The sequence below is a fragment of the Cydia amplana genome, chromosome 4 (assembly GCF_948474715.1).
Source record: "Cydia amplana chromosome 4, ilCydAmpl1.1, whole genome shotgun sequence".
Lineage (NCBI taxonomy): Eukaryota > Metazoa > Arthropoda > Insecta > Lepidoptera > Tortricidae > Cydia > Cydia amplana.
Window position 1 is genome coordinate 7,610,829 of NC_086072.1, and position 288,358 is coordinate 7,899,186.

At 37.0% G+C, this 288,358-nt stretch overlaps 10 protein-coding genes across 13 annotated transcripts; 6 read left to right on the forward strand and 4 right to left on the reverse strand.

The window, feature by feature from the left end:
• The first annotated feature begins 51,547 nt into the window (after nt 1-51,547).
• LOC134663194 (zinc finger protein weckle-like) lies at nt 51,548-59,145 on the forward strand. Its single transcript, XM_063519573.1, has 5 exons — nt 51,548-51,715; nt 52,667-53,406; nt 56,388-56,579; nt 58,600-58,708; nt 58,950-59,145. Exons 1-5 carry the CDS (start codon nt 51,578-51,580, stop codon nt 59,055-59,057), a joined length of 1,287 nt encoding a protein of 428 aa, XP_063375643.1. The 5' UTR covers nt 51,548-51,577; the 3' UTR covers nt 59,058-59,145.
• A 4-nt stretch (nt 59,146-59,149) lies between these two features.
• On the reverse strand, nt 59,150-168,130 carry LOC134663196 (cyclin-dependent kinase 10). Of its 3 annotated transcripts, XM_063519578.1 has the most exons (9): nt 168,108-168,130; nt 67,502-67,535; nt 67,308-67,423; nt 67,134-67,206; nt 66,879-67,053; nt 63,107-63,309; nt 61,217-61,444; nt 60,071-60,289; nt 59,150-59,398 (listed from the first exon to the last, which is right to left on the reverse strand). In XM_063519578.1, exons 2-9 carry the CDS (start codon nt 67,509-67,511, stop codon nt 59,211-59,213), a joined length of 1,212 nt encoding a protein of 403 aa, XP_063375648.1. In that variant the 5' UTR covers nt 67,512-67,535; nt 168,108-168,130; the 3' UTR covers nt 59,150-59,210. The 3 variants fall into 3 exon arrangements, with proteins under 3 accessions (XP_063375648.1, XP_063375649.1, XP_063375647.1); XM_063519579.1 differs by lacking the exon at nt 168,108-168,130 and having other exon boundaries at nt 67,308-67,396; nt 67,502-67,608; XM_063519577.1 differs by lacking the exon at nt 168,108-168,130 and having other exon boundaries at nt 67,502-67,608.
• Nucleotides 68,257-74,200, forward strand: LOC134647597 (methionine aminopeptidase 1D, mitochondrial). 2 transcript variants are annotated; one of them, XM_063501952.1, is made up of 6 exons: nt 68,257-68,378; nt 69,208-69,424; nt 70,113-70,304; nt 71,546-71,653; nt 72,471-72,624; nt 74,009-74,200. In XM_063501952.1, the coding sequence occupies exons 1-6, from the start codon at nt 68,275-68,277 to the stop codon at nt 74,197-74,199; spliced, it is 966 nt and encodes a 321-aa protein (XP_063358022.1). In that variant the 5' UTR covers nt 68,257-68,274; the 3' UTR covers nt 74,200. The 2 variants fall into 2 exon arrangements, with proteins under 2 accessions (XP_063358022.1, XP_063358023.1); XM_063501953.1 differs by lacking the exon at nt 68,257-68,378 and adding an exon at nt 68,388-68,610.
• LOC134647598 (protein N-terminal glutamine amidohydrolase) lies at nt 78,714-81,717 on the reverse strand. The gene is made up of 5 exons (XM_063501954.1): nt 81,533-81,717; nt 81,302-81,455; nt 81,008-81,156; nt 80,611-80,735; nt 78,714-79,244 (listed from the first exon to the last, which is right to left on the reverse strand). The coding sequence occupies exons 1-5, from the start codon at nt 81,715-81,717 to the stop codon at nt 79,135-79,137; spliced, it is 723 nt and encodes a 240-aa protein (XP_063358024.1). The 3' UTR covers nt 78,714-79,134.
• On the forward strand, nt 82,724-84,724 carry LOC134663211 (putative SERF-like protein). Its single transcript, XM_063519599.1, has 3 exons — nt 82,724-82,987; nt 83,342-83,456; nt 84,509-84,724. The coding sequence occupies exons 1-3, from the start codon at nt 82,981-82,983 to the stop codon at nt 84,585-84,587; spliced, it is 201 nt and encodes a 66-aa protein (XP_063375669.1). The 5' UTR covers nt 82,724-82,980; the 3' UTR covers nt 84,588-84,724.
• Nucleotides 88,915-92,706, reverse strand: LOC134647599 (5'-deoxynucleotidase HDDC2). The gene is made up of 4 exons (XM_063501955.1): nt 92,564-92,706; nt 92,333-92,480; nt 91,112-91,266; nt 88,915-89,155 (listed from the first exon to the last, which is right to left on the reverse strand). Exons 1-4 carry the CDS (start codon nt 92,624-92,626, stop codon nt 88,919-88,921), a joined length of 603 nt encoding a protein of 200 aa, XP_063358025.1. The 5' UTR covers nt 92,627-92,706; the 3' UTR covers nt 88,915-88,918.
• On the forward strand, nt 97,121-121,042 carry LOC134663198 (pancreatic lipase-related protein 2-like). Its single transcript, XM_063519581.1, has 7 exons — nt 97,121-97,483; nt 98,607-98,772; nt 108,450-108,598; nt 108,953-109,198; nt 114,436-114,624; nt 119,879-120,044; nt 120,887-121,042. Exons 1-7 carry the CDS (start codon nt 97,456-97,458, stop codon nt 120,951-120,953), a joined length of 1,011 nt encoding a protein of 336 aa, XP_063375651.1. The 5' UTR covers nt 97,121-97,455; the 3' UTR covers nt 120,954-121,042.
• Nucleotides 128,387-132,363, reverse strand: LOC134647600 (N-acetylneuraminate lyase-like). Its single transcript, XM_063501956.1, has 5 exons — nt 132,224-132,363; nt 130,888-131,056; nt 129,515-129,660; nt 128,916-129,087; nt 128,387-128,539 (listed from the first exon to the last, which is right to left on the reverse strand). Exons 1-5 carry the CDS (start codon nt 132,341-132,343, stop codon nt 128,535-128,537), a joined length of 612 nt encoding a protein of 203 aa, XP_063358026.1. The 5' UTR covers nt 132,344-132,363; the 3' UTR covers nt 128,387-128,534.
• Nucleotides 168,131-214,978: 46,848 nt separating the features above from the next.
• Nucleotides 214,979-225,564, forward strand: LOC134663206 (uncharacterized). Its single transcript, XM_063519591.1, has 3 exons — nt 214,979-215,338; nt 218,092-218,232; nt 225,425-225,564. The coding sequence occupies exons 1-3, from the start codon at nt 214,979-214,981 to the stop codon at nt 225,497-225,499; spliced, it is 576 nt and encodes a 191-aa protein (XP_063375661.1). The 3' UTR covers nt 225,500-225,564.
• Nucleotides 225,565-225,666: 102 nt separating this feature from the next.
• LOC134663179 (uncharacterized) lies at nt 225,667-275,014 on the forward strand. The gene is made up of 16 exons (XM_063519545.1): nt 225,667-225,760; nt 226,057-226,215; nt 228,516-228,699; nt 234,261-234,416; nt 238,038-238,153; nt 240,298-240,472; nt 260,460-260,588; nt 260,940-261,082; nt 261,516-261,747; nt 267,378-267,649; nt 267,924-268,105; nt 269,076-269,258; nt 271,400-271,559; nt 272,029-272,153; nt 272,879-273,045; nt 274,561-275,014. Exons 1-16 carry the CDS (start codon nt 225,670-225,672, stop codon nt 274,769-274,771), a joined length of 2,685 nt encoding a protein of 894 aa, XP_063375615.1. The 5' UTR covers nt 225,667-225,669; the 3' UTR covers nt 274,772-275,014.
• Nucleotides 275,015-288,358: the final 13,344 nt, after the last annotated feature.

A 288,358-nucleotide genomic window follows, 5' to 3' on the forward strand; every position in this document is an offset into this window, starting at 1 on the left:
AAACACGATAAGTTTTTAAACAATATTTTTTTATTCCTTACAAAAAAAGATGACGTCATAACTCCTCTCGTTTTTTTTTTATGTGTTGGTGCTTCGGGTCAAATTGTCTCAAATGTTCTACAGATCAATCGTACCGATTTTCATACCTTTAACATCATTTGCAGCATTTTACTGAATTTCTCGGTGTACCGCCAGCGCTATATAGGTATACTTGGTCAACCAGATCTTGACAGTAGAAAAAGGCGGCAATTTTGAAAACTGTAGGCGCGAAGGGATATCGTCCCATGGAAGATTTGAATTTCGTGCCTTTTTTTACTGACAAGATTTGGTTGACCAGCTATATACATATTATACTACTCTTTGCCTACGCCTTTGTTTTAAACTTTTTTTTAACAAGTTTTCACAGACAATTAATAATTTGACATAGACACATCAAGGCGGTTTGTTTACAAAGGGGCCTATCGGGAAGTGCGAAAATCGAAACTCAGCTATTTGCCTCTTTATCGCTCGAATATGCAAGAGTAATAGAGAGGTTAGATAACAAAATTTCTAATTTCTGACTGTATTTTTCTTTAAATATTTTCGAATATAATTAAGTTGCGTTATTTTATCACAAAGTTAAAAAGACTTAAAAGACCACTGTCTGTATCATCACCATCAGATCAGCTCGATGGTAACCATAAAAATATTGTATTGTCACCCATATTACATATTATGTACTTATGTAAATTTTCAGCTTCATTGAACACCCGAGAAGTGGGTCAAATCTAGACACGCGGTAGCGTGTCCAGCCAAGTTCAAAGAAAAAGGAACTGGCGACGCAGCAACCGTGTGTAATATTACACGAACCATTTCGAGCTACTTTTGACCCCTTCACAACTTGAAACCTACTTAACCTACACACATGAAATTTGGCACATGTATTCAAGTCCCTTAGCTTGTTCAAAATACACTATTTCATAAACATAGCTCAAACAGTTATTGATAAATTAACCTTTAAAAACCGGCATTTTTGTGACTGACTGACATATAGATCAAAAACCTAACCCACTTCCAGGTGACCTAGAAACTTAAAATTTGGCATCAAGGTAGACTATTAGGTGTATATAGAAGGAAAAATTTGAAAATTGGAAATGATTGATATTTCGATGGAAAAAAAAAATTAATACTTATAGACCAAAAACCTAACCCACTTCTAGATGACTTAGAAACTTGATATTTGGCATCAAGGTAGACTATTAGGTGAATATAGAGGGAAAAATCTGAAAACTGGAAATTATTGATATATCGATGGAAAAAAAAAATACTTATAGACCAAAAACCTAACTCACTTCTAGATTACTTAGAAACTTGATATTTGGAATGAAAGTATAAGGCGTATACAAAAGAAAAAATGTGAAACTGAAACTTTTTGACAATTAACCGCGCGTTAGCGAGGGTCTCCTTTTCAGCTTAGGCAAACTGCTTTCATGATGAATACTATAGTAATTTCTGTACAAAAAGTAATGATATCCCAACAAAAACATAAATGTGAAATGAGAGCCAAGTTCAATATTGAGAATATGTGTCGTTGTTAACTCGCCGACAAAAGAATTGAGATCTATATGGGTGCCAAGTTCTGTGCTGTGTAGAAAATCCTGAAATTATAAAGGATTTGTCTTGGCTAGTTTTTACGTATAGGCATATAGGTAATGGGTCTCTATTGTTTCCCAAATAGTTTTAAACCATAATGTATTGTTTGCTCGAATTTTCGTTAGTCATAATTCATTTGGTTCAGAAACGCGTCACTTTTCAGGATTGCCATAAAACAAATCTAACCTAACCTAACCTATCTATAGGATAACCTAACTAAAATCTTGAAATGTTAACGGTTTCAGTTTTATGAGTAATGATAATATGACAAACAATACATTATGACTTAAAACTTTATGGGAAACAACGGGACCCCATGAAAACGTCCTTATTGAAGCATAAGGACCCTTAATTTATGGAAAGCCACATATAACAACCAATTCGAGGCTACTAGGTGGCAAAATACGACTCAATACGAGTAGGTAGGTCAAATACACGAGAGTAAGGATTTATATTTGGCCAAATATTCTTGTGACAAAGTTATTCTTCCTCGCGTTATCTCGATTTTGCCACGGATCATGAGAACCTATTGTTCGCTTGACAATTAATCCCAAGGATTGGCGTAGGCACTAGTTTTTCCGAAAGCAACTGCCATCTGACCTTCCAACCCAGAGGGTAAACTAGGCCTTATTGGGATCTGTTAGGCTGTTAAAGTTTAAAGTTACCTACTCGTAAGTCTCGTAACACAACATATAAGTTTCACATAACAAAATTACTTACATATATATATATATATATATATATATATATATATATATATATATATGTATATATATATATATATATATATATATATGTATATATATATATATATATATATATATATATATATATATATATATATATTATGTACCTAAATATATTACTTTTCTAAAAAAAAAGGACTGAAATCTAGCGCTGCGAAGAAACGGTATTTTTGTTCGGCTTTTTTGTTGCTATTTTGGCATATGGATACATGGTAGAAGAAGTAAGTATGGAATCCTCCTCCGTTTTGCGTGGTCCGACGCACCTGGCCGGGTTTTCGCGATTTTCCGTCAATGTCTGTCAATACCTTATTTCTTACGAACACCTAAAATAATAAGTTTAAAATTAATCTCAATGTCTCCAGTTTGCTGTTCATTCAAACTGACAAAATCCAAATTTCTGAGGCAATATACGACCGCTGTCTTATATAAGCCATTAAAATTCATCATGAATAACCCCACGTTGCGTTGTTATAAATTTAATTAAATAAATAATTATTGTATTTAATTTATAACAACTAATTAGGCATAGCGTCCAATTTAGAATATGACACAGGCACTAGTTCTTACGAATTTTACCTTAATTTATTAATCAAAGGACCTGAGGTAAAAGTGAGAAGAGGTTAATAAGCAGATGCACCAGCTAGTCGCTGACGCTCCGCTTCCCCCGGGATTAGCCCTTAAGCCTGCACCTAACAGACTGGCTCATAGGGGGCTATGAGCTTGCTGTTGCGTCAATTTTCATTTTTAGAAAAAAAACTAGGCTACTAACTACTAACAACACAATAAATGCTTATTTTGCCGCATTCTTCACTATCTCTCCCTATTTCACTGCCATCTAACCCAGAGGACAAAAATATAGCTTATTGTGGCTACTGGCTACTCCGTCTTCCTCATGACTCATGATATTTTACTTCACCATAAAGTAATTGGTGTTATTACACAAAAAATCATTTGATATTTCAAATGATATTTTTCACACAAGTTACAAGAAGTTCATTGCTAAGAGCCGGGGTTAGGACCCACGACGATTGGTTTAAAATTTAAACTTTATATATAATTTGTTACCTAGTAATTATACTAAATCTGTTTTCTTTTTGACATTTAGTGGTATATGTATTGCTGTATGTTTATTGTCAAGTTTTTTTTAATTCTGGACAATTGTCATATATTCGTTTTCATGATAGATCTACACCAACGCAACTGCATGTCATGTTCTTGCGGTTTATTTTTATAACGCCAAGATCGAAATTTGACTGTTAACTCCATCTTGCGTCGAGTAGGGGAATCAAAAAACTATAGAAAATAGAAATGCAGTTTACTCTATGCCATAGAATCCCCTTTTAAATGTCATAAATCCAAACATGGCGGCCATACCAATAGACAACCAAGTCTAGCGATGAAATGATTTGTTTACATGAGATTCACTGACAGGTGACACACTTTACCTATTCGACAACCCATGATTGTTCAGATTCAAATGAACTTCAACATGCGACGTCAAAAGTGGCATGTCGAATAAGGCCCCAGGCTGCAGACGTAATACATGATGGATAGCGTTATCCACGTGATAAAATAAGTGTCACATTTTAACACCCCACGATTGAAAGTGATTGACACTTTCATAATCACGCTGTCTCGTATCACAACCGTGCACGATGAAGCAAGAAAATATGTTTTTATCGAGTGACAAAAAACAATCCGTAACAGTCGCGTTCGTATTGAAAAAGGAACACATCTACTAACATTAATATTTAACAGTCTGTGCGGAAAGAAAAGAGTCGTGGAATATATTGGGCCCCATACATTCCACGACTCTTCTCTTTCCACACAAACTCTATAGGTAAACTGGCAAGAATAGTGCCTAATAAATATTATTTTGAACAGAAATAGAACGACGTGTTAACTAGTTACTTATTATTTATTTTGTGTGCTATATATACTTTTTGCCTCCTCGATCTCTGAGTCGTATATGAAGGAATTTAAGGATTCATAATAAATAATGTTCTAATTCAAAAACAAAACTAATTACTAAATTGACTTATTCTTTTAAAGGTTGGGTTGAGTGTGAAATTTATGAAATAATTAACTTTTTGACTTACTGTGGAACAATCGGTAAAATACTTACCTACACTAATGTTTGTTAAAAAGCATTCAAGAACTGAGAAAGTAGACGAAAAGTTTTGAAAATTGCATCTCAAACACCTGTGACGTGGCGTGTAAAGTATTTTAATTAATCACGATTAGCGAACAAGAGCAAAATTAATATCGCAAAAGCAATTAACTTTTGAAAACATGTTTACACGGCCGACCGCAGGCAAGCGGCTTATCCAGAAAAAAAAAACTCAAACATCTCCGAGTAATAAGTTTTATCATGTAGGCCTAGTTTCTAGTAGAATAGTAAATCTATTTATTAAATACATAATAAGAGTTATGACATTATTAAATGGTTTTTTTTAGATTAAAAACTTTTTAAATTTTCACCGCTTCGTCGTTGTCTTGTGTGTTTGTGCTTACGAATTAAAATATTGTATCTATTTTACTCCATTATATTTGATGTCAAGGTTCAAAATAGGGTAAAAATGCGTTTCGAATTAGATAATGCCCAGTACCATGCCTGGATTATCCTAGTAGTAAGTAATTGCCTACTTTAAATAGTTTAAATCCGTGGAGAGTCATGATTCTCTTATCCTTATTTATTTTACAAAGCGTTTACTTACCTACTAAATTATCTATAATCCTATGTAGGTGTAAGTTCGTCAGAAGTAAAACAAAAAAAAAACATTTACATACCTAATATAAATATTCACTAACTCACAAGAAAAAGGAAACTATGTAAATCTATTGTTGCCAAAATAGTTTCACAAGCGTCAAACAAAGTTTTAACGTAAGTGAAAAGACTATACACTCACATATAGGCTTTACACAAAAACATCACGTACAAAGAATTAAATTACGAAACGCTGATCACCTAATCTTACGGCCAGCAAGGACAAAATATGGTAAAAGAAGTATAATTTATGAAGGTGCCCAACTTTATAACAAGTTACCAAAAGATATCAAGGAATCTAAATCCATAGCTAGCTTTAAAAAACATCTAAAATTCTATGTAATAAATAATGTAATAATTAAATAAGTTTGTGCATGAATATTTGTTAAGCAAATAATATGCACGTATAATAAAATTAAATAAAATTCGATCAAAACAAAAAAAAAACAAAAAAATTGGGTGCTAAAATTTAAATATTTTGAAATGTACAATATGTATCCGTAAAAAAAAAAATCACGCACGTAATCTTAATATCTAGTAAACTATAATTATTGCATAAAACAACCAAATCTTATTATGTATGTCTAATAAACTTATAATTGCAAAATATTCATAGTTAATACTAATACAAACTATACTACTAAACAATATACCAAAATAAACATAAAGAACAATAAACTAAAATTTTAAATGCGATAATCTTATTTACTTATTTTTTTTTGCATAACAACATATCAAAATAAATATAAAAAACAACAAACTAAAATTATAAATGCAATAACCTTAATCTCTGATTTGTTAATTGCATAAAATTATATAAAAATAATATACATACTTATATCAATAAAAGAACAATGTATAAAAAAAATTATATAAATGTATTTACATATAAATAAAATAAAATAATAATTAAAAACGATAATAAATAAAATATTGCAAATAATTGTAATCTGTTAAGCTATTTCTAACAAATACTAATACTCTGTGACTTGCGCCCAATTGACTTCTCCACGCCAATTGCTTCGTAGCTCGCCGACATTCGTCAGGCGACGAGTTCCCTTTGACCCGTTGACGGACGCATGATTGGTAAACCAGTATAAAGCGACTCACTATTCCGAATAATTGCGCTAAATCGGAAGTCACACTTATATTTCATGGCGTAAACTCGCATGCGCTTGGTAAGCGTCGGGAATGCACCATATTTAACTGCACGAGTTAAGCTATCCGAGCCGGTTAGTAACGTATTTCTACCCACTTTGTAACCAAACTAATGTTTTGTACTTAATGATTACTTATTTATTTGACTTTGTCTGCACGTTAGTCCTAAGATATATTATAAAAATTGTATTCTCAAGTAAGCGAATTTTGTAAATTCTTTTTGAGAATAAAGTTCTTAAACCATAAACCATAAAAGGATTACAGGCCCACTTGCACCGTTCCACTAACTCAGGGTTAACCGGTTAAAGCTGGAGTTACCATGGTTACCAGTACAATTTGACAATGGGTTAACGGTTTAGCCGCTTAACCCCGTGTTAGTGGGATGGCGCAAGTGGGCCGAAGTAAAATAAAAGAGTTCAACACATAATATTCTATCGCGACACTGGATATCTGGAGGAGAATCTGGGATAAAGTTCTATATTCGAATGTTTATGTTATTTTTGCAAGAGATGGAAATAAGCACTTCATTCTGAGCTGACAGATTTCGTGTGGCGGGAGCCCGCGATCATCGATTTGTGTGATAAGTTGATAAGATAACCATCCGGGGTCATTGTTCAAACTCTGCATTCAATTTGTCTATTAAACAATCACTTTAAAAGTATGGATTGCTTCTTTTAACCGTAGAAAATGTGTATTGATTGATTGATTTGATTTTCCAATTACGTGAAACACGATTTTTTTAATGCTTGATTTCAATATCGGTACATTGCGCTTCGGCAGTAATTTGAATGCGAACGCGATGCACTTATGTCGGAACGTTAATTTTGTATAAGTACCTAAGTATAGGTAAGTACCTACAGACATAAATCAACATGTTGGTATAGTAATTAACTCGCCTACCCACTTGCCAGCATCTAATTTCACCAGTCAGCTATCATGAATGGTATAATAGTTATAATATATTTTATCTGACGCAGTTTCACAAACTGTCACTAGAACCCTATAAGCACGAGTTTCATTCCACACCCTTGGCAAGAAGCCTGTGAAGAACCAATATAAGTGTGTTCTCCGATTACTTACAATTGGTACCAGTTTCGAGACAACATTATGTTGGTTCATCTGAGTGTACTCAATACGCACGCTCTCGCGCACCAGTGACAATAGCCACACGGCCAAACAGCCAGTAATCTTTGAAACCACTTCAATTAGAACAATGGCGGCGTCGGCTTAGGCCAAATCTGGTCGAATTAAAGATGAACTCAGCCTCTTCGAACTCTTCGAGTCACTAATCACTACCGCTAGTCAGTTCCGCCATTGTATAAGTCTAAAACCTTTTTATCCATCGAGTAAAATTAATGGTTTTCGGTTTTATTGCATAGCATGTCGGTGAAAGGCCCAGCCCTAGTAGCACGGTCGCATTTTTATCATTTATCACCATGCCTGTCACGTTCTAACAAGTATGTAAGTGCGAAAGTGACGGGCTTAGTGATAGTGGATAAAAATGGATCCGTGCTGAGCCCGCTGATAGATTAGGAGGATACTACGAAAAATTTTGTTGGGGAGTTTTCCCGATGAAAAACGGTAGAAACATATGTGACGTTATCTATGAAAAGGGACCTTATTGTTGATGGCGCTTACTCCATTATTAACGATGCTCCGATATAAATACAATGCCGCGCGACGCTGTGCGGCGTAAGCGCCATCGACAATAAGGTCCCTTTCATAGATAATGTCCCATATTTCTCCAGATAAGGTAGTAACTAAATGTACCTATTCCTACCATTTTCTCTGCGTTTTACATTATGCACACGTGTCGAGTTTATGCACGTGGGTTGTAAAAGTGTACACGTGTACTGCGCTTAGGGGCAAGTACTATACCTAACAAACAAATACTAGAAGGGCTTATGTTTTAAAAAATCTAACTTTCTTGGTGTCTTTAGACTTGGACAGCACAGCAGTATCATGAAAGCATTATTTACGGAGAATGGGCCTGCCCTTAGGAAGTTAGCATGTGTTGCAATGCAATAAATATTATCTTATTTTCTCTTGATAATCAATTCATTTATTACATTGTTACAAGTAGATAGAAAATCTATACAATTACATTTTTTTGGGAAACGGTTTTAATATTTTATTAGAGCTTTATTTACTACTGCGGTATTTGAACTTTTCCCGACATTTTACTTTTGGTTTAATTGCCATAAAACCTTAACTGACTTTCCTGGCGATAACAACGTCGCAGTAAATAATAACGTAAACCCTAAAAATTGTATAGCCCATTGCAAGACTTCCGATTAGCTACTACATACTTTTTACGTTAGGTACTCTTAACTCAAAATATAATATGACTGTGTTTTGAAGAGTCGCTATTTTAACCTTTTGGACGCCAATGACCGATATATACGCACCGCAGGTCCAACGCCAAAGACGTAATAATCGATCATAGACCACAGAGCAACATAGACCTAGGTGCATTGCATAAAGTTCAATTTCAGTTTTGACACTTCGATGACGTGGCGTCTGAGAGACAGCTTTCGTGTTTGACACGGCGTCGAAAAGGTTAAAATCGTAATTGATCGCCATATTAATAATGCGTCATGTATACTACACACGCTTTAAACTCTTTAACCCGTGGAGCGCCCTACCAAGACACGTGTGCCGGTAACTAATATAGGAGTTCCATACTACGGTAATTCTGGGGCTCTCCACGGGTTAAAGTACCTACTACGCCAAATTTTCCGGTACTTTTACTTAATTTGACTCAATCTTAATTTTTAATGAGAATACAACCATCACAAGTAGGTTCTAATATACGCCATAGTAGTGAGTGCATGAGTGTTTTAACCTCCGACGCAAAAAGAGGCGTGTTTTATGTTTGAAGACAACAATGTCTGTCTGTGGCATCGTAGCTTTCCAACGAATAATCAGGGCCCCTATTCGACATGTACAACTGTCAGATTTCGCGTCATTTGAAATTCAACTGTTGAAGTTCATTTGAAGTTCATCAAGTGCTGAAGTTCATTTGGTACAAACAATAATTTAACAAAAAACAACTTTGTTTTATTATTACTTTAAGGTTTATAATGGTTTGGTTTGGTTGTCACCTAACTGTGGATTGCTAATGTCAAATTTTGACAAATAATGATTCCAAATGTAGACTTTTTTCTCTATGACCTTCGGCTCCATCTTGGAGTTTTTGACGTGCGAAAGGGTAATTTATAGCAAAGAGTAAAACTTTTTTTTTTCAGTACGTAAGTTTACATGAATTAATGACATCTTGTGAGCGATAGACCAACGAATGCGCTGTAGGCGATGCGGCGGCGAGTAGTGGAACTTACGTGACAATTTCCATCAATCAAAAAGGGACTACATTGCTGATGGTCGATAAAGGCTATTAATAATTGAATTTTAACAGCAAGAATGCCTTATTGACAAGCGATCTTTTTGTTGAACCCACACCTACACGTCAAATAATGCTTGCTCCACACATTCTCCTATAAACGCTCAAAATTGTAAAAAAATGAAACAATTTACTCATCACCTCTCCCAACTCAAGCTGCCTATTTCTAAACCACGTTAATAAACCACAAGTTGTACCTTAACACATTTCGTAAACCACATATTCAGAAAAGTCCGAACATGATGATGAGTGGAACATGAATAGCTTGTATTACTTTTTTGGCATAAAAATAATCTAAATTAGTCAAAATATTTTGACTAAATATTGCGCTACTGCTACCTACTATATACCTACTACCTTAGTAACTTGGTAACTTTGTCAGTCACCAACTATTTTGATGCTACCTACAAAGAGCATCAAAATAGTTGGTGACTGACAGGTCAGGCTCCGGTCTTGGTAAGTAATATAGTCAAATACAGTAGGTCATAAGACCTAACATTACTACCAAGACCTAAAAGTACCTATTGTTTAATATGTATCTACTCAGAGATGATTTTTAATTAAAGGAGACTAAATACATATATGTTATTCAACTACAAATAAAAAAAATAGATCTATTTCAGTTTACACTTCTTTTTTCGTTTAATTTTAATAAAACATTAAAGTTTTTAAGCATTCAACTTTATTTAATTTTCTTCACTTTATTATTTTCTGATATTTAAGTAGGTATGGTGTTTAAGGTTGGTAACAGGAAATAAGAAAACCACACCTCTCCAAAAACTCTGCTGGCGATTCACATCTGTAAGTTTAAATATGAAACATGATAAAAACACTTAAATTAAAAACTTAATGTCTGGGAGACCGAGTTTTGCTCGGGAAACATATAATAACCCAAAAATGCGCGTTTTCCCAGAGATTTTTATTTTATTTATTTTTTTCCACACTTACAACTATCTTTACAGGTAAACCTAAGACAATAGTGTAACTATTAACCATACATATCTAAAGTAAGCCATTACGTCTATAACATAATATATTTAATGTTGATATTGTGAATTCAGTCAAAGAGCATGAGAATATGTCAATATTTTCCGCTATTATATTGAGGGTCCGAATAGCGCGCGTCAGTGGCGCCAGACCTAGCAGGTTGGTGCGCCCGCGCGACTCGGCCAGCAGTCGCGGCCGCCGCCTGCGCCCCACGTACCTGTCCGGCACATAGATAAAAACATAGATAAAACCTAGCAAGATCGATTTTGCGCCCCCGTAAACCTCCATATAGCAAATTTCATCTAAATCCGTTTAGAGCCGTTCCCGAGATCCCCGAAATATATATAGGTACATATAAATAAATATACAAGAATTGCTCGTTTAAAGGTATTAAAAACTTATAAATAAATTATTAGCCCTAAATCCTGGTAGTGAGTGTAGTGACCTACCAAGTGCGGTAGGGTGCCCTTCTGCAGGCTGGCCGCTTGCCCCGCTGGATAACAATGCTGATCCGCATCATCAAAAGCATACAGATATAAAACGCTTTGACAGCTCCTCATAGAGGCAACGCGCGCTAGGCCGCACGCCATAAATCTAAGCTAAAGTCTTAAATTCGAGATCATGAACATGAAATATTGTTCGCTATAATATTAAAATCATAGGTATTAGACCTATGATTTTACTATTATAGCGAAAAGTTAGCAGGAGACGGCCGTGCCGTGGTCGTGATAGGTACAGCATTCGTGGACCAGACAAGCAAACCCTGAATTATGTCCCTACCTATTTTACTATACCTTTGTTCACCATTATGTTCACCTATGTATATTTACTCTTCTTTCCAAGATAATCATCTTTTTCAAGATGTAACCCGTATAATCGGGCTGTATAATTGCCTCAATTTTTTTTACACAAAGTTGTATGTAATCTTAATTCGATAATTAATGATGTTTTACATATTTATCATATACTATTTTGCCATTTTTTCTTGGATATTACGTTGTTTATTCCGATTGACGTGTTTATTATTTTCGTTACTATAACAGCGTTTTTTTTTTCTTTTTTGGCATTTACTACAGTAGCCAGTGTCATGTCTATATAAAAACACTTTAAAAATGGAAAGGTTGAGTCCTCAATACAGTGACATTATAACTCAAACAAGAACCATCCAAAGGGGGATGGGGGAAATGTCGTTATCTGCCTCTCTATCACTCTTGCATATACGAGCGAAATTTAATGGTGGCAGATAACGAAATTGGTTTCGCGGCAGGCCCTCTTTAAACAAACCGCCTTGATTCATCAATGTTATATTTATTAGGAACAAACGTTGACTGCCGACTGTCCTATATATTATACTACTCTTTGCTGCCCACTTCTAGCGCTGGCGGTACACCGCGAAAATCAGTATAATGCTGCAAATGGTGTTAAAGGTCTGAAAATCGGTACGATTGATCTTTAGGACATTTGAAACAATTTGACCCGAAGCACCAACAAATAAAAAAAAAGAGAGGAGTTATGACGTCATGTTTTTTTGTATGAAATAAAAAAAAAATGTTTAGAAACCTATCGTGTATGGTATTAAACGAAAGGGCTTTCTGAGCCAATGCTATCACATAGTTACATTTCAGTCATTTTGTTTAAATTATAATAAAAATAGTTTTCAAAACATACCAAGTTTGGGCTTCTCCAGATACAATATCATAATTTTTTTTTTGTAAAATATACCTCAAATTATCCCTAATATCCTCATATCTAACCCTAATAAAGCAACTTTGAAAATATTTACATTTAGGTTTTTTTTTTAATTTTTCAATTTTACAAAGTGTAATAATAGCCTTGCCGAATTACTCAATACGAGTAATAATGTCATTCGGGTAAAATAAGAGTATTGAAACTTGGTTTTTCTACTCCCGTACTTTTATTTGTCATTTAAAGGGTCGTGCACACACCTTTAAACCCCTAACTTATAGTTATCAAGACAAGTCTTTAGTCTATTCCCCAAAAAAATATTTGTGCATACACGCAGTATCTTTTTGGCACTTTTACGATACTTCGTGTAATCACCACTTAAAAAATATTGTATGGAATACATTGTTTCCAACCTAATTTTAATTGTCATTTCTGACAGATGAGTAAACCATAGACATGTTTTGGTTAATGGTACGATTATTTTCATCTTTATAGGGCTGTATCTCCTAAACCGTGCGTCGTAGCACAAAAATAATCAAATTTTCGTTCCCCTTTGAAACTCTTAAGTAATATTTAGAAAACACGAAAAACAAAAAAAAAAAGATTTTTTTTATAGGGTTGTATCTCCTAAACCGTGCGTCGTAGCGCAAAAATATTAAAATGTTCATTCCTCTGTAAGAAACCCTAATTAATATAAAAAAAAAAACAAAAAAGAGATAAAAAAAAAAACAAAAAAAAACTTTATAATGCTGTATCTCCTAAACCGTGCGTCGTAGCGCAAAAATAATCAAATTTTCGTTCCCCTTTAAGGAATTCCTAAGTAAGATTTAAAAAACACAAAAAAAGAAAAAAAAAGAAAAAGAGGAAGAAAAATATTTATAGGGCTGTATCTCCTAAACCGTGCGTCGTAGCGCAAAATAATAAAATTTTTGTTCCCCTTAAGAATCCCACGCACTGAACAACCTATCACATTAGGACATGAAACAATCATCATCATCCATTTTTATTATTATTTCATTGCATTTCAAAGTGCTTGGTCGTAGAAAAAGTATTGTATGCAACGTTGTTTAACTGAGTCGGTTTTTGTTTGTTGTTATTGTTACTCACGCCACTCGCCTTTTTTGACCTCTCTTAAACAACAGTTGCATAAAATACTATTACATGTTCCTTTGGTAATATCTAAGCTTTAAGTAAGAAAAAGTTCAGATGAGTGGAGGGTGGAGAACTCGGGAAAGGGGGGACGTTAAAGGTGAGTTTTTTCGGTTAATTCTTTCTTAATTATTACATAGACAATTTTTACTACGACTTATAGATTCCCAGATATAAGCGACTTTCTGAAAAAAACCGTTATATATTAATTTTATGCTTTCTTTTTAAATATTTAATTGAGAGATTCATAGACTATGTAAAATTGAAAAATTAAAAAAAACCTAAATGTATATAATTTCTAAATTGCTTTATTAGGGTTAGATATGAGGATATTAGGTATAAGATTAGAGGTATATTTTACAAAAAAAATTTTTACCGTATTGTATCTGGAGAAACCCAAACTTAATTGGTATGTTTTGAAAATTATTTATATTATAATTAAAAAAAAAATTACTGAAATGTAATGATGTGATATATGTTTGGAATCGGCTCAGAAAGCCCTTTCGTTTAATACCAAACACGATAGGTTTTTAAACAATATTTTTTTATTCTTTACAAAAAAAAGATGACGTCATAACTCCTCTCGTTTTTTTTTTATTTGTTGGTGCTTCGGGTTTGTTTCAAATGTTCTAAAGATCAATCGTACCGATTTTCATACCTTTAACATCATTTGCAGCATTTTACTGAATTTCTCGGTGTACCGCCAGCGCTATATAGGTATACTTGGTCAACCAGATCTTGACAGTAGAAAAAGGCGGCAATTTTGAAAAATGTAGGCGCGAAGGGATATCGTCCCATGGAAGATTTGAATTTCGTGCCTTTTTTTACTGACAAGATTTGGTTGACCAGATATAGTCCGTCAACCAAATCTTGTCAGTAGCAATGTAAAGCAAACTAAAGTAGGGCAACACTCAAAGAGCAGTATTGCGCTAAGAAAAGCAGCAATGTACATCGAACCAAAAGATTTTTTTTTCCGCTGAGCGCGCCCTGCGTAGGTCAATTCAAATTGTCACTCGCGGTTTATTGAAAAAATTTGAAACATGGACGGACAATTTAAAAGCGATGTTAAAACAATGTTAATCAAAATTATGAACAAATTTGAACTATCGTAGTGCTTATATTCTCTTTGTTCCCTATCTATGTCTTCTAAGTTTACTAAAATAAAATCATATCAAAATGCAGATAATTAGATAGTGCATATATTTGTTATTTACAATATAATATGCCACTTGTTAATGTAAATTAGTGTACTCTTCTGGATGAATATGACATACCTGTGTAATTTTTTTGATTGGTATAGGTATATTGTACAATAGGATTACATATTAAAAATAAAACAACTGATATTTGGGTGTTTATTTAATTTAAAGGTAAATAAGATAAGGGTCACTTTAGCTTACACTATAATTCAGGTCATTAATTGAAAAAATATAATGAAGTTACCAATGTTACCGGGTCACTTCAACCAAGCATAATACTCTGTAGTATTCTATTGCATCTTTGTAAATAGTCACAACTGATTGCTGAAAATATTAGACATGTGGGCCTATGGACGGTTTCCAGGACACAATTTATGGTCTTGTTGGATAGATTTAGGCATACGTTTTAATTTTATTTATGCCTTTTAACCCTAAAACAAAAAAACTGAACATAATCTTAAAAGTTCGAAAGAGTTCTTCCAGTATGTACTTGTCATAACCTCAATTTTTAGTCATGTTTACCATCAACGAGCATGATTGTACATTGTAGGCCCCTTAGCTTTGCTTATTCTTATTTAATGTATTGGTATTTAATGGTGACAGCAGAAATATCTCATGAAACAGAAACGATTCAGAATGAAAACCAAATGAAAACAAATAAGCTGACGGCTGTCATTCACGATCCACATTCCACAGATAAAACACAGATGACACGCATTTTGGAATTATTCGAACACAGTGTTGCTAACCCGCGATTTTTCAAATTTGCCGCCTTTTACTACTGACAAGATTTGGTTGACGGACTTTATATATATACATATTATACTACTCTTTGCCTACGCCTTTGCTTTAAACTTTTTTTTAACAAGTTTTCACAGACAATTAATAATTTGACATAGACACATCAATGTTTACAAAGGGGCCTATCGGGAAGTGCGAAAATCGAAACTCAGCTATTTGCCTCTTTATCGCTCGAAAATGCAAGAGTGATAGAGAGGTTAGATAACAAAATTTCGAATTTCTGACTGTATTTTTCTTTAAATATTTTCAAATATAATTAAGTTGCGTTGTTTTATCACAAAGTTAAAAAGACTTAAAAGACCACTGTCTGTATCATCATCGATGGTAACCATAAAAATATTGTATTGTCACCCATATTACATATTATGTACTTATGTAAATTTTCAGCTTCATTGAACACCCGAGAAGTGGGTCAAATCTAGACACGCGGTAGCGTGTCCAGCCAAGTTCAAAGAAAAAGGAACTGGCGACGCAGCAACCGTGTGTAATATTACACGAACCATTTCGAGCTACTTTTGACCCCTTCACAACTTGAAACCTACTTAACCTACACACATGAAATTTGGCACATGTATTCAAGTCCCTTAGCTTGTTCAAAATAATTATAAAATAATAGAAAATCCTGAAATTATAAAGGATTTGTCTTGGCTAGTTTTTAAGTATAGGCATATCTATCTATATATATAAATGCACGTGTCCTGACTGATTGACTGACTGACTGACTGACTGACTCATCAACGTAGAGCCGAAACTACAAATGCTAGAAAGTTGAAATTTGGACACTAGGTTGCATTTATAAAACGTATAAGAGCTAAGGAGCGATTTTGAGAAATTCAACCCCTAAGGGGGTTAAAAAGGGGATGAAAGTTTGTATGGGGTTCAAGTTTTATTTTGAGCTAGGAAATTGAAACTTTGTAAAAATGTACTATATTAAAAAACAAGAAAATTAATTTCTGCGTTTTCGAAAATTCATCCCCCAAGGTGGTGAAAAAGGGGTTGAAAGTTTATATGGAGATCAAATATTTTTGTGAGTGTTGGACTTGAAACTTTGTATATGGGGATATTATTATAAAACAGGAAAAGTAATTTCAGCGTTTTTGAAAATTCATCCCCTAACAGGGTTAAAAAGGGGTTGAAAGTTTGAATCCATTACAAATGCTTTGAAACTTCTTAGAAAGGCATAATAGCCGATGACAAAAAAAAGTAATTGCGACGTTTTAGGTAATTCAACCTCTAAGGGGGTAAAAAAGGGGATGAAACTTTGTCCTGGGGTGCAAATTTTATTTTATGCTAGGACCTTGAAACTTCGTAAAAAGGTATTAAATTAAAAAATAAGAAAATTAATTTCTGCGTTTTCGAAAATTCATCCCCCAAGGTGGTGAAAAAGGGGTTGAAAGTTTGTATGGAGATCAAATATTTTTGTGAGTGTTGGACTTGAAACTTTGTATATGGGGATATTATTATAAGACAGGAAAAGCAATTTCAGCGTTTTTGAAAATTCATCCCCTAACAGGGTTAAAAAGGGGTTGAAAGTTTGAATCCATTACAAATGCTTTGAAACTTCTTAGAAAGGCATAATAGCCGATGACAAAAAAAAGTAATTGCGACGTTTTAGTTAATTCAACCTCTAAGGGGGTAAAAAAGGCGATGAAACTTTGTCCTGGGGTGCAAATTTTATTTTAAGCTAGGACCTTGAAACTTCGTAAAAAGGTATTAAATTAAAAAACAAGAAAACTAATTTCAGCGTTTTTAAAAATTCATCCCCCAAGGTGGTAAAAAAGGGGTTGAAAATTTGTACGGAGATCAAATATTTTTGAGAGTGCGGGACTTGAATCTTTGTATTTGGGGATATTATTAAAATACAGGAAAAGTAATTTCACCGTTTTGTAAAATTCATCCCCTAACAGGGTTAAACAGGGGTTGAAAGTTTGAATCCATTACAAATGCTTTGAAACTTCTTAGAAAGGCATAATAGCCGATAACAAAAAAAAGTGATTGCAACGTTTTTGTAAATTCAACCCCTAAGGGGGTTAAAAAGGGGATGAAAGTTCGTCTTAGGGTGCAAATTTTATTTTAAGCTATGAACTTGGAACTTTGCAAATAGGTATTAAATTAAGATACAAAAAAAACAAATTTCAGCGTTCTTAAAAATTCATCCCCCAAGGTGGTAAAACATGGGGTTAAAAATTTGTACGGATATCAAATATTTATGAGAGTGCGGGACTTAAATCTTTGTATTTGGGGATATTATTAGAAGACAGGAAAAGTTATTTCAGCGTTTGGTAAAATTCATCCCCTAACAGGGTTAAACAGGGGTTGAAAGTTTGTATGGCGTTCAAATTTTATTTTAAGCTAGGAACTTGAAACGTCGTAAAAATATATGGTATTAAAATACAAGAAAACTAATTTCAGCGTTTTTGAATATTCATCCCCTAAAGTGGTGAAAAAGGGGTTGAAAGTTTGTATGGATATCAAACATTTTTTCGAACGCGGGAATTGAATCTTTGTATTTGGGGATATTATTAAAATACAGGAAAAGTAATTTCAGCGTTTTGTAAAATTCATCCCCTAACAGGGTTAAACAGGGGTTGAAAGTTTGAATCCATTACAAATGCTTTGAAACTTCTTAGAAAGGCATAACAGCCGATAACAAAAAAAAGTAATTGTAACGTTTTTGGAAATTCAACCCCTAAGGGGGTTAAAAAGGGGATTAAAGTTCGTCTTAGGGTGCAAATTTTATTTAAAGCTAGGAACTTGAAACTTCGTAAATAGGTAGTTAGGTAGTAGGTTTTATTAAATAGAGGACATGAAAATCTTCTAAGGGGGTTTAGAGGGATTACATCGAGGACAATTTTATTCAGTTAGGGGCTTGAAACTTCGTAGGTTGTGAAAGACAAGTCTCATGCGTCGTATAATATTAATAATTAAGAAATGATTAACCGTCCTACCGCAATCTCTTGCTGCATAATGTTCTAAGCTAATGTAGAATATATAACCACCAATATACAAATCCACGCGTACGAAGTCGCGGGCAACAGCTAGTAGGTCGGGCTTTTTCTGTTAGTTTTTCAAAAACTTGGTTTATTGTTAAAAACTAGCCAAGACAAATCCTTTATAATTTCAGGATTTTCTACACAGCACAGAACTTGGCACCCATATAGATCTCAATTCTTTTGTCGGCGAGTCAACAACGACACATATTCTTAATATTGAACTTGGCTCTCATTTCACATTTATGTTTTTGTTGGGATTTAATTTGCATGATTTGATTGGAACCACATTGGAACAGACAGACAACCAACGGGACAGATGAAACTAAGTAAAAGCTTGAAAAAATGTGGCTTTCCAATTTCTATTGCAACTTCAGGTGAAAACGGAGTCTCTATTGTTTCCCAAATAGTTTTAAGCCATAATGTATTGTTTGCTCGAATTTTCGTTAGTCATAATTCCTTTGGTTCAGAAACGCGTCACTTTTCAGGATTGCCATAAAACAAATCTAACCTAACCTAAGCTATCTATAGGATAACCTAACTAAAATCTTGAAATGTTAACGGTTTCAGTTTTATGAGTAATGATAATATGACAAACAATACATTGACTTAAAACTTTATGGGAAACAACGGGACCCCATGAAAACGTCCTTATTGAAGCATAAGGACCTTTAATTTATGGAAAGCTACATATAACAACCAATTCGAGGCTACTAGGTGGCAAAATACGATTAAATACGAGTAGGTAGGTCAAATACACGAGAGTATTAAAATAAGGATTTATATTTGGCCAAATATTCTTGTGACAAAGTTATTCTTCCTCGCGTTATCTCGATTGTGTCACGGATCATGAGAACCTATTGTTAGCTTGACAATTAATCCCAAGGATTGGCGTAGGCACTAGTTTTTCCGAAAGCAACTGCCATCTGACCTTCCAACCCAGAGGGTAAACTAGGCCTTATTGGGATCTGTTAGGCTGTTAAAGTTTAAAGTTACCTACTCGTAAGTCTCGTAACACAACATATAAGTTTCACATAACAAAATTACTTACATATATATTATGTACCTAAACATATTACTTTTCTAAAAAAAGGACTGAAATCTAGTGCTGCGAAGAAACGGTATTTTTGTTCGGCTTTTTTGTTGCTATTTTGGCATATGGATACATGGTAGAAGAAGTAAGTATGGAATCCTCCTCCGTTTTGCGTGGTCCGACGCACCTGACCGGGTTTTCGCGATTTTCCGTCAATGTCTGTCAATACCTTATTTCTTACGAACACCTAAAATAATAAGTTTAAAATTAATCTCAATGTCTCCAGTTTGCTGTTCATTCAAACTGAGAAAATCCAAATTTCTGAGGCAATATACGACCGCTGTCTTATATAAGCCATTAAAATTCATCGTGAATAACCCCACGTTGCGTTGTTATAAATTTAATTAAATAAATAATTATTTTATTTAATTTATAACAACTAATTAGGCATAGCGTCCAATTTAGAATATGACACAGGCACTAGTTCTTACGAATTTACCTTAATTTATTAATCAAAGGACCTGAGGTAAAAGTGAGAAGAGGTTAATAAGCAGATGCACCAGCTAGTCGCCGACGCTCCGCTTCCCCCGGGATTAGCCCTTAAGCCTGCACGTAACAGACTGGCTCATAGAGGGCTATGAGCTTGCTGTTGCGTCAATTTTCATTTTTAGAAAAAAAACTAGTCTACTAACTACTAACAACACAATAAATGCTTATTTTGCCGCATTCTTCACTATCTCTCACTGTTTCACTGCCATCTAACCCAGAGGACAAAAATATAGCTTATTGTGGCTACTGGCTACTCCGTCTTCCTCATGACTCATGATATTTTACTTCACCATAAAGTAATTGGTGTAATATCAAATGATATTTTTCACACAAGTTACAAGAAGTTCATTGCTAAGAGCCGGGGTTAGGACCCACGACGATTGGTTTAAAATATAATTTGTTACCTAGTAATTATACTAAATCTGTTTTCTTTTTGACATTTAGTGGTATATGTATTGCTGTATGTTTATTGTCAAGTTTTTTTTAATTCTGGACAATTGTCATATATTCGTTTTCATGATAGATCTACACCAACGCAACTGCATGTCATGTTCTTGCGGTTTATTTTTATAACGCCAAGATCGAAATTTGACTGTTAACTCCATCTTGCGTCGAGTAGGGGAATCAAAAAACTATAGAAAATAGAAATGCAGTTTACTCTATGCCATAGAATCCCCTTTTAAATGTCATAAATCCAAACATGGCGGCCATACCAATAGACAACCAAGTCTAGCGATGAAATGATTTGTTTACATGAGATTCACTGACAGGTGACACACTTTACCTATTCGACAACCCATGATTGTTCAGATTCAAATGAACTTCAACATGCGACGTCAAAAGTGGCATGTCGAATAAGGCCCCAGATTCCGATGCAGTTTTTTTACGTGAAAGCAAGTTTTCTTGCGTTGGTTCTTAGCTATGTTTCATATTCAGATTTGTAGCATTAAATGGATTTTGTTGCCATAATATAGCGTAGGGTTTTTTTCCTATATTTAATTTAATAGTTATTACCTCATTGCAATAAGATTTAATAATGATTAGTAAATTGTGTCAGTTATGCTACTTACATTCATAGACTACTAACAGTTGTGAGCTTTAATTCTCACCGCGTATCAGATTTTCCCCCACAATTTACTATTTACAAATTATTAACTTCACACAAGTTCATCGCGCGAGTTACAAGACAGATTTTATAACAATATATAGCAAGCCTCAAATTAGATCACATTGATTGAGTGCCTTGGATAAATCCATTAAGAACTGAAAGGGTTTAAGAGGTTAGAGGTCGCCGGTTCACAACTTCGCGCTGGCTTTAGCCTGTTTTGTGTTCTTGCTCCCTAATACCCTCCCTCATTGTTATCTGGTTCAGAATAGACATTTGATTATCTCAATTCATATTAATGGTAAGCCGTAATTTGTTAATACCTACTGAAGGAACGTAATAAAGTGTTTGATTGCGTGTTGTTTGTATAAGTTATGTGCTGAAATCAGCGTAAATAATTACTCGTATTATTCTAGTTGTTGAATATTACCTAAAGCCTACCTATATATTTTTATTGAACAACAACATAAAGAACATAAAGTAACAATAAAATAACTTAAATAAAATTAAAACTACCTACAAAACTAAAACTACTAAAAGCCTACCTAGTCTAGCTACATCTTATATCGTTATGGCTTACATCACATAGTACATACGTGTTAGTTGACTGAAGTACCAAATGGTTCCGTTGTTGATTATGACGGACTAAGGGATTTGTTGAATAAGCATCGCACTTTAAAAATTTCTAGGTTTTTGAAATCAAATAATAATAGTTTGAGTCTTAAAGATAAACATAGTTATTTTTCAATTTAGGTACAACTACTGTATGAAATTTAATTATTCTACAATTTTATCACTTAAGTATACCTATACTTATTTAACCACTAAAATATGTGTCATACGTAAAATGAAAAATTATACTCTTTCGTTTTTATTTAACATCACGCAAAACGCATATTTACCTACCTAAGATATAAGACGTGGTATACAGTTATTTATTTATTTATTAGTTTTTTTTTAAATCATTGAGTTTACTTGAACCGTGATTTGGATCAAAGCTATTTGTAAACTCAAATCCAACAAAAAAATTGATGATTACAAACTCACAACTTTTTTAATCTTAGAAAGATGTACATGCTTACGAAGTTAAAAGTTACAGACGGCACAATAAGTAAAGTATGTTAAAACTTTTGAAGCTACCTTATGAATATGCTAATATACGATAAAGTACATGGTTTTATGGTAATGACTCGACATAAATTAAGTTAGGAAGATAATACCTACCTATTTCATTAATTTGTATTTATTACCTGTACCTTAGCTTTTGTTACCTATTCGCAATTTTTGTTTTAAGTTATTTTATCAAACAATTAGTATTCGTATAGTTAAGCTAAGAAAATATGCATAGGTACTTATAAAATTCAATTCAGTACCTAATTTAATCTTCATAGCGAATAAACTAAACTTAATATCAAAAGGCAGACTAAATGTTATAGGGCATTAACTTCCAGTTAATGACTACGTTCATTACCAGAATGACTAACAGCCTGAAGATTTTCAATGTTTACAAGAATGCAAGAAAGTGTCGCAGTAGGTAAAAGGTGCTTAAACTTCTTATACCTAAAATTGTATTTCGGAACCAAGTTCCAATACGGTTAAATTGAATGTGCCAAAATTGCCTACTCAGTGAAAGTGGTTTTACTTACTGAACTATGTAGGTCCTTATCTTCACACTTTGAACCTTCTAAACCCCTAAATGTTCACATTAAAGACAATTACAATACACAATACTGACAATACACTGAAATTTTATTGAAGCCTAAATTTTGCAATCAGATTTGACGGCAAAATTATAGCCCTTACGACCCTAACGGCTATAAGGGCACAAATCGACCTAGTCCCACAGCAAGCTCAATAAGGCTTTTGTTGTGGGAGCTAGACGACGACAAAAAAACCTAAGTTTATATGTATAAATATACATATATACCTAGTATAGGTACCTACATATAAAACACCATATCATGAACTAATACTTATTTGTGAACAACACGGATACATATTATGACCTTGTCAGGATTCGAACCCGGGACCTCCTGCTTCATAGGCAGAGTCAACTGGGCAAGGAGACCATTACAATGCACATACTCGTAAGCTTTTAATGTTGCCTACAGAAATAACCTTCTTTTTTTAAAGTGTGGTTATTATTCATAAATAATGTACCTACTTATAAATATTTGGAGTTTCTTTGTTTCAACACAGAACAAAGTTATCGATGATGTTATCAAAAAGAAACGAAGGGAAAATCTATTTGAAATAATGGTTAACCGTGAACCTCCCCAAGGCGGTAATAAATAAAATAAGCTTAGGTTATTGGTTTACGCGGGCTAGTTTCCGCAACTCGACGTTTCATAATACGTTTAGGCTTACAGTCAGCTTCAAAAGAAACGTGTGAAACAACGCCCCAAAAGTATCTGCCAACCTCAAATACTTTTGAAAATAGATTTATCGACAGTCAGATTACCGTTCAAAAGTATGTACCTATCTGCAATGATATGCAACAGTTTGTTCTACATAGATAGAGACTGGCGTTATTCATAAACGGCTGTTAACTTAATCAGTTGATGATCGTCGTTTGTCCCTATCTATCGTTATGCCATACAGAGGGACAAACGATGTTCATCAGCTGATTAACTTAGCAGACGTTTATGAATAACGCCGATCTCTTTAGTATCAGAGAAGAGAATGGTAGATGCTGTCCCGTCTCGCCGATGATGCCGGCAGTCAATGCCATTGTGCGAGCGACAGTGGCAAAAGGCAATACAGTCAATGTACGAAGTTCTTCGTGCTTACCGACCTTACTTTATCGAATGTTTGCAAAAATTTGATATATTATAGTTAGTTCTAATACAGGTTACCTATAATTTACGAGATCACCTCAGACTTCGCTGGAAATTAGCACTGTGTAGCGTAAGCAAACCTTCAAACTACTAGAAACTTTATTCCATGGTACAATGGCAAGATCCAAAGTAAATACATACATAATGCACAATATACAGTGTGTAAGTCAAATACGGGCAATAAATTAAACCAGATATAGAATTTACCCGTCTTATCATTAATTAAGATGTTTTTTTTAAGTTACACTTAATTATGACCCCGTGATTAATTTTTTCCACATGTACCGAGCAGCAATGTACTGTAAACATTAAGAAACAGAAGATGATAATGACATTACGAGATACGAGCTTTTCATAGTAACTGCCAACAAGCGTTGACAGTTACTTTAAAAAGCTCGTATCCCGTAACGTGTGTGGTGTATTACATTGCGGGCCGAATTATTTTGTATGGTTAAAATTTTCAATGCATTTCTAAGTAAAATCTATCTCAATATACTTTTCAGGTCCTATGCTAACCACCGTTTAAATATTCGCCCATATTGGATTTACACACTGTATACACCTCGAGTACGTTGTTTTGTCCAAGTGTTGATTTATTCAAGCGACGCCTTTAATTTCCCGCGCCCGTGGGTCCGCCGCAAAGTTTCTGCAAGTCGCAAGTCGCCGGACAAACCGAACTTGTAATCCGGCGGCGAATCACCTTCCCCCGCCGGCACCGAGTGCGCCGACCCAGCAACTACTAGTATACCTACTTATAACAGATACGAGGTCTTCAGACGTACAATTTTAATGGGAACTGGCAAATTATTTTTCACCACACCAGCTCGGAAAGACTTACTTTGCACTTCAAAGACGGATATGCACTTTGCTATCAGTAATTCACATGTGAGGCAAAGTAATCAAATGCAAATTTTGAGTTGTTTTCTTATGTTTGCTGGTAGAATTGACTTTTAAATGATGATTTTTGATGATAAATATTTAATACCATTCATTTGAATTTGATTTTGTTTGATATTTTACATTTAATATTTGCATCAGTTTGGTGTGGTAAAAAATCTTGTGTTTCACTCGGGGGCAAATTTTGTTTAACCCTCGTGCTTTGAAACCCTCGCAACGCCCCAGATTTTGAAATCTTTCGCTTGCTCGGGTATCAATATTAGCACGAGCAGTTAAACAACAACTTTGCCCCCTTGTAAAACAAATAACTATTATTTTTTAAACCAAAACAAAACATAAGCAAAGGTAATTTAAAGCACCGCCGCCTGTGACAAATATTCTCTCTATTTATATTATTAGCTATTATGGGAATAGATAAAGCAGTGCCTGTAACTGTACTATTATTACTACTATTACTAGTCATACATTGTACTATTATTAGTCATTAGAACACTCGTGTTATGTTCACTCACACACGTATTTACACAACATTATTGGTACGAATGGTACGGCTTATTTTATCGAATCGTTTAGCAATTTTCTTACATAGATAAGTAAGATTTAATTTGCGAAAACGTAAGGGAAACGCCTATTTGACCAACGTTTGCTTAAACTCAATCAGTCCACTCAATCGCAAACAACGTTTTGCACCGCTGTGGCTTTACCGGACTGCCTTTAGGTTAAGTAATCACAATGAGTTCGCTGATCTAATTATAGACTTAGCTTTTAGACGCGAACACAAGTAGTAATATTAACAACCGCAATTAAATGTATTTAGCATCGCACCCTTAATAAAGTTTGGTAATCACAGTAGAAACTAAGAAAAAAGGTTCGTCAAGTACAAGCTACACTTAAAATATCTAACATGTGGAACCAACATAAAATAAAATAAAGGTAGGTAAATAATTAAATAAAGACGAACTAAAACTCCCGGCCAATACACATTTTCTACTAGATCTAGACGATGCAGACATTGTCTTAAATAACGTACAAGTAAAAATAGCGGTAGACAATAACACTTTAAGGGAGGTCTATTCAATTATGTGTAATAGAGCATCGGACGATTCGGACGTGCCTCGGGACCAGACCTCTAGATAAGTGGCCTTTGGGACGAATGTTTTCTGAAAGAGTATTTGTATGATTCCATGCATGTACCTACATATGTATTTTTTTTTAAATCAAATTTCTATTAAGAAAGAAAGAAAGAAAGAAAGAAAGAAAGAAAATACATTTATTTACGTCAAACTAAACCAGTTAATTACATAAGATATATAAAAGAGGTAGACGTTAAAAAGGAAAGGACCCCCACTCAGCGTAATGCTACGCTAAGCCGCAGCGCTGATTTTCAGTGGGGACCTTACTTATAATTAACTTAAGGCTAATAAGAAATAGAGGAAAATTAACACGTAGAGGAAAAAAACAAATAAAATGGATAAACCCGTAATTAAAAGAAGAAAGTTAAATAAAACAAAACAAATGAAACAACTTGGGTAAGAACGATGTAAAAATTATATGAACTGAAATGCTACAAACGAATGCTAAAAAAGTTAAATATTTCAATTTTGCCCAAAGATAATTAATGACATGGGGTTGTTGATGACATGGGGTTGTTGCTGCCGCTAAATGTTTTGGGTGTTAAAAAACAGCATAAGGTCAAGTGAGGTAAATGCAACTATGGGGTTATTGCGTCTCTCCGTTCTTTCTCGAATACGATTGGTCGAAACGCCCTCTACTATGCAACGTTTCATGCCTGAGCTACTTGGAAATGAAACGTTGCATAGTAGAGGGCGTTTCGACCAATCGTATTCGAGAAAGAACGGAGAGACGCAATAACCCCATAGTTGCATTTACCTCACTTGACCTTACGACATTTATATTTGAAACTGTTAACGGTTTTCAGTGTGCGGATCGGTGGAGGTAGGTTATTCCAGCATTTGGTAGCGGCGTAACGAAAACTACCGCGAAATGCGGTTGAATGATGCATAGGGAAGGTAAGCAGTAGAGCCTTGGAGGACCTGACCTCCGCAGACCTGGACCTTTGCACCCAAGTCAACTTGTCGTAAAGATACGAGGGCAATTGTCTATTTACAATACCGAACATAAGAGTGGCTAGGTGTAGTTTCTGGCGCATAGACATTTTTAAAATTTTATTTAGATTCAGAAATTTACATGTGTTCGCGGGGGAATATGGAAGCAGAAACGCGCGCAGGCGTTTTGCACGCGCTGAATGAGTCTCTGAGTTCGTGCCAACAATCGTGGCCCGTATACGGTGTCACAATAGTTCAATCTGGAGAGGACAAGTGCATCACATAACCTAATTCTTAGACCAATGTCAACGAAATCGCGAATTTTGTATAATAATTTGAGTCTGTAGAAGCAGTTGCGAACGACATTGTTGATGTGGGTTTCGTAGCGCAGTTCTCCGTCCATTATAAGACCTAAATTCCTAACTTCTTGTACTCGTTCTAAATCTTCATTGCTTATTTGGACTTTAAAATTGGATTTTGATATTTTCTCGATTTGGTGTTTTGATCCAAGAATTAGGTATTTTGATTTAATTGGGTTAAGGGAGAGTGAGTTCTTGCTTGACCATCTAGTGACACGTTCTAGATCATCATTCAGCTTGTTTACCTGTGCAGTAATGTTGTGCATGCTGCACGGTATATACAGCTGCAGGTCGTCGGCATACATATGATATTGACAATGTTCTATAACATGAGTAATATCACTACAGTATAGAATAAACAATATAGGCAGGGCCGGATTAACCCTAAGGCAGAGTAGGCAACTGCCTATGGGCCCCGCCTCGGCTAGGGGGCCCCGCCTCGGTCAGGGGGCCCCGGCGGCCCCGCGCGCGCCAAAAAAATGTGTTTGCCAAGTTTGGCATATGGCCAAAATTCATAAATATTTTTTTATGTTACCTACTCACAGACACACAATCATCAAATGATTATGTACACCAGCGGTTCTCAATCTTTTTTTTTGACGGAACCCTTTTGGAAAGCGAAATACTTGATGGAACCCTACAATAAAACAATAGTTTTTAGAAGTGTATTTTTTTATATATGCTTATATAATAATTATGCTTATTTTATTATTCTAAATTCTTGCGGAACCTTGCACTACACTATGTTATTTTATAGCTTTTAAAGTCTGTAAATCGAGCTCGAATTTCAGGCTCCCGAGGGCCTAAAACCTCCTTAATGAAACTTCGGCCCTCCGAGTAACTCTTGTATGACACATATATTATTGTTGAGTAATATTTGACGATTGATTCGTATCAGAGCGCTGCTTTGATTCCAGAAGCTTAGCCTTTTGCCTCGCATAAAAGCTTACCTCGCTGGTTAAGTACGCTTCGGGCTTGTTAAGTATGTGGAGATTGCTGAGCTCGACCTTCAGCCTCACTTTTTACCTCAATTTTTGGTTCGCCTACCAAATCTCTTCTTCAGCTTAGTCTTTAGCCTCGCTGCGCCAAGCTCGGCCTGCGGTCTCGCTTATTAATACAATGGACATTGGTTGTCGTCTGTGATCTAGCTGAGCTTATCCTGAAGCACGGCTTTGACCTCGCATGAAAGTTCACCTCACCGGGTAACTTCGGATTTTTAGGCCTTTTTAACACGCTTTCACAATTTTTTCACAAAAAATTTCGCGCTTGCTGCGCTCGCGATTTTTATTGCTTTTCCGACTTACCCTGTACTTACATGCTAGTTTGACTGGTTAATGAATAATCATTTAAACACATGTAAAATCTTAATCATGTGGCTCATATGGTCGGACAATCGCTGTTCAGCCTCGCAAAATATTTTACTACTTATTGATAAAAAAGAGCTCTCCCCACACTGGACGCAAGGAGGAATCGGCAAAAACTAATATAAAAAAACCTTTATGTCCACGCAAGAGCGAAAGAAACATTTGGCATGTTCGGATCGGCTCAACCGACACCTGAAGGTTGAAATTAAAACCGCAAACTTACTTGCCTGTACTGAACAACTGAACTTATGTATGCAGAATTAACTGTACGGGGGCCCCGAGCATTGCACTGCCTAGGGGCCCCAACATGCTTAATCCGGCCCTGAATATAGGCCCTAGAATAGAGCCCTGAGGAACCCCTCTCGACACCGGCAATATATCTGATGCAATGGTTATTCCATCAGGTCGTTGCAGTTCTACTAGCTGCTTTCGACCACTTAAGTAGCTAGCAAACCATTTTACGGTATCATTGTCAAATCCGTAGTATGCTAGCTTGGACAGTAAGAGGCATACATTAATTGTATCGAACGCCCTTGAAAAATCGAGTAAAGCAAGTAAGGTTCCTTGTCCTTTATCTTGGGCGGCTAGTATATTATCTGTCACGTCAAGTAATTCTGTAGCGGTACTTCGGTGTCTTCGAAAACCCGATTGTTGTGCTGGTAAAATATCATTTGTCTCCAAAAACTCTGTTATCTGAAGACACACTATCTTTTCAAGGACTTTTGACAAGCATGGCAGTATACTGATTGGTCGAAGATCTTTGATTTGCTGGGGATCATTCACTTTAGGAATAGGACGAATCAAAGCTGATTTCCACCCATCGGGGAAAGTGTGTGTGATAATAGAAGTATTAATAATGGAAGTTATGGCTCTCAGTGTATGCGGTAGGGTGGTCAGTATCATATCTAATGTCATACCATCAATACCCCTGGCATAGACCTAAGGGATCTGATAGTTTTAAGAACCTGTGTTTCTGTCACTGTCCTTAACGAAAACAATGATGAACTAAAACGATTGAATTCAAAAAATGTTAGGGTAGAAATTTCTATATTATCGAGGTTTGAATTTCAGTTTTGACGGGTTACTCACCCCGTTTTACGGTACACAGAGTTTTACATTTATTAAAAATTAAAACACAGGAAATTCAGCTTTGATCCTCGTAGAATACTAAATTCGTTTAGCTTTTTAACATGAGTGACTTGTTTGGTGCGGACAGTGCGGATAACCGTATAGCAACAAGATTTGTCCGGCTTGGAGCTATCCTTTTACTTTTTGAGATTGTTGGGCTGGATTTCATGAAACCGATTAAGATAAGATAAAGATAAAAGATAGTTTATTCAAGTAGGCATAATTACAATGCGCTTATGAACGTCAAATAAAGTCAATAGTCAATAGTCAAAATATACTTTATTCATGTAGGCCTAGCAACAAGCACTTATGAATCGTAACATACTTATAAATTATCTTAAGCTAATTATCAGAGCAATTTATTGATGTTATTATTGATGGCAAAGCTAGGTAGATCGGCTCCAACCCTACACCTCTGCCCCGAGAAGATTTAAATCCCCCCTCAATTGGAGGAGGGTATCCCAATATGGGACCGGCAACAAACTCGGCGGGACACATCTTTAAAAAAAATTACATCTTATAATTAACATGCATTACGAGAAAATAAGAAAAAAAAAACATTTTAATTACTACAGATACAGACTTCATGCAATTATACGCAGGGCCGGATTAAGCATGTCGGGGCCCCTAGGCAGTGCAATGCTCGGGGCCCCCTTAGGCCCTTACAGTCAATTCTGCATACATAATGTTCATTTTTCAGTTCAGGGAAGTAAGTTTGTGGTTTTAATTTCAACCTTCAGGTGTCGGTTGAGCCGATCCGAACATGCCGAGCAATGGCTTTTTCGATCTTATTGCGTGGACATAAAACTTTTTTCTATCAGTTTTTGCCGATTCCTTTTTGCGTCAAGTGTGGGGAGAGCCCTTTTTTTCTCAATGTTAAATATTGTGCGAGGCTGAACAGCGATTGTCCAACCATAATACCATACGCCGAGCCACATGATTAAAATTAACGTAATAATAAAGATATTCCATAGGTTTAAATTCCTATTCATTCATCAGTCAAGTTAGCATGTAGGTACAGGGTCAACCAGAAAAGCAGCAAAAAAACGCGAGCGCAGCGAGCGCGAATTTTTTTGTAAAAAAAATTGTGAAAGCGTGTTAAAAAGGCCGGGCCGGGCCTAAAAATCCGAAGTTCCCCAGTGAGCCGAGCTTTCATGCGAGGTCGAAGCCGTGCTTCAGGATAAGCTCAGCTAGAGCACAGACGCCAACCAATGTCCATTGTATTAAAAAGCGAGACCGCAGGCCGAGCTTGGCGCAGCGAGGCCAAAGGCTAAGCTGAAGAAGAGGAGATTTGGAAGACAAACCAAAAATGGAGGTGTGAGGCTGAAGGTCGAGCTCAGCAATCTCCACATTACATAACAAGCCCGAAGCGTACTTATAACCAGCGAGGTGAGCTTTCATGCGAGGCAAAAGGCCAAGCTTCTGAAATCAATGTTTATATTTGTTAAAAAGCGACGCCGAAGGTCTAACTGTAAGAAAACAGCGCTCTGACACGAACCAATCGTCAAATGTTACTCGACAATAATATGTCTTAAGCAAGAGTTACTCGGAGATGATCCGAGGTATTAGGCCCTCGGGAGCCTGAAAATCGAGCTCGATATTACAGACTTTAAATCTATAAAATAACATAATAACATAATGATCGTGTATCTGAGAAACTGATATTGGACCTTAAGTAGGTATAAATGTTTAGCTACAATAATAACAATATTTATGAATTTTGGCCATATGAAACAAATATTGTTTTTGGCACGCGCGGGGCCGCCGGGGCCCCCTATCCGAGGCGGGGCCCCCTAGCCGAAGCGGGGCCCATAGGCAGTTGCCTACTCTGACTTAGGGTTAATCCGGCCCTGATTATACACATAAGGTATTAAACGAAAAACGCGCATAATTTAAACAAAAAATAAATCTTAATGCACATGATTCCAAATCCTTGTGGCATAATTTAAAAAAAGATGTTCTTATCGATAGCTGTAAAGAAAAACAATTGCCTAATGATTTTAATAACCCGAATTTAATTAATCAGCATTTTCTAAATCTACCTACTGATAATAACATTTTATTTTTACATATGAAAACTGAATGGTGTATATAATAAGTGTTCCGGACGTTTGTATTTTAGTTTTTATTTTATTTTGGGTAGTTCCTCTAAACCCTGTTTGTTATAGGTAACATGCATTTTTTTTAATACACTGTCGAGCCTAGTGTTCTTATTATTAGAAAGGCGTTAAATAGGTGCAATAAGTACTTAGTTCATCTTCAAATACAGATTTTTTTAAATTACATATTTTACATTTCAACATCAGAATGCAAATTTTGATTAAGTAAATTGATTAAAACATTCAGGTGCCGTATGATTTATTACGATCGCAGACGAACAATTAGCAATGTTTAAAATGTTGTCTCAGGTGTTAAATTTAGCTGCGTTTACACATCATTTACATAGGTATTTTGGGATTACGATTATGTATAATATCTGGGTGACCGAGCTTCGCTCGGAAAACATACAATAACTCGAAAATGCGCGTTTTCCCTGAGATAAGACCTAGCTAGATCGATTTTTCGCCCCCGAAAACCCCCATATAGCAAATTTCATCGAAATCGTTAGAGCCGTTTCCGAGATCCCCGAAATATATATATATATAAATATATACCTATATAAATAAATAAATAAATAAATAAATAAACAAGAATTGCTCGTTTAAAGGTATTAGATAGATTAAGCGTTGATGGCCTAGCGGTAAGCGCGTGCGACTTTCAATCCGGAGGTCACGGGTTCAAACCCCGGCTCATACCAATGAGTTTTTCGGAACATATACGAAATATAATTTCATAATATATGTATATAATGTATAGTTATATGTACTTATATACGTAAATATAAACACCCAAATAAATGCCCTTACCAGGATTTGAACCCGGGCAGGGTTCGAAATTATATCGGAATTATAAATATCGGATAATTATCCCAGGTATCATGGTGCTATATATTTTTTTTAATTCTTTGATAGTAAAGTTTTTTATATTTTAGGTTTAAAATTTTAGGTTATTAACAAATCGATAATTAACAGGCATAATAATCAATCGAACTCTGAACCCGGGGCCTCCTCCTTCATAGGCAGAAGGGTCACTACCGACTAGGCTAGGAGGCCGTTTAACATCAACTTACGAACACAGAGATTTCAAAACATCTCATCCTAGTAACTTGCAGACATACCTACTAATGACCGGCCGCAGCCCACAAATTCAATGAAAAAATATCCTGGGCCCCTATTCGACATGTGCAACTGTCAAATTTCGCGTCATTTGAAATTCAACTGTTGAAGTTCATTTGAAGTTCATCAAGTGCTGAAGTTCATTTGGTACAAACAATAATTTAACAAAAAACAACTTTGTTTTATTATTACTTTAAGGTTTATAATGGTTTGGTTTGGTTGTCACCTAACTGTGGATTGCTAATGTCAAATTTTGACAAGTAATGATTCCAAATGTAGACTTTTTTCTCTATGACCTTCGGCTCCATCTTGGAGTTTTTGACGTGCGAAAGGGTAATTTATAGCAAAGAGTAAAACTTTTTTTTTTCAGTACGTAAGTTTACATGAATTAATGACATCTTGTGAGCGATAGACTAACGAATGCGCTGTAGGCGATGCGGCGGCGAGTAGTGGAACTTACGTGACAATTTCCATCAATCAAAAAGGGGCTACATTGCTGATGGTCGATAAAGGCTATTAATAATTGAATTTTAACAGCAAGAATGCCTTATTGACAAGCGATCTTTTTGTTGAACCCACACCTACACGTCAAATAATGCTTGCTCCACACATTCTCCTATAAACGCTCAAAATTGTAAAAAAATGAAACAATTTACTCATCACCTCTCTCAACTCAAGCTGCCTATTTCTAAACCACGTTAATAAACCACAAGTTGTACCTTAACACATTTCGTAAACCACATATTCAGAAAAGTCCGTATTTTATTACTAAGTGGAACATGAATAGCTTGTATTACTTTTTTGGCATAAAAATAATCTAAATTAGTCAAAATATTTTGACTAAATATTGCGCTACTGCTACCTACTATATAGGTACCTACTACCTTAGTAACTTGGTAACTTTGTCAGTCACCAACTATTTTGATGCTACCTACAAAGAGCATCAAAATAGTTGGTGACTGACAGGTCAGGCTCCGGTCTTGGTAAGTAATATAGTCAAATACAGTAGGTCATAAGACCTAACATTACTACCAAGACCTAAAAGTACCTATTGTTTAATATGTATCTACTCAGAGATGATTTTTAATTAAAGGAGATTAAATACATATATGTTATTCAACTACAAATAAAAAAAATTGATCTATTTCAGTTTACACATTTTTTTTCGTTTAATTTTAATAAAACATTAAAGTTTTTAAGCATTCAACTTTATTTAATTTTCTTCACTTTATTATTTTCTGATATTTAGGTAGGTATGGTGTTTCAGGTTGGTAACAGGAAATAAGAAAACCACACCTCTCCAAAAACTCTGCTGGTGATTCACATCTGTAAGTTTAAATATGAAACATGATAAAAACACTTAAATTAAAAACTTAATGTCTGGGAGACCGAGTTTTGCTCTGGAAACATATAATAACCCAAAAATGCGCGTTTTCCCAGAGATAAAACCTAGCTAGATCGATTTTGCGCCCCCGTAAACCTCCATATAGCAAATTTCATCTAAATCCGTTTAGAGCCGTTCCCGAGATCCCCGAAATATATTATACATATAAATAAATAAATAAATATACAAGAATTGCTCGTTTAAAGGTATTAAAAACTTATAAATAAATTATTAGCCCTAAATCCTGGTAGTGAGTGTAGTGACCTACCAAGTGCGGTAGGGTGCCCTTCTGCAGGCTGGCCGCTTGCCCCGCTGGATAAGAATGCTGATCCGCATCATCAAAAGCATACAGATATAAAGCGCTTTGACAGCTCCTCATAGAGGCAACGCGCGCTAGGCCGCACGCCATAAATCTAAGCTAAAGTCTTAAATTCGAGATCATGAACATGAAATATTGTTCGCTATAATATTAAAATCATAGGTATTAGACCTATGATTTTACTATTATAGCGAAAAGTTAGCAGGAGACGGCCGTGCCGTGGTCGTGATAGGTACAGCATGCGTGGACCAGACAAGCAAACCCTGAATTATGTCCCTACCTATTTTACTATACCTTTGTTCACCATTATGTTCACCTATGTATATTTACTCTTCTTTCCAAGATAATCATCTTTTTCAAAATGTAACCCGTATAATCGGGCTGTATAATTGCCTCAATTTTTTTTACACAAAGTTGTATGTAATCTTAATTCGATAATTAATGATGTTTTACATATTTATCATATACTATTTTGCAAATTTTTCTTGGATATTACGTTATTTCGATTGACGTGTTTATTATTTTCGTTACTATGACAGCGTTTTTTTTTTCTTTTTTGGCATTTACTACAGTAGCCAGTGTCATGTCGATATAAAAACACTTTAAAAATGGAAAGGTTGAGTCCTCAATACAGTGACATTATAACTCAAACAAGAACCATCCAAAGGGGGGTGGGGGAAATTTCGTTATCTGCCTCTCTATCACTCTTGCATATACGAGCGAAATTTAATGGTGGCAGATAACGAAATTGGTTTCGCGGCAGGCCCTCTTTAAACAAACCGCCTTGATTCATCAATGTTATATTTATTAGGAACAAACGTTGACTGCCGACTGTCCTATATATTATACTACTCTTTGCTGCCCACTTCTAGCGCTGACGGTACACCGCGAAAATCAGTAAAATGCTGCAAATGGTGTTAAAGGTCTGAAAATCGGTACGATTGATCTTTAGGACATTTGAAACAATTTGACCCGAAGCGCCAACAAATAAAAAAAAACGAGAGGAGTTATGACGTCATGTTTTTTTGTATGAAATAAAAAAAAATGTTTAGAAACCTATCGTGTATGGTATTAAACGAAAGGGCTTTCTGAGCCAATGCTAAAAATATATCACATAGTTACATTTCATTCATTTTGTTTAAATTATAATAAAAATAGTTTTCAAAACATACCAAGTTTGGGCTTCTCCAGATACAATACCATAATTTTTTTTTGTAAAATATACCTCAAATTATCCCTAATATCCTCATATCTAACCCTAATAAAGCAATTTTGAAATTATTTACATTTAGGTTTTTTTTTTAATTTTTCAATTTTACAAAGTGTAATAATAGCCCTGCCGAATTACTTAATACGAGTAATAATGTCATTCGGGTAAAATAAGAGTATTGAAACTTGCTTTTTCTACTCCCGTACTTTTATTTGTCATTTAAAGGGTCGTGCACACACCTTTAAACTTATAGTTATCAACACAAGTCTTTAGTCTATTCCCCAAAAAAATATTTGTGCATACACGCAGTATCTTTTTGACACTTTTACGATACTTCGTGTAATCACCATTTAAAAAATATTGTATGGAATACATTGTTTCCAACCTAATTTTAGTTGTCATTTCTGACAGATGAGTAAACCATAGACATGTTTTGGTTAATGGTACGATTATTTTCATCTTTATAAAGCTGTATCTCCTAAACCGTGCGTCGTAGCACAAAAATAATCAAATTTTCGTTCCCCTTTGAAACTCCTAAGTAATATTTAGAAAACACGAAAAACAAAAAAAAATAAAGATTTTTTTTTTATAGGGTTGTATCTCCTAAACCGTGCGTCGTAGCGCAAAAATATTAAAATTTTCATTCCTCTGTAAGAAACCCTAATTAATATTTAAAAAAAAAAACACAAAAAAGAGATTAAAAAAAACAAAAAAAACTTTATAATGCTGTATCTCCTAAACCGTGCGTCGTAGCGCAAAAATAATCAAATTTTCGTTCCCCTAAGTAAGATTTAAAAAACACAAAAAAAGAAAAAAAAAGAAAAAAAAAGAAAAAGAGGAAGAAAAATATTTATAGGGCTGTATCTCCTAAACCGTGCGTCGTAGCGCAAAAATAATAAAATTTTCGTTCCCCTTAAGAAACCCACGCACTGAACAACCTATCACATTAGGACATGAAACAATCATCATCATCCATTTTTATTATTATTTCATTGCATTTCAAAGTAAGTGCTTGGTCGTAGAAAAAGTATTGTATGCAACGTTGTTTAACCGAGTCAAAAAATACTAGTGGCGTCTTTATTAACAATTTTCGGTTGTTGTTTGTTGTTATTGTTACTGACGCCACTCGCCTTTTTTGACCTCTCTTAAACAACAGTTGCATAAAATACTATTACATGTTCCTTTGGTAATATCTAAGCTTTAAGTAAGAAAAAGTTCTGATGAGTGGGGGGTGGAGAACTCGGGAAAGGGGGGACGTTAAAGGTGAGTTTTTTCGGTTAATTCTTTCTTAATTATTACATAGACAATTTTTACTACGACTTATAGATTCCGAGATATAAGCGACTTTCTGAAAAAAACCGTTATATATTAATTTTATGCTTTCTTTTTTATTATTTAATTGAGAGATTCATAGATCACACTATGTAAAACTGAAAAATAAAAAAAAACCTAAATGTATATAATTTCAAAATTGCTTTATTAGGGTTAGATATGAGGATATTAGGTATAAGATTAGAGGTATATTTTACAAAAAAAATTTTACCGTATTGTATCTGAAGAATCCCAAACTTAATTGGTATGTTTTGAAAATTATTTATATTATAATTAAAAAAAAATACTGAAATGTAATGATGTGATATATGTTTGGAATCGGCTCAGAAAGCCCTTTCGTTTAATACCAAACACGATAGGTTTTTAAACAATATTTTTTTATTCCTTACAAAAAAAGATGACGTCATAACTCCTTTCGTTTTTTTTTTATTTGTTGGTGCTTCGGGTCAAATTGTTTCAAATGTTCTAAAGATCAATCGTACCGATTTTCATACCTTTAACATCATTTGCAGCATTTTACTGAATTTCTCGGTGTACCGCCAGCGCTATATAGGTATACTTGGTCAACCAGATCTTGACAGTAGAAAAAGTCGGCAATTTTGAAAAATGTAGGCGCGAAGGGATATCGTCCCATGGAAGATTTGAATTTCGTGCCTTTTTTGCTGACAAGATTTGGTTGACCAGCTATATACATATTATACTACTCTTTGCCTACGCCTTTCCTTTAAACTTTTTTTAACAAGTTTTCACAAACAATTAATAATTTGACATAGACACATCAAGGCGGTTTGTTTACAAAGGGGCCTATCGGGGAGTGCGAAAATCGAAACTCAGCTATTTGCCTCTTTATCGCTCGAATATGCAAAAGTGATAGAGAGGTTAGATAACAATATTTCTAATTTCTGACTGTATTTTTCTTTAAATATTTTCAAATATAATTAAGTTGCGTTGTTTTATCACAAAGTTAAAAAGACTTAAAAGACCACTGTCTGTATCATCACCATCAGATCAACTCGATGGTAACCATAAAAATATTGTATTGTCACCCATATTACATATTATGTACTTATGTAAATTTTCAGCTTCATTGAACACCCGAGAAGTGGGTCAAATCTAGACACGCGGTAGCGTGTCCAGCCAAGTTCAAAGAAAAAGGAACTGGCGACGCAGCAACCGTGTGTAATATTACACGAACCATTTCGAGCTACTTTTGACCCCTTCACAACTTGAAACCTACTTAACCTACACACATGAAATTTGGCACATGTATTCAAGTCCCTTAGCTTGTTCAAAATACACTATTTCATAAACATAGCTCAAACAGTTATTGATAAATTAACGTTTAAAAACCGGCATTTTTGTGACTGACTGACATATAGATCAAAAACCTAACCCACTTCCAGGTGACCTAGAAACTTGAAATTTGGCATCAAGGTAGACTATTAGGTGTATATAGAAGGAAAAATGTGAAAATTGCAAATGATTGATATTTTGATGGAAAAAAAATAATTAATACTTATAGACCAAAAACCTAACCCACTTCTAGATTACTTAGAAACTTGATATTTGGCATCAAGGTAGAATATTAGGTGCATATAGAGGGAAAAATCTGAAAACTGGAAATTATTGATATATCGATGGAAAAAAACATACTTATAGACCAAAAACCTAACCCACTTCTAGATTACTTAGAAACTTGATATTTGGAATGAAAGTAGACTATAAGGCGTATACACTTTTTGACAATTAACCGCGCGTTAGCGAGGGTCTCCTTTTCAGCTTAGGCAAACTGCTTTCATGATGAATACTATAGTAATTTCTGTACAAAAAGTAATGATATCCCAACAAAAACATAAATGTGAAATGAGAGCCAAGTTCAATATTGAGAATATGTGTCGTTGTTGACTCGCCGACAAAAGAATTGAGATCTATATGGGTGCCAAGTTCTGTGCTGTGTAGAAAATCCTGAAATTATAAAGGATTTGTCTTGGCTAGTTTTTACGTATAGGCATATAGGTAATATATATTTTTCTGTTAGTTTTTCAAAAACTTGGTTTGTTGTTAAAAGGTAGACTATTAGGTGCATATAGAAGGAAAAATGTGAAAACTGGAAATTATTGATATTTCGATGGAAAAAAAATAATTAATACTTATAGACCAAAAACCTAACCCACTTCTAGATGACTTAGAAACTTGATATTTGGCATCAAGGTAGAATATTAGGTGCATATAGAGGGAAAAATCTGAAAACTGGAAATTATTGATATATCGATGGAAAAAAATAACTTATAGACCAAAAACCTAACCCACTTCTAGATTACTTAGAAACTTGATATTTGGAATGAAAGTAGACTATAAAGCGTATACAAAAGAAAAAATGTGAAACTGAAACTTTTTGGCAATTAACCGCGCGTTAGCGAGGGTCTCCTTTTCAGCTTAGGCAAACTGCTTTCATGATGAATACTATAGTAATTTCTGTACAAAAAGGAATGATATCCCAACAAAAACATAAATGTGAAATGAGAGCCAAGTTCAATATTGAGAATATGTGTCGTTGTTGACTCGCCGACAAAAGAATTGAGATCTATATGGGTGCCAAGTTCTGTGCTGTGTAGAAAATCCTGAAATTATAAAGGATTTGTCTTGGCTAGTTTTTACGTATAGGCATATAGGTAATATATATTTTTCTGTTAGTTTTTCAAAAACTTGGTTTGTTGTTAAAAACTAGCCAAGACAAATCCTTTATAATTTCAGGATTTTCTACACAGCACAGAACTAGGCACCCATATAGATCTCAATTCTTTTGTCGGCGAGTCAACAACGACACGTATTCTCAATATTGAACTTGGCTCTCATTTCACATTTATGTTTTTGTTGGGATTTAATTTGCATGATTTGATTGGAACCACATTGGACAGACAGACAACCAACGGGACAGATAAAACTAAGTAAAAGCTTGAAAAAATGTGGCTTTTTCAATTTCTATTGCAACTTCAGATGAAAACGGGGTCTCTATTGTTTCCCAAATAGTTTTAAGCCTAAATGTATTGTTTGCTCGAATTTTCGTTAGTCATAATTCATTTAGTTCAGAAACGCGTCACTTTTCAGGATTGCCATAAAACAAATCTAACCTAACCTAACCTATCTATAGGATAACCTAACTAAAATCTTGAAATGTTAACGGTTTCAGTTTTATGAGTAATGATAATATGACAAACAATACATTATGACTTAAAACTTTATGGGAAACAACGGGACCCCATGAAAACGTCCTTATTGAAGCATAAGGACCCTTAATTTATGGAAAGCCACATATAACAACCAATTCGAGGCTACTAGGTGGCAAAATACGACTCAATACGAGTAGGTAGGTCAAATACACGAGAGTATTAAAATAAGGATTTATATTTGGCCAAATATTCTTGTGACAAAGTTATTCTTCCTCGCGTTATCTCGATTTTGCCACGGATCATGAGAACCTATTGTTCTCTTGACAATTAATCCCAAGGATTGGCGTAGGCACTAGTTTTTCCGAAAGCAACTGCCATCTGACCTCCCAACCCAGAGGGTAAACTAGGCCTTATTGGGATCTGTTAGGCTGTTAAAGTTTAAAGTTACCTACTCGTAAGTCTCGTAACACAACATATAAGTTTCACATAACAAAATTACTTACATATATATATTATGTACCTAAATATATTACTTTTCTAAAAAAAGGACTGAAATCTAATGCTGCGAAGAAACGGTATTTTTGTTCGGCTTTTCTGTTGCTATTTTGGCATATGGATACATGGTAGAAGAAGTAAGTATGGAATCCTCCTCCGTTTTGCGTGGTCCGACGCACCTGGCCGGGTTTTCGCGATTTTCCGTCAATGTCTGTCAATACCTTATTTCTTACGAACACCTAAAATAATAAGTTTAAAATTAATCTCAATGTCTCCAGTTTGCTGTTCATTCAAACTGACAAAATCCAAATTTCTAAGGCAATATACGACCGCTGTCTTATATAAGCCATTAAAATTCATCATGAATAACCCCACGTTGCGTTGTTATAAATTTAATTAAATAAATAATTATTTTATTTAATTTATAACAACTAATTAGGCATAGCGTCCAATTTAGAATATGACACAGGCACTAGTTCTTACGAATTTTACCTTAATTTATTAATCAAAGGACCTGAGGTAAAAGTGAGAAGAGGTTAATAAGCAGATGCACCAGCTAGTCGCCGACGCTCCGCTTCCCCCGGGATTAGCCCTTAAGCCTGCACCTGACTGGCTCATAGGGGGCTATGAGCTTGCTGTTGCGTCAATTTTCATTTTTAGAAAAAAAAACTAGTCTACTAACTACTAACAACACAATAAATGCTTATTTTGCCGCATTCTTCACTATCTCTCCCTATTTCACTGCCATCTAACCCAGAGGACAAAAATATAGCTTATTGTGGCTACTGGCTACTCCGTCTTCCTCATGACTCATGATATTTTACTTCACCATAAAGTAATTGGTGTAATATCAAATGATATTTTTCACACAAGTTACAAGAAGTTCATTGCTAAGAGCCGGGGTTAGGACCCACGACGATTGGTTTAAAATTTAAACTTTATATATAATTTGTTACCTAGTAATTATACTAAATCTGTTTTCTTTTTGACATTTAGTGGTATATGTATTGCTGTATGTTTATTGTCAAGTTTTTTTTAATTCTGGACAATTGTCATATATTCGTTTTCATGATAGATCTACACCAACGCAACTGCATGTCATGTTCTTGCGGTTTATTTTTATAACGCCAAGATCGAAATTTGACTGTTAACTCCATCTTGCGTCGAGTAGAGGAATCAAAAAACTATAGAAAATAGAAATGCAGTTTACTCTATGCCATAGAATCCCCTTTTAAATGTCATAAATCCAAACATGGCGGCCATACCAATAGACAAACAAGTCTAGCGATGAAATGATTTGTTTACATGAGATTCACTGACAGATAATGATCTTTACCTATTCGACAACCCATGATTGTTCAGATTCAAATGAACTTCAACATGCGACGTCAAAAGTGGCATGTCGAATAAGGCCCCTGTTGGGAATTTAATGCTTCATTAGTATGCGTCCGTTTTATTATACGCAAAATGAATAATGGATTGATACCTACATGACTTCAGAGTCTGTAAGATCGGATGAAGTAGTCAAATAAAAGGGTCTTACGTCTTACGACTTTATATGTATTCTGAGATGAAAATGGTGTTTTATGAATCGGAGTTTGTAGACCCTAATTGCAACGCTTCCGCGACTGGACTAAGTCGTTTACAATTGTAGCATACCTATTATTTAATTCCGTATCTTGGATCAAATTTATTTTAAGATCTAAATTAGTCTAGTGTTGTGCGTAAACTTAAAAAAACCCCTAAACATTCATAAATATTAGTTCTACATGTACCTATAGATAGGTAATACTAATTGCCGTCATGGAATTTTTAAACGCATACGAAACACGACTTTAAAGCTCATCTTTCCTTAATTAAATCGAGATTGATGCCACAAAAGGCTGTGCCATTTAAATGGATCAAAAGAGTTATTTCCATCTTAATAGGAGTAGGAGCACAGTAGGCACAGTGAGGTAAAAACGTGTCACATTTTGAGTGAGGCACAACATTTAATACTGTGGTGCACTCAGTTAGCGCTCGCACGTGCGTTCACGAAAACTGAATAAATCATAGTAGTTACCACTGGTGGCAACTTGGTGGTAACTAGTGGGAAAAACCCAAAAAAGCGCTACAGCCGGTCTTTCTATTAATATTTGGTCGTAGGTAATTAACCTATGTTTTAATGCCAAATCGGATTTTAATGATAAATACCAAACCACATTGATACATTTGTACCACAGGTTCGTACATATACATATGTATAAATAAGTAGGTAGTTCAGCTACAGCCACGAGGTATCTACGTACAGCTTCTTATATTACTTGACATGGCACAGTTGAAAAAATCCAAATCTCTAGGAAACACTAGGTACCTGTTTAAAAAACTTAACATCCAATTCCGTTTCAACAGATTTCCAGCCTGTACCTTTTTGATTCAATCAAAAGACGCGAGGTAAAAACATTTTCACCTCAGCAGCTCGAACAAGGGTACTTTGATTCTTAAAAACAGTGAGCAAAATGCGATTTTGCTCACTGAGTGAGACAAAATGACATTCAAGTGACCTTTATTGTCAAATGTCATTTCAACATGCGGGGTCTAATAAAAGTTCGAAATACTTCTTCTCTTATCTATTTCTATTATCTCTGTCCCTTTCACACTGTTAGCAAAGAAACAGACAAAAAAAAGTTAAAACGATATTCAACGGTATATTCACGGTTTATAATAGACCCCCGAAAAACTTCAGACCGCATCGTTCCAAACCACGTACGAGTATGAATTCTTAATAATTAATAAATAAAAATAAAGTTTAAGATTTCATAAAACCTGATAAAATACTATATTTTAGGTATTTTATTGTACAATTAAAATAACGAACTCAAAAAATACACAGATCATCACGCAAAATTAATTATTTTACTTTTAAGAATTTCTACCATAGTTGACAAATAGTACGTATCCGCAATTCGGACCGTATCTTACAAAGATTTTTTTTTGTTGTCAAAGTTGGCGATTGAAGTGTCAGTTAATGTTTGTTATTTCTATATTATTTTACTGGAATTTATTATTACGTTTTGTTTTTGTGTTCCATTGCGGTAATTAAACTTAATTGTTTGTATATCTTAAGAAAACATGAGTGCAGGTATTAAGTGATGAAGAAGGATTACATTTTTCAAGTTGTCTAGGTATGTTCTCACTGCGCTGAGGTGAAAAATGTTGTGTACTACACGAGATCAAAGTTATTTACATCTCGTGCGCTTTTGAGTCCCTTACTACGCTCAAGATTCTAAATTAGATTCATTCATTCTATTATAGAATCTTTCGCTTGCACGGGACTCAAAATAAGCACTCGAAGAAATATCAAACTTTGATCACTTGTTGTACAAATAACTATTCACATTACTCGTACGAGTACAGTAGGTACGGAATGAAATTTACCTGAAACAGGACGTTTGCTGCGGTGCGCTCAGTTGAGCGCTCGCTCGCGCGTAGGTACCTACTTTAACTACCCGTAAATTTAATACGACTTGTCGTTTTTACTAACAAAATAATATACAAACGGTTTCACTTAAATATGATAATGAGTTTCCTGTTCCATTTTCTGAACCAATAGTAAGTAGGTAACTAGTTTTAGGGAATGTATCCTTATATTCCTTATATGCGTGACGTGACGATTCTAATACGAGTATGACCGGTCCGGTAAAAAGGAACGCTAAACACTTAAATTTTAGGTAGGTAGGTATAGTCAAATTTAACTGTTTTTCTACTCCAGCACTTAAATGTGTCAATTAAATGACTGACAGTGATATCTAAAGCAATGTCATTTGAATGCTTTGTCTATAGGCTCATAAGATGACTGCTAGCAGTCATCTTATGAGTATAATACAACTGCTTTATTTTTTTTAAAGATACAAGTTCCGATCATCTTGATTGAAAGAGGTATGTTTTCATTTACAATAATAACTCTTTTTTTTTTTAAATAATAACTCAATTTTTTTGTAAATAATAACTCTTTTTTTTTAATAATAACTCTTTTTTTTTAATAATAACTCTTTTTTTTAATAATAACTTTTTTTTTTTTTTTTTTTTGCTGCTGCTGTCATAGAAAAAGTAATGTATGCAACAGCTCATAATTGGTTCTTATTATATCACTGTTGCATAAACTACTATTGTATCTGAGAATGCAATGATTATAAAACAATCATTGTTTGCATGATTTATTGGGTAATCGTTGGATAAGTAATTAAACTTAATTTAATTAAATGTAAATACATTTTATGAATAATGTATTGTTATGTAAATATTTATTAATATTTTACGTCATTTTAAGCTGTCTATCCGTTCATCGCTCACGGACTCGATGATAATGTAAGCAAACAAATGGGGGATCGTTTTCGAATTATTTTATAAAATGAGCAAAGTTAAAAGCAATCGTTTACCCGGCGAGAAACATCAAAAACCTTTACCTGTTTACCTAAGCACTAAATCAAACACAGAGCGGGCAGACACAAATCAAATTCACGTGTAAATCCTGTAAGTAGCTAATCGCTGAGTTTGCGTTCCCATGTGGTTCCCATCGCTTGCCAAGTATAGAGTCAGGTGGCCTAGCCAAGGTGACGATCGCTTGCGCTTCGCCATCGAATCGCTTTGTGTCTCTTTATCACTCTCCCATATTAGTGCGACAGTGACAGTTGCCTTTCGACCAGAGGCGTATTTACAAATTTGGCGCCCCGGGCCATTTTGATTTGCCGCCCCCCTTCATCAGTGACGATAAAGTATTTTATTTAGGAAAAAACCTGCAACAAGTACCTTTGGGGTGTGGAATAAAAAAAAACTAAACCTTTTTACCATTTACTCACATAATGCCTATGTGAGTACATTGTTTTCCTATGTACAAATTGGTTGACAAAATCATCAATGACGCTGTCGTAATTTAAAACGTTTGTCAGCTCAGCTTCTATATTAAGAAGAGCTAAGCTATTCAGGCGCTCTTCGCTGATGGGCCCGGCCACATGTCAGCGGTGCGACATCAGCGGCGCCGCAAACCGCTCTGCGGCGTCGCCCGCCGCACCGCAAAATTTAGCGGTGCCGCCCGGCGGCGCCGCGGTGCCGCCGAGCAGCGTGCGTCGCCGCGTGCGATGCCGCGCTGCATAGTGAAGAATAAAAATTCGACTACCAGTTGTTTGATCAGACATGAATCCCTTCACACGTGTTCTGCTCTTGCTGTTGTCGAAGTAATATTTTGCTTAAAAGTTCTTCAAGACACGGCACAGACATTCGAAAATAGTTATAAAATTTATTTTCAGTCATCTTCAACGCCTCGTATTTTCTTTTGAAATGATTTCCATCTTCATTCATTATACGAAGATATGGGTTCACCCAATTTTTTCTTTTCAATTATTTTTTATTTCTGCTCCTTCTTAACAACAGCAAGAGCAGTCGTGTGATAGTGCTGGCGGTACACCGAGAAATTCAGTAAAATGCTGCAAATGGTGTTAAAGGTATGAAAATCGGTACGATTGATCTTTAGGACATTTGAAACAATTTGACCCGAAGCACCAACAAATCTTTTTTTGTGTAGAATAAAAAAAAATGTTTAGAAACCTATCGTGTGTGGTATTACACGAAAGGTCTTTCTGAGTCGATTCCAAAAATATATCACATCATTACATTTGAGTATTTTTTTTTAATTATAATAAAACTATTTTTTCAAGACATACCAAGTTTTAGCTTCTCCAGATACAATACCGTTAACTTTTTTTTGTAAAATATACCTCAAATTATACCTAATCACCTCATGTCTAATCCTAATAAAGCAATTTTGAAAATATTTACATTTAGTATTTTTTTTTATTTTAAATATCCTCATATTACCTATAATTTGAGGTATATTTTACAAAAAATATTGAACGGTATTGTATCTGGAGAAGCCCAAACTTATTGGTATGTTTTGAAAATTATTTTTATTATAATTTAAAAAAAAATGACTGAAGTGATGATATGATATATTTTTAGAATCGGCTCAGAAAGCCCTTTCGATTAATAGCACACACGATAGGTTTCTAAACAATTGCAAAAATAATTATCTGTGCGCTCCCATATAGAATGTCGAGCGAGGTCAATAAGAGGGTATTTCGTTACAATTCTTTGTTTTATAACCTTTCCTTGTACAGTAGTACGATTTCGTATTTTGATACGAATACATTTGTAGACGATTTTGTTATGCCCCATAAAAGAACCTACCTCCCGAGAAGATGTCTAGCACGGTGTGCTAATCTGTTAGCGTATAATATTGAAGACCCCGTCGTGGCTAGCGCGGCGTCTAGTAGCCTTAAGTCGCCTAATAATATTGTACGCCTTGGTAGTGTAGGTTTTGAGATGGAGCCGCCTGGTGATATGAATTTAAACTAACCGCTCCGACAACGTGTGCACCGTCCGGCTCCGTTCCTATTGATCGCTGCGATGCTAGTATGATTAGTAAAACCAATTTATTGAACTTGGTTCACCAAAATATCATTTGCACCATTTGCATCGCTATGAAGGGATCCATGTCTGATCAAACAACTGGTAGTCGAATTTTATTTTTTACTATGCAGCGCGGCATCGCACGCGTCGCCGCACGCCGCTCGGCGGCACCGCGCGCGGCGCCGCGCACCGCTAAATTTTGCGGTGCGGCGGGCGACGCCGCAGAGCGGTTTGCGGCGCCGCAGATTTCTAGCGATATAGCTAAGTTTTATTATAAAAGGCGCCCAGAAAAAACCGCGAGGGGGCGGCTTCGCCGCCCCCCCGCGGCTGCCGCCCCGGGCCATGGCCCCCTTGGCCCTAGGGTAAATACGCCCCTGCTTTCGACCGCTACGGAGCGTAAGCGATTGGCATGTTGGCTTCGCGGCCTGTTCGGAAAGAGAAGAGTCGTGGAATGTATTGGGCCCCATAGATTCCACGACTCTTCTCTTTCCGCACAGACACTAGACGAGAGCAGAACCCGTATTTATACTCACCCTCCGAACACCGACAAGAGCCACTCAGTGGAACTCGTATGCTAGAGTAATTTTCGTTTTATTACGAAGATCAAATACCTAACTATTATCGTGGAACCAATTTTATTAAGTAAGTAGTGCCTAAATAAATAAACTCAGAATTCAGTTTAATTCAGAGTCTTCCTCAAGGCATATTGCGACGTGCCGCATGTTATAATTGGTACTAGGTATTATTGTATAGGTAGGTACATAAAAACACAAGATAATTGGAAACGATTTCAATAACTTCTAAAAGTTTAAAAAAATTAAGTAGTTTTAAAACGCATGCTTAAAATTACACAACTGGGGAGAATATAACTTAACCTACTAGAATTTTCATGTTTTACAAAACGTAAAAACAACACATAATGCGGTAACTGGCACAATACGTGCATACGTCGAAAATTTAAAGGGCCATATGTGCTGTAAAAAATTGTAGGTATAATACACGTGCGAAAAGGTAATTCGCAACTCGTGTCGATTTAAAACACTCCCTTCGGTCGTGTTTCAATTTATCGCCACTCCATGCGTATTTCCTACTTTTCGCACTTGTATCGTAATATAGGTAGGTACCTACTATATATTTATTTTCATATGCGAGGGCAACTTCGATTGTATAGCGGCGGCTAGGTTCGGGTGACTCTTAAGTTTAAGAAGTTTGTTTTCGGGATACCTAGGTACTTACAAAAAATATATAGTTACCTACTATAAAACTTTATTATTGGTACATAAAAAGACAAACTACTTAAACAATAAATAAAGATAGACATTTCTATACTTATTTATAGTGTGTCAAAGGTCTGTTTGATTTCAAACATAGACAGAGAGAATCATACTAGCTTTGTCTTACACTAGTACTAGCAGGGTCGTTCTCGCATTTCGTGCAAATCGGTGTTTTCGGAAATTTACCAAAAATGTGGTGGCGTTTTCAAATATCTGTTAATGCAAGGTTGTAACATAGGGCCTAAAGTATATGTCTCTCCAATGAACAATTCTAAAAAGATATGTATTTTCTTTATATGTACAATTAACACCCAATTTTTTCATTCATCTCTACATGTAACGCGTGAAGATATAACTTTGACCTACATTTTAACCTTAAGATACTACAAATAGAAAATTCGTTGTTTGTTCAATAAATGACTTATTTAGTTATGTTTTAAATCGTATAATATTAGAAGCTAGAAATAAATAATAAAAACTATACAGCCTTATAAGTGTATGGTTCAAGTAATTTCTTCATTACCGACGCGAGAAATAGATTAGCTATATTTTGCTATATAGCGAGGGTATATAGCGCCTACCGCCGATGCAACACATTGTTCGTCAGTCAGTTGGCCGCGTGATCTCGTAGCGGACGCCCGTGTGCCGCTGTTAGCGAAAATATATACGATCTCTCGGGTCGGGAAGGAGTGTGGTTCTCGTTAGTCTTCATCGCCATCGCGTGATTTATACAGTAAGTAGCAAGTGTACATTATTATAATTATACGTAATGAAGTGTTTTAGTGTCCCCTTTCAGATGGTTTATTCTGCAAAATTAAGGTCTGATGCCAACTGATGTAGGCGACAAAAACTTCCAAAACTTCATTCATATCGGTTTCATTCACTTCTTTTCCTTCTAATTTTACTGGGAAAGGTAATGAATGACTTAAGAAGGTAATGATAATATATTCGAGGCAGTGCATTTAATGGAAAGAGGCTTAGTTATTATAAATATTACGTTGTTATAAACATTTAAAACTGTATATGATAATAGGGGAGCCCAACCGGGGAGCCTTTGTAGTCTAAGATGGTCGACCTTCACCGATATGTCTGACGGATGAAACTTACATATTATGAAAGAAAATATATTCCTGAACATAAATAAATAGGGTTGCTTAAAGAAATATGGTCAAAACTATGTTTAATTATTTTTTGAAAAAAAAAAATTTTTTTCTTCAAATTTCACCGATCTGTCTGACAAACGAAATAAGTTCCAATGGAAAGTATACAACTTGTACAATATAAATCAACTAGGTTGCCTATCTTTTTCCGGTCACTATTATGTGGTTATAGGGTTGCTTGCGAAAATCCGGTCACAAATAAGGTTTGCCAGGCTTTTAAATAAAATAAGAAGGGAAGACTTTTAGCGATAACTCATAAACGGCTTAACTTATCAAGTTCGCTTTAATTTTGTTTGAATGAGTTTATTAAGCACTATTTTTATGATTTTTTTCCATATTTTTTGGATCGATTTTTCAAAAGTTAGAAGGAATAACCGTTTTTTATTCTTTCTAAATTATTATTTCCGAATTGATTGACTTTATCAAAAAATGTTGTTTGCAAACTCCTATTTATTTTTAAAGACCTATCCGACGACACCCCACACTATAGGGTTAAAACGATAAAAAAAAATTACATAGGTACAAAACGCGAATGATTTAAATATATTTTGTCTATGCTAATTTTTGAAAATTTGAAAACTATGTTTTATGTGATATGGTGCGCAGATGATCAAACCGACTTAACAAACACTTGGGGTTAACAATCTCGACTTATAATGATGATAAGTAAATGGTGAATGTACCATCTAGCTTGAACATTATAAGTTGAGATTGTCAACTCCAAGTGTATGTCAAGTCGGTTTGATCATCTCCGCAGTGCTTAAGACACATGTTTTTAATATTGTTGATTTTAATTGGTGTTAATTTTCTTGAAATACAGTTTTTTATATAAATAATTAATAAATAAATAAATAAATATTGGGGGACATCTTACACAGATCAACCTAGCCCCAAACTAAGCAAAGCTTGTACTATGGGTGCTAGGCGACGATATACATACGTATATAGATAAATACATATTTATATACATAGAATATGTTCGATTTCATAAGTTTGTTTCATTACCGTCCACTGATAAAATTACCATCTCGGCCGAATTCATTACCAGCGCGTAGTTCATTACCAGTAGCCTTATTAAATGAAAAGTAATAACGTTACAAAGGTGCCTTTAGCAGAAAAATGTTAATAAATGAATCCACAAATTGACGAAACTCAAAAGTTTACCATTTAAAACAAAAATTACAAATCGAGAGAATCTCACCGATTTGCACGAAATGAGAGAATGACCCAGCACCTAAAAGAAAAGGATGAGTACCTATAGTTTTTTTTGTTCCTATTTACTGTCAAGATTTGGTTGACCCAGTATATATACTTGGTCAACCAGATCTTGACAGTAGAAAAAGGCAGCAAATTTGAAAAATGTAGGCGCGAAGGGATATCGTCCTATAGAAGATTTGAATTTCGCGCCTTTTTTTACTGACAAGATTTGGTTGACCAGCTATATTAGATACCTAACCTAAACCTATACACTTATTTATCTATCGACATATTAGTTTGACTCGCTGGCCGCTTCTTGCGTCATTCAGTAAAAAAATAAACGAAGTTGTCACATTTGATCAAAATTATCACCGAAAGCAATCCAATGTAATTTATAATTAATTAAAACCAGTATTTGTCATGTCTAAATAACAATTTTGAAGTGCAAAGTGTGTATTGTCGCGGGTACTAAAATGTACCTGTCCATTTAAGTATCAGCTGTAGGTGAACTACTAATCAGCAGTATGAACGACTTTACCCAACTAGAAAAGACGATAGTGCGGGAGTTGTCATGTCGGCTGTGTCTCTGTACGGACGTGGTGAAGCTGAAACCGATCAGTTTAGAACTCAAACGAAAGATAAAGCGGCTCTATGGCATTGTAGTACGTAATATATCAGTGATTTTGAACATTTACATCGGCAATAAGGAACTGATCTGAATGCTCTGGTTTCCTAGGATAGCCGTGCCGTCATATAGCGGCCGTCTCCATACAAATATTACGGCAACCATATTTAGCCGTATTATATGGAGACGGCCGCTATATGACGATTATGACGGCACCGCTATCCTAGGAAAACCGATCTTAACTCACCTTATAGTCAAAGTCATAAATAAGCCTACCTACAAATAGATATAGTTTGTCAAAGGACTGTCTCATTTCAAACATAGAGAAAATCATACTAGGTATCTTTGTCTTACACTGGTACTAGAACCGAAAAGAAGAGGATGAGTATAGTTTTCCTAGTTCTTACTGACTGACAAATTGGTTTGACCAACTATATCTACAGTCATGTTCGCCACAACAACATACAACCACGCATGCACCAGCTTAACATACCTACTACTTTTGAAGAAGTTCATAAGCGTAAAATGTGCGTAAAAGTTATAAACAGCTTACTAATTAAACTGGTTGTTCTGTTTTCTGTGGGTATTAGGTACCTACCTAAATAGGAAACCACATACACTTAAGTAGGTACCTAAGTACCTAGGTACTTTATCTGTAGGTATAGCCACCAATAAAATTTCCTAATAGGTATGCGGAAGACCACTTCTGGAACTGACACATATTTGCTTTACGATTATTGCAATGAATTTATCTGTATTAGTATATATCATGTTATTATTTGAATTTATTTATGACGATCACAATATACATACATAGATATGTAGATTCTTATAAATTGTCATGAATGTAAAAGTAAATTGGAGGTACCTATTGCAATCGTATGTTCAGAAATAAATAAATCGAAATTTAATCTGAAGATTAAGACGAGGACTCATTTCTATTTTGCTTTAATCATGATATTGACCACAATACATTATTGAATTACAGATACGATCGGACGACAATCTCCCTAAAGCAATTTGCCACGACTGCCTACAGCTAGTTGGTATTCAACACTTATTTGCTGTCAAAATTGAAAAAACTCAAAAGTTTTTGGAATTTAGCAAAAATAAACTGGCTGAAAAGGCTAACAAGCAAAATACGGAAGCAGTAGCACCTACAGTACCGGGCAGTCTTTTAACCCAAAACTTATTAGAAGCCGAAAAACAGTCTGAGCAAAAATCAAAAGGAGTCCCCCCATCGGAATCAGCTCAACACCAAGGTGACTCAAATAAAGTCAAATCCCCCAAAAAGAAATCACCTCTCGAAATGAAATACATGGAATCAATGCCATTAGAGGAATTCGTGCGAACTGAAAACGTGGATGAATCATTGCTCAGTAGTACAATATCTGCAAACAAACCGGCGGAAAAACTCAAAGCTAGTAAAAAGAAAGCGAGTAAAGATATAGATGACAGTACCACAGACGTATTAGACCCTATAGTCATCATCGATGGTCGGCCTGCCAAGCAAGGAACGGCCTTAGACAGGCAAATAACCCTATTTTACAAGATGGAATGCTGCATCTGCCACCAAAATGACTTCAATTACAGATCCCTAATGAAACATTACAAAGAAAGACACGGAGTGCCGGGCTACGTGCAGTGCTGTGACAAAAAGTTTCACTATTTCTGCCCAAAGAAGATAATCGAGCATATGGCGTATCATCTTCAACAAAACATATTCATGTAAGTTTAGGTTAGGTACCAGTAAACGCCTAATAAGTGTTTCCCCGACGTATTTTTTCTTCACACAGGTCATCGTTAATTATCAGTCAGTCACAAATAGTTTACTAGTACATTACTTGAATGCCACGATCTGAGCAGCCAAGTTAAATTCTACACTATGTTATACTATAAATAACAGGCCGGGTACATCCTTAAAGCTTAAATTTTGTAAATGTTTTTAATATACACGGATATCGCAACTGAAATAAGCAGTTTCGCTCCCGTAATAATTTGCTGGTTTTGTGTTTATCTGTGTTTACCTCGATTGTCTTACGTCCTTTTTTTAGTAGATCTGTGTTTTTAGAGTCTGTGCGCAAAGAGTCGTGGAATGTATTGGGCCCCATATATTCCACGACTCTTCTCTTTCCGCACAGACGGGTGTTAGAACACCCGTGAAAATAAGCTGAGGGCCTACCGCGAACCACGTTCGACGTGTTGCCTCTCTGTTACACTTGTAAATTCGTACGTAAGTGTGACAGGGAGGCAACACGTCCAGTGTTGCCAGGGCTCTGGAGTCATAAGTTACGTTTCGTTTCCCTAAAAGTCACGTTTTTGCTGCCTAAGTCACATTTTTATAGTATGGGTTGGTAAATCGATTTTGTTAGAAGAAATTCAGAAAATATAGCTGATCTTGACAGTAGAAAAAGGCGGCAAATATGAAAAATGTAGGCGCGAAGGGATAACGTCCCATAGAAAATTTGAATTTCGCGCCTTTTTTTACTGACAAGATTTGGTTGACCAGCTATATGATTTTTCTTTATACTTAATGCTATTTGTGATCGATTTCATGAATTGTAAGTTCCTTTTTTTATTTCTTGATTTTTTTCTTGTTGAAAACGAAAAAAAAATACGATAAGTAATAAGTTAAGTCAGTCAAATAACTTTGTCAGTAGAAAAACGCGCGAAATTAAATTTTTCTATGGGAAGATAGACCCTTCGCGCCTACTTTTTTTAAATTTGCCGCTTTTTTCTACTTACTGAAATGGCTTGACATACTATAGTATAGGCCTGTCCAGACGAGGACAATTTTTCGCCAAACTGATTAAATTGTCCGATCAAATCAGGACCTGCGGACACAGACGCCAATTTGGCTCGCCGATTATGATTTATGACCGATACTACGAATACAATGGGGTACAGACGCAAGAATACTAATTTGTGACGCTAGTTTTCGCAGTTAGGGGCATTTTTTTAATTTACAGCTGTCAAATATCACCATAAAATTAAAATTGATGAAACTGGTCAAATTGGTGTTTGCCTCCGCACGTCCTGATTTGATCAATTGTCTTCGTCTGGACACGCCTTAATCTAGCACATGAGTCCACAAACTATACCTGGTCAACCAAATCTTGTCAGTTAAACAAAGGCGCGAAATTCAAATTTTCTATGGGACGATATCCCTTCGCGCCTACATTTTTCAAATTTGCTGCCTTTTTCTACTGTCAAGATCCGGTTGACCAAGTATACTAAGAAGATACGAGTCACAGTCAGTCAGTGCGAAAGAAAAGTTTAAAAAGTTTACTGTTTAAGCCCCCTCCAGACTATGTGCGTGAATTGCGGTGTGGAAGCGCGAACGCGAGTGTGGAGTCGATTTCCCGGTCTGCGAATCTTTAAGTAGAGCCCAGACGAGCTGGGCAAATCGGCCGATTTCATCAGGAAAATATTTGGTGCCAATCTCATCTAGCGTCCACACGTAAACAATTTAATCACCAATTTGCGTTCCATAGATACTAACTTAGAAAATTGCCATTATTGTGTCCGCACCTGCTGATTTGATCGGGGAATCAAATTGGCGTTTGCGTCCGCACGGCCTGATTCGATAGGAAAATTTCATCAGATTGACGAAAAATTGTCTCGTCTGGACTATACTTTAATCAAAAGAAAATAAAAAATTATATACGTAAGTAATTTACCCCCGGACAAAATTAATGGTTTTAGAGCGCTCAAAAATCTCAAAATAACTGATGCAGTACAATGAGTAGTATAGATACAAAAAAAAAAGAAATAAATCATTACACTAAAAAAAAACTACTACTATCAAACTATATAACACCGTCACGTCAAGGTAACGAGTCTCATTTTGCCATGACTATGATAATAAACATGATTGTCGATGTAACGTGAAGGCAAGGTCAGTGCAAGTGTCAAATAGTAAACTTGGGAGCATTGCTAAATAATTCGAATTGCAAAACTAAACTTGTCCAAAGATCGACTAGCTTAAAAAGTCACAAAAATTGCCTCAAAATCATAAGTCACGTACGTGTCACACGAGAAGGCGAAAAGTCACGAAAAATGTGACTTTTGTGACCATCTGGCAACGCTGAACACGTCGAACGTGGTTCGCGGTAGGCTCTCAGATCAATGCTTATGCTGAGCAAAGTCTCACCCAAGACAGTAATTTTTCCACTTTTAAATTTATTCTAAGCTCAATGCTTCAGGGCCTGCAGAACCATAAAATTCGTTAATATATATACAGTGTGTAAGTCAAATACGGGCAATAAATTAAACCAGATATAGAATTTACCCGTCTTATCATTATTAATTAAGATGTTTTTTTAAGTTACACTTAATTATGACCCCGTGATTATTTTTTTCCACATGTACCGAGCAGCAATGTACTGTAAACATTAAGAAACAGAAGATGATATGACATTACGAGATACGAGCTTTTCATAGTAACTGCCAACAAGCGTTGACAGTTACTTTAAAAAGCTCGTATCCCGTAACGTGTGTGGTGTATTACATTGCGGGCCGAATTATTTTGTATGGTTAAAATTTTCAATGCATTTCTAAGTAAAATCTATCTCAATATACTTTTTAGGTCCTATGCTGACCACCGTTTAAATATTCGCCCATATTGGATTTACACACCATACTTATGTATATCACAAAATATCCTCCTTTTAATTAGCTTTCCTACACTTTTAAAGTTTTTATCACAGGTGCAGCAGCTGTCACCATAACTTCCAATCATCGCAAGAATTGATCGAACACCAGAACAATGGTGGGCGGTCGGAGGGCAAGATCCTGTGTCCACGCTGCCAGGAGCGCTACCCCACTTACCACGAGCTCGGCTGTCACATCATCACGCATCGGGGCGCCAATAAGCAGCAGTGTGATTATTGTGGGAAACTGTAAGTTGGTAACGCAGCATCTATATCTAAAGCCCTTGCTACACGGTCGCCGACAAGCCTTCTAACCGTCTGACCTTGGTCTGTCCTTGGTCAGTTTTGGTCAAATTTTGTTGGTAACAACTGTCTACACGGTCCGTCCAGACCAAGGCCACGCGGTCTGAGGGGCTTGTCGGCGACCGTGTAGCAAGGGCTTAAAGCCCTTGCTACACGGTCGCCGACAAGCCTTCAGACCGCGTGGCCTTGGTCCGTCCCGGACCGTGTAGACAGTTGTTTCCAACAAAATTTGACCAAAACTGACCAAGGTCAGACCAAGGTCAGACGGTTAAGCCCTTGCTACACGGTCGCCGACAAGCCCCTCAGACCGCGTGGCCTTGGTCTGGACGGACCGTGTAGACAGTTGTTTCCAACAAAATTTGACCAAAACTGACCAAGGACAGACCAAGGTCAGACGGTTAGTAGGCTTGTCGGCGACCGTGTAGCAAGGGCTTTAGAAGGCTTGTCGGCGACCGTGTAGCGAGGGCTTTAAGCCCTTGCTACACGGTCGCCGACAAGCCTTCTAACCGTCTGACCTTGGTCTGTCCTTGGTAAGTTTTGGTCAAATTTTAGTCCTTGCTACACGGTCGCCGACAAGCCTACTAACCGTCTGACCTTGGTCTGACCTTGGTCAGTTTTGGTCAAATTTTGTTGGAAACAACTGTCTACACGGTCCGGGACGGACCAAGGCCACGCGGTCTGGGGGCTTGTCGGCGACCGTGTAGCAAGGGCTTTAGTTGGAAACAACTGTCTACACGGTCCGTCCAGACCAAGGCCACGCGGTCTGAGGGGCTTGTCGGCGACCGTGTAGCAAGGGCTTTAGGCTGCTGATAGCTTAATAGAGGTTGCGCGGTGATTTTCTAGCAGAAAATAGCTGTTTTGAGACTAAAACCGGTGGGGTGAGTGGGGAGACACTGGACACTTCGGGCGGCTCCGTAAAGAGCCGAAAGGGATCGTGCCATGCCATACATTAGAAAAGGACAACATCGAATCTCTGTCAAACTTCGGTTTTGTATATCATATATGTACGGTTCTATTATTTATTCTGTGCTAAAATTAGTTCATATATATATATATATATAATATGTGTTCATGTAATATATTACATAACCAAATAGGTAACACTAGACCCTACTCATAGTGTTGTGTTCCTAAAACCGGCCAGGTGCGAGTCGGACTCGCCCACCGAGGGTTCCGTACAATTTTTATTTCTTACAAATTTACTGTTTTCAGATTTTTTCCTGTATGTATTTGTAGTGTAAGACGATATTACTTGCCAAATTTCATAGTTCTAGGGCAACAGGGCAACAGGACAGTACCTAATCAATTTTGATTCCTTTGAGTGCCGAAATACGTTTTTTGCGGCATAAACGGCCGTTTCTTTTTTTTTCACAGTTTCAAGGGACCGTAGACCTGAGTACTAGGGATGTACCGACTAGTCGGGAAAGCCGACTGACTATCCGGCCTCATTTGTAGTCGGCGATTAGTCGACACTTTATAAGTGACAGAAAAACTGGGCAAAAAGAAATAAACAGCAAATGACCATAAGCTTTTCACCTATTTTTCCCAAATTCCTATTTAGGGTGCTTACGAACATGTTTGTTCGAATTATTGACCGTGTGGTCGCTTTCTTATGTCCGATTGTCGTATGAAATATAGCCTTATCTAGAATTGTTTTATTTTTAACGTTACTATAATATTATGATGAATAGCGCGACGAAAGGACGATTGTTTTAAAGTGCATCTGAACCGAACTTAGACGAAACTAATGATCTGACCGACTAGCTGACTAGTCGGCCGACTAATCGGCCATCCTAGCGCCGATTAGTCGGCCAAATCAATTGTCGGTACATCACTACTGAGTACCTATATGGTTTAAATTTCAACTCGATACCTCCACGCGTTCCCAAGATAAAGGGTCTTGACAGACAGACGTAAGACTATTATTTATTTCTGTATTAATAACAACATCGTCTTTTTACTTCAGATTAAAACACCATCACCGAAAGAAGACCGTAAATCACATGGAAGATGTCATACTTTGCTCAACATGTATCCGTTCGTTGAGAAATATTGAGAAACAAGAAAAAGAAATCGTGAGTAGGTTTTGCGAATAGGGTCAACTTAGTCTATTGATGGTTAAAGGATTGAATGCAATTTCGACCGTAAGTAATGTTTTAAATGTAAGTGCCCGTACCAATCAACCAGTGATAATGTATACTTCAGCGTTGTAATAAAATATTCGCCTGTTCGTATTATGTTTTCAATGAAATTGTCATGAATGCATAAAGTCATGTCAAACTGAACTGCATTTTTATTTCATCTATTTTCTTTCAGAAAGAGAAAAAGAAGCCCGTAACACCAGACAAAACACAAATTCAAAAATATCAAAAATTTTACCAAGCCCTTGGCCTCTCTGGTGACGAAGAAGCGTCTACTGATTAAAATTAACCATAAAAATACTAAAAATCGTAAACTTGCAAATTTAAACACGAAACATAAGTGTAATAACTATGTATTTTGTAATAAAACATGTGTCATACTTATGGCTAATTTATTAAGAAAACCTTAAACTAAATTGTGGGTTTGTTGAAACGTTTAATCTAGTCGCCGTTTCTTGACAAGAGAACCTAGAAGGTCGGAAATTGCAGGCAAATTGTTGGTTTGATCATTAGCGCCCGTGTTTAGACTAGACAGTGGTATGTTCAACTGATTGGACGTACTCTTCGGCTGCCCTTTCATGTTCCTGTGTTGCGGGAAGCTGGGCATAAGCTTGGGATCACACGCTGCAACAAAAATAACAATCAGTTGGCAGCTGTAGGAACCATAACTTTATGTACGGTCTATGATGTGGGGAATGCTATGCGCCATGTTTTGCCAACACATTAATGCTCATGCTCGGGAAATGGCTAACAATTTCGGGAGCAACCAAACCAGTAAAGTTACTTTGATATTCTAATTGTTCGATCCAGGCATCTGGCAGCTGTTCATCGGTATTCTCTTACCCCCTTATTCATAAAACTTAGCAACAGACAGAGGGGGGGGACAAACGATCATCAACGGTTTGATAGATTTGACATGGTTTTGACAAACGTTAATAAATAACGCCGTTAGTGCCAGTTGCACCATCCAATAAAATTTAGCGAACTCTTTAAAGATGACAAACAGTTTGGTGCAGCCGACCCTTAGTCTATTTATTTTTCATTTTTACGACAAACCTGTTAGGTGGCTAATGATCGTCGCCACAATGTAACTCACTGTATGGCACAACGATTGCACAATGTTTTTGGTACCAATGCGAACCTCACAACCTTTGATAGACAAAGTTATTAGTGTAATTCTATGGAATTTGCTATGTAAACAAAAGTCACTAGTAAATTCATATTTTTTTACAGGCGGTTTGTTCACATAGTTAGCAAGTTCCATGGAGTGACATTTTACGGTTACGGTAGACTTACGTAAAGGCTGCTCCTTGAAGTAGGAGCTCTGCAAGCACTCCTCGGCCGTGGCGCGCTTGTTGGGGTCGTACATGAAGAGGAAGTTGAGCAGCCGCAGCCCGGCGGCCGACAGCCACGGGAAGCGCTGCTTCAAGTTGTTGTAGGGTTGCTGCTTGAGCGTGAAGTTCTGGAGCGCGGGCAACGCGCTGAACTCTGGCCAAATCGCGTCCGATGGGGTACCTGGGAAGCATATTGGAGATGTGAAGATAGCTTAAGCTTTTCCACGCCGTATCAAACACAAAAGCTGTCACTCAGACGCCACATCATTGAAGTGTCAAAACTGAAGTTGAACTTCATGTATATGCACGTAGGTCGATGTTGCTCTGTGGTCTGTGACCGATGAATCGGTCTTTGGCGTTGAACCTACGGTGCGGATATATCGGTCATTGGCGTTCAAAAGGTTAACCTTTGTTATGTTATTCCATTTTTATGTTTGACCCATTTCAATTACGAATTCTCAGTATGTTGTTCAATACTTCCGGGTTTTCAAACAGTAATTAACTGTTGCCTAGGTGTTTTATATGTAATTTAAAACTCAAAACATCCTAGGTGACAAAATATTTTTTATAGCTTTAGTTTTCGCAAAATATCTATTTTGTCATAAGCTGGTAGGTAGGCCAGTTTTTCGTAACATCTACTTTCGAAAACATTTGTTCCTAAAACATTTCTTTTAAAATACATTAACTATCCTAGTTACTTACTAGTTAGGACCATACTCCGTGTAGGACCCATAATAGCGGTTTAATGTGAGATATATTTCCATTATAAAATCATTTTAGAAATCAGCTACCTACTGTAATAAAGGTCGAGGGAAAGGGATTTGAAGAGAGAATATGCGTGCATATTATAGGAAATTGCTCATTTGAGAAAGCGTAAAGACACGAGCGAATCTTTTAGAAAACGGATATCACGACTCAAAAGGATTTCTTTATATCGCCTTTACTTGTAGTAATATAAGTACATAATTTGTGTTATATTTTAGATGCTTTCCATAATAACTGTGGCAGAACAATATTTTAAAATAAGCACAAACTCAGATGGGCCAATTTATTAAAACTTTATTTTTCGTATTTTATGTTATTTCTACTCAGAATGAAGAAAACTTACCAAGCAAATCAACAATGAGTTCCAACTGTTCTATTTCACTCCTGCCCGGCAGCAGCGGCTTGTTGGCGAGCAGTTCACCCAGGATACAGCCCGCGGCCCACATGTCCAGCGCCGGGGTCTGCTTGGGCGACTGTAAGAGCAGCTCGGGGGCTCGGTACCATAGTGTGACCACGCGGGGGGTGGCGCAGCGGGCGGGGGCGCCTAGCCAGCGTGCCAGTCCGAAATCCGCTAGAAAATTAGAAAAAAAAAACATATTTAACTGATTTGCAAGACTGAAGTGATCCTATAAGTGTACTGCGAACAAAGTTTTGTGTGGTACACTAATTACGCTTTTATAAAGCTGATTTTCTTTATAAACTTTAAATAAATGTCATATACTAAGAAAAAGTGACCAAGGCCTCCAGTGCCCCAGGCTGGAATCGAACCAGCGTCCTTTGCTATCGCGGCAGGTGCCTGTGCCATTCGGCCACTGGGCCACAGCGGCAGAGGTCGAATTTTTCCAAGTATATGCACTTCTTACTGAAGGCTTATGGCGCCCCCTGGCCACCTCTAAGGTAGAACAGTATGGTTCGACCTTTCTAACTGGATCATCTCAGGTGATACCGAGTTAGCGAGAGAGATGGCGCTGCCAATCAATGTATTAGAACAAATTAAATTATTTTCAGAAAATATTTTAATTTGTTTTTATTTTAAGTAGACACACTACTATACAGTGTGTGGCCTATAACGCGGGAGAATAATTAAAACGTAGATTCTACTCCTCAAACTAGACAATGTTTGTTCAGCAACTTTTAAAAATAACTTGGGGTTTGTATTTTAAAACACTTTAAAATTTAATCGAACACGCAATGTATCACGAAATTGATTATGCCTGTACGGTGACAAGACTGACGGGCGATGTCAATTAGACGGAATTTAAAGTACATTGAAAATATTATTTAGTTTGTTTGAAAAAGGGACAATTTTAAGACTACATAATTTCAAAAAGTTGTCGAACAAAAGTTTTATTGTTTGAGTAGTAGAATCTACGTTTTAATTATTCTCCCGCGTTATAGGCCACACACTGTATAAATTATAAACTTTAAATAAATGTCATATACTAAGAAAAAGTGACCAAGGCCTCCAGTGCCCCAGGCTGGAATCGAACCAGCGTCCTCTGCTATCGCGGCAGGTGCCTGTGCCATTCGGCCACTGGGCCACAGCGGCAGAGGTCGAATTTTTCCAAGTATATGCACTCCAAGTATAAGTGTATTCGACCTCTGCCGCTGTGGCCCAGTGGCCGAATGGCACAGGCACCTGCCGCGATAGCAGAGGACGCTGGTTCGATTCCAGCCTGGGGCACTGGAGGCCTTGGTCACTTTTTCTTAGTATATGACATTTATTTAAAGTTTATAATTTATATAAAGTGTCATTCAATAGAACTTGCTAACTATGTAAACAAAAGTTACTAGTAAATTGACATTCAGTGTCAATTTTAATATGGCGGTTTGTTTACATAGTTAGCAAGTTCTATTGAATGACACTTTAGTAGTGTGTCGACTTAAAATAAAAACAAATTAAAATATTTTCTGAAAATAATTTAATTTGTTCTAATACACTGATTTTCTTTCTTTTTTTTTGCTGATAAACTCAACCAACCCATCCATTTATACAAAGAACAAATGTGAGCCAGTGACAACAGTGTTTTTTGGCAACACCTAATTTTTCTGATGCTGTTAGGTAAAGTTACAGGAGAAAATAAAAAATAATGCTTCAACTCTGGTGTACCTGGTGTATGTAAGGAGGAATTTGCAATACAATACAAATATTGTATATTGCAAACCTAAAAAAAATACCGGGAATACAGCAATTTGACTAGAGATAATAATTTTATTTAAAAAAATGACTTACCTATTTTAACACATCCCTTGTCCGTCAGAAGTAAATTGGACACCTTCAAGTCTCTATGCACAATAAAATTGGCGTGCAAATACTTGAGCCCCTTGAGCACTTGCAGCATCAGGCACTTTACTTGCGACTCGGTGAATGGAGAGGACATGTTGTCTAGCAAGGATGCCAGGTCTTGTTCACAGTACTCCATGGAGAGAAATATGCTAAAAATAGAAATTATGATGATAAGATAAAATGTGTTTAAAGTCAGCAAATTCTAATCATACCTATCATATACGAGGGGCGGCTGAAAAGTTTGGTATCGTCTTGGGTCGTCCCATTCGTTTTTCGTCAAGTTCTTAAGTTAGTCCTATTCTGCTTTCATCACGCATTCTACATTGAAAGCCACCGCAGGCGCGGATCCACCGTTGTGGGCACGATGGGCATGCCCACAACCCTAATAGTATGTCCTATCGATTCCCCGGCTAAAACTACGCCGATTTTTCGCAGAAACTTTGGCAGAGGAACCTTTCGCAGAATTTCTTTACGCAGAGTTGTTGGCATAATACCTATTGATATGCGGATTAACTTTACTAGACTGATCGTTTGGTACCTAACTGTCACGATTACCCGAGTAGGTAACCATTAGTTGAAACGGTAGGTAATGTGATCAACTGGTACCTATGAATTAGAAATTCTCGTAAGTTAATATCAGCTGACAACAGAGTCCTAATTATTTGCTAGCATAAAGATTATTTACTAACAGGGGCAATTATTTTTAGCTTAAAGGGTCTTAGAAATCTTAAACATTCACAAATATTAGTACAATTTTCTAAATTAATAATGCTAGCTTTTAATTTACAGGTGTATTTAGGAGTTTTTTTCCGCGTAATAAGCGTTGCATTTAATTTTATATTTATCTATGTATAAAAAGTGTTATACATATATGCATCAATGAATCAATGTTGTAAGTAACGCAATTGCTAAATCACTAATTTACCTGTAACTTTAGTACTTTTAGTAGTCTAGTCTACAAGCTCAAAATGATGAAAAATATAGATACTGCACCCAATAATACGTGTGATAGTGATAGGTGTGATACCTGATTCGATTCGGAATAATGTCTAGAAAATGTATTCGTAGCGCACATCAAAAATTGCTAAAGTTATAATTATAAACATGAAAAAATACATATGGTATTTTATTTTTGGCCAGTACATGCTCATAAACTAATTTAAGATATGAAGACAAAATATTCCAAAAGAGGAGGAAATCCCCATTAAAAAATTCTAGCTCTAGGTTAGGTACTCTTTATACTCTTTTTCTACTCCAGCACTTAAATGTGTCAATTAAATGACTGACAGTGATATCTAAAGCAATGTCATTTGAATGCTTTGTCTATAGGCTCATAAGATGACTGCTAGCAGTCATCTTATGAGTATAAAACAACTGCTTTATTTTTTTTAAAGATACAAGTTCCGATCATCTTGATTGAAAGAGGTATGTTTTCATTTACAATAATAACTCTTTTTTTTTTTTAATAATAACTCAATTTTTTTTAAATAATAACTCTTTTTTTTTTAATAATAACTCTTTTTTTTAATAATAACTTTTTTTTTTTTTTTTTTTTTTTTTTTTTTTTTTTTTTTTTTTTTTGCTGCAGCTGTCATAGAAAAAGTAATGTATGCAACAGCTCATAATTGGTTCTTAAAATTCTCGGGTCTTTTTTTACAAAACTCGACTACGTCTCGTTTTGTAACTTCGACCCTTGAATTTTAAGAACCCTTATTATATCACTGTTGCATAAACTACTATTATAGTTTTCATTTAACACTAAAAATAGCCCTCCGCGCGTCATTTTCAGGATGCGCACGCGGCATGAAAGGGTAATATGTTTTTTCATTTCTCATGCTCTGAAAGAAGGTCATTGTTGTTCTAAAAGGTGTGCAGAAAATGATACGTTTCTGCACTAGAGCATTTTACGTTCCAAGTACGACTATATATTTTTTACGATAACCAATTGAAAATTGGGTTTAAATGGATTTGTTATAAAATTGTCATTCTGATATTTAACTCCCCATTCCATAAATATTGATACTTTTGCCTAAATGTTAATTGAAAGTACCCTCAAGATTTACTATAAAAAATTGTACTTTCTCATGTTTAAAAAAAACACGTACATTTTACTTTCTTCGTATTCGAAATGAAAAGTAGAGTGTTTAACTCGGATGAAAGGCATCATTTCAGCCTCGGACTATTGGCGCTCTCACTACGTTCAAGCGCCAAACTACCTCGGGAGGTATGAGTGCCTTTCATCCCTTGGTTAACAATCTACTATTAAAGGTATTAAATATTCATTTAAAAATTTGGAAAAAAATAATGCATGGTTTATGGTGTATTTTAACCATGTCATTTTGACGACCGGTCTGGCCTAGTGGGTAGAGACCCTGCCTGTGAAGCCGCGGTCCTGGGTTCGAATCCCAGTAAGGGCATTTATTTGTGTGATGAGCACAGATATTTGTTCCTGAGTCATGGTTGTTTTCTATGTATTTAAGTATTTGTATATTATATCTATCGTTGTCTGAGTACCCACAACACAAGCCTTCTTGAGCTTACCGTGGGGCTTAGCCAATTTGTGTAAAAATGTCCATTAATATTTATTTATTTAATTCATGTTACTACTGTTAGAAATTTTTAGACATTATCCCGAATTCAATGAGCCATCACAAGTATATCTACTTTCCACCACCCTGAACTTCTCGACTAGACTATCTACTTAACGAAATCTTTAAAAAAAAACCGGTCAAGTGCGAGTCGCATTCGCGCACGAAGGGTTCCGTAACATTACGCAAGAAACGGCAAAAAATCTTACTTTAATTAAAAAAAGATTACTCTGCCAAATGAAATTCTTACAATAATTGTTCAACACAAAAGCGAATTGAACTGTATGTAAACCAAAACTAGAAAATGTCGTCTAAAAGTTAGATGTTCGCCGAAACTCTCTGAATCGATAATCTGCGCAAAATTGCTCGGAGAATCATTAGGTACCCCCCTAATAGACTTATGACGTCATCACGGTCTATTGAGATCGGGATGGTCGTTCAAGAGTCATGATTGTTCATGAGCGAGTTCGACACCTAATACTCTGACTCGTACTTTAAGATTTTTGGGTTGCTGTGACCACAACCTTTTTTGAGGGCTGGATCCGCGCCTGAGCCACCGACGATTGTCACGAATGTAGAATGGGTGACGAAAGCAGAATAAGATTAATTTAAGAACTTGACGAAAAACGAATGGGACGACCCAAGACAATACCAAAAGTTCGCAGCCATAGAAAAAAAAAGAGAGAATTAAAGTAAATGTTAATTATTAATCGTTTATAATCGTAAGTAATGGCGGCAATATTTAAACTGCCAAAGAGGCTGGGAAAAAAGTAGCAGTTATTTTTAAATTTTCTTTTTTTTCTAGCTTAGGCTGCAAATATTTCAGCCTGCCCTCGTGGGCTACCTAAGATTCATCAGTCCATCAGTTTTTGGTGGTGGCCGATATGTAGGTACAAGCCACATACAGTGTTACTCAGCAACTTCAGTTTTGCCATATAGAGCAGAAAAATCATTCCCAAACAAAGTGCCAAAAGATAAATGTAAAATATGGTCAGGATCCTAATCAAACACAAACATTAATTAACATGACGCAAATCATTTGCTTGTTGCCAAGCCTTCAACCATAGTTAATCGCAAAAGCGACTAAGTGCCTCAGCTTGGTAGCCTATTTATATAGTTTTTTCTTTTACCTCTCTAGTGACCGCCCCACCAGTACTTCCTTGAGCTGCACTATGTTCTCATGCCTGCATGCCATTAGCACCTGAATCTCACGGAGACCACTGAGTGGCAGTCCATCTTTCTCCACTTCCATCCTCACTTTCTTGAGAGCCACAATATTACCATTTGCTTTCTCTTTTGCTCTGTCTGAAATTTAAAAAAAAATGGTATGATCTGGGAAGGCATTTACACTATGCTGAGAAAAAGAAATCCGATTTCATACTTACATACAATACCATAGGTACCCTCTCCAATGCGGTTTATTTTCTCAAATTCACCAACAAATCTGCATCTTCCAAGCTAAAGAAAAATAACCCATATCAAGTACTAATTTTAAAAAATTAAGAGTTTTGTAATAATCTTTTATTGGACGAAAGGTTATGTTTACAAGGTTTACTCACAATGTCTTTTTCTGGTATTTCCATTGTTTTACCCGTTCTAAAGGATATAAGGACTCCTTTTCGCACCGCAGGACCCGTTGGATCCACATCTTGATTGTTGGATGGTTTTTCAGAGTCTAAAATAAGAAGAAACCTGAATTCTTTTACTTAATAAATTCCACGACCCAGGGGAAGAAATCAAATGTTATACGTACTTTGAGACATAGTAAAGATTTCTTCTGCACAATTGATGTATGAGAAGCTAACAACAACACGTAGGTATGTTAAAATTATTACAAACAATTATAAATCAATGAAATATTTTGCTTTTGCCGATGCCGGCACAGATAATGACAGATAAGATAAAGTATAATATGTCTTACCACTTTTAAGCTAGTAACAGACTATCAGACCGGACCGCGACCTTGGAGCGTCGCACCCATAAGTGAGAGCGAGAAACATATATCTCTTTCTCGCTCTCACTTATGGGTGCGACGCTCAAGTTCGCGGTCCGGTACAATAGTCACTATTATAGCTATTAGACAAGCGAACCGGACCGCGACCTTGAACCGATCAGCATATCTCTTTCTCGCTCTCACTTATAGTTGCATCCTTAACGGACATACGGCGAACCATTTTCTATACGATCAGACCTCGAACCGGACCAAGGTCGCAGTCCGGTACGGTACGCCCGTCTGTTATACCTTTAACATAGCTTTTAAGTTAAAACACACTACCGCACCGCACGCGACCTTGGTGCGGTGCGGAAGTGTGTTGTGGCTTTTATTATTGCCATCTTAGCCCTATAAAGCTGTATGTACATTTTCTGATATTGTTTTAGAAAATGTCTACAGCATTCTGAAGTTTTTAAAAATGTCTCGAATTGTATAACAGCTGATCGATCGGCGGTGCTTGTCAAGTTGTCACAGAAGTGTCACGAAAAGGGAACTAGATTTGAATTGCATAATTGAATTTTGTAAACATCTTTATGAATAAAAGTCACACTTATTTTGCATATATATTTGAAAGTATAAGCATGGAACTACCCCGAAAAATTATTGGTTCTCTGAGCCAATTCTGGAAGATCAATGTGTAAGCAATTTTGAAGTGGCGTAATTAATCCCTCGCTAAGTTAGGGAAAGGATTTCATTGCACATTCTGTTTGATTTAGGTTGGACCTTAAACAGCTTTTTATTCTGTAGAAAAGCTTGTTTTATTAGTATTAGTTTAGAAAAATAAGATAAAGAAGTGGGGTCCAAAACCGCCACAACACAATAATGCGAGTACCCAAAGCACTTAATCCAAGACTCCAAAAGCAGCTTTTGTAAGTATATTGACTAACAATTAATTCGACTTGTAGCACTGTTTTGTTTGCAAGTTTATGTTTTGTGATATTTTGTATAATTATGTTCCTTTTATTATCAATTTATCATTATGTTTCATAAGTTCATAACTTATTAACCTTTTACATTTAAATTACTCCTAATTCTTAGACTACTCAAATCCGATCACACAATACTTATATGTAAATAAAAAAATAATAATACATACAATTATTCTATAAAAATCTACATCCATTTGTTTGTCTTTCTCATATCCTCGTGACTGAGGATTGTGACCACCTAAGGTCATTATTTTGTGCACCAAGGCTCTCCACTCTGCACGATTTAGACCCATTTAGAGCTATGTATTCTCTTGAATAGAATAGAATTCTTTATTGCGAAACCATGGTACATTATAGTTGTTACAGTAAAAGGTTGTGAGAACAGATGGCACCCTGTTAGGGCATTGCAAATAAATCTTACATCTAGGTAGTTTATGAACATTAGAACTATGCCTAATTTTGTCTCAAAGCGTGTCCAATACAATGTTATATGATTACTTATGATTGTTAAAATAACCTTACCATAAACAATTTCAGATTAAGATTCGGAGTATATGAAAAGGTGTATCCTGTTGAGACAACTCCGAGCAGAACAGTTCCAGACCACATTGAGAAGCCGGAGTATGTGTTACAGAAACAGCCAATGGTGCTGCCAGACAAAGCGGAAGTTAAAGACGTCAATCAGCTACGAGGAATGAGAAGAAGTTGCAAGCTCGCTGCTAATATATTAGCTCATGTTCAGAAGAATATCTATGTCAGTGTAAAATTAAAATCACTTGAGTACTGTTTTAAAGTGAAAAGGGAAAAAACTTAAGGAAAGCCTATGCATGTGGTTTAAATCACTGAAAATTAAATTATAAGTAGAATGGAAAACTAACTCCTTATCTTAGGAACAAAGAATGTCAGCAATATTTGTAATTTCAAATTAAAAAGTCTATAAAATACTACTATGTACAAGATAGGGGCTTTCTTCAATATTTTTACCTATTCATAAAAAGCCACTATTCCATTCCATGGGACCACTCCCGTTAGGGCCTAACTGGTGGGCTAACGCTCCACTTTATTTTCAGCATTTAAAAACGCATTCAAAGAGTATTGTACAGCTAAGGATTTTGCTTGAGCTGAATCTAGATTCAGCTTGTCTAATGTCCCGTCACTGCATACAAACTTTTTTTTTAACTTGTAGTGTAATCATTATTTTTCCTCTATGTATTATGTACCTATAACAAAAATGTTACTATACAATGTTCACAAGACATGCTCAGTTCTGAATGTTCTATATTTTTAAAGCATCAACACATTGACTTCCAGCGACATTTCTTAGGCGCTTTTCGCTACAAAGCGGAAAACCCACGTTATCGGCTACGAATGTAGCACGTGGCTCACGCTGTAGCGCGTGGCTCACGCTGGCCACGTTAACTAAATTGACACTAAACTTTCAGCCAGGAATTACTACAGATGAAATAGATGGACTGGTACACAAGTTAACAGTGGAAGCAGGGGCTTACCCGTCCCCATTGCATTATAAAGGCTTCCCAAAAAGCGTGTGCACCTCTGTGAACAATGTAGCAGTGCATGGCATACCCGACCTGAGGCCGCTACAGGATGGTGACATTATCAATGTTGATATAACAGTGAGTATGATCTCAATCACAGAACAAGTAGAATGGCGATGCGAGCAGGGTACGTGTCGCCGCCGGTTATGAGCAAACGCTAGTAGTGCTAGTACTCGCCCGCGCTGACCGAAAAACGTAAACATGCCTTTTGCGCCACAATAACGTTCAGATTAAGAAGCCAGACATCAAATCTGTCTAAAGGAGGCGTATCCATTCACCACGCACACAAGTTTTTACTACCGTTGCGCGAGTGTTAGTAAATGTGGAGAGGAACGAGCGGCGACACCGGTTCCGATACTAACTGCGCGCGATAGCCGTTCTAACCTCTTTAATATGTTCTGTGATCTCAATTAAATTACATTGGGGTCTCGGTGACGGTTAGCACAAGTTTATTCAATTGTATACTCTATCGCAATAGGATTAGGTATACAATGAAATGACTTTCGTTGTAGTTTCTACAGTTATCCTATCCAAGATAATAGTGAGTATGATCTCAATTATATTGGGGGCTTGGTGACGGTTAGCACAAGTTTATTCAATTGTATACTCTATTGCAATAGAATTAGGTATACAATGAAATGACTTTCGTTGTAGTTTCTACAGTTATCCTAACCAAGATAATAGTGAGTATGATCTCAATTAAATTATATTGGGGTCTCGGTGATGGTTAGCGCAAGTTTATTCAATTGCATACTCTATTGCAATAGAATTAGGTATACAATGAAATGAATTTCGTTGTAGTTTCTACAGTTATCCTAATCAAGATAATAGCGAACTAAGGTGTTTGTGTAGGAATAATAGGAATTTAACTCAATATAGTTTACCATACAAGAGTTTTCAACTATTTCAACTGGAATGTGGAATGTGTTATTTATTATTTAAACCGATTCAAGCAAAGCAAACATTTAGGCCTCATTATCACGCTTTTTCAACACGCGTTAAAAAAGCGCTCGTGAGTACATGAAAAATACTGACCACTGTGAATAATTCAAATTACCATAATGATTCATATCTGCCTGGAGCAGTTGATTGAAAAACAGCCTTATGTGTATTTACTTAAAATGCACATTCACCTGATATCATGATATTCATAATAGCGTGATTGGACGACATTATACATTTAATAGAACTTACTAAATTTACCACGCGACTTATCGATCCCATTCTGTCTATTATTTGTGTAAGCGAGACGGGTAATGGCGTATCACACGTCATAACGAAATCGCACCAAACTCTCCTTATGAATTATTTTTTCCTAGGTTTTCTTCAAAGGGTTCCACGGAGACTGTTCTAAGACCTTTCCTGTTGGAAAAGTTGATGATCGAGGATTAGAACTTATCAGTGTTACGGAAGAGTGCCTCTATATTGTAAGTTGTATATTCTCAATGTTGTAAGTGTATATGACACCGTAAAATTGTAAACACTCGTCATATTATAATCTCGCTAGTTACATTATAAACTGACGGTAGGGAGATTATAATCTAACCTAACCTAACCTACGTTAGATTATAAACTAACGGGTTCACAATCTTACGGTGTCACATATACCAATAGGTAATAGTTGTATAGCAGTGGCGGCGCGTCAAACATATTCATAGGCAAGCCTAATTTGGCTTAGGTACATATTTCCTTTACAACTCAAACGTCCAAAAACAGGCAAGCCGGTGGGATTCAGCTTTTATGGACGCGCCGCCACTGATAGCTAGTAGGTACCCCTAGTCTTTTCATCACATACAAAACTGTCATTCATACGCCAATTCCATGCTCCAAGGCGGTAAATATCAACTGTTGTAACAGGATTGACAATCAAAGAATGGCTGAACTGGATTGACAACCGATAATGTAAGGAGCTGTAAAGCGCCATCTACGTTAGCTGCAAAATTAATAGCAAGAATTAACCCCTTACTGCATGTAATAAAATGTATTTGTTTAAATTTGAACTTTAATACCTGTCAATAGAGTTGAATATCATATCGGTCATAAGTGGCTTTCGTATGCGGTAAAGGATTGATATATATTTGACTCCTAAACTCCTATAGCGTGTTTGCTAAAACGGAATCTCGCAATAATCTCGCGCTCTGTATAACCTTGTATGTAGCGTTAATGACTAACTCCTTCTACTAGAACACGTACTTAAATATGAATGAAAATAATTTATAAAGACGATTTCATTTTACTTTACAGGCAATCAAAACGTGTGGTCCAGAGGTACCATTTAGCGAAATAGGAGCTTCGATATTTAGACATTCGAAAAGAAATGGGCTAACCGTGTTGCCTGCTTTCATAGGCCACGGTATTGGCCAATATTTCCATGGCCCCCCAGACATTTACCACACATGTAAGTATAATTTGGACTTAAGTTTCTTCAGTTGCCACAAAACGTATGGCGCCGAATAACGCCATCTAGTTCAGCTGTCAAACATAACGATTTTACATCTCTTTATGACTATTTTTGTGGGATAGATCTAGATCCTTTTTAGGGTTCCGTATCCAAAGGGTAAAAACGGGACCCTATTACTAAGACTCCGCTGTCCGTCCGTCCGTCCGTCTGTCACCAGGCTGTATCTCACGAACCGTGATAGCTAGACAGTTGAAATTTTCACAGATGATGTATTTCTGTTGCCGCTATAACAACAAATACTAAAAACAGAATAAAATAAAGATTTAAGTGGGGCTCCCATACAACAAACGTGATTTTTGACCAAAGTTAAGCAACGTCGGGCGGGGTCAGTACTTGGATGGGTGACCGTTTTTTTGCTTGTTGCTCTATTTTTTGTTGATGGTGCGGAACCCTCCGTGCGCGAGTCCGACTCGCACTTGGCCGGTTTTTACTACCGTCTACTGTTGTCATAAGGGCCGCCCATAGCTGGCGCGCGAGTGCACCGAGCGGGGGCAGGGGCACGCACGCGGTGCCATTGTAGGGTAATCTGCCGCACGCGTCTGCGCCAGAGTAGTTAGCGTTGCTCATACGATTTTTTGCTAACCCGCTCCGTACAACCACGCCAGCTAGCGGACGCCCTAACCATCCGTTCTGCTTGCCACTGCAAAATGTTATTACAGAACATGTTCACATCTCACATCCCTTACTTGGTTTGTGCAACAACACGTGTATCGCGCGATTACGATAAGATAACTCTTTCGTCTGTTTCTGACATTTGACTAAAAGGAAGAGGTGGACGTGCTTTATCTTTGTTTTTTCACGTAGGTACGCAATCATCACAAATGTGATTACTAAATCTAAAACATTGATATCGCATCACGTATATATCTTCACATTTGTCACTCAGGCTATTGTCGGCCACTTGCCATGAGAAATTCAACTTAATTGCAAGGAAATAGTGATGACAGTCGTATGACATATTAACAGTTTGCCCGTTTAGTAATAATAAGGGACCACTCGGAAAAAAAAGTATTTAGCCCATCAGGCCCGGGACCACCAAGTGTTTGAAAATAAATACCTATGACGATTAAAGTCAACAAAATGTTGATCACTTCAAGTGCTTCCAGGGACCTTTGACATTATATAGCCCACCTAAACGGTAATATAGAATAATATAGATGGTCAAGCAGATCTTGTCAGTAGAAAAAGGCGGCCAATTTGAAAAATGTAGGCGCGAAGGGATATCGTCCCATAGAAAATTTGAATTTCGCGCCTTTTTTTACTGACAAGATTTGCTTGACCAGCTATAGTTGCTGAGGATATAATTTTTCTCTAATTTCAGTGAACCGCTACCCAGGCCGGATGAGGCCAGGTATGACCTTCACCATCGAGCCCGTGTTGTCGCACGGCAGCAAGCACACTCTGATGCTGCCCGACGGTTGGACGGTGGTCACAGAAGACGGGTCTAGGAGCGCTCAAGCGGAACACACAGTTCTAGTCACGGAGGACGGTGCCGAGATCCTTACCAAGTAGTGCAATACACTGATTTAAACTTCCACGATTTTTACACATTATTAATATAAATAAAATAATAATTGTACCGTTGTATAATTTAATAAAGTAGTGCAATAGTTTTGTTGATTAACCTTTTCCACGCCGTGTCAAACACAAAAGCTGTCACTCGGACGCCATCGAAGTGTCAAAACTGAAGTTGAACTTTATGTATATGCACGTAGGTCGATGTTGCTCTGTGGTCTGTGACCGATCGGTCTTTGGCGTTGAACCTACGGTGCGGATATATCGGTCATTGGCGTCAAAAAGGTTAAGTAATTAATGTTATGTACTCACCACTCTTTTGCCTATGGGCAAAGTAATAGTACCTAGAGTCCGCACGCGAGCTCCGAGGAACCGAAATGAAGACCCGCCGGTCGGGTCGGCGGTCCGGATGGATCTTTTACCGGACTTTAATTACTTGAATGTTATATTTCTCAATAATTTAATGTTAATAATAAACTTCCAATAAGAGCGGTTTCGCACTACGTCCGATCCGAATCCGTGAAAATATGGTTCGAAGTAGCCGTAGAGCTATTTCTATGGTAATTTACGCACTAGATCCGTCTGATTTATTTCCCAAATCGGATGACGGAGATCGGATCTAGTGCGTAAATTACCATAGAAATAGTTCTACGGCTACTTGGGACCATATTTTCACGAGTTCGGATCGGACGTAGTGCGAAACCGCTCTAAAAATCTACAAATATTTTACGTGACAGCTACTGCATATAAAAATGAACTGTCATAGGGACCATCTTTCGATGCGAGAAGTTAGATTCCGAGTTCTCGTGCGGCAATGAATAATGACCTACCGCGAACCATTTCTTTCGTCCGTTCGTCTCTCGAATACCTATGCAAGGGTTATAGAGATTAATGAAAATTAAATTTTCGTGGTGGGCCCTCTGTACTCATAGTACCTGAACTGTTTTACATGAAAGTGAGAATTGCACAAACTCTAGAGGTCTGAAATGTATGTTGAAATTAAGTTAATATATAGCAAAACTGCCAATAAATTATAATTGGTGGGTAATTATTGTTAGTGCAATTGTAAAATGTAGTTATTCTTTGTTACCTATATTTACTTGTTGTATATTGTACCTATACCTACCTACGTAGTAGTAGTAGCCAATTTTGTGTAAATAAAACCACGAAAATCAGCGTGTGGTGTTTTATTTTTTGCAATCTTAAAATAAAAACATGTAACTTGTTACATTAAAAGCACAAGCACATTTATCACTCAGTCAGTCAATAGATAAAATTTAAAGGCGTAGAAGGAAGGTATCGATTGAATTCATAACAATAATAATTGCGGGTTAATGTAGAAACAAGTTAATATTAAAGACTGTCAACTTTCATACAATTTTGCGTTTCTTCGAATTGAAATAAAGTGAAACTGAAAGAAAGCCAATCAACGTATCGTGATTGATATAATTGATTTATAGAAAGGGGTAAGATTGAAAGGTTTTTTCATGAGGGGTGAGACAAAAAGCCGCCCGTAATCCTTCGTTATACGGGCGGTTTTTTAACTTACCCCTCATGAAAAAAACATTAGGTAAATCTAATCCCAACCCACTTAATAAAAGAAAAAAAACAAATAAGTTTATGAATTATGAAAGTAACATTCGCTTTGAAATCACTTTACCTACTTATATTTTATGTCAGATTTAAATGGATGAGTAGGTAGGTCCTTATTTTGGTCCTCATTCGTCGTGGATGATAAAATTGAAAAACCAGACGTCGTTTAAATAATACCATATGCTTTTGTGCTTTAGGGGTCAAGGTGCTCAATTTTTTAAACTGTGTAGCCTCGTTATAGTGGCGACATCTACAAATCTTTACAAAGAAACGCAACGTTGTACGGAGGTAAACAGTCTTTACAATATACTGGTTTCTTAGCATGTATAGGTCAAAGGCGTAACCAGTGGGACGTTACACCCCCCGGCACTGGATTCTCTACACAACGGGTTCCACCACAGTCGTCAGATTGGTCCCAACTATTAAACCAGCTACGCCTTCATTATATAGGTGCTTATTTAAGTGTTAACAATACATTCTTAAAAGTAGAGAAGAGGAATTATGACTAGATTAATAGATGTTAAGATCAGTAAATGTAATAAAATTGAGTACCTACATTTTTTATACAAATAAGCCACAAAAGCATATCCAGCGTCAAAAATATTGTAGAAACAACAATCGAAACACATCCAATAAAAAGACCAATACCTAATATACTTAAACTAGTAAAATCTGAACACAGATATTTAACCCTGCAGAAATATTTTAAATAAATGCAAAATCTAATTATGTTAAAAATCCAATAATTAAAGACTTGTGCTATAGTTTTTACTCTTAACTAACTTTATATATATTACTATTATACTGGAAGTTACCGAGGGGCTTTTGCGAAAATATCCACTTCTCTCAAATCTAAGGTCCATGGCATAACCACTTGTCAACACTTGAAATTTCAACAATCTCATACTTAATGGTTGTTTATCGATTCTGAATCTGGTTTAAAACATGCATAGATTTTTAAATCGTTTCTGATCAAAAACAACTAGGTATCCGTAAAACCCCTCAAACTGTCTTGCTTCAAGCAAAATAAACTATGTTTCTCTTACACCGTATGACTTTATACTTACTAAAGCTTAGCTAAATTAGCCAAGGTAAGAGTGCTCTAAAAGTTACAAGTTGTTATGTAAAAGAACCATTGACGTATATCTCAGGACGGGCCTTATGGGTAGTCATGGACAATAAGAATGGGGCCAGTACAGCGGTGTGCCACCGCTACAACGCGATTGGTTTATGAGTTCATATCACGCGCGCGACTGGTCGCAACTAGTTTCGTTAGACTGCACGATCGTCTCGAATTCGTGAGGCACACCACTGAACTAGCGCCATTCTTAGTGCCCGTAAGGCCCGTCTTGAGATATACGTCAATGAAAAGAACTCTATTTGTATCATTCTCAATCTCACATCAGAACAAGGGTGACTATTTAACAGGCATATCTTAAGATTTTATCAAGTGTAATATAGCAAGTATGAAGGGAATTTTCGTGTGCCCAAGTTGAAAAGGGTTATTTAGATATAATAATATGTATCATAAAGTATTTTATATACCTACTATACCTATATCTCCTGCCCTATGGACTCAAAGTTTAGAATTGATCAATGGCAGGCAGATCGAAGTTTTTATTAATTATTTGGTTAAAAGGACGAAAGTTTATGAGCAAGGGAATACAATCACATGCGACGTGCAAGAATTACAAATTACAATGTCTGATTTCAATGACATTACGCACGAAGCTTTAACATATATTACATATGTGTTAATAAAATAGACAAATGTAAGTATGTAACATAACACAACACTTATCCTTATGCAAATATTTTCAACAATAAGCAGTTTCACTTTCAACTTACACTATGTAATGTTTGAGATTTTTCTCTTATTAACTGCTAAGGGTGCTAGGGCAGGATAAAAAGAGTGTATAAAAGTTAATACAAAAATTATTCAATAGATTTAACAACATACAAAAGCTACTTCGTGACCGTTAACGCTACTACATATAATAAATTACTTAAACTTTAATTTATCACTCAAGGTAACGTACAATCCGTAAATAAGGATTACTTCTTCAGTCAAAAAGGGAACAAGAGGTAGAGATAAAATATACTCTTCATAATTCAACGAAACAGAAGACCAATTAACTTTACAGGCATACATATGGTATATATTAATATTAATAATTATATTGTAAGCCCCGTCTCCATATCGCGCGGCAAGCTATCGAACATTGGCTCGCGCGGCTGCCGCACGAGCCAATGTTCGATAGTTTGCCGCGCGATATGGACACGGGGCTTTAGGCTAACATGCCCTAACATCAGCCGCCTTTCTAATATCAGCCGAGTGTGTTGAGGTAAGATTGAAAGTGTTTTTTCGTAAGGGGTAAGATAAAAAGTCGCCCATATAACGAAGGGCTTTTTATCTTACCCCTCATGCAAAACCTTTCAATATTACCCCTCCAAAAAACCCTTCAATTTTATCCCAACGCACCTCACCAAAGTTACTGTGTAGTCATGAAATTTGGAGGGCTGACCAATGTTAGCACAGGTTTCCCTTACTTTACTTACATGCTTTTATAAAATTGAGATGTAAAGCACTAGCATCTCTGTAAAACTACTACGTTAATTTAGAATTGTTCTATCTAAATACAGGCATCAGCTTATCTTCGAAGGAATAGAAATAAGTTAAAGTTGAATACATACTTTACTATTCAATAATTAGAGAATAATTTATTGGTCAACAATCCTATGTATTTTACACACTAATTTTATATTGATGATGATTATGGTATCCTTTTTTTCGCAGTCCAGCCCGGCCTCCTCCAGCACCGCCCAGCCGAGGCCAACTGGTTCAGCCTCCTAATTTTATATTAAATGAACTAAAACTTCCTTAAATAAAAGGTTTGAACAAAGATAAACTAACATAGTACATTGACCAATAAGTTAAGTGGCTTTAAAATGAGTGGTTATTCATAGTTTTCTTGTGCAAGACACATCTTTGTGTAATAGGTGGGCAAAATGGAAATTCACTGTGCTCTGTATATTTATTTATAAGCTATAGATTGACTTTAGGTAATTATAGATTTAAAGTAATAATTAAATAATCACAGGAACAACAAAATAATTAACAAAGATTACTATAACATAATCAACTAAAACCATGATCGCTGCCATGGAAAATTTTAAATTAACAAATGCGCCATTTGACTATCTAATGGTGTTGTCTGCCCGAGTTGTATTTTTTCCTTACAACCTTCATAGTTACATTCAAAACGTATATGATAATATTTTGCATTTAACTACTGATTTTCTCAGGCAGGCACGCACCACAACTGGTTCTCGTTTGTACTACTTCTCTATTTTATAAAACCGTTGCACAAATTCTGTCAGACTCAAAACTTGGCCCAATCCTGATCCAATATCCATGTTGATGTACTCATCTAGGTTGTTTGTTGCCACTGAAAGAGTAAAAAGTTTAACTTCAATTAACAAATATACAGTGAAACCTGGTTAATTGACACCTGGATAAATGCAAAACCTCAATAATTGCAACCAAAGGTCCGGTCCCGGTCCCTTGAGACCAAAAGGCCTCTATAATTGAAATTTTGGAACCTCTATAATTGCAATTTAGATTTAATTGCTTTTCGGAATTTTCCCTCTGTAATTGACCACATTGCAACTAAGACCTCTATAATTGACACTGTGCTAAAAAAACCGTTATTTTAGCTCTTCTCATTAATTAGCTCATCTCAAGTCTTACTTATTACTTCTGTAATTGAAAGAATATAGACTTGTAGGGAGCAGAAACAATATTTTAATAGCAATGACAATTTTATTTTAAATCTTCATCCGGACGTCAATTTATTTATTGGCTATCGATTACAGAGTGTAGTAGGTGAAATAGTTTTGATTAAATCAAAAACATAGTATGCTTTTTACATTCCAATTAAACTTTCTTATACAATTCAAGGGATTTTTTTTTAAACCCAAATGACTATAAGAAAATAAAGTAGTAATTAATGTAGTGTAAAAGTCTTAGAGGATATAATCAAACGGAGACGCCTTGTCTGTAATTTTCTGTACAAAACAGTCTGCCGATTTTTGCGCGGGAGGGGAACGTCAAATGTATGCGTAACGTAAAAATAGCCATGTCAGATAAACGTCAGTCCATACATTGTGTATGACCGTTGGCCGCCTATTTTCGACAGAGGGGAAAGCTTGTTAATGGCTACTCTGTTTAGTTGTATCCTCCAAGGTAAAAGTGCAAGTTACATAATATATGTATAGTCCACAAACCCAGAATGTAAGCTTGTAAATCTTTTTTAATTGTTATTTGCACCTCCATAAAAGCAATTTGTCAGAACACAACCTCTATTAATGAGAACCTCTATAATTGACACAACGATTTTTTGAACCTCGTTAATTGGCACAACCTGCTTAATTGAAAAACCTGGTTAATTGACAAAAAATTGCCGGTCCCTTGAGATTGCAATTATCCAGGTTTCACTGTAAAAGGAAATGAATAACTATGGAACCACACTAAGACATTTAAAAGTAAATTACCATATACTTAAATCAATAAGTAAAAATTCATACAATAATTAACTATTGCACTTTTATCAGAAAAATAAAATTGTCTCAAATACTGTAGTTTTCTTACAAGACATTATTTACCATTTTAGTGATTTAAGAGCTGATTTTGATTTGCATAAAATTTGATACAAAAGTACAGCCACTATATTTATTGTTGTCTAGAACTGACAGTCAATCTAAGTTGTGAGATAAGTATTACCATAAACAATATACATTCTTAATAATGTTTACCTGAGGTGCAGATGGCCGGATATGGAGGTGGGGGCTTAATCCATGAACCATCAGGTCTCTTCATGTGACGACGATCAGATGCAAAATGTTGCAGAAATTGTTTTGCAGGTACAACACGAAAGAATCTGAATGGAAATAAAAAAAAAAATAAAACACCATCATGCTGTAATACCTAATATCATATTATTGGCCAAGTCCTAATCCTTTTTGTGGATGATAAGAAGTTTACGATTTCAGTCAATAAGTACATGGGCCTATCCAAGATGACAATTGTTTGCAGAAAACAAAACAAAATTAAATGCTATCTCTATCACTCTTCCATATTACTATCCGTTTCTATGTGAATGATTGTCATCTTGGCTAGGCCGCCAGTTGTGTTTAGGTGTTTATTGCTTACCTGTGAAAGTCTGATTTTAACACCTGATCAGTACGAAATGTCTCAGTGACATATTTATGGAAGAATGTTGGAAAAGGCAACTCAGAGTCCAGATCGTAGACAAGGCAAGTCTTGCAGTCCCAAGAGTACAAGAATATCACATGATAGTCCTGTAAAACAACCAAAACTAGTTCAAGATAAAAGTAAAATTACAAAAATTACCAAAAATGCGAGGCTTTGGCATTTAGATTTATTTGGCGCACCTCCTGACGACGCATAACTTAAAGTAATCGTGACACAAATAATTGTACACACCCATATGACTAGACGATCTTCCTCGCGCCCAGCCCTTTGTCTCCAGAGAGGCACCGTGCGGCAAGGGTTAGATATAAATACCACGAAGCACCGATCCAACTCCTCCGGTATTCTTAGTGATACATCCTGACACAATTTCCATACATTTTCTTCGCTGCAACAACAATAAAATATACCACCACACAAACATCCCAAATTAATCAAAATACTCCAGAAAAATATATTTCATACCAATAACAAGACACATATGAACACTCCGCTTGCTTGGAAAATAGGGGTTTAAGAGTTTTATCGTTCATTTTAATGTTTTCATTTTTGGTCAAATGTACTTGAGCGTTGACCGACATTTTGACAGATCGCATCGCAAAGCAAGTTCTTTGTTTTGATTCACTACCTTTGAAATCGATCCGGCGCATGTCCAAAATCTACTTAAGAATCTGAGATAATATAAAAGGTTGATACATGAATTTAATGATTATGGACTGTAAATTAAACATTAGGACTATAATAATATATCTTACGTGATATTATAAGATGATCAAGCAGATCTTGTAAGTAGAAAATGGCGGCAAATTTGAAAAATGTAGGCGCGTAGGGTTATCGTCCCATAGAAAATTTGAATTTCACGCCTGTTTTGGAGGGGGCTCTAAGTATAGCTGATCTAGCAAAACATGCCAGTAAAAAAAGGCGCACGTATGGCGCACGTAGTCTGGAGGGGGCTTAATTTAGGGCATTTCTATTTTTTTTTAATTTATTTATTATATAATATATAAAAAACTGGATCAACCAAATCTTGTCAGTAGTAAAAGGCGGCAAATTTGAAAAATCACGGGTTAGCAACACTGTGTTTGAATAATTCCAAAATCGCGTGTCATCTGTGTGTTATCTGTGGAATGTGGATCGTGAATGACAGCCATCATCTTATTGTTTACATTCTGAATCGTTTCTATTTCAAGAGAAATTTCTACTGTCACCATTAAATACCAAGATTATGCATGACCTCAAGCAAAGCTAAGGTGCCTACAATGTACAATCCACGGACCTAAAACATTATAACTTCATGGTACAATCATGCTCGTTGACGGTAAACATTACTAAAATTTGAGGTTATGATAATTCACTCGAACTGACGTATGAAGGGCGGAAAAATAAACACGTTTTGGTTCGATGTACATTGCTGCTTTTCTTAGCGCAATTCTGCTCTTTGAGTGTTACATGGTGTTACCCTACTTTAATTTGCAGTACATTGCTACTGACAAGATTTGCTTGACGCACTATAATATGCAACACACTGCACGAGAATTAATTAAAACTTTTCATACGTCCGGATTTTACCAAACCACGGACTTCATGTACCCCATGCCTTACAGATGCGACATGTTTAGCGTTTTGTTTTTGTGTAATGGCAACAATACTCTACTCCTTTCATTGGATTGACCACCATTTTCCTCTTCACATTGTCGCCCATTTTATTGTTTGTGGCTAGTTGGTGGTTTTTATTTCGAAGCCAGCTGTTATCTTTTAGTTGTTTTCAAAGTTTCTTTCATTGTGCATAAGGGTTGGGCGGTGCGTTGTCTTAGGTTTCGGCCGGACTAGCGTATCGTCCGGACTTTGTGCCACTTCTGAGAAGACCAAATTTCGTGATTTCGACCTTGTGGTACTAATATAATCAAGCCACGATGACCCGTAAGTAATTGCCCAAATTTGTTTAAGTTAATGAAAATAAATCATTTCTTGTTGAGCATTTTTCAGAAAGCCTTACAACAGATATCAATTTTTCTCCATATGATCTAATTTCATGGAATAATCTAGTCTGAATAAGGTACACGAAAGGCTTCGTCACTAGAAAATTATTAATTTGTTGTTGTACTGCGTTTGTATACATGAACTTCGTATGTACCTTATGAATAATGGACAGTATAATGATTAGACAAATAAATTCATAGTAAATTTCTGTGACTAATCAGATAGGTTACGATAAGCAGAAACATTAATACAGCTAAAAGGAACAGCAAGTAAAGGTATTTTATTTGTTTGCAGGGGGAAATCAAAGAGATTTGGCTCGCGCTAAGAATCAGAAGAAGCAACAGGAGTTAGCCAAGAAGAAAAATGCTAATGATAAAACAGGGATGTCTTTATCTGAAAGGAAACATAGGTGAGCTTATTTTTTTAACTAATCAAATCTATGATTTTAACGCTTTATGTTATAAACAAAAACGTCACTGACACGCATAGGTCCCGGGCGCAAGCAAGCTAAAGCCCCGTCTCCATATCGCGCGGCAAACCATCGAACATTGGCTCGCGCGGCAGCCGCGCGCAATGGATACCGGGCCGCATCGAGTTGGCTCGCACGGCAGCCCGGTATCCATTGCGCGCGGCTGCCGCGCGAGCCAATGTTCGATGGTTTGCCGCGCGATATGGAGACAGGGCTTAAACCTTACTTTAAAGTGTGAAGGTAACTTTATCACGTAACACCTACAGTGTCATTCAATAGAACTTGCTAACTATGTAAACAAAAGCTACTAATAGTAAATTGACATTCAGTGTCAATTTTAGTATGGCGGTTTGTTTACATAGTCTTTTCCGAGACCACGGGGACAACACCGTCCTCGAAACGTCGGAGGTAAATCTTAAAACTTAGATACGTGATTAAGTCTCATTGTACAATTTAATAATGTGTAAAAATTGTGAATGTTTAAATCAGTGTTATAGTTAGCAAGTTCTATTGAATGACACTTTATAGTTGTCCATGGCGCAGTGGTCATTATTCTTCTATTAGGTGTGCTTGGTATATAAAAGGTTAAAGGATACAAATTCATGAATCCTTCTTTATTGCAGTACTTATAAGCCTATTCTATTATCAACTATAATATACTAGGCAGTTAATGCATTTTCTCAATGTTGGCAGGTTTGTCTCTTGGATTGGAATAAAATAAGCAAATAAAGTACTGTTTACTTTCTAAACAGCTTTCCAATACCTACATAAAATTATTATAATTGTTAATGAATATTTATGATTATTTCTTTTAAGTATATTAACCTCTTGTGTGCCGTGATTATTTTTTTCTAATATTCTCCCCATACGCGGATCCGTGCTCGGGCATACGACGGCTTAACTTTGTATTATAAACCATCCTCTACACTGGTAGTTGTTAAAAAGCTTGAGTGGGATGTATGTCATTTAAAATTGTGTTTTTCTGTTCACAGGGATGCGGAACTTATGAGAGAAAAACAAAAGAAAAAGGAGGAACAAGAAGGCATCCATCAGAAACAAGCCGTAAATTAATATTTCATTCTTATGAACAATCACAAGGAAATTAAGTTTTTTGAAGAGGTGAAATGGTTCAAGTGATAACATAACAAGCAATTTAAATAAGAAATGTTTTAAATTCTGAGTTACAACATAAAGCTAATAATACCACCTTTAAGATTTTTCTTTGTATTATATTAAGTAAGCAACAGTTCACAAGCTTTTCACAATACTATTATGATCTGAATAGCGTGCTAAATAGCATCCTCTGTATCTTAGCATTTATGCAACAATTCAAGTTAATTTGACTGAATATGTTTGTATGTATGTATACTACTATCGAAATACCCCTTTTTTGTACAATAAATTAATAGATTAAGTACAAAGTCCCTGTGTATATTATTTAATTCTATCAAATTCTTTACTTATAATATTATTGGCATACAAAAGTTAATACCTGGTATATTCTTGGAGGATATAATCAAACGGAGACGCCATGTCTGTAATTTTCTGTACAAAACAGTCTGCCGATTTTTGCGGGGGAGGGGAACGTCAAATGTATGCGTAACGTAAAAATAGCCATGTCAGATAAACGTCAGTCCATACATTGTGTATGACTGATGGCCGCCTATTTTCGACAGAGGGGAAAGCCTGTTAATGGCTACTCCGTTTAGTTGTATCCTCCAAGGGTATATTAGATTCCAAACTGGAAGGGTAAGCTGCCTAAAACCTAAAAATGCCTAATGTCGCAAAAATGTATTGAATTGACAACTATAATATAGTTAGTCAAAGGACTGTCTCATTTCAAACGTAGAGAGAATCATAGTATCTTTGTCATACAGTAGTACTAGCACCCAAAAGAAAAGGATCAGTATAGTTTTCCTGGTTCTTAGTGTTCTTACTAACAAATTGGTTTGACCAACTAAGTATAGAAGCTTTTTTGATTCTAGTTTTTTTTTTGTATCTGTAAGCATCTAGTTAGATCAAGTCTGCAATGGTTTTGATAGCACACGCAGTGTGTTATTTATACGTCATAATTTCCTAGAAGTTCAACGTTTAAAATAACACTTGCACTGCGTGTGTTTTCAAAATCGTTGCAGAATGGTTGCAGCAGACTTTACTGCGGGATGACAGGTGGCATGACCGGCTAGTTCAGCGGTCGGCAACCTTTTAGCAGCCAAGGGCCACATAGTAGTTAACGAAGTTGACGCGGGCCGCACTTTGTTAGTATTTATGACTATCAGATATTGTCGTTTGTCAATATTACATACAAAATAGCCAGGGAGGCTCGCGGGCCGCAAGTGACAGGTTCACGGGCCGCGGGTTGCCGACCGCTGGGCTAATTGGTAAATCGGAGAAGAGCATAAGGGCGTTGCCTAATTAACCTTTTGGACGCCAATGACCGATATATCCGCACCATAGGTTTAACGCCAAAGACCGATTAATCGGTCACAGACCACAGAGCAACATAGACCTACGTGCATATGCATAAAGTTCAATTTCAGTTTTGACACTCCGGTGACGTGGCGTCAGCGTGACGGGCTTTTGTGTTTGACACGGCGTCGAAAAGGCTAATGTCGTCAGGTATTTAAATGAATTTCAATAACGGCCAGTTGGATCAACCACGATATGCCGCGATTGACGGCAGACAGCGAACTATGAAACAGAACATCCCATACAATGCCATTTTGCATAATACCTATTTTATACAGCGACATTGACAGACGGTTTAGTGCAAGCTACCCTGACCCTGCTACGGCCGTGCTACATGGGGACCAACCAAGCTTCTGGCAGACTTGCAAAACCCACATTTTTTTGGATTCAACTGCAGCCTAATAAATATCTGTAGCTGCTTTTTTGTTTTTTAACGAATGCAGCGCCATCTGCGTTAGTGTAAGGCCTGAGTGCGGCGTGCATGTTAAACAAATGCAAGCGTATAGGAGCGGCCTTAGTGCACGCTGCTCAAATTACTTGTGAGCCCGATGCCACGCTGCACGCCCCGCCGAACGCTCCGCTTCGAGTGTCCACCAGCGTCCAATAGCGATTACCACTTCCACAATTACTGTACATACCAAGCTACTGGCGTCATATTTAATACCTTGGCCTAGAGGCCACACTCTGACATTTATTTGACAGACTGTGGACCTTATTTGCTTGAAATAAGGATTACGAATCGTAAGTTAACTGTGTGCGCTGGTACCTAGGCAATAAGTTGTTGTGGTTAATATAATATTATTCAGTCTTGGATATTATTTCAATTTCAATGGTATAATGAATATAATTTCAAATGAAGTATACTGTATATTATGTATTATCTTTGTAAGTACTAGCTGTATTTTTAATTTTATTATAATTGTAATGGAATAATTAATTCTCTATGTACAAACGTGAAATAAAAATGCATCGATATACACAAATCGTTCTTTTATTTTTAATAAGAGAGGTAACACTTTACGTTACGGTTCCTATGAGTAGGTACCTAATACTCTAATACTACCAAACAAGCTTATCATAGTTATCATAAATCACAATGAATACTGGTTAGTAGACAACATGAATATAAAATTAACTTCAAACTTATATAAAATTGCCTTACTTAATTATAGCCAAGTTGAAACAAACTCAGTTTGTTAAAGAAAACATAAATCATTAATAGAATCAACAAAAGGAACAAAACAAATAGGTACTTACAATGAAAATGGTGATAAGTACACAATACTGTTACTGATTAATTGATTATACACTAGCCGGGTTAATTCCCACTAGTTACCACCAAGTTGTTACCAGTGGTAACTACTGGGATTTTTTTCCCACCTTTTACCACTGATAGTTCTACTGGGAAAAATTATTCCCAGTAGTTACCACCAATATTTTGTTAGAGTTAAATACTAATAAAAACAGTATAAAAATAGTATAGTATAAATACATAGTGATTTTGAATTACCTAATAAAATCACTTGAAAAATAATCTAAATGGATTATTAAATTTATCTTACATATGTTATAGTTTTTGTACAAGTACCGGTTAAACTGTTTCAATATTCTTGGTCACGTTTAAGGCAGTTTACTAAAACACTAATCGACTTATAATTGTTTATTAAATCACTCTATATTTATACTAAACTATTTTATACTGTTTTTATTAGTATTTAACTCTAACAAAATTTTGGTGGTAACTACTGGGAATAAAAATTCCCAGTAGTTACCACTAAACCAACTTGGTGGCAACTACTGGGAATGATTTTTCCCAGTAGTTACCAGTGGTAAAAGGTGGGGAAAAAATTCCCAGTAGTTACCACTGGTAACAACTTGGTGGTAACTAGTGGGAATAACCCCACTAGTCGTTATTAAAAGGGACAACTGACCTGCGGTGCATAGGAATGTACAACAGAAAAATCTCGTCAACCAAAACTCACTAATTATCACCACAAGTTAAGGTAGATTTTTAATTAATTATTTTTTAGTAATTTTCTAATTACTTGTGAGTTATGGTTGTCACCTAACGATCTAACTCCTTTAACTTTACTGTTCTGTAGGTTCGAATTATAATATGACTACTTGGATTAACTTATTCAAAAACCCTTCGCATACAATACACTCACGAACTACACATAGGTACTTACGTAACTCACAGTAAATCAGTGGTATGAACGAACTCAAAGGCACAACTTTCAATAACATTTCAATTGGTAGGTATCCTCTTTACAAGGAACGTAACTCTGCGAGCCCGTTTATTTGGTGTTGCCTTCAATAAAACCTTTCTAGCCTGTCTTATATAAATCTGCACGCCACTACTTACTATAACAACAACTAATTTGTTAAGGAATCATGGTAAAATCATAAAAATCCACGAATCACCGACAAATCACACAAATAATTAAAATCGTGAACCATACAGTAACAAAGGAATATTGTTTGTAATAATAATTAGTCTCGAATAAAATATAAAAACACTACACTCTTTCAATATTCACACAAATTACCTGATAAACTATTCTTGTTTATGTTGGTTTTTGAACGCCACTTTTTATCATGTTCCCTGTCAGCTATCCCCTATACGAAAGCCAAAAATATTGTTTAAATCCACTTCAATATATATTTTGGATATCGGACTCTAACGTCACTTAGTTTTAGTAGGTATGCAGGATATATTTAAGGAGGAAATGGACTCAAAAGTGAAAAATGGTTGTTGGCACTGGCACAGTAGCGTTCAAAACTATTATACACTGTGATATCTTAGATCTGTATGTGAGATATCGTAGTTAGACATTGAAAATAATAATAATCTTAACTACACTTGTTGCGCTTCATAAGCCGATTATAATTATGGCTTAAAGCTTAAAAATACTAGAATTGATAAGTGTGAGTTATGTGGTACCATTTACCACAGATTTCTTTTCGAATTCCTCTCTTTGCCTGTACAATTCCGTCACCAAGTCCCTGATAAACGGATGGTAGAACTTTCCCTCGGTCGCTGTGAAGAATTCTTGTAGCTTTCTGGGAGCTTTCTCGCGTTTCTCATATTCGAAAGCTTGTAAAATCATATCGTACCTGTCTAAATCTTTTGCGAACTTTGCTTCGGGTGAGGTTTGATTTTCATATTCCTGAAAAAGACGGAAAGTTTATTTTAACAGTGACTCATTGTTAAAAACACAGATTAAGACAGGTGTTACCTACTGTTACGGCCGGCGGCGATCGGCGAGTAGCAATAGGCGAATATTTTCACAGCGGTGAGTGTCAGAGAACACTCTTTAAAAACGTGCTCGCTGCGACAGCTAGCGATTAATATAGGGATCTCTTTTATTCACACGGGATCTACATTTACAAATTCTTACGCGAGAAAATAGCCGATTGCTACTAGCTTCGCCGCTGGTCGGATAGCTGTCTTGTACGAAAAACATATGCTCCTTACCTACCTAAAACGTAACAACTTAACATAACACATGTATTTGTGTAATACTGAACTGCCCGTATTAATATATGGTGGCGACAATGCAACGTTATTGACTAAAAGAACAATGCATTTCAATGAAATGCTTCTCGAACTGCTATTAATATACTGGTTAAAAAAATACTTATTCAGTAGGTATAGGTATTACAATAATAATACTATGTAAATACGTTACGGTAACTCATTTCGATGTGTGAGGGGTACGCTGAGCATCATGGTCTGCATGGTCTTAGATATAACACAAGCAAGAGCGAGTTTGTACTCTTCAAAGCCAGAAAATACAACCCTACAACAATACCTAGGATCATGCTGTGCGGCGTGCCCTTGAAGAGAGTTGAGAGGTTCAAATACCTGGGACATATCCTTACAGAAGACCTAAAGGATGACCTGGATATAGAGAGGGAGAGAAGGGCGATGGCGGTGCGTGGTAATATGCTTGCCCGCAGATTTGCAAGGTGTAATGAACAAGTCAAATTTACGCTTTTCAAAGCCTACTGTCAGACGTTCTACACTTGCAGTCTGAGGGTAGGTTTTACACAGAGGGCATACAATGCACTAAGAGTCCAATATAACAGTATTTTGAGGATGCTGTTGCGGCTGCCGAAGCACTGTAGTGCGTCCAACATGTTTGCAGAAGTACGAACGGACGACTTTTACGCAATCAGACGCAAGCGTGTGGGATCACTACTCAGGCGAGTGCGTGGCAGCGGCAACGGCCTCCTCAAAGTATTGTCGGAGAGCCTTGACTGCCCTATAACTAAATACTGGGTCGAAGTGGCCATCGGCAGGGCCAAATAGGATAAGGCTAAGTTCTGTCTATATTCTGTACCTACTAACTTAGTTATTAAGTCAAAATTGTTACTAACATTATATGGATCTTTGATCTGCAATAAATGATTTTTATTTTATTTATTTTTATTTAAATTATTGCAAAAGTCAGGAAAGAATATAATCGCGTTTAATGTGAGGCAGGAAACGGAAACCCTTATTATAAACGAGGTTTGGTGGAAAACAAATATATATATTTTTTGAAAATAAATAAATAATATAGACATGGAGCGGTTTAGGGGACTTTACAATCGGGTTTACTAACAAAATTGTTTATGTAAATTGTTGAGTTTAGTCACAATTAAACCCTATAGATGGTGTGGCGCTATAATCAGGTTTTTAAATGATAGGTATCTAAGCAACTGATCTGATCTTGATGAAATGTTGAACAAGTAAGTCCCTGAATTATTAAGTTCACAACAATGACCGGCAGGTGGCTATATAGGCCTAGACGGTTTTAATAAATTGTTTTGTGTGTTAACTTGTTACCTGTTAAATTTGTAATTGTGATACAGTCCATAGGTACTTATTTAGTAAGGCCCACTTGCACCATGCATACTATCCCGGGGTTTAGCAGTTAAACCATTAATCTAGTGTCAAATTGTACTGGTAACCATGGTAACTCCTTGGTTAACCCCGGATTACTGGAATGGTGGAAGTGGGCCTAAGTATCTATAATAAAAAATCAATTGAATAATGCCACCTAAATAACCTACCACCTAATAAGCCTAATTTTGGCCAGAATATCTATTGGCTTTGCTACTATAAAGTTTAAAATTACCTTGTAAAGCTCGTACATCCTGTCACCAGCAAAACCAGTGAGCTCTGCGATTTTCTTCATAGCCTCATCCTCTTGTCTGTGTTTCTCCTCAGGAGAGACTCCGCAATGTGGAGTGATATCTCCGACTATACACTCGGCCAAGTCATGGACGAGAGCTGGAATGGGACAATTAAACAGATTTAAATTTTCAATGCTAGATGCAAGTGTTTACTTTACAAATATACAATGTAAAATCATTTAAGATGATAATAATGTTTTTCGTTCCTATGGCTATCTTCGGTCTCCATCATCAGATCAGTGTTATTTGCCAGTAGGCTTGTGTCAGTCGCGAACTAAGAACTGTTAAGAATGAAATCCCATGAAGGACCGAAAGGAACTCGGTCTTTAGGTCCTTTAGTTCAGTGGGATTGGAGAGTGCTTGACTGAGTGAAACGGAAGACGGACGGAACGAAACGGTTCACAATGTCGCTATCACAAGTGCGAACGATACAAAGAACGACGTGACACGCCAAATCCCGAAAAGTATGAAAGAAAATCAAATATTTTTCTATATATATATTTTTTTTTGTTTGTGTTAAAACACCTGTTTTAATGTTTAATATCAACATAATCATATTGTACAACTTGAATTATATTTAGTTACCAAAATTTTGAATAAAATCGAGTATAAAACAGATTCCTATTCATTCCCGGCTCCCAAGACGTTCAACAACCGACTGAACTAAAGGAACTAAAAGAGCGAACTAGTTTATTTGACCGAGAATGGAGTGCTCTCTGTAAGAAGCAGGCACAAGCCTATTTACCAGTGGATTTTGTTTTTAAATTATAATTGCCGGAACCAATGAATTTAAACAAAAGCTTGTAATTTCTAAAAAAATTTTAAAGCTACACTACACACACACTTTACTCACTTTACTTTTAACAGATTAGTAAAAAGTGTGCTATGAAGTGGACTTGTAAAATCTAAAGAAGTTTAGAGTGTTTAGGTAATTAACCAATATGATGTATTAGGCAGAATGGGTCAATGAGTACCACTTTAGTTATGAATATGTTTACAGAATTCTGAATGTGTTTTTTGTTTCGATTATAAAATAACTTTGTGATTTCTGATAATGATTTTTTGTAAGGAAAAATATACGTCTTATATAAACATATCTTTGACCTCTTCATTTTTACATCTTCTTAGACTACTTTTATACTAAATCCATTTAGAAAACTCACCTATTTGTAGGCACCTAAAGCGATCCAATTTAGTTAGGTTGTTGTCTTCAGTGAGCAGGAAAGTCATCATGCCCATGCGATACATGTGACCAGCGATGGACTCACAATCGTCGATGTCACATAGCACCCAGCCAGTTCTTTTGACGTGCTGCAAAATACGAATTTAAAATTATTCTTATAAGATAGAACATCTTTTCTTGCTTTCAACATTTCATTGCAAGAATATGGTACCTTCAAACGACCGACGAGCTCTAGAAACTCAAGGATATTTTTGTTCTCTACAACTGGAGCCATTATTATGAATTTACTTGCGGAATATTTTATAATAAAGAAAAATCGAGTGATGGTCACTTAAGCTCCGTTCCAAGGCCTGTGATTCCTATGAATCGAAATTTTGAATGAAAGTGGCTTTGTGACGTGCGTGACTTTGACAATCATGAAGTTATATTTTTTAAACTGGAGCGAGTTGTCACTTTTTTTGCCATACTAATTTGAACCTTATCACCGAGACAGAAAGTTGTTCGTACCAGACTAGAGAAAACGGTCCACTTGAGATAGAAAAACCCGAGCCCTGTGTCTCACTCGCACATGTTGCCAATGTTAAAAAGATACCATAGTGGTAGAAATTATATCAATAAACTACTGAATTTAATTACCTTCTTATACAATTTTAGTGCTTTATTCAGATTACAGTTCTGATATCTTTTAAGTAATTTGTAAATAATTATGATGCCAATATTATTAACTGATTAAACCAAGCGCATACACAGCAAAAAAAACCTAAATTTTAGTATGGTAGAATTTGTAGTAACTTTAAATATTAATTGGTATCCCCAACTTGATAACATTTCTTCAAAACACGTGAATGCGAAATTTCTTAAAAATTGTGAAGAAATGTTGTGTTAAAGGTTGTTGGAGTGAAATAATTGCTAATTGTGGAATATTGTTTCACAAGAAAGCCACAATTATTACATTTTACTATAAAAATACAAGACAACATTGTCAAACTCATTAGGGTGACTATGATGTCGGCACGTTGTGAATCGGTTTCACAGAATTCTTATTATTAACGTAGGTAATGTAAAAGTAAGTTTAACTTAATAGGTATTATTTCGGCATGTTTAATTTAAGATTTGTTATAGAATAAATTGCCAAAATTTAAAACCAAAGTGCATAACTCCTTAAATATTACAGACTCTCATTTATACATAATATTTTGTTACGGAAAAGGTGTGTCAAATTGTTTATATAATTAATATAATATATACAATCGATTCTTTATAGATAGGATACATTTCCGTCAATAGAAAAAAGGCACCAACTTTAAAAAAACGTCATATTTGCTAAACAGATCTTCAATGACGCTTACACTTAAAACAAGCAACAACGGTTGCACTCCGGGAGTGCCGATAGAAATGAAAACTCACCTCACTATGTTACCGACGCCCGGTAAAACGATACATACGTTTAGCGGAGGTATTCTATTTATTTATTATATATTATTATCATTCTCAAATAAGATCACACTTTTTCATTGACATGTTTATTTACATACTGCCATGACAACGTCAAATTATTTGAACATAGGTAAAGAGTCTTGAAAAGGAGTCCGCAACATAAATGTCAAATAACATTGAGTTTTTCTTTATTGATTTAAATGCAATTTAAATTATGAGTGGCCACCTTACGGGGCTTCCGGTCACGTGATCGCCTTACGCCCCTTACGGTCACGTGATCGCCGTACGCTGTCTCGAGTTTATAATTTTTTCCTCACCTCAAAAAGTGCCCAGTGCCGCTAAAGAAGTTTTCACTTCAAAAAGCTGAAGTGGACAAAAGGGAAGCCTACCTTTATGAACATACCATGAGTGAGTGCGAAAGAGGCCGACTACAAATGAAAAAAAACCCTGACTACTTAAAATTTCACTTTATTTACAAAATGACACACCCTACTGATATATTCCATGTTATGTTATCCTAATATCCCACATACAGATGTCTTATGGTCACCCTAATTAGAACGAGATGCAGGGCTCTAGTTTGACTTCTCATGTGGACACACTTTTTGGTCAATGTACTCGATCCAGTTTATTAACTCTAAATCCGTGTTGACAATAGATAGGGCTGTGCATGGGTTACAGCGACGATACGTACGAACTTCGTATGATTTACTAAAGGCCATTACAGACGGGCGTACCGGACCGCGAACTTGGTGCGGTCAAAATATCTCTTTTTCGCTCTCACGTATAGATGCGTCCTTAACCGCACCAACGTTGTGGTCCGGTGCGGCTGTCTGTAAACACTATAAGAACAAGAACAGAGGGTTTACCACTAAAATAGAAATTCACAATTGCGGGGATCTTTCTCTTTTACTAAAATGAAGGCGTAAAATACCCGCAATTTGCGAACTTCGATTTTCGCGGTTATCCGCAAAGAGAATATAACCACTACGTTGTTACCGTACGGAATCATATGTGCAAGCGAGACAGAGCTACGCATTTGTAGAGCTACATCCCGTTCCCACCTGTCATTCCGTACGGAAACCGAATGAAAATTCCGTGCGTATGCGAGCAGGGTTAATTGGTCCAGAAGTTTCGAAGCAAATAGGTTGTGACAGACGGATGGACGGACAAACAGACAAGCGATTTATATTCTCGCGCGAACCACGAGACGAGCCGCGAGCCGCGCCACGAGACGCGAGTGTAAGCGGTGGGTTCGCGACTCGTCTAGTGGCTCGCAAGCAAGCTCGTCGAGCTAATATAATTTAAACACTAACGGAACGGCATAAGGTTTATAAAATACTTAAAGGGCCCTCCACACTCGTGCGCGAATCGCGGCGCAAAGCCGCGAACGCGAGTGTGGCGTCGATTTCGCAGATTGTTCACGCCTTCGCGCATTGTTCCCCATTTTTTGTCGGTTTTTCGGCCCGCGTCAAAGGAGGCGCGAAGCGCGAACTAGCAAGACTCCACATTACTCATTATTTTGGCTCATCAGTTGCAAGATTAATATTAATTATATTATATAAAGCGTCTATAATTTACGGTTTTACAACAAAACAAAATGGAAAAATAGCCACAGCAAGTATGATGCCGTAGATAAATGACAGTTAAACTCGATCAGCTGACGCTTTTCCGCCATCTTGGCGCGAACCAAACTGCGAATTCACCGTGAAGTGTGCGAGTGTGGAGTCATAATTCAACGTCGCGATATGTTCGCGTCGCGCCGCGATTCACGCGCATAGTCTGGAGGGGGCTTAAGCCGAAGCTTAGACCGAATGACAAGCCGAATGCGAGTGTGTCGAGGCGAGCCACGAGACGCGCCGCGAGCCGAGCCGCGAGCCGCGAGTCTAAACCGGCTAAGACGCACGAGTGATCCTATAAGGGTTCCGTTTTTTCCTTTTGAGGTACGGAACCCTAAAAAGGACTGTAATTCTTTTAGCGTTAGTATACTTGGTCAAGCAGATCTTGTCAGTAGAAAAAGGCGGCAAATTTGAAAAATGTAGGCGCGAAGGGATATCATTCCATAGAAAATTTAAATTTCGCGCCTTTTTTTACTGACAAGATTTGCGTGACCAGCATATTATTATATCTCACGACAGTTTAAATTCGATTAAATTGGTTTTTAAAGGTTCGGTAACGCGCATGTAACATCTCTGGAGTTGCAGGTCGTTACCTTGGACTACCGCTATGAAGTATAAATCAAAAGCCCCATTATTGCTTATTGCTATATGCATTATTGCTTATTGCCAATAGGATCCAGGGTCTAGGCTCAACACAAGCAAGAAGGCCGGGCCGCGCCGCCCGCATTAACGTAAAACTAGCTTCGTCCGCGGCTTCGCCTGCGTGAAAGGATGATGATGATAATAAAATTGATAAGCAATATCCTATGTCCTTTTCCGGTCCTCAAACTTTCTTCGTTCCAAAATTTTTATCTATGTAGGTAAATCAGTTCAGTGGTTTAAGCGAGAAGAGGGACAGACCTACAGAGTTAAGAGAGAACATTTTGTTGGTGGCGTACCTTATACACTACACGTGCAGGTACTTAGCTACCTACTTATTTACAGGGTGCACTGTAGGAGGATTCCAGGAGACCTGCTTAAGTGTAAGGCCTGAGTAGACGCTCGAAGCGGAGCGTTCGGCGGGGCGTGCAGCGTGGCGTAGGGGTCAGGAGTAATTTGAGCAGCGTGCACTAAGGCCTCTCCTATACGTTTTAAATTTGAGTTTCAGGAATCAGGATTTATTTGTGTAAGAATTTGAAGCGAGTGTCACAGGCGCGAAGTTTGAATTTAAATTCGCCACGGGTCGATTTCGAGCTTTTTATAAACAATTGAACAGGTACTTACCTAGCATTTACCTACCTAGTGCGCAAATGTTTTCCTTCTTGATGCACATTGTATTAATACATTATAGATTCATGCTAATTAAGAGTATTAAGACAATAAATATTAATCAGGTAGGTATTCATTAAATTATTTGCAACTTACGAAGGCCAGTGCCGAGGATAATTATAGCACAACATCATGAATATTATCAGCACAGTGAAAGGAACCATAAAATCATAGGATTTATTTACGTAGATAGGCGATGGGAAAAACCAGTATAATTCTGATCTCCGATTGAGTATATTTGTTACGGTTATCGACATCGCTTATAATGGTTCAGTCGCATGCTTGGCTGAGCTCAGTTAGGGGAATACAGAACCATAGTTTAAAAGGAACGAGGCGAGGACCTAGACTAACAACACACACAGCTTACCGCCTGCCTAACCAGCATATCTGTAATCAAAGATCCGCTTTTATTCAACAGGATACGTTCAGTCTTTCTAGCACAAATACGCGTCATACACGCAGGCATCAAAAGGATAGTTTTAACTCGTGTTTAATTAATATGATCGATGGGCGAGCCACGGCGCCCCGTGAATTGCAATGTGTAGTACCGCTATACAAATTTAAATTCAATCTCGACCGCCAGCGGTCAGTGAAAATGTGTGAGTACTCGTTGACGGTTCACCAATTAGTACTAGCCTAACCGGAAAATGAGCGCTCTAACTCAGGAGTTCAGTGAAGTTTTGCTCGGCATGTGGAAAATAGTTTGCCCGGTAAATTCAGGCGTGTGAGCGTTGCGGGAATGATTCTGTTGTTGCTCTTTTGTGCAGGTTTGTGGTACCAATTACTTATACGAGTATAAACTACTCACTAGTAGAAAGTTTTGTAGTTCTCGTTAGCTTTTGTTTTACATGTAATTTCACCAGCAAATTTTTAGTGTTTTGTTTCTTACTTAGACTTACATTTGTAGGTACCTATTAGGACGAAATCTTTGTAAAAGTTACGAATATCTGCAATTACTTTCAATTGAATTATTTGAGCTTCGCGAGTGCCATGGAAAACGCAGAAAACTAGTTTTAAAAGGAAGGTTTTAATACTGAAAAAGTATGTACCAAGAAATAATGTAGAAATGCTAAAAGAAAAAGACCAGAGCTTAGTAAACATTTCTACCCTTGTATATATCTGAAAAGAACATCACTTGCTATAAATCAAATCGGACTTACATAAAATAAGTATCTCGAGTGCAAAGTAACTACAAATCCAAAATAAGCTCCGCGGCACTGCAATTATTTATTTAAATATGTAAGCGTGATTCGCTGAATGTACACTAGTAGGTATTATCTTTAGCCAAGTTCTGACGTAGGTTTGCAACTAATAAACTGCATAAGCTTCAACTAGTTTTACAATTTCGCTGATAAAGTTGCCTAAGTTTAAATAACAGCAACTAATTCACCTCGAGTCCGCAACCGCTGATGAGCAACTCGGTCAGAAGCTGTGTTGTCTGGAATTTCTAGTTCTAACTTCTTTACCGTGTTAGTGCACGTCCAGGCGAGTTCTGGAGTATAAGCTTTCGTTGAAATTAACTTTAGAAGTTTATGGAACATGTCCGGTAATCACTGGAAGGAAACGAAACAGTTGCAAGCAATTTGACTCAACGTGTTTGTGTGTAGTCAAGAAAGTAGTAGGTTAGTTAAGTTAGTTAAGTAAAGGGAAACCATCTCTAGCATTATAAAACAAAATAAGAAATGTACTAACAAAACAAAGGACGACAATGTGTTAAATCAAAGGTCGTATGTGTTATCAAAATCGCTGCCAACTTATCTTGGTCTGATTATAATAGGCTCATGATTTGCGGCTCACGGCGAGCCACCTGCAAGTTAGAAAATGTGATAGTTGTTCTGGCTGTGAGTTGAATGTGAGCGGTATATCAATACTGCGCGCATTTTTTTCTAGTGTCGGCGATTCAATGGGACGCACCGTCGCCCTACGACCCTGTGTGGCTGGCCAGTGTGGAGGAATTTGGCTCCGTACCCTCCCTAAATGAGACCAGGTTCTGGTTTTGGGGTTGGAGTTGGAGCTGGTTTAAGGAAGAAGATGTGCAGTTTAAGCTCTTTACTAGGTAAGGTATCTTTAATATCTACTTACCTACTTACCTATCTACATTTCGGGTTGACCATTTCCCCCATATCTTCGAAAGTATTAGGGAATATTATGTAATTTGAAAAACAAAGTCCGATTGCCACCTTACGCACAGTAATAGGCATTTTGCTAAACAAAAACCCTCATAGCAATACTGCAATACATGGCGAGTGACGCGTTGCGCATTTTTTCTTTGTTTTTGCGGACCCTATATGCCTTTTCAGTTGACAACAAAAGAATTCAGAAAAAGAGCCTTTCGGTCCAAATATGTAGGTACTACTTCAATTAGTACTTAATATGTGTGATCACTTGATAAATAAAGCCCCAACTAGCAAAAAAGTCTCAGATTGCGCACTTTATAAGAGTAGTGAGCTTATAGCGCTCTTATTTTTATTTTGAACATATCATCGCTCTTATATTAGTCTTAGACAAGCTAATACGCACTTTAGTAAGTTTAGTCTTATTACCTAGTCTTATATATGTATATAAGAGCATTTTATAATACCATTATAAGCCTGTCGCTCTTATAATAACATTTACTAAGTCTCATTGAACTTGAGAGTACCTGGTTTTATATCCACATTCTCTAAGTTCATTTGATCTTATATTAGACTTTCTAAATGCTATTATAAGAATGTAAGACTAATATCAACATGGCATAATACTATTATGAGCCTCTCGCTCTTACAATAACATTTACTAAGTCTCAGTGAACTTGAGAATACCTGGTCTTATATCCACATTCTCTAAGTTCATTTGATCTTATATTAGACTTTCTAAATGCTATTATAAGAATGTAAGACTAATATCAACATGGCATAATACTATTACGAGCCTGTCGCTCTTACAATAACATTTACTAAGTCTCATTGAACTTAAGTGTAGGTCTGGTCTTATATCCACATTCTCAAAGTTCATTTGATCTTATATTAGACTTTCTAAATGCTATTATAAGAATGTAACACTAATATCAACATGGTATAATACTATTATGAGCCTCTCGCTCTTACAATAACATTTACTAAGTCTCATTGAACTTGAGAGTACCTGGTCTTATATCCACATTCTCTAAGCTAGTTCATTTGACCTTATATTAGACTTTCTAAATGATATTATAAGAATGTAAGAGTAATATCAGCATGGCATAATACTATTATGAGCCTCTCGCTCTTACAATAACATTTACTAAGTCTCATTGAACTTGAGAGTACCTGGTCTTATATCCACATTCTCTAAGTTCATTTGATCTTATATTAGACTTTCTAAATGATATTATAAGAATGTACGCCTAATATCAGCATGGTATAATATTATTATGAGCCTCTTGCTCTTATAATAACATTTACGAAGTCTCATTGAACTTGAGAGTACCTGGTCTTATATCCCCATTCTCTAAGTTCATTTGATCTTATATTAGACTTTCTAAATGATATTATAAGAATGTACGCCTAATATCAGCATGGTATAATATTATTATGAGCCTCTTGCTCTTATAATAACATTTACGAAGTCTCATTGAACTTGAGAGTACCTGGTCTTATATCCCCATTCTCTAAGTTCATTTAATTTTATATTAGATTTCTAAATGCTATTGTAAGAATGTAAGACTAATATCGGCATAGCATAAGAACACTGTAAGTACGTACTTTTCTGATCTTATTCAAAGCTATAATAAGATCAACAGCAGCACTTTAGTAAGATATTGGAGTGATATAGGATTAAGACACTTATATCACAAAAGTGAAGATCAATATAAGATGGTTTGATCTTAAATCGTTTTTGGGAACACTATTGTAAGTATAAATAAAGCAAGGAACCCTAATTTATTCAACATGGCCATATCATTTGTATTCAGAATGCTTATAAGACTCTAATAGTGCGCTTGAAAAATACAGCTACAGCAATGGCTGACTATCAATACAAAATAAAGAAATAAAATAATTATAAAAATATTCAAATACCATATTTGATTAGGCGCATGAAGTTTGAAGTGTAAAACAGGGTCTACTTTACAGTAAATAAAATTTTCCCATGTGAATACTTACCATAACATAAACACACGATGATAAACAGCACGTTATTATAGTTAACATAATTCATAAACACTTACTGTAGACGACGCAATGTACTGGACCTGAAATGAGTAACCTGAAACATAAAACTTAGTAATTAATATACATTTTAGTTAAATATTATAAAAATAATATGTAGGTACTTACCTTGCTTACCACTGCTGTTTTCTATGTGTTAATAAAGTGTGCGCGAGAGCATGCATATGTGTGCAACGAGCCTCGGCTATCGACCAATCAACGTCAGTTCCCTATACGCTTCCGAGCGATACACGCATGTCCATGCGCTCTAACACTTACGTCAAAAAGTATCCCTAGTTGTTCTTATTTCGCTCCTCTCCACCTGTGGCTGCAATCGTCAGCTACACATGGTCCTATCAAACCGGATCCAGAGGAGCACGGATGTCAGGACGCAAAGGAATGTTCCACACGCCTCCGCACACAATGGTTAAAACGCGGGGTGCTCTCGAAAGAGAGAAGTTGAAACATACCACGGATGCTCAGAGTGAAGTGCCATGCCCAAAGAACTCCAAAGAAGAAGAATTTGTGGATCGCGCAAGCCAGTTCAACGCGAAGGCGCTCAGTTTGCAGATTCAGCCCAGCGCGAAAGAGGGTAGCATCAAAACTGAAACTGAACATGGTTATCACCGATCTAATACTTCAAATAAAACTTCGATGTCTTCACTACAGGCAAAAAAAAAACAATTAGAGTTAGACGCCGCCGAAGCTAAAGCTAGGATCGAGAAAGAGTTAATAGATAAAAAGCTAGACGCTGAACTCGCTAAGCTGGATGAAGAATATTCTCAGAAGTCCCGTTGCAGTGGAGAACAACGATCTATTTTGTCCGAAACATCTCAAAAAGTGGAACAGTGGCTCGAGAAAAGTCGCCAAGACGATCAAGACGAACGCGTTCTCGCGACCCCTTGGCAAGAACCGAACCCCGGACCCAGCTCACTTCAAACCCTAGCACAAGCAATGGAAAAACTAGCTACTACAACTCAAAGTGCTAATACGCGCCTTTTATCTCGATTAGCCACGTCTAAGGACTTACCGTTATTTTCTGGTGAATCGCTCGAGTGGATTCAATTTAAAAAATCATACGAACAATCCACGAAGTTATGCAACTATAGTGATACTGAAAATATCGCGAGATTAGAGAAATGTCTCCGTGGTGAAGCTAAAGAAACGGTCTCGTCTTTATTTACGACCGATACCTCACCACGCGCCATCCTAGACGCACTAGAGCTACGATTCGGAAGACCCGACCTAATCATAAATAAAATCTTAACACAATTTAAAAAATTGCAACCTTTACCGCAAGCGTATCATATCGAGTTGGTGAACTTCGCCGTCAGAGTGAAGAATTACGTGGCAGCTGCAGAGTCTATTAAGCAGACCGATCATCTTCGAAGCCCTGAGTTACTAAGCATCGTTATATCAAAGTGTCCCAGTGCGCTTATCAACAAGTGGGCAGACTATATATACGAACATAGCGATACAAATAAAGCTAAATTGCAGTTATTCTCCGAGTTCCTGCACAAAGAAGCTACGAAGATCGCCGCCGCTGGTGTAACTCATATCCATCCTCAAAATGAACACAAGTTACCCAAAAAGATGGAAGACCGAAAATTTCAAGTTCACCCCATTTTAAACAACGATAATGATACTAACACGAAGTGCAAGTTTTGTAAGGTGTCTTATCATCCGCTGACTAATTGCATTAAATTTAAACGCGCGCTACGCAAGGATAAATGGCGCTTTGTCAAAATAAATAGAATATGCCATAAATGCCTGTTGCTAGGCCACGGGAAAGAAACCTGCCCGGCCGCATCGTGCGATGTTGACGGCTGCGGGCTACCCCACCACCGCCTCCTTCACTGGCCGAATAAACCTAACGCAGCCAGTGCAGCGCCACGCAATAACAGCACTAACGAAGACCCAAATAATACGCCAACATTAAGCGCGACAGATGAATCTGCCAACAACAATCCCACGACCGCAATCGTAACAAATACTGTCGTGGAACCTAGTGATAGTGATAGTGTTTACCTAAAGTCTGTACGAGTGAACCTGCATGGACCTGGCGGCACTATTGCTACATACGCCCTTCTAGACGATGGGGCCGCAGTGAGTCTCATATCAGCTGATCTTGCTAACTGTGTCAACCTTCAAGGTCAGCCAAAGACAATAAGCATGAAATGTGCATGGAAATCTAAATTCGAGTGTATAAGTGAAACTGTGAACTTTAAAATCTCGAACTCAAGTGGTGAAATGTATGACTTACGTGCGCGAAAAATGAGTGAGCTAGACTTACCAACATTGGACCTATCTAATGTGAACTTAGACTCTTACGATTATTTACGCGACCTAACAAGTGTTTTTCCCCGCTGTAATATGGAACCGAAGTTATTAATCGGACAGGATTTTTACCATTTGATAATGCCGCTAAAGACTGTTTATCGGGGCAATTTTGAACCTTGTGCCACATTAACAAAACTCGGTTGGTGTTTACATGGAACCTTACCTGCAGCTGTACTCGGCCGACCTTTGACCGCCGAGCATGCCTTGACAACCGTGCTGTATGAGCGCGCTGAACCGGCCGCCGAAATCTGCAACGCATGCACTCCGCCCTCCACCGCCACCCCCGCGGACATACTTGCCGCGCGGCGGGAGACGCACACATGCACAAACGCAGACACACACTCATCACCTCAATCGTCAAGCGATGCACTTAGCGACAGCACAGATAAACAACTTCATGAACTGGTTCGCCGATCGTTTGCGCTCGAATCAATAGGAGTGAACTCTAAGCCACGCGTAAATAAGGACGACATTCGCGCAGTCAACATCATTGATAACTCTGCAAAATTAATTAACGGGAGTTATGAAATTAGTTTACCATGGAAAAACGATGCTAAACTGCCTGACTCTTACCCAAATGCTTACAAGAGATTCCTCGCTGTGGAAAGAAGAATGTTGTCAGATGAAGGATACGCCTCTAGGTATACGGAGCGTATTAATCATCTACTTGAAAACAATTACGCCCGATTATTATCAGACGACGAATTGTTAGCACCACATAAACGCATATTTTATTTAGCCCATTTCGGAGTCGATAACAAAAACAAGAAAAAATTGAGACTTGTGCATGACGCCTCAGCCGCCACCGCCGGTCGCTCCCTGAACGACTACCTACTCCAGGGTCCTGACCTACTTCAGTCTTTACTGGGCATCATGTTACGCTTTCGAGAAAAACCTGTTGCAATTATGGGCGATATAAAAGAATTCTTCCTTCGCATCAAGATAACGAAAGAAGATCAGCACGCATTACGATTTTTATGGCGCGAAAACGCAAACAGCGAACTAAAAACCTACGTTATGACGTCATTGTTATTTGGAACCAATTGTTCTCCATTCATTGCACAACATATTAAAAATAAAAATGCAATGCGATTCCAAAACGAAATGCCTGAAGCGGTCAAAGCCATTCTGAAGTCACATTATATGGACGACTACATCGAGAGTGTGGACAACGAGCAGTTAGCTATCAAGATGATAACAGAAGTTTCCGAAATCCACAAACAAGGTGGCTTCGAAATAAGAAATTGGATTTCTAACAAACCCGAAGTCTTGGAATGCACGCCAAAAGAAACCTTAAGTGATAAGGCAATAAGGTTCAAAACCGGATGCGACGACGTACCTGAGAGAACGCTCGGGTTGCTATGGTACCCGGCCAGCGACACATTCGGCTTTGATTTATCACTTAAACGCATTCCGACGGAGATAATTAACCTGCAAAGAAAACCTACGAAGCGGGAACTCCTGCGCATCTATATGTCAATATTTGACATTTTTGGCTTTCTTGCGCCATTTACTGTTAAAGCAAAAATAATGCTACGAAATATCTGGAGAACGGATACTAAATGGGACGATGAGATTCCTACGAATGAATATACAGTATTTCGCAACTGGATAACGGAATTACAAACTTTGAAAGATTTGCGCATTCCAAGGTTTTATTTTCACGACGAACGAGTTATGAGCGAGCGCGATAATACTGATAACGCTCGCTGCCACACCTTGCGCCAGAATGAGACGACTATAGAACTCGAACTTCACATCTTTTGCGATGCTGCTCCCACTGCATACGCTGCCGTCGCTTATTGGCGTAAAGTACATAACATCAATGAAGTACAAGTTTCATTCATCGCGAGTAAGTGTCGTTCGTCACCTGTGAAGAAATATATAACTATACCTAAACTTGAGATGGAATCAGCTGTTATCGCCTGCAGACTCGCTGACACAATAGCGCGCGAACACAGGTTGACCGCCTGCACACGATACTTCTGGACCGATTCCTTAATCGTTTTACATCAAATAAAAAACGACACGCGCAACTATAAAGTTTTTATCGCTAATAGACTTGGCGAAATTGATGAATTATCTCAATCCTGTGAATGGAATTATATACCTACCGACTTGAATATAGCTGACAAAGCGACAAAGTTAAATACTTACGAGTTGAATAACGACTGCGACTGGCTCCGCGGCCCTGAATTCCTGTACTCGCCGCGGAACACCTGGCCGAAGTATGACGCTGCAAAACAAAACATAAACAAAGATCAGCTGTTACAAGTAAACACGCTATATGAAATAAAGGATGAAGACTTACCTGTTGTTCCTGATTTGAATAAATTCTCTTCGTGGACCAGACTATGGAGATGTATGGCAAACGTTTTGTTGTTTATTACGAGGTGCAGAAGACCTGGTAATGCACAGATTGATGCCGACACGATGCAACGCGCTGAAACTGAATTATTGCGTTACTCACAGATGAAATCGTTTCCAGAAGAGATTTATGCACTGAAAAATAATAAGGCAATCGAACCAAGCAGCCGTTTACGCAAGTTAACCCCAATATTAGATGAACACAGATTGCTACGCGTCGGCGGGAGGATCGACGCTGCTGCGTATGTTGATTTCGACCTGAAACGTCCCGTTATACTTGACGGGCATGATTATATAACGAGATTGATAATCAAGCGTTACCACGAGATGGCTGCGCACGGTAATAACGAAACCGTAGTCAACGATATTCGTCAAAAATATTGGATTGTCAATTTACGCCCTACGGTACGTACAGTCGCGACACGATGTTTGTATTGCCGAATTAAAAAAGCAAGACCTAGTAACCCACGGATGGGAGACTTACCGGCGGCGCGACTCGCCCATCATCAACGCCCGTTTACTCACTGCGGCGTTGACTTATTTGGGCATATGGAAGTGACAGTCGGCCGTCGTCACGAGAAGCGGTACGGAGTACTCTTCACCTGCATGACAGTACGAGCAATCCATATAGAATTGGTACCCTCGCTGTCTGCCGATTCCTTTATCATGGCCTTGAGACGAATGGCATCACGACGAGGCTGGCCGTACAGAATGTACTCAGACCACGGTACCAACTTCAGAGGCGCCGATGCTGAACTGAGGAGATCGTTTAAAGAGACAAACGACCAAGCTAGCGTCAGAGACCTACACATGAACTTGAATGGCGCTTCATATCACCGGCGAGTCCACACATGGGCGGCTCCTGGGAGCGATTAATTAGAAGCGTCAAGACATCCCTGAAAGTGATCTTAAAGGAACGAGCCCCACGCGAAGAGGTTTTGATCACATTGTTGGCAGAGGTGGAAAATATTGTAAATAGTCGTCCGCTTAGCTACGTATCGACAGACCACGACGACCCAGAAAGTTTGACACCAAACCACTTCCTCATAGGCTCCTCTTCGAACCTCCCAGTTCCTGGAGTATTTGATGATACTGACCTGTTCCGGAAGAAAATGTGGAGAATAGCACAAAGACTTACCGATGCATTCTGGCGGCGTTGGATGCGCGAGGTACTACCAAACCTTCTACCACGACAAAAATGGTGCCAAGAGGGCAAACAGCTAAAAAAAGGCGATGTCGTGGTAATCGTAGACCCAGCGATGCCTAGAAATGTCTGGCCCAAAGGACGGGTCCATGAAGTTCACGCTGGCGCCGATGGGCGCATTCGAATCGTCGATGTAAAAACACAATCCGGAATGCTTACCAGACCAGTGGCGCGTTTAGCGTTGCTCCCCACAGCTGATGATGATTGTCCTTGACGGACAATGGGGCCGAGAATGTAGACGACGCAATGTACTGGACCTGAAATGAGTAACCTGAAACATAAAACTTAGTAATTAATATACATTTTAGTTAAATATTATAAAAATAATATGTAGGTACTTACCTTGCTTACCACTGCTGTTTTCTATGTGTTAATAAAGTGTGCGCGAGAGCATGCATATGTGTGCAACGAGCCTCGGCTATCGACCAATCAACGTCAGTTCCCTATACGCTTCCGAGCGATACACGCATGTCCATGCGCTCTAACACTTACGTCAAAAAGTATCCCTAGTTGTTCTTATTTCGCTCCTCTCCACCTGTGGCTGCAATCGTCAGCTACACTTACACTAATATATGTTTGTCACGTTGCAGTTAATTTCACCCGTATATTTTATACATCACAAATAGAATGTTTCAAATCTCTGTGTGAGACTGTGTGACCTTACAAACAAATCAATATAAGCCTATGTAGACTTACAAGATACTTACGTTCGACCAACTTAAGCCTATGTAGGCTTACAAGATACTTACGTTCGACCAATATAAGTCTACATATGTAGGCTTACAAGATACTTACGTTCGACCAATATAAGCCTATGTAGTTGTAGGCTTACAAGATACTTACGTAAAAGCGATATTAGCCTAAGGCAGCTTAATTTAGTTTTGAAAAAGATTACTGTGAGTGCAAACAACATTCAATTAGACTGATATTAGAACGATATTAAAATAAATACTCTTATAAGTTGTGCCCAAATCCGGGCTTAGACGATGATATAAAATCAATATAAGAGCGAAAAATTGTAGTCTAGTTGGGGCTCTACTTACGTACTGTAGGGCTAAGATGGCCGGCCGGCTCTTTATCATTTGTCACCATGGCTGTCACGTTCTAACAAATATGTAAGTGCAAAAGTGACGCATAGCATGACAGGTCATAAAAATGGACTATGATAGCTGGTCTGCACATTAGGCAAGCGTATTCCAACAGTCTCGTACTGTTTTAATGTCGCTTAGCATACCTATCTATTAAGCTTGATAATTAATGCTGACGACTCGAGTAGATAGTAATTAATAAAATCATTTATTGTCCATCAACAAAGGCCCATAGCTACTTAGATATAAGTAAGTACATAAGGTCCCTTACAGACTAACATTAATCTTAATAACTAAAAATCATTTCGGCGAAACGACAGTTCTTTGCGGCAGATTCCCATCAAGTAGGAATTATTTGTTCAAATAAGTAAGTACCTGCTTATTTGAGCTGTGTCACATTTTAATTTAAGGTCCATAATAGGTAGTAATCGCGCAAATATAAAAAAGTAAGTTAACCGGCTTAACGCGAAACGAGTTGTAGATTACTGCAGATGGTTCCCATTGTAGAGGTAAGTACACGGACGTAGGTAATGATTACGTAGGCATTAATATCCTAACTTGTTTTCAGACGCAACCCGTACGAGTTCCAAGTTCTGAAGACTAACGATTCATTATCTTTATGGGACTCTAATTTCGACTTTAATAACAAAGTTAAAGTTCTCGCCCACGGATGGCTTAACAACGCCGATGGTCCTATGCCAGAATCGATTAAAGAAGGTAAGGAAGATTATCTTAATGTTGACTTTAGTTTCTTAAGTAGGTACCTATATTGTTAGTAAACTGTAGTATTTTAGTTAAAATGGCATTTTTGCTTTAAATGTTTTTATATTCCACAAATACAACACAGGAAGTTCGCGTGAAAGAAGAAAGTCTAAGAAGGAGTATACCGAGAAAGCACAGCACGCACAAATAACAAAAAACATAAGCGCGAAAGCAAAATGCGTACATATTTTGTGATCGGCACGAATAAAAATCTTTTATCTTTATCTTTATCAAATACAAATTAGCATGGTTATCGTTTACCGCCGACTAACCTAGTCATTAAAAAATACCTACTTCACATTTTTCCAGCATACCTCAACATAAGCGACTTGAACATTATAGTGGTAGATTGGGGCAACGCGGCCAACGTGAACTACGTCCTGGCCAGCTACAACGTCGCCATGGTGGGGCGCCTGCTGACTGAGTTCCTCAACTTCCTCATCGAGGAGGGGGTGTCCATGGACGACGTGCATCTCATCGGACACAGCCTCGGTGCTCATGTTGTTGGCATTGCGGGCGATCACGTCAAATATGGACCTGTAGATACAATTACAGGTATTTATTCAATTCAGGTTTTTATTCCGTAAGTTTGTCTATCTAATTTGAATTCTCCCCTCATCTACTCGAAGGTTAGCTGGAAGAGATCCCTTACAGGGATAAGTCGCCTTAGTACCTTTATTTCTGTAAATATTATGTAAACCTGTATTGTGTACAATAAAGTGATTACTACTACTACTACTTTATTTACACTAAATAAAGTATGTACATACATATAGTTGAAATACAATAACCGCGGGTTAGGGGCCTGAGGAAGTGGGAGAGTTTGGATGCGGAGTACCTATAAAGGTGAATGTTAGTGTTCGAACGGTAGGTACTACTACTAACAAACATTATCATTTAATTCTAGTCTTGAATCCTCCATCACATGTAAAATGCTGTCTCCCCGACTAAGGTACAGTCACCACACGGGATTGTTACGCCATTTAGGATCCTAGCTAAATTGGTTGTTCCATACTTACGCTATGGAATGTCCAATTTAGCTAGAACCCTAAATAGCGTAACAATCACGGAGCGTGACTGTACCTATATCGATACTAAGTAGTTTCTTCATTTCTTTAATAATATCTAATTTAAAAAAACCTCTATAAATAGCTCTTCAAATAAATAGCTGATAGAACTCAAAAGCTACTAATAGCTGCTTCACTTAAGGTAAGTTCGTGTAATCATTAATTATTTTATTATTAAAACCTCTACATTCCACTAACTAGGTTTATTCATATTAAATCTCCAATTCATCAACTTACTATTCTTATTAGAAAAAACCTCTATTGTAACACATTCTATGGCGTTCTAATGTATAAAGTTAAACCATGCAAGTGTACTTGTAGAATATTGGTACTACGAGTATGCAATTTAATACGACCACTTAGTTATACGATTATCCATAACGACTATCGTGAGCGGAATGTAGTAGATAACATTTTTATTGCACCTAGTTTTATAGAGTAGTAAAAGGCTAGGTTTTATAACTGAGGCAGTAAACAGAAAGAGGACCCAGATGAATTTAAAAAGTTAAATTTTCAGGATATGTCGCTGTCGATGAACGGGTGTTTGGATATTGTTCCAATCTGTTCTAAACATTACAAGTACCTACTCAGTGGCGGATTTAACCTACTAACCCTACCTTTACTTATATGAGAAGTTGCAACATTTCTATAGAACAGGGTTTTTTAACGCTTACAGCGCATTATACATAAGTGTATTATGTACCACCATATCAGAGCGAGAGAGCGCTTGAACATTACACTATTTGCAATAGGTAGGTACACATTTCTAACCTACAAAACAAGTGTTAAAAAATTAAAATGAGAATTTCGTCACCGTGAATCTAAATCCCAAACATTTCAAAATTTTGCGCGCAGGAATTTTGGGAATTTTAGTTCCAAAAACAAACAATTCGGTTTGTAGTATTAATTAAGTAGTTAGTTTGTGTGTGAACTAGTGCCGGTTTTAGTAATTTGTTAGCTTTTAATTAACGTTGGCTTTGCACATATCAGGTAACCTGCAGATTACCAGCAGAAATCCTAGATACGTAAAGTTCCTATCTATCTATAATATTGTATAATGTAAGTACATGTGACACCTCAATACGGCAGGCGTGAGAAATAGTAAAGGTCTTGGAACAAGATGTGCTCAAGCAAATAACCTCGGGCTTACATATCTGACGACTCACATCGATGTTGCGAGTACTGTTGCAGTATTCCATCTTTCGTCCTTCTTATCCAACGATAATTAGAAAGAAATAAGATCTTCTCTTTACGGGACATCACGCAGGGCGTTGTATAACAACTTGTTACTTATCGCTGCAGCAGGCGCCATTTTAATGTCACTTTAACAAAATATTGAATCTGATATTAGTACAAATACAATATGCACCCAGGTGGGAACCTTCACCTTCCGGTCCCGTTATCGTTGGTTAATAAAAACCGTTCAGAACAAATACTCCCAATTTTATCAGACAAATTGGGTTGATCTGATGACTAGTTTGAAAAATACCGGTGTATTTTGAATACAATTTTGTTAGCCATTCGGAGTATTTATTTATTGAAGACTGAACTTGTTTTCTGCAACCATGAGCACTCGGGTATTTGACTAAATTTTAATAGGATCCCGAGTACCTATGCTGTTTCACGCTTAACTGAATCCAATTTAAATTAGTGTGATTCACATAACTTCAATAATATGTAGTCAGGCTATGTCATGTCCCCTCTACCTCGGCCCGGTATAGTGGAAAGGGAAAAGTCCTGCAGTCAGTCAGTCCACATTTATATCAGCCGTTCTTTTAATTGTATATTATGTATATTCTTGAGTATATTATGTGCCATCCTACCTATTATTAAACGAGCGATCATTTATGTCGATACTATCTCTATTACTAGCTAATATCTGTTCTTTTAAAACTTATGAAATTTTAATGAAATTATTATAGAATCTTACAAAGAAACAAATTTAACTCGATCTTGTTCTAGCGTGAATTCTCGGAACAACTACTCACGTATTAAAATGGATCATCGGCTTTCTGACTTTTTCTCCTTCGTAGCACCTTTTTTGTGAACATTACAGAACGCATGCCATAATCTAGCAATGTCCAGCCATCCCCTGCAGGACTTTTCCCTTTCCACTATACCGGGCCGAGGTAGAGGGGACATGACATAGCCAGACATTTGTTACCATAGATATATATGTTACCTATGTAACTAGCTGGTTTTCACAAGACGTACGTGGCTCATGGCTGTATGTAGGTACTATCAGTAATGGCGATTCGTGGGCGACACTTAAAGTTTGCCTGCAATGTCGCTAATTTTTACCTAAAGCGAGGTTTAGACTATATAGCAAGAATATGCATACAATTTTCATTACATGATTGTATCTGATCAAACTTTTGAATGCAGTTTATCTTAGTAGTCGGCAATGTAACGTAAATAAATTGCATTCAAGCATTGCTAGTCTACGCACTGTGGTCCCAAATCGAGAGAAGTGGGACATTGCTTCGTTCGCTACAAAAATAAATCGCGTTCGATAGGGAATTCGATTAAAAAAATATTACTCTATGAAATAAATAAAAAATGCGTATTAGCGGTAAAAAAAATGTTTGGAGAAAAACTTCAACTTTTTTTTTCCTCAAAAACGATTTTTTTTATTTGTAGAGAAATATCCAATGTCCAACTTTTCTCGATTTGTGACCACAGTGCTACGCTACGCCTCGCTTAAGGATGCCGCGTGCTGCGCTTGTGTTGTATAAATAAAAACTTCTACCCTCTTCTTCAACGCCTTGGGGATTATGTTAATAAATAGTAGACTTATCAGTTAACAGCCATAACTTAGAAATAAAGTTACTATTACGCTTTAAACCTTAAAATTATCTTTAAATATTAAACTTGGACTGAGATAAATGTTTGCGATCTTAGTTTTGTACAGGTGTTCGTTAGGTACTTAAAAAGTTTTGGATGACAACAACCGAGATGACTTTCTCTAGGACTCGTAAAATGCTCTTTGGACAGAGCCAGAAATTCCCGGTTCCGGTACCTAAGTACTGCTTTTGAGTGTAAAAGGAGTGCAATAATATGAATTATTGGTGCATAGATTCTTATTTTATCAGTTTGGAAAACATAAACATGCTCGGTATCTACACTATCTACTACATTCAGAAACTGTTTTAGAACATAAATAAGGCAGCAGCTGTAAACGGCAGTTTAAATGACTTGTGAAATACGGAACATATTTTATGTAGTAGTAGTAGTATTATTATGTAGTAGTAGTATTATGTAACAATTTTCCAATAGTTGATAAGTATTGTTTGACCTTTAAAACTAACTATATGTAGAAGGCGAGGCGGCACTTCTAGTTTATAAACAGTACCTACCTACTTGTAAAATGTATTGGAACTAAGTCTTTAAAACTTTCAGTATGCGTTTTTTTTAGCCAAACTATGGATGGAAGAATAAGACAGCTTAAAATATAAAAAGAGACTGAAATATTATAGTCGAGTCGCACGACAACCTAAGACACCTCTTGTTCACCCAAAAAAAGCTCTTGGAAAGCTGTGTATTATAAGCTTAGTTTTATCCATAGTGGTTTAAGCCGGAACTCTACGAACACCTTATAAATAGGCTAAAAGAACTGATTATGGGCCCGATTCGGATTTTGTAATAGACATCTATTAGACATCGCCAAGATACGATAACGATATGTTTAAGATCTAACCTGTAAAATTTGACATTTCCGCAATTCTCGAGATACTCTTGAACGATTTCCACAAGATATTACTTAGAGATCTAATTCACATCTAATAGATATCTAACACGATCTATCGTGAAAGTGACATTGGTTGCCCGAATTGCGCTGCAAAAGAGAACTAGTTGAAATCTAAACTATAACGTATCTAGAATGGATCTAGTACGTGTCGTCTCTTGTGAATATCTTGAAGTTCGAATACGGCAGTAAAGCACATTTTACTTCAAACAGATATGCCACATTAAAAAAAATACAAATGTAATACTTAATACGCAAGTTTAAAAGTTAAGGTGGCATCAACAACTAGAATCTGTGCGGAAAGAGAAGAGTCGTAGAATATGTTGGACCCCATACATTTCACGACTCGTCTCTTTCCGCACAGACTCTACACGCGTTACAGCGGCGTGTCTGAAGGAAGAGACAGGATGTGCAATTTGAATGAATATGCAGATATGGCAAATTTGTTATGGAGCGACTGAACTTCGTAAATTAAATCGTATACAATCGAAACTATAATTGGTAATAATAACGTTTTTTACCAGACCAGCTCCTAAAGACACTCTTTATCAGATTCAGAGGAAGTTGTTTGTTTTGCAAAGTAATTTCATCCAAATTTTGAGTTGTTTCCTCATGTCGGCTAATGAATTGATGTATCATGAGATTCATGAGCTCATGATGTCGTATGATTTAATAGTGCTCATTTGGATGCAAGAGTGATAGAGAGGCAGATAACGAAATTTCGATTCTCGCGGTAGCTCTTCTTATTTTATTTGACAGTGGCATCCTAACTACCTTATCCATGTTACTTATAGTTGGCCAAGCAAATCTTGACAGTAGAAAATTGGCGGCAAATATAAAAAATGTATGCGCGAAGGGCTCTCTTCTATGGGACGATACATTTTATTTGAATCTCGCGCCTTTTTCTACGGACAAGATTTGCTTGACAGGTATCTCCTTATTTCTAAGTTTCCCACGTCCCTTATCCTTTACTGCCTCAGGTCTGGATCCTGCCAAGCCGCTGTTCTCGCTGAGCAACAAGGACGCGCGCCTGGACAAGCACGACGCGCGACACGTCGAGGTCATACACACTTGCGGCGGTTATTTGGGGTTTTCCGACCCTTTGGGGCACATTGACTTCTACCCGAACGGCGGCACGCGGCAGCCGGGCTGCGGGTACGATTATAGAGGTAAGTTTAAAAGATACCGCCTTGCCCCAGTGTACTGGAACATGACACAGCGATAAGTGGCAAAATGGCACTTTACGAAGTTGGTACTATGCCACGAAACGGCTATTGCCGCCCCTGTATCTGTAAATTTCGTTGATAAAATAAGTGACGGATTTTAATCCGTTACGTAACGACGTTTGACGTTTACGTCATAGTTGGAGCAGTAATGCAGCAGTGAACGCCACTCGTTTTATCAAAGAAATTGACAGATACAGATACAGATACCACTCCGCAACAGTAATGCAGCTGCAATTGACATTGGAACGTCACCTTTACACAGTTATATACTGGGTCAACCAAATCTTGTCAGTAAATAGGAACAAAAAACTATACTCATCCTTTTCTTTTGGGTGCTAGAGAGTACTAGTGTTAGACAAATATAGTATGATTCTCTCTGTCTATGTTTGAAATCAAACAGACCTTTGACACACTATAGTTAGCACTTTAGATTTCAACATGTTTATTTATTTATGATCTCGCTGACGCTATATATTTATTACATAGGATAATTTCTAATAGGTGTTCTACAATAGGTGCGTGTAAGTATAAATAAAATGTACATCCCATATCAAATAATTTTAAAGATGGTAGAAAAAAGTAGGTACAAAACAACGGAAAAAATTAGGAAGTATGTAAATTCATTTCGTATCCCTACAAATCCTATCCGTCCAAAGTGAAAGGAAAAGCCAGTGAATAAACCTTTGATGCGCTCATAATCAATTGCGATTTTTTTAATCTTTTGATGTAGGCAGTGCCGACCCGAGCCCTTGATCAGGGTAGAGCGAAATCGGGTTTTGGCGCCCTTCGTTGAAGTTTTCAAGCGTATTTTGGGCCCCCGCCACACTCGCGTCTTTTAAAACTTTTCTTTTTCTCATTTGCCATTTTGGCGCCCCCCTTGCCATTCGGCGCCTAGAGCGGCCGCTCCACTCGCTCTACCCTAGATCCGGCCCTGGATGTAGGTACCCAGACATGGTCCACCATCACAAAAAATTGACGTTTCTTCAACGTAAAGTAGTATTCGAACCGGGAATGCTACTTTGTTCCCATTTTTAACGAGATGAGTATTTTACAAGTCAAGCAAATTAGACCTGAGTTCATATTCATGTAGAATGTCCGAACCCACGTAATATCGAACAAGTATATTAAAAATCTTATCACTGAGTCATTATTTTCAGAAAATCGACTCTGTCCTGTAATAGACATGTCTGCTTTTACAAATATATAATGTAAGGATACGAGGTTCAGAAAGTGACCATTTCATATCCTGCCGGACCGTTGTCACAGATACTTAACTGTGTCTAATGCTGGATCTGCAATAATAAAACCCTGCATAGGGCAACATGTAAAGATACACACGTAATAAATTCAGTGACATACCTATATAACATTTATTTTGTCCTCTCAATATGTATGTACAAAATCTTCACACTTTTTTGTTAAATTTTGCTTGTAACTGGCAATAAGTACCAGTCATACGACATTAATGAGGAAATTTGCCGTAGGTATTTTTAATGTTTACGACGAGTTTAATTAAAAATACAAAATTGTTGGATTTTACAGGATTTGGATGTTAATTTCCTATGTATTTAAGTATTTGTATATTAAGTACATAAATCGTTGTCGGGGTGCCCACAACACAATCCTTCATGAGCTTACCGTAGGACTAATAAACAAGATAATTAAGGAATTGAAGTAAACAAGATAATTAAGGAATTAAAAGATAAGTATAGTTACGGCATAGACGAGCTACCATCTGCATTAATTAAGTTTTGCGCTGATGAACTAACTTTGCCATATTGTACGCTAATAAATCAGTCCTTTTTAGAAGGAATATTCCCCGACAGATTAAAAATTTCCGTCATTAAGCCCATACATAAAAAAGACGCCAAATCAAACCCTAGCAATTATCGACCTATTTCTCTTTTGCCCGCGTCCTCAAAGGTGTTTGAAACAGCCATGTGTAAACGTCTTTACTCATTCTGTGAAAAATACGATGTATTTGACGACTGTCAGAACGGCTTTCGTAACAACCAATCCACTGAACTTGCTACTTACAAATTTATACAGGAGGTGCTAAATACCCTAAATGACAAAAAATATGCAGTTGGAATCCTCCTAGACATGTCTAAAGCCTACGACCGCGTACAATGTAACCTACTATTGGATAAGTTATACGACATAGGAGTGAGAGGTATAACACATAAATGGTTTGCTTCTTACTTAAAAAATCGTAAGCAATACGTTGAAGTCCAATACCACGATCATAACACGGGTTTAATAACAAACGTGAAATCAGACAAGCAAATCATAAATCACTCTATACCCCAGGGAAGTGTAATTAGTTGTTTGCTATTTATAATTTATATAAATGAACTCCCTAAAGTCATAGACAAATCATGCGTGTTATTTGCGGATGACGTCTCAATTCTCACATCATGTCTAAATAACGACACTCTGGACACAGACCTAAATGACACAATGAATAAAGTAGTCAGCTGGCTCAATGACCACAATCTGGAAATAAATTTAAACAAAACAAAAATTATGCAATTTAAACCAGTACAAAAGCGCGCTTTAGAAATTGATTATTCGTTTAACGGCCACAAACTGGAATGTGTAGAAACTTTCACCCTTCTAGGTTTTGATATTGACACAGGCATAAACTGGAAAGCACATGTTACGAAAATCAAAAATAAAATGCTCAAGTTCATTTATGCCCTGAGAGAATTAAAAAAATCAACTAGTCTACAATCGGCAAAAATATCCTATTATGCTTATGCCTACTCTTGGCTCAAGTACGGTATTATACTTTGGGGAAATAGCACAGACGTAAACGATTTATTTTTACTCCAGAAGAAATGCGTACGCATCCTCGCGAATATTAGGATTCCAGATAGCTGTAGACCATACTTCATCAAGTACGAAATTCTAACACTAACTTCGATGTATATTTTCGAAATTTGTAAATTCGTAAGAAAACATTCGGACCTATTTACAAAGTTAGTAGACCAGCCCCGACGCTTCGAAACAAGGTTTAAGCATAATCTAGCATTGCCGTCAACTTCTAAACTAAAACTTCATAGTACAAGTCCAAACGTCATGGCAGTTAAAATATATAATCACCTTAAAAACGACATCAAAGCTCAAACAAGTGACAAAAAATTTAATAAAATGTTGAAAGACTTTCTAATAAATAAATGTTATTACGACTTAAAGGACTTTTTCGATGATAATGTTACAGGATATTCTAAATAATTTATTATAATTAAAACAATGACATTTATAAATACTTAGCTAAATAATAACTAAAAATTAATCTTATTATATGAATATTGTACATTAATTATATAAGCTAATACATTTATTAGGAATTTGAACCTGATTTTGAGATAATGTAATACATACAATATAATTTTGTTACATATAATAGAAACAAATTAATAATAATATGTAAATATAATAATATTGTTATAAGAAAGCTATGCTGTGCCCTTACAGGGTCCATGTGAGACATTGTACATTTATACTTGACATCTATACTGTACCATGGTTGCAATAAAAAATTATGAATTATGAATTATGAATTATGACTTATACTCAACTTGTGTAAAAATGTCCCTATAATATTTACTTTATTTATTTTTTTGTTATTTGGAAGAGCGATGGTGGCCTAGCGGTAAGAGCATGCGACTTGCAATCCGGAGCCTCCGGAGGTCGCGGGTTCGAACCCCGACTCGTACCAATGAGTTTTTCGGAACTTATGTACGAAATATCATTTGATATTTACCAGTCGCTTTTCGGTGAAGGAAAACATCGTGAGGAAACCGGACTAATCCCAATACGGGCCTAGTTTACCCTCTGGGTTGGAAGGTCAGATGGCAGTCGCTTTCGTAAAAACTAGTGCCCACGCCAATTACTGGGATTAGTTGCCAAGCGGACCCCAGGCTCCCATGAGCCGTGGAAAAATGCCGGGACAACGCGAGGAAGATGATGATGATTTTTTTGTTATTTGTGGGTTACGTCTCATTATTGGTGCTAGATTTATCATTTACATTTGCTCAAATTGCAATTTATTATAATTACACAAAATTAATCCAGTAAGTTACTCGCCGAAAGTACCTATAATTGGCATAATTTGAGTAAAACTGTCTTTTTGATATTGAGCTCTAAGTACTTTTATGTACGTGCATAATTGTACGTGAATGAAGGTCAATTATGCAGAGAGACAAAGCGGGCCTAACCTGTTCCCGTCGTTAACCCTTTTGGCAGTGTTACGCTGACTACAAAGATGCACTGTGCGTTTGTCAGAAATTATGGCTAAGAACATACGAGTATTTACGTTCAACATACATATATAGGTATGGGTAGGCGTATATATATATGATACCATGAGGGCAGGGCGGGCAGAATTGAGAAAAAAAGGGGAAGAGGAAGACCTAGAATATCATATGACTTCTACTTCCTTTTAAATGCCGGGCCAACATTTCAAGTCAAATAAGTACCTACATGTAATTTTAAGTTCCGAAATAATGTAACGCGATTTGATTATTTTACTGTTAAGTAGGTATGTTACCTCTTACAAGGTGATGTGGGGTAAGGTAAGGGGCAATCATAACAGGTCAGGCCCGTTTTCATTGTTCCTGGGTGTATCTCATTTCATTTTATTAATGAGATTAATAATACAGTTGATCAAGCTTCTATTATGTACAGTAGAGCCTTATTACATTATGTACATGACATAAAAGTAAGATTTACAGCAAATGTTGATGATGGAATTTCCTTTTGCAGAGTTCAGCCCAACTTTCGTTCCCTTTCATTCTAAAATAATAATATAATAATGTGAGCCTATATACGTCCCACTGCTGGGCACAGGCCTCCTCTCATGCGCGAGAGGGCTTGGGCTAAGTATAAGTCCCCACGCTAGCCCAATGCGGATTGGGGACTTCACATACACCTTTGAATTTCTTCGCAGATGTATGCAGGTTTCCTCACGATGTTTTCCTTCACCGAAAAGCTAGTGGTAAATATCAAATGATATTTCGTACATAAGTTCCGAAAAACTCATTGGTACGAGCCAGGATTTGAACCCGCGACCTCCAGATTGAAAGTCGGACGTCATATCCACTCGGCCACCACCCTTTCATTCTAATCTGAAATAAAAGTTTTGCTATCATCTTCGTGAAATCAACTGAGGGACTATTATCTTTTTTTTTAGGTCTATGTGCCCACAACCGTGCGCACATGTATTTCGCGGAGTCCATCATATCTGACGTGCCGTTCACGGCAGTCCGGTGCCGCGACTACGACGAGCTGTACTACAACGGCTCGTGCGAGGGCACTGGCGAGACCCTCATCATGGGAGGCTTCGACATACATTACGGGTGAGTTAGGATCCATTAATTACATGGATGACTTGATTTATCACGTGACTATTTCACGGAGTCCATCATATCCGACGTGCCGTTCACGGCAGTCCGGTGCCGCGACTACGACGAGCTGTACTACAACGGCTCCTGCGAGGGCACTGGCGAGACCCTCATCATGGGAGGCTTCGACATACATTACGGGTGAGTTAGGATCCATTACATGGATGACTTGATTTATCACGTGACTATTTCCCAAATTAGTTTTTTCAAGAGTTGTCCAGGACGACCTGCAATGGTGTACAATATGATTATGTATAATCAAATAGGTATTACCAATTTATCAAACTCCTGACAGTCCTGACTCCCATGAAATATGTATGAAATATCACAACCCTAATAATGAGTGGTTACCTGAAACAATTACCTACAAAAGCTTTCCAAACTTGCATAATTTATGGTTTAATCAAGAACAACACCACGCGTCCCTCCCTATAATCCGTTTTTACTTAAAAGCCGCTGACAACAAAAGAAGTAATTTTAAGTATTCATGAACGGTGGTAACTTTCCTTTAAATTAACAAAGAACACTCGTTTGTAAAACAGCAACAGCATTAGGGCGGTTTCAGACTAGCGTTTTATACGAGCGTATGTGTAAGCTCGTATAGACCAAATGTAGGGAAAAGTAACGAGCGTGTAAGCGCGTAAAAACCAAATGTAGGGAAATGTAACGCGCGTGTAAGCTCGTAGTAACGCCGAAACGACCGTATACGCGCTAAAAAATACGCTAGTCTGTAACCGCCCTTAGTTTTTAGTAAATCTTGGAGATCTTGGAGATCAAGGTCCATTGTTTCGTTCCAGGAAGGATGGAATTTACTACCTCAAGACCAACGCAGAGAAACCCTACGCTCTCGGGGAACCGACGTGAAATGCGATAAAATAGGTATTAATTCTTTGCTTTGCCAACTTCGCCTATAAATTAAATTTTCATGAATTATTGCGAGGTGCCGTTTAACATAATTTGTTAGCGACAGAAGCCGGGACGTCAGGGTACCCAGTGCGCCTGAACAAAAAGGTATATGATATGTTATGTGATTTCTACCAGGAGAGGACTAGGGAAATTTAAGTTCGTATGCAAGCCGCTGCGTGTCTCGATGACACTCTCTTACCATTGAAGTTTCAAGACTCTGGGATGGATTTATATACAATGTATAATCTGATAACGAGTACCTAGTACCTACTGATATTTTTACACAAATACAATTTTCAGAGTTACTTTGATTTTATCTCAAGGTAACATGAGAGTGAAAATCCTATTTAATAAATATATAATGTCATTACAAGTTAGACCCGATCTAACTAACTTTCATTCAACTGCCAGCCTCAGCCAATGTGACCCCTAGAATTAGGTATAATTTATAAACTACAATTTGGTTGAAGTTAAATTTTTAAAACGCTTGTAAATACAATAGTTATTTGTACAACAAGAGATCAAAGTTTGATATTTCTTCGAGTGCTTATTTTGAGTTCCGTGCAAGCGAAAGATTCTATACTAGATTCACGAGCGTAGCGAGTGAATCTAATTTAGAATCTTGAGCGTAGTAAGGGACTCAAAAGCGCACGAGATGTAAATAACTTTGATCTCGTGTAGTTCACAAAACTTTTCACCTCAGCAGTGAGAACATATTAGAGAACCCGAAAAATGTATTCCTTCTTCATCACTTACCTCTATTCACTCATGTTTTCTTAAGATATACCAACAATTAAGTTTTCACCTCAGCAGCTAGAACAAGGGTACTTTGCTACCTAAAAACAGTGAGCAAAGTACCCTTGTTCGAGCTGCTGAGGTGAAAAATATATTTTACATAAGAGGAAAACTAATTAATTGTAGAATAAATGTAATATTGAACGTAGTAATAGAGTATTTTTACGCATTTTTACGCCCTATATGTATGTACATATTTACACCCTATATGTATTTACATATGAGTGTATACTAAGGCTGTCTGCAAGTAAATGTATATTCAACTCGGGGCCCCGCTGTTCCACCGTTACCTATTTGTGAACCGCTTGTAGGATAAGCCACGCTGTATCCTGAAACTAGATAGTATCGACAAATAAGTTATTCTATGTAGCAGCTCAAACAACGATGTTTTGTTGGTGCTCTGAGTTCTACACAATGTTTCTGTGTGTGTTTATTTCTCCATCCATTGTTTTTATTTGCTTGGTGCCTATGACATCTGACTTGGGGCGAGAACTCGTATGCGAGTTTGATTACATTGCGTCGTTTGATCGGTCGGCCGAATTGATGTAACCTCAATGGTCCGCAATGTAACTAAAATCAAAGTTCACTCGCAAAGTATGCGAGTTCGCGCGCCGTCTAAATCAGCCCTTAGACCTGACTAGAATTTTACAATGTATCATTGTAACAAATTATACTTAGCTAGAATATAATAAGATAGCAGTTACGTTGTTATTGTTTTTTTTACTATCTAGTAAAGTCATCGGTGTTTGGGTTAATAAGATAAGATAAAGATAAGGTAAATTCGACTTAGCTACATATAGGTAAAACAAGACAACAAGCTTACTTACGTAGTAGCTATTCATGGGTTATACACAGGTTTTGGATTTACGTCTGTGGACATAGTCAAATTAAGCCAAAGGCGACAAAGTTTAATATTCTGATTGAATCCTTATCTGCAATCATCACTTAGGTATATGCAATATATTTGAAAAATCTGTATATGACCCACAAAAACACCGATGGCGTCTAAGACTAACGATATACTGATACTTGCTCATTCTAAACATGTTAAAATGATTTTTATTGTTAAGTAAAAATGTAAATTAAAAATAATTAAACAGCAAGGTGGTGACTTTTATTTTTTTCCGCTATCGCTCTCTTTATGCCAGTATTATTAACATCCCCTAATTTTGAATAAACGTTTAATCTCAGGGCTTATTTTTGCGTGATTGAATTTCGTTTCCTTATTTACATGTTTTACATCAAAAATCTTGTTTGCTCGTTGACACCGCGGCCGCAGGGTTCGAGCAAGCGATCGCGGGATGTGATGAACATGGGGTATGTAGACCGTTTACAGGTGACAGTCTATTTCCAACCGCAGCTGCACTACTGTTCGTTTTACTACGGAAATTGACAGTAACAGCGACGCGTTCAGTACCGGTAGTGCAGCTGCGGTTAGAAATGGGATGTTACCCTAAAGGTGCCACAGGCCTTGGGGTTGCAAACTGAATTAGTTTCGGTCTACTTATTTTTTTTATTTTTTGATACCAATGTGATATTTATTTGAACAAAAAAAAATTATGAAGTTAACACATTGAGTGCCGGGAACCCATACTTGCTTTCCTCTACAAAGGGGAAAAATGCTGGGATCTGCTACGAGCGTAGCGCTACGAAAACGTTGATGATTTTGTATTATTAACATTTAATAAATAATTTAGATTTAATTTGGTTTGATTTTGTTTGAAGTTTTACAGTTAGTATTTTCCTCGCATTGGTATGGTGTCAATTTTTGTGTTTCACTCCGTGCCTTTGAAATCGTCGCAACGCTTAAGATTCCACTTTTCGTATAATTTTCGTCTAATTTGAAATCTTTCTTACTTGGGTATCAATATCAGCACGGCACAGACGGTGTTGGGCTTTTTATTGTATATGTATACTAATGATAATAACTAGGCATTTATGAGTAAATAAGTACTTATGTGTATTTCATAATTTCTAGTTGATAAATTCGATAAGCAGACTCCATCCTTTTGCCTACTCACAGCCAAAAAGGAAAGACACTTCCTCCATTTTACGAACGGTTGAGAATTCTATTAAACTAAATATAAGTACGAGTACGAATAAAGTTCTGAATAGAACCGAACACATAACTTAAGTCTTTAGCTCAACTGTACCTTTCGCGTGCAACTGCATTCGCGACGTTTGCCAAACCATTTCATACTCTTAGTGTGGAATTGTATGAATTTGTATTCCCCGTGGGGATGTTCTGGAGACTGGTCCGGAATATTAACTGCGCACCGGGAGAAATAATGTGGAATAAACCGCCGGCGGCAGAACGTGCATGCAAGATGCACGGTTGACATGCGCTTGATGTATTCACATCTTTCAGACACCAGCGATATTCTATTCCCGCTGTTCAGGGGTTTTCATCATTTCTAGGGATTTTTTGTAAACCTAACATGAATGTTTTGACCATATCTATTTGCAAAAAAGGCAAAACTCAAGTAAACCTAATCGAATTACCACGTATGTAGGTACATATATTTTATTTATTTTTAACCCCCATAGCATAAGTACGGCGTCCCTACGCTCAAGATTCTTCTTTACCTCAGGGCTTTAAATCAGCACTCACAGCAAAAACTAACTTAGCTCTCTTGTGCACAAAAACTATTAAATCACTCGTGCAACACTTGTGAAATATTATTTCAAAGTATACTCTTGATACTCTAAAATATTTTCTTGAAAAACAGCCACAGTAGCTAAGTATAGAACACCGCAACACCTCGTATGTCGTGAAAATTGTGGAGAAACAAACTATCCGGTCCATTAAATAAATTGCGCTGCTTTTGAGAGTGCCTACAAAAGCATGTGGCAGAATGTCTTGCTAGACGTAAAGTTATGAACATGCGGAATTGCTATTCGTTATAATTTACTGAGTGCTTTTATAAATATTTGTTATAATACTCCCGATGAGCTACATAAGAGGCAAGAGCAACTTAAACTTTTACTTTTAGAGTTTTATTTGTCAATACGCGTTACGCGCTACTTGGTTTAAGCCTAGATACACCCAGCCCATAATTTTTATTTCTCTTCGTTTCTATTAAATATTCACACGATTACATCATAATGTTGGGCTAGACAGAAAATAAATAGGAAATTACATACTGGCTTCTCGACTTAGAAATTTGCTACGATAAAAAAACAATGAAAATGGTGCTTACAAAATGATATAAAAAGTATGGAGCGAGGGAAACAGGATTTGTTATCATCATCCAACTTATTCAAATGTTTCCGCAGTCTGTTTACAGAACATTCCGCGGCTGTATGCACATTATGTACCTGCCCAGAAAAGTCCACGGGTACGTAGATTTGAGTAGAATTTTTATTTTAATACATATCTGCAGCGCCTAACATAAAAAAATAGTCTTAAAAAAAACAACAACCCGTAGTCCCGTTACTATTTATTTCTGCTATGTAAGTAAAGGTATATTCTATTTGTATTTTTTACACTTTAGTATATACATTAACTTCTTCCGAATATGTACATATTAAGATATGTGAAATGATCACAGGTCATAACATTGGTTTACTTTTTTAACCGTCTTCAAAAAAGGAGGAGGTTCTCAATTCGTCGGAATCTTTTTTTTATGTAGGTATGTTCCCCGATTACTCGAAGACGCTTAAACCGATTTGGAAAATTCTTTTTTTTTTCATAGGTTGTCCCATTAAATTTGATCAAAATCGGTCGAGCGATTGATAAATCTACAAAAGTCTATAAAATACATCGATGATATTTTCGGGTACTGCGTCGGAAACCTCGCTGTCTCATTGGGGCAGTGCGTTTAGTTGGCTAACCCCAATTGTTAACGGATTGTCAAGCCGCATTGCAAAATTTGACATTTCGACTGTGACATCGAGTTTTGAAAGCCATCATTATAATTATAATTATGTTTTCACCACACCAACTGGTAAAGGCTCTCTTGATTGTTCAAAAATAGATAGCAAAGTTGCATTTTATTCACACGCGAGGCAAAGTAAAAAGCATGAATTTGAGTTGTTTTCTTATGTTTTCTGGTAGAATTTGAATAATGAGTTTTTATGAACAATATTTAATAACATTCATTTAGATTTTATTTTGTTTGATATCTTCCAGTTAATATTTTCTTCGGGTTGGTGTGGTGAACATTTTTATGTTTCACTCGGGGGCAAATTTTGTTTAACCCTCGCAATGCCCAAGATTCCATTTTCGAACCATTCGCTAAGCTCGTGGTTCAATTTTGGAATTTTTCGCTTGCTCGGGTATCAATACCTATTAGCACGAGCAGTTAAACAACAGGTTTGCCCCCTTGTAAAACAAATAACCATTTATTAACGGAAATAAACAGTGTTAATTGGATAAGCCACTCGCAGAAAGACTATTAATTATTAGCTACGATAGGTAGGCATATCTAGTAAACAAAACCTCCTACGCTCTAATAAATTATTCAGTTCAGAATCCGTTCTTCTTGTAAATTTGTAGTATAAATATTTTTGTTTGGTTTGTGCTCGATTCGTGAATTTAAGTTTTATAAGATAAATTAAATTTCTCTTGAATATTATTCAAATTATCTTCGTTTCGCGTGCGATAACTCTAACGTGGAGTTTGCATTTGAAGTTCCAGCGAGCCGCCGCAGTTTGCTGAACGCTTGAACATGTTAAAAGCCACTAACTTTATATTACCCTTTCTCTTGGGATAATTACGCGTGGTTTTAGTCTTATATGTTCTGTATTTTTAGTTTAATAGAAGCGCTCATGTAACTTATACTTTGCTTTCCGAGTCTACAATCTCATATAATTTTAAAAGTTTCTCAATAGGTAAGTACTTAAGTACATTGTTTAAGTATATTTATTTAAAAGAAATGTACATTTCCAGTCACTTAACAAAACAGGCCAATCGTTGAGAGGGTCTACCTTGCATGTAGAAGTGTCGTCATATTCGAGGTGCTTCGTGCAGTCCACTATTTTCCCTTAGTCTACCGGCTCGTTGCCGTTGCTCGTTGTGTGAGTAGTTTAGCCTATCTATTAGGGAGTGCTCCCGGTACTAGTTTTCTATAAAAATACAGTACCGGAACCGTGAATTCCCGGTTCTCGCCATACAAACTCAATACCGGGAGCATTCCATAAGCCGACCTCTGCGGTTGTATGCAGTAGACATGGCTGGATCCATTCCTTTCTGCTTGGCGGTCACAATTCCATCATCATCAGCTATGAGGGTTTTGGAACGCAGTGTAAATAGTTTAAATTTGTTTTAAACCTTCCTATACTTATTAGTATTTTTAGTTTCCCACTCCTAGGAAAATTCCTACTCGACCCACTCTTATATATTTTCCACCAATAGGCAGATAGGTAGATAGTAGGTATCATATTTTTAAGATCTGAATACGTCCTCTGTCTGGCAGCAACCATCAGCTTTGTTATTTTCCAAGCTGTAATAAGATACTGTTGAGGTGCTCGTTGCGCTATAAAATGATATTTGTCGTAAAACATAGCTGCGTGATGACGGGGGTTGTAAAAAGTACATAATATTGGGTCAGCGAGCTCGTAAACTAACGTCGGTATGAGTGGACATTAGGAATGGTGGAATTGAGCTAGCCTTGCTAGCTCGTCAAACGGTAATAATAGTCTTCATCATTTTTCCGTGTAGCTACCTACCTACTGTAGGTACGAATCTGGACAAATTAGCCACCTATATTGAGCTACAAAAACTTTTATGAGTGTAATAATTTTTGTTCTAGATTATTGCATCTCCAAATCACCGAAGTTTAAAGAAAATATTACATGATATTTTTGGGGCTACAGTTACTATTAACCAAACAAAATAAATATCAACGACTATCCTATTTTGTATTAAGAGTGTGTACCTATTACTAACGGCGTACGTAATTTGCAATCATGGTTTTGGCTTTATGCCAACCAAAGTCGTTGCCTTTTGACTATCATCGAAAATCTATAAAACGCAGGATCGCGCGACCTATATCATCCCTTACGTTATAATTATTATAGGCGCTATCAAATGTATTTTATAATACAGGCCGCACAAAAACCTCGCTTTTATTTTATCCTGCTTGGTACCTTTTATTGTGGAAGTCTACGCCGACAGCAATTTTTACCGCCTCGTTAAAGTCCCGGATTAAATATATGAGATAGTATCATAGTATGCAGTCACATGTCGTTTATCGCAATTCGCAATAGTAATAGAGTATCGTGGACGTCGCCGTTCTACCAGAATTTAAAAGCAATACTTACAATCTGCTCAACATGACTAAACCGAAAGCCGAGTGGAAGCATTATCAACTAGACTGTTCCACGGCATAGGTACCTGGCTCATCAATTTAGGCGGACTAGTACCCCTTAGTAACCCTTTAGTTGCTAATTCAAATCACAATGTTATCGTGTTGTTTTTTTATCGTAGGCCCCGTTAGTATAATTATAACATTCGGTAGGTATAAAATAAACGAACTTGAATTATAAAAAATTGTCATGTTTATACACAGACAAACGTTAGTTCTGAATATGCTCTCATTTTAAACTTAACGCCTGATGCTTTCTGTCGGGCTTTCCCGTAAACAGTTTTTGACCTCAATTATATTTGACTAGTTTAAGCGCCCTGAGTTTGTCCTCAATCCGCATTTTTGCTTCGGGGGATAGCGGCTTGTTGACCTGAGATGGCGGGCCAACTTCCACGCCAGTTATGATCTCCATGCCAGCTTTGATCGCTGGTACCAATTAACCTAAAAAGATAAAATGCATTTATTCATGACAATCACAAAACATGTACGAACAAGTACAGACAACAAAAACAGAGAAATAGAACATTAGGTGCGCATCATGAAATGGGCCCAACTCAGCATAATGCCAGCGCTGGACTTCCGTAGAACCCATTCAGTTCTATAAAGAGAGAGATACCTACTAAATGATCAAAACAAATTCTTGAACATTTCTTGAAGCAAGAAAACCCAACAAGGGCCAAAGGGACTTATAGTTGACATATTATTGTTTACAAAAACTGCTTGACGCCATTATAGGGCACTCACTAGCAGCTCTTTTTCTCCAAGGGATCTACATCCAATATCGGATCCGATAATGTTGAGAAGCTCTTATACGTACCCTCAGCTGTATGGGCCTCTATCGCAAGGCTAAGAGTCTCCTGCAGCGCGCGCGCTTTCGGGACGTCGCTGGCCTCCACAGCCGCTATGATATCCTGTGCCAGCTTCGGGAACAAGTTGAAGGATATGCACATGAAGTTCTTCACGCCGAGCAGCGCTGCTGGAGCTAATAACTAGAAAAATAAAACGAAAAAATCGGTAATATTAATAAAGAACCTTTTTTAAGTGTATACAAAAAAAAAGAATCTTCTTCTTCAACCTAGCGTTTTCCCGGCCTATAAGCGCCAGAGTCCGCTTTCCTGCTCAGTCTTCTCCACTTTGCCCGGTCTTCGGGATCCTCCGGTGTGAGATTGAAAAAAAAATTGTAAAAAAAATTAGCAAGTGACAGTGGACAATTTCTTTCGTATACCTAGTGTGGTTATCAAATTTATCATAATCTTCATAAGGGTGCAGCATACAACTTACTCAAAATATGTCCCTTAGTTCTTTTATTCGCCGACATAAGATTTATTTTGACCCTTGACTGTACCTACTGTGGAAGTTACGCTAATGTTGTACGCCACGTCAACTTAGTCGAACTCTGTGAAGAATTAAACTCACGGTATAAGCTGATACGAACATCTCCTGTCCTTCCTTCAGGACCCTCAGCACTTGAGCAGCCTCGCTCAAGTCTTTCGGGGAATACTTAATGCCTTTAAAATTAGGAATGCGAGCCGTCGCTTTAGCTACAAATTCCGGTGCGTTTACTGTAAAAAAAGTTAATTATTAGAAAACCGCTCCCAGACTAATTTAGACAGGGGCGTTACTTTGCGGAACCCCATATTAATTAAAACAAAAAATAATTACTTTGCTAATCCGCGAGATAATAACGCGCTAGTCAATCAGTGCTAACCCGTTACACTTACTTGCTTATTTGTATGAATTAGTTATTATTTCATTTATAAAGTCGTTGTTAACATTTCTGTAGGTATTTTTGTTTGCAATAACGCGTGAGGAGCACAATAACGCCATGCAATTATGAGTGCGAATGGAAATTACAGGTAAGTTTTCCTGCCGTCCCAAAACTTATAATGAATTTCAATTTAATCTTAAGTAAAATAATGGGTGGTTTTAATTAAACGCCAACAAAGTTGCTGGAAAGTGCTGTACTTGACTACAGGGACGATAGTTTGTTATTTGAGTGTACGTATGTATGAATGGCTATAATTTTCTTGAAATGCTTGGATATTTTTCAAATAATAACTAACAAAATATTTTGGAGAAAAAATAGGTAAGTATTAGTTGGTGCAATTAAGTAAGCGATAGAAGTTTCCGCCCGGCTTTAGCGTAATACCTCACAAATGACAATATCTCCATCGAAATAGAGCGAATTGACTATTTATTATAAACTATCATCTCAAACGTTCTGTGTACCTACTAGGTATACCCGATATCAGCCAACAACTTCATAATGTAGTACTCTAATGCATTTAACGAACTAAGCATTTAGCGAAAATCTGTAGCTGTAACTGTAGTAGAGTCTGTGCGGAAAGAGAAGAGTCGTGAAATGTATTGGGCCCCATATATTCCACGACTCTTCTCTTTCCGCACACTCTTTTTTTTGATAGTGTTTTGTTTCTGGAAACGCGGCGCTATCGGTATACACTTTGTTTCCAGGTGTGCAATTGTTCTAGTCGGGATATTATGGTGTTTGTGTTTTGTGATTGTGAAGTGTAGTATGTGTGTGTGTGTGTGTGTGTGTGTGTGTGTGTGTGTGTGTGTGTGTGTGTGTGTGTGTGTGTGTGTGTGTGTGTGTGTGTGTGTGTGGTGAAGAATGAGAATGAGAAATGAAGGAATGAACAGATGAGTGATTTCGTTTTAAGTGCCGTTGCAAGATTTTAAATTGACATTAACAATATATTCAATGAAATCTTTGAAGCATTTTGTGGAAGATTCTTTCGTAAGTATGGCCTGTAATCAAGAAACGTATGTACCTTCAACTCTGCTCCTGGGGGGATTGTGGTAATAGAGTACAGGTAGCTTCGGCGCTGCCTGGACGACCAGTTCTACATAGGAGACTAATTCGTCCGCATTCTTGGGCTTGAAGTACAGCTCTGGCATCGTGAGGAAAGAATCCACGCCTACTGACTGGCAATATTTGGCCTGAAACAGAAATTGCTTATGTACAAAAAAAAAACAGACAAATTACATGACTGCAAAAGTTCATGGGTTATGTTACATGTGTTAAACCCTTGATAATCGTTTATCTTTATCCGTCATTTTGTAATTTGCTTGTTAAAAAGAGACAAATAATCAAGAGATTTAGACATTGTACAAGTACAATATGATAAGCAGATATTAAAGTTCACATCCGCAATATGCCGCAGCCGTTACCGAAACGGTAAACCTCTGCATAGAATCTTATACGTCTAGGTGGCTGCTTTATAGTGACGGTAAAACGTGCCGTTGCCATCGACATCCACAGAGATGTATTAAAGCCTCCATTGTCCAGCAAATGAATTATTGCTTAGGCACACAGCGACCGTATCTCGTAGCAGTCGTAGCTGACATTAGGTACCTATACTAATAAACTGAAATAAATGTCATATACTAAGAAAAAGTGACCCAGGCATCCAGTGCCCCAGGCTACAGATGTGCAAGTTGCGGAAAGTTTCCATAAAATTCTCGGAAATTTCATGAAACTTTCTCTAGGAAATATGGGAAATCTTAATTTAAAATTGAAAAGTTTCAATTCTCATACAAAAATGTAAGAAATTTTCCGAATTTTTCCTACGTTAAATTTCCGAAACATTTCGCAATTTTGGAAAGTTTCCTTAGGCACATCAGTACCCCAGGCTCAAATCGAACCAGCGTCCTCTGCTATCGCGGCAGGTGCCTGTTGCCGTTCGGCAACCGGGCTACAGCGGCATAGGTCGAATTTATAATTTATAATAGTAGTGTTTCTACTTGAAATAAAAACAAATTAAAATATATTCTGAAAATAATTTGATTTGTTCTAATACTTCTAATAGTACATACCTATAGGTACTAATGTACACTGGAGTAAGTGATTAATAAAATCATAGGTACTAAGTTGATAAATTTTATAATACATTCGCTCTCGAAGCTTGGTAGTCTGGAGATAGAATAAAGAAGGTTATTAGGCCGGAGATTTTCTGTTAGTTTATAAGCATTTTCATCTGTGATTAAAAGAGTTTAATGACATAAGCATTTCTCGACCTCCCTGGGTTATCCATTAGACTCGATCGGTTCCTGAGATTTTGGTGTTTCTCTAGATTTCTTATTGATTATTCCCGGCAGGATCCTTACCAATTTCTGGACGTCGGCGATAGGCGCCCCGTCGACTTGCACCATGACGTGTATGCCGGCGGGCTTGACGGCGACCAACCAAGAACCTATAACCTTTTTTCTGTCGGCCACACTGATCATGTGTTCGCCAGTCGTGCCGCCGACTAAAAAGAAAATGCTTAGAAAATTTATAGGTTTTTCTTATAAATAGTGGCATGTGGTTATACCATAACACTTTTGGTGGGATCCCTTTGTTTCCCACATATTTATTGCTTCGAATTTCGATACTCAGAAATTGATATCCATATGATTTATGGACATAATCATCAATAGTCATAATTTTTGTTAAGTACAACGTTTCATAGTTCTAATATTAATGATCTATAATATTAAACACTATAATCACAAAAGTTATAAAAGTGATGAGTATAACATTCAAAGATCTATCAATAATTATTCAGAAATCTTTTAAGGCATTATATTTCATCGTACTAATGGTCGTTAATCATATCTTTTTAATGTCATCCCTTTGTTTCCCATAAACTTACTGTTTCGAATTTCGATTGTCAGAAAATGATATCCTTATGATTTATGGATGTCGGAGGCAGATCGTAAAATCGGCCATATCGAGATATTCCTAGGTATATCATGAAACGCCGCCATTTCATGATCTGACTAGCGACTACCAGCCATATCGTTCAAACATCAACGTTTGACGATTTGCCTAGCGACGTTTAGGCATATCAAATAGTAGGGTGTGATATTCCTAGCTAGGGATATCATGAAATGCCGGCATTTCATGATCTGCCTAGTGCGACCATCAGCCATATCGTGCAAACTCAAGGGGTGATATTCCTAGGCAGATCATGAAACGCCGGCATTTCATGATCTGCCTAGCTACCACCAGCCATATCGTGCAAACCTCAAGGGGTGATATTCCTAGGCAGATCATGAAACGCCGGCATTTCATGATCTGCCTAGCGACGACCAGCCATATCGTGCAAACCTCAAGGGGTGATATTCCTAGGCAGATCATGAAACGCCGGCATTTCATGATCTGCCTAACGACGACCAGCCATATCGTGCAAACCTCAAGGGGTGATATTCCTAGGCAGGTCATGAAACGCCGGCATTTCATGATCTGCCTAGCGCGACCACCAGCCATATCGTGCAAACCTTAATGGGTGATATTCCTAGGCAGATCATGAAACGCCGGCATTTCATGATCTGCCTAGCGACGACCAGCCATATCGTGCAAACCTCAGGGGTGATATTCCTAGGCAGATCATGAAGCGCCGGCATTTCATGATCTGCCTAGCGACAACCAGCCATATCGTGCAAACCTCAAGGGGTGATATTCCTAGGCAGATCATGAAACGCCGGCATTTCATGATCTGCCTAGCGCGACCACCAGCCATATCGTGAAAACATCAATGGGTGATATTCCTAGGCAGATCATGAAACGCCGGCATTTCATGATCTGCCTAGCGACGACCAGCCATATCGTGCATACCTCAAGGGGTGATATTCCTAGGCAGATCATGAAACGCCGGCATTTCATGATCTGCCTAGCGACGACCAGCCATATCGTGCAAACCTCAAGGGATGATATTCCTAGGCAGATCATGAAACGCCGGCATTTCATAATCTGCCTAGCGACAACCAGCCATATCGTGTAAACCTCAAGGGGTGATATTCCTAGGCAGATCATGAAACGCCGGCATTTCATGATCTGCCTAGCGACAACCAGCCATATCGTGTAAACCTCAAGGGGTGATATTCCTAGGCAGATCATGAAACGCCGGCATTTCATGATCTGCCTAGCGCGACCACCAGCCATATCGTGAAAACATCAATGGGTGATATTTCTAGGCAGATCATGAAACGCCGGCATTTCATGATCTGCCTAGCGACCACCAGCCATATCGAGCAAACCTCAAGGCTCAAAAGGAACGTAAACTTGTATTAAAAGGTACGATCTGGCAACCGGGCTCAGCACGGTTCCAATTTTATCGACTATCACTATGCCCGTCACTTTCGCACTTACTTACTTGTTAGAACGTGACAGGCATGGTGATAAACGATAAAAATGCGACCGTGCTACTAGGGCTGGACTCGGACGCAGCGCCATATAGAATGCAGCGCCACCAGTTGCAAAAAATGCAATTATTTTACGATGCGATCGGTATGAATGAAGCTAGGAATTCGACGAATACATTGCTCCCATCGATCTGCCGAATCTTTTATAAGACAGATCGTGATATGCCTGAGTTAATTTTAGTCAGATCATGAAATGGCGGCGTTTCATGATATGCCTAGGAATATCTCATCAATTATTTTACGATGCGCCCGGTATGAAGCTAGGAATATCAACGAATACATTGGTCTGACCGATCTGCCGCCTCTTTTATAAGGCAGATCGTGATACGCCTGGGTTAATCTTAGTCAGATCATGAAATGGCGGCGTTTCATGATATGCCTAGGAATATCTCGATATGCCCGATTTTACGATCTGCCGCCGACATGGACATAAACATCAATAGTCATAAATGTCATAATATTTGCCAAGTATAAAGTTTAATATTTATAATAAATATAGATGCTAGTAAATATAGAACACTGATAACCGGTGCCTCAACATTTTTGTAATTGAGCTATTTAAGTACCTATATTATCTTTTTTTGTGTATGATATGTCACTTTTATGTATTAGGTTGTCGTTAATAGACATACCAATCGAAACTTAAATAATCTAAGAAAATAGTCTCGTGACTTTTTTGAAAGCGCTGGTGGCCTAGCGGTAAGAACGTGCGACTTTCAATCCGGAGGTCACGGGTTCAAACCCCGGCACGTACCAAAGAGTTTTTCGGAACTTATGTACGAAATATTATTTGATACCGGTTGCTTTTCGGTGAAGGAAAACATCGTAAGGAAACCGGACTATGATTATATATGCACACTTTAATGTATTTTACAAAACAAATAATGAAAACAGAAGATAATGACTGTAGCGACCGAAAAAAAAATTTTCTCTAAGAGATAATTATCAGTTCACTTTGAAATATTTAGTTGAAGATGGCGTTAAGTGATTAAAACTTAACACTTAAACGTATACGGTAGGTAAATACAAAAATGTACACTTCAATGTTAACAGCGGATGCGATATTTACATTAGAAACTAGCTTAATGTTTGTAAAGTACGACGCGGCGGTATGAGACCTCGAGTGGAGTGCATCTCTCCTACGCTTATTTATTGGAGCGAGCTCGATAGTGTTTAGACAGTAGGTAAATATCTTATCAATCAATTTGAAACTAGATAACCGATTTAAAAAATCGGATAGAGTTTGTGCGGAAAGAGAAGAGTCGTGGATTGTATTGGGCTCCATACATTCCACGACTCTTCTCTTTCCGCACAGACTCTAGCACTCCACTTTCACAAAATAAATTCCGGGGTGACGGGGGTGCAGGGACTTTGATGTCAGTCACGATCACCATGCCATGAAGATCAAATATTCTAATTAAAATCACTGTTAATTACGCGACTCAATGAACGGATGTATAAGAATTGAAAGGGGGACATTAAAGGGGCTGGTGGGGGTAACGGCACTCCTTTTCAGTCTGGCAACATCGAATTTCTTGAAGCCTAGGAAGGCTAGGAACACCACTACAAGGATCCGGTCGAATTGCATACGACAATCTTCTAGAGATCCTGGTCTAAATTTATTAAAGATATACGGGCAACTTTGCTGCTGTAGGTACTATCTTGAGATGTAATCAACAGATTGAGATGTAACATTGTTCTGTAAGTAATTGGAAATAGAAGGCTATATGTTTTAAAAAAGCACCATTGAATAATTGTATTGTACTAATGTATTCTTTATTTTTTACCTACGATGGGGATAATTTTATCCACTTAGATGGCGACGGTATGTATAGCAAATAATTAATTCTTATGTAGAACCTAGGTATACATACATGTTTATATTCATATTTAACTTAGTTTCATCATAAAAGGAACTTCATTTACTTATTAAAATTGCTTTCACCATAGCTGGCATAATTTACGTTGGCAACAAGTGCGGTTATTAACATTGAATTTTAAAGTTTCTGCGAAGGGCGGGCGGCAGGTACCTACGAGAATCAGGCGCGCCCACCGGCCAGACAAACCACCACTCATTGTAAATTTAACGCTTTAGGCATTTTCACGGACTTTTCCTTTTCCTTTCTATTTCATAGCCATTTTTCTGAACTCTCTCTGAAGCATGTAATATTAGTGTTTTCTCATTGATTTCTTAGGTACCTATCTTTTTAACGCTCATGTAATAAAGCCTAATGACCGATTCATATTCCGAATCACAAAAAGAAAAGTAAACATTGTATCATAAGTCATAAGACTACGACTTACGAAATTGTCAGTCAAAGTATGGTCAAAGGCTTAAAATGAATAAGTATGTACTTGGAAATTCTTTGGTGATTTATTTGGTGTTAAACAGCATGAGAGCTCAACTCAGAATATGGAATATAGAACACGACACCGCTCAACACAACTAAATATCAAACCCTTACCAAATCTGCATTATCGAGTTCGAGTTCACATACAATTAGTTGTAATTGCAAACAGCGGTATTGCATGCGGGTGCTTGTCATCATTTTATTAACCCTCACCCGTGGGCCCTTTGTTTGTCATTATGTTTGCCGGTGGCGCGCAATGCGTGCAAACCACGATGCGTGTTCAGGATTTTTAAACAAGATACCAGGGGGACTAGCCAAAATGACAATCGTTTGCATAATCGAAACGAAACGCTATTCGGCCGTATTCGAACAATGATTTTGTCGCAGCGATACGATACCAACATTTCAGTATCAAAAGTGTCATTTCTTCGACCAGAAACATTAGTGCGATAGAGACAGATACAATTTCGTTTCTTTTCTCTGCGAACGATTCTCATCTTGGCTAGGCCCCCTAGGCCCTATTTGACTAGAAAACGTGCCAGAAAGTGATAATGTAACTTCATATTTTGATGATTTCGTGATAATAGGGGATCTAAATTTAGACAATTTGCTAAATTCTGTAAACCAAATTCAAATTCAGTTCAGCCAATAGGTAATTATTCAGTCAATTACTTTACCAGAAGCTGTACCTTTTTCTTAGGTTTGCAATTAAGAATTTTCTACCATTAAAAAAAAGTAAAGTAGCCACAGCCAGTGGTAGCTACGTCACCATGTCACTTTCTTGAATCAAATAAGGCCCAATCTCGCAACTAATTAAGCAAACATCGCTGAAATTTATATGATATTGGTATTCAATTTTTAAATATAAATCTGAGTACGCCCCCTGTCTGCGTCATTACAATATTAGGTTACAGCATGTAATGGGATCATTTTCATTTCAGCTGAGTAGCGAGTACGTGATCATTTCAAGTTAAAACGCAATATCGTCGTTCTCCTGTGTACCAGAATTCAATATGTTTGTAAACATACTCGTGATGATTAAGATTTAGTATAAATGAATGAAGCTTATGCAAATTTAATGGTGTGAAATTACGAGTTAATTAATGTTATCACATCCGAGATGACTGCAGAGTGGAAAATATAATGAGGACGGTATTGTAAGGGCGGGGACATGCGTTTCCGATGTACAAGTTTGCAAAAAAAGTGATTTGGAATCTCTTGGAAAATTACACAGAAAAGTTTTCAATTCGACAAGGACCACGTGGCCAGAGGGCAAATTTCGGAGATTGTCATGTGGAAAATTATACAATATTTGGGAACTTAACGATGGATGAATTGATAAAATAAACCGAACGAAGTGAGTATATGAAGATAAGAGTAAATTATAGCTACATTTTTTGGAAAATAAATGTAGACTTTTGAAGAACCTTTTAGAATCCTCAATATCACAACTCTTTTGACTTATCGAGGTAAAAACAACGGCGTCCGGGACACAGATGTGTTCATATAAATCTGTGTATTACGTAAAGTATAGCTAAGCTATAAGTACAGCTTATCTATATCACAGATAATACAATAGTGAATATATACTAGTAGCTAAACCAAACTCACCCCACCATATGCTTTATCGAGAACATTTTGATTTGATACTACGGTTGAGTTGACAGACGTTTCGTTGGGAATTGGAAACGTCGGGCGGCGGGCGTGAGGGGAAAGGATAACTTTGATTCATTTAACCTCGTCCTGCCCACCATACTCATTTTAGGCCATTTAAATTTAACGTTTTACGTTTTAAGTAAAAATAAAAAAGAATTTTCAGTGTAAATTCAACCTATCCAGGCTCTTCATTTATGACTTGCTTAAAATGGAATATGTCCTTTAGGAATCACAATGGGCAGGACGAGGTTAAACCACGGTTGACTTATCCACTAGATGTAGCATATGAAACTACTTGCGGGGACCAAAGGCGCCACACGGTGAGATTATTTGATTTTCGTGCGTAAATTAAATATAGCATGAAAACTTTCTAGGGATTAACATGTGAAACGTCCAAATAAGTGGAATTTAACTGAGTAGTTCGATCGATGGTAAAGTAATTAAACTATTTAATAAGTGACTCAAACAGGGCCGATATGTTGTGACCGCGATACTTCGTATATCTAATCTATATAATACCTTTAAACGAGCAATTCTTGTTGACCGAAGCGTAACGAAGGTCTACGTTTTGACACTTTTGACTCGTTTTGGCATTTTGCTTTTGTATGTCCGGATGTTCTCCTCTACAGGTCAAAATTTTCAACCGATTCTTGTGAAATTTTGTGACCAGATTCTATGAGTAAATAAAAATTTTTTTTGATCAAACCGCTGTGTGGCGCTGTCATCGTGTACGGTGCCAATAAGCTATGCTCGCGAGGTCTACTAGCTCACAGAGGCACTAGTATATTTATTTATATATATATATATATTTCGGGGATCTCGGAAACGGCTCTAAAGATGAAATTTGCTATATAGGGTAATAATTTGCTATATACGGCTAAAAATCTATCTAAATAGGTCTTATCTCTGGGAAAACGCACATTTTTGAGTTTTTATGTTTTCCCAGCAAAGCTCGGTCTCCCAGATAATGATTCATAAAGCGGGGTCTATGGGAGTTAGTCTTTAGCGCGAGTAAAGGGCGAAGGATAACTTTGATTCATTTAGGCTTAATCTCGCCCGCGTCCCCACTATCTCATTAGCCGGCCAATTTGTCGGGATCACGCCAAGACTTTAATCTTGCGGTTTGGCGACTTGTTGGTTTTTTATTGAAATTACTTCGGGATAATGGGTCTTAGAGAGCTTATATGGTTTGAGTGCATGGCTATGGTTCACTTTATATTATGATTCTTTAAGGAAATGGCTGGTTTTTGTTAATGTGTAAGGGTACTAACTACAACTACTGTTACCAAGTCACTTAGGCTCTGTGTATTCCATCCATAAAAAAAGCGGCCAAGTGCGAGTCGGACTCGCCCATGAAGGGTTCCGTATTTAGGCGATTTATGACGTATAAAAAAAAACTACTTACTAGATCTCGTTAAAACCAATTTTCGGTGGAAGTTTACATGGTAATGTACATCATATATTTTTTTTAGTTTTATCATTCTCTTATTTTAGAAGTTACAGGGGGGGGGGACACACATTTTACCACTTTGGACGTGTCTCTCGCGCAAACTATTCAGTTTAGAAAAAAATGATATTAGAAACCTCAATATCATTTTTGAAGACCTATCCATAGATACCCCACACGTATGGGTTTGATGAAAAAAAAATTTTTGAGTTTCAGTTCGAAGTATGGGGAACCCCAAAAATTTATTGTTTTTTTTCTATTTTTGTGTGAAAATCTTAATGCGGTTCACAGAATACATCTACTTACCAAGTTTCAACAGTATAGTTCTTATAGTTTCGGAGAAAAGTGGCTGTGACATACGGACGGACAGACAGACGGACAGACGGACAGACGGACAGACAGACAGACAGACAGACATGACGAATCTATAAGGGTTCCGTTTTTTGCCATTTGGCTACGGAACCCTAAAAAGCCTTTCTGGTAACCTTTTGTTTGATAACGAAAATGACTACCAAACATGTTTAGCTATACAATATACATTTTACTAACCGTAAAGCGTTTCCGTTTCAGCTTGGGAGCAAAAATGCTTTGTTATATCCGGCTAGCCGTCTGTTCTCCCCTACCTACAGGTCGCATTTTTCAACCAATTCTGGTGAAATTTTGGTGGCGAGGGATCGATAGGTAATCGAATGTTTTTTTTTGTGTCTGTTCATTTTTTTGCGTTTGCGAGGTCTACAGTTCACTGAACCACCAGTTTTAATAACGAATTACATATATGTATGTAACAATAACAAAAAAAGCAGTTTAAGGGCATTTTTTCTACAACACGATACCGAATATGCCCCTAAACAGATCCCCACTATTTCTTATTACACCTTGTTTATTAGAATTGCAGTCAATATGTATTCAAATTTAATTAGTAGCCAGAAGTAAATTGATTTGACTATCGACGAACCGAGATGCACTTTAGTTCAAAGCCACCCGACATCCTGGGATTACGGCGTTAGTATAGAGACGGTAAAGTTCCCTACTAAATACTAAAACTTGCCGATCTCCCAAACATTATGCTGAGTAGCGGTTACCTAACTTTTAAATTACGTGCCCCATGCAAATCCCTAATTGAAATTTCACAATTTATACTGACCTAACACCCACTTTGATCGTTCAAATGAAACGAGTTTATTCATGAAAATAACAACAGCAATTACTTAACCAACTCATAATTATGAAAAAAGATCGCTAATTACTGACTTTATTTCCCGCAATGCGCCAAAAACGTTTTAATTAAAATGAAATGAACACGTTTCCTGTTGCCCATACAAAGCGAAAATTTTGCCCTTGATATCCAATATTTTGTATGTAAGACAAAGAGACAATAATAATGGAACTAAATAAAATAAATAGAAAAGAAAATACAGGATGTCATTAACCTGTCTGTTGAACTTTTGACACAGGTAATCAATAGGGAACATAGGTAATAATACCTCGTACTGAATAGGATATGAAGAAAAAATCGATAGCCCAGTTACAAACATTCTTTGTCCAATTCGTAGGCATTAATTTAACTTCAGAATAACGCATTCTAGGTATCAGGTCAATATCGTGGTGGTAATTTGCATGCTAAAGCCTTCTAGGCTTTGAGAATTTTCCGGAGCGGCCACAGGCGTCCAAGCCGCGTATTCCCATTGTTTGCCGAGTGCAAGCGAATATAAATGGTCAAGCTAACCTTTGTGAGTGCGACCTTGGGTTCATATCAACTACGCGTAACTAGGGTGCGCGCTAGGATTAGTTAGCCTGAGAGTTGGACTCGGTACGCGATTGAAATAACACCCCAGCGGGCGACGCGGGCATTAATTAAAACAGCAATTTATCTCACTTAGCCGACTTCACGCTGCTTACCCTGAAGGCTAGTTTTGTCCTAGCAGATATATGAGACTGTTGTCACTTGACTTGAGCTGGTGCGTGCTCCTGTTGCTACGATCAACTCATGTAGGTAGGAAAATAACTAATTTGGTTTCGTCAAACTTTGCCTTCAATAATAATATTCAAAAATTATAGAGCAAACTTTGTTTTGAGATTCACGGTTTGATACCAGGTTCGCAGAATAACAAGAACGCTTATCGCTATGTTTAAGAGATAACGAAAAAACGAAAACTATTTCTGCGAGGGTGAAAACTCTTATAACCATAGAAACGCGGCTTTATCCTCAAGGCTTTTTGATAAATCCTTTAATCTTCCGGATTCAGAACAACGTGTGTGAAAAATGCTTGGGACTTGACATGATTTGTAAATGAGTATAGGTATAGGTATGTATTTTGTTATTACGACGTCGGTGGCAAACAAGCATACCCGCCTGATGGTAAGCAGTCTCCGTAGCATATGAACGCCTTCAACTCCTGCAACATGCGCATGTTTTGCGCATTTGCGCATGTAACTATAAAATAACCAACAATCACTTCGCTTCCAATCACCTAGTATACACCTTATAAAACAAAGTCCCCCGCGTCTGTCTGTTTGTGTGTATGTATGTTCGCGATAAATCAAAAACTACTGAACGGATTTTCATACGGTTTTCACTATCAATACCTAAGTGATTCTTGAGCAAGGTTTAGATGTATAACTTTCTGTATATTTCGTGGTAAGCTATTTATACAACGGGACATACTGCGGTGTATGTTTGACATTAGTCAAAGAATAGGTAGTAGGTAGTACTCTAGCAAGTTTCTACCTTATGAATAATTATTTAAACAAAAAGATTAAATATAAAAAAAAAAACATTTTTTATATTTTAACAAACTTTGCTACCAAGTCAAACACAATTTCTTTTACAACTCCAACGCTAGGAAAATACTAACTGTAAAACAGTACAAATCAAATCAAAATGAACGTTATTAAATTTAACACCTAACCATCACCTAACATGAAAAAAAAAACATAATTTATCTCTCCGACGTCAGATCTCAACTCAAAAATTTTATCAAATTACTTCGACACTTCTGTGTATAAAATGCAAATTTTTCTTCCGTTTTTGAAAGATAAAGAGGGTCTTTATGAGCTTAGGCATAAAATGATGTTTTATAAGACTATTTAAACTATCTGTTTATCTTTACTCTTGCTCAAATCAGTCCCGCACCGAAAACTCCGATATATGTGATTATATGTCATTACAAAATAGTTGGCAAGTTATCCAATTCTTGTTTCAAAGGGACGTTGTTTGAACACAAGAACATTTCCGTCAAACTTTGATATTGACAAAACATAGGGAAAACAAAAACAATAGTTGTTTTCAACGAGATACCGCATTATTAGTTCTGTTCGTACTCCCACACGGCACTGTTGGGGCAATGTTTCTTCTAAATAGAAAAGTTTTAATTTGCTGTGGCGCTCGCTATAGGTACAGCGAGACAGCCAACATGGTGGGCAAAATAAAAGGCACCTACCACCCAGCTGCCACCTTAGGTGAAGAAAACAGAGCGCTTGTTACAGAGTAACACGAAAAATACAAAATTAGCTTTTATGTAGGTATATGTCTTATGTATTAGGTACTCACACGAACAAACACATAGGTACTTTGTTTATTATTTATTTTCCTCTTAATATGAATTATATTTTTGAGCATATATTATGTTATTGTAGGTTTTGATACCTCACATAATAGCAAGCTTTCTGTCCATTCTTTTGTTTTTGATACAAGCTTTTATCGCAGACTTTTCTTTCAACAGGCAACTAATTCATCGAGACAATTGTAACAAACCCAAACACAATTAGTTAAGCGTTGTTTTTATCACATTCCTATGGGAACCTCCTGTGTCCACCATCAGATGCCGCTCGATGTTACCATAATATTACATTGGCACCCGACTTATACATGTTATATAGTGAAGTTTCAGTTCAATGGAATAATGGGAGAAGATGGCTTGCTAGATTTAATCCGATAAATACATACATACTTACATACATTGCAAGTTAAATAAAAGCTTATAAAAGTAGGTATGTAAGGTCAACCGAGGTAAATGCGTCACTTGAGGTAAATGCGTCTTTTAAAGATTTCTTCTAAACGGAACATTTTAGAACTATTGCAACCCTCTCTGTTTGAAGTGTGGTCACTCAACTTTTAATGCAGACGGCTATAATAGTTACAATGTTTAGCGTTTCGAAGAAATCTTTAAAAGACGCATTTTTCTCAAGTGACGCATTTACCTAGGTTGACCTTATCATCAAATAATTGTATGTCGCGTTGGCATAACCGTCTCTTTGCCCAGCTGTTTCTTTGAATTAACTCAACAGCTAAAAAATACGACGTAGAAAACATGCAACATACAATACGAATGTAAAGTAATTTAAGGTCAATATTACGGAGACGACATAACAAGAATTCTATTGGATTTATTGCAAAGAAGAATTTGCAATACTGATGCGCTGTACTTTATTATTTACTAGTGACCCGCCCCGGCTTCGCACGGGTTAACAAATTATACATAAACCTTCCTCTTGAATCACTCTATCTATTAAATAAAACCGCATCTAAATCCGTTGCGTAGTTTTAAAGATCTAAGCATACAGACAGACAGACAGACAGACAGCGGGAAGCGACTTTGTTTTATACTATGTAGTAATTGTGCCACGTGATTGGCTACTGTTATAATGCATTTCCCGTACTGTTCGTTGCGGGGATTATTGCATTGATACCTCTATATTGGAAAAGGTTTTGATTAAAATACGGTTCTGGAGGTAACGAAATTGAGTTGCTTATTGATATTCATTCATGACTCAATAAGCCGCTTCCAGGGCCGGCCTCGCAGTGGCCGCGTTCGTTTCGCTAGGGCTGCGACTTACCCGGATATACTCATTCTGGCACAGGGACACAGGTACGTACCATGATTTATTTTAGTGCATTTTAAAGAATTTGTATTCGTGTTGGACTTTTGGTAGTCTTGATATGTTCTTCGATTAAATTAATATATATGAAATGAAACTATTTAAGCGGAGTATAGTGGTTTTATTCATGAGGAGATAATTGTCGCGGTAACCGAAGGCAATATTAAATAAGTACCTACTATATATGTTAATAATATATTTTAACTAAGCGGCCAATTCTCATTAGCATAATTACAAAATGATCGTGCGAATGATACCTAACTGACATCGTTATGATGTCAGGTGCACGTTAGAATTTGCCTATAAATTGCTGTAGAAATATTTCGGTTATATCCACCTATATTGGAAAGTTTTTTGATTAAAACACGATCTAGGTAACGAAATAGAGACGCTCATATTTCAATTCATATTTCATCCTGACCCTCGCGGTGACCGGGCTTGTTTTGCTAGGGCTGCCAATAACTCAGTTTAACCCTCTCTGACTAGCGTCCTATGACTGCCTTTTTTTAGTCCATTAGTGGAGTCCTTATACCTATATTTTTGAATACATTCGTATTAATGTCATTGAAACGCATAGTGGTAAGATTGCTTACGTATTAAGAAAACTTTCTAAATTTAAATTCCTTTTAAACATATTTCATATTTTCTAGTTTAGTGATATTTTAAAATTTATCCTGCTTCCAATGAACTAGATTTCGCTACTCTAAACTATAAGTACGAGTAGGAACACATAATCATTTGTACACGCAAGTTTAAAATTTAAAACCAACATTGACGCGGCAACCCTACTCGCACTGAACTCAATTTCGTTTCAGAGTTAGCCCGTGACATGCGCTCCTATTCAACTAACTGTGCTTAATTCCTAATTGTTAATCTTGTCTAGTTTGTGCTAGGTGCATAAAACACTATACTAGAAAATTTACACGTTTATATTAAAACTACAGAAGTGATAATTTCATTACCGTTAGCTACTCGTAAATTAATTATTTATCCTGAAATAGACCCGTTATTAAGGTTGTACTGAATAATATTTATTAGGGTTTGCGAATGCCTACCTATTAATTTATCTGTTTTGTTGTTCGGGTCCCCTAAGATGCTCAATCAAGAATGTATAAGATATTTATATGGAGGCTCCTACCACAGTAGAACTGAAATATTTACTGGGGTAGCAAGTCAAATAGAGGCCGAAGTTCTGCCGGGAGTCGGCGAGTTGCCACACGTATTTACGTTTCCGAGGGTTAAGGGACACTCCTCTTAATAGTCAGTTAATAGCGTTAAGAAAATGTTGAAACAACGCTGTCGTGGCAAGTTGGTCGTGGAGGAGGACTCGTAATTAAGTTTTCAAAGAGAATTGTGGTTTATTTAGGGCAAACACTGAGGAACAACTGGGCAGTCAATTTTACTCCTTGCTTACCTGTGGTCTGGCTCATTTTATATGCAGAATCGAGGTGACGGGCTCACGCCCTGAATCCTTTTAGTGGTAAGTACTTGATATTTTCCATAGCTAAGATGTTACATGAGCATTACAATCATGTAGGTACTGAGTGAGACAAAACACACGCTTGAAATTGGTTAAGCACTGTCGATATTTATCGGGTGATTAACATACCTACTAATATAATGATGTAACATGAAAACTAAACATTTACCTGTATGTATTAAGCCAACCGTTAATAGTATGGCATGACCTGTCTATTGACCAGGACTTGAATTTGATAGAAGTTTAGGTCTTGCATTTTTTGCAAGTTTCTTCCATCGAGTACCTACTCGTATATATTATTAAATTGTCTTGAATTGTGTTGTTTTCTAGATGCACACTACTCTTTTTTGGACTCGACTTACCTGAAATAAAACAAGCTACAACGGTTGCACTCCGGGAGTGTCGATAGAAGTGAAAACTCACCTCACTATGTTACCGACGTCCGGTAACACGATACATACGTTTAGCGGAGGTATTCTATTTATTTATTATATATTATTATCATTCTCAAATAAGATCATACTTTTTCATTGACATGTTTATTTACATACTGCCATGACAACGTCAAATTATTAGAACATAGGTAAAGAGTCTTGAAAAGGAGTCCGCAACATAAATGTCAAATAACATTGAATTTTTCTTTATTGATTTAAATGCCATTTAAATTATGAGTGGCCACCTTACGGGGCTTACGGTCACGTGATCGCCTTACGCCCCTTACGGTCACGAGATCGTCTTACGCTGTCTCGAGTTTATCATTTTTTCCCCACCTCAAAAAGTGCCCAGCGCCGCTAAAGAAGTTTTCACTTCAAAAAATATAAATTACAATATACTCTTGGAAGATTCTTTATTCAAAATGTACGTGAGTGAAAGATCAATTCAATATCTGATACTTGTACACAAGATTTCTATTTGATAGTGATACTTGTAAAGTCTGTAATATTGTCCTTAAACAATTCGATCAATATGAATATGATATTGTATTTCGTGTTTGATGTTCTGATACAAAGAATGTCATGAAAGCGTTTTTCGGCGCGTTTATCCATTGGATCGTGTATTACAGGGCATAAAAGGATTGTTGAAGGCTCTCGTCGCTCCGATCAGCGAGTTTACGGTCCATTCGTCACGAACTGTCGACGGCATGCAGCGCGCATTCGCGACTTTATGAGACACCTACAAACGCCCATTATGCATACTATGTCTTTATTCAGTATTTTTATGTATGAGAGGAAAATAAATGAATAAAGTTGTGAAGCTAACGTGGAATGGATTTTAAATATGGATTTTAAACTTAACTAGCCTCCTCCTCTTCCTGGCGCTACCCCCCTTAGCATGAATCTATTGCTAATGGATTTTTAATATTTTTATATAGGTACCTAAGTATATTGGGGGGAATAAAATAAATATAATAGGTAAGAGAATAAACGAATTTAAATAACCACCGACCCTGGTACTTGAAAATGGAGCTGTAATATATATATCTTAAATATCTTATCGTCTTATAGAAATATATCGCATATAATTCCTATAAATCTTATGTCAGTGTACGTTAGAATTACCTTGTGAGTCTAAGGGGAATTTCTGAATTCGCCATCACTAGTTTTAGATATATAAATATATTACTGGAAATGTCGCCACCAAGTCTTCAAAACTACCACGAGGTAGTTTGTGGAATGTCAAGGTTATCACTGTTGTATCAGTACCTAATCACTGTCACCATCCTGCGTATAAAATACCTATATACCTAATTTATTTTCTCTAGTTCAGGAATTTTCAACCGTACTTCGACGACTGCGGCGTTTGACGACTGGTCTGGCCTAGCGGGAAGCGGACCTGCCTGTGAAGCCGCGGTCCTGGGTTCGAATCCCGTAAGGGCATTTATTGTGTGATGAGCACAGATATTTGTTCCTGTCTTGGGTGTTATCTATGTAATTATGTATTTGTATATTATATATATCGTTGTCTGAGTACCCACAACACAAGCCTTCTTGAGCTTACTGTGGGACTTAGTCAGTCTGTGTAATAATGTCCTATAATATTTATTTATTTTATTTTATTTATTTACTTCACGCTCACCTAAAACACTACATACATGTACTCTGAGCATGACGCATTGATGCACCTTTGTTTTGTATTTATAATACACTACTACACTAGCGACCCGCCCGGCTTTGCACAGGTTAACAAATTATACATAAACCTTCCTCTTGAATTACTCTATCTATTAAAATAAACCGCATCAAAATCCGTTGCGTAGTTTTAAAGATCTAAGCATACAATGGGACAGACCGACAGCGGGAAGCGACATACTGCCGTATTCGAACTTCAAGATATTCACAAGAGACGACACGTACTAGATTCATTCTAGATTCGTTATAGTTTAGATTTCAACTAGTTCTCTTTTGCAGCGCAATTCGGGCAACCAATGTCACTTTTACGATAGATTGTGTTAGATATCTATTAGATGTGAATTAGATCTCTAAATAATGTCTTGTGGAAATCGTTCAAGAGTATCTCCAGAATCGCGGAAATGTCAAATTTGACAGGTTAGATCTTAAACATATCGTTATCGTATCTTGGCTATGTCTAAATGATATCTAATAGATTTCTATTACAAAATCCGAATCGGGCCCTTGGTTTTATACTATGTAGTGAAGTGCCATAAAAATTGAAATCAGGAATAAATAATCATAACTTTCCCCTTCATTCATGTTAAGTGAAATTTCTAATAAGCAACTTTTTATATCCGTTTATTACTTTTCCTAAGTACCTAATCCATAAATTTATCTACGCTGTTGTAGCCGTAATGAGAAGCGAAACATTTTTTTTATGGAAAATCTAATGGTTAGGTGAATTGCACATTGGATACGAATTCAGGCTATACACAAATATACCTAAGTGTAAGGCCTGAGTGGACGCTCGAGTTGGGCGTGCAGCGGGGCGGGGCGTGCGGCGTGCATGATAAACAAATGCAAGCGTGTAGGAGCGGCCTCAGTGCACGCTGCTCAAATCACTTGGGAGCTCGACGCCACTCTGCACGCCCCGCCGAACGCTCCGCTTCGAGCGTCCACTCAGGCCTAAGCCGGCCACACACACTAGGTTTTGCGTGTCGGTTTTGCTTGTACAAGCAAAACCAACAGGCACGACCGAGTTTCATAGGGCACACACACGTAACGACAAACCTGTACAAACTCTCAGTTCAAACCATCATGGCACCGGTAGCGGTGGTTGACGTCGACGCAATAGCGCTATTAATAGGTTTATATTTCGTCAGCCATACACGCATACAAACCATGAATTCACTCCACACTTAAAAAAATAATAAAACTGGCCAAGTGCGAGTCGGACTCGCGCACGAAGGGTACCGTACCATTATCTAGAGATTGCTCTTTAACGATAAGACCGCCTGTTGTCTGCCTCTACATTTAATCAATTGTTCTTTTCTTTTGTATCTTTTTACTGAGGTGTGCCAATAAAGAGTATTCTATCTATCTATAAAAATGGCAAAAAAATCATGTGTTGTATGGGAGCCCCACTGTGACTCGCACTTGGCCGGTTTTTTAGCATTTGTTGTACTAGCGGCAACAGAAATACATCATCTGTGATCATTTCAATTTCAACTGTCTAACTAGCATGGTTCATGGACAGACGGACGAATGTACAGTGGAGTCTTAGTAATAGGGTCCTGTTACCCTTTAGGTACGGAACCCTAAAAATCCTCTCATTTCGTTTGCGAGACGCCATTGTTGCGCAGTGACGTGCGACCTATCCCCTCCGCAATCACTGGATGACTGAAGCCTGAAGGCTGCCAGTGTGGCAGCCAGCCACACACGTTCAGTTATGCCTGCGCAAGCGAAGTGCGCAAGCACAACCGAGCGGCAAAAAATATAAATTTTCATATTTTCAATTTTGCTTGCGCAGGCAAGGAGTTTGCTTGCGCAGGCAAGGAGTCATGTCATACACACGTTCAGTTATGCCTGCACAAGTAAACTGTGCAGGCATAACCATCGGTTATAACCTAGTGTGTGTGGCCGGCTTTACATACTGATTACTACGTACTAACCTAACCTAACGTACGGATAGAGCGTGTAGGTTGAATATACCTAACTGCGGTTAAGCGACATGTAACTATTATAGTAGTGTTGTAAGCGCGAAATGAATAGTCGCCGTCTTGTAAATAATTATCTTTTCATTCATATTATATTCATAGCAAACTGCGACCGAATCAATGTAGTTATAAACTTGTTAACATTTTTTATATTGTTTAACATACGAACATGTATAAATAAATATCAACAAGTCCGGGTTCATTCGGTAACTTTCATGGTCGGGATCATTCGTGTTCGTAAGTGTTTACATACAAGTAAAATTTGTACCTACGATACGATTCTTTTTTAGTAAGTGACAGGCTTAACAAGGGCGTCGCGCAGAGGGAGCAGGAATATAGAATAAGAAATAGAGAATAAAAGTAACTAAATGTATGCCCCTCCCGCTTCACTCCGCCATCGGCCATAGCAACTGCCTGCATAAATTGTAAATGTATAAACATACAATGTTTACTTTAATTTGGTGTCAAATTTAAATATCCCAGGGACCCAGTTAAGAATAAAAAAAGCATTTCTGTGTTATGAACATTTTTTATCACCGTCATTATTTATGAATAGCAAATTATTTTTCCTTATAACGTATTTTCCTTGCACCAAGCTTCTCTTAGCTTTTTTTTTCAACATTGCGGCGTTATTATTTTTATTTGGTGTTTTTATAGGATATTCTGGAGTTATTATAAATATACAAGGGGGTAGTAGAGACTATATTGTTATATTTTGCACCCTTTGAAGAAAAATAAATAAAAACAAATGTATCAATAATTACTTAGACGACTACAAGTATTCTCATAAGTAAAAATGCTAGTGGCCTAAATAGCTTAACTGTGCCTGTAAAATATGAACCTGATAAGTAAAACCGGAAATCATGGGTTCAAATACCCAATCCTATAATGGAACTTAAAGAACGCCAAACTTGTCTTTTGCTGCAACCCCTACGGATGAAAGCGTAACAGGGTGTAAGCTATATAATACACATCGTGGAAGTTGTATGTCTTTCTACATGTGAATTTAGAGTGAAGAACCGCTAGAAGTATCATTGTTAAGAATTGCTGTGTAATGTGTGGTTGTAACAATAACATTCACTAGTATTGTGTCCACTGGCTCCATTGTAGTGTAATGTAGTGAAACAACGGCGAAGCACCTGTGACGGCACCCGCTTTGTTACAACTTGCTACAACTTTGCACAATTGCTTCCTTTGGCTCACTCATCTTAATACATTGTATAACTTCTGTAAATAAAGTGTGCGCTGGCGACATGAAATGGTAGGTAGCAACGAGTAATAAACGTAGATTTTTATAATATCACTAGCTTTTGCTCGCGACTTTGCGTAATAATAATTCCTTCCCCCCCTTTCACCCCATGAAGAAACTTCCTCTGATCATGTTCCGTAAGTACCTACAATACAAACGATAAAATTCACCCGGGAGCACAAGCAACATGGAATGGTCATGTTTTAATTTCTTTTTAAATATGTATGTTATATATAATAATTATGATCTAACTAATCAGGCCGCCTCTTTCATACCTATCGATTTATTGAACATCGATTAAAGTGATCGAAGTTATTTTTTATTTTGTTTTACATGCGTCTTAATAAAGGCAGCGGTTGCAGTTCTACTCGTCATGGATATGTTTGTATGTACTTAGTCGGTCAAATAAATAAATGATTTATTAATTTAAGTAGACAATGTAACAGAAATAGTTACGGACGAAAAAAGTGATAAACCGTGAGAGCATCTATAAAAGCGGCCAAGTGCGAGTCGGAATCGCCCATGAAGGGTTCCGTATTGAGGGGATTTATGACGTATTAAAAAAAAACTACTTACTAGATCTCGTTCAAACCAATTTTGGGTGGAAGTTTGCATGTTAATGTACATCATATATTTTTGTTGTTTTATCATTCCCTTATTTTAGAAGTTACAGGGGGGGGGGGGGGGGATACTCATTTTACCACTTTGGAAGTGTCTCTCGCGCAAACTATTCAGTTTAGAAAAAAATTATATTAGAAACCTCAATATCATTTTTGAGGACCTATCCATAGATGGTACACGTATGGGTTTGATAAAAATATTTTTTTTGAGAATTAGAATTGAAAAGTTCTAAGTATGGGGAACCCCCAAAATTTATTATTTTTTTTTCCTTTTTTTTGTGAAAATCTTAATGCGGTTCACAGAATACATCTACTTACCAAGTTTCAACAGTATAGTTCTTATAGTTTCGGAAAAAAGTGGCTGTGACATACGGAGACAGACAGACAGACATGACGAATCCATAAGGGTTCCGTTTTTTGCCATTTGGCTACGGAACCCTAAAAAGCCACGTAAAAATAATGTTGCTACGCTCTTTCTGGCGCGTAGATGCTTAAATAGAAATGGATTATGATGTGATGTAGCCATAAAGGCTACTTTCTATTATTTATTTTTAGAAACCTCGGTATCCAAAATGAACCTAAAAGGTGCATTTTAGATCCTTTGGTCACGGAACCAAAATGTCACCTCCCACTACCTACTTACTTACTTACCATAATATAAACACCCTCTTTAGATTTACCCTTAGATTATGGCCATGTGATTTAGTCGTGATCGTCTAGTCTAGCGTTAGGACCCCTCGAAGTGAACCGCGGTACCCTAGGTTCTTTAATGAGTATCAGCTAAATTTTGGACTCTGATTTTATTTACAATTACCTGGACTTTGGGAAAAATATATTATGAAATTGGAAGCACATTTATTATGATGTTAACGAGTAACTTACTAGAATAATTTATTAAAATACAGAAATAGTACTGAAAGTTACCAGAATTTATTATTGTAATGTAAATGTTGTTATATTTTACTTCAAATAATGTTATTTAGGTAAATGCAGCATATATGATAATATGAATATAAAAGGAATATATTTGGTAAAATGAGTTTAAAAATGGGGTTGGTAAAAGCCTGCCACAATCTATTAAGCCTCCGGGATAACATATGAGTAGCACTCCTGGGGTATGCCCATTTACACCCTAGCATTTCAAGTTAATATTATTAACTACCAGCTTCTATACGAAATATGCTACCCATACGCTCGATGCAGGATTGGGGGCTCCTAGTCCAATCAGCAAGGTCAATTGGAACTCCTACCCTACCTCTTTAGCCAGACGGGCTATGACCAACACTTCGGAACCTATGCGTACCTAGATGGCTATGGAAAGAAGTGTCAAAGTATCCATCAGTCATCAAAATTACTATTCTTTTTTATTTCAAAAACTAGGGATGCGAATCCCAATTCCATTCCCCAGAACTAAAATATAAACTGTATTTCTAGTCTTTTAGAAGTATAAACGAAGTACTAAGTTTATTTGTTAAACTATACTATATTTTATGAGACTGAAATATCAAGATGAGCATTATTTCACTCAAATTATCCTTTGGATTACTCTTGCCTGCCAAAGGTTCCCTAAAACAGCTAGTCGTCGATTTTCTATCTCCGAATAGACTGTGTTCCTAATCCCAACTTGATATTTAAGATTTTATTTTGTAAATACCTTAGAAACATGATTGTAATACTCAGTACCTCGTCTTTACACCAGAAAACCAGAATTTCATAAATAAAAATAGAGATAAGATACATTTATTATTTTCCCCAAATAAATTAAAATATTGGAAGATTTAAGCTATTGAAACCCTATACCTATTTACGCACAATCTTAGTATAGCGAGACCGTAGTTGAAATCCCTTAAAAAGAAAAATACATCAGTTTTACAGACCAAGACTAAAACGAACCCTAAATTCCGAATAATTAGTGTGTGAATTTACCCTAAACCTACCCTTGTCCCTACTCTAGTATAACCAAAGCACAGTTCGTACTTACCATCGACCTGGTACTTTGGAATATACGCAAGTGTATCCCTACTAAGAAGCTGTAAGAGTTCGGCGAGCGATTCCGAGAATGCAACCTAACAGCTCGTGGACTTGTCTCCCCCCATGGCGGGTTGCACAAAGGCAGGGTGGCAACATGGGTAAGACAGGGCCCTATTATGTATATAAGTGGTATAAATAAATATATTTAATATACGAAGCCTCCAAATACTGTAGATTTCAAATGGGCCCAGATTACTCCGGATGGTGCGCATGTGACACCCCCACTATTCATCTAACAGCTGGACATTGGAGAGCTAAGGAGGGAGACGTTTTTCATCTTCTATGTTGGTAAAAAGAAGGCGCCAAGATAACCCTCATCTTGGAGCAAAAAGACTCCTAGACAGCTCACATTTAACACCGCAAGGGGTGAGCGGTCCAGCCGGACAAACAGTCAGTCCAAACAATGATCTGGTTTTAAAACTATATAGCAAAAGACCCCATAGTAAAACACTAAAATAACTAGGTTCAATTTTACGAACCAAACTACTCCACACAAAATTAAACTAACTAAACACAGAAGTGAAATTCCCTTAGACACCGCTATCTAAGTTCAGTTTTATGACGATATTGTCCCCACAAAACCAAACACAGACACGCTTTCCAAGCCCCTGTTATGCAACGATATTGTCCCTGCATAACGTGACGGCACTTAGAAAACACAGTGTAGAAAACTTCACTATAACAACACACAGTAGCAAAGAATCCCCGCAATAGCCCAAGTTCAGTTTTACGACGATATTGTCCCCGTAAAACTAAACACAGACACGCTTCCCAAGTCCCTGCTATGCAACGATATTGTCCCTGCATAACGTGGCGGCACTTAGAAAAACACTGCGTAGGAAACTTCACTATATTTAAATCCCGTACACGGTAACAAAGAATCTCCACAAAAGTCTAAGATCAGCTTTACGACGATATTGTCCCCGTAAAACCAAACACAGACACCATTTCCACGTTTAAATTCACCAGGATAATTCCAAGCGAAAACAAACATAGTAACAGTAGTAGAGGAACTTTGCTTACCGAATATTTAAACGCCCGAGAACCAGAGTCACTGCTAGCCGATGGTTGAAGAATGAATGAATCGCTCGCGGCGCGCACCTGCCTTTTATACCCCTTACTGGCGACCTATTAGCGACGCAACGGCGACCTATTGGCGACAGGCGACGTACTGGCGACCTATTGACGACAGGCGACTCAACGGCGACCCATTGGCGACAGGCGACGTACTGGCGACATATTGGCGACAGGCGACGTACTGGCGACAGGCGACGTACTGGCGACATATTGGCGACAGGCGACGTACTGGCGACATATTGGCGACATAACGGCGACATAACGGCGACATATTGGCGACATAACGGCGACATATTGGCGACATAACGGCGACATATTGGCGACATAACGGCGACATATCGGCGACATATCGGCGACATAACGGCGACATAACGGCGACATATTGGCGACATAACGGCGACATGTGACTTACTGGTGACCTTATGACACACTGGCGACCTATTGGCGACAGGCGACGTATTGGCGACCTATTGGCGACAGGCGACATATTGGCGACAGGCGACATATTGGCGACAGGCGACGTAACGGCGACATATTAGCGACAGGCGACGTATTGGCGACATATTGGCGACAGGCGACATAACGGCGACAGGCGACATAACGGCGACATATTAGCGACAGGCGACGTATTGGCGACATATTGGCGACAGGCGACGTAACGGCGACATATTAGCGACAGGCGACGTATTGGCGACATATTGGCGACAGGCGACGTAACGGCGACAGGCGACGTAACGGCGACATATTGGCGACAGGCAACGTAACGGCGACATATTGGCGACAGGCGACATATTGGCGACCTATTGGCGTCAGGCGACGTAATGGCGACATATTGGCGACAGGCGACATAATGGCGACTTAATGGCGACATAATGGCGACATACTGGCGACATACTGGCGACATAACGGCGACATAATGGCGACATAATGGCGACATACTGGCGACATACTGGCGACACAACGGCGACATAACGGCGACATAACGGCAACATATTGGCGACATATTGGCGACATAACGGCGACATATTGGCGACATAACGGCGACATATTGGCGACATAACGGCGACATAACGGCGACATAACGGCGACATAACGGCGACATAACGGCGACATAACGGCGACATAACGGCGACATAACGGCGACATAATGAGACAAACATTAATCAGAAAGTACCAGGATACCATGACTGAGGAAGAGGTCATTTGCCCCGTACCTATTAGCGATATGCAACCGACGACCAGTGATTTATTAAGACAAATGTTTACCAAAAGTACCAGGCTACCATAACCGAGGAAGAGGTCAAAAGTCGTAAAGTTCGATGCTACCAAGATCTATCCCTTTCACGCTTGCGTCTTAGAGAAAGACGGAGATATTCTCAATGACGTCTACGCACACATTCACAGGCAATAGTCGGGTAGTCAGTTTGAGTAGACTAAATTATAATAAAAAGGAACGCTTTATGGCCCCTCTACACGCACGAACCTGCAAGCATTATTTTACTTTGGGATATTTTTAGTCTCTTTCCGAAAAACACTCCTGTGTGGAAGTATTTTACGTTCACCAGTAGCAAACATACTCAAAACATAGCGGGAAGTTTAAAATCTTAGGCGTTTTGGACTGTTTGTATTAACTCTGTACTAGGAGTTCAGACTTCAATACGACCGAACGTCACGCTGTCAATGTCACTGTCATTCTAATGCCAAAAGTTCACATATTTGGGTTAGTTTCAACTTGTGATAGTTATTTTACGCAAGTTATTAATCTAAATAGCAAAAAATTTATAGTGGGTTATATATTTAATGAAACCACAAGTGGTGAAATACGAAACGTGCACTTCAAGTTGTAATTGTGACATTATTCATTGGAATCATGCATGAAATACGCGACTGAAAGGGATTTTAGTATTCAAGGTATTTCTTTCTAGTTTGTGTGTTTTGTAATGAACAAATTAGGTTAATACTAGGTATGTAATAGGCATACGACCAGTCACAGTGACCCGGTAAAGGGGGGCTACACGACCAGTTCTCCGGAGAATTCATTCGCTTACATCGTCATAACTTGGCACAAGTTTAATTATTTAGTTACTAACTAGTTTTGGGAACTTGTTTCAGTATTAGCAACTTAATTAAACTTACCGCAAAGAATCTATCATTTTTGTTGCCTACATTTTAGTCAGATTCACGAAGAGCAGAAGAGTTGCATAGTAATAATTATTATTATTATACCTACAGCATTTTGTTCGGAGTATCGTGACATGGTATGACTGATAAAATATAGTTATATATCTACAAATTATGACTTTGATTACCTGTATAAATAAGTATATTGAAACATCTGATGTTTATGACAAGAGTATTTTTTTTTTCAAAATATTCCAAGTGATCATAAAGTAAATACACTTGCTTTTCAGAAAATAGACTACTGTCTACTGTCCAGAAATCTGTTCGTAGCTCAAATTTAGGCATTATTCACGACCTGAAACACTGAAAGGCAACTTTCTACCAAGCGGAACCATTCACCCGTATTCTTTCACCAACGTCCAGCGTCGCCGCCCTAGGGCAATTAGAAATATCGACGGTATTTCTACTTTATCCACGTTGCCTCACCTTCTCCCGGTACAGGTATGTAGTGAATAAATTGACTTTTCATTTTTTTAATTTTCACCCGAAAAGTGAAGCGTAAAACTTGCTGTTGGTATATGGAGGTAATTGATTGTATTAATTTGACTGGTGTTAGTGTTTGTGAACTATGTACATCACAGATCTCTTACTTACGCTAAGTAATTCTGTTTTATTGTGAAGATATCTTTTTTGCCGCTATTTCCCGAAATGTTGTACACATTTCGTCGACTACCAAAGAGATGTAGGCATCTCTTGTGGTGGATACTTCTCTTTGTAGTCGTCTGTACGTATAATTAACGATATGTCCACCAATTTTCCATACCTTCAGACGTTTCGAATAATAAATTTAACGTATGTCTAATAATAGTACCAAATGATATAAATATCACCTTTGAGAATTAGAATTGATTGCTAATGATAGGTAGGTCCATTATAAATTAAGAGTGACCTAAACTATCGAGCTAGCATTAAAAGCAGTAATACAAGAGAAGAAAATATAAAGTACATTGGTAAATTGGAGATAGTTTTTAACCAAATGGATGGGCTCGTAAATGTGTCCCCATATGTTTATTGTCTAGCACTAGGTACCTATATTACTTGGTACAATAGCGCTCAGTGCCGACCGTTGTTTCAGCAACAAAAAAACTTCCGCCGCGCCATGCCACGTGTCAACTCTCCCATCGGCGCAAAAATTCGATGGAGCTATTTCACGAATTTAGCCTCCCTTTAAAGCCCATAGTCTTGTTGATTTTGCTTTTCCCGCTTTTTTTAGTTTCATACGTTAAGTCTTCTAAATCTTCAATTCCGTTTCTTTTTCTGAGAATATTCCATGTGGACCTGACTCACACTGTCGCTAAAAAGAAAAACGACTATGGATTCCTATTGACAGCATAGTGATTTCATGAACTGAAACGAAATAATTTAAAAATTGAAATACAATAAAAGTATGACAATGTAAAATGTTATTCATGCCTATCATACCTACTCTTAGTATCTGTTTCGCAATCATCCGGTATTGTTTGATTTAAAATTGGTGTAAGTAATACTTATTCAATTTCACGTACACGTACAAAGGACAGTATTAATGTTATAGTAATAGTGTTCCGTGAAATGAAAAGAAGCGGAATTGAAAACACATTTATAAGTAAGGAAAGAAAGAAAAGCAAGTGCTAGTCCATTAACCACAAACTCACCACAAAGCAATATATTTGAGTTCACGGCTCTATCAGGGTGAAAAACTACGCCAATCTTTGCGCTTTCGGCAATGTAGGTTTTAAACCTAGAAAGTAGGTTTCAAACGATGTATTTAATACGGTAGATTGTGCTATCTTGCAAATTATACTATAATATATTTGAAGATGAAGATAAAAAAATAGGGTTCCTAAAGTGTCATTCAATAGAACTTGCTAACTATGTAAACAAACCGCCATACTAAAATTGACACTAAATGTCAAATTACTAGTAACTTTCGTTTACATAGTTCGCAAGTTCTATTGAATGACACTTTATATATACTTAAAGTCGTAGTGTATATTTACTTATAGTTTAGTATCAAAAACTTGGATCATGATGACATTTTGGATTATTAGACAGACTATTTATACAGTTGTAAAAACTAACGTTCAAAGCTGGTTTGTTCCATAATGATTATAATTTTTTTCATACTAATCCAAAATTACTTACTGTTATTTGAAAGGTCATTGAATGTTACGTAAGCCTTTAAATCCAGCTTTAACTGTACAAGTGTAATCCAAATGGCGACGCAATATCTAAGTCAATTTATTTAAATTAGCAAATTCCGTCGAATTACGGAATCCAATTATTTTGTTCATTAGTCACAGGAGCACTTAAAGCACATTGTGGATATAAATGCTTATAATTAAGAGACGCCGTTCATGGAGATCGATCAATATCGTTATTTATAAGTTATAACTGATTACAGAGTTTCTCTTACCAAGAGTATATTATTATGCTACGTTTTTTTGCATTTACCAAAAAATATGTTTTACATAGTAATATTTAAATGGCAATGGTTTTAATCAATTATAATGATGTGGTAAAAGCTATACCGGACATGTAGGTAGGTTTTTAAAGTACCAACCTATACCTAAACACGTAACGTACAAATACGAGATCGACCCAACCAAAAGATCAATTCCAAATCTCATTTGAGTAAGACGAGGGTCTTATTATTTGTTGACTTATGTAAATTGTTAGGAAAATACTCAATAAGCCGCATCTAATACGTTGTAATCCTTTATCAGCACGAGGCAGGCATATCTAACATTCTGACGGAGAAGGAAACCCAAAATCGGAGGCCGGGAGGGCTAAGAACAACAACAACCCGCCCCTTTCGGATGATACTCGTTTAGATCGACACTTAGGGTGAACCGCAAGCAATTTAACTGTCTGCTTTTCAGAGGTCAACGTCCGCTGATGGAGTATTAAATAAGCTATTAGCACTCAGACATTTGTATAAGTAATTGTTTAGCAATAGTCAAAGTGGTGTTTTAGCTTAGCGACACAAGCCCTGTATTATTGAGATGTTCGTTAAATTATTGTTTGATATAGTAACGGCACCAGTCATGGGACATTTAAGAGGAAATCTGGAGTATTTGTGATATTTCCCTGATACATGTAAAAGTACTACCGCTTAGCTTGTTAAAAGATGAATATCCTATCCTTCTTTCATGTTTAAGGCGTGTTGTATCAAAGATACTGCAATTAGTTTCCACATAATTAATAAATTAAAAGTATGTTTTTTTTCTCCAGTCATGGACAGCAAAGCTCCAGTAATGGGCCCCCCATAATGGACATACCCGATCAGTATAAGATATTGGAAAAGGGAATAAGTTTTTGGCAAAAAACTAGTTATTAGTCATTTTTGGTATTTTAAGCTTTTATGTAAGAATGTATTTTTCTTTCGACAGCCAACTAATACTCATCGAGACAATTCTAATAAACACAAACACAATTAGGTTGCGTTTATCACAGAGTTCCTATGGCCACCTCCTGTCTCCATCATAAGATCTGGTCCGAGGAGACCTCCTGACATAGTTCGTAACTACATTATACTTCTGTATTGTTTAAACATGAAATTACGCCATGGCAAGCATCATTATGTAAATTGTCCCATCATAGGAGGTATGCAGTTTTACAGCTCCTATAATGGGATTGGGCAAAATACCACTATTTTTTATACATATCTAGAGTCGCAACATAGTGTGTTGTATACCTTATCTCATGGTAAATGCAATTAACAAAACACATTCTAGTTTACACCAAGAAATATTTAATTACAATTTAATATATGAACTCACCTCTCTTAGCGAAGTTGTTAAGAATTCTTACTGGTTATTTTTTCAGTGACACGGCAACTTTTGGGTTGGCGCCAATTTCTTAAAAAGTAACCGAAATTAATAAAAAGTCAAACTTAAACAGCTCTAATATGACTCTTATTTATGGTTAAATATTGCCAGTGTTTATAAACTACTTTTACATACTTATTTTAGAGGATTTGTGGTTTTATGTCCCATTACCGGTTCCACGTCCATTATAGGGTCCATTACGTTAAGTGGTCATTAGACATTACCTAATTTTCATTCAATTGCTATTCGTGTTAACTAACGGTTCTGGGTTTCCATCGTTGTGTGAGTAGGTACCCATAATACCAGATTTCTTGAGCTTATTGTAGGACTTAGTTAATTTGTGTAAGAATGTCCCTAGTTCACTCGAAAATTCAACAAGAGCTCTCGCATCCAATGGAACACTACCAGGACGAGCCGAGATTGAAAGACGGGCGGTTAACCGTTTATAACGCCCTGTCAGGTCTAAAAATGATCAATGGTTTAGCTAATCGACCAACGTAATGCGCCTATCGCAAATTACTATATGCCATTCAAGTCTGTGGAAGCGTAAGAATTAGAAATTGTAGGTCGTGAGCTCGAAACTTGATGCGTTCAAAAGTTTTCTTAAACTGTTTTAAACACAAAATCCCATTTTGTCGTCTCCTCGGACCTTATTAGCTACGACATAACGACGCATTCGAAACCACAGATAAATACGAGTAAAAGTACGGGAATAGACTGATTAGGCCCCGCTTAGTATTTAATAGTTAGTAACAATCCTGGGTGGGTTTAAAGAAAAATGCCAATTTGTTCCGACCCCCTGAAATTGTTTATCACAAATTTGGCCGAGTTTTACCCTTGCACCATCACTTTACTACTCCCGCACTAGTCGATAGCCGATACCCGTCGGTTGCCTGCGTTGGGGTTTAATTAACATTGTTCGAACACATTACACTCGCAAACATCCGCAAATATTTGCGATGATAAGTAGTTTTCTCAGTCAGATGTAGCCCCAACGCTGACCATTACAAACTTATGACCAGTTTGCACAAATTGGAAGCTGACCGGGTGAATATCGAGGGTATGATTCTATGGGACCGTTGTGAAGTTATCTGGAAATATTACCTATTGGAATATTTATTAACAGTTGGATTAGGTATCTGCTACGATGGTCTTCGAAACAACTGATTTTACACAATAACAACATCAAACCTGATAATTATTTTCTTTTTTTTTTCTCCGCCTCATCAAAGTTTTATAAAAGAACGGAGAACATCTACTTGTCTGATTCAGATTTGTAATTTTTTATAGGAATGTAATTTATTAAATTAGGAATATTTGTTTAACATTAAGTGTGTAAAATATTATATTAGTTAAAATCTATGTGTACATATTAATAAATTGTATGTGATTTATGTGGGGTCCCGTTGTTTCCCATAAAATTTTAAGTCATAATGTATTGTTTGTCATATTATCATCTATCTATACATATAATAAAGCTGAAGAGGGTCGAAAGTCTGTACATAGAAGATATTCGAAAATAAGTTGGTTGGGGATACTTAGAATCGATAACAGAACACGTTCCAACAGTTTTTAGAATTTTTGTCTGTTTGTCTGTTTATCTGGGGGCACGGTAGTGCCCCCGCCAAGACGAGCAAAGCGAAGCGCAAGGGCACTACCTACCTTTTCTCGAAGCGCTTCGTCGTTTTTTTGAACCCTCTTAACTTGGGTTGGGATTATACCAGATAAACAAAACTCTCGGGATATGATGTCAATAGTGGACTTATTAAGCATAAAAAATTTCAATTGCATAGCTCTTATACTTTGGATTTTATGAATGTCTAAAAAACCCCGATTTCGTCACTGACTCATTCACTCACTGTTGATCATCAAAACCTCTAGGGTACTTCCTGAAGTCCTAGGAAGCTGAAATTTGGTATGTGAGATAGTATTAGTCCACAAAGAACAAAAAAATTCAAAAACTTGAAATTATTAGCCCCTAAGGGGGTGAAAAGGGGGGTGGAATTTTGTATGAAAAATCGATAACCGCGGAACCGATTTAGTTGAAATTTGGTATGAAGATAGTTATTGTTATGGGGAAGGATATAAAATAGTTTCAACCCCAAAATCACCCCGTAAGGGTGAAAAGGGGTGGAAAAAGGCGTTAGGGGAAAAAGGGGGTTGAAGTTTGTATGGGGAATCAGTAAAAAAGCAGATTGTATATAAAAGATGCCCCCCAAGTACGTATTTCAGGATTTTTAATAGTAAATCACCCGCAACCCTTTAAATCAGAAGATTGTCATAAGCAACTCACAAAAAGATGTGAAATCCCACCAAAAAACATTTTCATGTAAAATGTTGCCAAGACGAAACCATAAGGCTCGCACTGACAAAAAGTTATCAGATATCTTGTAGAGCCAAGCTTCTAACTCTAACAGGCCCTACCTTCACAGACTCTACACCTTAGTCAAAATATGTGGCTTGGCCGTTTCATTATTACAAGAACTATTTTATAATAAAAAATAATGAATAGTGAATACATATTTCGCCTTACGCCCATGTGACGAAACGGCCAAGCCACATATTTTGACTAAGGTGTAGAGTCTGTGAAGGTAGGGCCTGTTAGAGTTAGAAGCTTGGCTCTACAAGATATCTGATAACTTTTTGTCAGTGCGAGCCTTATGGTTTCGTCTTGGCAACATTTTACATGAAAATGTTTTTCGTGGGATCTATTTGTCTGTTTATCTGTTTATTTGACCGCGCATCACGTGAAAACGGCTGAACGGATTTTGATGCAAACTTTACTAATCTGTCAAGAAAATCCCTGGCCCTATTTTAGGCTAGAAAAATTCAACCCCTAAAAGGGGGGGGGGGGTGGCCACTACACTCAATTAAGTTATGTTTGCACCTGAATCTTATAGCGCTAACTTAAGAAAGTAGTGCAAACTTTTTTTTTGTGTATGTACTTTGTAAAAAAAACAAATTTTTCTTAGTCAATGTCAAACGTCTTTGCAAATACATATTAAATCACATTTATAGACGGGTCTATCGCGGGTCTATTGACAATAATTAACATTATGTGAAGTGGGTGGTTTGAAAATATGATGTCTACCCCAAACTTTTTCATACACTTTTCGTCGGGTAGTTGCACAAATCTCTGTTTTGACATTTTGTTGGGACATCAGTTAGCCGCGCCCACGACCTGTGAAACCTGTGTCGAAACGTCGGTAAATAAAGGTAATAAAATAAATTTCGAGTCTATAAATGTGTTCAAAACGCGAAAGTTTTTAAATTTTAAATAGTTTATTATGTCTTTGTAAATGTCACACAATTTGGGACTTGCATTTTAAACGCGTTACCATACCTTTCCGAAAAAAAAGAATTTTTCGCGATATTCTCGCAACGTATTGAGGTTACAAGGTAGCACGGTCTCAGGAATCTGAGGAAAAATCGGAGACGTGCTTCAGGACTCCCAGCACACACATTAACCTACATTAATACTATTGTTCTGTGTTTAAGCACTGACAGCCTGGACGCTTCGGGCCTTCCGCCCTACGCGGAGCTCGGCCTTCGGCCTTCGCACTTAGACACTTAAAATACAATTGTTCTGTGATTAAGCACTGACATCCAGGACGCTTCGGGCCTTCGGCCCTACGCGGAGCTCAGCCTTCGGCTTTCGCATTAGATATCCACACCAAAATTCAACCATTGCGGCTGTGTCCCTGACATAGCCTCTCTCAATTTTTTCTATCAAAAAAATTCGCGCTCGCTACGCTCGCGTTTTTAATTTTTAAGGTTAAGCCTACTTTGATAAAGGTGGCATTCTGGGCGCCCTATACCGAGCGACTACTACTACGACTACTATCCTGGACGCTTCGGGCCTTCGACTCTACATGAAGCTCGGCCTTCGGCCTTCGAATTTAGACACTTATACTATTGTTCTGTGATTAAGCACTGACATCCTGGACGCTTCGGGCCTTCGGCCCTAAGCGGAGCTCAGCCTTCGGCTTTCGCATTAGATATCCACACCAAAATTTCACGTAAACCACTGCGGCTATATCCCTGACATAGCCTCTGTAATTTTTTTTCTATCAAAAAAAATTCGCGCTCGCTACGCTCGCGTTTTTAATCTGTCAGCTCCCACGGCTCATATATGAGCCAGAACGCTTATGGTGACGTCATATCGTGGGATTTGACAGGTTAATATACGACTTTAAAGGTTAAGCCTAATTTGATAAAGGTGGCATTCTGATGGGCACCCTACCGAGCGACTACTACTACGACTTAAGCACTGACATCCAGGACGCTTCGGGCCTTCGGCCCTACGCGGAGCTCGGCCTTCGGCCTTCGCATTTAGACACTGATACCATTGTTCTGTGATTAAGCACTGACATCCTGGACGCTTCGGGTCTTCGACCCTACACGAAACTCGGCCTTCGGCCTTCGTATTTGAATATCCACACCAACGTTTCACGTAAACCATTGCGGCTGTGTCCCTGACATAGAATCTCTCAATTTTTTTTCTATCAAAAAATTTCGCGCTTGCTACGCTCGCGTTTTTAATACGATTTTAAGGGTTAAGCCCTACTTTAATAAAGATGGCATTCTGGGCACCCTACCAAGCGACTACGACTTAGGCCATTTTTTTTTAATTAAGTGTTATTTAATAAATACTTAAATTAAAAACTTATAATTAAACTTTTTTTACACTGTTAAAAGTAATCCCCGGTACATACATTATGTAGATATTTAGTTGTGCATACATAAACATAACTGTAAATAAAGTGTAAATACTCGGCCTCAAGTTTTTGATATCTATAATATTCTCCTTTCCTCTAATCTTACTTCTAACTAATATACATAATAGACCTAAATTCAAAAGTTTGTTAGGAAGTATGGATTTCTGTGTGTATAATTCTTAATTTTTCATGCTCAGAATGATTTGACTGGAGGACAGAATTGGATGATATTTGCCATGGAGATGATTTGGATAGGTACAGTCAAGAACGTAAAAATACAAAAGTAGTACTGTATTGTCCGTTATACACCTACTACTCTGTGTCGTTTAAATCACGTCTAATATTGGAATAAGGGCGAAAAAAACTATTGGTCTTGGAGTGCAGTTTTGTTTAGTGGTACCTACCTAATTGTAAAATATTTTATCTGGACTTCAGTCCGCTAATCGTATCCATCTGTCAACTTTACTTCAAGTTCCGCCTCCAGGGGAGAGAAAGAGAAATTAGGGATGAATTAGCTTACTGACACAGACCAAATTCCACGCGGGCGGAGCCGCGGGCACAGCTAGTTAGTCATAAAACTGAAACCGTTAACATTTCAGGATTTTCGTTAGGTTATGCTATAGATAGGTTAGGTTAGGTTAGGTATGTTTTATGACAATCCTGAAAAGTGACGCGTTTCTGAACCAAATGAATTATGACTAACGAAAATTCGGGCAAACAATACATTATGGCTTAAAACTATTTGGGAAACAATAGAGACCCGATTTATGACTTATGACACTTGGTAGTCTTGGTTCTCGCGCATGGTTACTATCAGAGGAATCAAGCTAGCAGGAACAGAGGAAGAGTCCGCTTGTTGAGCTTGGGCATCTCGAGAGGATACCATTTGATAGGACAAAGGAGTGGCGTACGTGCCCTGCGCGCGAAAAACTGGAACGACATGGCGAGATGTCCACATTTCAGGTATACAAGCAAGTAAAGTAAGTAAGGCGTCGACGGAAATTGAAATTTTCCTTACAAAAAAAGATAGATAGTATTTTGTTTTAATTAAAGAATTAATCATAATAAACATAAATATTTCTAGAACTAGTTATTTTTTTTTATCTTATTACTTATTTAGTTAAGTACCTATGAAAAATACAGTTGATTGTAGTTTACAGACACCATAGTGCATATTTTTTTCCTTCGTATTTTCTCGGAAACGTTCAGTATTATTTGTCATGCTACTTCAATCAACCTCAGTACATTTTGTACCGAGACTGACAGAAATAGCAAGACACGTTCGTTCGTTTCCGTAAAAATACGAAGGAAAATAATTATTTTAATTAGGTATGCACTAAATCTGTACACGTTTAAACGTCGCCTTCAAGGTGGATTAAATTATCTCAAGTGATATCAGACTGGAGTACTCGTACTTGACCGGAAATTTTGGAGAAATGAAGCAATCGAGTGCCTTCGCATACATATCCCATATGATTGATATGTACAAATCAGCCCCGTCAATCATAGCTGGAGGCAAAATAAATATTAGAGCGCACAGAGAACAATAGGAGCTGCGGCAAGTGAATAGTCGTAATGTTTTCTTAGATATAGAGATATTTATTTGCATACCATACCATAGTACAGATGTTATATACATGGACCCTGGAAAGGGTGTAGCAAAAAATTGGTGGTTCACAATATCACAGTTTTGGTTATTATTACTACTGACTTATACTCTTCACTAAACTGTGATATTAATAGGTCTATTACCTACCGCTTAACTATGATGGTTGGTGAGTCGTTAAAATAAATAGAATTACTAAAATTAGATTCAGTTCCAAGTTAGTGAGATTAATCCGGAATAATTTGGTGCGAGTTAGGTAGTAATGTACCTATCGTTAGTGTTATTTGCAAACGACCGTCATAGTTTAAGTTCACTCTGGTAATACGAAATTGTAAGTATCTAATCTTGAATGTGTAAAACCATGAAAACAAGTTCTATTTACAAGAAGTAGGTATAAGGTTTAATACTAAAATGCAATAATCTCATTATTATTTGTTTATATTCGAGTTATTTAAGAAAACTCAATTCAACGTCAAATGATCCTACCGTTTGCTAAGTATCCCTATATATTCAAGCAGTAAAGAGACACGACAATCGTAGGTAGATTTATGTACAACCCTTTCTCAACTGCATCATTAACCCCGGGAACTAACGGATGTATGAGAAGTTTACAATAAAAACAAATGAAAATGATTTGCTTACCGTAGGAGTTCCTTTGTGGAGGAAGGAAACGACGCTCGCGAATGTTTGTTTGTGGCAAACAATGAGGCTGCAATTTGCGGGCGCCGACGGTCGCTTTGTTGATGCGAATCAAAACCTTAACAAAATAGAGCTTTTAGCTCAGCAGAACCGAATTTAATTACACTTCCTAAGCACATAATTATTCTAACCCGCTCCGAGTTAGTAAATAATTATGAAGGCGCCTCCGCCCGATCTTGAGTTCGCTTGTAAACATAATTTATTGAGTCCTAAGCACTACAGTCGGAGCCCTCGGAGACAGGTTTTCATTCATTAGTTACAAACTCTCAAAACCGCATTGCGTACCCTCTCTGTCATGCCCGGGAGAGAAATGATGACGCAATCTTGTTGTTGTCTCCGTACCCATCTTATTTATTTAAATTAAACATGTTTCTTTCAAATTTAGCATTATTTTAATGTACCTAATCTACTGGAGACTAATTCAACTAGTTTTTATGATAGATTGTCTTACTCGTACAGCAACAATAAGTATAAAAAAACCTTTGTGAAAAGTTTTCATGCTTTTAAAAATGCGTTACTTGTCTCATACAAAATTAAAATGGAAATATGGTGAATTTTATAATATTCGCACGCTGACAAAAACAATGTGAAATTGCGACCCTGTTTTGTTTTGGATAAAAAACGAAAAGAAAACTTCCCATTAAATGTTTCCCGGTTCGCCGCCAACCTAAAAACAAAAGTAAAATGGGTAACAAACTCTTTTGGCACACATTTCTTGTTTAGAGAATAAAAGAGAAATCGTGAAAAACTTGGCAATTTCCTAAATGGTCAATTTTATCGATGTTATGTCGACGGTCTGGCGAAATAATAGCATCGAACGGAAAATGAATGTAACGTGTCGGTTGTATCATAATATTTTAGGGTTGCATTAAACCTGTAAACAATAACCGATTCTCTTGTTTATCGTTCATAATTTTATATTTAGTGTTCATATTTAATGTTCGGCAATATCCGATGAATATTTGAGTAAGGTTATCAGGGAAACAAATTATTTGTAATAGTCCTTTACATAATATTTAATTCATATCACATAGCATACAGTACATTACTTTCAAATTGATTGTTTTTCGGGATAATGTTTTATGGTATAAAACTAAAATTTAAGCTTCTCGTAAAAATATCCTCAACCACCTACGCGTAAAAAGCATCGGATGTGTTATTTATCATACTAATATTAGCATAAGAAAGTCGGCGCCATTCATCAAAAACTGCTGACTTTCCTTTTATGCCTTGAGGTTAGAGCGGACGCGCAAGGGCGCAAAAGAAGGGATCTACCGCTTAGATTATTACGTATAATTTGCTAACAAAAGGCTGGGAGTCTTTAATCTTTAATATATTACCGCCCAGGTAAAGCCGCCCTTGCCCCAAATGTACACCTATACTACATACCTATGCATTAACGCTGCCCGCGGTCGTGAAAAACTGCGCTGGGGTTGAGGTATATGTTTAACTAGTACTGGTTGGTAACTAGTACGTGTAAACTTTGCTGTAGTTCATTTTAATATTTGTTAGGGATTTTTTGGGTCTGTAAGCATTAAGAAAACCTTTGCCGTAATGCCCCGTTGTACCTAGATATCTGATAGACTTTGCCGTTGGGGGATACTTCGTAGATATTATATTATAACCTCGGATTTTTATGAAACAGCTATTAAATTGCATTTCATAGAAAAAAAGTACCTTCGCTAAGTTAACCTAGAAAATATGTTTTTTGTATATTACACGTGTTAGGTACTACGAGTATATAGGGTAACTACGCCCTATTCTATCACGATTAGGCTTTGTGCAATAAAGACAATCGGCGCAATTCGGGAAATGAATTAGACATTCACTAGATATGAAATAGTAACGATATGTGACGTTCCACGGCAAAAGGTACCCTATGGCGGTTGGCGCTTACGCTATTATTAACGCCTCTCTAATATTATTGCGGCCATAAGGTACCTTTTTCCGTGGAACGTCACATATCGTTACTATTTCATATCTAGTGAATGTCTAATTCATTTCCCGAATCGCGCCGAATGTCTTTAGCTCGGATTAATATTGTTATTGATAATGATAATTGTTGAGGCAAATATGTCAAGGTACCCACCTTTCAAGGCCAATTAAATTAAAGCGGTCACATCCTAAAATCGGCAACTGGGCAACATTTTATCCGCGCCTTTAATTATGCACGCATTTGAATATTTACACGGTAGAAAATATAACGGGTTATCGCATCGATAAAAGTAAATCTGAGAACTCATTACAACAAAATCATTTCCACCAGGAGGATAAATTTCGTTAGAAACTTTCGTCGTCTCATTTTGCTTCCCAATTTACAAAGAGACAAATTAATGATTTATCATATTTTACGATTTTATTAATTTTAAATCAAAAGACGAAAAAAAAAACAGTTTTGTACGAACTTTTCAAGGAACGTGTATGAGGTGAGCATGAAAGTATCAGCTTTCACTATTTTAGTAGGTAGATACGTTAGATGTGTAGTGTAGGTATCTAATTAGCCGTTTCTACTTCGTTCTGCTGCGAAAGAACACAAATCACTAAATGTCTACTAAAATACCGAGAATGGTATTGATAATTACCCACAAAACGAAAACCGAATCGCCAATGCGGTATCGTTAAACTTTTTACCTCTCGGTCCGCCTGCAGTTTGCGGATAAATCTCAGATGGATGTTATCAGCGCAGGCAATTAAGATAAGCGAACGTGGCTGTCACAGTGGCTCGCTTTGTGCGGTGAGACTTGCTACCGATTTATGCGCTCCTGGTTGATTATAATTGCGGTGTATGGAGCTGTCGTATCTTACAGATGCTTGCACATGAGCATCAATTACGTAAAGATCCAAATGAACGTAAAAATTCATTTGGATCTTTACGTAATCCCTACGCCGTGATGCCTAAAACACTTCAATACTAGGTATGGTAGGTATGTACCTTCCTATTATAGTGTAATAATAGCTCCTTGCAAAAAAGAATAGAATACAAGACTACTTAATGCCCCCAAAGAATTGCACTCGTCAAAACGTATCGAATGAGTCCAATCTTAACGGGTCTATTAGTGGCTGCTGAAGAGTAACTACTATCTAATATCTACTGGCTATCTTTAGATCAGCTCGATGTTGGCATGTAAATCATTATGAAATGATTGGACGTTAATAAACAAACGGCAGGATATCCTTGAAATGATGGGAGTGAACACCCCGACGAAATATTTGTGAGTTCAGATATAAAAGTACGTAGTTTAGCTTACCTACTGATAAAGGCCGAATTGGAAATGGAATTGTGCGTTTAACCACTGCTGTATATAATTTCCCTCTGGGGTTAATCAGGGCAATATTGGGGCCTTATTCTCGAATCCGCATTGTTGTATCTAAACTCTAAACAAATGTTTGCTCAATGTGGTCACTCGCAAATGTGTTCGAGTGTGCCACGTTAAAAGTCATATTGAACTTGAAACATATGTATATTATATTTTCTGAATACGGCCTTAGGTAGTAACATCGGCAGTAAACTTAGTTCCCGCTGCGGTGATCACCTCGGCCCGAAACGAAAGGGACGCAATTACTTGTCCTATTCGAATAAATATTAACAATACCCAACAGTTAGGTACCCATTGAGGTTTCCTTTGAAACACTTCGTTGTTTCGGCTAAAATAACGAAGTTTCATAAAAGGTATTTAGATATTCTATTCTTCTCTATGCGGATATGAAAAATACTTAAAAGAAGGTACACATAAAATACCTTAACGGCCATATTCGAACTTTAAGATACGTCAAATACTAGAAATTGAAACGATATGGAATGGATATGTCAGTGTCAAACAAGTGTCAAAAGTGACGTATCTTCAAACAAACGCGTCACTTTTGACACTTGTTTGACATTGACATATCTAATCCATATCGTTTCAATCTCTAGTATTTGACGTATGTTAAAGTTCGAATATGGCCGTAAGTTTTTATGATTTAGTAAAACTGGTATCTATTTTTAAATTTATAGCCTGTAGGTATTGTTCCATTATAATCTAAAAAATAATTATGTTTTCCTCATCACGATGTTTCGCAGAAAGCCATTCGAATAGCGACAAGCTCGGGATACAGTAAAGTTCTTTACATTTTGGTCGACATATCTTATTTTCGAAATTGTTTGTTTTCTGTTATTAAGTATATAGGTATTGTGTTTGTTTTGACCATCTTTATGGTATGACCAATACTTATTGAAATGCGGACTTACAACTCAAATAAATAAAAATTATATTAGCTTTAGGTATCTTAAGCTTAGACTTGAACTCACGGCCTCTGGATCGATACTCCAGCGCTGTGCTATCTGAGCCACCAAGACCTCATCCATAGCCACCATATTTAGGTATATTATTACCACATTTATCCGTTTTAACACCAATTTATTAGTAAGCAAACTAAAACGACTTTGCTTTAACTTTAAGCAATAATGCCTTTGCAATTGGTTTTCGAGCGTTCCGATCTACAATAAAACTTAACGGGCACGTACAGCAAATATTTCCCGAGTATTTTTCCGAAACTGCTCCAGATGGATATATTTTAATGATTATAAAACAAATAGTCGTTAATACCTTCGGCAGTTGGGATCTGGCAAGGCATTTATTTGAAATGTGTTTTTTTAATACGCGTTCCGTTGAGTTTATAAAAAACAGTTCCATTACTTAAATTTTGACAAACAATGCAAAAGTGTTAAAATGTTAAACCATTGAAGGACTTGACTTTGAAATTTTCAATAAGTATATATTTTTTCATGTTGTTTTTTTTTTTTGTAATTTCACACCAACAGGGATAAAGAAGGCTTGAAAATTTTTAATAACTTCTACACAGGTAAAGTACGGTGCCCAACATCACTCAGTTAAAAAAAACCATTGAAATTAATAACTAGTGTTAAAACCTTAATGTCAATGCAAAAAAGTAAAAACTCATTTAACTTCGCCAAATTCCAGTGATAAAAACACAAGTGATTCAATACGAGTACGTAGTAGTATTTGAGTTAACTGGTAAGTTATGTAAGTACGTGGTTTTAGGACACGCGTAGAACTCGTAGAAGCTACAGACGGGCTACGGCGTAGCACTTCATGCGGCTATGAATTGAAATACCCAACTTTGTTACTAAAATCAAAATAAACCGCCTGGCCTAATTATTTTAAGATAATTGTTGAGTTATAAAAAAATACAGTATAATGACTTAATGACATTTATTTGAAATCACATTCGATAAACATCATTAGGGCGACTATATACACGGTTTTGAAAATAAATTCAAAGGTAAGTACCTAATATCTATTATAAACCGTCATCCCGCAGTGAACCGGAGTGGAGACTAGAATATGTCATCGCTAAGGTTCATGAAAGAAGGCGATTTCAGAAATGGAATGTAAGTCATATTTGCATAAAATGATATACTGTGCATTTATATTGTATACGATCTTGCAATCTTATAGAGTATCGCATTTACATAGCATAGCATTACTTTTTGGCAAATGTGTTGAGTGGTTGACCTGCGTAACTACTGAATATACAAACTTAAAGACCAATTCGTACGTACACTTACATCAGAATCATATTTGAATCATGTTATTTAGTTATTGTGCGTCTCGTCCGCGCCAATATATGCACGGACTAGTATGAGCGAAATGCACGATAACTAAATAACATTAGTCAAATATCATTCTGATGTCAGTATACGTTGGAATTGACCTAGTATACGAAGTTATACAGTGTGTAAGTCTAATACGGGCAATAAATTAAACCAGATATAGAATTTACCCGTCTTATCATTAATTAAAATGTTTTTTTAAGTTACACTTAATTATGACCCCGTGATTAATTTTTTCCACATGTACCGAGCAGCAATGTACTGCAAACATTAAGAAACAGAAGATGACATGACATTACTAGATACGAGCTTTTTATAGTAACTGCCAACAAGCGTTGACAGTTACTTTAAAAAGCTCGTATCCCGTAACGTGTGTGGTGTATTACATTGCGGGCCGAATTATTTTGTATGGTTAAAATTTTCAATACATTTCTAAGTAAAATCTATCTCAATATACTTTTTAGGTCCTATGCTAACCACCGTTTAAATATTCGCCCGTATTGGATTTACACACTGTATATTGACATATTATTACTTACCCTGAATCACCTTACAAACAACTGAAATTTGAACATACTGTCGATCCACTAGAACAGGCTTGATTATCTACATTTTCTGGCAGCAGTCTGCCCTCATACCCAGTTCAGAAAACGTTAATTCAGCGGTCAGACACCGCGTCGGTTAATGTGTCATGTTAATGGGCTCTGGGTGGAATATCGGGACATCCTTTACGTTCTATGGTATCCCAATTTATTTTATCTCGCAAGTGGTATTGAAAGAATTACGAGTGTCCTACGAATGTAGAATGGAATCGGTTTTAGATTAGATTTATATTCTATAGCCGATGACCTCGTACATTTTAGGCCTGTTGCCAAATGGTTTTAAAATCGTATTAGTAAGTAGATTTTACACCTAATAAAAACATGATTATTTCATGTATTCAACATAAGTAATCGGCGTTAAATTGATGATATTATATTAAGTCATAAACTGAAATAGATGTCATACACGAAAGAAAAGTGACCAAGGCCTTTAGTATCCAGGGCAGGGGTCGCACCAGCATCCTCTGCATTTGCGGCAGATGCCTAAACCCCTCGGCTGCCCAGCCCTGGGCACTGGAGGTCTTGGTAATTTTTGCTTTCGTATATGACAATTTATTCAGTTTATGATTTATATATTAGTATTTCTACATGAAGTAACACAAACCTAAACATTGTCATTAGATACTTTGATTTGCTTCCTAGTACCTTAGGTAAGTCAACTTAATTACGTCACCATTTAGGCGTGAAGGTGCAAGATAATGCCAACAACTAAACTTCTGCAAGACAAGCTCATCCATCATTTAAATGTGTCTAAATCGACAGTTGCGAAACTTATTAATGTTAATAATTATGTTCCACAAAGTGAAAATGGTAGTGTAATGAACAAACAACAATTGACTTGCATAAATACTTGAATAACTACTTGAAAATGGTCATTATTTTCACGTTTCAAGTTTTTTAACTGCTCTTGTAAAGTTTGAGTGGCACTTAGTTCAGCGGATGTCGAAGTGAAATGACGATAACCACTATAAATAAAATATGTAAAGGCCGCGCGTGCTGCGGGCTCAGCACGGTTCCATTTTTATCGAATATCACTATGCCCGTCACTTTCGCACTTACATACTTGTTAGAACGTGACAGGCATGGTGATAAACGATAAAATAAAAACTAACCGCTAACTAACTACAAAATGCGACCGTGCTACTAGGGCTGGTCTCTTTACTGTTTAACTCAATCTCAATTTAAGCGCTGTTATCTACGTTATTTTGTGGGCGCCATGTGCCCTCAACGGCTCTCGTAAATAATATTATAAACGGCAAAAGTTCTTTAGAGCGAATTATCTGATTGAAATTTCATCAGGAGCATCGGGATCACTTTTTAGATGAAACCATTCATTTCTATACTACTCAATAATACTATTTAAATGATACCTATGTACGGTTCTATGAATGAATTTAAATAAAGTAATACCCCATTGAAAATAGATTATTTCCTTTATCAATAATGAGTAAAACTGGCAGTAGAAAATCATATGAGCGGGCTTAGGTATAAATTTCAATACGGTTAAATTCTCTCTCTCGACTAGTTGTACCAAAACAAAGAAGAAACAATAAAACTAATTGACTTTTTAATACCATCAAGAGTTACAATTATCTGAAACGAAACTGTCGTCAAATGTCCCTTCAACTCAATGTAAATTTTTTTCATAACAATTATGTCATTATTCAAATTATAAATGTAATTTAGTTTTCAGCGTAATGAATAAAGGCACATTAAGATTGTAAAGGCACTCTTTTCACGCAAAAACGTAATTTCCTCTCCTTTTTATTCAAAAAACCCCCTAATAGCGTATGATTAAGCTTAAGTGCCACGGCAGCGACAGTCTATTGTAACGAGTCAAGAATTACCGTTTTGCTACAAAGAGGCGAGTTTATTAAAGTTTTGGATTCGTGATTTACTTGGTTTTGTTCTGTTTCACTGATTTGAATTGTTGCGAGCTAAATTATTTTTGGTATTTATGATTTAATGATAAACTGAATTTTATTATGCCGACATTTCTTAAATGTAATTGACACCAATTTTATAATGACTGTTTTTAGTGAAAGAAAACAAAAAAATAGATGCTTCATAAACAATACATAAATAAATTTTGTTATACACAAAATATTATAATTATACTTAATACCTATAATAAATACATAAAATTTAACTCAACGGATCCTTTTAACATCCAAACTAATTAATCATGTCATACTTAATGAGGTATTGTCACTCATTACATGTGAAACTTTGTGAAATAATCAGCTCACTTTGTTAAAGCGGCCATCCCTGGAATACCATTGGCCTATTTTATAAAGCTACAAGTTACAATTTACAAGCGGAAGTCTCTTTCTAACCCTATGTGTTAGAACGAGACTTCCGCTTGTAAATTGTAACTTGTAGCTTTATAGAAAAGGCCACAGATAATTGCAAATTAAAATCTCGAATTGCTTTTTTCCTTTTAAATTGCCAGTAGTTAAATCGATCAATTATTATTCTTGTCGAAAATATTATTTTTGCTGAAATCGCAGAGTTTTAGTTAGACGACGGGGACATTAAATTACATCGTTTGCGCTACGAGCAAATTTACCAAGTTATCTGATAGTTAGTCAATTGTTTCCCATCACCGTTGGAATATGTTTGAAACTTCGACGTTCTCTCTGCTGTTTGAAGTTAGAACTTACTTTTTAAATTAATTTAGGGAACGGACAATAGGTACACTGGTACAGTCACCACACGGGAATGTTAAGCCATTTAGGGTCCTAGCTAAATTGGACATTCCATAGCGTAAGTATTGAACAACCAATTTAGCTAGGACCCTGAAATGGCATAAAAATCGCGGAGCGTGATGACTGATGGTACATGTTTTCATTTTTAATTAGGTGTAGCAGGCTCAGAGAATGGAGTCTTTGAAAAGTTGTAGCGCTTTTTAGGGTTCCGTAGTCAATTAAGAACCCTTATAGTTTCGCCATGTCTGTCTGTCTGTCTGTCCGAGGCTTTGCTCCGTGATAGTTAATGCTAGAAAACTGTAATTTGCAAATCTGCATAGATAAATCAATAAATCCGAGAAAGTCGTAAAATAAAATTTTGGATGAAAAAATAAAACATAATATTATTATTTTAAAGAAAAATATTTGAATAAATAAAATACCTGGGTCATTCTCTCATTTCGTGCAAATCGGTGAGATTCTCTCGATTTGTAATTTTTGTTTTAAATGGTAAACTTTTGAGTTTCGTCAATTTGTGGATTCATTTATTAACATTTTTCTGCTAAAGGCACCTTTGTAACGTTATTACTTTTCATTTAATAAGGCTACTGGTAATGAACTACGCGCTGGTAATGAATTCGGCCGAGATGGTAATTTTATCAGTGGACGGTAATGAAACAAACTTATGAAATCGAACATATTCTATGTATATAAGTATGTATTTATCTATATACGTATGTATATCGTCGCCTAACACCCATAGTACAAGCTTTGCTTAGTTTGGGGCTAGGTTGATCTGTGTAAGATGTCCCCCAATATTTATTTATTTATTTATTTATTTATTATTTATATAAAAAACTGTATTTCAAGAAAATTAACACCAATTAAAATCAACAATATTAAAAACATGTGTCTTAAGCACTTCGGAAATGATCAAACCGACTTGACATACACTTGGAGTTGACAATCTCAACTTATAATGTTCAAGCTAGATGGTACATTCACCATTTACTTATCATCATTATAAGTCGAGATTGTTAACCCCAAGTGTTTGTTAAGTCGGTTTGATCATCTGCGCACCATATCACATAAAACATAGCTTTCAAATTTTCAAAAATTAGCATAGACAAAATATATTTAAATCATTCGCGTTTTGTACCTATGTAATTTTTTTTTATCGTTTTAACCCTATAGTGTGGGGTATCGTCGGATAGGTCTTTAAAAATAAATAGGAGTTTGCAAACAACATTTTTTGATAAAGTCAATCAATTCGGAAATAATAATTTAGAAAGAATAAAAAACGGTTATTCCTTCTAACTTTTGAAAAATCGATCCAAAAAATATGGAAAAAAATCATAAAAATAGTGCTTAATAAACTCATTCAAACAAAGCGAACTTGATAAGTTAAGCCGTTTATGAGTTATCGCTAAAAGTCTTCCCTTCTTATTTTATTTAAAAGCCTGGCAAACCTTATTTGTAACCGAATTTTCGCAAGCAACCCTATAACCACATAATAGTGACCGGAAAAAGATAGGCAACCTAGTTGATTTATATTGTACAAGTTGTATACTTTCCATTGGAACTTATTTCGTTTGTCAGACAGATCGGTGAAATTTAACCTCTAACCGCCCAGAGACCTATAAAAAGGTCTCCTGTTTCATTCTAATTTGAACTTTGTGTTGACAAAATAAAATTTCATTTTGCTTGGCAAGGTTTGACTATGATGAGGTATGGGCGGCTAGAGGTTAAAGAAAAATTTTTTTTTTTTTTCAAAAAATAATTAAACATAGTTTTGACCATATTTATTTAAGCAACCCTATTTATTTATGTTCAGGAATATATTTTCTTTCATAATATGTAAGTTTCATCCGTCAGACATATCGGTGAAGGTCGACCATCTTAGACTACAAAGGCTCCCCGGTTGGGCTCCCCTATTATCATATACAGTTTTAAATGTTTATAACAACGTAATATTTATAATAACTAAGCCTCTTTCCATTAAATGCACTGCCTCGAATATATTATCATTACCTTCTTAAGTCATTCATTACCTTTCCCAGTAAAATTAGAAGGAAAAGAAGTGAATGAAACCGATATGAATGAAGTTTTGGAAGTTTTTGTCGCCTACATCAGTTGGCATCAGACCTTAATTTTGCAGAATAAACCATCTGAAAGGGGACACTAAAACACTTCATTACGTATAATTATAATAATGTACACTTGCTACTTACTGTATAAATCACGCGATGGCGATGAAGACTAACGAGAACCACACTCCTTCCCGACCCGAGAGATCGTATATTTTTTCGCTAACAGCGGCACACGGGCGTCCGCTACGAGATCACGCGGCCAACTGACTGACGAACAATGTGTTGCATCGGCGGTAGGCGCTATATACCCTCGCTATATAGCAAAATATAGCTAATCTATTTCTCGCGTCGGTAATGAAGAAATTACTTGAACCATACACTTATAAGGCTGTATAGTTTTTATTATTTATTTCTAGCTTCTAATATTATACGATTTAAAACATAACTAAATAAGTCATTTATTGAACAAACAACGAATTTTCTATTTGTAGTATCTTAAGGTTAAAATGTAGGTCAAAGTTATATCTTCACGCGTTACATGTAGAGATGAATGAAAAATTTGGGTGTTAATTGTACATATAAAGAAAATACATATCTTTTTAGAATTGTTCATTGGAGAGACATATACTTTAGGCCCTATGTTACAACCTTGCATTAACAGATATTTGAAAACGCCACCACATTTTTGGTAAATTTCCGAAAACACCGATTTGCACGAAATGCGAGAACGACCCACCTAGATAAAGTAAATACTACGTCAATTTTATGCATCAGGGTAGTGCGTAGGCAAGATACCTATCGTTTACGTTCTACTCGTTTTATATTTTGAACAATGTTATTCTATTAAAGCGACTTAGGTAATCTGCAAAACCGACGAAAAATAGTGCACAAGAATGAATAGTCTACCAACATACTTTTCTTCTTATGAAAGTATCTTCATTCTTCAAAAGATTCGAGTTTAAACGGCTCAATTTAAAGTGAGATATTTCAAAGTAAGTTTGTCTGGCCAAGCGATTATCCGTTTCATTATAGTAGTATTCATTGCTCCTAACACTTAAGTAGTTAACTGATGGGCAGGCTGCCGACACACGATAATAACTAGGAAACTTTTTACTTCCCTGAGCCCTATCGTTAAGCTAACTGCTCCCAATTACCATTTTCGCGTGCCTCCTAAATAACTGCGTTCAAAAGTTCACCCAACTCGTAATGTATTCGTTTAACTGATAATTTTGTTCGATTAGTTGCAAAGGCCGAAGGTGAGGAGCGGGCTTTGGCGCATAATGATCTAATTTTGACGAACTCCGCTTCTGTGCTCTGCACGTCAATTAATATGTGTAGTAGAGTGTAAAGGAACCTTAACATTGATGTGTAACGCTGCCTTAACAAGACTAGCCTGACAGCTACGACATCTAGCCCCGCCCTCTTTGCTATTGACAGCTACACGCATAGGATCTATCTCTGTATCTAAAAATGTTAATTACTTATAAAGGTGATATAAATTCATAAAATAAACTACCATTGAAGATCTCAGACATTGTTTTATTGAAGAATAATACAATATGAAATATCTGGGAGACCGCGCTTTGCTCGGAAAACATAAAAACTCAAAGATGCGCGTTTTCCTAGAGATGAGACCTAGCTAGATCGATTTATCGCCCCCGAAAACCCCCATACAGCAAATTTTATCGAAATCGTTAGAGCCGTTTCCGAGATTCCCGAAATATATACCTATAAAAATAAATAAACAAACAAGAATTGCTCGTTTAAAGGTATTAAATTGATAGATTGAAATAGAGTAATAAGTAAAATGACAGGCGTGAAGATATCAAGTATTATATTAGAATTCCACGGCTTTAACCCTTATCTTGGCAAGGCTCAAAATATCTTAAATATAAATATTTTTTTAGTTTTTGGTCACCTATTGAGCATTCTAGACTATAAAAAAATAAGGAAAAAAATCCAAGGTTTTTCCAGTTTCGGAAAATCATATGTATCATATTTGATACAATGCCAATCCCTCGACAAACCAGTTACCTACTTTTTAGAAGAAAAATTTGGATTATAATAAAAATAAAACATGTAGTGCAACAGAAATCATCATTTATTGCTTATTAAACGCAATCTAAAGCATCAGATGACTATTATACCTGTAAAATTCAATTATATCCACGAATACCTGATTACATGGAAAAAAAATTTGATCCCGTAAAGTTTCAAAAAACTCGTCAACAAAAGGCAGTCTAAAATAGGAAAAGTAAACAGATAAATAAAAGTTAAAAAAAAAATATATTTGTTACTTAGGGGGCATTTTTGGGCATACACAAAATTTTCCGCGCTACGAGCTACGGCGTAGCAATAATGCTACAGCGTATGAATATACAGTTAAAAAACATCTATTACTTTAAAAAAATCAAAGTTCAGTAACTAAATAATACGACAACTAATATGACATATTTGAAACATGTTTTGTAACCCCACAAATATAAAAAATGTTTAAAAACATGTAAACCTATTTTGATGACAACTTGGAAATGTATTAAATGTAATACAATCCTTTTGAAATGTACATTGTTTGATAGATATCCAGTACATAAAAAATGAAAATAAATATGATAACTTTGTAAATAAGCTCAAGACTTACCTTTTAACCGAATGCCCATACACTCTGCAAGAGTTTATGGACAATTAATTAGTTTAATTTCCCTTATATACCTATATATAATATTATTATGTTGCCACGCCCTTGTAGGGTCCATGCTGTACCTAATCTAAGTTAACACCTGTAATATCATGGATTGCGATTAAATGATTATGATTATGATTACATTTCTGAGTTCTTGGCAATATATCAAATATAATACATAACAGTTTTATGTAAGATTCTGTGTATTAAATGTTTTAAAATTCGACCGCAATGGAAATATGTATACACTAACAGATAGTTAATGCATCACAATATAGATTATGGGAAAATACATATTAATCTAAGAAATAAGTGCAAAACTTCCAATACGAAACGAAATTTGATGTTTCCGCGGCGCCATGTTGATTATTACTAATTAATTTACAATGACACTTGTCTCCATTATTTTTTTCTATAATAAAGGAGGGTAGCTCGACAAATTTATGGCAAAATTCTTTTCTTAGGTAATAAAGTTAACCTGCTAGATTTTTTAAAGTTCCGTGTATCACGGGTGTTACAATGCCAAGATAAGGGTTAAAAAAAGAACGGCATGGATAAATCAGCTGAAGACGCTGGTTTTTATTTCACATAATGCGCTTAATATGTGAAATAAAAACCAGTAATACGTGTGTATAAAGCTTTGTGTCCAAAATTTATTAATATATAGTATATTTTGTAGGTATGATGTTCGCTTAAGAAACACAAAGTAACACATCAAATGCAACCATGAAATCCAAGTAAATTTTCGTGCATTCGCAGCGACTACGAATCCTGTTTGAATGCGAGGGACATTCCACAGCACACTTTAAGAATTTCGAATTCAACATCAAACGTATGAAATATTTGGCGACATTGTTAAAATTTGTCGGTGAATTTAAAATTCATATTTGTCACGAGGACATAATAACGTGGAATTCATAGAGATATCGCCGGCTTCGAAAGTCGACGAATATAACAAGAACTTGCATTTTATTAAATTACCTATTCCATGTATTGTAGAAGTTCTTTTTCGTCCCGAAAATGACAAATATTATCACAGGAGCAAAATAAAAAACCTAAACCTTTACACTTTATTGTCTTCTACACAATGGCTGTACGTTTGCTAGCTAACGTGAAACAAAAAAGAAATGAGTATATCACTTCTAAAAATTCGCCATAATTGAGAAATACATGGAGAATAGAGAGGTTAGGCAACGTATGTCATTGACAGAAAGGTTTTATGTGAGGGCTAATCTGGCCGGGGTCGAGGCCCATTAATTAGGTCGCTCGTCCGCTCCTTCGGCGGTTTTTGTGGTTCCCATTGACGTATTTCTTCTTCACAATATCGGTTAGCCGTTACGATCGTGTCTCTCGCTCAATTTACTCAGGAAACCCTTACAAAACATTGCAAACTCACCCAACTAACTACCAGTTGGAAACTCTATTATAAATAAAAGGTGTGTTTTAGGGTTCCGTAGCAAAAAGGTAAAATGAAACCTTATGTAGCGACTTTGTCCGTCTGTCATATTGCTAAATATCTCCAAAACTATTCACACTACGTATTCGAGATTTGCAATAGTTATGGTGGAAAGTTATAAACTGACCGAGTTATACGTTGGGCAAGTACTAAGGTAACATAAGATACATCCCTCGTGGCATACAATTTCCATGACCGAAATTATATGCTTGGGAATTTCCGCAGTGGTCCCCATTCCCGTATCCCGCATACGTACAGTATTTTTATAAAGTTACTCGGGCCCTTTGGGTCGGAACGCGAAGGTTAGAGAAAACAAATGAATCGAGAGGCAGCAGCGGCAACAAAAGTGACGCTGGAAATAGCGGCAATCAATAGAAACCCGCCGTTTGCCGCCGCACCCCACCGGCCCATATTTACGACTTATGTTCCGTTAATTTACTCTCGATAATATGTATAATAATATTAATAATCGTTGTTTAGACGATTGACTGCTTTTATTTTTGTGTTGAACGGGTAACTAATTAAGATTAATTATGCCTTGGTATTTTAACCCAATAATTATTGGTAGTGCCAAAGAGAATAGATTGGACGGAGTTACATAAATCTTTGGCAGTGCCTTAAAATGCTTGACTTGCAAGAACCAGCATAAATGGCAGCATTCATAACTCACCTTATGTTAGACAGCCTTTTGTACTCCGAGACAATAACAAAAATGTTAAGAACATTAGAGAAACATTTAAAGTCTCCTTAGTGCTCGTTAATGTTTATATTACTCATGCGAGATGCGCTGCGAATGACATTATTTCCTACTACGAAAAAACTGGATCGAAAAAGGGTTTTAGGTACTAACACCCTGTATCACATACATATAATGTGTGTTATGTGTGTAATTCTAAGTACCTACAAGTATGTTTTATTAAATATTATACAAGCAGGTTACACTAGAATAAATGACTGGATTACTTAATGAGTAGGTAGGTAAATATATATATACTTTTTATTTCGAATACATTAATTTGTTTTAATATTTGATAGCTTTGCCAACACACCTACAGTTGTTAGCTTCATTTACAACAAAACAAACAAAAAATTTAAACATCTGTGATTGCATTAAATTAATTTCCATATTCGTTAACCTTATTTCCAAATTAATTCTGTTCCGAAAGCATTCAAGACGTGCAACAATATAGAGCTGGCGGTGTTTACATGTACATTTTGCGCTGTCGTGACATCAGTTGCTGCCGTTGCTGGTAAAAACAAGCGTCCTTATTCCAACACAAAAATTCAATGTGAATATCAATAGAATATTGGTGAGTATAACGTATAATATCCGAGGACTATAGCCTATATCAGATTGTGCAATAAGACGCCTGGTGGTTAGCAGTGGGACGTATAGACAGGCTAATGAGAATGAAATCGCTTATTGGTTAAATATTATTACTATATCGTACCTATGGCTTTATCTGAAAAAAAAAAAAAACATTTAAATTTTTATTTACACGCGAAAAATTTATAATTAATATTTTATATCAAAATTGAGTAGCCAATCCTTGCTTCCGGTGTAAGTGCTAACAGTTCCTGCATGCCTCCGGCAAATCTCCTCTTAGGACATTTTTCTACGATGTTTTAGATGCTTCAGATTTTCGATGCCGGCAATGTCAGTTAATTACAATTGTCAGATAGAACAACGCACTTAAATTATCTGCCAACGGTACGCGTTCAAAGTTTATTATGCATTTGGTGCAGCTGCATAGTATTGCAGCTGAGTGTACGAAGTTGATCCCCAAAGAATTGATTTATTGTATTTAGTTTAAATGTCAATCACAATTAATTAAATTCTTATATATCAAATTTATTGCATGAACAGGGGCCCGTTTCTCAAAAGCTTGTCACTTGTAATATTAAGCGGATGTCACTTTTTGTTAGAAAGGGACCACTTGTATTACAAGTTACAAGCTTTTGGGTAACGGGCCCCAGGAACTTAGACTACCAATCACCCATCGCAGGTACAGATTAAGCAGAAACAATTAGTTATTTAATTGGTACCTATGTTTATTTGTAACATTATAAACTGGAATCTAATATTCCTTTATTTATATAAATATGTACCAACCGGCACACTAATAGGGTGAGTAAAGGCATGTAACCAATATGTTTTTGATATCATTTGTATACGTAAAATGATCACTACAGAATAAACCCCAACCTTCCCGCGCCCACTTAATTCAAAACACGTTTCAGTACAATGAGAGGGCAAACGCAATACTATCTGTGCGCGTCACACCTACTACACATTGATTGAAAAAGATTGATCCAAACCAATCACGTTGTTTGTTTTCCATCTGGGACGTGTTACAATACCGAATAAAGACAACCAATTAAAAATATTTAAATGCTTATTTAATAAGAATTTGTACTGATTGATTATCATTATCTTATTTTAGAAGTTACAGGGGGGGGGGGGGGGCACATTGTACCACTTTGGAAGTGTCTCTCGCGCAAACTATTCAGTTTAAAAAAAAATGATATTAGAAACCTCAATATCATTTTTGAAGACCTATCCATAGATACCCCACACGTAAGGGTTTGATGAAAAAAAAAAATTGAGTTTCAGTTGTAAGTATGGGGCACCCCCAAAAAATTTTTTTTTTCTATTTTTGTGTGAAAATCTTAATGCGGTTCACAGAATACATCTACTTACCAAGTTTCAAGAGTATAGGTCTTATAGTTTCGGAAAAAAGTGGCTGTGACATACGGACGGACGGACAGACAGACAGACAGACAGACAGACAGACAGACATGACGAATCTATAAGGGTTCCGTTTTTTGCCATTTGGCTACGGAACCCTAAAAATACATAGATTGCTCACTCCATACATCAGTTTTGTTACCAAAAAGACTATTAATTGCAGTGTCTACATCTAGGATCGAGTAGCGGAACTATCAGTACTGTTACTTGACAATAGATGTAGCAGTACTGATAGTTCCGCTACTAGATGCTAGATGTAGATACTGAAATTAAGTCTTTTAGGTACCAAAACTGATGTATGGATTGAGCACTCTTGTCTTACTATATTTCTCTATGGTACAGGAACAGGATAGGTGCCCCTACAGGTCATTAAGAATTATGTAGGTATTCAATGTATTCATTGATGTACTTAAAGCCCCTGGTACCACTATTAAACATCACGACATATTTATTCGGAAATAAACGATGCTTTTACAAGGGGTTATGTACTTGTTTTGTGGATAGGGTGTTTACTATTTACTATTACTTTTGTTTTTCACAATTGTAGATAGTCCCTGTACAAATTGTTTTTTTTTTTGTATATATCACCAATTATATATCAAGTCCATGTTTCCTTCATTTTTTTATAAGAGTTTTTTTAGTAATATGCTGAGTTTCCTATCGTAATTCACAGTATTTCATTGCAGTATTCATCATCTATATATATAAATGCAAGTGTCCTGACTGACTGACTGACTGACTGACTGATTCATCAACGCAGAGCCGAAACTACAAAAGCTAGAAAGTTGAAATTTGCACACTAGGTTGCATTTATAAAGTGTACAAGAGATAAGAAGCGATTTTGTAAAATTCAACCCCTAAGGGGGTTAAAAAGGGGATGAAAGGTTGTATGGGGTACAAGTTTTATTTTAAGCTAGGAATTTAAAACTTTGTAGAAATGTATTATATTAAAAAACAAGAAAACTAATTTCAGCGTTTTTGAAAATTCATCCCTCAAGGTGGTGAAAAAGGGGTTGAAAGTTTGTATGGAGATCAAATATTTTTGTGAGTGTGGGACTTGAAACTTTGTATATGGGGATATTATTATAAGACAAGAAAAGTAATTTCAGCGTTTTTGAAAATTCATCCCCTAACAGGATTAAAAAGGGGTTGAAAGATTGAATCCATTACAAATGCTTTGAAACTTCTTAGAAAGGCATAATAGCCGATTACAAAATAAAGTAATTGCGACGTTTTTGGAAATTCAACCCCTAAGGGGGTAAAAAAGGGGATGAAAGTTCGTCTTGGGGTGCAAATTTCATTTTAAGCTAGGAACTTGAAACTTTGCAAATAGATATTAAATTTAAATACAAGAAAACTGATTTCAGCGTTTTTGAAAATTCATCCCCTAAGGTGGTGAAAAAAGGGTTGAAAGTTTGTATGGATATCAAACATTTTTTCGAGCGCGGGACTTGAATCTTTGTATTTGGAGATATTATTAAAAGACAAGAAAAGTAATTTCAGCCTTTTGTAAAATTCATCCCCTAACAGGGTTAAAAAGAGGTTGAAAGTTTGTATGTGGTTCAAATTTTATTTTAAGCTAGGTACTTGAAAGTTCGTAAAAAGATATATTATTAAAATACAAGAAAATTAATTTCAGCGTTTTTGAAAATTCATCCCCTAAGGTGGTGAAAAAAGGGTTGAAAGTTTGTATGGATATCAAACATTTTTTCGAGCGCGGGACTGGAATCTTTGTATTTGGGGATATTATTAAAAGACAGGAAAAGTAATTTCAGCGTTTTGTAAAATTCATCCCCTAACAGGGTTAAAAAGAGGTTGAAAGTTTGTATGTGGTTCAAATTTTATTTTAAGCTAGGTACTTGAAAGTTCGTAAAAAGATATATTATTAAAATGCAAGAAAACTAATTTCAGCATTTATGAAAGTTCATCCCCTAAGGTGGTGAAAAAAGGGATGAAAGTTTGTATGGATATCAAACATTTTTTCGAGCGCGGGACTGGAATCTTTGTATTTGGGGATATTATTAAAAGACAGGAAAAGTAATTTCAGCGTTTTGTAAAATTCATCCCCTAACAGGGTTAAAAAGAGGTTGAAAGTTTGTATGTGGTTCAAATTTTATTTTAAGCTAGGTACTTGAAAGTTCGTAAAAAGATATATTATTAAAATGCAAGAAAACTAATTTCAGCATTTATGAAAGTTCATCCCCTAAGGTGGTGAAAAAAGGGATGAAAGTTTGTATGGATATCAAACATTTTTTCGAGCGCGGGACTGGAATCTTTGTATTTGGGGATATTATGAAAAGACAGGAAAAGTGATTTCAGCGTTTTGTAAAATTCATCCCCTAACAGGGTTAAAAAGAGGTTGAAAGTTTGTATGTGGTTCAAATTTTATTTTAAGCTAGGTACTTGACAGTTCGTAAAAAGATATATTATTAAAATACAAGAAAACAAATTTCTGCGTTTTTGAAAATTCATCCCGTAAAGTGGTAAAAAAGGGGTTGAAAGTTTGTATGGATATCAAACATTTTTTCGAACGCGGGACTTGAAACTTTGTATATGGAGATATTATTACAATACAAGAAAAGTAATTTCAGCATTTTTGAAAATTCATCCCCTAAAAGGGATAAAAAGGGGTTGAAAGTTTGAATCCATTACAAATGCTTTGAAACTTCTTAGAAAGGCATAATAGCCGATTACAAAAAAAAGCTATGGGACGTTTTTTGGAAATTCAACCCCTAAGGGGGTTAAAAAGGGGATGAAAGTTTGTCTTGGGGTTCAAATTTTATTGTAAGCTAGGAACTTGAAACTTCATAAAAAGGTATTATAATAAAAGAGAAGAAAACTAATTTCAACGTTTTGGAAAATTCATCCCTCAAGGTGGTGAAAAAGGGGTTGAAAGTTTGTATGCACATCAAATATTTTTTTGAGTGCGGGCCTTGAATCTTTGTACAAGGGCATACTATAAGAATACAAGAAAAGTAATTTCAGCGTTTTTATAAATTCATCCCTTGAAAGGGTTAAATAGGGGTTGAAAGTTTGTATGGAGATCAAACATTTTTTTTGAGTGCGGGACTTGTTTGTATAAAGGCATATTATTAGAATACTAGAAAAGTAATTTCAGCGTTTTTGAAAATTCATCCCCCAAGGTGGTGAAAAAGGGGTTGAAAGTTTGTATGCACATCAAATATTTTATTGAGTGCGGGATTTGAATCTTCGTATAAGGGCATATTATAAAAATACAAGAAAAGTGATTTTAGCGTTTTTAAAATTTGTATGGAGATCAAACATTTTTGTGTGCGGGACTTGAATCTTTGTATAAAGACATATTATTAGAATACAAGAAAAGTAATTTCGGCATTTTTGAAAATTCTTCCCTCAAGTTGGTAAAAAAGGGGTTGAAAATTTGTATGGAGGTCAAACATTTTTTTGAGTGCGGGGCTTGAATCGTTGTATTATAAAGGCATATTATTATAATACATAATAAGTAATTTCAGCTTTTTTAAAAATTCATCCCCTAAAAGGTTTAAGAAGGGGTTGAAAGTTGGTAGAGAGTTCAAATTTTATTTAAAGCTAGGAACTTCAAACTTCGTAAATAGGTAGTTAGGTAGTAGGTTTTACTAAATAGTGGACTTGAAAATATGCTGGGGGTTGAGAGGGATTATATTGAGAACAATTTTATTCAGTTAGGGGCTTGAAACTTCGTAGCCAGGTTGTGTATAATAATTAACAAATGATTAACTGCAGTCCCTACTGCTATCGTTTTCTGCATAATGTTCTAAGCTAATATAGAATATATAACCACCAATATACAAATCCACGCGTACGAAGTCGCGGGCAACAGCTAGTATCTTATACCTTTAATCGAGCAATTCTTGTATTGTACATGTATATTTATTATATTTATATATTTCGGGGATCTCGGAAACGGCTCTAACTTCGATGAAATTTGGTATATGGGGGTTGTTGGGGGCGAAAAATCGATCTATTAGCTAGGTCTTTATCTCTGGGAAAACGCGCATTTTTGAGTTTTATTCGTTTTCCGAGCACAGCTCGGTATCCCAGATATTATTTGTATAAAATGACTACCTAGTAGTGTACTTATGAAATATGCAAAACTCACCTTTATTGTTTACTCTATAGCCTATAGGTACAAGTTCATCCAAAAACACACAGAGGTGATATATTATTTTTAATTTTAATCTTGAATTTGTTCCTTAAATGATAACGAATATTTTGTGGCATTGTTTGTCATATAACTAAAGTAGGTAATAAATATAATAAATTATAATTTTAAATTATACATTTTACAGATTATGATTAACAAATCACGCTTCTTGTTACAAGAAATAAAAAAGAAAACTAAGGACCGATTACTATTTAAATAAAGAATAAAAGGCCGAAGTAGATTTAAGGTATTGCATGGGATACGGCGGTTAACTGTCGAAGTAGAAGGCGGTCGGCTCTAAAAATACGATAAGGAAGCTATCAGGCAGTTGGTTATCGGCTCGGCAAACATAGGACCAACCGTTCATGAATAGTTAAAAGCTGGGCATCTTAGGGCTCGGGTACACATGGCTCAATCCTATAAAAACAAACAATGTATACACATTAATGCAGTGAATGTTTACGCGGGTCGGATACGGGTATTAGTATAAACAGGCGTTGCGTAATCAGTCTTAGAGAGGGTTGTTGCATACGGATAAATTCGTTTCACGGATCGAGCAAGCTCTTCAGCAGTCCGTGTGAACTTTGGCTTATTGTGATGGAGGCATGCGCGGTGTGTGCCCGCTAGGCGGAGTTGGCATAGTCTCGTGCGGCGCGACTGGGACCGCCCGCCGCCTGGCGCCTTCCGCGCGCGCTCCGGTAAAACTCGCCAATCGTAACCTTTATTTATTAACGATTACTTCCTGCAAACCCTGCCGAATTTTAATGAACTTTTCAGTGCTTCTTGTGATCTAACGTAAGGAGTCGCAGTGAGATATTTTAATAATTAACAGTGAGTAAGTAATCATAAGTGGGTGAAATCGTACGTGATTCTATTTGAAATTTTTGAATCGGACATTGTTTATCCACGAACCGGCCGCTCAAGACTGTACGAGGTAATATATAATTACTTATAAGAGTTTAATTTAAATTAAAATATCAGTAAAACACTCAAAAAAAATATAATATATATGTGTTTTCCTGTTTAGATACCTACGTGAAAAACTCTTACGAAGTACCTAAGTCGTAGCAACTGACAAGGGAAAGAAATTATTCTCTGTCATAACGAAAAATATTGCACACGTGTTCCCATCGGCTCAATCGAAAGCGGCTTACGGCTTTCGTGATATTTTTTTCACTAAGTACAGTTTCGACATAATATCTAAGTACAAACATTTCTTTAACGCAAATTTTAAGAAGGCTCGTCTTAACGATCCAACCCATTATATTCCACGTCAGCTCCAAAGCAACATAATTAGCAGCAAGGTTATCTTAAATTATCGTCATAAAACTCACGCTGATGGGTAAGTAACCTACACTATTCTGAAAACTCCCAAGTATAAGTAAATATAAAAATTATACCTTTAAGACTAGAGTCTGTTCGGAAAGAGAAGAGTCATGGAATGTATTGGGCCTCATACATTCCACGACTGTTCTATTTCCGAACAGACTCTAGTTAAATTTTACCCTACCCGTCGGTGTGTAATTGATAACATGTTAGACGTTTCACAAAACATACTGGTAAATATAAAACAACATGCATGTTCAATCCAATCTTGCCTTACTCATTTAAGTTTTCTAGAATAAAATATTTCAGTTTTATTCAATAGTGTTTTAGCCAAAGAGTAAAGTAAGTATAGTTTTAGCCTCGTAGCAAATGACAGTTAGCAGCATATTGTGATGTTCAATCGATTGGGACGAGATTTATTGGTTCATTATTTTTGGAAAATTAGGCATCATCATATCTCCTAGACCATGCGTTTTTCATGTATACTTTGGTAGTGAAATAAAACGGTAAATTAATTAATGAATTACGATTTATGGGGCAAACAATATACATGCGCTTGTTCAAGTTCATGACAGTAATGACAGACAGCTACTTATCTTAGTATTGCCGCACCAAACACTGACAGGTTATACTTAACCCTTTAACCGCCAGAGTTTGATATATAAGACATTACATATCCAGCTCATTTCGCCACAGTCTGATAAATAAGACAAAGATCTGATTTGGTTTTTACAGCACATTTATAACTCCCGTAACTATGCCAACCTTACTCTGCGTGGTACAATTACTGTCGGTGGCGACATGAGCACGCTCGATCAAAAATTGCTGGCGTTTAAAAGGTTACCTACTATTACCTATCTACTGATAATGTACTACTACTAATTTTACTATAGTTCAGTAGGTACTTACAAATATAGTGAACACGGAATTTAATCTGTCTGTTTGCTATGAACTCGAAACCCGGTTTTAAATAACGTTTCAATTTAAGCACGAATCTCGATTTAGTCTCATCACTTAATGATAATGCTTTTAGTTTTGATTAAATTTGTCTTGAAGGCCCTCTGCGCTGTTTGATTCGTCCCCGCGCACGCCTCCCAAAGATCTGGGACCGGATCCCATTATATGGAAAGACATAGGTACAAATAATAGTAATTATTCAGGCTATATACCCGTACGTCCCACTGCTGGGCATGGGCTTTCTCTCATGAGCGAGAGGGCTTTGACTATGGTGCCCTTGCTGGCCCATTGTGGTTTGGGCACTTCACATACACCTTTGAATTTCTTCGCGAATGTATGCCGGGTTCCTCGCGATGTTTTCCTTAACCGAAAAGCTAGTGGTAAATATTAAATGATATTTCTATACCTTTTACGTACTTATATACCTAATTAGTTTTTTTTCTTTATTTTAAGAGCTTTGTCACTGAGTGACGATGTCGCTCTGTATATACTACACAAATCTTAACGTCTACTTAATCCTACATTTACCAGCTTATAAATTAAGTTAGCAGCCTCTGACAGCGGCTGGGATAATGTATAATTACATCCACCAATCCTAAAACAGTTAATATCGTCAATTTCTCGTCGAACTGATTCGTTGCGAACACATTCCATTAGGATGTGATATACGTCTTCCTCTACATCACACTCTATACCTAATTAGTTTAATGCAAGAAGCGCATCATTAGTTTACATTACAATAATTTGTACCTTTCATACCTGTAAACATAAACTAATATAATAATAGAGCTGCTTATGCCATTCGCCAGCTATGGCTTTCGTACTAGCGGCAATAGGTAGTCAGTGGAGCAAACAGATAGTGAGAGCCAAGTAGCCAAGTGTATCAAAACATATCTTAGTTAACATAGAAATAAGGACGTGATCCGAAATACGTAGTCACTTTGGCCGTCACCTATTTGATGCTGACTGTACATAATGTATGCATACTTTATACATGCGTAAATAGATCTTCCAAGCTTTAACACAAACACACAAACAATGCTTGGTTAGGCGGCAGTCGTTCGAAATGAATTTTGAAATATAATTGGCCAGGAGCTTTCAGCGTGTCTCAGTCTCCGCAGAAGAGTCAAGAGCCCTCCGTCAGGCGAGCGACTCTGTCAAATGACTACAATGGAGAGGATTATTCACACGGCGCACGGACCACTTGGCAGTAAGATGCATTATCTTTTGTTAGCACCCCGTGCTTCGCTCGAGCGATAAAAATGTTTGGAAGCACGTCGGAATTATACTTTTGGAAATAATATTTGTATTCATGAATGTTTTTGCAATTTCTGGCCTTATCTGCTCAGCGACGATCGCGTTATGGGCACTTACGTTTCTATCTTCTCAATGGTAAAAAAACAGAGTTCTACAGTAGGAAAATAAATAACAGCTCCAACATAGTCAGGTCCATGTGGGGAGTCATAAATCGTGAAAAGGGCAAAACTAGTAAAAAAGAAATAGATTTTACAGAAATAATTACAAATTCGGACGGAAATAAATTTGTAAACAAAAAAGCTGCAGCAAATGCCATGAACAATCGGTTTGCAAGTGCAGCCGCGGCCTGTGGCGCTGCGCCCGCCGACTTGCCGTATGCACTCGCTGCGCTGCGAGTCGCGCGCCCGCCCGCCGATCGTTGCATCAGACTTAAGTCGTTCACGCCGGATGAAATATATCGCATCATTACCGCCGGAGTAGCCAAAAAGCCAACAAAAGATATATTCGACATCTCTGTGATGCTAATCCACTCGGTCGCAGTAGAACTGTCTCCTGTACTAGCAACCGTCTACAACAGGTGCCTGCGTGAAGGTGCATTTCCAAACCCGCTCAAAGAAAGTCGAATCTCGCCATTATACAAAGGCAAGGGAAAAAGAAATGACATCGACGCATACAGACCTGTCGCAATAATTCCGGTACTGGCGAAAATATTTGAGTACGGCCTAAGTTCTAGGCTGACAGAATTTTTAAGTTCAACAAACGGTCTATCTGAGAAGCAATATGCCTACCGGAAAGGCCGTTCGACGACTTACTAGCCCGAGCTGTGGTCAGGCAGATATTGGAGGCCCGCGAGTGCAGAAACCAAGTCGCAGTTCTATGCTGTGACTTGTCAAAAGCTTTCGACGTTGCTGATCACCAAGTCCTGATCAACAAACTGCGTCACTACGGGTTTGACGGTCCAGTGCTTACATTAATGTGCAACCTGTTGCGAGAAAGGACTCAAGTTGTGATCGCTGACGGCGGTTGTGTTCGGTCTGACACCGTTACCACATGTATGGGCGTAGCACAGGGCTCGTCTGTGTCGAACATACTGTTCTCCCTACTGTTAAATGATTTGCCAGAGGCTGTCACCAGTGGAGAGACACTCATGTATGCCGACGACGTGGCCGTAGTTGTACACGCCCCTACATATGATGAACTTGAATACAAGCTGATCATGACCGCCACATCGGTGTCAAATTGGTTTCGAAGTAACGGCCTTATTTTAAATACAACCAAAACACACTTCATCAGTTTTGACCTCTCCGGACGGCAGATGAGGCAGCTGTCAGTACTAGCAAATGAGAGTCCTATCAACCAAGTTACGAACTCTACATTCCTTGGTTTTGAGTTAGACAGCGGCCTAACCTGGGGAGGTCATATAGATAAAACGTGTGAAAAACTGGCAACTGCATGTTTTGCCTTAAAAAGACTGGCACGAATACTCCCAAGTGAGATGGTCCGGGCCTGTTACTTCGCTTCAGTGCACTCACGCTTACAATATGGGATCGATCTGTGGGCAGCGGCCGCCGACTGGGAGAGGGTTTTCCGCCTCCAGAAACGAGCTGTGCGTGCGATAGCGCGCGTTCCGCAAACCAGCTCTGCGAAACCACTCTTCAAGTCGCTAGGCATATTAACACTGCCCTCACTCTTAATACTGCAAATGGCAACTAGCGTGCGTGATGAAGTGGACACGAACCCCATCATCGAACCCCCGCGAAGATACGAGACTCGTAATGCACGCGCGGGACTCCTGCGAATCGAGCCGCATAGACTAGCCAAGTCCAAAAAACTCACCCACGTCATGGGCCGTAAGGTGTACAATCATCTACCGCGGGAAATTATAACAGCACAAAGTGCGTCACTTTTTAAATCAAAACTTAAAAAATGGCTTCTCGAGCAGACGTTCTACGACCACAAGGAGCTATTTAATTAATTAATTATTTAAGGTACTTAAACATAATACTGTAGTTACACACTGTAACCTATGTATTTATTTGACATGTAATTTTATATTATCAATAAATTATTATGATTATGATTATGATTATCTTTTTGTACATAAAAAAACTACCCTATTTGTAACATTTTGTGTCACAATTCTACCGTGTACCGTAAGTAAACGCAATCAATGGTAATATACATGTTTGGTTCAGGTTAGAACACTAGATTGTTTTGTTTTTTGATTAGGTAGTTTTGTGTTTTAATTGAATTTTTTTGATTAGTTAGATATTTAATGTTTCTGAAGCCCAAATATATAATTAAGAATCCTCTAGCTTTATTAACACCTGTCAAGATAGTAGATTCCTTTTGCCTGAAATAATCACATCACGTTGAATGTACACCTACGTAAGAATATGAAATCAACAGGTTAGCTATAAGTATGTAACTTCCTAAATTTGGGTAAGATACAACAACCCTCCTTAATGACGTAGCGGCCACATTGTTATCATCGTTGTCACATAACAATTAGGGCATCATTACACAACAGCCGTGTAGTACCTACTTAGTTTACAATATGAAGGCTGATGTAGGTCAGCCAGCGTTCCGCTCGGGTAAATTCACCATTTCATTTGTCGCATAGAGAAGCACTTTCATTTTTTGTATGCAAGCGAGAGTGCCAAAAGTTTTGCGCACTGCGTCGCTTCCTCAAACTGAATATGTATGGGATGAAGTTGCCAATTCAAATTGGGATACTTTGTACAAATATATCGCACTACGACCTTAAATTTACCTACCTTAAATGTGTGAAATTGAATGTTCGTAATGGGGTGTTTTATTATAGGACAAATTGTTATCATTTAATCTCCGTCCTTGCGCTAATATCTGATGTATAAGGGCACGAAGGGCATAATATCAATAGAATAGCCAATTGACATTTACAAGCCAATTCGAGTTTTAGTTATTTGACCTGTTTCCAATATGATACTGTCAGTATCAAACGTGACATTTCTTCAACCAAAAACGTCACTTTTGACACTGACAGTTCAGTATCATATTGGAAACAGATCGAATACCTAACTAAAACTCGAATTGGACTGTTAATAATAATAAATAAATAAATAAATAAATAAATATTAGAGGACATTTTACACAAATTGACTAAGCCCCACGGTAAGCTCTAGGCTTGTGTTGTGGGTACTCAGACAACGATATATATATATAATATACAAATACTTAAATACATAGAAAACAACCATGACTCAGGAACAAATATCTGTGCTCATCGCACAAATAAATGCCCTTACTGGGATTCGAACTCAGGACCGCGGCTTCACAGGCAGGGTCACTACCCACTAGGCCAGACCGGTCGTCAACACAATACAAAATACTGTTAACATAATACAAAGATTCATTGTATATGTTACCGTAAAAGCCGTTTTGCCGAAAGACAGGTTCGACGATGAGTGAAGCGAGGAGTGTGTTAGGTTAATAGTGACCAAATTTTTTGTGTTCCGTGCATCGTCTAGTAAAAACTAGTTTTTACTGAAATACCACATTTTTGAAAAATCTGTCAAAACTAGTATTCACCGAGGTATTTTGCGAAAGCTATTTTTGACTGAAAAATCCCACTTAAAACTGGTTTCTATCGAGGCCTTACGGAAAACTAGTTTTAATTAGTGAAAACGCGTTTTCGCGTCCACATGTGTTTTTTTAAGTGCGTTATTAGTGTTATTAAGGTGTAATAATAATACTTTAGGGAAAGATTCGAAAATTTCATGGTCTTCCGAGTATTTGACAATGACCCGGTGGGCATTCAAAGTCTGAAACTTGATTTTGCACAACAAAAGCGTTTTGTCACTATTAAAATGTAAAAAAAATACCCAACTCTTATTGAATGTAAGGCATCACCCCTTATTGGAACGCTTTCAATGGGCTATAAAGGTAAATTGGTTTGTTTACACTTTTACCAATTTCTATTCAATCGTAGTACTTATACCAAGCAATCATATTCATATCCAAAATCGATTGGTTTTAACCGTCTCCCAATTTTGGTGACATGCCAATATTTTATGTTGGTAGTTCAACTTCGACACTCTTAGGTCGGATGTATTTGCCAAATCGGGCTGCAAATAGCCCCCGGCACGAAGGATTTGATTTGATGAAGTATTTACTTTGTTTTTGAAAGAGACTTTTTGCACATACCTCCAAGAGCTATTGATGATTGTTTTTTTATATTGTGAGGTAATTAAGGTGATTAAATTAAATTAAATACAAATTCTATGATGTTGGTTGTTTTTATAATAATATTATTCGAAGTTGTCATTTTCTAAAAAAAATAGCGTTTATTCAATTAAAATTACAATACAATTTTTACAATTATAAATAAAAGAAGACACAATAAATCTAAAATCGAATTCGATACGATACACAATTGAACTAATTAACCTGGGTAGACAATAATAGCACAGTTTGCTATGATTTTGCATTTTTGGCCTAAAAACTTAAACCACTTCAATATTACCTACTTAATGTTTTATATTTAGTTTTGTCTCATATTATTTATCATGAATCTCATGATTCTTGATTCTCATTTACTTACACTTAATCATTATATAAACTCAGATATTTTTCAAAACTTTTAGAATAATTAAGTATATAGGTAGGTAATACACATAAATTTAAGAAAAACGCCCGCGCTGGGCGCGGATTTTCCCACACAATTAGGTACTGGCATTTTTGCTTCTTAGTTTAAGTCTATGTAATTCGTTAGAATTGGGAATACGTACGACAGCTTTGCATTGTTTGATCAAAAAGCTTGACCGAAACATTGCAAATGTTGCCATAAGGTAATAATTGAAATACTGGGTGAATATAAGAAACACAACAAAAATAACAGAAGAAACAAGAGAGAAACACAGACTATAAGAGATAAATAGGTAGTTCAAGTTTTTATTCATTTGGACTATCTATTTTCGGTTCGCAATAGTTCGCATTGCATAAAAATGTTTACTTTTTTTTATAAATTTGTCGGGTCGGACCCCGGCTGGATGAGAGGCTATTTTTCGTTAAAACTAGATTTTTTATCACCAAATTCGACCTTGTAGGCATGAGAACAAATTTAATAATATTTTACTTCGGATGATGTGGTTTGCTCATCCTGGGTAGCTTCGTTGAAAGTGTTGTTAAACCTGTCGAAATAATTGAAAACATTCCACTCGTTTAAGATTGATTGTAAGCATAGTAACAATTATACTTTTGATCAAACACCATTAAAAAATATTCACACTAAATAAAAGGGGAATGTTTTATTCCCGCGAAGCAAAAATCTTCTGTGGTTTGAACTTTCGCTTTTGCGACATCAAAGGGCCCGGCAACGCATACAAATAGATTGTTTTCTTTTCCTGTTTTACTTTTTTCTTACCTATAGATGATTATGCTGACTATAACACCTCAGTTGTATACAATCACTTTACAGGTCACGATAAAACGATCCGAACGATTATAATCGTGACCAAGACTTACAGGCCAATTCTGATTTTAATAAAAGGTTAAAGTCTATTTTTTTATTCCGTAGACTGAAATGACATTTCATAGTATGAAATGACATATGATGTTCATACTATTAAATGCCATTTCAGTCTACGGAATAAAAAAAATAGACTTTAGATTATGAGATGCAGACTGCGGAATTGAAAGGACTGAGTACAGCAAAAAAACGTTTGATTTGACACAAGTCAAACTAAATTAGTTTTGACAAATGTAAAGTTGGAGTTGTCTTCGTAAAATTATGATCACGAGGTCGCTGGGGGAAATGTCACATTATAAAGTTTGAAAATTTCCACAGCGCCGCGCCGACTAGAAACAAATTACTGCGACCTCACTTTGCGAAATCGTCATTTTAAGTTTCTAGTCACATTGTGCGCGGGTTCAATAGGGGATGCCCTTATTTATTGATATTTTCAGAAGTTGAGGTGTTTGTTGTGGAATTTAATGTTGAATTTGAGATATGCTTCAGCGTTACACAATTCGGAGAAATTGTCATTTAAAGTTACGATCCAGACGAAATAGCTTTTCAAGTTGAGATTTCGTTGCTGTCAGCCACTTGTTTAATGACTTGGTGACTAACAATATGAGACCTGCTCGTTACATGTTGTTTAGCTTAAGATTAAATTAACCATAATTATTTGTGAGACGTCTAAATATTTCGTCCGTAGGAATATGAGTAAAAAAACACATAATGTTTGAAAAAATTATATAATTTACCTTTTAGATTCTGTCTACTTACCTAATAAAATGTGATAAGAACAAAGTAGGAAGTTTTTTATTTTGCTTTTTTTCGAATATTTTTACCTTGACAAGATTTTATTTGTCCTTCGCCACGTTGCGGATTTCTAGTTGTATACTAATTTTATTTACTGGCAAGGAAACTCTTTCACAACCTGATGTTGAAAGGTATCAAATGTCACTAATAAAAAAAAAGAAAAGAATTCGCAAATATAAATGATTTTACCACAAAAATGCCAAAAAAAGATTGTCAAAGATGCAAGAAAAAATAATTTGAATACAATAAAACATAAAAAAAAAAAGGATAATGAAGGATTGCGTGGTTTTCTAACAAACAATGTTTTTAAATTAGTCGTTGACATGACTCACATTCTATTTACGCACATTATTGCTATATGAAGGATGAAGGGTACACGGAAAGAACACGTCTAGTCTCTTTAGTAACATTTTAAGTAATCGCGTTTTTAAAGTTTGGAAAAATGTCAAAATGTATACATGTCAATTCCGTGACCAGGTTTTTTTAAAGTAAAAAAAGTTGTGTTACATATAATTATTTTACAGAGGTAGCAAAAGATATAAGTAATAGGTCAGGAGCTTTTGAGATAAAATTCTCATTTTCAAAAAAAAAGTGTTCATTCCGTGTACCCTTCATAATTATGTAAGCTGCTTGTAGCAGCACTATATATAATCCCAGGGACAAATAGAATCTGGTCAGGCTTTACGTACTAGCATAATGAATGTCCCACTACGCACAACATAAGAATAAGAATAAGAATAATTTATTTATAATAAAATAGGTAGGCAATCACAAAGGTGTCCGGTAAGCACCAAACTAGGCTGAGCCTGTATCTTGGGGCTTACAAAAGAGTAGGTAACATACGGTAACTAAACCTAATTAAAATGATGTGTGAAAGAGGGTGATAAGGTGTATGCTTTTAGAGTGTGTGTGTGTGTGTCTGTGTGTCTATGTGTCTGTGTGTCTGTGTGTCTGTGTGTCTGTGTGTCTGTGTGTCTGTGTGTCTGTGTGTCTGTGTGTGTGTGTGTGTGTGTGTATGTGTGTGTGTGTGTGTGTGTGTGTGTGTGTGTGTGTGTGAGAAAGGTGTAGGAGAGCGAGTAAGGACTAGATGATGACAGACCTAAACATAAGAACGTATTATATTTTCCGTATCATTGTAGGATATTCGCGGAATATTCCAAATTCGTTCCAATGGGTTTTGTACGCGTTGGCCGTTAGTACTACGCTATTATACGAGTAGGTATTTTTAACCCAATTATTCATTCCTTGATTGATTGGTTTGGTAATACTTAAAACATAAATAACACATTAAAAATACATACCTATAATAATCTTTAATAGAAAAAACCGACTTCTCTAACTACTAGCCTGGACCCACTTAACGGCGCTTATACTTTATTTGGTAATATGTATACATTTTATGGTAATCATAGTGGTTTGTTTAGTTTAGGTATCATAGTGGTTCTCCGGATCAAGGTCCGGGTCCGTGTCCGGATCCGGGTCCGAGTCCGAGTACGGGTCCGAGTCCGAGTACGGGTCCGAGTCCGGAGTCCGGGGCCCAGTCCAAGTCAAAATCGAAATTCAGAATCACAAAACGTGTACTATGCGTCGTTGAAGAGTTCTGTTCTGATCATCATCAGCAGTTCCGCTTCATCAAATGCCACAGTTTGTAATGTAAATGCTTGATTTTCTGATGAAAATATATAAAATTCTATACGTATGCCTTTAAGATTTGAGGAGTTCCCTCGATTCCTCATGGATCCCATGTTCAGGACTTGAGATTGACATAAATGTGCCTAAAAACCTAACTTGCTTAACAAACATAACGAAAAGGACAAATCGCCAAATGCGAGCTATGCGTCGTTGAAGAGTTCCGTTATGATCATCATCAGCAGTTCCACTGCATCAAATACGACAGTTTTTAATGAAAATGCTTAATTTTTTGATGAAAATACAAAAATCTCTATATGCATGCCTTTAAAATTTGAGGAGTTCCCTCGATTCCTCATGGATCCCATCATCAGAACTCGAGCTTGACAAAAATGTGGCTTAAAAACTTAACTTGCTTAACAAACATAACGAAGAGGACAAATCGTCAAACGTGTACTATGCGTCGTTGAAGAGTTCCGTTCTGATCATCATCAGCAGTTCCACTTCATCAAATGTCACTTTTTTAAATATATATGCTTGATTTGTTGATAAAAACACAAAAATCACTATATGTATGCCTTTAAGATTTGAGGAGTTCCCTCGATTACTCATGGATCCCATCATCAGAACTGGGTTTTGACAAAAACGGGACCAATCTGTATGCATATACATACAATCAAAAAAAAAATTTCAAAATCGGTCCAGTAATGACGGAGATATGGAGTAACAAACATAAAAAAAAATAAAAAAAATAAAAAAAAAAACATACAACCGAATTGATAACCTCCTCCTTTTAAATTTGGAAGTCGGTTAAAAAACATACAACCGAATTGATAACCTCCTCCTTTTAGATTTGGAAGTCGGTTAAAAAAGAAACGAAACTTGCTATCTAGTAAGATTGATGGAGAGCCTATATTTAACTATTAATCGTTTTCAGTAAACCTCCCCTCTTTAATCACGATTTCTAATAGTAAGTTATTAAAAGAGGTTTACAAAAACCAATTACGAGTTACCTACGAGTAGGTAAGTATTGTATCGACACTAAAATATAAGATTCATTGCATATACCTATATACATTTGCTAGTAGGTCCTAGGACTAAATACTAGATTATTCTTTTTTCTATTTTAACTTATTCTATCTATTTGCTACCTAAGGTTTTTATTGAATGGCAGGTTTGCCTTATTACTATTCTGTTTCAGAAACCTCTCTTAGGTAGGTACTCCACTGAAAACGTTGTGTGTTATATTCGTAGGTATACATTAAAGTAATATAAATCTACTTTACTGTACCTTGGAACTCCAGTGATAACGGCGCATTTAGGTAGTCTAATGGCGGACTTAAACAGCCCCGCGCCAGTGTAACTCCGAGCGGAAATATATGGCGCTTTCATAAAATGTGAGGTGTCATTTCCTTTTGAATAGTTCGTTATATCTACGCGGGGTCGCTGCATAAAGTCTCAGGTTATTACGGCGACGCGTTCCGTCGTTGCGGGGCGACGAGTTATAAAGGGAACACTAAATCACACCCTTATTGACAAATGACATCCCTCGTTACAATACCGTGGATATCGTTTTCCATATCCGTCGTATTTTATACATCTCCCTATTTTTGGTGCCATATGATCGTAAACCTACATAACCGTATATGTAGACACTAATACGCTCTTGCCTATATGTATTGAATATTATGGCGGTATGGGCTTTCCCGACAAATTGGGCTCGTATTTTATTTTATTCCCATATTTTGGCTTTCGTGGCGTTGCAAATCTACGTTAGTGCCTATTTTAATTGCAGGCTGTGATAAAAGGCGGTCGTGTGGCCTTTTCAATGTATCTATTTCAGTCAAACTTTCAGAAAATAACAACGTTATTAAGTACCTACTTACATTATAAGTAATATCCGTATTCAAATTCTTTCATATTCATATTCATATTACGAAACACAAAATTACTTTGATCTTCTTTGCCTGTCATAGACGTTTTTCGAGGACGATTTTCTCGGTATATATTTTTGGCATTATAAGCTAGGTAGGTATAATTGAGGTGAAATTTGGCATATTTCCTTAATTCCAATAAAGCGTAAATATAATAGGGATATAAATATAATTCATATAATACGATAGGGAGTACAGTCATAAAAAATCAAACAATTGTGTTTGACAGCATACACCAATTAAGTAATTAAATAACTTATCTTGTACTTAGGTTGACGTAAGCAAGCTAATGCAAGCTAAATAACAGTAAAACAAGCAAATAATATAAGGGATTATCTGTTCAACATCTTTAGTTCGTATATTTTCTTATCGTGTATTATATTATACTCGTAATAGGCAGTCGTTTGATAACACAATTGTTCAATGGGTATGATATAATATAACTACGTTTAATTTTCTTTTAAACCTTTTATCGCATATCAACAAATAATTCACGCAGTTAATCTACCGTGCGCGGGTATAATTCATTGCTCAATGCGTTACGCTCAATTTAGGCGTTAGTTCGAATATCTCCCTTATCGCGATCGAGCAGAGTGCATGAGTCCGTCAACGGTGTCCCATGTTCTCAATACAAACGGAAGAATTTATTACAACAACTCTTCATATATGTACGTACGGACCCTTTTATGGAATAGGTCATGAATCACCCGGATGAACCCGCGCGCCTTTGACAAAAGCTTTCATAAATAAATAAATGTACATTCATAGAGTTTTTCCTTTTTTAGGGTTCCATAGCCAAATGGCAAAAAACGGAACCCTTATAGATTCGTCATGTCTGTCTGTCTGTCTGTCTGTCTGTCCGTCTGTCTGTCCGTCCGTATGTCACAGCCACTTTACTCCGAAACTATAAGAACTATACTGTTGAAACTTGGTAAGTAGATGTATTCTGTGAACCGCATTAAGATTTTCACACAAAAATAGAAAAAAAACAATAAATTTTTGGGGTTCCCCATACTTCGAACTGAAACTCAAAAAATTTTTTTTCATCAAACCCATACGTGTGGGGTATCTATGGATAGGTCTTCAAAAATGATATTGAGGTTTCTAATATCATTTTTTTCTAAACTGAATAGTTTGCGCGAGAGACACTTCCAAAGTGGTAAAATGTGTGTCCCCCCCTCTGTAACTTCTAAAATAAGAGAATGATAAAACTAAAAAAAATATATGATGTACATTACCATGTAAACTTCCACCGAAAATTGGTTTGAACAAGATCTAGTAAGTAGTTTTTTTTTTATACGTCATAAATCGCCTAAATACGGAACCCTTCATGGGCGAGTCCGACTCGCACTTGGCCGCTTTTTTATTTACATAACTCAATGAAATTATACTCTCTATGTACATTATGGAATAAGGAAATGTGTACCTACTTGTGGTGGCAATCAATTCGCTTTTGTGGTCTATTTGACAGGTTCAAACTATGAGGATTAGGTAATATTGAAAATAATCGTAGTCGGGTTCATTTTAATATGGGTAAGGTAAGTGGATGAATATTAAAAATGTGTCAAAAATAATGGTAAATTTGCAATTTATAGGGTTCCGTACCTCAAAAGGAAAAACGGAACTCCTATAGAATCACTTTGTTGTCCGGCCGTTCATCCGTCTGTTCGTCTGTCTGTCAAGATCCTTTATATTGGGAACGCGTGGAGGTATCGAATTGAAATTAGGTTAGGTCTACAGTTCCTTGAAGCTGAGGAACAATCAAACTTCTAAGTTAACGTAAAAAAATAATCGGGCCCAAATCGGGGCGACTAACATTACTAACATACCTGTACCACATTTTAAAACATGATTACAATATTTGTGTATACAAACTATACAGATAAATTATTTCGCAATGCAAACTAAGTATACCGACTAGGTACCTACTTAGAGCGCTTGGCCCGTTAAAGGTATTTATCTCTTGTACTGTATTCTTGTGCTTCAGTTGAGTGGAAATATCTGAGGTACAAGGGTATCGAATATACCACAGTTCAGTCTGAAAGGATTAAGTCGATTGGAAGTAATCGTCTTTTCTTCTGATAATATTACTGAGGGCATTTGTAAACGTCTGATCTTGCTTGGCGGGATGGATTGACGTTATAGGGATTGGACTGTCTTTGTCTTACTGTTTCCGCGATATATATAATTTTGGGGGAAATATAATGCATGCATTATCATAGAGTTAGTAATCAATCAGACACCGCAAAGTAGTCCATAAGTTACAAGAGAGAAATTACGATATGTCATAAATTTGCGTACCTGAATGAAATCGATTCATAAAGTGGCCATGCATTTTTGTGGCTGGGTATACCTATAAAGTACGTTATAGATTATAAGTAGGTGCAAAATATTAAAGAAATTAATGATTTTGGAATTTACACACCAGCGAATTGTCTCTTAACTTTTTTCGCGGCACAACTCGTCAAGGCAGATATTCTCATACATAATGCAGTTTACTCAATAACGTACCTAACACGGCACGGTACGTTACAGTGAAACGTTACAAGTGCAGATCCCCCCTAGGTAGCGTGCTGTGACAATGGGTGAGCAAACTGCACGAGTGCATGAGACTATGAGAGTTCACCATTTTGCTGAGTAAAATGTTTGCGTCTGAGATTTGCTATACCAATAAAACGTGCAGCAACTTTTATAAAACGGTTGAGGTGGTACATATCCTTATAAATCTATTTTTTTTTGCAAAAAGGTTTTTTAATATTTCTATCTTTACTTTTTGTGTTTGCCATCATTTTTATTTATATATTTAATTTTTTTTTATTTGCCTTTTCCAAATACGTTACCTATTTCATAAAGTCAATTTTAGATTGACCTTTAAACAGTACATTAACGTTCATATTAGGTACCTAATAGGTACTACTTATATTATAATACATATATCATAATTAGGGTTTGCAATCCGGATCCGAAATGTATGAAATTATCCGGATCTGGATTCGGATTCGCGGATCTTCCCATACATTTCGGATCCGTCCTGCAAACCCTAATCATAATAAATAAACATCACTCAGATGAACATCCATGGGACACGATGTTATATTTGCTCTTTAACTACTCAGTGTGTGTGACGCCTACAAGCAAGGGTACTTAATGTCATGCTATTTTAATTATTGGACAATTTCCAACTTTATTGTACCACTTTACATGTATTGCGTTACAATATCACGTCAACACTTTTTGTCGTTTGAAGCTTTTATTGCAATACTTTCAGCCCTCCTAACGATAAATGCAATACCTAACTAATTTTGAAATCTTATTCAATTGTGTGACTTATTGTATGAGAATAAGATATACAATTAGATTATATTTTAATATGAGTTATTTGACTTATTGTTAGGAGGGCAGTTTTGTGTACCTTTTGTACTCACTTTCATGCGATAAAAAATCGTGAATTACTTAAGTTCTAGCAAAACATTACCGTTTTATTAAGTCTCGTCTCAAAATACAGACTGAAAGCATTCGATTTGATATTCGATTCCTTTGTTAAGTAACTGATTTTCAAATTTTGAAACTAGATCCATTTCCTTTGCCGAGAATATTAAGTTAAGCGCCGATCTACCGTCAATACTTGAGCAAATGCAGATCTCGCTGGATTCCCTTAGGACGTGGTCATCTTCAATTCTCTGCGGAAGTGATGAACGGAATCGGCAAGTAAAAGGCATTAAATCTGTCTGGAGCGTTCGATTTGCATTGGGAAAATTGCATTTTCGAGTCGTCGGCGACAAGGAGGCGGCTGCAAATGTTTGCGACGCTGGCAAAAGCTTTGCTTTAGGATTTTGCGCCGTTTTGTTGGCGATAGCACGGCGACTAATGTGTGTTCTCGGGACCGTGCAACCTTACGGAATGGGGGATAAGTGCTTGATATTGAAACGGTAAGATAAAATAAAAGTTCCTGGGGTAAAGGCTATTAGTTGGCTAAAATGATCTATTAAATATTGAAAGACTAGGAAATATTTAAATATAACCAAACACTTGTTAATGTTTAGTATAATAAGAAGGAAAGTTATATGCTAAAACTTGTTTACCGTGTAAACTGAATAAGTTTTGTTACAGGTTTATTTATTTATATTTCGGTGAGTCTTAATTCGGTGCGATGTTTGTACTGTTTAAAGTATGTTCCCCGATTTTTAACCGATTTGGGTTTTTAGTTTAATTGGATATACTTCACAAATGATGTTTCGTCAGGTAGTCTTGATAATGTGATCATAAAAAATACTTAGAGAGTTATAAAACACTGAGTACAGGCACAGGCACACCTACTTTTATTTACAGTAACTCGTGTTACATATACAGGCATATAATTATAATTATTAGTAAATTAAGCTGTTGGTAATTATAAAGATAAAGATAAAGATATTTTATTGAGTTAATAAAGGTTCTTAAACATCTCATTGTTTTATGGTACAAAACCAACAGGCAAGTAAGTGTCATCTGACGGGGGTACTAAGTAGTGTGAACTGTATCACGGTGGGCCAGGATTCACCGCGTCCTTACATTTTGTTTACAACACGTACGTAGGTACCAATCGCTTTATTTTAAGCTTAACAATTATAATTATATTTGTATAGATACGTAATATTTAACATGACGACAAGGTAAACAAAAGATGAATATTGAACAATTTCTTAACATCTGGACTGCGGCCGTTGCCGGGTCGTATTAGGAGTAAACAAGTAGTATATGTAAAAACTTAAGATTATTTTATTTGTTTATTTTAAATTTAGTTAAACCTTTATATTCATGTTGCAATGATAATGTGTAAAGCACGCGTCCATCTAATGTGTGTGTGTGTGTGTGTGTGTGTGTGTGTGTGTGTGTGTGTGTGTGTGTGTGTGTGTGTGCGTGTGTGTGTGTGTGCTACACTACGTTTTTTAGCAATTTTTCTGTGTTATCGTAATTAAGTTTTTGTAAATGACCTTGTAATGACTTTTTAAATGTATGCAAATTTAGTGTTCGCAATTTGATGACTTTACTTATTTTATTGTATAACGCGGGACTTTAGAATTTAGTTTTGTGTGGTGGAATAGAGTAGACGAAGTCATCTCTCCTAGAGGCAGAAAAGTCTGGAATATATTTATGCTGTTTTGTCAATAGTAGTTTAATGAAGAGTTGCCTTGCCGTTAGTACTGAGGTGTCTTGATACAGGGTGGTGTTTGGATAACGAAATTTGTTAAATGTTATAACCTTAAGCACTGCACGTTGAGCCCTGTCGAGTGTAATGTGTAGCATACTCTATAAACGCACCTATCATAACATCCTTTGTAAATACAACGTGCTGTCAAACCAATGACGTATAAAAGAGTGGACTCGGCATATTGTTCTATACATGCAATCAGTTATACAAATACCAAGCATTTCGATGCAGAATAAGTAAAAATTATGTTGTCACTTTCTAACCAATATATTTTCCCTTATGTGGAAAAGGATAACAATACTTCAGTGCGTTCTGCTATGGCAACATTATTCATTTGATGGTCACGTGACATGCCTACTGTGGCCGGTCCGCCATATTTAGTTCACGTTTTCCAAGGTACATGAAGCGTCAAAGTGTTCTGTTATTAAAATAAAATATTGGATATTCGGAAATTTTGCGAATATTTCTGTTTAATAATGTGGTGTAGTGGTTAAGGACAAGAAAGGACATAATCCCTAAGTGCAGTTTTGTTGGATGTGGCTCAAGAAAAAAGGAAAACCGGAAAAGTTTGTCGTTGCACCGGTATGTTTACATTTTAACTGAAATATTTGTTATTTCATAGATGACTGCCTTCTTATGGTGTGTATTTAGTTAATAACTAGCCAATAAATACTATTTGCGATATATTGGAATAAATTAAGGATTTATTTTCGATATTTTCGTACTATAGAAATTAGTACATTTGACAGTTAGTGATGTACTTTTATATCGAATTTAAGAAAAGTTTGGGGAAGAATCTTAACATGTATTTGAAAGATTTTGTATGTAAATTTATATTTTCAATTAATTAGCAAAATTTGGACCACCGCCTTTTCTACTGAAAAGATCTGGTTGACCAAGTATATATGTATATACTTAAAACCTGTATCCTGAAAGCGGTTGTACTGAGGGAAAGTATATTATATAATATTTTTGTTTTTTCAGGTTACCGAAATCTGAACTGAATGTACGTGAAAAAAATGGTTAGAAACCATTGGAACAGAAAATATAAGGCAAAACACAAACTCTTGCTGATGAAAAGTGTAATTCAAACTTACCTTGATGTACGTTTCCAATATTATAGAAAAAACAAACGGAAAAAGAATCTTTCTGGAACTACCTGAACAAAGTTGTATTATTCCGAATCAGAAATGAATAAAGAATATTTTTGTGTATGAATGTTGTTTTATTCTACATAGGAAGAATAATCTTCTTATGTTATATTTAACTAATAACGGTACCCTAGTTCACAATAGCGCTAATTATAAATGGTCAAGCAGATCTTGTCAGTAAAAAAAGGCGGCAAATTTCAAAAATGTAGGCGCGAAGGGATATCGTCCCATAGAAAATTTGAATTTTGCGCCTTTTTCTACCGACAAGACTTGCCTGACCATATATGCATTTATATTAATAATTAAATTGCAACTTTGTGATATCTGCACATCGTTTTAATTAAATCGTAATTAGTACGATTATGAACTAGAGTAGGTATCGATAATGCAAACGGCCGTCATAAAGACTCATAAGCCAACAAATAGCGTTCTCTCAATTATATGTTATCTTAAGTTACACGCCAACATCAACATTTTTTCTGCTTTGCCTTAAGGCAGGCTTAGGGCTTAAGGTGGACTGGTAGAGAATGTCATAAGACGTATAAAGTCCGCCTTTTGTACACTATGTTTTTCTTCTCTTTAAGTGGATCTAATAGGTTTATGTGTTTAAAATGATGACAACTTAGTTTATCGATATCCTTGTCAAATATCAACTTGTCTTCCCAGCACTACAGACCGCCATGTTCAGTTCTCGGCAATATGGCGTCGGCCACACTTTTTTTGTAGGTATGTCGCTTCCATATGATTCTTTTTTCATTGTGTCAAACCTTACCAAGTGTCACTGTGACAGCACCCTCTTGCCATATATCCTTGATACGCTACACAACTCGCTCTATTCTAATATTAATAATATTGTGCATATCTCTAAGTAGATGTTAATAATAAATACCCTCGGAATAATAAACCAACAGGAACCGCCATTAACAGGCGTTCCCCTCTGCCAATAGTCGGCGGCCGCCGGTCAAGGAGGTTATATAAAACTAGTAGTCATACGCCATTCAGCAAACGTCAGTCTAAGCGGAATATTAGGAGCAGAAAATGCCGAATTGTAGCGTTTTCTCCTGTAAAAACCGATCGGAAACATCTAGCGTACTTAAAAAACACGTTTCTTTTCATATGTAAGTACTATTACATCTAAATATTATGAAATAGTGCACTAATTTAGCAAAAAACTAAAAAACATTGTCAATCTGAAAGTGATACCACTTCATGGTACTAGATCTAATTTAGGGTAAAATTTAAAGAAGACTTTCTAAATATTCATTAGGTATACCTAACTTCTAATTTGCGTTGGTTATTGTTGTATAATTTAATTTATATAACACCTTATTTTTATATCAACATAATCCATTCAATGAAATAAATAGTATAAATCATAAATAACGTGATATTACCGATATAGGGTCATTGTGCTAGTTTCCGTCCATGCTCTAGTCTCTAGTTTTCGTCGATATGACAGATTAGCAAATAACATATTTGATATTTAATTTGCTACTTGCCAAATACATTTTTTATGTAGATAGATTTATTGTCTCGACATTAAGGATTGCATTAAGTCCAAATTTGTGCAGCAATGTAGATTTATATTCAATTTCGTCAAGTGGACGAAAACTAGAGCTGGACGAAAACTAACGCACCTACCCTACTACTGTTTGAAAATTCATTTTTGTCTTAGTTTCTATCGTATATTTTTTATTTGACATGTCCAATGTTTGTATTGTAATTTATTTATTTTAAGGTATTTACTGCCGTCATTTTCCATAAATAGGCACTTTTAATTTATTACTCTGGTATCACTCTACCATAGTTAGTGATGGGGCACCATAAAAACCAATATCGATAAAATCTATATGAACATTATAAATATATTGTTTTTTTGATTTATTTTTTTAGATTTCCAAAAGATGCAATACATTTTAAACATAAGTAGTTTTCAGCTTACCAAGCCATCGAAAACCTAAAAATATTGCAATATCAGTCACGTTTTAAATATCTAAGAACTGCATAAGTAAGTTTGTAATTCCATATAAATATATGCTATTACAAAGTTACTGTTGCAGTTCCTACAAATAGTAGGTAAAGGTACACTACGATGTATGTACGATGTGAGTATGAATAAAGATGTGTTTAGCTATAATATGTGTATACATAGTATGGGTATGAGTACCCGAAAGAAGGACTGTCTACAAAAAGAGATGAGATCCCATCAAAAACATTACATGTAAAAAGGCGCAAGTCTCGCAACGCTTTTACTACAAAAAAGTTTTGAGATGTAATGTGAAACCAAGTCGGTTATTTTAATCAGTGCCAGGGGGTGTTAAAACCGTATCAATAAGATATCTTTAATTTGTAATACATATAATGACTTGGCAATCGCACATAATGCTTTACTCGTACCGTACTCGTAAATATGTGTAATGCTCAAACTGCAATTAGCGCTAGCGTTATGTTCAATTAGAATTATTTTTAATAGGTGACGATGATCCTTTTGTCATTATGCAGCCGTGCGATGGCCAAGTCATTATACGTATTACAAATTAAAGATATCTTATTGATACGGTTTTAACACCCCCTGGCACTGATTAAAATAACCGACTTGGTTTCAAATTAGCATTACATCTCAAAACTTTTTTGTAGTAGAAGCGTTGCGAGACTTGCACCTTTTTACATGTAATGTTTTTGATGGTTATAATTGACTAAAGCAGACAGTTAAAATTCAGTCAATAAAATATCGACAATATTATCGACAAGTCCCTCGCACTTCTACGTTTACTTAGAACTGACATCATCTCGTTCACGGACAGGGTTGTCTGTGTTTGTTCTTGTATTTGTGTGAATATAGTTTATGCTAGTGTTTGTTAATTTTGTCGTGTGCGTGTGTAGCGACGCATGCAAAAAATGCATTAGTGTTTACATTATTTGTGTGCGTTCCTCGCCCCCCGCGCCGGTAACGGCAGAATTTTTCACATAGAAATTAGTGCGTGTCACCACTCCATATTGGATTATTACTCCGAGTAAATACCCGAAGACTTTCTATTTTCGTTTTATTGAAGATCATACATGGCGCAGCCGAAAAGGAGTCCAATTCAGGAAGATTAAACTGGATGTGACTGGACTATATGGACGTTTTTGATGCTCCACCCCAAGCAGTAATGCAATAAGTTGTCAGAGATTGACAAAGAGCGTAATAGATAGATATTAAGAGTTTAGTTATAGGTAGACATTGAGTTTAATTATTTATGAATAACAACTGTTTTAGCTTATCTTATTTCTTTAAATATGATTTGAATAATCAGCTTTTTTTCTGAACAAACACAAATAATACAACTCCTCATTCTAAGGGACGCATATTAAGTGGCATATTAACGCATTTGGCCAATATGAATTATGGTTAATTATAATTAGAGATGCACCGGATGTCCGGTTACTATCCGGTATCCGGCCTATCCGGCCGTTATTTTAGTATCCGGCCGAATACCGGATAGAGACCTACTATCCGGCCGGATACCGGATAGTAAAATTAACACATTTTGGGGTAAAAATTGGAATCTAAAAAACAGTCACGGTCATAATGCTAACGACACAGTAGATAGAAATGAATACGTAACCAATGTCACACAATACACTTATTTGTTTACACAAAAATACGCGCGCGCACTTGTAACTATAAACGAACTTACTACGTAATGACATGATAAAGGGATAAAACTCGTTACGCTCCTAGAAATGTCTCCGCGCGAACGTTCACTACGAAACAGGTTGAAACCTGCACGACGCGCACCTGCAAAACTCAAAATATAGGTATAGTTCCGCCGGCCGAATATCCGGCGGCCGGATACCGCATATTCGGCCAGTGTCCAGGCCGGATATCCGGTATCCGGCCAAACAACTATCCGTTGCATCTCTAATTATAATCCTTGATGAATAAACAGATCTGAAATTAGAGTGATCAGAGCTAACTTTTACGAGCCAATTTCTTTTTTTTGATAAACTATGTTATTTTTCTCTAAATTATTTCAGGAATAAACAAAGAAAATAAAATAAATTGAAAACCTTAAAAGTCGCCGTTTCCGTGCCGTCCTAGTCAACTTGCGCCTCGTAGCTCGGGAGACGTCTTATGATCGACGAACGTGATGTAACTGATAGACAAGCGCACAGACAGACATTGTTTATAATGATGAGTAAGCGTTGCAAGTTGCAACAGCTGGAAATCTTTCACGTGCACCTGCACCACCATCTCTGCACTGCACCACACTCGAATGGCGGTTTTAGCGGACGCCGTACGAGCACAACAACGATAACAACATTTCTTGAGTCTTGAAATTGTCACCTGCCAAATGCTAAAATTAAATAGGAATATTATATCTATGAATTAAATCTACTGCATGGAGGTCCAAATCATATACTTATATAAAAAAACCACTAGACTGAGCATAGTAACGCTACCCCCTCTGCCACTATATACGGTAGTTTTACTCCACCTTCGAGTCAAAGTGTCAGAATCCCGTGCCGTGATTTGGTCCGTGTCTTTGAACGGACCAATCACGGCACGGGATTCGCTCACCTCGTCCCCCCGCACCCCCGTATTTTTGGCAGCATCGGTTTAATTAAATAATTGCTCTAAACTCCGTCTAGAGGATTCCTAGTCTATGAAAAAAAACCAACCATTCAAATATGTCAGTAAATAAGAACAAAAAAAACTATAGTCATCCTTTTCTTTTGGGTGCGAGTACTATTTAGTGTTAGACAAAGATATTATGATTCTCTGTCTGTGAGACAAACCTTTGACAAACTATACTTATTAGCAGAATACTGGTAGGTAATTAAAAACATTTAAATCACTGCGGAATCATTTCAAAATTGACAAATAGTAGTATAGGATTCTTTTAGAAAACGATTATAAATTTACTGTGATATGTTGGTTTGAACTAAATTTTTAAGTGATATTACGGATAAACTAAAAACTTAATAAAAATGGAAATTTGCTGCTTAGAGGAATGTACTGCAAATTCAGTGCGGCCAATGCTGGTCGCTCCGAGATGTGATGGTGGCCGGCCTGTCGATTGCTACCCTTGTCTTCCGGCGTGCACTAAAACATATTATTGCTGTGAAAAACCAAAACCGAAGCGATGTCGCGAGGAAAATTCTTGTCGAGGCGAGTGTCCTCATAGACAATATAAGACCGAATGTCGACCATGTTCACCGCGTAACTCTCATCAGGAGTGCTACGTCGTTCGCCCGCCGTCGCCTCGGCCGTCGTGTTGCGAGCTGCAGTGTAAACCGACCAAGACAAAGTACATTATACCGTGCTATCGATATGAAGATGGACGCATTGTAAGTAAATCAAAACTGTTAAGTACGTATGCTTTGGGTTTTTTTTGTCGGTATTGGTTCCAGTTAGTAAAAAATAGTTCATCTGAAGTAAGTAATAGTTTAATAAACAACAACTTTGCCCAAGTTGTTGTTTAACCGCTCGTGCTAATTTTGATACCCGAGCAAGCGAAAGATTCTTAAATTAAACCACTAGCGTAGCGAGTGGTTCGACAAGTGGAATCTTGAGCGTTGCGAGGGTTTCAAGGCACGAGGGTTAAACAAATTTTGCCACCGAGTGAAACACAAAAATTTTCACCATACCAAAGAGGAAAATACTAACTGTTAAACATTGAATAAAATCAAATCTAATCAAATCCAAATCAACGTTATTAAATATTTATCATTCAAAATCATAATTTAAAAGTCAATTCTATCAGCCAACATGAGTAAACAAGTCTTAATTTGCCACACATGTGAATAAAATGCAACGTCGGTTTATTCGGTCTTATTGGTTTTCGTAGTACCAAGAGAGCCTTTATCAGCTGGTGTGGTGAAAATCAATTTAACGAGTAAGTAGATACGGCCGTTATTTATTACTTTATTATTATTATATTATAAGAACGGTTTACACAAATTACACTATCATATTTACATGTAGCATGCACTTATTTACATTTAAATGCCTGTCTTAGGCTTAATATATAGGTACGGTTTTAGTTCAGTATAAGTAATGTATGACTGAAAACAATTACGAAAAATGAACTGGAACATAATAAATAATCATATAAACAAAATAAATCTGTTAGAAAAGATAGTAATTTGAGGTCTTAGTTAAAGAATATACATATATGACTATTTTATGAACTGCCACATCTTGCTAGGATAACCTATTTAACGCCCCTTTTTGCGACTTCGTTCCTTTTTGTCAATTCAGCCGTACACTGAAACCAACTACAAACCTTTTTTTTATTATTATTCATTTACTTTGTGGTTGGTTCCAGGAACGGTATGTTCCTACCCGCCACGGAAGACTACCAAAGACGGCGTACATGCGAAACGGAATTCAGGATCAAATCCATGGATACAGGGGTGCAATTAGGTTTCTGTGTGCTGGTGGGATAGCGCTCGAACCTTCCGTACACACAGTTGTCACACCGCTAATAAAATATTACCCTAAAATAACCCAAGAAATGCAGCCTATTAAAAAGAGGAAATAAATCTTTTAATGAGTTGTAAAATTACAAGACAAGTATATATTCAAATTACGACCCAGACGACATTTGGCAGGTTTATCCCCTGCCATCATCTGCATTGAAAAGGAATGGCATCCAAGATCAAAATGTCGGAGAAAGCGGTGGCATTTCATACATCAGAAAATGTTGGCACGATGCTTGGTGTGGCGACTATCCCAGACCAATTGCCATAAAACCGATGAAGAAACTGGCTGCAATAAAAGCTAAGAAACAATGATCCTGTTGCTGCGTAAATTATAGCATGGAAGTTATTTACGTCATCAAGAAATATAATCAGAGTATGATTTTTACTACACTCTTATTTTTATTACTCGACCCATAAGATGCCAACCATCGTTGTATGTGCTGCAATATAGGAGATTTTTTCTGTTGTAAGGAAAATTATCTGTTAAAATAAGACACATAACCATTACCATGCATGGATCATTTTCATTATATTACACATTTTACTATGTGCCTACTCTTTTTTTACTTGTTCGGGTCACCAAGTCTGAGAATTATTTTGTCTACATAAGTGAGTCTAAACGGGAGTGTCTGGGTTGCAGGTGCACAAGCTCCCCGTGACTGCATTCAAGCGCAACGGCATGCAGGACCAGGAGCACGGGAAGGTCCAAGGCGCGACCAACTTCCTCCAGCGCTGTATACGCGATATAGAGCTCGAATGCGATGTCTGCCCCAAGGTCAAAGTGTGTGATCTGGCGAAAGTACCCGTCTGCGATGGAAAAGCCACACTTTGCTGTCGTCTTTTGAATCGACCCATAAAAGTTTCACTTGAAGATGTACTAGATGATTGACAATGTACGCTGCGTTTGAAAATAATAGAAATAATAGAAATTTATTTGCTAGAAATGTGGTAGGTACAGAAATTAGGTAGTAGGAATTAGGTAGTTGTGGTAGTTAATTAGGTGAATTCTCGTTTGTTGTTATAAGTTATTTTATTAATCACACATTTCAATAAAACAAGGTCGGAATAAAAAATAGGTTTTGTACTTGAAAGGACACTTGTTCATACCGGTTACCTACCAATTAGTTGTCATCCTTTTATTTTTGGTTTCCCTGGAGTTAATAATCGTTTGACACCTTTAATAAAGGATATTATTAAAACACTTGATCTTTATCCTCATTCGTCCTTAAGCCAGTAACGGTCCTAAAATAACGACTCGTGTAAAAATTTAGAGATCCTCGATTTTATTCCTATTATACATTTCTCTTTATAGATAAAGCTAACCTGTTCGGTCAATAATGAACCTACATTTTATTTTTGCTTTTAATAAGCCGTTCAGCTTAGAATTAAGTAGCCTTAATTAAATTTGGTGAAAACTGATTTAAAACAATTAATACGTATCAAGTATCGTCAGGTACGCGAGGAAGCTTTTTGCGCTAAATTTATCTGTTATTTATTATTTTTGACTACAGCTCTGTGCACTTGTAAACACTTCCTTGTTTTGACAAAAATCGTTGAGAAAGATGAAACGATGCTTAGTTATACTTATTTTTAAACATTTATTTCGTTTGTTGCAGGCTAACCAACCGACGGTGCTGATGCGGCGCGCCTGCGAAGTGGCAGTCGGCAGGCGCCCGCGCAAGAGGCCCTACGAAGAGAGCCGCTTCATTAAAGACGCTGACCACCAGGAATCACGTTACATGAGGGAAGATGAAGAGGTAATTCTAAGTCATTGACACTAGGACTAGCATCGATAATTGAGTTTATCGATATAGGAAGTCCCTACCTTTCAAGAAAATTGCCCCACGGATTCCTATGTCTGCAATTATGTCTGAAACTTTATTTCAAAGAAACAGAAATGGCCATAATTTGAATATTCTGTAAAATTCAATACCAATAAAAGTTTAAATCATGGAAAATCGCCGTCTGAATAAATTCCCACGCAATATCCTTTCAAAGCGAAAGCAAAAAGCCAAATCAACGCCTGTGACGCCGAGGTGAAATGCAATTTCATTACAGCCACGCTCAAAAACTAAGGTGGACCGGATCAAACTGAAACCTCAAATAATATTAAAATCCGGCTTTTATTAAAAAACTTGAACAAAAGAGGGAGATTTAATATAACTGCGATATATTTTAATGATGATCCGATTCCATAATACTGGTGTGGGTTCCCTCTACCCAAAAATGTGCCAATTCTCAACCAAAATTTTTAATCAACCTTTTCGACAACCGACATACCACATTATCGGTTGTCGAAAAGGTTGATTTCAAATCCTTTTGGTTGAAAACGTCATAAATAATCGATGGCGAGCACAACGTAAGGCACATAGGTAAAAGTTTATCTTTCCCGTACACAAAACTATTTATCGCATCGTGGTAGAGTAAGTTTAGGGTAGACGAGGTAAGAGAAATACCCCTATTTCTCTTAGAGAGACACTTGTAGGGAATCCTCATACTGTTTCTCTTACCATCATCTTCCTCGCGTTGTCCCGGCATTTTGCCACGGCTCATGGGAGCCTGGGGTCCGCTTGGCAACTAATTCCAGTAATTGGCGTGGGCACTAGTTTACTGTTTCTCTTACCACAACCAAAAAAACTTACCCCACATTATAAGTATTACGAGCATTAAAATTTAACAGGGACAGAGACGGTCTCATAGTCGAGATGAAATGTTTTGTGAAATAGGCGAACCTGGATTGGAATTTGTATTTGTCGATGGTTCGTAAAGTTCAGATCACTGATCCATAACGTTGTTAGTGTAAAAATCTTTAAAAATATGTTAATTACTAAAGAGAATAATAACAAAACAACAAAAAAGTAAGAGGTATGAGTTAGACGTGGCCACTACTAGACCGGGAGCGCAGATTGCCATGCTGTATTTCGCTCTCCCATTGGCCACCTCCATCCAAAACTTAGGGCAGTCGAGGTGCTCGGCCAACACCCTGAGAAGACTGTTGGCGCTGCCGCGCACCCGTCTCAGCGTGGAGGCGATTCTTTTCCGCTTAATGGCAAAATCGTCATCTACTCGCGCCTCAGCGAACATGTACGCGCTGCAGTGCTTCGGCAACCGCGACAGCAATCTCATGATGTTATTATAATTGAACACGCAATACGTTATAAGCCCGTTGTGTAAACCTCACCCATAGGTTGCACGTGTAGAAAGTCAAACAGTAGGCTCTAAAGAGCGTCAATTTAACTTCTTTGTTATACCGTGCGAATCTGCGGGCCAGCATGTTGCCTCTTACTGCCGTCGCTCTTCTCTCCCTTTCCAGATCTAGATCGTCCTTTTAGTCAACTTATTAATTATAATTTCACCTGCGTCTCTACTTTTTATTCTTTTGACAATGCGTCAAATAGCATACCAAAATATATGAGGACTGTGGCCCCATTCAAATAATTATGTCTAGGTTTTGCAATTGGATCTAAAACATGTTGGATGCATGCGCTTCTCTAATGTGTGAAAGTACCAAGCACTGATGCTTACTTATATTGAATTTGGGTTGTCGTTGAATATAAAATATGAGTCTTATACTAACATTATACTATTAGCCAGTTTAAAACTTTTCCTCTGTTGCTCTGGAAGTGAGTACCGTGGTGGGTACGGTTAACTCGATCACTTCAGCAGAGGATGCACTTTCTGGTTACATCAGTTAGCACTTTCATATAAACTCGTACCTTGTATGAGTTTAAACCATGTTGACAGCGTTCAAACTTTGACAAGTTCACTAATTGCCACGCGAGTGCATCGAGAATTGTATGCAAAGTTTAGAGCGTCATTCTGAGAGTTTGACCTACATCTTAATATTCAATTATTGTTTTCGCAATTCTGATTAGAAGAACCAGTAATAGTATGGCCGCGTAGCCCTTAGAGGATATAACCAAACGGAGACGCCTTGTCTGTAATTTTCTGTATAAAATAGTCTGCCGATTTTTGCGGGGGAGGGGCACGTCAAATGTATGCGTAACGTAACTAATAATAGCCATGTCAGATAAACGTCAGTTCATACATTGTGTATGACCATTGGCCGCCTATTTTCGACAGAGGGGAACACCTGTTAATGGCCACTCCGTTTGGTTGTATCCTCTAAGGCGTAGCCTGATGGTTACCATTGTTATCAATACTATAATCATAACAGATAGAAAGATACATTAATATAGAGATGAAAAGGGGAAGGGAGGAGATGACCGAACGAGATGCTCTTATGGAACTTTCAGTAGGAATAGCAGAGAAAGCGCTATTATGGTTTGTCCTTCTTTTCCATTCTGCCTACTTCTAACAAGTCTTAAGTGACGTAGACGTTTTTTGTTGCCCTCCGTTTTTATGGTGGGGTAACAATGAACCCGACCAAATTACGTATAAGTAGGGAAAGGTGGGTAAATATACGAAATTCCTAGTGCTAAGCGTCCTTTCTTTACACAAAAGTGTATTTTTATTATATAATTCATATAATTTAGTCTATTTAAAAAATAAATACCGGGATAAGTAGGTAGGATAAGGACATCTGAACTTTTCAACTTTCCGCTCTAAGCCCAGTAGGTAATTAACAGAAAGCGCCGTATTACTGGAATTACGAAAAGTTTTTGCCAGGAATTTCACAGTAAGATTTTTACCTGGGAAGTTAATTAATTCACGGAATCTAACTTAAGGGAGTTAGTCGCTTAGGTAAATAAGAACTGGGGCAGTGACGAGTACTCGGACATCTGGATGAGTCAAAACTACAAAAAAACAAGGCAAAACGTTTCACTTTCTTGCATTAGCAATGCAACAATGTTTAAAACATTTCGTGGCCATTGTCATAACTACACGCGCTCTATTTGATATTTATTTATTTATTCAGGTAGGTAGGTTTAACTAAGTTAGTAAATATTAACAATACTAGTTAATAAATAATAACAATACTATCCACGACTACGTCTTTTTTTAACACAAAGAACTCTGTGCCAACAAAGTATACACACAGCTCGCTTGCTACGTAAGCGGCAATCACAATATCGTTTGTTTTTAAACGAGATATTTTATGTTTTTTTTTTCTTTCTTTATCAGGGTAACTGTTGTTTTCATTTCGAAAAACAAAAAAACCGGTCCTGCATATCGCTTGGACAATGCGCGTCATGTCCTCAATACTGGATGGAGTACCCGCCCTGCGTGACCGCTCGCCCTGCGCCACCAGCACCACCGCAGAATTGTTACTATTACTCCTGCTACAATCCTTGTTAAATACTAAAATAAAGCCTATATTTAATTACACAAACGGGTCTACCGCGATATAATTTCATTGTTTTACCTTTAATTCCGACGTTTCAGCTGAGTTGCAGCAGCTGTGGACACGGAAAGACAAACACATTGTGGCAAAGACGTTGTGGTCTTTCCGTGACCACAGCTGGTGCAACTCAGCTGAAACGTCGGAATTAAAGGTAAAAACAATGAAATTATATCGCGATAGACCCGTTCGTGTAATTAAATATGTGTACAAAACGAGAGAGTTTAAATTGTTATAAAATAAAGCCATTAGAAGATTATTCACTCCACACATACCCAAAAACACATATCAAACCTGTCACAATGTATCCTTCTTTGTTATTTACTGAGACTAAATTGATAACTGAGGTAATTTCGTTACTTTGAGTAAATGCGCTGTTTTATAAGAATCATCGCTATAGAGAAATTGAATCACATTACTGAAAAAATTCGCCTTACGTGCACTTACAGTAATATTCAATTTCTACTTAAACAAAGCGCATTTACCCCGATTAACGCAATTTTATTCAGATAGTCCTTAAATTTCAATAGCGCTGGTGGCCTAGCGGTAAGAGCGTGCGACTTGCAATCCGGAGGTCGCGGGTTCGAACCCCGGCTCGTACCAATGAGTTTTTCGGAACTTATGTACGAAATATCATTTGATATTTACCAGTCGCTTTTCGGTGAAGGAAAACATCGTGAGGAAACCGGACTAATCCCAATACGGGCCTAGTTTACCCTCTGGGTTGGAAGGTCAGATGGCAGTCGCTTTCGTAAAAACTAGTGCCCACGCCAATTACTGGGATTAGTTGCCAAGCGGACCCCAGGCTCCCATGAGCCGTGGCCAAAATGCCGGGACAACGCGAGGAAGAAGAGAAGAAGAGAGAGCATCGAAAATATTGCATTTTAGATTAAGCACAGTTATATTCCACAAGGAGAAATAATGGATGCCATGGACACTGTGAATAATAATTTCTTATTCTCTTTGTTAATTGTCTGTTCAAAGCTTGATGTGAAACTATAAGTAAGTAGTTTATACATATCCTGTCCATAATAAATAAATAAAATAATAAACATAAAAAGTCTTTTATTTCTTGAACCTTTAATTATTTCGAATTTGATTAATTTTTTAAATAACTATCCAAGAACTCAGTGTTCACAGGTGAAGGCCTTCTCCAAAGCCCTCCATGTATCCCGATCCTTGGCCACTTGTATCCAATTTGGCCCAACAATTTTGGTGATATCATCTTGCCATCTCATAATTCTCATAGTGGGTCTTCCAGAGTCTTCCTTTCCCTCTTTTTCCTAGAGGTTTCCCTTCCATGACCTCACCCTTGCTGTCCAGCGCCTGTCTTGCATGTCTGTGTTGTATTACGTGCTATATGGCCCGCCCACCTCCATTTAAGTTAGCTGAGCTGAGAGCATCTATGCTCTTTGTGTGCTGTCTTATTTTTGTATGGTTGATTGTTTGTATTTTCTTGATGTTTAGCGCACACGCTAAACAATCAACAACGAAATATCTGTCAACAATTTTTGGCTAGCCAGACTCTATAAATAAATAAATAAATATACAAGAATTGCTCGTTTAAAGGTATTAGATACTTAGATACTCGTAGATTATAAAAGTTAGGAGCATTTAAAAAATTGTATGAAATCTGTTTTTCGCTCCAAATTTTTAGATCATTCAAAAAATCGAAAAATGACAAACTTAGAGGCATAGCTATGGTTAATATAGGTACCTACATCAAATTATGTAAAAATATTTTCCTTATTGTCAATATCCAGAGACGAAAATGGGGACTACGTTTATATCATGAATCTAGTATTAAACTGGATTGGGCATGAGTGGTGGGAATAACTGACAGAACGGGATAGTCTTATGTATCTTTCAGTAGGAGTAGCAGCGAAAGCGCTATTATTGTTTGTCCTTGTCACAGTCTCACATTTTTTTTTATTCCCCACCATAAATTAGTATGGATTATGGTGGGCAACAAATAAATTCGACCAATCATAGCGTCGCATTTGTCCCTCACGGAGGCACGCGTAGACCACTTCTATAGGATGCTACCTTCTATGGTTTGTATGGAGAAGCGGCGGTCCCCTTTCCTCCTAATTTATACACCAGTTAAATTTTGTTTTTGTTTACGGGATGTCATTGTTTTGTAAGACAACTGAAGTTATTTAGCATTGTTATTTGGCAGTGTTTGTTGTTATCTTATCCAGTTTTATTCACCATTACATTAATTTGATGTTGAATTTTCCATTTCTTTTGAAACACATAATAAACGAGGTTGACAAAGGAGTAACAAAAAATCTACGAATATCGCACTAGGTACAGTCAGCAGCAATAGTTGCTAAAATGATCTTGACGCGACTTTATTGTTAAGACAGGCGTGTCTCACTCCGCGATTTCGTCGCTTTGCTACAGGTAGCTAAAAGTACATCCGTTCCACCCCAATTTTGGGGAAAGCCATAAGCCGCGCGTGGTGCTGTCGCCACCTAGCGGCCATATCTGTGCTGATCGTAACAGACGCGGTTTGTTAGAGAGTGAGTCTTCTGTACCTAGTACTATTATTTATTCTGTGGTTAAGAGAATAAGTAATTTGGAACACCTCGCCCGCTTAGCAACTTGCTGCTGACTGTACTTGTATATGACACCGTAAGATTGTGAACCCGTTAGTATACAATACAATAATAAACTAAGTTCGTAGAGTCTGTGCGAAAAGAGAAGAGTCGTGAAATGAATGGGATCAAATACTTTCTACGACTCTTCTCCTTCCGAACTGAACTGACGCTAGATATAAGTAGAATAAAATGTCTGCTTTGGTATTTCTGTAACACCCGTTGCCATGGTCACCTGGGTCACGCTAAAACCCTTGGTTTATCTTATACCTTTAGACGAGAAATCCTTGTATATAATGTAATATATATACATACGATTTCGATAAAATTTGCTATATGGGGTTTTCGGGAGCGAAAAAATTTACCCAGAGATAAGACCTATTAGCTAGAGGTCTTATCTCTGGGAAAACGCGCATTTTTGCGTTTTTATATGTTTTTAGAGCAAAGCTCGGTCTCCCAGATATTGGTAAGTATATAAAAGAAACAAACATACATTTTTATAGGTGTTATAAGCCCTTTCCATAATGGTTAATCTACTTAAAATATTAGTAAAACGTACTATGTAGGTATAAGATTTATTTTTCTCCTAACAAACTATCATTCATTATGCTATATTGTCGCCTGGCTGACGGGACAGAATAATAATAAAAAAACCGGCCAAGTGTGAGTCGGACTCGCGCATGGTAGGGTTCCGTACCATAACGCAAAAAAATCACGTTTGTTGTATGGGAGCCCCACTTAAATATTTATTTTATTTTGTTTTTAGTATTTGTTGTTATAGCGGCAACAGAAATACATACATCATCTGTGAAAATTTCAACGATCTAGCTATCACGGTTCATGAGTTACAGCCTGGTGACAGACAAACGGACAGCGGAGTCTTAGTAATAGGGTACCGTTTTTACCCTTTGGGTACGGAACCCTAAAAAATGACCCACTCATCTACCTAGCAGGTTTCTAATAGTAGTAGAATTATCCGTTGTTTTTTTTAAATCCGACCAACATTTCCGTGATCTCTTTGACCTGATTCTGAAATTTTTGTTACAGACAACACGGCGTCCTAAACCCGCAGTGCAATCAAATGGAAAAACGAAGATTGCGAGGATTAGGAGGAGGCAATAAAACCGCAATAAACTAAGGCGTTGAGAAATAACAATAAAAACAACTTTAGTGTTATTTTTGTGTAATGAAGCGGATCGGTGTTTCGGCTCGTGTCTGTGTGGTGTGAGGGTGTCAGTGTGTCAAATGAGAAGACGGTGGTGGGGGTGGAGGGGTGGTGACTCGCGCGCACCATGCAGCTGGCTCTGTCGCTGCTGCTCCTGGCCGCTTGCGTCACTGCTTTTGCGCAGATCGCGTGGACGCCCATCTTTCTTGACGCCACCAGTAAGTACCTATTCTATTTCTTGAAAAAAAAACACATTTACCAATCATAAAAGCAGTTGCTTTGTAGAAATTCGTTACGTTTAAAAACTACGGTTTTTCTTATATTTGAAAACTTAAATTTTTGAGATCTGATAGAAATGTATGTAACTTTTATCACTAAAACTCTACAAAAGTATAAGTTTAATCCTCATTATTCTCATTCTTCATCGGTTTTTTTCAAAAAGCGGCCGACATACGAAAGATTAAATTTACAGGGGACGCAAACAGAAACTCAACCTTAACATTTTGTACGACAGGCCAAGTGGACCTATGGACGCAATCGCCGAAGGGCTGCGCGTGCCCGTCGGGCGCAGACGGGGACTGCGCGTGCTGCGTGCGCGACGGCGCGTGCCCGTGCGGCGAAGTGGCGCCGGCGCGCTGCGCGCAGTGCGGCCTGGAACAATACTGCGCCAATAGTAAGTGGTCCAGGCGCCGTAGACAACATGCCAATCGCTAACGCTCCGTAGCGAACGAAACGCAACTGTCACTGTCACTCTAATATGGAAGAGCGATAGAAAGACACAAAGCTATTCGATCGCTATCGCTAAGCGATTGTCACCTTGTCTAGATGGCCAGGCCACGAAACGCACTCTATTACGTACTATGCACGCTCGACATACGTTTGTTTTTACCAATACATGGTGGTCAGCATCAGTGTCGAGCGTGCAGGCTCTGAGCGTGCGAGCCGTGGCAGTTTTTAAGTCTTACTAACAAAATACGGATCAGAATCCGAAATAAAGGTTCAGATTTGGTCGATAGAGATTCAAGTTGAACCATTGTATCTATACGCTGTAATTTACTTAATTTCTAATCTTTATATTGTTCCGGCATCACCAATTTTATAAATAACACCATGCCACCAACAACTCTTGGTTCCATCCCATGATATCCTTTAATACGTCTCGTTCAACGATTAGACAATTACAAAACAATACACTCTTTTTTTAGGCAGTCGTGTAAAAAGAAGAATAATGCGTCATCACCCTAAATCCTAATTTGTTCGGCTCATCGAAATTTCTTGCATTTTCAACACGAAATTCATAAATGCTAACACAAAATTATAATAAAACCCAGACACCCACTTTTAATCTTCCCGTCCACTCTTGCACTTTCGACTTATCACGCCCAAAATTGATGACCTAGAAATCGCTTACGTCACTTTAATGGTCGGTTTCCGTACCGGCACATTCGACCGTGATTCGAGAATACCCGACACGTCCTTGACAGTGCGGGATTTGACTTTTGAGCCGTAAAATGCGGATAGTCGGAGGTACTAAAGTTTGATTTTAATAATTTATTTCTAATCCTTTGTTCCTGGCGAAATAAGGCAGGTTGCGAACCGCGCAAGTTGTATTATTCATAACTTTACTATACAGTGTTCTCGCCAACTTGTTGCTGTTGTACCCAATTAACAACTCTATCATTGTTTTAAGCGACGCATACATTTGTGCAAGCTTACTTATAGGTACTTGTAGTACTAAAAGAAAACTTCTCAACTCGATAACAAGATCAACTTAGTTTAAACTTGGTTGGTATATCTTTCAAAATTTCAACATATTCGTTCTACATCATACAAAAAGGTCAAACAAAAATCTATTAAGATGCTATGTGGTCCAAGCCACGACTAAGTTTTCCAGTACGATGAAATGAAAAGTGCATTTTATTGACAAATCGCAACCCTAAACCTAATGAATACGACGCTTGGTGAACGAAAAGTTGATTTAATTCCCAATTACATACCATCGAATTTCGATGTGAGTCGGCGTGGTATACGCAAAATAGAACCACGAATGAGGCTTTTTAGAATTTCCTATTTAAATATATATCAATGCAAATAAATTAAATAGACGACAATTTAAAAACGAACCGCTGTTTGTAGCCGGATACCCAGGGGATTGCGAGGTCCGGTTCGCGCAATGTTTACCTTTTCCTTGAATAACGGCCCATTATTAACCCTCGGCCAATATCAAAGCTTTTCAGTGTTGTTCTTGTGGGATTTCAAGCTCTCCCATCGTTGCGGAGACATGTTCTGTAACAAATGATTTAATGTAGAGGATGAGACATGAACTCTAAATAGGAGAGACTCATCTCATTATTTATTATTAGTAAATATTAAATGACAAAAATCTTAACTTTTATGTATGTTTCAAGTTTAGTATTAAAGTTATACTATCTACTAGTGCATCTGCGTAAAATGTGACACATTAATAGATGATATTTAATTTATATCACAATAAAACCTTTTTTTAACAAAAAAACGAAACGACGAAAAGTTTCTTTGTATATATTGTGAGCTTTAACCAAAATGTGAGCACATAACGCAATTCAAATATAAGGAAACTGAGTCGCTTAACTTCAAACTCGGGTAAATCCATCTGTCAGATTGCGATTTTGGTATTAAGAAAAGGTAATAGGGTAGACATTTGCTGAGAGGGTCGAATGGATTTACCCGAGTTTGAAGTTAAGCGACACTAATCATTTATTAAGTCCGCGTAACTTCGTACCGCCCAACGTACATTAGGATGTACACTCTGTTTCGATGGAATGTCAACCTCAATTAAAAACAAAGTAGGTAGCATTCCATTTGTCTCGTAAAATTTTCGAACATAGAAATTCAACCTAATTGAAAATATAACAAGATTCTGACTTCCTTGGCTATAATTTTGTATGGTGGGTGGTGGTTAAGATATATTGCTAATTTGGGATTTTTTGATAGTGTGCAACATCACAATCGACTCACGCATCCTCAAGACCAAATCCGGCAAAACGTTTGGGCAGATCAAATCGCCCTCCATCCAAGGCCCTGGTGCCTGCTCCTACTTTCTACAGCCCGACGCTGGCCAGCGAGTGGAGATTCAGCTCTACAGGCTGGTCTCCGTTGGAAGGTTCAATGGCACCAGGTAAGGTATTATTAGTAGTTTTGGAAAATAATATGGTTGTCTGTAAAGTCGGTTTACGGACGATAATTTTGCGTGATAACGTCATAAGAAAACATTGATGAAAAATTGTTTACTTTTACTTATGAATTGAATTGAATTATTATCGTCATTCACAACGTAACGTTACTATGGAGATCCGTCCACAACGTTACCATGGAGATCTGTCCACAACGTGACACTCTTTCGTGCATGCTACCGGTGTTCATCGATTTATAAGACGTTATTTATATTACGTCAAAAAATCCTCTAAGGGGCAACCTAAGAGGAGGAGATTGACAGTCAGACAGACCAAGTGAATGAAGTCGTGGGCAACAGCTAGAATAGTTTTGTTTGTAATATTTCCTAAATTATTTTCAGAAATAAACAGTTTAAATATTATAATAATAAGTAATAAACACCATTGTTGGCTTCGGCTCCGCGCACGCCTCCCAAAAACCCGGAACACCATTGTTTCGTGATGGGAAAGACATACAAATAAACATCATTGAACCCACGATTTTTAACCACCACACATATACGAAAGGATGATATGTATGTATGTATTATGTTTCTTTCTGTAAACAAGAAACACTGAACTTTTTTATCCCATTCGATTCCATCCAATTTTGCGCACTCACAAAACAAAGAAACGACTCACCTGTGACGCGCTGTTTGAAATTGGAATTTGCCATTTTTTTATTGATTGAGCAAGTTTTACTACGAGTATTCACCGGGGTAGGAGTTACCCATCGGATATTAGGTATATTAACTATTAGGTACTAGGAACAACAAATACATAGTAACGCCACTTTTGTTTACTTAAGGCGTTAATTTTGCCTTTTGCATAAAGTATACTCTAAATGAAAGTATTTAGTATTTACATTATGACTTTGATTTTTTGCTATAGCTATCAGCAACCTACGATCATTTAAGTAGTGTGAGACTGAGTGTAAGTTCGATTTAGACATATTTGAAAGGTAACGAAATAAGTACGAGCTACAGAACCGTTGAAACGGTGGACCGATTCTCGACAAGATCGAATTACCTACATCTCATTCAGTCGTCATTTCTACGAACTTCAAATAGAGCTCCATCCCGATTAGGGTTACCAGATGACAGGAAATTTCCTGACATGTCAGGAATTTTGGCCTTTTGTCAGGAATGGGGACGGAACACTAAAATGTCAGGAATTTTTTGAACTGATAGACTTTATTATAAAGTACCTTTTCATTTACTTAAATAAGCATAGGTACATTTACATGACGCGCGCGGCTCGGCTCAATCGGATGGCCATCGCTAATCGCTAATGACTAAATCAGGAATTTGGCAGGAAATTCTAAATTTGTATCTGGTAACCCTAATCCCGATGGCACAGGGCGGACACGCCATACATCAAAAATGATTTGCGTTTATATGTGTGCGCGGCACGTCTGTACACGCGTCATTGAGTTTCTGACGGAATCCTGACGGAATCTCAGTAGAGCGACTTACGCACACATTCATGTCGCGGCCAGTCGCGACTCGCGGGCGAGGTAATCTGAGTCCGGGCGGGGCGGTGCGTGTCCGTTCTGTATGATAATACTATTACTTATTCTGTGCCGATGGTGGCGGACAGTTAATAACACGGTTAAAAAAGCACCGAACAATGAAAATTCAGCAAAATACAACCAATTATCACGTAAAATATTGAAGGATTTAGTAACTGGAGTATACTTAGATAAAGTAGGTACTTACCATATTAAATTATAAAAAACCGGCCAAGGGCATGTCGGGCTATGCTCAGTGTAGAGATCTATCGCAATAGAAGTCTGTCTATTATACCGGGCTATTAAGCTTTACTTTTATACCTTTATTTTACTCATGGTTCAAAGGATAGGGGAACATATACCCCCATATGGTTTTTCTTTCGAAACGTTTAGTTTCGAAAATATTTACTTGTTTCCTTATAAGAATTAAGTATTCTTGCAAATAAAATATCTTTATCTTTATCTTTAAAAACATCAAATAATATTACAATTTAATATAGGTACCTAAATTTCATGTAGGTAAGTATCGAATCTTTTCTACTGACAAAATCTACACGCACTGCAATGTTCGATTAATAGACTCTCCTAGCTCTCTCGTACAGTTTGATATTATATTTCGGGTCAACAGTTTGCCAAAGTATCTAGTAAATTTTCGGAGGTATTTCTGTATCCCAAATATCGGCTTCCGACATGAGAAATATCCATCCGCCATCATAGAAAATAATGCTATTCTAGAATGATTGCACACCTTTTAGTAGGAAACGACTACTGTGAAAATGCGCTCGAAACATCCCCAAAATATATTAAGTATGTATATGAAAGAATTTGAAAATTGAAATATCTTCCACAAACATTAAGCTAATTTTACGATTTAACTCACATATTTTTGAGTCACTCTCGCGACATATTTTGGAGAGCTTTGATCTCCATTTTCAAGTACATACTAACAGAGCATGAGTAGCGTGTTATAGCTTCGCGCCACGTAGGTACTGTATCTCGCGCGCTGGTACCTAACTAAATAAGTCATGTGTTGTAACTAGGGACAGATGGGGTAAATTTATACAATGTTTTTTGATTATGAACTAATCTAGATAGTTAAAACTTTGTTCCTAAGATTAGAATCCTGATTCAAAGATTGTAAAAATTACACTGCTGTCAGTCACGTTCACATACTTAATTGGGAAATACTATTTTCACCTCAGCAGCTCGAACAAGGGTACTTTGCTACTTAAAAACAGTGAGCAAAATCGCATTTTGCTCACTGAGTGAGACAAAATGAGCAAAATGCGATTTTGCTCACTGTTTTTAAGTAGCAAAGTACCCTTGTTCGAGCTGCTGAGGTGAAAATTTAATTGTTGGTATATCTTAAGAAAACATGAGTGAATAGAGGTAAGTGATGAAGAAGGAATACATTTTTCGGGTTCTCTAATATGTTCTCACTGCTGAGGTGAAAAATGTTGTGTACTACACGAGATCAAAGTTATTTACATCTCGTGCGCTTTTGAGTCCCTTACTACGCTCAAGATTCTAAATTAGAGATTAGATTATTATTATAGAATATTTCGCTTGCACGGGACTCAAAATAAGCACTCGAAGAAATATCAAACTTTGATCTCTTGTTTTTTTTTTTTTTAATTAGAAATAGGTAAGCATTTGACCACAATCTCACCTGATGGTAAGTGCCGATGCAGTCTAGGATGGAACATGCTTACCTAAAAGATGTCTATTCACTCTCGATTTAAAAAGATCCAAGTTATAGTGGATTGGGAATAGATTTGCAGGAAGTGAATTCCACTCCTTAGCCGTTCGCATGATAAAGCTGGATGCATAGCGTTTGGTACGAACCAGTGGCAGAGCAACAACGTAGGGGTGAAACGCAAGTCCGCGTCTAGTCCCACGGTGGCAGAACGGGGATGGGGGGATTAGATTATGTAATCCCATCGCACACTCCCCGAAATGTATCCTGTAGAATACCGATAAACAGGCTACCTTTCTACGGTGTTCAAGGCTCTGCAGTCTAGCCTCAACCAATCCCGCATCTCCAATAAGCTTCCTAGCGCGCTTGTCTATGGAATCTAAGGCGGCTAGCTGATACTTGGCGGATCCATCCCAAAGGTGGCTGCAGTACTCCATACACGACCGGACTTGAGCTACATAAAGCTGAAGGAGCTGCCCCGGTGTGAAGTACCGCTTGACCTTAGAGAGGACGCCCAGTCGTCTAGCTGCAGATTTGGCCAGAGATTCAATGTACGCCCCAAAGCTCAGGTTAGACGAAATATTCGTGCCAAGTAGCTGAAGATGGTTGGATATCGGTACGGATACATCCCGGAAAGTCGGAGTCAGTTCGAAAGGACTCCATTTCGCAGAGAACAGACACGCCTGCGTTTTGGTAGCGTTGAATTTGACCAGGTTTGTGTCGCCCCAATCGGACACTGCCTTAAGTCTCAAATTCAGACGGTCTACCATAGCTCGTCGACAAGACTGGACCTCCTCTTTTTTGGCCCGAGGATTGGAGAGATATCTGTCCACGACAGTGCTATCATCGGCATACCCAAAAGTATCTGAGACTAGCATGTCGTTGATATGTAGCAGAAATAAGGTCGCGGACAGAACAGAGCCCTGAGGAACGCCAGCATTAATAGTCCATTGGTCAGATGTGTAGCCATCTAACACCACCCGAATGGAACGTTCGCTCAGGAAATTCTCAATCCACTTGCACAGGCCAACTGGTATCCCATATGCTGGAAGCTTGCTCACCAAACTTGCGTGCCAGACCCGGTCGAATGCTTTAGAGACATCGAGAGATACCGCAAGGGCTTCACCGTGCCTCTCAATTGCCTCGCTCCAAAGATGAGTGGCATGTATCAGAAGATCTCCAGTCGAACGACCCCCGCGGAAGCCGTACTGAGAGTCGCTGAGTAAATCGTTATCCTCTAGGTACGATAGGAGCCGCTTATTCAGTACACACTCCATAATCTTGCAGAGTATGGAGGTGACTGAGATTGGACGGTAATTGGCGGGGTCTTGTTGTACAAATAACTATTCCGTTGTCTAATGTTAGCCCCCCTGTCCCCAATTGACGGTATAATATTTTCTTAAAACGTTTTTTGCCGTGTTTCTGTCTCCGACATTATTCATGAACAAGCTCCTTCACTATTTATCACTTATCACTATCAGACGGGCAATAACTACCAACATCCAGAATTTCAAAAAACAGGGATCACCCGATATGTGAAAAAGTCGACTGTGAAGGGACAGGGCCTGTCACACGCACGAAGTGTGATCAATGTCCCGTCAAATTGAGTAGGTAGAGTAGGTAGTTTTTAGACTGACCGACTAAGCTTACCGCTATACGTCCATGTATTTGGAGCACGGATTCCTCATTATTATTCAGAACTTGAACTGTTCGGGTCAGTGCGAGTGATTCGGAGTTTTTTTCTAAATAAAGCGGTATTGGATCTCGGCCATATTCAATTTGTTGCTTGCATACATTTTACACGGATAAACGAACTTATTGTGATTCTTATTCAGATTTAATAAAAATGTTTTCAGTCAGTATAAAGAGAAAACCGAAGTACTTGTACCTGTTCTTTAAACAAAATAAATCAGGTTAAACATAATATTTGAATGTTTCCTTTGACTTAATCAGTGGTAGGTAAGACTGGGTTCTAGATGAATAATAAAAATCCATTCTGATAGTCCAACTGATAAATTGAATCTTTCTTTAGATAAGAATTTTTAAGTATTATTAAGTAATATATTTTGTATTTATATGGTATTTATCATTCACTATATTGTTAAACTTTCGCATGACAAACTCACGCAGCGTGAATGTCCATTTGAAATTTAATTAAATGGCAGAAAGTATAATTCTAACAACTCCAAAGTAAAGTATGCCAACCGAAAGCTCGAAAATTGTTTTGTATTGGCAGTCATTGTAGTGTTTTCTGGGTTCTAATAAATATTGACTTGGGAAAAATGCCTAGTAAAGGTAATTGTGTCTGCTATTGTACATAGTTGCGAAGGAGGCTGGCTGCAGCTGAGCGGCGCGAGCGCGGTGCGCGCGGCGGGCGCTGGCGGCCCGGCCGAGACCCGCCTCTGCGGCGCCAATGAGCGCTACACCCCGCCCGTCGTGCTGTTCGCAGACCACGGCGCTTCCACTTTGGAATTTAGGTATGGCTCTAAATTGTCGTACCTCCTCGAGCTTTGTGACTGGCAGAAGCCCAGGTTAGGACCTCTGCGGTGCCAATGAGCGCTACACCCCGCCCGTCGTGCTGTTCGCTGACCACGGCGCTTCCACTTTGGAATTTAGGTATGGCTCTAAATTGTCGTACCTCCTCGAGCTTTGTGACTGGCAGAAGCCCAGGTTAGGACCTCTGCCGTGCCAATGAGCGCTACATACCGCCCGTCGTGCTGTTCGCAGACACGGCGCTTCCACTTTGGAATTTAGGTATGGCTCTAAATTGTCGTACCTCCTCGAGCTTTGTGACTGGCAGAAGCCCAGGTTAGGACCTCTGCGACGCCAATGAGCGTTACACCCCGCCTGTCGTGCTGTTCGCAGACCACGGCGCTTCCACATTGGAATTTAGGTATGGCTCTAAATTGTCGTACCTCCTCGAGCTTTGTGACTGGCAGAAGCCCAGCTTAGGACCTCTGCGGGGCCTACGCTACACCCCGCCCGTCATGCTGTTCGCCGACCACGGCGCTTTCACTTTGGAATTTACATAGGTATGGGTTTAACTTACCTCCTCAAGTTTCCGAATTGCGTCCCCTGCCCAGATTAGGATATCTAAAGTGCCAACGAGCGCTACACAGCAAAATTCACTGACGGTGTACGATGTGTAAAATCTAAGAGAAATGTGAAATCTTTATGAAGGTGTTTTGTTACTGGATATTAGGCTAGATTTTAAACGACATTATAATCACTAGTCTGCTAATTTAAAATGTGATGTTGAATTACAACATATAAGTAAACAAGTAGATGAAGAAAAATAACTGCAGTTTGAAAAAAACATTTCGTCGTTTACCATTTTCAGCATTTTACTATGAAAATAAACTCATACCTAGATTAGTAGATTGTAATTCACCAATAGGTAATCTTAATCAATAAGTGCCCACAACGTCAAATCAGGTTCTATTTCTAATTCTGAATATCGCTACACGTCCTACCAAGTGGTTTGGAAAATGTTTCTCTTAACCTGATCCTTATCATATTATCGGTCCCGGTGGAATTTCCTACCCGGCGAGAATGTAATTTTAATAAATTACCTTCTAGCATAATGACGGACTCGTGATATTTTATAAAGGTATTTAATTAATTTTAATTTGGAAAACGTTCTGCTTAAGTAGCATAATATACAGGGCGTCCCACGGCGATGCCACATGGAGGGAAAGTACCTTAAATATCATAGATAGCATATTTTGCTGAAAGAAGACTTCATTTTATTTTTAAAACTTAGTTAAATTGCATTCATACTTTTTTTTATAAATTTTATGGAAAAAAAATATCGCGTCATTGCAGGAAAAGTACCTTAATTGTTGTAAATGAACATCTTACTGAAAGAAGACATTATTTCAATTTAAAAAAATAAGTTGAATTGCATTTTAAATAATTTCATGTTTAAACCGGGAATCGAACCCGCTATACGAGAAAAAAAAAATACCCTGTAGCTTTGTCATATCGATCGAAAGGCTTCAATGTGAGAATTACTTTTTTGCTAAATAACGAAATAAAAATAAAGGCCATGCATTTTAATATTTTTAATACAAAATTAAATCAATTTATCAAATGCTCAAAATGTTTTCCATCTTGTTCAATACAAAGTCTCACTCTTTTCATTATTTCACTCCCTGTCGATTTTTACGTTCCTACTTATTACTTATCTCTTTATCATTTTATCATGCACTACAATTATAATAAGGAAATGATGCGTACTTCTCAAGTGGGTACTGATTGATTAGTAATAGGTACTTTAAAATGAAAGATTAGTTGCATGCCCATACGGGAATGTCATTATTCTAATCAAAATTTCACATCAAATGAAAAAAATAATGGTCTTCCTTTTGTTTCCAACACTATGTTATTTGGCAAAAAAATAATTCTCACATTGAAGCCTTTCGATCGGTATGACAAAGCTACAAGGTATTTTTTTTTTCTCGTGTAGCGGGTTCGATTCCCGGTTTAACCATGAAATTATTTAAAATGCAATTCAACTTGTTTTTTTAAATCGAAATAATGTCTTCTTTCAGTAAGATGTTCATTTACAATAATTAAGGTACTTTTCCTCCAATGACGCAATAAATTTTTTTCCATACATTTTTTTTTTCAAAAAAAATTAAAAAAGTATGAATGCAACTTTACTAAGTTTTAAAAATAAAATGAAGTCTTCTTTCAGCAAAATATGCTATCTATGATATTTAAGGTACTTTCCCTCCATGTGGCATCGCCGTGGGACGCCCTGTATACCTTATTATTATTATTATGAGCCCATATTGTCCCACTGCTGGGCAAAGGCATCCCTCTTATTCTTCCACGTATCCCTATCCTCGGAAGTCTCCCACCAGTCTCTGTCAAAGAAGTCAAGCCCGTCCCGCCATCTCCGACGAGGTCTACCATAACGCCTTACAATTTGTGGGACCCAACGAGTGGCTGTTTTGGCCCACAGGTCATCCGGCATACGGCAGACGTGTCCCGTCCAGTCCCATTTGAGCTTGGCGGCAGTTTCAGCTACATCGGTTATTCTAGTTTTGGAACGTAGTATTGTATTTTTAATACGATCGATTAACTTCACGCCCAGAATACTACGTTCCATGGCTCGCTGACAAACCTTGAGTTTGGATTTCTGAGCCTTTGTCAAAGACCAAGTCTGTGCTCCATATGTAAGGATGGGGAGAATGCACATGTCCATGAGTTTTCTTTTTAGTGATATAGGTAGGTTTCCCTTCATGTGGTCCTTCATGGACCAAAAGCTCCTCCAGGCATTATCGGTCCGTCTTATGCTAATTATTCATAATACTTACTGAGGTACCCATACTAAGGCTTACCAGTGGCTCGTCCGAACCCGTAATGAATAATACTCCTAGGTACTTACCCGGTATTATTGCGAGGCGTAATGGTTGGAGCGCTTCAAAATTTATCTGCATTTGCAGTTCGTTTCGGAAACGCATGTTCCGGTAGTCAGAGGGACAAAAGGTCGTCACAACGGAACCGGTAATGCTCTGTTCGGAATTGCGGTCCCGGCGCTCGCAAAACCGTGCCGACCCGTACCAGCACTGTACGAGTGGCACTGTGGTCGCTGATGTCAGTTTATGGCTTGAGACGCGCGTAATTCCATTTCCGACGCGATTTGCGACTGCGGTAATACATTAGGGCGGTAATTGAGCAAGTGCCGTCACTTTGCAGTTCCCAGCATTGCGGCTGTGATTTATGTAGTTTAACTGCCAACCGCAACAATGATCACGTTGTTTACTCGTAATTTTAACTTTCAATGCTTTGCCGAGGTTTCTCTCGTGTAACTGTAGATTTTACGGAGGGTTGGCAGAGTAAAACTTCGATTCCGAAGTCTAGGATACACCGTAAGTCGGGATGCTCTGATGAAACTGTTAGTAGTTTGAAACAAGTAAAAGTAAAAATAACTATTTGATAATAACTTCGGTACTTATTTCCGGTTGATAATACTTTTGCACAAGATACATAAATAGCGTAGGTACTTTGATTAGGTAGGTATATGAAATTATTTATAAATTGTGCGGAGCTCTAAAAATTGGATTGACTGTGTAGTCCCATTCTGGCAGGATAACGGAGAAGACGGACCGGTCACAGTTCCTCGCGTTCTTCAGCTTCACTTCTCTCAGCAACACGCAAGGCGTAGGCTTCCACCCGAGCGGCGGGTCCAGAATACCACTTACAGGTGTGTTTTTTTTTATTATTTATTTATCTACACTTAGTCAATAAGGGTACCTATGTGTGGCATACGGGTAAGTGTGGCTGGCCTACACTTTGGGGTATGTCTACACATTAATTAGTGTTTATTGTGAGTTTTCGCCGGCATTGACTTGATATAAAGTCAGTACATTTCGTGCCTCACACGCCACAAATTCATATCAGGTCGTGGTTTTGGTCTGGTTTGTTTACCTACGTGCAATTTTTGACATGTCGTTGATGCAACTTTATTACGTCAATTACGTGGCGGCGAAAAAGTTAAGTAATAAATATTCGCTACTACATTATACTGGACCAAGTTAGCATATATTAGTATACATATACCTATTTTGCTTAAATGCCTTTTTAAAAGTATTTTAAAGTAACAGTAAATCGTACGCATTCTTTTCTAAAACGAGCGCCTTGCAGATTGCAAAAAGAATAGGTACTTATTGAAAGAACGCGCCAGCGCCACTACAAAACTTGAGCAGAAGCGACGCTCAACTCCCTCCTCGAAGTCGTTCAAACCCATTTAATTCCATTGCACTCCCACTCCATTTAGCTCTTCTTTAACCTGCATAAACTTTACTTTATGTTATTCATCTTTTAACAAGTGCTTTAATGATTGAAAAGTTATGATACTTCTTTAGACTTCGTTTTATTATTTTAAGATGTATTTCGGGAGTTCTTCTAAACGTGTATTAAATTAATTCGGTTGAAATATTCTGACAAACTTTTCTACTTTATATCAATACATAAATGCTTTGAACGGACCGCGTGTGCCGGACGTAGGTACGACCCTTGTCACTCTCTGTTTATAAATATTATGTGTCCAAATATCAGCGGGATATCACATCGAACTCACTTATAAATTATATATTACGTGACTTTTCTTCGCTAAATTTGAGCTAACATAAATGTTTTATATTTCTGATCTCTGCTTGAATTATTTTGAGCGCGAGTACTTTATTATGAATCGAATGAAATAAACAGTGCCGTACAGCTGCGATCGTGGCCCACAATAAATGGACTCGCCGGAAGATCAGCGCCGACTCTTGGGTCAGCATTATGCTGAGGCGAGCCCATTTCGTGGTAAACAATATGTAATTATGAATTTCTATCCTTTATCATGTTACTTTTGTATGTTTAACTAGTTTATCACGAAAAATAAATGAAAATGAATGAAATCAATTTTCGCTGAACAAGCTATTCGGTAATGTTTATTTTATTCAACCGATAAGTAGATACCTACCTAGTTTATTTAGTGCGGCATATACTCGTATTATATATATATATATATACATTTTTATTGTTTTTTTAGATTGTTTAGACGACAACGGTTTCACTCACTTGAATTTTTAGTCGCTATTGGCGAAGATTGGTTGAAGTAAGTGAAATATGTCTCACGAAAGTTTAATATCGATTATTGTTTTAGATGTTGTTGAAGACCATAATTTAGCAACAATTGCAACATCAAGCATATAAATCAGTTCATGAAAGAAGAAACAAAACTTCTCTATATGTTTTATTTTGTTACCGTAAGCCAATAATAGTTATTTGTTTTACAAGGGGACAAAAATGTTGTTTAACCGCTCGTGCTAATATTGATACCCGAGTAAGCGAAAGATCCCAAAATTGAACCACGAGCGTAGCGAGTGGTTCGAAAAATGGAATCTTGAGCGTTGAGAGGGTTTCAAAGCACGAGGGTTAAACAAAATTTGCCTCCGAGTGAAACACAACATTTTTCACCACACCAACCCGAAGCAAATATTAAATGTAAAATATCAAACAAAAATAAACCAAATCAAATCAAAATTAATGTTATTGAATATTTATCATCCAAAATCAACTTTTAAAATTCAATTCTACCAGCAAACATAAGAAAACAACTCAAAATTTGCATTTGATTACTTTGCCTCACATGTGAATAAAATGCAACTTTGCTATCAGTTTTTGAAGTGCAAAGTAAGCCTTTCCGAGCTGGTGTGGTGAAAATATGTTTTATTACGTTGCGTATATAATAATACTTACATATCCTTAATTTGCTGCATATTTTTTTGATATGTTTTCAGTGTTTTGGATCATAATTACATCATTCGATTTTATAAATATATCGTTGTTTTATTGACATAGATTGCGACTGGCTGTACCAAGATGTGTCGTGCCGGGGGCCCAGCCCGTGCGTGCTGGCAAGCCCGGGCTACCCGGGCCTGTACCCGCCGCACCGCCGCTGTCGCTACCTCTTCGCCACCAACTCCGTCAACACCAGGGTCAAAATCATCTTCACATCCATTTTGCTGCCTAGAAAGTGAGTATTATCCTGAAATAATAGACGAAAAATTAATATAATAAGAAAGTAACAAGTACCTACATGTGGATCGTGTGACAAGTTTCTAACAGCGACATGACTGTCTATTTGAAACTGTCTATTTTAGCGTCATATATCTATTAAAACCAGGGCGACAAATGTCCCACGACATGCGTCGCTAGCGACGTCATGTGAAGTGGCGCGAGTGGATTTCGGTCGACGTGTCCGACGTCCGACGACATCGCGCGCCTTAAGACACATATTGCCGACACATGTCGCGCAGTATTGAAATTAGCCCTTATATTATATTCCCTTGAGAGTAGCTCCTAGTCACCCTAAAACAGGGACAAAACGTATTCATGACGACATTCCAATTCTATTGAATCTTTTGTTCATTTTATTTAGTAGATATTATTGTTGATTGCAAATTGCAATCATTGTTGTAAACAGAATGGTTCAGAATAAATTTAGAATGAAATACATAAAAATTACGGTACAATTGAAAATACAATTAAACCTGCATTAAATTAAATCAGTTTCACAGCACTATGAAACTGCTTGACAGGATTTAGCGAGCGGCGTAGTTTATAATTTGATAATAAAACAATATTCTGCTGCTTTTAGATGCGCACGGAATCGTGCTAGACTACTTAATAAAAAGAATTAAGCTAATGCCCATTATCGTGATGTGTAAAACCTGAGAATAGTACGTTTATTAGTATTTCACTCTTAGTTTTTGCTCTGGCTATTTCATTTCACATAAAAAGTAACATGAGGTGCAGCATATTTTAAGCTCTGCAGATTAATATTTAATGATCGACTACTGGATTTGCACCGAGTAAAATGTAGGTACTACATTTTCAAATGTATTACATAATCCATCGATACATTTATTCAGATGTAATATTTTATAACCTAAACAGCGTGCTTTATAATACATATAACTATTTATGAAGATGATAACTTTTCTCAAATGCAAGTCTAGCAAAATCGCGCAACTTCTGTCAATATAAATAATATGCTAGCATAACATTATGGCAGGTCTTGCGGAAAGGTGCTCTGACAGTTACTTTACAACAGAGATTAAATACCTGTGGAATCTCGTTTTTGGAAGCCGGTTAAAGCAACGTTCCTAATCGTTAGCTAATCACACTAGGCTAACACGCGGTCGACGGTGTAGCCATTATTGCCGAAGCTAATGAAGCGGAGTTGGCTATCTCTCGGCATTTCATTCCAGTCGATTACCGTGCACTAGCGAGTCGAACGTTTAGGCAATTCAATATAATTCGCTTTCCGAATACGCGTAACTTCTACGAACCGTGAGGTCACAGTTACGTAGATTGCCTTGAGCGCTAAATCGCCTTCATTCTGCAAGCGATAGGTACACGAACTGGCGTTTTCTCGGACAATCGCACTAACCAACACCGATTAACGGACCGTGATCAACTGAATTTCGGCCCCGCAGGCGGAGCAGAACCTACGAGTATGTTCAATGTTCATTGACTTTCTTGTATTCGTACGCAGTAGTTCGTACCGAATGCTTATGTGAAGTAAATTTGTACCATACGTTTGAATAGGTAGGTACATATATTATATACTAGCTGTTGCCCGCGACTTCGTACGCGTGTATTTGTATATTGGTGGTTATACATTCTACATTAGTTTAGCTTTAGAACATTATGCAGCAAAAGATAGCAGTAGGGACGGTTAATCATTTGTTAATTATTATACAACGCATGAGATTTGTCTTTCACAACCTGGCTACGAAGTTTCAAGCCCCTAACTGAATAAAATTGTTCTCGATATAATCTCTCTCAACCCGCAGAAGATTTTCAAGTCCACTATTTAATAAAACCTACTACCTAACTACCTATTTACGAAATTTGAAGTTCCTAGCTTTAAATAAAATTTGAACCCTCTACCAGTAGGTGTATATTGGGCATTCTAGATCATTTAACCCTTTCCTGCCTTAACGAGACAGAAACCAAGCTGTTCATAAGATCACTTTCAACAAAAACTTTCGTGTAACCGCATTTGGCCGCTCACTGCGTTCGCTCTATGCGTTTTACGAAAGTTTTTGTTGAAAGTGATCTTATAAACAGCTTGGTTTCTGTCTCGTTAAGGCAAGAAAGGGTTAAATGATCTAGAATATCCAATATACACCACGAAAGATTTAACAGTTTGCGTTTAGACACCTAGTGATCTCGATTCGTGTTTTAAAACACCCAATGCAACGTTATAAACAGTTATAATTGAATATCAGTTTCATTACACGAAAAACGTTACATAGTGTAGACGTTACTAAATTGACAAGATATGAAGTATAGCAAGCACAGTCACTTGATTTACACAAAGACTATTTGATTTCTAATAAAACACGTTTACGTCATGGTAAACTTTTACCAAGCACCATTCGTTGTCTCATTTGCGGTCCATCTAACTGTGGAAAAACTAATTTAGTTTTAGGTCTTCTTATGCACGAAAACGGATTAAGATTTAGAAATGTGTATGTTTATTCCAAAACTTTATTCCAACCTAAATACTTATTTCTAGAAAAAGTACTTCAACAGGTGTCTGGAGTATCATTTTATAAATATAATGAAAACGAACAAGTCTTAAATCCAAATCAAGCAAAACCAGATTCAGTCATGGTATTTGATGATATAGCATGTGAAAAGCAAAACAACGTTAGAGATTACTTTTCTATGGGACGACATTCCAAAATAGATTGTTTTTATCTTAACCAAACATACACAAAAATTCCCAAGCAATTAATAAGAGATAATGCTAATCTTATTATACTTTTTAAACAAGACGAACATAATTTACGTCATGTATATAACGAACATGTAAATACAGATATGTCTTGGCAGCAATTTAAAGAAATGTGCGCTAAAATTTGGTGTGCACCATATAATTATTTAGTAATAAATAAAGATTGTGAAAGAAATAAAGGATGCTACAGAAAGAACTTTGACACTTTGTGTTTATTCTTATATGTCTTTACACAAAAAATAAATAAAAGTCAGATATAATTAAAACTTACATGATATAAAGGAAAACTATCCATTGCAACGACCAGCAGATTGAAGAATGTGGCTTCAAATGAAACTTCTAAACGGTAGTAGGAAATAGCACACCCATCATTTTTTGCGCTATGATGTTAATGATTTATTTAGGTAGTATTAATATATTATATACCTATGCGGTAACAAAAGTCGAGGTCAACGAAATAATGTACCTACTACTCATCTTTCAAAGAAATAAAAATAATAATGGTTCCGTCTGACATCTCCATTGTAAGCTGTTCAATATTATATCAAACTGAATTATTTAACAATTTGACATGATTTGATTTGCAAGGAAAAAATTGGTAAAAAAAAACATGTTTATCGTTTATTTTACCCTTTATTAAACCCTTTTATATTAATTACATACATACGGTAAACATAAAAACCTCACATACATTATTGTTTTACATATACACTTAAAAAAAGTCATTTATTACAAATATTGATACATGTTATAAAATATATGTTGAAAGTTATTTACTTGCACAGTGCTGTATTATTACATTTGAAGCATCTTATGCCCCCATGATAAAGTAGACATTTTGTCTGTATTAATGAACCTTTTATCATCCTTGTTACATAATGCCACTTTATTTACAAACTGCGTAAATATTTCATTTTTAATTGACTTAAACAGCGCTTGTTTTTTGCGTATTATTTGATCTTAAAATTTATTTCTTAGTTTAAGGATTTAGTTATAATAAAACATTTTTTTCATAGCATGCTTTTATTTATAAAATTGTTATTTGCGATTACAATCCCCGTTTATTAATTTCCTTAGATATCTTATTGATAATATTTTCCGTGGAGTCTAAAATTTCATCGACAGGGTTTTTAACAACATATTGTGCACTCATACTTAAAAACTCACTATCACTATCGTCCGATGAAAAATCAACTTGTTCTGTCATGCTCTCCGTGAAGTCATAAATCTTGATTTTTATTAAACGCTGACCTCTTTGAAACTCTTTGCAAATTACGTACGATGTTCGAGCCTGGTCTTTAAGTTTTTTTTTAGATAATGATTCTCGTTTTTTGTTTTTGGGTTTAGTTTTTTTTGAATCTGCATTTTTTAAATCTTCATTTTTCCAATCTTCCATTCGTTGTGTAATCCCTTCCAAAGGGTCTTGCGCGTACACATTCGTATCGATGTCCTAAAGAATAAGACGAAATATATTAATTTATTAGTTGCCTACTTGTTTTATACTATGTAAGAAAAGATAAATAATAAATGGTCATCATAATACATAAGTACAATATAAATAGTACAAAGATAAAGATTAAGAAAATAAATAAAAAACAGGAAAGGCCTACCAGTACACGATAACTGTTACTATCAGTTACACATAAAATAAATAAAAGTCAGATATAATTAAAACTTACATGATATAAAGGAAAACTATCCATTGCAACGACCAGCAGATTGAAGAATGTGGCTGCAAATGAAACTTCTAAACGGTAGTAGGAAATAGCACACCCATCATTTTTTGCGCTATGATGTTAATGATTTATTTAGGTAGTATTAATATATTATATACCTATGCGGTAACAAAAGTCGAGGTCAACGAAATAATGTACCTACTACTCATCTTTCAAAGAAATAAAAATAATAATGGTTCCGTCTGACATCTCCATTGTAAGCTGTTCAATATTATATCAAACTGAATTATTTAACAATTTGACATGATTTGATTTGCAAGGAAAAAATTGGTAAAAAAAACATGTTTATCGTTTATTTTACCCTTTATTAAACCCTTTTATATTAATTACATACATACGGTAAACATAAAACCTCACATACATTATTGTTTTACATATACACTTAAAAAAAAGTCATTTATTACAAATATTGATACATGTTATAAAATATATGTTGAAAGTTATTTACTTGCACAGTGCTGTATTATTACATTTGAAGCATCTTATGCCCCCATGATAAAGTAGACATTTTGTCTGTATTAATGAACCTTTTATCATCCTTGTTACATAATGCCACTTTATTTACAAACTGCGTAAATATTTCATGTTTAATTGACTTAAACAGCGCTTGTTTTTTGCGTATTATTTGATCTGAAAATAGTGCATCCGTATACTCAGAAATTTTAAGATCACGTACAACAGATTTTTTAACGCCTTTTGCCTTTTTCACCGTATAGGGTTTTTTGGTACAGTCGGTACCCTGGGGTGTTGTCGTGATACAATATAATTTTGATCGCAACCCAACAAAACTCGTTATAACTTTACCCTTGAGCTCGTCTTTAAATAACCCTGGAATCTTTTTATTAATTAATGGAATATTAAACTGGTTTTTTGGTTCCAAATTGCTGGTGTCAAAGTGGTCTAAAAAGCACAACCGCAAGTCTTTGTAAAAATCTTGCGTTTTGATGGAATAAACGAATGAATCGGTATCTGTATATAAAAGACTTACACGATCAGAATAATGTGGTTTAATAACCGAGTAGTGAAAGTCGTACATGTGGCTTTTCGATAGTTCTAGTACTGTGAAACCAATATAAATTGGTTTGTTAAGTTCTACACATTCTGGTTTCATCTGAATTGTAACTAAATTATCTGATAAAATTGAAATACGATGAAAATTAGGTTTGTTTATTAAATCACACGCTCCGGTTTTCTTTTTAGAAATATTATTACGATCAATCCAAGTATTGATAAATTTTACATTTACTCTATTTTCAGTATTTTCCAACGTTTTACCGAAAACACTATTATTTAGTAATTTAAAGAAGTCTTGTTCGAATTCGGACTCTGCTTTTTTTCTTAATTCTGTGTTTAAATCGATATATTCTTTAAGAAAATTGCTTTGCCGGAATTTGATAATACGATGGATTTTTTTTAATTTAAGACCATGACTAAGACAAGTTTTAAGGTGAACGTAATGTATGACATAATTGTATTTGTCATATAAGTTTGGTATCAATTTCTCCATCATTCCACCAGGCGGAATCATTTTCTCTGCACAAAACGGCAAGTCGTTGTGTGTGTCATGAAGATAATTAGGATACTGGATATCTACTTCTAAAATATAACCGAAAGTCCCTTCATCAGATATTTTCATAACTTCAAATGTCTCAATTTCATTTTTGTTCAACCACTGAAACTCAGCATAAGGCATCATACTGACACATACTATAACCATACAGGTTATTACAATCTATATACACAATATATGAGTCTTGTTTATTTTTGTCATAATTTTCAATATAAATATTATTAGCTTCAGCATATCTATTCGAACACAAACATATGCCTCCTCGAATACCGCTTTGAATCATTCGAATCATTTCAAAATCGTGTATAAGCTCTAGAGTGACTCCGGTTTTAAGCAACATTGCATCATATGATAGACTAGGCGCTGAGAAATAAAATGCTGGATCTAATCGATAATGTGTTTTGCTCGTTTTTCGGAAATGCTCAAATATGTCAGTAAGAAGCAGTACATCCGTTTTTAAATAAAGATCGGTATATTGGCCCATATCCTTGATTTTAAACATCTCCCACACCAACTTAGCATGATTATATTGTTCATCTGTTACCGTTTGGTTAGTTAGTGAACTAAAAAACTCATTCTGTTGGGGTAACTCTTTTTCTTCATACGATTGCCATGTTTTCATATGTTCATAAGGATAAATTCCTTTTGTTAATAATAACTCAAATTTATTCATATCCGGAAAACTTTTTTGTAAATGATAAAAACAGGATCTATCCATGCTTTTTGCGAGGTCGTCCAAACTAGAGCTTAAAAATTTAAAAGAATCAACAAAGCGGAGCGGAAAACATTGTTCTTCATCTTTCAAGACGACATATTTTGTAAACGAAATGTATTTTTCCATAGACTTTGGAATCAATTTAACTTCACCAGGAGATTTACACAATTCTTTGATAAATAAGTGACAATCGTAACCTGACAGATTATGAAAGAAAACTGGTAGAAATCGAGGCACCTGAAGTTTCAAGTTACATTGCGAATGAGCTGCGCCGCGGTATTGACCGGATAAATGGCAATGATCGCGAACTTTATTTTCGTCCCATAAGAGACCTTGACAAATATAGCAAACTATAGCGTTAGAAAATGCTTCGCGATCTGAATCTGTAAATACTATAGGCCTAGTTTTTCCTAGAATTTTCGATATATCTTTAACTTTTTTGTAGAGTGACTCAACAAAAACTTGTACACAGTCGGGACCCCTATATGAAACATAATCATTTAAACTTTCATCATACGAGCACACAAGTTTAAAAGCAAATGCTACTGGTATGTGTTTTTGAAATACAAATGTATCTGATACTGTAGGATCATTGTCGCACCCTTGATAAGTTTCTAATAATGTTTCGGCATCAGCGTAAACAACGAAAGGAACTGATTGTGTTCGTTCATAGTGATTAAACTTGATAGTACTACCTGATTTTGGTAACACTGTAGCTACACCTGCACAAATATGTTTACTTAACTGAGCATTACTATTGAAAAACAATAGGCAATCATCGCAAAAATGCAGTGCACTATGATGTTTCGTTATTTGATTCCTAACAAGTCGAGACAAGTTACTTATTAAGCAATAGTGTGTCTGGTCGTTTTTTTCTAGTAAGAGTAAGTTTATTTTATTTTCTCTTTTAAATGATGATTTGTAAAGAGGTCCAACCACATTTGTGCCTTTTAATCCGTAAACATTTATACTAATGTTATTATTGTTGCGTTCAAACACTGAAATGTCCTGAAAAGTTACCGGAGATGATAAATCTTCTACATTTAAAACATTTTTGAAATGTGGGTAAGAGGTAGTACGATTTACGTTTCGTTTAGCAGGATATAAACCTGCAACGACACTCCAAAGAAAACAAAAATCATCCTTATTTTTTATATTTATACAAGCTTTTTTGTTTTTAATAAATGCAGGCAACTCTATATAACAAGAACCTCGCATCGGTTCGTATTTATTTATGTTTACTTCGACATGAGAATTACTTAAAAACGACCAACCACTGTCTCTATGCTGGAAACTCTCTATTTTGCGCAACAAATTTGCGATGACTGTTGCATATATTGTTTCGAAATCAAAATGTGTATGTATTATTATATTTTTAGTACCAAATGATTTAATTTCTTGTGTGTCATTTTTGCATAAGTAAAATAAACTATAGAGTTCAAAATTGACTTTAACCGAAGTATGTGTTTGAATTGCTTCATTTATCAGGTGTCGCACTTTATTAGAAACTGATTTTAAAAAGTCTGCAGGTAACAAATTTATTTTATCATCATTTGCTATAATTTTATATGTAGCAATTCTAGATCGAAACGCAGACGATATTCTAAAAACATCTTTTATATGTTCTTCGGAAGAATTTTTTTTATGAAGATTGCTCCGCAGATGGCCAACCCATTTACGATTTTCAATAGTAATCGAGCAACTTGAATAAAATGGCATTTTGATGTATTTTATTTGAATTTATTAGACCTTGATGTGGCTATAACATATACGACTCAAAAAAAAAATAAGGGTCACTGATATTTGTATCGTCACTAAAAATATATATATAAAAAATATTAAATTATGATGTGTATTTTGTTAAAAAATCGCAAAACATAACTTTCGTTATAATTTAGGTAAATATTCTAAAATAAAACTTGTTCCAAATGAAGTTATTAATTTTGTGCCCCTATTTTCATTTGATTTGTATAAAATTAGCCTTTCCACTGTGCAAATAAATTAACCTTATATTACATTATAAAAATTAACTAATTAAAATTAATTATTTTTATGTGCGTAAAACACTGATTCCGTATCATTAAACAGTTTACGAGCACTTTTGAAAAAACCTTGAAGCTTTTTCCACTCGTCTCCGTTGGCATTAATTTGGATTTTTAATGAATTTAGAGCTTTTTGCCAACGATCTTCACGACCAACGGAAATCGCATCTGCCGTCTTATATACCTTTATTTCAACGTAAAAATCGCCGTCAAGGTGTTTCCGACGAATCACTGACCCATTGGCCACACGCGAAGTCAGTACTGACGGCAGAACAACTGAAGCCTCCTTCTGTCCCGCTGTAGTTGCCTCCTCTTTTGTCAGCAGCCCGAACAAGTCGAAAGATTCATTCCACGGTGATGGCTCCTCATTTCGTTTCACAGATCTATGTAAGAAATAGTATAAAATAAATAAATTGTCCCAAAATAAAATAATGGGTTCTTGAATTGTAGTCCCAAACGACCTTCATAGCTCCATCATTTTTTTTAATAAAAAAGTGACTAGATAAAAACTAGGTACTTAACGCCACCAATTTTTTTGAGGAACAAAATTTCTCAAGAATCGAATGAAAAATGCTGAATGCTGAATTTTATACTAAATATTTCAAACAATGCTTACGTTTTAGAAGTAGACGCCTTCTGCTTTTTAATAAATTTTACTGTATAAATTCATATTAATATGTAATAATCTGTATCACTTAAAATGCAATAATCTAACCTTTTTAATTCGAAAATCATCATCATCATCATCAGCAGTAGCATTATATCATCCTAATGTCTTTATTATCAAAATAGAATAAAAATTATAAAAATATTGTTTAACTATTCTTTATATAATGTAATTTAGTTTTATACTTAATTACATAAAATATTATTATATAGGGTAAGGTAAGCTCTACAAATTATAGAGAAATCGACGATGAAATTTTAAAAAAAGTTTTATAATAAGTCTCTATTTGTTATGTCAATTTTATTATTATTTATTTATAAAGGCTTCTAATAGTTTTTCATAAAATAATAGAGAAATGTAAGACCGTAAAGTAAATATTATATAGTTGTAATATCGACTCCATGGATATAAACAACAATCTTAGAGTAGCTCAAATGCGTGCTCAGCAGACCTACAGGTTCGAAATGTAGAAGAGTAGACATTCCTCTCTCATAAATTTATTTTTACATTTTGTATCTAAATAGAAAATAATATAATAATCTGTATCACTTAAAATGCAATAATCTAACTTTTTAATTCGAAAATCATCATCATCAGCAGTAGCATTATATTATCCTAAATGTCTTTATTATCAAAATAGAATAAAAATTATAAAAATATTGTTCAATTATTCTTTATATAATGTAATTTAGTTTTATACTTAATTACATAAAATATTATTTTATAGGGTAAGGTAAGCTCTACAAATTATAGAGAAATCGATGATGAAATTTTAAATAATGTTTTAAAATAAGTCTCTATTTGTTTTGTCAATTTTATTATTATTTATTTATAAAGGCTTCTAATAGTTTTTCATAAAATAGTAGAGAAATGTAAGACCGTAAAGTAAATATTATATAGTTGTAATATCGACTCCATGGATCTAAACAACAATCTTTTACCGAGTAACTCAAATGCGTGCTCAGCAGACCTACAGGTTCGAAATGTAGAAGAGTAGACATTCCTCTCTCATAAATTTATTTTTACATTTTGTATCTAAATAGAAAATAATATGGTATTCGATTTTCTTTATTTTTTAATAAGTATGTTTTATTGCTAAAATAATCTGATTTAATTTTTTTAAATTCGAAAATGATAATTATCGTCTTATCATTTATATAATATGTTTATATTTATAATATAATAAAATCAAATTATAATGAGTGTAATCTATCATTGTAATTTGATTTTGTTTTATATTTCATTACATAAAAAAATATCTTCAAATCACAGAGAAATTAATTTTATAATTTGATATAGTGTTTGTTTTAAGTTTGTCTTTTAAATAGTGTTTTGTAGTAAATTCTTATCTATTTGTTGAAAACCTCTCTTTTTGAAAAATTAAAGAAATATAAGTCTGTAAAAATATATACATATAATTGTAACGTCGACTCCATGGATCTAAACAACAATCCTTTATTGACGTCATACATAAATTAATTGAGTTTACCAATCAGAAGCTCTGTCCTACATCGCGCTTTTAAAGTTTTTGCAACTAACTGCATATATACATTTTTCAATTATGATTTGTCGGAGATCCCGCTGCTGTCAACCGGAGCTAGCTGGGTGATCCTAGCACACAAGTTTCTGCCGGGGACTACCTCCCTGGGACTTGCGTCTTGACATGAAGGCTGGCCACCTTTGTGTTGAGCTGTGCTATTAACCAAACATGCAATCGAACGAACAGGAGAATCCATCACTACGCGGTTGATAGTGTAAGGAGGACCCTAAGCAAAGTACGTCAAACGCGGCTTTCTGCCGGGGACCGCCTCCCTGGGAGCTGCATCATGTCATGAGATTGGCCAACTCTATGATGTGTTGTACTTTATCACACACGGCAATCTAAAGTCTAATTTGTACTATAGACTGAAGAATGCTGTCAGATCCTCTGCCAGGGCTCATACGCCTTGGGGGTCTACGTGTTCACAGAGACTGATCAGCTCTGTGACATGGTGTGTTTTGTTGCTTTTAACAATTGGTAAGTCTTATTTAGAAATTAAGTTCAGTAAAAAAAAATATCAATATCAAGATTTGTAATAATCACGTTTTATGATCATAGATTATTCTGATTCGGCTGTAATGCGTATTATCTAAGCATGTGACGTTTGTTTTCGTCAAAGTAAAGAGTGTTTTTTTAAGTAACGTTAAAAATTGATAAGTGTAATTGAGAAATTAATTTCAGTAAGTAATAAATACATCAATTGAGATTTTATAAATAAAAATTATTTACACAGATCATACTGATTCGATTGTAAAGCGTATTCTGATTTAGTATCTAAGCGTTTGACGTTTGTTTTAGACAAACCATGTTAAGGCATTACAATTATAAAATATTTAATGTCAACGTTTAGGTTTTAAGCCCTTCAGTACAACCTGTGTCCTTAAGGCTCATACCCTAGTCCAACAGAGGACTGATGTACCTTACATCCTGTACTTCGATTAAATATTTAAGTTTAAATGCTTTGACATTTTGTGTCTGTAAACTGCTACTTGACTTAAACATTCCTTATTTAAAACAATTTAAACGCGAATCGAGATCTCTAGGTGTCTAAGGACAAACTGTTAAATCTTTCGTGGTGTATATTGGATATTTTAGATCATTTAACCCTTTCTTGCCTTAACGAGACAGAAACCAAGCTGTTTATAAGATCACTTTCAACAAAAACTTTCGTGTAACCGCATTTTAGTTTTTCCACAGTTAGATGGACCGCAAATGAGACAACGAATGGTGCTTGGTAAAAGTTTACCATGACGTAAACGTGTTTTATTAGAAATCAAATAGTCTTTGTGTAAATCAAGTGACTGTGCTTGCTTAATAAACTTCATATCTTGTCAATTTAGTAACGTCTACACTATGTAACGTTTTTCGTGTAATGAAACTGATATTCAATTATAACTGTTTATAACGTTGCATTGGGTGTTTTAAAACACGAATCGAGATCACTAGGTGTCTAAACGCAAACTGTTAAATCTTTCGTGGTGTATATTGGATATTCTAGATCATTTAACCCTTTCTTGCCTTAACGAGACAGAAACCAGGCTGTTTATAAGATCACTTTCAACAAAAACTTTCGTAAAACGCATAGAGCGAACGCAGTGAGCGGCCAAATGCGGTTACACGAAAGTTTTTGTTGAAAGTGATCTTATGAACAGCTTGGTTTCTGTCTCGTTAAGGCAGGAAAGGGTTAAATGATCTAGAATGCCCAATATATACCTACTTCTACCAACTCTCAACCCCTGTTTAAACTTTTAGGGGATGAATTTTTAAAAACGCTGAAATTACTTTTCTTGTATTGTAATAATATGCCTTTATACAACGATTCAAGTCCCGCACTCAAATAAATATTTGGGTTCCATACAAATTTTTGACCCCCTTCACCACCTTGGTGGATGAAATATCAAAGACTCTGAAATTAGTTTTCTTTACCTTTACCTTTTTACAAAGCTTCAAGTTCCTAGCTTTAAATAAAATTATAACCTATACAATCTTTCTACCCCTTTTTAACCCTGTTATGGGATGAATTTTTAAAAACGCTGAAATTAGTTTTCTTGTGTTCTAATAATATGGCTTTATACAAAGATTTAAGTCCCGCACTCTCAAAAATATTTGATCTCCATACAAACTTTCAACCCCTTTTTCACCTCCTCGGGGGATGAATTTTTAAAATCGCTGAATAGGGTTTTCTGTTTTTTAATAAAATACCTTTTTACGAAGTTTCAAGTTCCTAGCTTTAAATAAAATTTGAACCCTATACAGACTTTCAACCCCTTTTGGATCCTTATAGGGGATGAATTTTTAAAAACTTCTCTTTTAATGAAATAACTTTTTACGAAGTTACAAATTCGTAGCTTAAAAAAAATTTATACCCTATACAATCTTTCAACCCCTTTTTAACCCTTATAAGGGATGAATTTTTGAAAACCCTGAAATAACTTTTCTTGAGATCTAATAATATGGCTTTATACAAAGATTCAAGTCCCGCACTCTAAAAAATATTTGATCTCCGTACAAACTTTCAACCCCTTTTTCACCACCTCGGGGGATGAATTTTTAAAAACACTGAAATTATTTTTGTTGTTTTTTAATTTCATACCTTTTTACGAAGTTTCAAGGTCCTAGCTTAAAATAAAATTTGCACCCCAAGACAAAGTTTCATCCCCTTTTTTACCCCCTTAGGGGTTGAATTTCCTAAAACGTCGCAATTCTTTTTTTTGCAATCGGCTATTATGCCTTTCTAAAAAGTTTCAAAGCATTTGTAATGGATTCAAACTTTCAACCCCTTTTTAACCCTGTTAGGGGATGAATTTTCAAAAACGCTGAAATTACTTTTCCTGTCTTATAATAATATACCCATATACAAAGTTTCAAGTCCCACACTCACAAAAATATTTGATCTCCATACAAACTTTCAACCCCTTTTTCACCACCTTGGGGGATGAATTTTCGAAAACGCTGAAATTAGTTTTCTTGTTTTTTTAATATAATACATTTTCACAAAGTTTAAAATTCCTAGCTTAAACTAAAACTTGAACCCCATACAATCTTTCAACCCCCTTTTAACCCTTTTAAGGGATGAATTTTTGGAAACGCTGAAATTACTTTTCTTGAGATCTAATAATATGGCTTTATACAAAGATTTAAGTCCCGCACTCTCAAAAATATTTGATCTCCATACAAACTTTCAACCCCTTTTTCACCTCCTCGGGGGATGAATTTTTAAAATCGTTGAATAGGGTTTTCTGTTTTTTAATAAAATACCTTTTTACGAAGTTTCAAGTTCCTAGCTTTAAATAAAATTTGAACCCTATACAGACTTTCAACCCCTTTTGGATCCTTATAGGGGATGAATTTTTAAAAACTTCTCTTTTAATGAAATAACTTTTTACGAAGTAACAAATTCGTAGCTTAAAAAAAATTTAAACCCTATACAATCTTTCAACCCCTTTTTAACCCTTATAAGGGATGAATTTTTGAAAACGCTGAAATAACTTTTCTTGAGATCCATTAATATGGCTTTATACAAAGATTGAAGTCCCGCACTCTCAATAATATTTGATCTCCGTACAAACTTTCAACCCCTTTTTCACCACCTCGGGCGATGAATTTTTAAAAACGCTGAAATTAGTTTTCTCGTTTTTTAATTTAATACCTTTTTGCAAAGTTTCAAGGTCCTAGCTTAAAATAAAATTTGCACCCCAAGACAAAGTTTCATTCCCTTTTTTACCCCCTTAGGGGTTGAATTTCCTAAAACGTCGCAATTACTGTTTTTTGTAATCGGCTATTATGCCTTTCTAAGAAGTTTCAAAGCATTTGTAATGGATTCAAACTTTCAACCCCTTTTTAACCCTGTTAGGGGATGAATTTTCAAAAACGCTGAAATTACTTTTACTGTCTTATAATAACATACCCATATACAAAGTTTCACGTCCCACACTCACAAAAATATTTGATCTCCATACAAACTTTCAACCCCTTTTTCACCACCTTGGGGGATGAATTTTCGAAAACGCTGAAATTAGTTTTCTTGTTTTTTAATATAATACATTTTCACAAAGTTTCAAATTCCTAGCTTAAACTAAAACTTGAACCCCATACAACCTTACATCCCCTTTTTAACCCCCTTAGGGGTTGAATTTTTCAAAATCGCTTCTTATCTCTTGTACACTTTACAAATGCAACCTAGTGTGCAAATTTCAACTTTCTAGCTTTTGTAGTTTCGGCTCTGCGTTGATGAATCAGTCAGTCAGTCAGTCAGTCAGTCAGTCAGGACACTTGCATTTATATATATAGAAGATGTATTGCATCCTAATTAGACTTGAAATGTGAGGGATAGAGTGGATAGAACTTTATCAACTAAATCACACAATATAGATCTTATTTGACATCTGAAGGTCGTCACTAGGATCATGCTGTCTCTGCCTAACGTATCAGAATCAGAATCAGAAATCGTTTATTGCCTATTAGTGTTTACATCTTCCAGTTCCCGCAGGATTGTGTCAGCTAACTTGTGTCTAAAAAGATCTGTGTAAGCTGAAGGTGTCATGTCACAAGTGATGAGTTGAAGATGTTAGTATTTGTGTTTCATATGTTACACTTTTATATTCTATTTTATTCTAAGAGGACGAGGAGCCGACACCCCGGGAGGCCAACGTCTCATGTCTTTATTAATAGTATACTCTATTTCACCGATTCTTTTGTTTTTTAGTAGTGGGTTAAATTCTCCGTGCGCCAGGCTGGCGCCAGGTAAGCGTCCCCAGGTGTGTTCAGGTCTTCTATTCCCAGCGATGCCTAACGTACCTAGAGCTTGTAACCTTAAAAATAACTATATAATAATTCTATAGTAATTTGGCATACACGCCGAGTCGCCGACCTATGTTATGTAGATACTTATATCAAGTCTTTCGGTTTATCATTATCATAAATAATTGATTCAATTTTGTAATTTGCACGACAATATTAAGATAATACAGGGAAAAGTGAAAACTTAAAACACTTTGTTCATCACGAACAAAAGCTGTGTGGGAAAATTCATAAAACAATAACCGGTTTTAATATACAGCCACATCCTTTGGAAGTAAACAAGCTGTTATGAATTAATAATAGGCACCAAGTTATAAATGCCAGCCGAGTTTTATTCACTTCCCCGCTCCCGGAAGTATTTTTATCAAGCACCCGTATGAAATCCACTGCGCGTTTTGAAAGGCTTGCGAACAATCGTTTCTGTAAATAAACGTCCGGCGTTCTATCTCCCTTCCACGCTTGTGGGTTTGCGTGTGACTGGTAGTTACCGCGGGAATTTCGTCTATTACCGGGAATGTTCCTAAATTTATCTCATTAAGAATCAAAAGAATCTTGATTTTTTTGTTCTTTATAATATAGGTATTTACTATATCTTAATGTTTTTGTTTAACACACTTTTTTTTAAATAAGGACAGTCCCGAAATAAGAGGATGTTTTGGAAAATATTCCTGGAAAATCGTTTCTGTAAATATCATATTTCTTCTCATACTTCATCGATATAGTTACCAGATGTTTTTTTTCTAAAATAAATATTGAAAACCCGATTCTCACAGATCCTGGTGTTTTTGGGTTCTTTCAACTCAGAATCACTAGCATATTCAATCCTGATGATAAAAAAAAATTGTCCCAAAAATTTGTATGAAAATTGTACATTCCACTACGTCACGTCCACACAAGTGAAAAATTTTCTCATAATAAAACGTGACGCGGGTGCGGATGTGGATGTCAAGATTAGGTACTTAGAAAACGTCAAATATTACATTTTTAGTATTTTTTATTTAAAAAAAACCAAACATTTAGTATTTGAGCAAGAATATAGGTGCGTTATATTTAATAAACAGTAACTTGGCCGACTTTTCTGGATCTAGACGATTTCGTTATAGGTAATGACGAAATTATCTAGCACTTACGCCGCCGCTAAGACGTTCCTGTACCGACTTGTTCGACATCCGCATCCGCATAAGCTCCGCATCGATTTTATGCGGATGCAGATGCGGATGTTGAAAATAATGCGGAAGTTCCGCGGTTGCGGATGCGGATGTCCGCAACATCCCTAGTACACACTGGGTACACCAAGCGGATGCTGCCTGCAACAAAATGTGTTTTATTAGTCATATTAAAATACAATTGTTTCAGTTTTTAAGGAAAACATGAAGACTGTTTCATTAGCGTAATCAAAAGTTCCCATTTCCAGGGAATATTCCCTACAGACGGCACAACACTCACTGAAATTAACGGGCAGATTTTTCACCTCTACTTCTTTCACAGCGGAACCCCTATGTGATAATTTAGACTCGGATAATTTAATCCTGCACTCCGTTTTCTAGGTACGAGTAACAAAATAGACGCTAAAAGTTTTCTAGGAAATATAGAAGGCAAAGAACGTATCCTGTTATTTAATCCACAGTTAGATTTTAGTACCTATTGTGGTAATTTTTAAAGAGACGAATTTATAGGTATTTATTGATTAAAACAGTAAGTTTTCGATGCAGCTTACTATCATACATCTAATGATTAATACCCGTGAGTTCCCACGTGTGTGACGTCACCATAAGCGTTCTGGCTCAAATTTGAGCCCTTGGGAGCTAACAGGTTAAGGGACACTCATATTTCAGAGTAGATTTTTTTAAATTCCTATAGTCTCAACTTCCAAAATTCAAATTCAAAGAAATAATTAATAGTATTGCACACTTATATATTGCCATTACGTCATTTCATGAATAACAATGGTATTTTCACACCATCTATTTGGAAAAGAGCTTTTTCTTCCCTACTCGGAGGGATCAAAGTGGCACTTTTCCTCCCTGCTAGGAGGGATCAAAGTAACACTTTTCTGTTCAAGCACACTATTTCTACATTTTTTTGCACATTATTTTTTTAGCTTAAATAATCTGTTTAAGCATCAGATTGTGTCAACACTAAGATTTTTTTATTTTCCTCATAGTTGATGTGAAAAGCAGTATGTGTCACAGGGTATCAAAATTATTTCGTCTTGGGCTTTAACACTTGAATCCCTCATTACGCTCAGGATTCTACTTTAGAATGCATCGCTTCATTCAGGATTCAATGTACGCCCTTGACTGAAATATATCATTTTGATCCCTTGTAACACAAACTACTATTATCGAGTACAAGGCGTTTATGGCACTTCAATTAACTTTACGCACTTGTTTTGGTCTTTACCCTACCCAAGGCAAATTTGTGGTAAATTAGAGCCGGAGGTAGAAAATTTCCTTGTTATTAGCATGCGTACCGCGCTTGGTGTACACTTGATTGCGATATCCCGGCTTACACTAATGTGTTCCCTGTTGTCTCATCGGAAATACTAACTTGCATTTGTAGGGGACTGAAACTTCGTTCCAGCCAGCTAACGCCAGCTAAACAGATAGTCGACTGACTGCACTTTGTTTGTGTAAATAAGTTGTTCGTCAGCCCTTGTTGTAAGGGTAAATTATCAACTAAATGATAAAAGGTATAGATACCGTTCGTTTTAATACCATATAATAGAAGATACGAAAGAAAATATACTATAAATGATAATATATATTACAGCTGAATTTCTAGTTGATTATCTTCTCAAGCCATAAATCCTTTAAGCATGCAACACTTACAACACGTTTATGCTCAAAAGAAAGCAGAGAGGAGGGAAATAAAACCGCTATCTCGGTGCAATACGTTTTCCCACATACTAATACACACAGAAGCTGCTCTCTGCTCTTAGATTAATAGCAAACACACCCTTTAAACTCGCCAAAGAAAACAGTGTTCTGCTATCTTCTAAATAAATGCTACGGCGGCTAAAAGCACCGCTGTATGTACTAGCGATGGTAGTTAGATGACGCTGCGTTTTTAGATGCGTTGTGACTTGTGAACACCCGCAAACCTGGCAGTTTTAGAATATACTATCAAACATGTACATTGCATCAATTTATACTAAAATAATCAAATTAAATTAATATTTATTACAGTTACATAATTTAAATAATGTTATATTTACATGAGTAATTATTCAAAACGTTTTACTCGGTCAAAGGTACAAAAAGCGGCCAAGTGCGAGTCGGACTCGCCCATGAAGGGTTCCGTATTTAGGCGATTTATGACGTATAAAAAAAAACTACTTACTAGATCTCGTTCAAACCAATTTTCGGTGGAAGTTTACATGGTAATGTACATCATATATTTTTTTTAGTTTTATCATTCTCTTATTTTAGAAGTTACAGGGGGGGGGGACACACATTTTACCACTTTGGAAGTGTCTCTCGCGCAAACTATTCAGTTTAGAAAAAAATGATATTAGAAACCTCAATATCATTTTTGAAGACCTATCCATAGATACCCCACACGTATGGGTTTGATGAAAAAAAATTTTTGAGTTTCAGTTCGAAGTATGGGGAACCCCAAAAATTTATTGTTTTTTTTCTATTTTTGTGTGAAAATCTTAATGCGGTTCACAGAATACATCTACTTACCAAGTTTCAACAGTATAGTTCTTATAGTTTCGGAGAAAAGTGGCTGTGACATACGGACGGACAGACGGACAGACGGACAGACGGACAGACGGACAGACAGACAGACATGACGAATCTATAAGGGTTCCGTTTTTTGCCATTTGGCTACGGAACCCTAAAAAAGCGTCCCTAATGCATCCACACATAAAATACTTTTAGAGACAGTGCACAGCTTCCGCTTTAAAGATAACAGATTTATGAGCAAAATAAACTACGTTTTAAATACATGATTAAAATAAAAGCTACAGTTTTAACAGTGCCAACTTTGCACTAAGCATTATCCTAAATGCAAACTGCAGCGTCAAGCCTCGTACTCAATTCTAAAATGCACCGCGATGTCCGCGGTTACATAGTGTTATTTTAAATTAAATTTATTTTAAGTAGGGGATGTTTCACAGCTATAATTATTTGCAGTCACTGCGCCACGGATTACCTAACGCTTCGAGCTGGCAACTCGCCCTCAGCTCCTTTGCTGGCGACGCTTTGCTCAGAGAGAAGCGCTACATTGGAGCAACCCGGACCAAACCTATTACTAGAATTCAAGTAAGTCCTCGTTGGCAATCTAGCTGATTGAAATAATTCTACTTCCGACGTCAGCTTTTAAATTAATTGCGCTAACCTCATTGTAGACTTGCTTTTAATTTAATTAGAGGGGAACGCGACATCGGAAAGCCTGGGGTTAAAGAAACAACGGGTTGCACTCCGGGAGTGCCAGCAGAAGTGAAAACTCAATGACATTGTAACAGTTTTTTGATCAGGTCGGACACCTGACCTGATCGTTACGTCTTACAGTTACGTGACCTGCCGCGAATTTAACATTTTTTCCCCACCTCAAAAAGTGCACAGCGCCGCTAAAGAAGTTTTCACTTCAAAAATAGTCTGTTTGACGTTTAGTTCGGGACCGCTGGTGCCGCCGTACGACTACAACGGGTTCATCGCTCGGGTGGAGTTCACGGAGGGGGTGGACGGCAGCGCGCCGCCGCCCACGGTAGTTGCCTCGCCGCCGTTGGCTGCGCTCACGCATCACACGTCGCACGGTTTGTATTGATAAGTCGCATGCAAAAAAAGAATATTATTCATAAGTTATACATATTTTTTTCTGTGTATGAAATTAGCATATCAGCATGGCGAAAATAACGTTAACCCAAAAAAGGTAGACTTCATGCCACAGGGCACTCTCTAACATATGTCTTTTACATAGGGGCCACTCGACATCAGATATCGGATTGGCACTTCCTATAATTTTAGACATCAGATCCCCCTGTCAGTTGTCGGACCGATATTTATATATGTGGGGAAAGCGTAGGGACGGCGCGCCCCAGTACACCGCGCCGCCGCCAGACATTGTGGATGTAGGGTCCTACATCCGCAATGTCGGGGATCGGAGGAGTATTATAAATTAGTATTTGATTTGTTTGTTTCATATTCAATTATCATTATATCCTACGTGTTTTCTTGTTTACGTTACAGAAGATAGATTGTTAGATTTGGACAGCGACTCCGTGGCAAATGAGATCTCGAGCGGCGTGGGCGCCGGGGGGCGCGTCGGGTGCGGAGCGCGCGTGCGCGGCTACGGGCCCGGCGGCGCGCGCTCCGGACACTTCGACACGAGGGCGTCCGCGTGGCGCGCGCAGTGCGCCATACATCTGCTGGGCACGCCGACTGACGTCGTGCAAGTTACATTGTTTAATTATAATTTAAGGTTTGTATTAAATTAATTTTGTATTAAGCAGAAACGTCAACAAACGAAGCTAAGAAATTTATGAAAAGTGTAAAACGTCTGTCCGTCCGGTAGATGTCGCTAGGCGACTCCCCAGGGCCGGATCTAGGGTAAAGTGTCATTCAATAGAACTTGCTAACTATGTAAACAAAAGTTACTAGTAAATTGACATTCAGTATCAATTTTAGTATGGCGGTTTGTTTACATAGTTAGTGTAGTATTCAATGAAACACCGCGAGTCCTTGACAACAACTGATTTATTAAAATATAAGAGGGTACTACCCACATCTTACAGATACCTACAACATCTCCCCCAAAAGGAATTTCTTAAAAAACTGAACAATTTGTTACGTTGTAACTTAAATTACTTTAGTCTATATTATTCCCATTTGTTTTTTTTTTACAATCACTCTTAGGACTCTAACTCAATTTATTTTAGTTGTAGCATGATTGACATATTTTTTACAGATAGGTTTGAATGACCATATTAGTTTCAAAGTAACAATTTTATCTTTAACTTATCATTAAGTATAGGTAAGTACAAGTATATATTACTCGCTAATGAATTCAAAGAATAATGAAACTTACATCTACGTGTGATAAACTCACGGTTATATAACTATAATGCACAAAACACCTTAAATTTATAAGAAACTGTAAGGTTCAAAATAAAACCGTGATATCATAATTTTACTATGACGTTAAAATTAGACAGGTGACTTTGAACCTTACGGATAATGAAATAGAATATAATTACTTCGGTTATTCCGACTTAGTACAAATTAATTTGGTAATTAAGTTATACAGTAGGCTATTATAATAACAAATACATACGCATAGGCTATATGAATATAGGTATAGGTACATAACGAGTATACTTAATTTGATAAGTACATATTTTACATCTTAGATTGATTTTCGGCAAATAATTTCGCCTTTCTACGCGTCATTATAACTGTTGGTCCATCGGAAGCATGTGTTTGTTGATTATCTGCCTTAATGGCGTTATCATAAGGCAGGTTTTCGCATGCTTCCGATTGACCCACATTTTCGCAGGCGTCCTTGAACTCCTCCCCGCAGTCAGCTGATGGCTGCGGCGGCTCGGACTTCGGGGACACCGGCTCGTCACTCATCATACATTTTATCAAATGACGACGATTGCGTCGGAATTTACCTCCCACCTTATTCTGAACTATGTACGATCTAGGAGTCGCGGCTTTACCCACCACAGTGGCACGAGTCCTAGCTTTTCCTTCTACACATACTACATCATCACCTATGTTTAGTGGAGGTAATTCCTTACAATGTAAGTCGTACCGCACTTTGGCCTTATATTGATTAAGTACCATTGTGTCGTGTTCGGACGAGTCAACAGGTTTCGGCTTTAATAATTCTGGATGAACAGGTAGTTTGCATCTTAATCTGCGACTCATCAAAAGCTGCGCAGGGGAGCTCAAACCGTCCCGGGGCGTATTTCGGTAGTTTAGAAGTGCTAAATAAAAATCGCTGTCACTCAAAATTGATTTTTTGAGCATTGACTTTACCGTTTGAACTGCGCGTTCACTCTTCCCATTAGCCTGGGCATAATTTGGCGATGATGTTACGTGATTAAAATCCCAATTTTTGGAAAATACTTTAAAATCGCGACTACTAAATTGGGTCCCATTATCTGTAATCAAAGTGTCGGGTATTCCGTGACGTGCAAATATTTCCTTTATATTATTTATCACAACGTTGGAAGAAATGTTTGGTAAACTACACACTTCAACATAGTTGGAATAATAATCCACTAGAACTAGGAAATACTTTTTTCTTATTTCGAAAATATCTGCACCAACTTTTTCCCACGGAAGTTTAGGGATAGCAATGGGTAATAGCGGCTCCTTAGGCGGGGCGTTTGAGCACTCCTGGCAGGTAGCACATCGTCTCACCATCAGCTCGATATCACGTGACATGTTAGGCCAGTACATCACTTGTCTCGCGCGCCGCTTGCATCGATCTATGCCCATATGGCCCTCGTGTACTATATTTAACATTGTTGATCGCAAGGCTCGCGGTATCAACACAGACATATCTTTAAAAATCACTCCGTCGACAATAAATAATTCTTCCCTAAATGACCAGTACACCTTCAGGTCAGGGGTCACTTGCGACTTATGGTCGGGCCAACCCATATTAATATACTCAGTTAGCTTTACAAATTCGGAGTCTCGTTGTGATTCTTTTTTAATTAACGATAATTTCGCATTTGAAATAGGCATGTTATCAATTATTAGTTGTATCTGATACACGTTATTTTTATGTACTCCCTCACTATAAAGATCTGGCAAAGGCGCCCGAGACAATGTGTCCGGTATATACATATACTTTCCAGGCTTATAAGTAACAACTAAATCGTAATGCTGTAAACGCAGCATCATGCGTTGTAAGCGTGCCGGGACAGACATAAGAGGTTTTTTGAAAATGCTCTCTAAAGGTTTGTGGTCTGATTCAACAGTTACTTTCTCTCTGCCAAATATATACTGGTGGAATCGTTCACAAGCAAAAACAATCGCGAGCAATTCTTTTTCGACTTGCGCGTACCGGCGCTGCGCGTCCGTGAGCGTGCGCGAGGCGAACTCCACGGGCCGCCCGCCCTGCAGAATCACGGCGCCCAGGGCGTCACGTGACGCGTCAACTGAGAGCGTCACCGGTGCAGTCACGTCGTACAGCGCCAGTACGCCGGCTCCACAAACACACTCTCTTAACTCATTAAACGCTCCCTGTTCCGCGGGCCCCCACTGCCAGTTATTTTCTTTTTTAAGTAAGTTAGTTAAAGGTGTCGCTCGTTGAGAATAATTAGGTATGAACTTTGACAAATAATTCACGGCTCCAAGAAATCGCTCTAAACTCTTCCTATCGCATGGCGGCGGCATTTGACTTATTGCCCTAATTTTCTCACTATCCGGTCTCATACCGTCTGCGTCAAAAATGTGCCCTAAATAAGTAACTTGCTGAACAGCTATTTTACACTTATCTTTGTTGAATTTGAGATTTATCTCTCTCGCTCGGTTTAACAATGCATGTAATCTCTCATCATGTTCCTGTCTGGTTTTACCCCATACAATAATGTCGTCTATGAAATTGTCTACGCCTTCAAGGTCCTCAAGAAGTTGCCGCATTTTGGCATGGAAAACCTCCGAGGCACAACTAATGCCAAACGGTAACCGAAGGAACTGATACCTTCCAAATGGAGTTGCAAATGTGCAAAGGTCAGCGCTTTCCTCGTCCAGCTGCACGACCCAAAAACCCGAATTAGCGTCCAGCACCGAGAAGTAGGTGGCCCCGCGCAAGCGTGTGGCCAGCTCGGTTAGCGAGGGCAGCTGGTAGTGCGCGCGACGCACCGCTACGTTCAACGCGCGCGGGTCGAGGCATACGCGAATACCGTTATTCTTTTTTGCAACAAGTACTAACGGATGAACCCATTTTGTAGGATGTGACACTTTCCTAATTACTCCTAATTCCTCCATTTTTTTTAATTCGTCCGTTAACCTGTCTCTTAAACCTAGAGGTATCTTCCTATTTGCACATACGACTGGCGGAACCGATTTATCAACAACAATGTGATATTTACCCGGTAGACAACCTAAACCTTTAAAGAGATCAGAATATGACGCCAAGTTTATGGCGTAAATACGTTTTACCATGCCCATTTCTTCACACGAGTCCCGTCCCAGCACACTTTGACATTTCATGTTAGCGATTGCAAAATGCAATAGATAAGGTTTATTTTTATACCAAAAAGTTATATCGCACTCACCTGCAATAGGGATTTCATTATGGGTATAAGATTCCAAATTAACATTGACCGATTGTAACATTTGTTTGTTAAACCCTAGCGATAAAAATCTTTCTAAAGAAATAACATTCATATCAGCACCCGAATCAAGCTTAAAACGCTCAGATCCATTCTCACACAACAAGGTTTCATACCACTGACTTTTCGTTTTATTACATTTCACCATATCCACGTAAAACGGTTCCGACTCGCCTGAACCACTACTATACGAGTCATTCTGTTCTATCTCATACACTTTTTTAACGCCGTTGTCAGTTTGTACAAAACGAGACTTACACATTCTGGAGAAGTGTCCACGATTTCCGCACGCGAAACAAGTCGCGTATGAAGCTGGGCATTCCCGGTTGTCACAACGCATTCCGCCGCAACCCGCGCACTCCCGCGGCGGGCCTCGCACGCCGCCGCCGGTGCCGCGAGCGCCGCGCCCGCGCCGCGCGCCGGGCGCCGATGCTCGGCGAGGCGGCCGCGCGCCGCCACCGCCGCCTCCGCCTCGCACGCGCCTGTCTACACCGTGCACCTGCACTGCACTTGAACACTCGACACTTTTACCTATCTGCTTGCCGCTCTCTTGTGACACTTCGTCAGCTTGGCACAACTTGACGGCCTTATCCAGATTGAGATCGTCGCATCTCAAAAGCCTATCTCTCACTGTGGAATTCCGTATGCCGCACACGATACGATCTTTTATCAGGTCCTCCTGCAAAGTACTGAACTCACAATTTTTGCTCAGGAGACGCAAGGCCGTAACATACGTCTGAATAGACTCGCCCTCCTCTTGATTACGAGTAAAAAATCTATATCTCAACAAGGTTATGTTGACCTTCGCCCCAAAGTACTCGTCATATTTTTTTATAATAGCCTTTACGTCATCCTTATCGGTCTCGTTATCAAAAGTAAACGTTTGAAAAACGTCGAAGCCCTCAGGCCCGATGAGGTTGACGAGTAGGCTCGCCTCCACCCCGGCAGACTCCGAACTCACTCCGGAGGCTTTCACGAACAGTGTGAATTGTTGTTTCCACCGCTTCCATGCATCGGCACGGGCAACCGGCCCTCCCGCCATGTCGAGTTCCGGTGGTGGTCTCGCGTGCTCCATTATAGTGAATAAATTTCACACTTACGCAACACCGCACAAAGTAAAACGTTCGTAACTATAAACAGGCGTCTTTGGTGACTTTAGACACACTTTACGAATCTATATACCAAGACAAAAGCACTACACCGCTGCCACCATGTAGTATTCAATGAAACACCGCGAGTCCTTGACAACAACTGATTTATTAAAATATAAGAGGGTACTACCCACATCTTACAGATACCTACAACAGTTAGCAAGTTCTATTGAATGACACTTTAGAGCGAGTGGAGCGGTCGCTCTAGGCGCCGGATGGCAAGGGGGGCGCCAAAATGGCAAATGACAAAAAAAGTTTTAAAAGACGCGAGGGGTGGAAAATACGCTTGAAAACTTCAACGAAGGCCGCCAAAACCCGATTTCGCTCTACCCTGATCAAGGGCTATATTCTATATCTTATGTTATTAGAAAAGTGCTGCAATAAATTAAATGAACACATAAACGTTCTCCCCGGGCACTTAGTAAGACGTCTAATGTAGGTACATAAGCTATTTGCTCAACGTTGAAAGTAAAACTCACGGTTCATTACATCGATTAAACTTTCAAAGACTCACGTGATCTCGTTAGCTGCTTAGTAAGGTCGTAAACAAAACTGGAACACTTATTCTCACTATATGAAACGTAACTTTTTTTTGCAATCATCAGGTTACAAAGTTGTAGATCTCATATTGAGATCTTTGAAGGACTTCACGAGTTCCCCTCGAGAGAGAGGGGCGAGCGGTCAGACAGAGCGGACCGGACGCTGCTGAGAGTGTGCGGTCCGGCCGTGAGAGAAGCGAGGGACCCCTCTGGGAGGTTCCTGGTGCGGCAAGCAGTGATATCCAAGGGTGCTAACTTGACCATTTTGGTTCGACGCGCGACATCGCAGAGCGCTGATGATGAAGAATTCCTTGACGGCGCTTTTGCGTTTCATGACGGTTAGTATTTCCTCGAGTGCTGTATCTTACTTCTAGTTCTAATAATTTCTTATCAACATTTGTGTTATTTTTGGTATCGAATATCAATATAACAATCTTACCAAACGAGAGATAGAGAGAGAGAGAGCTCTCTCTATCTCTCGTTTGAGTGATTTTTACCAAGATAATAAAGCAATATTTACGAGTATTACTATGTAGGAAATGTTCATATCTGCTCTGTTTATCTGAAGTAAAGTTACGAAATAGAAAGCCAACAAACAACATTATTGTGCAGAACAACACGAAGGTACTGCGTCTCCGGACGCTACTTGCACGGCCACGCACTATGGGCTGGCGGCGCCAGCACACGGCGGCGTGGCCGCACCAACACACCATCACGTGTTCTGGAACCTCGAGGAGCGGCTGGTGTGCACGCACCGGTTCATACCGGCGGCTAACCAAAGCGTCACCATCGAGGCAAGTATTTATACTTCCACAGAAGAACACGAGGACGCGGTGTAAAGTAAACTCAACGTGCATAGAATTGAATTACGGGCCTGCAACTCTGGAGCGGGTTTCAGCTTTGTTATCTGGTTGAAGAAATTACACTGTTCACAGCTGACAGATCATATCCATTAACCGTATTATTACAAGAAATTACAAGTGGTTGTCAATTGTTGCTTGTGAAATGATAGATCACTGATTTGTGACTGTGAGCTGTGGTACCTATATTATGTGGACTGCATGAAAGAACGAACTGAACCTGGCGTTCTGGATGCAACGTGCGCGGAAGGTTAGGTACCTACATAATTTATTGAAAGTCTGTAGAAAGTATAAATCCAGTAGACTTCAGGAGTGGTGTGAATTATTATTATTGTGAAATTAAGCTTTTTATTACTTTTTTAAAACATGTTACTTGCAGCGTTTTTATCACCAACGAAACGAAGATTTTATGGTATATATTTAGGGTGAATGAATTTTCTCATTAATCTCCAAATCGTTTTTATCGATTTGGTTTCGATTGCCGGTAAAGGTTACGTGATACAGCAGCGGTTACAAGGTGATATGTTATGACTAATAACAAACTCCGGTGAGAATCGATCGCTAAGCTTCATAAACAAACTGAGAGGTAACAAGCCCATGGTAATTACCAAGAACGAAACAAGTTGTTTATAAAGTACTTACCTACATAAGGTTTCAGAAATTATAAAGTACCTGCAATATGATATATAAAAAAGTGCGACTCGTTTGCAAATAGGTAGATACTCGTAATTGATGTGAGAATGAAAAAAATATCATGCCACTATAGTATTATAGTACGAGTACGAGTAACGAGTATTCGTATTTTACTATATTTGACCCAATATCGAAACAAAATGCAGGTTTGTCACACTATTGACCCGAGGTCGATCGCACGTAATTTAATTTGTTTTCATTTGCCGTGCAGATTCAGCGGTTGGAACGCATGTGGAGCGCCGAACCGGCCGGGTCGGGCGCGGCGGGCTGCCGTACGGCGTGCGGTGACGCCGGGTGCGAGTGCCGGGCGGCGACCCCTCTACATTACCACGACCACGTCGCGCTCGTGGCAGGCGACGGCACGCACCTGTCCTGTTTGTGTGGTGACTTTCAGGTAGGACAGCCAAATTACCGACGAACCGACGAACTATAATATACTTAAATCAAACATAGCGTTAATGTTTGAAACTTGCAAAAGCTGAGATTATAATAAATTTTTCGTCGAAATAATAGAGGAAAAATCAGAGAATGATATGTCTGCTATTTCAATATCATCATTTTGCATCGTTTTTAATTAATTGGGAAAATGAAAAAATAAATCGGCAAGAATTTGCCAAGGCGCCCGGGCTCCGGGACGCAGCGGGAAGAGCACATTCACATTTTGTTTTGGTCACAGTCTGCGAGCAGGGTTTTATCTGCTGTAAGTAGGCTGTAAACGTTATACTCATTCAGAACTAATAGGTGTACACACTAACTTATAATAACGCACAGTGAGAGCCTTGGAGGTTTTCAGGGGCGATCGAAATTAATCTAGCTAGGTATTATCTCTGCGAAAACGCGCATTTTTGAGTTTTTATATGTTTTCCGAGCAAAGCTCGGTCTCCCAGATATTTTAAAATTAACTAAACTGTGTGCGATTAAGTACCAGTACCTATATATAACGACATCAACGCGTGGATCCACTATTTACGAGTAGGTATCTTGTTGGGCATTGTCCGCAAAAGAGAATCCCTTGTAGATCTGATCCTTTTTTGTTAAATTCGGTGTAGGTACATTCCTTCGACTTTACTAATTTGTTGAGTCCGAAGTTTCAGTCTGTAATCGAATAGCAATTAACTGATTGCTAACTTCGTTCCTCTTACTTCTTAACTTCACCGAACGTAATAACACAAATTACTTGAGTAGATGATATAAAATGCCCCGTATCGTAAGCTAATATGACTCACGCTAGACCGGGCCCGGGCGGCCGGATCGAAGCGTCCGACATGTCATTTTCTATGACGGCTGATCAGTGATCACTGGTGCTTTCTATAGAAAACTAAACTCTTGAAGCTCCGGCCCAGCCCCGGCCCGGTCTTGCGTGAGTCATGAACGTGGTAAATTTAAAACAAAACTACTTAGAACAACAATTGCCCTTGATCCGGCGTCATTTAATAATACAAAGAATTTCGGTGGGTAATATATAGTTATTAGAATCGTATCGTAGGTACACATGCGTATTGTGTTAGTAATTCTAAGCACTTGTATTGTCTAACTCTAACTGAACGGGAAGGGCCACACCGAGTACCTATCGCTATAAGTGAGGGTTAGATCGACTGCTTAAAGCTTGTTTTATAAAACACACGTTTGCTTCATGAATGCCCTAAGAATCACGTTCGTTATCGAACTGCAAGTACTTACTTACAAGCCTGGTACCTACTGAAGCAACTTTTATATCATCCCCCGTATGATGGTACTTGCTCCCTGCAACTAAGCACGGCTAAGTATTTTCAGTATTTTGTTTAACACTGTACAAGATACGCGGGTCAGAGAAGTGCTTTTACCTACCACTCAAGCCTCGCAACTAAATACTCGCCCTTTTGTTTAGTTTTCTTTGTTGTTTATGGCTGTTTGGCTGTCCCGGCTGGTAATTTATACTTATTAATTCATATTTTTCCGCTCACTAAAAGGAATCATATAGGTCTCGGGTGAAAGGCAAGCGCAACGTAATTTAGTTTTTCCGCGACAGTATCCTAATTGGAGACATACATGAAGTGGTTATGCGGTTCAAACTTTTGCATGCACTGCACTACCGCCCGTCCAGTGAACACGTAATTTAATTATTCGTAGCGCTCTGCCCCTATCAAGCGTCGCGTTGGCGACGTTTGGCCCAAAATTGGCACAAAGACACATTGTTGCAAAATTTTCGAGAATATCAGGGGCTGACGCCTGCCCTCGTCCCGGTGGTCATAAAACATGGCCTAACTGGCGGCGTGTCATCCTTCCGCCCTTGTTATTAGTGGCCGGGCGACGCCCGGGGCGACCGGCCGGATTCTCGTTCCTGAAAATTCAATTACTTAGCAGTTAGCACCCGCTACCGTATGCGTATTGCATAGACAGTTGTAGTACAATTTGTCAATACTCCGTGCACGTACTTACTACTACACCGCGACCACAGTCAGCGTTCCCTAAGGTCATTAGTCACGTCGATTCCTAAATGCACGTGGCATAATTACGTGTAATGAATCATCGTTTACACGACGATGTGGTTGGCAGGCGGCGTGGCTGCCGGTGGTCGTGCGCAGCTGGACGAGCCTGCGTCTCGAGTACTCGGTAGCACACTACACGTTTGCAAGCCGAGGCTTCGACTACGCTGCCGCATACAGCTTCAACGACGACGCCATGTGCGGACAGCGCACCTTTACAACCCATTCTGGTAAGCATTGATATTATTTTGACACCTATATTAATCTCATTGTCCGTTTAATAATCTGCATAGCTGATGAAAACGTAATACCGGATAATTCGATACAAAATCTCGTCGGAAGTAGGAGATAATCTGCAATTTATCTCCAATGAACTCCGAACGCCCCAATCGCATAAAGCGAAAAACAAACAGTTACAATTTGACATTCGACACGCGTCGGGGTTTTGGAAAATGCGTAGGATATTGTTCTCGGCGGCGCGGGGCGTGTCCGAGAAAATTACATGGCACGACCCAGATTCACGACGCCTGGGGTGACACTGAATTGAAAAAAATCTTGAACAAGGACGTAAAGTTCCAATTACGACGTAGCTATTGCGGCGACTCGTTGCGTCTGCCCTTTCATTTGATTATTGTTCCCATGAACAAAACACGGCTGCCTTTTAGATTGTCTTGTCTTATTTTGTATTTCTTGCTGTAGGTGAAATATCTTCGCGAAACGTGCCTGTAACGGGCAGCCTAAACGAATTCTTTTACCAACAATGCACTTGGGTGTTGGACTCAAATGTTGAAAGACAACTCTACATTGATATATCCTCAGAACAGGTATGTATACGTTATTTTTCACATATTCTTGTTGTGTAACCTGTGCCATTTGTAAATGTACAAATACAATATTGAATATGTATAACCCATAATTTAACTTCATGTTCTCGTAAGTTGGTATTTAGTCGGTACGTCAGGGTCTAACTAAGCCAACATCTGCATATATTATGCGAAAACAGAGTGTGCCCTCACATAATCACACATTTGCATTGACGAGGTCGTCTCAGATATACTAGTCATTGTGAGGCCCCGAGATTAATCAAAGCTGAGATAAGCCTCTCCGCCGGTTTTGATATGATTGGATGCGGAAGACTTGTTCCTTTAAAAATAAACAGTTGAGTATCTACAAAAAAGTCGAAATTTTTATTAGGTATTGATCATATTTGCGTGTTACAAATTATACTATCATAGTAGGTAGCTATGAATTTTGTTCGAATACTTAATGCAATCGACTGAATAGAATAGGACAATTATAACTACAACGCTTGCTGAGTATCTATATTGGCAAACGTTAAGGCTGGCTGTTTAGTACGCAATTAAAAAAGACAATGTATTCATTTATCAATTCAAAGTTAAACTATATTTATTTAACTTTCTTAAATGCACATTTTGACGTCATTTGCATCTAATTAAAGAATACTTCATGATTTAAAGACTTACGAAACTAGTGTAATAATACAAACACTACTTACTGACAACTATTACTACTACTACGTGTACTTTAGGACAAGTCGTGTGGATCATGGAACATCACGCTGCACGAGTGGGCTGGCGCCGGCGCTGGTGACACGGGGCTGGCGGCGGCGGCCGGAGACCGGCTCTTCACCTTCTGCGCGCGCTACAAGAACCACACATATTCGCTGCCCTACAAACAGAACACTGTCGTCATAAGGTAAGTATTTATGTTGTTTGTTTTGAGCACAATTTTGACAAATTCGCTGGAGGATGCATTTTAGTACTTAGGACAGTGGTGGTGGTGGTGGAGAAGTGTCTCGTGTCAAGGTTCTTTTTTACATACAAGAGATGACGAGTAGGCAGCGGTTATCACAGGCCTGGCTACGGATCCGAGCTGTAACCCGTAAGCATGCGGGGCGGGCCAGTAGATGCACTATGGTTTGCGGTGCTGTGTCGCAGATACATCGAGTCGAGGAGCTTCGGAGCAGTCCGCATTTGGCCATTTTTTGCTTACGACCACTAGAAATTGGTTTTTTATTATCGCGTACGCCATGAATTTTTAAAATTTCAGCCATCCGAATATTTTCCCTTTTTCACTTTTTCCACTTGGATGCGTTATAATTGTTATATGCATTGGATATAAAATTATCAAATTTTCGTAAGTAGGTATAGAATATTTTTTCAGGATCCTAAAAAATAAATCAGTGAGAAAATATAAACCAAATTTACTACCTACAAGTAACACTGTCCAGATTAGAGCACGTAGATAGTGGGAGACCAAAGAAAAAAAACTGGCGAAGTAAAAGAAATCTTTGGAAGAGGCTTTTAGTACTTTGTAAACAATTTACTAAAGATAGAGAAACACTTTTCAAGTCGGCCATTTGCTGGGTTATTTAGGAACGGACCTCGGCCTTAATATACGGCAGACGTGCCAAATTCGTGAAAGCGCATACTTTTGTACACTTTCTTGGTACAAAGGTTTTCTCTCTGTGCATATTTGATATAGGCCGTAAGCGGCGACGTGGCGTGCTTCCCAAATGTCGTTCCCACTCGTAAATCCCACATAACGATGTGTAAAAACAACCCCGTTCGATGAGCCTATTCGTGTCAATAATATTTTATAGCCTTTCAAAGCTGTAAAGCGATAAATGTAGTTGGCTCTTACTGTGATTACTTTTGCTTTGAGTGTTTCATGAACTATGTTCATCGTTTCGTGAAAAGGATTAATTGACATCGAATATTTTTTACCAGTCAAGTAACTACTTACCTATACCTGTTTATCGAGTAATTGTTACGGAAACAAAAAGTACCTACTTTATAGCATGCGGTTAATAGTACCTATTACAAATTTTTTTCAGAGTTTATTTTAGTGATGCCTGCCACTATTATTATTTACAGTTTCAGTTAATTCAACTTGATTGTAGTAAGGAATTGATAAGCAAGGAATTCAGTTGATTTGTTTTCAAATAATTACCCCCTAGGTACTTGAATAATAGAAAATACAATTTTAATCAATCGTTTATATAATGGTTTTAAGACTTGCATCAGAAGAAATATATTAGAAAACTTAGCTTCAGCAAAAATAAAACGAGCGTAAAATATGCACATTTTTTACGTACAACCATTAGTCACTTGAGCTAACAAGATCCGTGGCATAGCTACAGCGTACGTGTGACGAATATACCACAAGGGCGCGGTGTCAGTAAAATGTAAGCAATAATTTTGTCCCCAGACTCGTGGCGTTGTCACGGCAGCAGCCGCTATACACGATCCGGTGGCGGTCGCAGGTGGTGCGCGCCAACACGCGCCTGGGCGCGCCCACGCCCGCGCCTGCCGCTTCCGCCAGTGAAATCACCACTCATTTACACCGTCTTCTACTCTCCGCGGTCCTCTACAGTCTACATCAACGCTCAAACTTTCCAGCCAGTGACTGTGTGATTTAAATTATTCCGAGAATCTCGGTGGCTGTTTTGCATATTTACTTATTGAAATTTAAATTTTTTGAAGCCGTGCGAACGATGTGAATTGAGTGCGGTGAGAAGACTGTTTCTTTAATTAGGTGTATCTTATAGTCTTCAGTTTCGTATATTTGATATTGAATGAATATCTGAAGCTATAACAGATGTTTGAGAATTATACTGGTAAATAAAAGTGATTTTGTTCATAAACACAGGGTGTTTTATGTTACGTAAGTGAATAGTTTTTATTTGCTCTTTTTATTTTTCAGGACTTCTCGTTGCCATTCTTTTAATCAACTCTGCTTACAATCAAAGTTAGTATTTGTTTAGGAGAACACATTGCAAATCGCTGTAATAAAGTACTTAGTAAAGGTAAGACACTGAACATTTTAAATAACCGCTATTATTTTTTGTCATTGTAAATACAAACATCACATCAAGTTCATTAATAAAACGTAAGACGATGATAAGAATTTATAATTTTAGAATGTTTAGTGTCCAACACAAAACATGTTCAATCCTTAAATTATTTGTTTAAAATATTTGTCTTTAATGTATTAAATATGTATGTACGTCTCGATGTCAATTATGATATTTGTTGATATGTATTATGGTATTTAAATGAAACAGCCAACATAATTTTGTGTCAGGCTTTGTTAGCTTAGGCGCTGCAGAATGATTTAGTTTTATTGTGACTTGCACATATTCGACGAATAATATTAAAATATGTAGGTAGGTTATACCTATTAAATCAATAGGAAACCTTACATTTATGGATCATAACAGTTGAAATAGGTCTGTTTTAGCTTGTTTTGGCATATTATAACGCTTTATATATTATATCGTTAAATACACTGGGTTGAAAAAAAAATACAACCGGCATGTATAGTGTGAAGAGTAAAACTCAATTATTCTTAGGTAAATACCTATGTATTATGCACAGAATTTTATGAAATACGTAGCCAAAACTTGTTAAAGCATGAACATTTTTAGTTCATTGCACATAAGTTCTTAGATCCTACACAAAAGTAACCGAGACTGACAGTCGTTTATACAAAATCTCAGTCGTATAGAAACCTAGAAATTATAAGTGTGCTCAGCTCAGGAACTGTACTGACTAGGCTAGAGCAGACGGCGTACTCAGATAAAACAAATATATTTATGCTATTGATCAGTGCATCCCCTTCGCACCTGAACAGTGAGTGTGAGTGAACGCGACTAAAATTGATATAAAATCATATTTTTCTGAGTGCACCTCTATGAAGTCGATTGAACACAAGCCCTTCTAGTAGAAATCTTCAGTTGATATCGGAAGTCTGCTTACAAAATATTTCCGTTGCTTAAACGCCGCTTATTTAACTTTAGGAAATGTTCGCAATAGTTTAATGGACTTTAAGCTTTGATAAGGGCGTTTACGCGAGCATTTACTTTAGTACAGACTGCAGAGGCAATAGTTTTATTTATTGCTTGCATTTGCGCTTAAGCTGATTTCTAGATGAACTACCTATGTATAGTCAGCATTAAGATAAATCTGCTTCGTGATACTAGAACGCTAGGAGTCGAAAATAAAACCAACATACAAAAATAACAAAAGACAGACGGGATCTAGAACAGAAACACAGTAATAATTTGATGTTGACTGTACTTAGACAGTTTGTTTTACTGGTTTTATTATACGGAAACCTATTAGGAGATCGAACTGACAAGACAAATTGGAATATTTTAAAAATATCTTTAAATGGCCCAATTCATTCCAAAATGAGAAACAAGTAGGATTCAGTTTTATTCTGTATAGTTTCGAGTATTTAAAGAATAGTTTAATAAAAAATAATCTAGGGTCATGGCAAAATCACCGCCAAGTCACGCAAAATATTAATGTTAAAACAGTTCGATCCCCTATTGAGCCGTGTCTCTACCCCTTAGTAAAGTTTATGTAAACTACGGCGTTGATCAATGTTCTTAGTCATTGTTTATAATAGCAAATGTGCGGCTGATTCAATCTATCGATTAAATAATTATGTTTAATTTAGAGCAGTAGATGTAAATAGTTAATTCGGATAATAACTAACGAAGCTCTAATCTTATTAGATCCGTGGTACCTATTAATTAAAACGTTTGTTACACCGAAATAGATAAACTGAACGCATTATTTGTATTATTTCATCCGTGTTCTAACCCACGATACCTATTTAAATCGATATGGGCTGATTTTCATTTAGTTGTTGATTTTATTCGTCAGATTTGGATAAAATTTATTCGGTGAAAAGACAGATAAAAGCGCAATTTCACCATACTGCGTAAAAAATCTTCCACTGAGTTATGAAAAATTATGTTTTTTTTCTGTAAGTCAACGAACAATTATTATTTTTATGTCCCAAATTGGAATTTGGTACCTATTTGTTCCGCCTAGAATGAGGACCTTTTCACCCAGTCAAATTTTATCCAACGGAAAAATTATGACAAAATAAAAATCGCTGCTTAAAACGCCATACACACGCTTTGGCCACTGAGATCATTTACAAAGAAAAACCGCAACAAACAAATTGGGACCAAATTTCAAATAAATTTGACCTACTTTTAAGAAACAAATTAATTGAGCACATTCATGATGGCGAACTAATTCGGTTCTGGCCTCGAATGTCCAATTTTCCATATGTCCAGTCCCCGTGCGTCCAATTCCTTGAACGACCAATCCCCGTATGTCTAATTACCTGAACGTCCGATCCCTGTATGTCTAATTACCTGAACGACCAATCCCCGTATGTCTAATTACCTGAACGTCCGATCCCTGTATGTCTAATTACCTGAACGTCCAATCCCCGTATGTCTAATTCCTTGAATGCCTCCTCCTCGTACGTCCAATTACCCGAATGTCTAATATCAAAGGCTCTGCTTATAAGCTAGTAAAGGAGGGTCGGACTCTTTCGGAACAGGAATGTGCCGACGAATTTTCTATGTTTTTTTATTCCGTCTTCAATCAGGTGCCGGCCAATTCCTGGTGGTGGTGGGGTCAATTACTGGGATTAGTTGCCAAGCGGACCCCAGGCTCCCATGAGCCGTGGCAAAATGCCGGGACAACGCGAGGAAGATGATGAATCAGGTGCCGGCCAAGCTAGACTGTATTGCGGCGGATGCGGCTGGTGGGCCGAACAGTGCACGGGTACACATCGAGCATCTAGAGGTGGGAGATGTGCGCCAGGCACTGGCGCGCCTTCCGGCCAAGCGTTCAACGGGCCCAGATGGAATACCACCATTCCTCTTGAAGAATTGTCGTTCGACCTAGCCGACCCATTGTGCCATATATTTAATGTTTGCATTTGAACCCAGACATTTCCTGAAAAGTGGAAAGTGACTAGGGTGGTACCGGTGCCGAAGGGAGGGGGTGGGCTCGACACCAGTAACTACCGGCCGGTAGCGGTACTGAATGCACCGGCCAAGGTCTTTGAGTCTGCATTACACAAGACCCTTTATTCGCAGGTGAGTTCTCAACTTTCCGAGGCTCAATATGGGTTTCGAGCAGCGCGCAGCACTACAGGAAATCTTTTGCATCTAATGACCCTAATAGTTCCGGCAGTAGACGCAGGTCACCAGGTAGACGTAGCATACTTCGATTTCCGTAAGGCATTCGACGCGGTAGACAACGATATCTTGTTGACGAAGTTTGCGATTGCCGGCTGCACGCCACATACTCTTGAGTTCTTTGCCAGCTACATGCGCGACAGGCAACAGTATGTGGATTGCTCTGGCAGCAAATCTCAGCCGTACTACGTAAGATCAGGTGTAAGTTAAGGCAGTAATTTGGGGCCGTTGGGATTTATACTAATGATCAATGATCTTCCTGATGCAGTGAGGGATTCTACCTGCCTCCTATTTGCTGACGACTTAAAACTGGTCCGCGTTGTTAAGGATATCTCGGATTGTCTTAAATTGCAGGGGGACATTGACAAGGTTGTCCAATGGAGTGTAGACAATAAGTTATATTTCAACGAAACCAAGTGCACGGTAATTTCGTTTAGTCGTGCGCATAGGCCGACATGCAATTCTTATCGCTATTCTAATGATCAGTAAGATAAAAAGTAAGTTAAATGAGTGGTAAATGTACATTTCCATGAACGCATAAGACCGTGAAGTAAGTAAAATAAAGGTATCAACTAAAAAGGTATCCGTTGGTACACAAATGAATAAAATTCAATACTATAGGTATATTTTTGAAACGGTACCGTTAGAGCAGTTTCACACTACGTCCGATCCGACTCCGTGAAACCCAGTACCCGTTGTTGTAGCCGTAGATCTATTTCCATGGTGATATGGACATTCAGGGAATTGGACATTCGATAAACGGACATTCGGGAATTAGACATTCGAAGAAAATGGACATTTAAGGAATTGGACCTTCGAGCAGATGTACATTCCGGGAATTGGACCTTTGAGCAAATGGACATTCCGGGAATTGGACCTTTGAGCAAATGGACATTCCGGGAATTGGACCTTTGAGCAAATGGACATTCGGGAAATTAGACATTCGAGGAAAATGGACATTTAAGGAATTGGACATTCGAGGCCAGAACCACTAATTCCTGTCCCCCTATTGCTATTATTATAATTGTCGACGGGGGATGTGTTCGGTGTAAAACCACTTAGCGTCTAACAATATTATAGAGTAGCTATATAGCTACGTCAAGTTCGAAGCTCCGTCATTCCAGAATGGCGGTTAAAGTTTTCATTGGAAATACTCGCCTCTGCCGCTTTTTAACTTCCGATACTTCGCTTTGCGGTTTCTACAAGGAAACTTAGTTTTTACTATAGATCTCCGCATCCGTTTTTAGTTCTTTTGCGAAAGTGTACGAACCTTTTTGCGATTTTTTACTTGTTTAACAATTTAAGAATAATATATATACCTACCTACTACAGTAAACAAAGCATAAACTTATTAACTACTTACCCAATTATTTTTCTATTTAACGAATGAATATAGGAATATCGAGGATTTAAATAACACATATTACGTGATTAAATCCAGGAAATAACTTTTAGGTGGGTGTAGATACTTAATAGGTAGTCGGATCACAACCATTCGTTAGAAACTTTACTTTTTTGAAACCGAATATGGTTTCCGAGAGAGCTTCAGTTTAAACTAACAGGCCAATTCGAATGTGTACCTAACATCAAAACGATATTTGAATGACGTCAGTTAGTTATCATTCATACATGCGTCTCGCTCGCGCTAGTATATGTACGGACAAGTCCGACTGAAAATAACACGCAAATTCAGATATCGTTTTTATGTCCTGTCTAAACCCTATTTCAATAAAAGACAAGTGACGATAGCGAAAGCCATACTAATATTTGATTACACAAAAGAATCTGTTCCCTATATGGGTCGTTCTCGCATTTCGTGCAAATCGGTGTTTTCGGAAATTTACCAAAAATGTGGTGGCGTTTTCGAATATCTGTTAATGCAAGGTTGTAACATAGGGCCTAAAGTATATGTATCTCCAATGAACAATTCTAAAAAAGTTAGTATTTTCTTTATATATACAATTAACACCCAATGTTTTCATTCATCTCTATATGTAACGCGTGAAGATATAACTTTGACCTACATTTTAACCTTAAGATACTACAAATAGAAAATTCGTTGTTTGTGCAATAAATGACTTATTTAGTTATGTTTTAAATCGTATAATATTAGAAGCTAGAAATAAATAATAAAAACTATACAGCCTTATAAGTGTATGGTTCAAGTAATTTCTTCATTACCGACGCGAGAAATAGATTAGCTATATTTTGCTACATAGCGAGGGTATATAGCGCCTACCGCCGATGCAACACATTGTTCGTCAGTCAGTTGGCCGCATGATCTCGTAGCGGATGCCCGTGTGCCACTGTTAGCGAAAATATATACGATCTCTCGGGTCGGGAAGGAGTGTGGTTCTCGATAGTCTTCATCGCCATCGCGTGATTTATACAGTAAGTAGCAAGTGTACATTATTATAATTATACGTAATGAAGTGTTTTAGTGTCGCCTTTCAGATGGTTTATTCTGCAAAATTAAGGTCTGATGCCAACTGATGTAGGCGACAAAAACTTCCAAAACTTCATTCATATCGGTTTCATTCACTTCTTTTCCTTCCAATTTTACTGGGGAAGGTAATGAATGACTTAAGAAGGTATATATTCGAGGCAGTGTATTTAATGAAAAGAGGCTTAGTAATTATAAATACTACGCTGTTATAAACATTTAAAACTGTATATGATAATAGGGGAGCCTTTGTAGTCTAAGATGGTCGACCTTCACCGATATGTCTGACGGATGAAACTTACATATTATGAAAGAAAATATGTTCCTGAACATAAATAAATAGGGTTGCTTAAAGAAATATGGTCAAGACTATTTTTAATTATTTTTTGAAAAAAAATTTTTTTTTTCAAATTTCACCGATCTGTCTGACAAACAAAATAAGTTCCAATGGAAAGTATACAACTTGTACAATATAAATCAACTAGGTTGCCTATCTTTTCCCGGTCACTATTATGTGGTTATAGGGTTGCTTGCGAAAATCCGATCACAAATAAGGGTTGCCAGGCTTTTAAATAAAATAAGAAGGGAAGACTTTTAGCGATAACTCATAAACGGCTTAACTTATCAAGTTTGCTTTAATTTTGTTTGAATGAGTTTATTAAGCACTATTTTTATGATTTTTTTTTTTCATATTTTTGGATCGATTTTTCAAAAGTTAGAAGGAATAACCGTTTTTTGTTCTTTCTAAATTATTATTTCCGAAATGATTCACTTTATCAAAAAATGTTGTTTGCAAACTCCTATTTATTTTTAAAGACCTATCCAACGACACCCCACACTATAGGGTTAAAACGATAAAAATAAATTACATAGGTACAAAACGCGAATGATTTAAATATATTTTGTCTATGCTAATTTTTGAAAATTTGTAAACTACGTTTTATGTGATATGGTGCGCAGATGTTCAAACCGACTTAACAAACACTTGGGGTTGACAATCTCGACTTATAATGATGATAAGTAAATGGTAAATGTACCATCTAGCTTGAACATTATAAGTTGAGATTGTCAACCTCAAGTGTATGTTAAGTCGGTTTGATCATCTCCACAGTGCTTAAGACACATGTTTTTAATATTGTCGATTTTAATTGGTGTTAATTTTCTTGAAATACAGTTTTTTTATGTTCGATTTCATAAGTTTGTTTCATTACCGTCCACAGATAAAATTACCATCTCGGCCGATTTCATTACCAGCGCGTAGTTCATTACCAGTAGCCTTATTAAATGAAAAGTAATAAGGTTACAAAGGTAGGCAGGTTAGCAGAAAAATGTTAATAAATGAATCCACAAATTGACGAAACCCAAAAGTTTACCATTTAAAAGAAAAATTACAAATCGAGAGAATCTCACCGATTTGCACGAAATGAGAGAATGACCCATATCCAGTATCCAATATACATCGAAGATATATAACAATGGGCTAACTAGAAGCGGCAGAACCTGTGCATTCAAATACAATTTCCTCAAGTCGGCAGCCTACTTTGACGCTTTTGATTGTCGTCAGCCGCTGTGCCGCTTGGAAACTTGTGCACTGAAAAAGACTGCTGGCGCGGCCTTCGCCTGGCTGAAGTTCCTCGCATCCACGCCGCTGACGTCTTTTGTGCCCCTCTCAAAGGAAACGCAATTTAAACTACATGCGGGCACGGCAAATATTCAAATCCCGCCCGACCCGAACTCGTCCCGCCTCGGACGCCAACATAACAATTAAACAAATCCTGATTAAAGCGTCATTTTCTTTCCTTATTTAATATGTACGTAGATCGTTAAAACTCTTTAATTGGGACTTGGGAGTTTTAAACATCGGACGTGTAGCTATCACCAAAAGCCAAACTCGGCAAAGGATTAACATTTTCATATTTTCTCTAATACCTTAAGAAGCCTTAGGAAGCGCTGGTGGCCTAGCGGTAAGAGCGTGCGACTTGCAATCCGGAGGTCGCGGTTCGAACCCCGGCTCGTACCAATGAGTTTTTCGGAACTTATGTACGAAATAGCATTTGATATTTACCAGTCGCTTTTCGGTGAAGGAAAACATCCTGAGAAAACCGGACTAATCCCAATACGGGCCTAGTTTACCCCCTGGAAGGTCAGATGGCAGTCGCTTTCGTAAAACTAGTGCCCACGCCAATTACTGGGATTAGTTGCCAAGCGGACCCCAGGCTCCCATGAGCCGTGGCAAAAATGCCAGGACAACGCGAGGAAGATGAGATGATGATTTTCTCTAATACCTTAATGATCTTCGGGAAGTTTGGCTGTGTGAAATTCGCAAAGAAATTATCCAAATTCAAACAAAGTAATAAACAGAAGTTGTTGTGATTTGTGATTGCCTTTCAGAAGAAAATGTAGGTTAGGTACCTAAAGTTTAAGATAATTATTCAAATGAAATGCTCAAACAAAAATTGATAGGTACTTACTTTGCTTGTCATTTCATCCATGTAGTCATAGTCAAATTCGTAATTGTTTTGATTTATTATAGTTATTCGTTTGGCAGACCTGTTTCTACAGATCGTCACAGTCTACGAGCCTACGAAGGTATTTACAAAATTCCAAGTAGGTAAACGAGGTAGGTATAGTACCTACTACAGTCCGCAGCAGAAGTTGCTAGGCGGGCGAGGTGTTCAAAATTAGCTTGACACGCTCTTATTCTCTTAACAATAAAGTCGCGTCAAGATCATTTTGAACACCTGGCCCTGGCAACTTCTGCTGCCGACTGTACCTATATCACTTCTCAGTTAAAGTTCTTGCAGAGGAAGTTGGTGCCAGCTGAACTTAACTCAAGAATAATGACGGGCACTGTATCCTCGGCCACTTTACCGTTATTGTTCCTTGTCGCCATATTTTAAACGACTAAACTGATATATTTACATAAAAATACAGTTCATAAAGTTTCGCTTCATCAGTTTGTTTTATAAATTGCTCGCTCTGAGCACAACATAATATTTGTCATTCTGTGATACTGCCGGACGATTCTGCAAATTAAATAATGTGAGCCTATATACGTCCCACTGCTGGGCCCAGGCTTCCTCTCATGCGCGAGAGGGCTTGGGTTATAGTCCCCACGCTAGCCCAATGCGGATTGGGGACTTCACATACACCTTTGAATTTCTTCGCAGATGTATGCAGGTTTCCTTACGATGTTTTCCTTCACCGAAAAGCTAGCGGTAAGTATCAAATGATATTTCGTACATAAGTTCCGAAAAACTCATTGGTACGAGCCAGGATTTGAACCCGCGACCTCCAGATTGAAAGTCGGACGTCATTTATCCACTCGGCCACCACCGCTTCTGCAAATTATTTTGATAAATAGCCATCGTTCTTGAATGGATGAAAACAGTTTAAGTTTATACGGTGATAAAACATTTTAGTGTTCAATCCTTAGCCGTTCTTTTAATGACATCATTCTGCCAATTCGTGAGACTAGCAAATTTAGTTAAAATAAATGAATTTAAGCAGCTTCAGATTTGTTTGACGTCACGATTTTATCAGTCTGTATTACAAAGTTAAGTTACTTACAAACTCTTCTTATTGCTGTTGCAAAAGACCAGAGCAGACTATTAAATTCATAATCCCTTCGTTTTGGCTTTGCTGTAGTCAGATGAAAATATTATCTAATGTTTGTAGACATGCTTTCTGAAATGTACACTCAAGTTACCTTAATGTATGGGCAATAAAGTTGTGTATACATATTTTTGGCACGTTGGCCGTGCCGAAATTTAATACCTTGGCTGTAGCTGCTCATTTATATTTATAAATCTGCAAGTTGGTAAACAGAATGCATTTAAATACATGATACACTATCAATATTGAAAGATTAATTACTTCTCATGCGTAACCACGGCGTAACAAGTATTTATTGCATTAAAAATCAGTTCGGCTATTAAGTATTAAGAAATAAAATAGAATAAATTATTTTATGTCGGCGTAAACCTAAGTTGATTTTAGTGGCACATCGATTTTGCCGCACAATCGCGATCGGGTGCAAGAGAATGCCCTCAGGCGAATGCACTGACCTGGGCGTTTATTTATATTTAACGCTTACCAAAGCCTAGTTGGAGATAATCCAATTTAAGTGAGGTCTCTGGGTACGAATAGTTAATATGGATCTTGTAGTGACACTTAAAATTGTTCTCTTGAAGTCATTTGATTGGATTGTGGTGATAATAACGGTAATGTGCCTCGCTAGTCTCGCTACACCAGTTTTCCGTTTGGGTATTAACTTGCGTTCATCTGATTAATTGGTTTCTCTTTTAATAAATTGGTTCGAAGCGAATTATTTTTTCATGTATTTAAAAAAACAGTTAAGTGCTATAACTCTGCTGTACCGTAAAATGGGGTGAGTAGGGTCAAAACTGAAATTCAAACCTCGATAACATTTTATTTTTGCATATGAAAACTGAATGGTGTATATAATAAGTGTTCCGGACGTTTGTATTTTAGTTTTTATTTTATTTTGGGTAGTTCCATTTCATAACTTTGACGATAAAGAGGAAAACCCACCTCACCCCGTAGTGCCTCGTATTTGGGGTGAGTGGGCCGGGTTTTCATACAAAGGTGATTTAAAAGATTGTTGGATCGATTTTTTTATGCGTATTACTATAGCTCCATTTTAAATTGGAATACATTACTTTTGTAGCAGTAGCCTTAAAATCCCTTCTCACCCCCCTCTCAAACCTTCTCTCCCCATTCATAACCCACCTCTCCCTGCGAAACCTACTCACCCCGTTTTACGGTACATACTAATTGTATTGAAACAATTCACTTGACTATAAAATTTACTGGCATTACCTAGGTACCTTATAAGAAGGGGCTGTCAACTTTAGGTAGGTAACTACCTAAAAAATTTAATAGCGTAAAGTTGCCGGTGATACAGCGCCATTTACTGTAATATTTAGGTAACTATTAAACTAAACATTTCTAGATTAAGTACTACCTACATTTTACCGTTAGGTTAGCCTTTTTCATAACAGTACCACTACCACCAGTTTGACACTGACATAAACGCCATCGAGAGAACGTAATTTACTTTCTATGCATCTCGGTCGTACTCGCATATTAGGGCAAGCGAGATGTATAGAAAGTAAATTACGTTCTCGAAAGCGTTTATGTCAGTTTTGACACTGTCAATGACTCATGGTACGGGCTCAGTTCGATATTTCGAATCGATATCGTAAGTAAAGTTACCAAAATATTTAGCAAAGTGAGTGGCAGACAATCAGAGTTGCGGCTTAAATAGGTAGGTCTTTTTTTACCATATTGGAACGAAACCTTTAACCTTTTGGACGCCAATGACCGATATATCCGCACCGTAGGTTCAACGCCAAAGACCGATTGATCGGTCACAGACCACAAAGCAACATAGACCTACGTGCATATGCATAAAGTTCAATTTCAGTTTTGACACTTCGGTGAAGTGACGTGGCGTCAGCGTGACAGCTTTTGTGTTTGACACTGCGTCGAAAAGGTTAAAACGCTCATGATTCAATTTTCACCAGATATCATAAAATATCATCAAATCTAGATTCAAACTCGAATAAGTACCTGAATTTAACAAAATCTATACCGAACTCAACCCATTTCATTTCAAATTGCTTTTATATCTTAGACGGATGGCCACTTCCATTCCAACAAAGCTTAATATACAGTACTGGTAATAATTGTCGACTCTCAGTATTCTTTTTGTTTGAGCTTTGTGAGCGATGAAATATGCACAGAGCAATTTATGATTGTGACTGAATGAACAAAAAGTTTGAGCCATTTGTCGGTCCCAACACTTGCAATTTCATTTAGCTTCGGATTCGTTCGTAGATTCAATAATCAACGTCACTCGCATGATTCAAAACCTGCAGAAAAATCCCTGCTCACTTGTGTATAATTGCCAATCATCACTTATTTATATTTGGAATTTACATTGGAAACGCAAATAACGGTGATGGGATGCGTGGGCGAGCACTCGAGCAGGGCAGCGAAGTGCGACGTGAGATTAAAGGCTTTGCCCGGCAGTAGCGAAACAAATTGCCCATCTAATGGGCGCGCAGCGTGAACCCGCCGCGATTTCATCTGGCCAGCGCGATGCCATGCTATTAAGCCTATCCACGATCCCGAACTATCCCTTATTTACTCTTACAAAATATCACTGGTGGAAGCGAGATAGAGCTACAAGGCAATTTTAGTTCGCTGAAGTACGAATGGGAGATAGCTGCTGATAGTCTAGCCCACATTTAAGAGGTAGAAGGCTTTTTTAGGTTTCTTTAGATTAGATTAAAGCCGGCTTTGGTGATGCCAGTGCGAACTTAGATTAGTTTTCAAAAGGATTTAAAAAAGTTACAGCCTTTTTATTTTGCTACATATTTTCCGACGCGAAACGAATCCAATAGCGCTTCTATTCGTTTGAAGTACGGTAGGTATCTCTCGAGCAAATAATAAGAGTACGTAGTACATTGATACAAACGGGTGCAATCGCAGACGGGACAGGAAATAGGTGCGCGGGACGTATGGACTTCATCAGCTCGTTAAACTACAAAGGGATCTGATCCTTTTCTCCTTTGTCTGGCACGCGGCAAGCAAAAATTGCTCTCGTATCGTTCATGTTGTAACACATCTCAAGTGCAAATAATATGAACGGGTCTTAAAGCGCTTGTGAATGCGAGCCGAGAGCAGGCGTGTATGAATATCATTAAACCGCTTACTGTTAATCAAACGACAGCACTAATAATAGTGTCTTTGTAGGTAAATTCATGTTCTAAAGATGACAGTTGCCTATTAATTTAACTAGAAAATTATGCTAACGTATAAATGCTATAATTGGATACAAATATAGTTGACCGAGCGAGCGTGAAGCGCAAGCGAAACGTCTCCATTACAGTTTTGGAAAAATCGTACCTATCCGGCTGTTATCATCTACAGGTTGCAGTTCTCAGCAAAGTCGTGAAATATTTGCGAGCAGGTTTATGTAATTTTTTTGTCGTTTCTGTATTCGGATGTTTTCTTATGACGTACTGTGAGGTTTACAGCTCGCGATCTATAGGGAGAACAGTAGTGACTCTTTAGTATACCCGGGTAAAATCGGATGGAGGACAAGATCGTATGATCGCAATTGCCACCAAAATAGTTTTTTTAATGTAGTAACGGTTCAGTCGTGTGTTACGAAGGCGTGAAAAAGTTAATTATTAATGAAAAAGACCGGACCTTTTCAACTTTTTCTCCATGCTTCAGAGTTGAAATTAGCTATTAGTCCGATCTTCGACCAAGAAGATTTTTCGGTTTGGAGTCTTGAAAAAAATGTAATTCAACTTTGAGTGTAATACGTAGATTACTCCTAATAGTATTTTGTACAATCGTGATATAATGGAGAGCTTTTCAGTCGAGTACCGTGTTTAGGCAACGAAGCTTGCTGAGTTGCCTAAGTAAGGTACGAGATTGAAAAGCTTGATTATATCACTATTGTATACAATACTTTTTCTACGAGTCAACAAAAAAAAATACTTAAAACTAGT

Excerpts from the sequence above, each read along its gene's own strand:
- LOC134663194 (XM_063519573.1), top strand. The coding sequence starts at position 51,578 with ATGAACGACTTTACCCAACTAGAAAAGACGATAGTGCGGGAGTTGTCA. Across the intron at positions 51,716-52,666 it reads AGCGGCTCTATGGCATTGTA|ATACGATCGGACGACAATCT; the intron begins GTACGTAATATA and ends ATTGAATTACAG. Across the intron at positions 53,407-56,387 it reads CTTCAACAAAACATATTCAT|GTGCAGCAGCTGTCACCATA; the intron begins GTAAGTTTAGGT and ends TTTTTATCACAG.
- LOC134663196 (XM_063519578.1), bottom strand. Across the intron at positions 67,054-67,133 it reads GGGTACCTATGGTATTGTAT|ACAGAGCAAAAGAGAAAGCA; the intron begins GTAAGTATGAAA and ends TTTAAATTTCAG. Across the intron at positions 61,445-63,106 it reads CAAGGGATGTGTTAAAATAG|CGGATTTCGGACTGGCACGC; the intron begins GTAAGTCATTTT and ends CTAATTTTCTAG.
- LOC134647597 (XM_063501952.1), top strand. The coding sequence starts at position 68,275 with ATGAATAAAAGTCACACTTATTTTGCATATATATTTGAAAGTATAAGC. Across the intron at positions 69,425-70,112 it reads ATGTTCAGAAGAATATCTAT|CCAGGAATTACTACAGATGA; the intron begins GTCAGTGTAAAA and ends CTAAACTTTCAG. Across the intron at positions 72,625-74,008 it reads CCCAGACATTTACCACACAT|TGAACCGCTACCCAGGCCGG; the intron begins GTAAGTATAATT and ends CTCTAATTTCAG.
- LOC134647598 (XM_063501954.1), bottom strand. The coding sequence starts at position 81,717 with ATGCGCCGGATCGATTTCAAAGGTAGTGAATCAAAACAAAGAACTTGC. Across the intron at positions 81,157-81,301 it reads AAGATCGTCTAGTCATATGG|GACTATCATGTGATATTCTT; the intron begins GTGTGTACAATT and ends GTTGTTTTACAG. Across the intron at positions 79,245-80,610 it reads TCCGGCCATCTGCACCTCAG|TGGCAACAAACAACCTAGAT; the intron begins GTAAACATTATT and ends TTACTCTTTCAG.
- LOC134663211 (XM_063519599.1), top strand. Across the intron at positions 83,457-84,508 it reads TTATCTGAAAGGAAACATAG|GGATGCGGAACTTATGAGAG; the intron begins GTGAGCTTATTT and ends TTCTGTTCACAG.
- LOC134647599 (XM_063501955.1), bottom strand. The coding sequence starts at position 92,626 with ATGGCTCCAGTTGTAGAGAACAAAAATATCCTTGAGTTTCTAGAGCTC. Across the intron at positions 91,267-92,332 it reads CTTTAGGTGCCTACAAATAG|CTCTCGTCCATGACTTGGCC; the intron begins GTGAGTTTTCTA and ends GTCCCATTCCAG. Across the intron at positions 89,156-91,111 it reads GGATGTACGAGCTTTACAAG|GAATATGAAAATCAAACCTC; the intron begins GTAATTTTAAAC and ends CGTCTTTTTCAG.
- LOC134663198 (XM_063519581.1), top strand. The coding sequence starts at position 97,456 with ATGATTCTGTTGTTGCTCTTTTGTGCAG. Across the intron at positions 98,773-108,449 it reads CAGTTTAAGCTCTTTACTAG|ACGCAACCCGTACGAGTTCC; the intron begins GTAAGGTATCTT and ends ACTTGTTTTCAG. Across the intron at positions 120,045-120,886 it reads GGCTTCGACATACATTACGG|GAAGGATGGAATTTACTACC; the intron begins GTGAGTTAGGAT and ends GTTTCGTTCCAG.
- LOC134647600 (XM_063501956.1), bottom strand. The coding sequence starts at position 132,343 with ATGATCAGTGTGGCCGACAGAAAAAAGGTTATAGGTTCTTGGTTGGTC. Across the intron at positions 129,661-130,887 it reads CCCCAGGAGCAGAGTTGAAG|TAAACGCACCGGAATTTGTA; the intron begins GTACATACGTTT and ends CTTTTTTTACAG. Across the intron at positions 129,088-129,514 it reads TGTTCGTATCAGCTTATACC|TTATTAGCTCCAGCAGCGCT; the intron begins GTGAGTTTAATT and ends TTATTTTTCTAG.
- LOC134663206 (XM_063519591.1), top strand. The coding sequence starts at position 214,979 with ATGGAAATTTGCTGCTTAGAGGAATGTACTGCAAATTCAGTGCGGCCA. Across the intron at positions 215,339-218,091 it reads GATATGAAGATGGACGCATT|GCTAACCAACCGACGGTGCT; the intron begins GTAAGTAAATCA and ends CGTTTGTTGCAG. Across the intron at positions 218,233-225,424 it reads ACATGAGGGAAGATGAAGAG|ACAACACGGCGTCCTAAACC; the intron begins GTAATTCTAAGT and ends TTTTTGTTACAG.
- LOC134663179 (XM_063519545.1), top strand. The coding sequence starts at position 225,670 with ATGCAGCTGGCTCTGTCGCTGCTGCTCCTGGCCGCTTGCGTCACTGCT. Across the intron at positions 225,761-226,056 it reads CATCTTTCTTGACGCCACCA|GCCAAGTGGACCTATGGACG; the intron begins GTAAGTACCTAT and ends TTTGTACGACAG. Across the intron at positions 271,560-272,028 it reads CACCTTTACAACCCATTCTG|GTGAAATATCTTCGCGAAAC; the intron begins GTAAGCATTGAT and ends TTCTTGCTGTAG.